At 37.9% G+C, this 262,353-nt stretch overlaps 6 protein-coding genes across 11 annotated transcripts in view; 3 read left to right on the forward strand and 3 right to left on the reverse strand.

The window, feature by feature from the left end:
- Positions 1–17,709: 17,709 nt before the first annotated feature.
- LOC120770872 lies at positions 17,710–18,237 on the forward strand (the record flags this gene model as incomplete). The annotated part of the gene is made up of 1 exon (XM_040098499.1): positions 17,710–18,237. A coding segment is annotated over exon 1 (528 nt), but the record flags the coding sequence as incomplete, so codon positions are not given.
- Positions 18,238–37,790: 19,553 nt separating this feature from the next.
- Positions 37,791–71,264, forward strand: LOC120771617 (zinc transporter 2). Of its 3 annotated transcripts, XR_005704986.1 has the most exons (10): positions 38,012–38,545; positions 50,512–50,697; positions 51,200–51,362; positions 54,251–54,404; positions 60,557–60,727; positions 66,159–66,264; positions 66,340–66,509; positions 66,608–66,678; positions 70,011–70,185; positions 70,244–71,264. XR_005704986.1 is itself a non-coding variant. In XM_040099707.1 (9 exons), the coding sequence occupies exons 1-9, from the start codon at positions 38,012–38,014 to the stop codon at positions 70,121–70,123; spliced, it is 1,668 nt and encodes a 555-aa protein (XP_039955641.1). In that variant the 5' UTR covers positions 37,791–38,011; the 3' UTR covers positions 70,124–71,264. The 3 variants fall into 3 exon arrangements, 2 of the variants coding, with proteins under 2 accessions (XP_039955641.1, XP_039955642.1); XM_040099707.1 differs by having other exon boundaries at positions 37,791–38,545; positions 70,011–71,264; XM_040099708.1 differs by lacking the exon at positions 70,011–70,185 and having other exon boundaries at positions 37,791–38,545.
- Positions 71,265–107,010: 35,746 nt separating this feature from the next.
- LOC120771522 (nuclear pore membrane glycoprotein 210) lies at positions 107,011–229,780 on the reverse strand. Its single transcript, XM_040099580.1, has 25 exons — positions 229,623–229,780; positions 229,008–229,497; positions 228,488–228,948; positions 228,155–228,311; positions 226,725–228,095; positions 226,419–226,661; positions 223,499–223,776; positions 223,332–223,428; positions 223,108–223,240; positions 222,811–223,017; positions 222,552–222,662; positions 222,070–222,198; positions 220,344–220,543; positions 220,009–220,275; positions 217,109–217,234; positions 213,604–213,709; positions 198,965–199,083; positions 198,543–198,641; positions 195,794–196,030; positions 195,565–195,711; positions 157,405–157,557; positions 133,395–133,536; positions 127,789–127,839; positions 107,979–108,089; positions 107,011–107,835 (listed from the first exon to the last, which is right to left on the reverse strand). Exons 1-25 carry the CDS (start codon positions 229,778–229,780, stop codon positions 107,720–107,722), a joined length of 5,709 nt encoding a protein of 1,902 aa, XP_039955514.1. The 3' UTR covers positions 107,011–107,719.
- Positions 229,781–231,459: 1,679 nt separating this feature from the next.
- On the forward strand, positions 231,460–240,562 carry LOC120771410 (angiogenic factor with G patch and FHA domains 1). Of its 3 annotated transcripts, none has more exons than XM_040099386.1 (11): positions 231,460–231,722; positions 231,779–231,887; positions 235,806–235,948; positions 236,100–236,216; positions 238,497–238,535; positions 238,661–239,150; positions 239,247–239,443; positions 239,507–239,840; positions 239,908–240,022; positions 240,083–240,188; positions 240,262–240,562. In XM_040099386.1, exons 1-11 carry the CDS (start codon positions 231,531–231,533, stop codon positions 240,424–240,426), a joined length of 2,007 nt encoding a protein of 668 aa, XP_039955320.1. In that variant the 5' UTR covers positions 231,460–231,530; the 3' UTR covers positions 240,427–240,562. The 3 variants fall into 3 exon arrangements, with proteins under 3 accessions (XP_039955320.1, XP_039955321.1, XP_039955322.1); XM_040099387.1 differs by having other exon boundaries at positions 239,283–239,443; XM_040099388.1 differs by lacking the exon at positions 238,497–238,535.
- On the reverse strand, positions 231,911–233,575 carry LOC120771411 (hexokinase type 2). The gene is made up of 2 exons (XM_040099389.1): positions 232,622–233,575; positions 231,911–232,469 (listed from the first exon to the last, which is right to left on the reverse strand). The coding sequence occupies exons 1-2, from the start codon at positions 233,472–233,474 to the stop codon at positions 231,961–231,963; spliced, it is 1,362 nt and encodes a 453-aa protein (XP_039955323.1). The 5' UTR covers positions 233,475–233,575; the 3' UTR covers positions 231,911–231,960.
- A 5,011-nt stretch (positions 240,563–245,573) lies between the features above and the next one.
- The window catches only part of LOC120770953, a 115,993-nt gene continuing 99,213 nt past the window's right edge, over positions 245,574–262,353 (reverse strand). For both annotated transcript variants that reach the window (XM_040098668.1, XM_040098667.1), the window contains 2 exons: positions 246,713–246,837; positions 245,574–246,601 (listed from right to left, as the gene is read on the reverse strand). In XM_040098668.1, the coding sequence (XP_039954602.1) occupies positions 246,470–246,601; positions 246,713–246,837 (257 nt within the window). In that variant the 3' untranslated portion in view covers positions 245,574–246,469. The remainder of the gene's footprint in view (positions 246,602–246,712; positions 246,838–262,353) is intronic.

Here is a 262,353-nt window from a genome sequence, read left to right on the forward strand (position 1 = left end):
TTCCCTCTGGAACTCTTGGTATCTATCCCATCCCGCACGTGTAGTGGTCGATCGTAACGTTGCGAGGGTAGGCAGCCTGTTTTCTCTCCGCTGCGACACGGCACTCCTCGTCGGCACCAGCTGTTCTTTGCCCTTTCCGAAAACCAATGGTTTCGGTTGCAGCTGTACGTAAAAGAATTTGAAATGCCGTCCCACAGTTCCCTTATACCGAGTTGTTGACTAGTGCTCTCAGAGAGCAGGAGTGCAAGCCGAGTAGAAAATCGTTCGGCTGTCTGTTGTGATTGGCTTCTCGACGTCGAACCTTCCTTGTGTTTGTTGGCGGCTTTTGCCGCACAGAGGCGGTGCAACTTAGCAGAACAAGATAGTGGTCCGAGTCGATGTTAGGACCTCGGAGCGCACGCACATCTAAAACACTGGAGACGTGTCTTCCGTCTATCACAACATGATCGATCTGGTTGGTAGTTTTTCGATCCGGAGACAGCCAGGTAGCTTGATGAATCTTCTTATGCTGGAATCTAGTACTACAGATAACCATATTTCGGGCCCCGGCGAAGTCAATCAGCCTCAACCCATTTGGGGATGTTTCGTCGTGGAGGCTGAATTTACCGACCGTAGTGCCAAATATACCTTCTTTGCCCACCCTGGCGTTAAAGTCGCCAAGCCACGATTTTGACATCGTGGCGGGGGCAGCTCTCGCGCAAGCGCGCTCCAAGCGCTCATAGAAGGCATCTTTGGTCACATCGTCCTTCTCTTCCGTCGGGACGTGGGCGCAAATCAGCGATATGTTGAAGAACCTCGCTTTGATGCGGATTGTGGCTAGACGTTCATTCACCGGAGTGAATGATAGTACTCGGCGACGGAGGCTCTCTCCCACCACGAATCCAACACCAAACTTGCGCTCCTTTATATGGCCACTGTAGTAAATGTCACAAAGACCTACTCGTCTCTGTCCTTGTCCCGTCCATCGCATTTCTTGGATGGCGGTGATGTCAGCCTTTATTTTTGCGAGGACATCAACCAGCTGGGCAGCGGCACCTTCCCAATTAAGGGTCCGGACATTCCAGGTGCATGCCCTCAAATCGTAGTCCTTATTTCGTTTGCCATGGTCGTCATCAAAAGGGGGTCTCTCATCCGAGAGCTGTGTTTTATTTTTCATTGGTATTGTTTTTTTTACGTGGCGGGTCCCAAACCCAGCGCACAAGCCTATGTAGGGAATGTTTCGCCTTCTCACATTAGCTCACCTTCTAACGGATGTTCTTAGGCTACCCAGAGAATACTTAGTCAAAGACCGGAAGTAGTGAGCTGCTTGAGCCATGTGTAAAAGAATAGTTTCTGGCCACTCCCAAGTAAATGGCGATCAGAGAACTTTCCTCACTTGCGTGAACTTCTACACATGACTCCATCCTCCATACGCTACCTACACTTTGAAAAACGAAAACCTTATTTTTGTATGCACTGTAAATTCCCTTCATATACTTTTACACGGAACGGCATGAACTAAATGACCCATCTCATCTACGAAAAAGCATTTTTCTGGAGTGTGTCGATAATGATCCACTATGATCGCCAAACAAAGTATTAACGGGTGATCCAAGTAGAGGTAGTTCTTTCAATCGCTTTTTTTTGACAAATTACGCGTGAGCCGTATCAAGCTGTGATATTATTTTTCTTCTGTATTATTTGGAATTTCATCACGAAACAACGTTTACAAATCGTTCAACTTTATTACGAAAATTCAATTCAACTTATGACTAAAATAATCGGCCTACTGAGCGTAGTATTCGCAAGACCATCACGGATCTTGTGACCGAGCATTCATTATTGGATAATATTCGACATAATAGATCACGTCCAGCACGCAGTAAAGAAAATATTGCAGCGCTAGCTAAGAGTGTACACGAAGACCATGGAAATTCGATTCGGATCCCTTCGCAGCATCTCGGACATATGGAACGACTCGGCGCATTTCATGTGGAGATCTTTCATTGAAAGCGTACATAATTCAGCTTGTGCAAGACTAAAGCCGCTCAAATTCCCAAGCGACATCGTTTTGCTGTATAGCTCTTGAAAAGATCCATGCAGATCCAATGTTTTCGAGAATTTTGGTCAGCGATGAGGCCAATTCTGGATCGATGGGCACAAGCAAAATTGCCGCATTCGGGACGAAGAGTAACCTGATGAGATCCAAGAACTGCCTTTTTATCCAGAAAAATCAACAATTTGGTGTGGTTTGTGGGCCGATGGAATTGGTGCATGTTTCTTTAAAATACGCCGCGACTTCTTACACATCGCATGAATCAATGGATTTATTGAGAGAATACTTCGGTGAGCAGATAATTTCACGTTTTTGGTCGATCGATTGGCCACCAAGATCGTGTGATAACCTCAACGTTAGAGCTTTTTTCCTGTGGAAATATGCAATGTCCATGCGGACAATCCTGCTTCGATTCACGTCTAGGAGCACAATATCATGCGTGTCATTCGCTATTTACCAGTTGAGATGCTCGAACAAGTCATCGAAAATTTTACTCAATAATCTTCAAAACTTAATGTCAAACAATGATCTTTTGAATAATAATCAACATTTTCCATTAAATTTGAAGTGTTTGCGTTTTTTCCTTAAAAAAGGTAAGGAACCTCGAAATGGTTCACCCTTTACATCAAAATGACTTCATTGAAGTACAACCATAAGTGAAGCGAGTTAGCTGTATAAACAAACTGCAAATGCATATAAAGACACATAACCAAACGCAAATGGGCCTAAAAAACTGTTGAGTTATGGTATGTAAGCCTCAGTTACATTTGATCTTATTATGCGAAAAAGACGCAATGTTTGAGCATTTCACAGATGCTTACATATCTACACTTGCACTATATACTATGCAGGCACATCACACTTTTAATCAACTTTACATATGTAGGTTTGTATGTCTGTTCAAACATATTTAACTTCTTACATTTGCATGCTTGGCTGCACTCATAATCGTATAAAAAATCGGCTTTTGTGTACACTTACATTTGAATGCTCATATGTTTGTACGAGTATGTATGTCTGCGTGTTAGTGTTGGCTTTATGTGTCTGCGTAATTAAAGTTTGAGCTCTCAACTTTGATTTTATTTCTTCACCTTTGCGCAGCTTTGTGTGGATTAACTAATGAAAACTTAGTTATACGTGTGTATATGTGTAAATCTGCAGTCTTAGCAAAATGTCATCTCACATATAAAAAGGCATAAGTTAACGCAGCAAATAATTATGCCCTGAACAGGATATATTCGGTTTGCCATGATATTAATAAAACCCAAAAATAAACTTCGGAGACCCTGTAAAATATATCTATATATCTATAAGTCCGTATATGTACGTCGCCGAACTAATCATAAACGCGTAGTGCGATTTCAACCAAACTTATACACTACGTAGGCAGTGGCCCATATATGGTTTATATGAAGTTTGGTTGAAATCCGATAACGCATGTGTATGCGGTGCTTATGTGAAGTGAGTGTGTTTTTGCCGCAGGCATTTTTTGTACCCCATACAGCATTCATTAGTATTGAATACATTTTGGTCGTTTGTGTATTGGAGAGCATTGCACGGAGTGATGCAACTAACAATTTGTTATCATTTCTCTGAAATTCCTGATCAGGAAATCGATCCAGGTTTATTTGATGTTGTTACAAAAAGTATGATTCATGGACCATGTGGTGTTCTAAATATTAATTCGCCATGTATGAAAGATGGGAAATGCACGAGCGGTATTCCGAGACAATTAATGGAAATGATGGTTACCCATTGTATCGCCGACGCTCAACAGATGATAATGGCAAATCAATCAATCTACGAGTCAATATTCAAGATATTACAGTTGATAATAGGTGGGTTGTCCCCTATTCGCCAATACTATCAAAAGCATTCAATGCTCACATCAATGTAGAATATTGCAATTCTGTTAAATCGATTAAATATATCTGCAAGTATGTAAATAAAGGCAGCGACATGGCTGTGTTTGGTGTTGCAGATAACCGAAATGATGAAATAACACAATATCAAATGGGAAGGTATATCAGTAGCAATGAGGCAGTTTGGAGAATATTATCGTTCCCAATTCATGATCGAAATCCGGCAGTTATTCATTTGTCAGTACATTTGGAAAATGGACAACGTGTATATTTCACAGTTGATACTCGTGCTGCACAGCAAATTGCCGAGCGACCACCATCAACTACATTATTATCGTTTTTCGAATTGTGTCAAAATGATCAATTTGCTAAAACATTGCTTTATTCACAAGTTCCAACATATTACACTTGGAATGCATCTGGAAAGAAATGGAATAGACGTAAGCAAGGAAGACCAGTTCAAGGTTATGCTGGTATTTTTGAAAGTGATGCCATTGGACGTCTCAACACAGTGCATCCCAGTCATGCTGAATGTTTTTATTTGCGTCTATTATTGATTCATGTTCATCATCTTTTTTGAGTTTGAAAAGAGTTAACGGCCTACAGTGTCACACTTTTCGTCAATCATGTCAGGAATTGCATTTACTGGAAGATGATAATCACTGCGATGCGACACTTAGGAATGCATCAGCAACAGGTTCTCCTCATCAAATACGAACATTATTTGCTATTATTATTGCAACATGTTTTCCATCAATCCATTGCAATTATAAGAAAATTTTAAGGATTTTATGACCGAAGACATTTTGCATCGAATGCGCCGAATTGCAAGAAATAACAATTTAATGATTACACTTGAAATGTTTAATGAGGCATTGATTATCATTGAAGATATTTGTTTGGTAATTGCAAATAAAGCATTGACACAACTGGGTTCGCCAGCTCCAAATCGACCAATGCATGATGCATTCAATCAAGAAATAAATCGTGAAAAGCAATATGATTTCAATGAGTTGACCACATTTATAAACTTGAATTTGCATAAATTGAATCCAGAACAGAGACACGCATATGATACCATAATGAAATCAGTACGAAACGAAGCTGGATTAATGTTTTTTTAGACGCTCCAGGAGGAACTGGCAAAACATTTCTGATGTGATAAGATCACAGAGTAATATAGCCTTGGCACTTGCATCGTCTGGAATAGCAGCGACGTTATTAGATAGTGGTCGGACAGCCCATTCTGCACTTAATTTACCACTGAATATGAATGTAAATGAAAATCCCACCTGTAATGTTTCCAAAAATTCGGGAATGGGCAAAGTCTTGCAACAATGCAAATTAATAGTGTGGGATGAATGTACAATGGCCCATAAGAAATCAGTGGAAGCGTTAGACAGGACATTGCAAGACTTGCGTAGTAATGATCAACAGATATTTGGTGGCGCTTTGATTCTGTTGGCTGGTGATTTTCGTCAGACATTGCCTGTGATTCCCCGTTCAACACCAGCAGATGAATTAAAAGCATGTTTAAAGTCATCTTATTTATGAAGACATGTACAAATACTCAATTTAACTTCAAATGTGCGAGTACAAATTCCAAACGATCCATCGGCCGACACATTTTCAAGGCAACTGTTGGCAATAGGCTATGGTCAACTTGCTGTTGATCGTGAAACTGGCTTAATCACTTTACCAGAGTGTTTTTCCAAATATTGCAGAAAATTATCGCAATCATAATTGGTTAGCTGAAAGAGCTATACTGGCCGCTAAAAATAAAGACGTTGGTCAAATGGATGCAGACATTTTAACCCGTGTTCCTGACGAGGTTGTAACATATCAATCAGTTGACACGGTTACGAGTCAAGACGACGCTGTTAATTATTCGACAGAATTTTTAAACTCATTGGATTTACCAGGATTTGCACCTCATCGTTTACAATTGAAAATGGGTGCTCCCATTATTATGCTTCGAGATATATAGTAAATCAACCACGATTATGCAATGGGACAAGATTAGCGGTTAAAAAGGTCATGAACAATTTGATCGAAGCAACAATTTTAAGAGGAAAGTTTAAAGGTGAAGATGTGATGATTCCACGAATTCCAATGATTCCATCAGATTCACCTTTTGAGTTCCAAAGACTACAGTTTCCAATACGTCTTGCATTTGCTATTACAATAAATAAAGCGCAAGAGCAATCGTTGGAATTGTGTGGAATTGATTTAGAATATCCTTGCCTTTCACACGGCCAGTTATATGTTTCGTGCTCACGTGTTGGCAAGCCTTCAGTTCTCTTCATCTACACAACAACTCACGGCAAAACCAAAAATGTTGTCTACGAAAGAGCTCTAAGATAGTTTAAGTGATACATAGTTTAAGATTGTAAGAAACTAGAATTAAAAGTTGAATAATAGGGAACAAAACCAACTTTATTAAAAACAAGTGTGGTTCTTTTCTTATTTTGTTTTGCCGTGCGCAGCAGGCACCGGACCCGCTAGTAATGTATATAACTGATCAGCGTGACAGGCTAAGTAGATTTAGCCATTTCCGTCTGTATATACACCAACAAATCCGACAATTTTTGAGATATCGATCTAAAATTTAGCACACCAATTCTCAATTGTAAGTACCATGTATTTTGTGCTTATGCTTGTTTGTAGCAACTGACTATATAAGGCCACAGGTGGACATATTTCGCGCCTGAAGGTATACTACTTGTATGGATTTATCAGTATTAATGTTAGTGTGGTGAGCAACGGAAACGCAACAAATATGTTTTCAAAGATTTTAATACAAATCATCTTCAATAAAGGCTCATGAGCGAATACAATTAAGGTAGCGCTTAATGGGTTACATACATATATAAAAGCGGATTTTGCAGAATTTTTTCTGAAAGAACTTTTAAATTTATTGATATAAACTTTTTTATTTCAAGACTTAGTATTAGTAAAACTATTTATTTAGAATGCAACAACAGCTGATCTCCGGGAGCTGCTCTCAAAAAAGAAGTTTTACTGTGACCACTGTATCTCTGAACTGGATCCTCTGAAATTAAAAACCCAAAGAGATTTCGTTAAAATAATGTTAAATCTAATAAGTCAAATCGAAGGAATAAGGAAAAAGAAATTCTTTTAATATATAAGAAGCTCGTGCTTAAATTTAAGCCTAACCGGTGTAACCGTTTTCGAGTAATGTTGTTCCCCGGCTTTGAAGACACCATTTTGAAAAAACGCGTTTAAAGTTTGGCCTTGTACTTACAAGCACTCTGAAACGCCTTTCCAAATTTGCGGATAACTTCGAAAATATTCACCTGATAGAAATGACATTTTCTGAGTATATCTACACTAATAATATAAAGAGGAAAGATTTGTACCTCTTTTGTATGTTTGAATGTTTGTAATGAATAGGCTCAAAAAGTACTGGGCCGATTTAAAAAATTTTTTCACCAATAGAATGCTACATTCTTCCAATTTGACATAGGCTACATTTCATTTCGAAAAAAAATAGGGATCCTTGGTAAAATTTGAACAATGTAGCCGAAGGTGTAGAAAATGAGTCTTAAAATGTCTTTCGTCGAATGCGCTGCCGAAACTATTAGCGATAGAACATAATAATGTACAACGATATTGAGGAACATCATAATATCTACAAAAAACTCAGCGGTGGCACATGTCCAACTATTGAAGTTATGTCTGGAAACGGTAGAATTTCGGTTGATACTTCCGGTAGATCGATATCAATTCCATCTTCCCTTTGTCAATTCACGAAAGATGAACTATTCAGAAATGTTCGGACATTGGCCAAATTATCGTAACTACGATTCCTTAAGTGCACGCGCAATGTTAACTGACAAAAAAACCGATGTTGTTGACTTAAACTGGAAGATTCAAAGTCAAATTCCGGGAAACTTGCGCTCATACAATACGATCGGTCGTCTTGACAATGAAGACGGCGCCGTGAATTATCCAGTGGTATTTCTAAATTCTTTGGAGAGGCTTGGTATACCGTCACATCATTTGCGTCTCAAAGTTGGATTTGTCGTTATTATGTTTCGCAATCATCATGCCACGAAACTGTATAATGGAACCCGACTGATTGTGACGCACCTATCGAATACAAAGGGGCAGAATGCTTGATTCTACGAATTCCTCTGAGTTCTAACGATTTGCCATTTCAGTTCATACGTATTTCGTTTAAAATGAAAATTGCATCTGAGATGACAATCACCTAAAGATAGTCCCATAGTGTGAGGCATAAATTTGGAAATGTTATGTTTTTCACACGGCCGTGGCGTGCCCAAGAGTTGGAAAACCATCTTTTCTGTACACCGGAACAGAAACAAAAAAATGTTGTTTATCAAGCTGCGTTACATTGAAAAAAAAAAACAAATTAAATGATAAATTTAACTTTCTTTTCATTTCAAAACACATAATTTCACGCAGGACAACGGCTGCGGGGTCAGCTAGTTTTTAAATATATTTATATTAAAAAAAAAATAGAAAAATCTATTTTTTAATTTCTAACTGTGTATAACCACTAAATCCAATCCAATCTACTATGCACTTGCTATAAGACTCGGCTGGCATGGAATTTCACTCAATTCTTTGTGCCACACAAATACCTGTGTTCGTGATAAGGTAGACTCCTCAAACATCTCTGCGTCATTTTCAACGATTCCCTAGTCATAATTTGAAAACAACTAGTTTCAGAGTTTCAACTGAATTCTTAATTTAATCTGATTAATTGGACTAAAAAAAGACATATGTATTTTGCTTAAAAAGATCTAAAAGACCAGATATGAACAACAACTAGAAATTACTTTACCGTTCATTAGGACGGCATGACCTAACCAGAATAGACGCTGTCTTATAACTCGCTGAACTATGTCAATATCGTCGTAAATCTCATACAGCTCATCGTTCCATCGAATACGATATTGACCGTGGCCAATGCGTAAAGGACCATAAATCTTCCGCAGAACCTTCTCTCAAAACTCGTAACGTCGACTCATCAAATGTTGTCATCGTCCAAACCTCATAGCAGGACCGAAATAAAAAGTGACTTATATAGCAGTGGTCGGCATGAGAGGATCTATCACTGTGTTGGTGAGCACGAAAAAAAAGTAGCCCAGTGGGAAATTGGAATTAAAATTAAGCATCTAATCTAAATAATTAATAGTATAATGAAAATTAACAAAATGTCTTAAGGATATATTCCCTATTATCTTTAAAAGACTTGGAACATAAAGGGCATTGCATGGCACCTAAGGCAATTAGAATCATAAAATATTTCTCCCAGGGCATATTTGGTTTTGCGCTATAGTCTTGCGTGATGTTAATTCGTTGCTGGCCCAACAACGACTGAACGATAGAGCGTAAGCGTACGTGTGAAGTTAGTTTGCAAAATTTTGCTACGAAATGCCGACCACTGTTATATAGTTAGGTTTGTTTTTGTTCGTCGAGAGAGGACTTTACTTCTCAATTGTCTATTTAAAATACTTTATATATGAATGACAGTACTCGGCGACGGAGTCTCTCTCCCACCACGAATACAACACCAAACTTGCGCTCCTTTATATGGCCACTGTAGTAAATGCCACAAGGAAATACTCGCCTCAGTCCTGGTTCCTTCCATCGCATTTCTTGGACGGCGATGATGTCAGCCTTCACTCTAACGAGGACATCAACCAGCTGGGCAGCGGCACCTTCCCAATTAAGAGACCGGACATTCCAGGTGCATGCCCTTAAATCATTATCCTTAATTCGTTTGCCATGGTCGTCAAGAAAATGGTGTTCTCTCATCCCAGGCTGATTGGTTTTTTTTATTGCGTTTTTTTTACGTGGCGGATCCCAAACCCTGCGCACAACACTGCGGAGGGGATGTTTCGCCTTCTCACTTTAACTCGCCTTCAAACGGATATCCTTAAGCTAACCAGAAGATACTTGGTCAAAGACCGGAAGTTTGTGGCCACTCCCAATTGAAAGGCAATCAGAGAACTTTCCTCACTTGCGTGAACTTCTACACATGACCCTATACTCGAGAGGTATGTTATTTCCTCAAAAGTAAGCGGTGTCACGCCTATCATCCAATTTTCGGCTCCCCACAAAGCCTTCTCATACCATCTCGAAGATAAAATTTAATGTCTTCGACGTAATTTCTTATTGATTTATTGCTCCGTTAGTGGGTTTAAGCAGTACCGTTACATGGGGAGTGAGCAGGGTTATTTTCCGATTTCATCCATTTACGCACTGACTGCAGGAGTTCCTATAATATTTTCGCTCAGCAAATTTGGTTGCAGTTTAAGAGATATGTGCATTACACTCATTAGAAGGCGGGGTCACGGCCACTTTTTTAACATTTTTTTGTTCCCAGATGTGCCTTGCTACTACGATCTCCTATGCCAAATAACAGTTTTATATCTTAATTTAGTGCAGAGTTATGGCACTTTATAAATTTTCGATTAATGACGTTTTGTGGGCTTGGCCCAATTACGCCCATGTGCGAACTAGAAATTTGTCTTTACCAAAGAACGCGCATACGAAGTTTTATCATCCCGATCCTTTATTATACTCTATAGCAACAGACACATAGAAAGACGCAAGACCTCAGTTTCAGCAACAGGATCCGTAGTTTTGCTGGGCTTAAACTTCTATATATCTATTCTCTATATCTGTCCGGGTTCACTCTTCTACTCCAGACACCAGACAACAGTATGCACAATTACTGTATTTACACAAGACTTACTTTGAATGATTTCGAAAGGTAGCGCAACTTAGTGCTAAGATGTCACCCTACCATTTGCAGATAGATAACCGCGATGTCAGGGCACATTGGTGGAATCAATAGTTTCCTTAAACTAGACACGTATCACTCTTTTATTCTTCCAATACTAAGATAAAGTTCTTTAACTAACAATTCTGCACCAAAAGGGTATGTCATGGTGTCACACCTTAATTTCTCACGCCACAGGGGCTTACTAACTTTGCTATCAAAGTGAATCGGTTAGAATTGCTGCAAATGGCTAAATTAACTTTGCTTTGAAAGGCATGAAAAGTAAACCACACTTTTTTGTAACAGAACAACAAACACATCGTAGACACAAACCTTTGTATGTCGGTGGAAGTATGCATGTAGGCGCAACACACACAACTCTAAAGTAACAGGTGTGCTGTGAGAACTTAATCCTGCAGAGACGACACTATTGATTGTTTATTCCCCGCATTTCTATCTCGATTTTCGCACTTCTCCTAGTTGTTTGAGTTTACATTTTGTGTCTAGTTAGGTGCGACTTCTTATGTCATTTTGCGACTAGATGTATGTACTTATTTGCAAAAGAATTTATTTATTTAGCTTTATTTATCTACTTCTTATTTTTAAAACGGCGGTAATTGTATTTGTTTAGAGTTGGTGGGGCATTTCGTTAGTTTACAAAAGATGTATACAGTGCCACAGACCACCGATCTTGCAAAATAGCCATTAGTACATTCAATTAATCATAAGTGTATAATTTTTCATAGTTTATATATATGCTACCATGTTTCAAATCCGATCATAACAAAAATTTCTTTCTTTTCTCTTTAAAGGTCACATTTCCATATCACCAACTATCTTTTAAGCTATTATGTGTGTATAATACACCAAAAAGGTATGATAATTTCCATATTGTCTCTGTACTCTTTTCTAACATATCTCCGACGAAATATTTCTTAAAGCTATGTTAATTTCTATATCAACATAGTAATTGGAAATTGATTGGTTAGGTAAGGTTAGTTTGATGGACTCATGAGTCACGCATAGACCAGTTTTGGTTATTTGCGATGCCAGATGCAGAGCCGTTGCATAGTTTTTCGTTTTAGTTTCTCGGCCTCACTATCGATACCTCTTTTAGTGTCTCATACCATAAAAATATTGGAAACATTATCATGTCAGCGCGGAACTTGTACCCAAGACATGCTTAATTGTTTACCTGGTACCCTGCCCTTGACATTTCATTCTTGATCTTCTTCTTGATCTTTCAGCCTACAGACATGTGCCGCTACTACACTGTCACTAATGTGTAGTAGAACATGGTCCTAAAATATCTTCTATCAAAAGTTAGCAGAGAACTTTGTGTATTTTTGATTCACTGCTTTGCACATGACCTTGACAATATCATCCACTATCTCATTGCCCTCGATTCTTTTGTGATATGCAACCCAGTAAAATTGAAGTAATATGTTCCTGGCGACACTCTCAACTGCTGCCCTGCTTCCTGAGGCACTTGTGGTCGATATGTACAACGAGGTTATTGTCTTGATTGCGGCTTAGCTCTAGAGATATATTCTGGAGCTGGCTGCTGATACATTAGAGCTTAGCTCCGCGGCTTTCCCAATGACAGAAACCCCTGCTTGAAATTTACTGCAGAGGTCCGGCAGCTAAAACGGCTTTATGCCTAACTCTGGACAGTATATGTTCGCACGTTTGTTCAACTGCTTCGTCCATTTCAAGCTTTTTGTGGAGTATAAAATGTTGCACGCAGGTAACATATGTATGTACCAAACATCTTTTTCCACGTTCTTTGTTTTTTTATGTCCAAACTAAAATGTGCGATCAATTAGTCAGTGTTTGCCAAACCGATATTACACACCGGTCTCTAGATGTCGTTCTTAGAGCTCTCATTATACACAGCGCAGGTAGACTCTGTACCTTTTTCATTTGTTTCCGGCAGGATGATTTCCGTACGACTGTCTACCATATTATAGCCCCGCGGAGTAAATGAGAGGATCTTTAAGATAGTTGTGTCCCATATATCGAATAGAGCCTCTATGGAAAGATTTTGTATTTTCTTATGTAAACAAGTAGATCCCCTTTGTGCGGATTCAACTCCAGACCCGCTTGCGATGTCATGTCAAATTCTTGACAGTATTCGGAATGGTGCCATAATACAGCCAATGGTATGTAGATACCTTCCCGTTATTAAGATGGCAATATTGCTTACATATGCCACCATCTTAGGGGCTTAACCGAGGAATTAGATATCCGTTCCCAGGACAATTAGATCTACGTAACCTAGACAGACTTGGATTTTTTAATCCGGCCAAAGACTATGAACAAGGCAGTATTCTGCCGTTACAACAACAACAGGAAGTCTGTAAATCTTCCTAAAGTCTTAAGTTTGACAGATATGTATATAAAATAATTTCTTGTTTTTATTTCCAAACAAGTGGCAACGATGTTCAAAAATATTTTCAATTATGTATTTGGTTATACAATCCAACTCTTCACTTTTGTGCAAGGTTCTTCACATACTATCAAAGCTTCGTTTAAGTTTGTAGTATTAATTGTTCAACTCAACAATTTTTTGCATTACAATTTTAAAATACGTGGCAACTCTAGTCAAAAAATTTGGTGCAATAAAATGTAATACCATAAACATATATTAAATTAATCTTATCCATTTAATTAAGTAAAATTTCATTTTTATCTCAAAAATTTGAGAACATGTGGCAATTCTATTCGAATTTTCAATTATTAAACTTTTAAATGCCAATAAGTTCACAACTACCTACATTGTATTTATTTAATGCAGTTTTAATAAATTAATAACTTAAAACAGGTGGCAACACTCTTTAAAAATGTTTCAAATCTTTGTATGTTTGCACCTTTTTTGATTCAGTAGTTAAAAAAACTTTAATATGTTATCAATTGTTCTTAATCAAAAATTTCAAACAGGTGGCAGCATTTATCATTTTTTTAACCCAAATATTACATCCAAGATTCCACGAAGTATTCAAATTGCATCACTTTGACAAAGTTCTGTATATGTATGTTTTGAATTATTTCTAATTAAAAATTTGAAACATGTGGCAACACTTCTACATTTTTTTAAGCCCATACATTACTCTCAACAACTCACTCAGTATTCAAATTGTTACAATATGATAAAGCTCTGTATAGGCATTTCAAGCGTGAAGATGTTTTGTTGCGTCACACAACTTCGTTGCAGTGTCAATCGACTTTTAATAGCGGTTTTCATTACCATTTTTTTGAAAATTTATATTCTTACATATGATCAAAAATTTGCCTCACTGTAAAAGTAGCTTTTAGGCACATCGTAGCAAGTAAATACATACCTACCCATATGTGCAAGAAAAACCACACAATCGCACTAGATGACATGTGAAGGGCTAGGTGTTCGCTTAAACCAACCAATATTCTTTTCAAGCGTTTTTAACCTATTATAAGACATACATACATACATGTTTACTTGCACATATATTACCAGACGCATCTCCGTCCATATACCCACCCACTGTCCATAGACGCCGCTATTATTTTGCACAAATAAATTTGCTAAAATCTGTGAAAATCAATTTACCTTTTCTGCCATATATAATTTTTTTGCGGTTGCCGTTCACACCCTCACCAAGAACACGTGCGTCCACACGCTACGCAACAATTCGTACGCAAGGGATCTCGTAATTTCATTAGCTGCGTGTGTGTATACAGCCACTGAGTGGAAATATGCTTGTAGAACTGTATGTTTACAGCCTTTTCCATTCACTCAAGCCTTACAAAGCGAAGCGAGGGGGGCGGGAGCGGCAAACAGGTGCGAAGCAATTTTGGCTGTGGCATGAAACCTCTGAGCTGTGAAATGAAAGAAAAGGTTATCGGCCAGCTTGCCGCACACATCATATGTGTGTAAGCACAAATATGTGTGCATGTATGTGTGTATGAGTTCGTGAAATGAAATTTACAGTTGATTTTTTTCCTGCTGATATTCCGGCTTTACAATTCCGGCTTCCACTTCTGCTTGCGTTTGAGTGCCACTTCGCTTCACTTTGGCGCCGTAAGGTGGCAGCTACTCGATTACAGTTCCAAGTTGACTGCGTTGCTTTTCGTTTCGTTTTCCTCATTTCCTTCGCTTTTTCGGCACACTTGCTTACTTTTATTTTGCTTCGTTTCAATTACTCGATTTTTTACATTTTATTGCTGCGGAAAATTCTTTATAGTCTGCCCAGCCCACCGTTTCGCTTCATACCTCCGCGAATTTCGCCCGCTGCAAGGCAATGCGGCGCTGAATGAGCTGTAAAATTAATTGAAATCTTATCACTGATGATTTTGAACGCAATTTCGTTTTGTGACATTAAGTGAAATTATAAATGAAAGACATAATTTAGATGATCTGCGTGCAGTTTAAGTGGAAAATTTAGCGGCACGGCTGTGTTTTCCTCGCCAAACCAATTCGAGTAATATTTTTTTTCAAACCTAAAGCTGTTTATGTATTCATTCAATGAAATCGAATTTCTCCGCAATTTAATTGCCATGAATTTAGTTGTGGCAAACAATCTCTTAATTTGATATATTCTCTATATTATCATTATAATTATTTAGTATAGAACTTTGCTTTAACGGCTTATGCATCTGAAGTTTATGTTAATCCCTTATTCCACATTTCTGACTAACATATTTAGCACTTCTCAACATTAGCACCAAAAACTACTTCTCTTTCTGCCACTGCAGGCACAGCCCTTTAAATTACCAAATCCTTTAATTTCCGGCACAACATTTTGATATTACCGTTATATATGCACACATGCAAGTAGTGAATGTAGAAGTTCAAACCAGGTTGATTAATGTACAAATCTACAGTACTGTGGCAAACATATGCAACTTCAAATAATTCGAATATTTGTTATTTATTTTAGAGGAAATATATTATTAATCGATTTAATACTGTCGAAATATATTTCATTGTGAATGATAATTATACTCAACTAATGATAATCACCTCTTCATTCGACGAAATTCTCTTCCCAGCGAGAATTCTCTTGTGATCTGAAAATAAAAAATAGTCATTACCCCCAGATCTGGACTATTCGCGGATGCAATTCGAAGCACAATTCATGGATTTTTGCCGTCGTTTTTACTGACTTGGGACACGGTATATTGGCTGGTGAAACAGCACTTTCTTTTCCTTGAAAAGCAGCCGTTTTAGGAAGTTTGTGTCTCTTAAACAGTTGATGGTCCTTCCTTTTTCAAAGTAGTCAATTAGAATTATTCCAAACGCATCCCAAAATACAAACGCCATAACCTTGCAGCCGACTTTTGCGTTTTTCCACGCTTTAGAGCGAGTTCACCGTGTGCTGTCCACTCGGATGATTGTCGATTGGACTTCGGAGAAGAATAATGGACTCATGTTTAATAATTTGACACATATCGAACAAAAGCTCGGTTTTAATAAACCGATTGAACAACATCAAACGCAGCACCGAATCATAAACTCGTCTTTTTGGTCAAAAGTCAGAACGCGCTGCACCCAATTTGCACAGAGCTTTCTCATACCCAAATATTCATGAATGATATAATGAATCCATCCAGTTAATATCTTTAGAATGCCTTCTATCTCGAACAACTTGACTTTAAGGTCATCTAAAATTATGTTATGAACGTTTTTGATGTTTTCGTTGGCAACAACTTATTTTGGGCGTCCACTGCGGTCACCGCAGGTCGGCGGTCATTTCACCACCTCTAAATTTCATATCAACAGTCAACTCAACTCAGAATTGACTCGGATTTTATCCGACCAAGGGCTGTTTTTCGGCGATCTAACCCCTTTAGATCGGTAAGTGTTAATTTGTGTTTGTCGTCATTGGAGCAATGCCTTGCAGCAGGGTTGCTCCGTATCCTCCTGACTCGTGCTGGCATTGAGTCCAACCCGGGCCCGGAGGAATTTTTCTGCTGCGTATGCGCACCTCGGTCATGTGCAACACAGGCAATGGATGAAGCCATCTTAACACCTGTTAAGGCCACTTAAGACTCATAGGGAGTGGACCACGCATTACGTGGCCCCATGTTGCCTGCGCAATACTGCGACACAAGCCTCTACGGCTGTGTAATCTGCACATAGTTCGCGCGCCGCGCCGCCACTCAATCCGAGGGGCCAACAGAGGACCTCCACGGTCCCCAGGAGCTCAATCAGGCAATATAGTTTCCCCTCTGACTTGCCCCCCCAACCTTCATCCCGCTCCAATCCTCGTGCGAGAACCAACCAGCAGCTATTGGTCCCTCGCACAGTCTGTTCCGTGTGTCAGACCGTCATACACCGGAATGTTACATCCGTCAAGTGCAATTCCTGTACTGGCTGGTGTCATTTTTCGGCGTGTTCTGGCCTGCGCACCACACGTTAGTGGAGTGAATCGTACGTTGCCCCATCCTGCAGAAGTCTACCCCCGCAACTCACAACAGTGGCGTCGCCTACCAACACCCCAGCGCGACAACCGCCCCTGTGGGTTCTACAGCGCCACCCACACGTCACTCCCTCACCCCCAGGATCACCCACGGACACCCGCGACATACCCGGCTACTTCAATTTAACTGCAACGGACTCCAGAGTAAGATCGAAGAGATAGTTGCACTTATGAATCGGGAACGTGTATCGATAGCTGCGGTCCAAGAAACCAAGCTAAACAGCCGCTCAGATCTTATGAGTTGTGCCGGTTTCAACGTATTACGTAAAGATCGCGAGCGAGATAATGGTGGTGGCCTAGCCTTCATATTGCACAACACCGTGCAGTATCGTCTAATCGACGAAGACATCGACCCCAGGGATACTACCCTAGAATGTCAGGGTATAGCTATCCGGTCAGGTGGTGTCGGACTCGAAATATTTAATATATACACACATCCCCCCAGTTACATGTTGCCCAACAGGATATCACCCGAATATAGGTGCGCTACTTCGTGGTGAAAACCGTTTGGTACTAGGCGACTTTAACGCGCACCACGATCTTTGGCATTCCTGCCTGTCAAATGACCGTAGGGGGATGGAGCTGGCGGAACAGATTGACGATTCGACATTTTTCACAATGACTGACGAAGCCCCCACCAGAGTGATGGGCACTTGTAATAGCTCGCCGGATCTTACCACTGCTAGCGGTGGTCTGATAAACAGCATAACCTGGCGACCTATGCTAACTCTCGCATCAGATCATCTGCCCATAATTATCTCGATCGAGAAGCATCCTGATTTTGTTTCTGTGGACAACCGCACCTACATTAACTTTAACAAAGCTAATTGGGTCGGCTTCACAGAATTTACTGAGAACACCTTCAACGCTCTACCTATTCCTATTGTCGTATGCGTTGGCGAACGTCAATTCCGCAAGGTGATCGCAGCAGCTCCCGCTCGCTTCATCCCGGCTGGAAGAATGGCGGAAATCCGCCCCAATTTCCTATCCGAAGCAGCCGTTTTAGCTAATGAGCGCGACATCTTACGCCATGCCGATCCCGGGTATCCCCGAATAAGAGTTCTGAATTTGGAGATTCGGCGTATGGTAAACCAACATAAGCGGACGAAATGGATAGAGCACCTGAAGTCCTGTAACCTCTCCACCGGTGTGAGTAAGATTTGGTTAGGGGTATCTGAAAATCATGTGGAATGATAATATATAATGCCGAAGGCATAGCATACTTAATTTAGAAATTCAGATAAATGGATCGACAATTGACTCTATAACAACAACATCTTCTTGAAAAACATCGCAACAGTAGTACAACCAGAAACTAGAGAAGCACCCAAAATATACTCCGCGACCAATCTTCGCTTGACCAACTGTATCATCCGCTGTATGCTCCTCCCTGAGATTGGAAGCAAGAGCGCCGAGAAGGTAGCATCGAAGTTTCAAAGTTCCCAGTTGAGTCTTATACTGAGCTTCCCTGAATTTGGTTGCCTTCATAACAATACACCTATACAGATCAACTTCTTCCAATTGCGGCCATAAAAAGTTGATTATCATCGATCTATACCGCTCTCCATTGGCAGTAACGGTGTCATCAGAGTCATTTCGAAAGAAGTACGGACCGATGATTCCACCAGAGCAAATTGTCAATTTAGGAGAACATAATGGTTATTCATGAACAATTTGTGGAGTTTCTTCGCAGCAGAATCGACAGTTTGTTTATTTACCGCACCACTCAGACAAAAGTCAGCCACATCGGTGAAGTTGATTTTCTTAAAAAAATTTTGGTCAACAAATTTTGGTCTTCAGTAACACTTGTCTGAATGGCAGCAAATCATTGAACATTATTTAAAGAAAATAGCGTGATATAAATATTTTATCAAAATCTATGTGTTGACATGACATAGAAAACATTGTGCACACAGCCACTTCGAAACTAAATTTCATTGCACAATCACTTTCTAATATATTCATTTTAATTCTCAATGAATGAAGTCAATGTGCCAGTGTGCTATTTTTGAATCGAGAGCTGCACCGTTCAACAAAAATAGCGCCGGCACCCAGAGAAAACTCTTTTGCCAAGAACATTGTTGCAAGCATACACCTTATACACATACATTTAATTAATTTATATAGATAGTAATGTAAGCATGATCTTGAATTAATTTTGAAGATCAGTGCCACAAGCATTGATATACTTATGTAGTAGTTTAGTACATGATTACCCAGTAGTCAGTCAACTTTTGTAGTTGCATGCCAGTTCAAGACCAATTGTAGATCTTTTGGTGACTACTTGTATATTAGTCCGTGCTAGTAATTAGTCAGCTGAGAGCCTCACATGAGGGCAGACTTTTAATTTAATATGATTAACGGTTCCAATTCTAGGTGACAATTTTCAACATTTTCTACAAGGTATCATAACCCGTATTGGCAACGGCAAATACGGCATTGATATAGTTTAGCGAAATAAGAGACAGCTGCTACGCCGGCTGGGTCATGTCAATGAGCAGCTTCTTGTAGAAACAAAATTTCAATAGACGGAAATAGCTAAATTGACTCAGCTTGTTATCGTGATTATTTAACGGGTAATCCAAGTAAAGGTATCTTTTTCTGACCCAATGGGTATCTAAACAAGCAAAATTGCCGCATTTGGGGCATAGAGCAACCTGCAGAAATGTGGTGTGATTTGTTGCTGGTGGAATCATCGGTTCATATTTTTGCAAAAATTATGCCGGTCAGAAGGTAGCCGTGAATGGCGACCGTTATCGCACCGTGATAGCAGACTAGTTGATGTCCGAAATTGAAGCTCGTGATTTGGTTTCAACAAGACGACTCCAATTCCTACACATCACATCTATCAATGGATATATTCAGATAACACTTCGGTGAGCAAATAATTTCAGGTTCCGGGCCGGTTAATTTTGCACCAAAATCGTGTAATATCACACCGTTAGACTTTTTTCTGTATGGATATGTAAAGTCTAAAGTATATGCGGACAATTCCGCTTCGATTCACGCCTTGGAGCAAAACATCACGCGTTTCATTCGGCAGTTTACAGTCAAAATGCTTGAGCGAGTCATGGAAAATCGGACGCAACGATAGATTATCTGAGAGGAGCCGCGGCCAACATTTGAAAGATATATTCTTCGAGAAATAAATGCAAAAGAAAGTCCTTTCGAATGATAATAAACATTTCCCACTAAATTTGAAGTTTCTGTGTTTTTCCTTTAAAAAATCAGGGAACTTCGGAATTCGGTTTTTTATGGATGCTACAAAATTCGTAGCAAACTTAATATATCCTGTTCAGCGTATACAAACATGGATGGGTATAAGTTGATAAATGAACTCAACTTCATATAACTGGATCTGAATGTCGGAGGGGAGCCGCGAGGGCAGCCTTACGAATGGTTGATAGCAATGTAGCTGGTTAACACGAAAACCTTTTAGAATTCCCCTATGTATGTGGACGAAATTAATATCCACAAGAGACTAGTTGTTGCACTAAATTTCACTTGTAAACATTTCGGTTGGGGTCATAAAAGAGGAACACACATTGGACGCGCTCAAAAGTTTTCCGCTGGCGTTTATTTTCAATCTCGAAACGAAGCAGAAAATGATTGCCGTTATTGCTACCGTTGCTTGTCATTTTTCCGCTTTTTTGCGTTTTTGTTGATTTTTGATTAGTTGTTACTGTTGTTCATAGCGCGAATAAATCTAGAAGCTCATACAGGAAGCTCTTTCCGAATTGCGGTCATGCAACTCGCTCTTTGAGGTCAATGTACAAAGAAAGCAAGAACGCAAGAGCCACCAGCAACAAAAAAAAACATTCACATACAACATTCGCAATGTACAGACAGACATATGCATATAAGAATCTCGCTGGTATGTTCGACTTTGTTGTTGTTTCCTAGGTGTTACTAATAGTAATGTGTTCCAACGCCGCGGCGGAATCGCGTGCTCGTGCGTCGCCGTTATGTGCTCACTTGGTTGTGCACTTTTATTTAAAGTAATTCTGCTACGAACTGTGTTTGTTGCTTTTGTTGTTGTACTTGCTATTATCGTTGTTTCGTTTCAGCTTTGGCAGCTGATTAAATCATGAGCACAATTTCACTTACAAACACGAAGTGCCAACAAGTTGAATGCTCACTTAAACACTCAGTGCTCTCTGTGAGTAGCCACTGTTTACAGTGCATGCAAATGTACAGAGCAAACCCGTATAACTGGGTACTGACATTAGTGCATGCAGACACATGGCTCTGTAAATATTTGTGACGAAAGTTGCAAGCGAAAGAGTTGTGTGGTCTTGTGATTGAAAAAGCGAATACATTGTGGTCGATTTAACGATTGTGGTGATGGCTTGTACGCTGCATGTGTCAATATTAGTTATGAGCAGACAACTATGGTTGTGGCTTTTTAAAGCTCTTTTAAAAGCTGCATATTGATAAGAATTAGTTGAAGGCTTTTTGATGCGTCACTATTAACGCAGGACTATTATCGATATACCTTACCATCACTATTATACTACTTTTTGCCATTGTTGTAATGTATCATATTTATGTTCGATTAAGTTAATTGTGTTTATTGAAGACCCCGAACTCTCTCAGTTTCGCGCTATTATTTTTAGTACAGACGACCTTACCTTACCAGTATCGCGTTTTTTATTCCTTCTCACATGCCAGTTCTGATTTGTATATCAGCATAGACAGTTAGATTGAATACTCGATGAAATACTCTAACTATTGGACTCGGATTCAATCACATGGCTAAGTTGGCCCAATGACGGGTTGATTTTATTTCATGATTCGGAGACAAAAATTAAGCCTTAAGGGGCGATACCCGTGTGACCCTTTCAAAAAAAAATTTGTTTGCTTTTTCGATAGTTTATATATTCAAAAATATCTTTGTGAAATCGGCAAGGTCGTATCTTGAATAGTTTTTGAATGGCAGCGTTCTAAACAGTGACCGCTCAGAGGTGCAAATATACACATGTACCTATATGTAAGTATAAGTGAAACTTTAAACGCTTTTTTCTCGAAACAACATTTTCCAAAATTGCTGGCGTCATAACTCAACGAGAAATTAACCGATCAAATTAAAACTGAGTATTTTTGAATACATTTACTATACAATGACCTACGATCTTTTTGATTGGTTGAAAATTGTCAATTTGGCATTAAAAAACGACTATTTCTTGTCTAAAAAACGATTTTTTTTTTTTTCAAAATTACGCTATTTTGTTAATTTTTTATATTTGCCAAAAAGCGTAAGTCATTGTATAGGAAATATTTCTAAGTTTAATGAACTTTCCAATTTTTTTTTATTTGAGCTACACATTCGGCCGGAATCATGTCAGTATTTGGGGCACTTTTTTCGGCACTCCGTTATTTTTCAACATTTTTGTAAAAAAAAATCTTAGAATATAGCTGGAAATATACCTTATTACGTTCAAAGAAGGCCGAAATATTCAATCGCGTACTTTCTCTTAAAAAAAATTAAAAAAAATTCACGATTTTCGCCTAATTTTTCATGCGTCACACTGGTACACGTATAGCCACTTAACATAATAAAGTGATGGTTTCCCGTGTTCTACGGCTAAAAACACTTGTCTGATTCTTTGCCAAATCAAAAAAGAAGAAATAACGTTAACTTCGATAATGCCGGTTTTACATATACTGTTACAAGGTTTTCATACCAGAAATTAGCTTTCATCGTTCAATTTGTAAAAAGTTTTCGATAAAACTTTATTCCGACCGATGTCTATAAAAATATCTGTAATCCCTCCGATGTTGAGATATCGGTATGAAATTGTGTAACATCGCTTTTTCCCTGGATTAGGTTAGATTAGGTTAGATGGCTGATGTAGAGAGATCGCACGTGGATTGCTATATGTAGTCCTTTGCGAAGCAATAGAAAAGAGGAACTCCTGTGTTTGAACTTATAAATTAGCGAAACTATTAGGGGCCAATACAGGAGTTTAATTTCCATTTCTCCAGTTTGGCGGGATGACTAAAGCGTTGCGTCTGGTAAGATTCCCAGTCTCACAGCATGAACGCCAAAAGGACAACGGCGTGTTAACACCACCACAACTAGAGAGGGGCTAGCCCTACTGAGGGCAAAGAGATCACTAGATCTCCTGCGACGAACTCCTCTACCAATGGTGAACGCACTATTAATGAGTAGCCGCCCTGCTATCTGAGTGGATGGTCACTTCCATGAAAGAGGCTGCACTTCGGAGCAGTAAATCTACTGCTAGCGTAATGGCTGCAACCTCGGCTTGAAAAACACTGCAATAGTCAGGAAGTCTGAAGCTGGAGTTGATAGAGAGCTGCTGACAGTAACTTTTTCTCCCTAAGAAACTGCTCACTTGTCAGAACCGTCGTTTTGGGACTATTATATGGTCTAACTGCCATTAAAACTGATCGATCAAAATTTAGTGGCTGTATGATAAATTTTTATAAGCAAAACATCTTCAACAAATTAGGCGTAGATTATTCTCCAAAATATTTTATTTTACAATTTGCACACTCTCAGAGCAAACATATAGCTATTATATAATCTGACGGATCAAGATAGAGATTTTTGCAAGAAATATTTTCCTTAAAAGTGATCTGAATTCGGTTTGAATATTCTTTATATCAGCCCGTTGGCTTGGAAAAACTAGCAAAACCTTTTCCGTTGGATGCAAATTGGCATATAGTTTCTATAATGACTACATCAGTAAAAGGTATTACAGTGTCGAGGTTTTGTTTTTTTTTTGTATGCTGCTCAATTTTTCCAAGCAAAGACATTTTCAGTAGCCTTTTTCTTGACAGATCACACGTGCGTCATGTCACGCTGTCATGTTATTTTTGTTCAGCCTTGTTTGGCATTTCATAATGGAAAGACTTTCGTCTGAACAATGATTACGAATCGTTCAACTTTGTTATGAAAATTTACGTCCTGTAAAGAATGTGTTTCACGCGCTTCGCTCAACTTATGGTCAACATAATCGGCCTACTGAGCGTGCTATGTATTCGCAACTTCGCAACACCATCTCCCATCTTAAGTAAGTCGATTTGACGCTGTCCGCAGCAATTCGGACTGACGTACATACATATGTACGGAAATTGAAGCACAAGAACAAAACGACGCCAATTCCCATCAATCAGTGGATTTATTGAGAGAACTTCGGTGACCAGATAATTTGGGCCAGTCGGTTGGCCACCGTTTGACTTTTTCCTGTGGGAATATGTCAAATCTAAAGTCTATGCGGACAATCGTGCCTCGATTCAGGCCTTGGAGCAAAACATCACGCGTGTCAGTCGCCAGTTACCAGTTGAATGAGTTATCGAAAATAGGACTCAACGGATTGACCATCTGAAACGTAGCCACGACCAGCATTTTAAAGGGATAATATTCAAAAAATAAATTCCAAGGAATGTTCTTTCGAATGATAGTATACATTCTCCATTAAGTAAAAAAGTAGAAAGTAAGTGAAAAGCTTCAATATTTTAAAAACTTCATGATAATAAAATAATACAGTTTAGCCCAGTTTGAGTGCAATTTTTAAAGTAGGAAAAACCTAAGAATATCAAATAAATATATATTATATATTAGGACATAGTATTATGCGAATATTAACAGTAGTCACCGCATGTGTCAACAAAAGCTGTTAGTAGCTAATATAGGATCACTTGATATTTTTGTTTTTATTCAAAGCTCTCAAAGATTCTGCCACGCATTTGCAGAGATTTCAAAATGTTCTACACATTACTGTTTTTACCCAAAGCATATTCTTTAATCGGAATCAAAAAATTAAATGTTAAAGTACTCAATTTTAAAACGCATTTATCTAATCGTCAAAACCGTTATACGAATATACATACATATGTGTTTGTTACACTTATCTCAAATTTTATTTTACAAGCTCGTAATATTTATAGTTATATCGCTGGATCGTAAAATTTTAGAACGTCTATGGATAATTAGAGTTAAGTGAATTACAAATGTATTTAAGATATCACATACACTTCTGCACATTTACAAATAGTCATATAAATATATATATGTAAATATCTAGATAGTGTTGCCATTTGGAATAAATTATTCTTTCGAATTCTAACGAGATTTAATAATTTGTATTGCTATAAATGTAGATTCTTTATTATTTTACGTTTTAAATCATAGCAATAGTCTAATCCCAAGCATTGAAGACCACAAAGAGAAATTCTGAGTATATTGATATGGGGAGACATCATGGCTAACACTATTGCTATTTTGAGCCGCTTGCTATAGAGAGAAGCACTGATTATCATATATGTAGTATGTACATTATAGTTATAAACAGTTCTAATCCCAAGTAGTTGTAATTGAAGCAAATACCATATAATGGTATGCTATCAAAATATCCTACAAGCCACAATAAATTCTCTCAGACTATTGGACCAATTCTAAGGCAGCCGAGCGAAAATTTCTTATCTTAATAATAGAAAAATAAATGGATTTTCAATAATTTTATTCGTAAGCAAAAGTTATTATCAGAATAGTATAGCAACTTTAATTATTTTTTTGTAAATATTGATCGTTGACTTAGTTAATTTTAAGTATCTATACTTATTATGGCTTTTGGAAGTACGAATAGCAATTACCCGTCCGAAGAACAATAAAGTAGAGGGGGCCGGTGGACTTCCGAACGAGCTATTAAAATGACACCACACCTACGCCACCTACCGTGGGATAAGCCTTATCCAAATCGCATATAAGGTTCTATCAAGCGTATTGTGTGAAAGGTTAAGGCCCACCATCAACAAACTGGTTGGACCTTATCAGTGTGGCTTAAGGCCTGGAAAATCAGCAACTAACCAGATATTCAACATGCGACAAATCTTATAAAAAACCCGGGAAAAACACACACCACCTCGTCGTCGATTTCAAAGCTGTTTTTGACAGCACGAAAAGAGCTGCCTTTATGTCTGAACTTGGTGTCCGCGCAAAACTAATACGGCTGTGTAAACTGACGTTGAGCAATATCAAAAGCTCCGTCAGGATCAGAAGTGGTCTCTCCGAGCCGTTCGATATCAAACGAGGTTTCAGACAAGCTCGTGCGGCTTCTTCAAATTCCTGCTGGAAAAGATAACTCGAGATGCAGAGCTGAATAGAAGGCGTCCAATCTTCTATAAGAGTGTACAGCTGCTGGCCGACTATGATTTTCCGATGATCATTGGCCTCAACAACCAACAGCGCGGTTCTGGATAGAGAAGCGAAGCAAATGGGTTCGGTAGTGAACGACGGCAAGACGAAATTTCTCCTGTCATCAAACAAACACTCGCGACTGTTGGCATTCATAACTTCAAAATAGTAGATAATTTTGTCTATCTTGGTATCAGCATTAACACCAACAATAACGTCATTCTCGAAATACAATGCAGAATAACTCTTGCAAACAGATGCTACTTCGGACTGAGTAGGCAATTGAGAAATAAAGTCCTCTCTCGACGAACAAAGACCAAACTCTACAAATCACTCATCATCCCCGTCCTGTCAAAAGATGCAGAGGTATTTTCGGGAGAAAGATTCTGTAGAAGATTTGTAGTCCTTTGCGTTTTGGCAACGGCGAATACCCCATGCGATGGAACGATTAGCTGTGCGAGATATAAGTACGTCCGAATGGATGAAAACATTCCACACAACAGAAAGGCCTCCACTCTATTGGAAAGACTAGGTGGAGAAGAAAATCCACAAGCTATTATAGAGATGCCACTACATCGCTGGTGTGCTCTATGAGTAGGGAATCATTATTTTACATCTCTTCAAAAATGAAACTGGCCATAATGTCACAGTCAATGAGGAACGCTATACAGCCACGATTCATAAGTTTTTCGAGCCTGAATGAGAGAATATTGATATGGACGACTTTTGACTTATCATCTTCATCCAACATTGCTTGTAGTTCGGCGTGCTCAAACTTTTTTGGTAGTCTGCCGTTCTTCAATTCTCACAACAAAATCATTATTCTTTTGCATGTAACTACTGATAGAGCATGATCACCATATGTCTCAGCAAGCATTAAATGCGACTCTGCAGCACTTTTCCTCAAATGGAAAAAAAATTATTGCCTTCCGCATACCATCACTTTTCGGTACAAAATTTGATATTTTCAACACAATGAAAAAAATATTATGTAGTTTGTGCAACGACTATACAGTTATAGAATATGTGTGACAGATGTCCTGCCATTTTAACACTCACTTTATACAGGTACAGCTGCTAAGCGCAATAATCTGAGAACAATTTAAGTCTGTTGCCGTTCTTATTACTTTAATTAAACTTTTTTCTTCTTTTTAAGCTACTTCTTAAAAAAATAACCCATGGCAACTCTACGCAATGCAACAATACATTACTACGAAGTATCCTAGACAGTTTCTTACTTTCGTGCTACACCTCATCCCATTCTTGCCGCTCAGTCGGGTGTCTTTAAATTTCAATGAATAAATGTTTTATGGCCATAAACCCGCTCTAAAGCCGCGAGTAATAAAAACCTGTCGCTCACATTTAATCACCTCATAAATATAAGCGCCTTTATACTTATGTACATGTGTATGTATGTGTGCTATTTGAAACAACAATTGGAACAGCAGGCATTTCAATGTCAGTAGACTTAGTCCAACAACACCATTAAGCTACGTACGTATAACAGCAATTGAGTGGCGTGGAATGAGTTGAGCTCTCCGCGCCGGCATTCTCTTTCGCACGTCTGTCTTATCAATCAGCTGATTGTGGTCAAAAGTGATAGCATTCGTATAAAGTTTAGATATGTCATAAAATCAAGTGTAAATAATAAATACGCGTATAACATTTGTTCTTATGCATAAAGCCTTCTACTGAAATCTAAAACAATTATGCCTTACACATTTCGTGCTTGCCTGAATGCTAATAATATGTGTTATGGTAAATTAAGTCTTGATTGAATCGCGTTTACGCCTCTTAAAAGACGTGAAAGAGATTTGCGCGATACGACGAGGCGATAAGGCGATAAGGCCATTAGAAACCGAAGCACATTGTACATGCCTAGTATTTAGTATTTGTTTGGGTAAAAAAAATTTGGGCGTAAATTTTTTTTAATTTATTGTAAGCACCCTTCAATTTAACTCTTGTTCTTCTTATGGCTTTAGGCCCAATCACAACTCAAACGGCAAATGAGAAACTTATTCGAAGCAATTTTAGTTGCTTTCAACCGAATTATTTTCCGAGACCATGAAGACCACAAGCACTGTAGGAATATTTCATACACAATATGAAGGGCTTTGTGGTAGGAATTTTTTAGTCATATTAAGATGACTTTTAAATCTCCGCTAAATAGTCAGGAATATAGACCACACTTCACGATTAAACTTTTACAGCTGTAGTGGACGCTTGACCTGCTGCCATGGGAAGTTATGAATTATCGCGAATTTGACTATATTCTAAACTGGATCTCTTTAAACCTGGAATTGCTCCATGTTTTTAACTCACAAACACTATTTTTTTCAATAATAAATTGGGAAAGTGTACTCTATTCGTAATTCTGTGTATTTTTTTTGTATGCTCTAAGTAGGCTATGTTGTTTATCACCAATCTCTCTGCTCCAGCTTTAGTTATACTGCGGTTTAATCCATAGGGCTCGGGTTAAGTTTCTGAAATGACTTTATATCTCTTCGCGGCAAATGAGTCAGGGAATGGCTGAAAAACTCTTACGAAAGCAGCGCCTGATTTGCTAGTTTTTTTATTATTTTAGAATACATACATACAATATATTTTCTATTTTGATATTTACATATGCCCTCCTTCACTTGCTTTGTTCAGTTTGTGAGCGGTGTGGTAGTTCATTTTGAATTCCCTTAAGATCTAGACAACCCATCAAATAAAAACAGGTGAAAAGGGCTGGTCTCTTTTATACTCTTGCAATTTGCGACTACATTTAACTTTCAGTCAGTTAAAATTATATTAAACATATCCTCAAAGTAGATAGTAGTGTGTGTAAAAAAGACTGTCGAGCATCATGTCGGTGGAATCATCGGTCCGTATTTCTTTCGAAGCTGATGGTGCTGGCTACTGTCCATGGGGACCAATATACAAGTAGATCGATTATAACCAACTGTTTATGGCTAAAATTGTAAGAACTTGATCTCGACAACATCTGGTTCCAACAAGACGTGGTTACGTGCCACATAGCAAGTGCAACCATCGAATTATGGCGAAAAAAGTTTGGAGATTCAATTATTTTTAGAAATTTTAACGGTAATTGATCTCCAAGATGTTGTGATTTAACACCATTAGACTACTTCTTGTGGGGGTTTTTGAAGTCATTGTTCTTCAGTATTAAATCAAACTCTGTTCAAGCTTTAGAAGTCAACATTGAACATGCTATTCATGACATACGACTTGATTTAGTGCAAAAAGTTCTCGAAAATTCAACAAATTCGTTATTGCAAAAGAAATCGTGGAGGCCATTTGAATGACGTTATGCTCAAAAATTGATTGTTTCGATTGTACTTTACATTAAATAAAAATCATTTCCAGAACAAATAGTACTTTTTTACAGAAAGCATACTTATCACTTTGTCTCCAAACAACAAACCAAAAATAAAAATAAACAAAAAAAATGTTAACTTCGGTTGCACCGAAGCTAAATACCCTTCACAGGTGCAATTCTGTTAGTAACTATGTGTTCAGTTTGTATGGAAGCTATATGCTATAGTTAACAGATCTGATCTTCTGATTTACTGATTTCTTCGGAGATTACATTTTTGCCTTAGAAAACAACAAATTAACGAAATCTTGTCAAATGTGAAAGTTGTCCATACAAGAACTTGATTCCGATCGTTCAGTTTGTATGGCAGCTAAATGTCATAGTGGTCCGATATCGGCCGTTCCGACAAATGAGCAGCTTTCTGAAGAGAAAATGACGTTTGCAAAATTTCAAAAGGATATCTTAAAAACTGAGGGACTAGTTCGTATATATACAGACAGACAGACAGACGGACATGGTTAAATCGACTCAGCTCAACATTCTACGATCATTTGTATATATACTTTATAGGGTCTCCGACGATTTCTTCTGGGTGTTACAAACTTCGTGACAAACTTAATATACCCTGTTCAGGGTATAACTTACCATACCATGCAACTGTCAGGTCAAATTTAACCAGAAAAAATGTATCTACAACTATATAGTCAACAAAATTGAAACTAAAATTTGCAAGTAATTTTTTTAAGGTTTGAATAATTAGAGTTGCCAACATAATATTTGATATCAGTGGCAGCTATGGGACAATTTTTATACGTAATTTGAATTCATGTAAGACGAATCTCTGCTGCCAACATTATATTGTCATTTTGCGGTGGCTTGACTTTCCAGATTCCAAATAATGGACATTTGGAATATTTTTACATACCGGAAGCTATCAGCTTAACTGCAGTTTGGCCTGGCTTTAAAGTGAAGTTCGCGCCATATGAAATATATAAAAAAGGATAAAGCAAAATATTATTAAGAATGACATTTTGATGAAATTACAAAGGTCGAAAAGGTCTTTAGCACAAATTTGTATAGAACTTATATTTTTTCCCGAAAAACGTACAAAACTAAAGGTATTTTCAGATATCACTTTTGGTTACTTGAAAGAAATGGAAAGATATCCATATTTTCTCCTACTCAAGAATATGGTACATTGAGCTGGATGAAGTCGTCCGCTTTGCTGTGGCTCCTAGGATATTTGGGCAAGAACATTGCTTTGCGGAGGAGTCGCACACCGTAAAAGAACTGCAAAAGAGAGTAGGCAGAGAAAGTTATTGGCAGCAAGCACAAGCATGCCTTGCAAAGCTGTTAATGGTTAATGGGGGATTACAGCCTCGCAGGCTTAAGAAGCACCTGTACAACATTTGCATTGCCTCTTGTGCAAACTGCCGTTTTTATGGCACGGAATCGGAAACTCCTGAGGAACTGATTCTTAATTGCGATCTGTAGACGCAGGTATAAGGCACTTGGTTGCCTATATATGGATAGGGATGACAGCACCTCAATTGCACCCAGTAAGTGTCTGAAATTCACAGAGTGCTAGGCCTTTGTAAGTACATGTGGTATAGGGAGGAAACAAAAGACCTTAGATCGCAGTGCAAACCTCAATTAAATACTATTTTATTCTATACAGTTCCGAATTTTAGCCAACCATGCAACCGTGGCACTTATCGGAAACGCTAAATTCCCAAACCTTGTAATCGAAAATTTATACACTCGAACGCATGGATTTAATACGACAGCGACAACTTTATACCAGTGCTTACTGCAAGCGATAACACACCCTACTTACATGCTAAGATAAATACATAAAAACATACATACGTACTCATATGTGGTTCTACTTGTCGAACATGAAAACCACTTCAAACCGCGTAAGCAGAGCAGTAATACCCGTCTGAACAGCCGGCCACACAGCCCGCTTGCGGCTTATCAGTGAAAAGCATTGACCATAAACTCATTAGCAATATCAGGCAATTGCTTACGCACACACACACATGCGCAAACAAATTATTTCATTACTCATGCAGCCAAAAGGGGAGCAGCTGATCCAAATTGGGAGAATGAGAGAGTGAAAGTGTGATGAAGAGAACAGAAGAGTGCGCATGAGAGCGCATGTAACGCGCTGGCGATAATGGAGAGGGGCGTCTAGCTGTGACTAAACAACAAGAACAGCAACAACTGCGAGAGGCATTTGCACACGCTGAAGAAGGCTAGCGACGATCGCGGAACACCCAAACCGCCCAGTTTTCATTTAGTACAAGCAAAACAGCGCAACGGTGTGATCGTACGTAGAAGACGGTGCTGCGAGTTATGAATGAACGCGATTAAAAGCGAGCGCGTAAAATAGCCAAAACGCGTCAAGTGAACGTCGGAAAAAAACATTTACTTTGCGTTTTGAATTTGGTGTGCGTGCAAAAAGCGAGTTCAATGGCAACAAATTACAGCAGCAATAAAATGAAGTGATATGAAAAGAATGGAATGGAATTTATAAAAAAAATTAAAGCAAATATAAAAAATTTAATGCAGAACAAAAATTACAACAACATAAAGAAAGAAAGAAGAAAAAATTGTAAATAAATTGAATATAACAAATTAACATTTGGCAAAGCAACAGTGTCTATTCCGAAAATAACCTTGAGACCTCTTATCATTTTATGTAAATAGTCGCTCTTAGCTCATCAGCCACTTTTTCAGTGATTTGCGCTCTTAACCCGCTAATGAAAGTGTAAATAAACAGTGAAACTGTGTAAACCTGATCTTTCAAAGGAGTGCAACAAAGAAAATAATGTATTCCTAAGTAAACAACGGATAGAGATTGATCTGAGGTGTTTTTCACTTACATTTAAGATCCCATTTACACGGAAGTCACTTATCTCTTCATTCGTATGAATAAAATAAGATTCATAGTATAATTATATTTTTCTGGATCGGCGCTACTAGATATACCGCACTGCAAATCCGTGCAGTGAGAAAAGTAGTAGGACTGTGCGTATAAATATCCGTAAAAATTCGATATCGCATATTTTCTATATAAAACCACATCAGTGCACTATTTATGTGCAATATATAGAATTGCATAAAAGCATAATTCGAAAAAATATATGAAAAATTCACTGATGGAAAAGTAGCCGGAATCCAATAACATTGATAGCCGTCTGTAAAAGAATTCATATAAAATACTCACTTTCGAGCTTGTGTTTGCTTCGTTGAGCCGTTATTTATTGAGATTGTTCTTCTGAAAAAACTCAAAATATTAAAAATTAACTTGTAAATTTTACCCAAAGGTTTATCGTCGACTAAATACGTGACTGAAAATGCACTAAACATAAAACTCAGTACTTCTTAGACTTTGATTGATTATTCGAGTTACATTTATCATTTTAACAAATTACTAATTTTTGTTAATCACATAATAAACTCAAGTAATACTAGTCTGATAAAACGGGTTTTTCAATAAGAAAACTACAAAATGCTACACAAGTTTTTTTTAATTTTCGACAGTTTTCAAGCATAAATTGGCCCACACTGCTGCAATTTCACGTTCGATATTCGTACGAAGTTCATCAATCGTCGCTGGCATAGACCAACTACGTCCAGTCTAGCTTTACAGGAAATTGTCTAACGGCGTCAAATCACACGACCAAGGCGGCCAATTGACTGAGCCGAACTTGGTTTTCAATAAATCGATTGTAACATTCGCTGTGCGGCTTGTGGCGCTATATCATTCAATTCGGGCCAAAAATATTGGATTATCATTCCAATTCACAGTAACGTGCCGGTCTTTATCATCACGGAAGAAGCACAACCCAAAGACCACACCAAACCGAATTTTTTCGGTATACAATGGCGACTCATGAAGTACGTGTGGATTGCTGCCTAACCAATAACGCATATTTTGCTTATTGACGAAGCCATTCGCCAGAAGTGAGCCTTATCACAGGAGATGATTTTTCGATGAAAATCCGAAACATTTTCAAGTTGTTGCTCAGCCCAATTCACGAACATACGACGATTCTGGTGGTCAAGCGGCTTCAGTTCTTGCGTCAATTTGATCTTGTAAGGATGTAGGCCAAGATCTTTTCACAAAATTCACAGTCTACTTTTGTAGCGTTCCTATTGATAAACCAGTTAAAATATAGTACTTTCAGATTAAAATAAAAGCTATAAGTCAGAAGTAAAGGATGAAAAGGTATTGTTCTTAGATCAATATCATAACTTTATGCTATACCATATATAGATGCAAAGGAAGTGCCAATTGTCAAAGCGTCGAATCAGAACCATTGTGAGAGTGCAAGAAAGATAGTAGACAAGTTGTTAAAGGGTAAGACAGAAAAACTCCAAATGCATCTCTTGATCGACCGAGTATAGAATGAGTGTTTTTTCTATCTTCGCTAATTGAAAAGATAAAACGATAAGCTTTATCTTCCGAATTCATATTATATAAAAAAAGATAATACCCACGACCTGTTGCAGGCTCGAAAAATTCGGCGATTCCGCCGATCTGGCAGCGCTGTTTTAGACAGTGATACCTTTAATAGACGATTCTGTGATTATTGGTCCTGTAGGTAACATTTGTAAGAATATTGGTGCCATAATTGAAACTACAACTCTTCCCAACGATACAATGTTTCAGTATCCACTCCTTGACGGTGTCCATATAATACATTGTAATTAAATTCGCTGGGTAAACAATATTTCAGAAAAATGTATTTTGCTAACTTGGTGGAATGTCCAATTACTATGCCAAATATGAGCGCGATCTCTCAAATAAAGGATTTGTCTGAAATTATGTATTTCTAACCAAATGTCGTTTGCGGAATCGTTGCGAATGTTAGAGAAGGCTTACGGTGATTCAGTTTTATCAAAAAAAAAAAAAAACAAACCTACGTATGATACAAGGCCTTCAAAGGCGGTCGAGCCATCTTTGAAGACATGCCCCGTTCTGAACGACCTTCGACCTCTTCAACTGATGAAAATATTAAAAAAAAGAAAGTATATAATAATTGGAAACCGCCAGGCATGTGTTAGAGAGATTGCAAAGGAGCTCAACATATCTCGCGAGTCCGTTAGAATTAAATTGGTGGAAATTTTGGGTACGAAATGCGTTCTTTCTCGACTCGCCCCGAGAAAGATGAATTTTTTTAAAAAAGAGTACTGTAAACATGTTTCTTTGGACATGCTCGATCGTGAAATTTCAATCTCACATTCATGGAGAGCTTTATAACTGCCGATGAGACATGGGTTTATAAGTTTTGCAAACAAACCAACAATCATCGGAATGGAACCCGTTTTCAGTAGATTGGAGATAAATTCGCTGAGACAGCTGAAGGCCATCTCAAAAAGTGCTTATGAAAAGTGTTTCGAGGACTGGAAAAAGCGTTGGCATAAGTGTATTACATCTGGTGGGGATTAATTTGAAGGCGGCATAAGAAAGGGTAGAATTTCATGTGGAGATCATCTCGAATAAGTTTTGACATTGATCTGGTCGATATATTCATTCTTCCTTCACATAATTTTCTGTTTTCAAAGCAAACTGAATGCGTTCGCCAACAGTTTTTAAAGAAGAACTCGAATTAGTCCAGACCACGCGCGGACGACTATTGTAAACTTTGAAAGAGAATTTATAGCAAAACTAAGCAAATAGGTTGTTGAGCGTCGCATGCTAAAAATAAAGCTTTAAAAAGTTAAATTTTCAATTTACTGAACATTATACAAAAAAGTTCTTTTATGTCAATAATTTGAAAAAGAATAACAAACTTATATGTTTTCTCTGAGATAAGATAAGAAGAGCTAATGGGCAATAGTTTATGACCCGCTAATCAATTCCATATCAACGAACCAGAATTTTTATTTAAGATTCTGATAGCTTTTTGAATTATTTATACACAATTCGAAGGCAATAAATCGATAAAAATTAATTGAAGTACCAATGAAAGCCGCCACCGCTAAGTAGGTTGAGAGCTTAATTGCTATTCGATAGGTCGTGAGTTCGAAACTACGGTTCCGGTGCTTCCGAAAAATTACACTTTTATCGGAAGAAAAGAGATAACTTGCTTAACTAAATTATTAACATCGTTATTAAATATTTCCAGGGAAGTTTTATATATTGTTCCCCTCTTAAGAAAGAAGGATATGGTTCCGATATTAAGATTATCAACGACCTTAGTTTCATTTCTGAAGTGAAATGACTAAGAAGTCGTTGAAAAATAAATTTTTTGCCTTAAAAATATTCTTGACTTCTCCAATGCCTACCAATACCGACTTAGAAAATAATTAAATATGGAACGCATTGGAACGTGTTGAGAAAAAATTTCTTACTTGACTTCTGAGTGCTCACTTATGGCTAACAAAATAGTATTTGGAATGGAAACGTTTTCAGAAATAAAAGCTTTTTTTGTCAAAATAATACTTTGAACTTCTCAAATGAATCCCAACATCCACCAAGAATGAAATTGGTGTGGAACTCAATGGAAAACATTGCATAATAACTTTTTTTAACATTGGAATATTATTGACTTTTAAGATGTTCTCCAATGTCTACCAAGAAAAGATTGAAATTGTGGAAGGCGTTTAAAAGGATAGAGAAAAGAAAACACTTTCTGTCATAAGAATATTTTTGACTTCTCATATGAAGCTAGAAATAATGGTATTGAAACGTGTTTGACTTCTCATATGCTTTCCAATATCCACTAAGCAAAAAATGGAGAGGAACTTCTTCGTATCTATTGAGAAATACAAACCTTTCCTTTTATAAGGATATTTTTGATCTCTTAGATGTTCCCCAAAGCCTACCATAAAAACAATGAAATATATAGGGTACGCATTGTAATTTGTTGAGAACTGAAAATATTTCTCATCAATAAAATAATGAATTGTGGAACGCATTGGAATTTGTAAGGAAACAAAAGTCTGCTTTTCACAATAATGTTTTGACTTGCCAAAAGATTTTTCGTCAGATGAGTATTGCTCACTTCTCAAATACCAATAAAATAATGAGCATGTGGCATTGGAATGTGTTAGGACACAAGAGTACATAGCCATAGCAATAATGCTTTTTACTTGCCAAATGAGTCCTACTATTCACTAAAAAAGAAATAGAGTGTGGATCTTATTGGAACGCATTGAAAATTAGAACTTTTTGCATGAGAACATTTGTCACTTCTTAGACAATCCTTAAAATCTTTCTAGAAAGTAATGGGTTAATTAGTTGTGGAACGCATTGGAATTCTTTAAGAAACAAAAGTCTGGTTTTCTAAAAATAATATTTTTGACTTGTCAAATGATTTCCAATTTTCACTAAGAAGATTTTCAACGTCTTAATGATCGCCAAAACTTACAAAGAAAGTAATGGAATGTGGAATGCATTCAATTGTGTTGCTAAAAAAAAAGAGTTTTGGCCAAAAGAAAATTTGTTAAGTTATTTGATTATACAGAGAGCCTATCCAGAATAAAATGAAGTGTGGAACTTATTCGAACGTATTGAAAACCCCATAACCGCAAGAATATTTCTGACTTATCAGATGTCCCCACTATCCACCAAAAATTAAATGTGTAACTTATTTAGGAAACTCACTTTCGTTTATCATAATATCGCTGACTTATACACGAACTTCTTGTGGAACGTATTTATAAATATCAACATTAAAAATAAATGTTAATTTTGTTTCATTTTTTTATAAAATATGGGTAAAACAAAATAAATAATTAAGGGCTCTTTCATAATCAAAAATATATCAAGTGATTCTAAAATATTGCAAATCATCAAAAATTTCTTGCAGTGCACCAAATTAACCGTGGGTTATTTTCCACATAAAGAACACACAAATTGCCGCTCAAATTGCGACAAAGAAATGCAAATTTAATAATTTTTTCCTCGGTTTACACTTTGTCACCTCGAGTGTGAAAAGCAATTGAAGCTAAAGCAATGCTACAGTGACATGAAACAACAACAAACACCATTAACAGCAATAAAGTCAATTGAATAATATTTTCAGCTAAAAATAACACAACGCGACTACCCGAGGTGCATATAAAAAAGGCACAAATAACTACAACAACAAACATAGAAATATACATGAAAATATATACACATCTACATATGTACATACTATATAACTGTATATACATATACATATTTGTATGTATGTTCTGCCTCTACATATACATATGTATATAGTCTATGTGTATGACTAGTGTATAGTGAAAACGAAAATAGATAAAACATCAAATAAAGCACAATCGAAGCTTATCCAATAAAAACACAAACACACACACCTGAACATATGAACTCACACATATACATACATATATATAAGTAAGTGTGCACACAAGTGTCTAAATAAGTTGGGAATATGTCCAAATATCAACTGCTACTCGAACCGTCTGCCACCGGCGATGAGGATGCTCCCACAGCAGGCGTAGACAACAATAACAGAACAACAACAACAACAACACATACAAGCCTTCATAATGCCGCCGAGAATCTACAAGCGCTGCTCTACACCGACAGCAGCAACGATTCCAGCAGCAGCAGCGGCGGCGGACGGGCGCGTGCAGTGCGCACCAGCAACAACAATAACAACAATAGAAGCGGCAGCAATAGCAATAGCATGAATAGTCACAGCAGCGGCAGCAGCAGCAGTTGGGAGTACAGTCCCTTCGACAGTGTCAACGCAAACAGCAACAACAACAACAACAGCATTAATCAGACAAAAGCGGCTGTGATGTCAAGAGCAACAGCGACAACAACAACAACAACAGGAACAGTAGTGGCGTTGAGTTTAGCCGACATGGAAGCGAAAACGTCGTCAACATCACTATTGTTGGACGCTTACGAGGCGGATGACACTACGATGGAGGTGCCACTGCTTGGCGGAAATGATAATGCAAGTGAAATTCATATTAAATTTAATCAAACAAAGGCTTACTCATTACTTACATACACATGTACTACATATGTGTAATACTTGTATGTATGTCTGTTTGTATATAAATTGTTGTTTCTACATTCACCGGCGCTATTAATTTACCCATTTTCATATATGTGCATGTTTGGGTGTAAATATGTAATTGTTGTTGCTATTGTTATGTACATTTGTAATTATGTATGTGATTGTTATTGTTTCGGTTGGCTCCGACATTGTTATTATGGGCACAGTTTTAGGTATAGACAGTCGTTTTCATAATATAATGACTTAATGATGGCTTGGCGAGTGCATTGTGTGTGTCGTATTTGGATAATCGTATTCCCTAGAAGCTACTGTATTAAGAGAGTTAAGTCTGAAAGTTAATGTATCTCTACTTATGGTTGTAATTTATAAATATGTATGTCCAAGATAGACGAAATTATCTACGACTTTGAGATTATGACTATCAACAGTCACGTGGGAGACAAGTCGCGAGTGCGATAACTGTTTGATTGATGACAGGAGATATTTCGTCTTGCCCTCGTTCACTTCCTTATCGAGTCTGGAGAAAGCAGAGCTAATGGCGCGGTTGTTGAGGCCAATGATATTGATATCATCGGCGTACGCCAGCAGTTGTACACTTTTATAGAAGAGTGTATCTTATATAAGTATTTAGCTCCGCAGCTCATATTATTTTCTCCAGCAAAAGATTGAAGAAGTCACGTGATATGGAATCTCCTTGTCTGAAACCTCATTTGGTATCGAACGGATTGGAGAAGTCCTTCCCGATCATGACGGAGCTTTTGGTATTGCTCAACGTCAGCTTACATAATCGTATTAGCTCTGCGGGAATACCAATTTCAGTTCCTCTTCGTGCTGTCGAAGGCGGTTTTAAAATCGACTAAGAGGTGGTGTGTGTCAATTTTCCTTTCATGGGTCTTTTTCAAGATTTGGCGCATGGTAAAATCTGTTCAATTGCAGATTTTTCAGATCTAAAGCCACACTGATAAGGTTCAATCAGTTTGTTGACAATAGGCTTCAGTCTTTCATAAATTACGCTCGATAGAACATTATATGCGATGCTGAGGAGGCTTATCCCACTGTAGTTGGGGCAGATTGAAGGGTCTCCCTTTTTGTGGATTGGGCTCCCGAAATCCCGGGATCCCGGACTTAAAACTCCTCCCGGGATTTAAAATTAATTTCCCGGGATATTCGGGATTTTTGTCCTTTTTTTTAAACACTGTTAATTATTATTTTTTCATAAACAAAGTTGTATTTACAATAGATGAACACTGCCAAAAAACAATTAGTAAGAATTTAGTACTTTACAACACTGTTTGATCAAAGTTACAGCACTGGTTTGATCAGCTGTTAATTGTCAAAAAGTACAATACTAATGATGTTGAGAATCGCGATATCGATTTAAAAATAATCGAAAATGAAAAGGAAAAAACGTTGAAGGAAAGGTTGCAAGAAACTGTCAAAGAATCTCGCGTTTTAAAAAGAGATGTCTCATTATCAGTAGAGGAAGCGGTACCAAAGGAAATAAATTTACTTCTTGGGGGTGGCGGGCTTGGCAGCAATCTGGAGGTTGCTTGTAATTTTTTAAAGACAATACCACCAACTAGTGTCGCATGCGAGCGTTGTTTTTCAGTGTCTGGAAGCATTTGCACTAAAATCAGATCTAGTTTAAACGATGAAACAATGGATGCGCTTGTATTTTTAAAATACTATTAGTTCCTACAGAAATCGATCTCTGATTTTTATTATTTGTTTTTTGACAAAATAATATATATATAATACCAAATACATAGGTATATTTTTAATTTAATTCATGTAACTGATTCGAAATAAAAAGTGAATTATATATTTTTTTCAATTTATAAGAAATAATAATTATTATTAAATAATAATTTTTTTATTATAAAGAACCCAAGAACATGGGCATACTTAATTGAATCTATGTAACTGATTGGAAATAAAAAAAATAATTTAATTTTTTTAAATTTATAAGCAATAATTAGCAATTTTTATTTTCTCCCGTTTTTCCCGGGAATCCCGGGAAATGAAATTTCGATATCCCGAAATCCCGGGAATTCGAAAACATTCCGGGAGTGGGAGCTCTAGGCAGAGCACACTAAATTCCAATCATCGGGCATGCTTTCGTCAGACCATATTCTACAGAGCAGCTGATGTTGTTCTTCAGACGACTACCCCTGTTGGGCAGTTTATCAAGCTCTTCATACTCACACATTTCGGTCTTTCTTTTTTTATGCCCTGAACAGGGTATATTCAGTTTTTTACGAAGTTTGTAACACTCAGAAGGAAGCGTCGGAGACCCTATAAAGTATATATAAAAATGATCAGTATATTGAGCTGTGTCGATTTAGCCATGTCCGTCTGTCTGTCTGTCCGTCTGTATACATACGATCTAGTCCCTCAGTTTTTATACTCTCGTAACAAAGTTGCTAAGGAGAGTATTATAGTTTTGTTCACATAACGGTTGTTTGTAAGTCCTAAAACTAAAAGAGTCAGATATAGGGTTATATATACCAAAGTGATCAGGGTGACGAGTATAGTGGAAATCCGGATGTCTGTCTGTCCGTCCGTCCGTGCAAGCTGTAACTTAAGTAAAAATTGAAGTATCGTGATGAAACTCGGTACACGTATTTACTGGTTCCATAAGAAGGTTAAGTTCGAATGCAAAATCGGCCCAATGCCACGCCCACAAAATGGCGAAAACCGAAAACCTATAAAGTGTCATAACTAAGCCACAAATAAAGATATTAAAGTGAAATTTGGCACAAAGGATCGCATTAGGGAGGGGCATATGTGGACGTAATTTTTTTTTTAAAGTGGGCGTGGCCCCGCCCCTACTAAGTTTTTTGTACATATCTAGGAAACTACTATAGCTATGTCAACCAAACTCTATAAAGACGTTTCCTTCAGCCATTTCCATATACAGTTTAAAAAGAGAAGAAATCGGATAATAACCACGCCCACCTCCCATACAAAGGTTATGTTCAAAATCACTAAAAGTGTGTTCACCGACTAACAAAAAACGTCAGAAACACTAAATTTTACGGAAGAAATGGCAGAAGAAAGCTGCACCCAAACTTTTTTTAAAAAATTGAAAATAGGCGTGGTGTCGCCCACTTATGGACTAAAAAACATATCTCAGGAACTACTTTACCGATTTCAATGAAATTCGGTATATAATATTTTTTTAACACTCTGATGACATGTACGAAATATGGGTGATATCGGTTCACAACCACGCCTTCTTCTAATATAACGCTATTTTGAATTCCATCTGATGCCTTCTCTGTATAATACATACATTAGGAACCAGTGATGTTAGCGGAATAAAACTTTACAAAAATACGGTATTTGAAAAATATGTAAATGACGGATAATGAAATCTCGATTATCACTTTATCATGCGAGAGTATAAAATGTTCGGTGACACCCGAACTTATCCCTTCCTTACTTGTTAAAATATTGTTTTGAAATTTTGTAAACATCATTTTCTCTTCAAGAAGCTGCTCATTTGTCGGAACTGCCGATATCGGACCACTATAACATATAGCTGCCATACAAACTGAACGATCAATCAATCAACTGAACGGAATCAAGTTCTTGTTTGGAAAACTTTCACATTTGACAATGTATCTTCACAAAAGTTGTCACAGGTTATTTTCTAAGGCAACAATTTAATCTCCGAAGAAATTGTTCAGATCGGATTACTATAGCATATAGCTTCCATACAAACTGAACACATAGTTATTAAAAGAAATGCACCTGTGAAAGGTATATTAGCTTCGATGCAGCCGAAGTTAACGTTTTCTCTTGTTTTATCTGCAATTGGGTCTCGCTTCTATTTTCAGCTATCGTTATCTATCCCATCCCACACGTGTTGTGGTCAATTGTAACGTCGATGGTTGAAGCCACTTTATATAGGGCATATAACATCCAATATTTATTAATAAAATAACAATGCATGACCAAAAAGTAACTGATTAGACCGGCAATTGTGCCAAACCTATCCTTTGTAAAAAAACAAAACAGCCGACGGAAATCGATTTGTAGGTAATGGAGAAAATTCAGGCAAAATTTATAATATTGTTGTAGTCAATTGCGATGGATATGATTTATTGTATTCGAAACTACCATGTGCGCATGCATAGGGCCAAATACAGTGAAATTTCTCATAACCGGACACCCACCGTCATATATTTTGTCCGGTTAAGGGAGCTGTCCATAAATGCGGACGTAGTCAAAAGCTGCAACTCAGAACTAAGTATATTTCTATTGAATTAATAAATGCCAGCCATTCTCAGCCAGAAGTGAACCAATCACAATTATCGCATTAGTTTCCATTGGGCCACCGCAAACCACATGGCACCAGCTCAAGACAATTTCTTTGATGTGGTCATTGTAGGTAATGTTCCTAAAAAAACTGTCTCAAAACAGAAGAAATTGTACACAATTCGCTTGATACAATTTATGAAATCTTGTCCGTTTATCAGAGATTATTTGAACGAAATATTCCCAAAATAGTGTTCGGGTGCGGTCATTGGTCTGGTTATATGTATGTCTGGTTATAGGAGTTGTTTTTTTTATGAAATCGTTGTGTTTACGAAATTTTTCCGGTTATGGGGAGTGTCCATTTATAAAGACTGTCTGTAATGGTGAATTTCACTATATATCAACTTTAGTCCTGATATTACCCATTTTTTTCTATCATACTATGTTTTATCCAATATTAGATGTTCACTTAAATTAGTAAGATATGCGTATTTTATTCATAACGGTGCTGAATATGCCGGTCATTATATGACTTATAAATTCATAAAATTGCCAAAATACGTTCTTGAATATGTCTGAGCAAAGGCAAAAGTTAGTGAAATCAGTTCAGATCTTTGCTTATACAATGATTTCGAGCTTCCAACTTGTCCTTAAATCGATTAAGTTGGCCAAAATGTTTGATATTTCAATAAATTAAAGTAAAGAAGTTGTTATAAACAAAAGTAAGGAAGGGCTAAGTTCGGGAGCAACCGACCATTTTATACTCTTGCAATTTGTAAAAATCAAAACACGGGGAAACGGTTTGCCCGTCAACCATAGGAGCGGCATCCAAGCAATTATATAGACAATTGAACTTCCATAACTCGAACACCATAATCCACAAACAAACTTCGAGTTTCAGAGACTTCGACTTGATAATCGAAACCAAATTTCATACAAATTTCCTTCCATAACTCGAAGTCTCTCTAACTCGAAGTTGTTCTGTGGATTTATCGCGCTTTGAGTAGTTTTCAATAGTACCGTTATATGGTGAGTGAGCGGGGTTATCTTCCAACTTCATCCGTTTTCTCACTATTCGGATATAACGATTTCGGTTTCACGAGATAATTTTTCCCCATGTATCTAATAGAATAAATTTAGCTTCCATGGTTGAGATTTTTTCAGAAACATATATTTCAATAGAGCTAACGAGGTTTAATTTCATAGGAATATGAGAGAAAATGTATAGGTTTATCCAAGTAGAGACACTTTTTTGAAAACCTCTTTTTGACTGATCACGCGTGCGTCAAGCTGTTATGTTATTTTTGTTCAGCATTGTTTGGCATATAATTAAGGGAAGACTTACGCTTGAACAACGTTTACAAATCGTTCATCTTTATTCACGTTCTATTAAAAATGTGTCTCGCTCGTTTCGCCAACTTACGGCCTACTGAGCGCACTTTTCGCAACACCATCACCCAACTTCAGACATTCATTGTTGGATAATATTCGACCGCCACGTCCAGCACGCAGTATAGAAAATATAGCAGCCGTAGCTGAGAGTTTGCACGAAGACCGTTGAGTCGTGTGGAGCGACTTGGCACATTTTACGTCGAGATCTTAAATTGAAAGCGTACAAAATATGTATAGCTTGTACAAGAACTGAAGCTGCTTCACCTTCACAAGCGACATCACTTCGCTCTATGGACTCTTGAAAAGTTCCAAGAAGACTCGATGTTTTCGAAACAAATTTTGTTCAACGATGAGGCTCATTTCTTGTTCAATAGGTATGAAAACAAGAAAAATTGTCGCATTTGGGACAAAGAGCAACCTGAAGAGATACAAGAGCTGTGTTTTCCTCTTGAAAAACAATGGTTTGGTATGGTATGTGGGCCGGTGGAATCATCAGTCAATATTTCTTCGAAAATTAGATCGGTGAGAACCTAACCGTCAATGGCGACCGTTATCACGACATGATAACAGACTATTTGTTACTTAAGATTGAAGCTTATGATCTAGGCGTCATTTGGTTTCAACAAGACAGCGCCTCTTCCCACATATCGCATCTATCAATGGATTTACAGGTATTAAGAGAACACTTTGGTGAGCAGATAATTTAAAGTTTTGGGTCAGTCACACCGTTCAGCTTTTTCCTGTGGGAATGCGTGAAGTCTAAAATCTATGCGGACAATTCCGCTTCAATTCAGGCCTTGAAGCAACACATCAAGCATGGTTTTCGCCAGTTACTAGTCGAATTGCTCAAACGAGTTATCGAAAAAGAATTGAACTCAACGGATGGACTATATGTGACGAAGCTGCGGCCAACATTTTAAAGGGGAAACACTAAAAATACCGAAGTTCAAAGTGTCGACACATCAAAATACCGATAAAATTTAAATATGCCGACAAATCAAAATGCCGACATGTGAAAAATCTGCTCTTATTTCTATCGAAGCACAGAAAGAGAATTCCACTAACTAAGGGTTAGGATCCTGAGCGCAGGGCCTCGAACGAACAAGGCAATTTTTCCTTGATTATACATGTGTTATTCATTGGCCGTGTGGGCGCCCTTATTATTTCTCATTTATGTAGTTTTCATTTAATAATTAATAATGTTGCATATTTAATAAAAAAAAAGTTATAAATTAATATATCATAATTTTATACCTAGCTTATTTTGAAATGTGCCCAAAAATAAGGTGACATTTGAATTTAAGAAGAATTATTTTTTTTTAGGTTGGTAGTACTAGTCAGTCACTTTTATGTCAAATTTCATGTCAAAATATTCTTTAGTGTTTGAGATACGTGTCGTTTTGTGAGTTGCTAAAAGTGAGTTTTTCGTTTTTTGGAATCAATTTTCTGCTGCGTATACATTGAGGATGGTGCAGAAAGCCTTTGGTGATGAGGCTATGCCTAAAAAAAATGTTTACAAGTGGTATAGTGAGTTCCAAGCCGGCCGTGAACGTGTCGAAGGCGAAGAGCGTCCAGGGCGACCATCTACCTCAACCGACGAAGCTCACGTTCAACAAATCAAAGATTTGGTGTTGAAAAACCGTCGATTAACAATTAGAGGCCTTGCGGATGAAGTTGGCATATCGAAAGGCTCAGCCAATAACATTTTGAAGAATGTTTTGGACCTCAAGCGCGTCAAATCTCGACTGGTACCGAAAACATTGAATTTTTTGGAAAAAAAAGCGTCGCGTTGAAGTGTGTGAAACGAAGCTTTCCGACTACCAGGGTGTCATAAAACGCATTACTTAAATCTATGCTTACGACCCCGAAACAACCGATCAATCGAGCGAATATCGTGCCAAACGAGAGCCGAGGCCACAAAAATCGCGCCAAAGTCGCTCAAAAATCAAGGCCATGTTGACTGTTTTCTTCGATTATCGTGGTTTTGTGCATTATGAATTCCTTCCAACCGGTCAAACAGTCAACAAGGAATATTATTTGAACGTTATGCGTCGTTTGCGTAATGCTATCCGCCTAAAAAGGCCGGAATTGTGGAATGACAATTCTTGGTTTTTACACCACGATAATACACCATCCTATACTGCCCTTAATTCGTGATCACTTCGCCAAAAACTCAACCCATATCGGTCCGCAACCACCGTATTCACCTGATCTGGCGCCGTGTGACTTCTGGCTGTCACCAAGCTCAAAAGACCGCTCCGGGACACCGTTTTTATACGATAGAGGAGATTCAAGCCGCAGCGAAGACGGAACTGAAGGCCATCCCGGAAATCAAAATAAATACAATGTTATTATATTTTTTTGGGCGTAGTATAAATTTTGAAACCTTATAAATTTGGAAGTGAAATCAGCAATTGATTTTCAGTAACCAAGTTCCTTTCCAATGAAATATAAAATATTTTGCAACTGCAGAAAGATCCAGTTTCATATAACAAAAATATTTAAAAATGTGTTTTATATCATTTAAATTTTTTTGTATATCATTTAAGCATTTATTATTTTTTATATTCTCGATATATGTAAAACGATTTGTAAACTTTCAGGAACTCCCAAAAATATTTAGTCATTATTGAAGACAGTTTTCAATCATACCAAAATCCAAAAAAATATGGCCAATGACCACAATAAAAAAATAATATACTCTCAATATTATTGAATATTTATTTTATCCAACAAATTTAGATTGGAAAAAATCAAAAATGCATACAGTTAGTTGCCTCTAAATATCAGCTAATCTCACTCACAAATATTTGCCGAATTTTCAACTCGCTTGTCTAGCATGCAATCCATTTTTTATCACCGGCAATCAGCGGCAACTCACTAATGCATCATTTTTTAGCAGCGCCATCAAAAATGCAAAAACAATTACAACAGCTTTGCAGTATCGAAAAACTTACTGAAATGAATACGGCAATGAAATACAGAGAACGCGCGGCGCATCAACAAGCGCTTTCAAATCATATTTCGATAAATCAAAAAGCTGCAAACAATTTGCATACAGCGCGCATAACGGCACAAATATAGACGGTAGCTGCACAAATTCATAATTAAATATTTACTTTTGGAAAAATAAAAATGCGCGAAAAAATGTCGGAGCTGTTTACACAGGTGAATGGTGTATTATGATTATTGCTGTTTTCGATTTTCGATTTTCCATTTGATTATCGATTTTTGTTGTTTTTCTGTTTTATTTTGCATAATTTCAAAGCATTTCGCCGAAATTTAGCGCGCAGTTCTGAGTGGCAAATGCATTGGTGAAATTTAAATTGCACGCCACAAGCCTTTTTTCTATGGAAATATGCGTGAGTGTGTGTGAGGGTGTTTATTTGCATGCTTGTATTTGTGAATTTGTTCGTGTTCGTGAGTAAGTCAAACATGAATGCGCCCTTTGCTTTCGCAAACAAATCGCGCCATTGAGCGTATGAGTTTTGTCGATCTCTGTGTGTGTGTGTATAAGTAAATTTCTATTTGTATATGCATATATGTGTGTATGTGAGTATATATATACATATATGTATATATATGACTGTGTGTGTGTTTCTCACATGAATTATGCACCGCGCATTCCGCGGCTGTAAACAAAAAACACGCAAAACTTTGCAAACACCGCCAGCACGACAACGGCATAACAACAATTAGCAAATAAATGATAAATTCATGTAAATAAATTAGAATTGCATAGGAAATTTCCATTGAAAACGCTGGCGAGAATTCGCTGGTAGCAAATCAAATTTGCGGGCATAAATAATAGAGTTGCGTTTGCAGGAATTTTTCAGCATACAAATAGCGCATGTGGCATGTGCATTGGCAAACACAACAATACAACCAACTATAAAACGGGTGTTGTTCTTAGACGCGTGGCTTTCAATGAGACAATACTCTTTTCAATGTATTCTTGTTGAAAGTTGTTATTTTAGTTATTCACAGTTTGGTTTGCCATTTCATAACAAACAGACTCACTCCGCGCTGCGTCCAATATTCGGTCATCATATCGCCCAGAAGAGTCGAAATTGGAACAACTACGGATGTGTTTCGCACCATGTTTACTCCTGTGAATAATGCGCATCCCCAGGGATGCCGTACAGTGTGCACCCAAGACGCTGGTACTGCTGTAGAGCAGACTATCTAAGGAGAGGCGAGCACTATGGAAGATTTTGCTGCAGAATCATGGTTTGCAGACTTGTAGAATCCAATTTGTGTAAGGATTGAGGCCGAACGACTATCAAGCGCATCGCACGCTCGGTGAATGTGCCCAAACCGAATTGGTCAACGGTCACGAATTCTACAAGAAAACTTTGTTCAGCGATGAAGCTGCGGCCGGAAGCCGGTTTGATATCGAAACGAACCTAAATCTTCTAGCATAGCGGAGCGGACATTTACTCTGGATTTAGTAGTAAATGACTTGTTGAAATGATTTTAGGGACGACCGGACTACCGTCTGATTGTCTAGGTTTTATTTACCAAGAGGTATATAATCCCAAACGTACCCCTTCCATCATTGGGGGCTCTCGATATCACCCTGTAAAGTACTTAGGACTGATTCTTCACAGAAATCTATACTGGAAGCTCAATGTTGAGGTAATAGTGAGGAAAGCATTCGTTGTCTTAGTTGCATAGCAGTGAGGACTCTCAGCAAGTCACCTATCGGATGAAGACCGTTAGTTCAAAGCTAATCAAGGAATGCATGACCTCACTAGTAGCAGCATCAAGCTGTTTCCATATTAAACTTGTCTGGGTGGAAAGAAAAGGCACTAATATCCAAATTCCATCAGGATAGGAAAGTGCAGGGTTTCCTTGGCTTCGCGCGAACTAGCAAGCAATGGTTTACAACCAGTACTTATGGGATTACGAAAACCCTCTGGCTCAAAGTGGAATGTAAAAGTTCCATTGGACTGTTAACTCATAGCAAGGCTCAAATCGCTGCAATGGTAGGTGTCCAATCGGCACTCATGCACTAAGACTGAAGAGTCTGGAGGATGCAACTTGTCAAAGTTGCAACGAAAAAGATGAGGTGAAAACATCTAGACACTTTCTACTGTCCAACTTTCATCAGACTAAGTTGAAGCATCCCGGTTGCAACACTTTTTACGAACCCGGCGAATTGGTCGGATTTGATATTTGTCGAGGCTCTAGACGCTTTGCTAATATACGCGATCTTTTTGATTCAGACGTAAGAGTTCTGGGGGCGTCACAACGAACAGGCGTCTCTAGCTATCTAAGTGAGATTATTCGTGGCATCAAGAGAAATTGGCCTATTTATCTAACCTAAAAATGATCACAATCCACAAGCAAACAAGTTTATACACCGTTACGTTTTAAAAAGTCACTTTTTGTTGTGTTTTATTGGCAGAGGGAATTATTGGTCCATTATTTCTTCAAAAATGAAGCCGGCCGTAATATTTCAGTCAATGGAAACGCTGTAGATCCAACATTAATGATTTATCCGTGCCTGAATTTAAGTAAGTTGTTGTGGATGACTTTTGGTTAAAACAAGACTGCGCTTGAAGCTATTCAGCTAACGAAGTCATCAATTTATTGTAGATACTTTGGGTGAGCGTATTTACTCGTTTGTTGGGCATGTGGCGGGGCTCTCAATATCGTGTGATTTAACACCGCTGGACTATTCTTTGTGGGGTTGTGTGAAGTCACTTTTCTATGCATATAAGCTTCAGACGATTGATGCTAGGGAGAAGAATAGTCGAAAATTGTACCCCTCGGCTGAAATATATTCAAGTCGCTTGCTCGAGCTAAATTTTAAGAACATAATTACAAACCCTTTATAGTAAAGCTAAGTGCTTAGCCATAACATTAAATTACATGCATTTTAGTTCTTCTTGAAAATCACTTGTCTCCAAAAAAGCACCCTTTATATGTGTGCGTGTGTGTTCGGAGCACTAAAGTCGGCCGAAAGTATGCAAATATTGTTTGTTTATTTATTTAACGCAGAGCCATTCATCGAAGCAAATATATTTGGAACAATTTCATGCCACTTTTCAGACATACAAGTGCATACAAAAAAGGACATATTCATACATATATGTATACATGCAATCATACGTGTTGTTTTGCTTCATTTATGCATTTCTGCAAATATAATACATACTGTTGTTGTTTTTGTTATATTTTCTATTATTTTTGTAAACACTCATCTGCTATTGTACATATTTGCTCTCCCACCCGCACAGAGCGATTACCATGACCACGCACACCAGCAGTTCACCACCGCTTCCGCTGCCGCCAACAACGCTGCTGCCGCCGCCGCCACCTGCCATTGCCAATTACCCGGATTTGGCGCAAATCTGCATACAAAATCCACACAAGATGCGAAATTCAAAATTTTATTAGCAATTACGCTGTGCTGCGTTTTCATGGTGAGTAAATCAATCACAAAGCAGACGAACCACGCACGCACATACGCGCTTAACACGCCAACTACAGCATAAATCCTCCGCGCGTGTGTGTGTGCGCGCTTATGTTTAATGCAAAAAGTGTTTAGTGCATCCAGCGAGTGTTATGTTACGGCGGCACGTGCCAGCCCCGCGGCGAGCGCAACACTTATTTTCACCTTTGTGCTGGCGGCGCGCATGGCGTATGAGTAACGCGCGTCGCCTAATGTGGCGTGTGAAATTCCCACAACCGGTCGGTCGCTGGCTCGCACTTAATTAATCAAACACCAGCATTGCAGCGTATGTGTGTGTGTACATATATACATGTGTGCTCAAACCAAGTCGTGCAGTTGTAGCGCGCAAATCAACAAATTCGCCGACACTTTCCCTTGCTGGCTGCCTGCCTGCCGTACACTCGCTGTTGTGCGCTGCCGCTATTGCCTTTGGCGTTGCATTTCCATTTCAATTATGTATTGTGTTTGCGCAGATTGTTGAATTCCTTGGCGGCTATATGGCCGGAAGTTTGGCTATCATGACGGATGCCGCCCACTTGGCGTCCGATTGCATTAGTTTTGTCATCGGTTTAGTGGCAATTTGGTTGGGCGGACGACCGCCCGATGACCGTATGTCCTTCGGCTATAAACGGATGGGTAAGTGCGTTGCATGGCAACAGTATTTACAATTTTTACAGCTACACTTGAAAGACATTTTTTTATAAAATCGAAAAAATTGGTAGTGGAAAAATTAAACTGAATTGGCGGTATTTAATACAAAAATATTTCAATTTATTTAACAATTTCATCAAAAAAATTATTATAAAACATTATTTTAATCATAACATCTAGTTCTAAGCGGCTCTTTAAGTTAAATAATTGTCATCATTAGTCTCCATATGGCTGATTAGTATTATACCCGTTTAAGGTTTGCGACGTCGCTAAAAACTAAAATTTATTTTGCGCCTAATTGTAGGCAACGTTTTATTAGAAATGAGTTTCTTGTTAATAAATGTCAGTATTTATTTTATCAAAGTAATATGAAAGCAGGCAAACAATTATTTAAATATAAAAATAATATTATGAAGAAAACAGATTTAAACACTCGAAAAATATTCGGTTTTTAATCAAATCCTTTAAACAGAAAGAGATGAAGTTTAGATAAAATACACCCCCTTTAGCAGTAAGCTTATATAACGGCAATATTTTTTCAATACTTTTTCTTCAGCTTGTCATTTATACTAGCACAAATCTACACCCACTTTTTCGATGCTTCGATTCATACCTTTATCCAACATTCTTATTAATTAAATAAGCGCTGAAACCGAAAACCCACTAAAATAAGTCAAAGTTGTTTTAAGCATGCATCCATATTAAATTTGATGCTTTCTTAATTAACACAATTAGAGAGTAGTATCCAATCACTAATTAACTTCTAAATATATTATTGCGTCGTTTAGGACTAACTATTGTATATACCTCAATACCACTCTAGGAATCGAAGTTATTTAAGATTTTTCTTTCATAAAATTTGGTAATATAAGAATTTAAAATACAAAATAAGAAAAACACGTTATCTTTCCAATCGTTTAGTTTGTATTGCAGATATATGCTACTGTAATCCAATCTGAGCAATTTTTTCGGATATTGCAACATTGTCTTAGTAATAATCCATACCAAATTTCGTGAAGATATCTCGTGAAATGAAAAAATTGTCCATACAAGAACTTTATTCCAATCGTTCAGCTAGTATGAGAGCTAGTGGTCCGAGGTGGGCGTTTCCGACAATGTCTTAGGATTGTGTGCTTTACTTCGAGAAGATATCTCGTCAAATAAAAAAAAGCGTTGCTTACAAGGACTTGACTCTGATCGGTCAGTTTCTATGGTACGCATTTGTAATCTATGGCTACAAAAATCCAATTTTAAAAATTTCTTGCAAGAATGTATCATTATATAAACCAATGAGTAATTCCAAATTTCATGAAGACACCTTTTCAAATAAAAGGTAAAGCACTTGCATTTAAACGGTCAGTTCGTAAGTAAGTATCTATGCTACAGTAGTCCCATATCGGCGGTTCCGACGAATATGCAGTTTTGCAGTTGCAGTTGAGGGACTAGTTCGGGCATATACAGACTACCTGTCCGTCAACATGGTCAAATGGACTCAACTCGCTGATCATTTGTATATGTACCATATATACATGTACATGTACAGGTCGGCGCTTGCTCTTTGTGACCTCAAACTTTGGGCATGACCAGCTTATTCGCCCCGTTCCACAGATTTTCATCGAGTTTATTACAAAGCTCCTTGAAGCACGTAGCTTTGCTATATTTTATAGATTTTTTCAGTTCCTTGTGCTTTGCCTTGCAGTTTTCACGTAGGCCCTCATGCCCTATCGTACCTGCACCTCTCTGGTTCTGACGCCTCACTCTACTTTGTCTTTCGGCATTTCTTTTCCATGCGATCTCTTTACTTTTTTTTTCGTACTTTTAGTTTTTTCTGATGCAATGTCCAAGTGGTCCATCATTGCAGTGGCTGGATATCGTCGGTCTTTTTACCGATAGGTGATTAGCTCAGCCGCTCCTAACAGACACTGCCTAGGAAGCCGCTCACTCTTAGTCAACGCTTCCGAGATGTTACAGATTAGTCACTTTTTATGGGGATAACGATTCAACCCATCACAGATACTTCATTGGGCAAATATAGCTTTTTAGGCTACACCCTCCATATCTGTTGCTTTGTTCGGGGAATGTTTATTGAAGATTTATAGCTAATCTGGATATCTGGATGTCGTTCAGCTGTCCGCCACTTGCTGACCTCCACAGTGGCTCAAGCTATCCCTGTACCTCTTACATTATAACAAAACACATTTGAAAAAGTTATTATATATTTTGAAAAGTTAGTCATCAATAGTGCTAACTTTAGTGATATTTATAACTAGTTTCGACAGTGCTTTCTTTATTTGAACACCTTTTTACCATATAATACTTCCGCAAATTGTTGTAAGTTTGAAAATTTTTTAATTATACGATAAATCACATTCAAGTCTTCATTAAAAAACCCATCAAACTCATAGAAAATTATTATATTGTTTCTCTTTAGGCAGGATTCAATTGTTTCAACTTGAGGATAACCTCAACCATCCTATCAAAATGACCATTGAGCGCTTTTATGCCAACGGGTGTAATTACCGTTACAGAGTTGAACTAAAAGCGGAGTGGAAAATACTAATCAGCTGTTAATTGACAATTTTTAGTTTATTTGTAAATTTTGTAAGAGAAAAATTTTTGAAATACAAATTTTTGCTTTATCCTTTATTTGGCAATTATTATTCTTTTACATATATTAAGAAATAAACAATAAACACTTACAAAATATTGCCACTGATTTCGATATTTTTCCAAGTATTTCGAATTTCGAATATATTTTTTAAATAAATAATTATAATCCATAATTTATATGCTCCAGTTAGTGTCCTTTGACTGCTTATTATTACTTTAACTAACACATAACGATTTTTGCTCTCCTGTACTATATTCATTAGAGGTGATGGGCGCCATTGTATCGATATTAGGTATTTGGATACTAACCGCAACACTAATTATTGTGGCTATGGAACGTTTATACTCCAATGACTTCGATTTGAAAGCCGACACTATGATGATTATATCGGGCATTGGCATTTTGATTAATATTGTGTAAGTAGAATAAAATATAAACAATATATGTAATTTAAATTTAGTTACTTTTAATGTATGTACATATATAAGCAGAATATCAGGTAGGATTTGCAAAGCATTGTCACATAATTGTAAGAGACAAAAGTTACAGGCATACTTATTTCACCGTTCATTATTAGACGTGCATAGATTAAAATTAACTAAAAGGCCGGTAATTTTATTTTAGATACATACATAAGGCTAAGGAGAGGTGTGGACTGATTTTATTCATACAGACTTAAAACAAAAAAATTATAGAGACAATGTTTCCTCTCAATTTTATAATGATAACTCACTTCTTGAACAGTATTGCCGACACGAAGTCAGCTGGAGTATCGAAAATCATTATATTAAGAGAATGCTAGGTGAAATATAGAGAGAGAAATGAAAAAAATTCGTACTAAAGTGTTCTGTATTTGTTTTAAGGTTCGGTTTCATAATAGGAGATATATGTTTCATTGTAGGAGATATAAGTCCTTCAAGGTTTGTTTAGTATGAATGTCCAAGGCACAAGTATTTACCATCTGATAAAATTTGAATCTGACTGACCAAAACTAAAAAAAAACTGCATATAAAATAAACAAGGCATTTTAAAGATGTCTCGCCTAGGCTAGTTTTGAGCCAATGCACTTATTATAAACCTCGACTGTGATGACTTTCTATGCCGTGAGTTTTAATGGCTTCAATGAACCCATTGGGTAATCCCCGGAGTGATTGTTTTAATATCGAAAAAAGCAAAAAACTCCGGCTGCAAAATCTGGTGGCTGAGTATTCGCATTCGCTTTGTGTTTGATCAAAAAGTCAGTCACAATCATTCTAGAACAAAGCAGTATTCTTATTGCCCGTTTGAAGATGTGTTAAAAATTCATAGGTAAAGCGATCAAAATCATCTTGATTTTTGATAGATGATTAATGTGGTGGTTCAGTTTTTCGGCTCGGTTTTGGAGCGCAGTTAGCTGGATTGTTGAAGAGTTTCGACGTCGTTTTCATAAACCCAAGTCTCGTAGCCAGTAATGATGTATTTGAAGAATATAGCGTCTTCAGCTGCTTTGTGAAACACCATTTTTGTGAGCTCTACTTGACGGCGTTTTTGCAAAATAATTAAGGTCTTTTAGGACGATTCTAGCATTGACACGCTAATTCACACACCATTACCTAAAATGATCCTCTATTATGTTATCTCTGTGACAACTCAGAAATGGGAATGGTGTACAATTCTCGAAAGGAATGATCCTACTAACAGCAAAAAATAGTAACACTTTTCGTCGTATCGCTTAAAGTAAGCATTTTTTTTCAAACCTCGAAAGAATTGTTAAAATTAATTGCCAGAATGGCCTTTAATAGGTGTAGCGCTTCACAATTAATATCTTCAATTGACACAGAATGGTTTCGCCCGAGCGGTCGCTTGAGTTTTCTGAATTGCCGGAAGTCAAATTAAGAGTGATAAATGCAGGGTTAAATACATATATCAAAATGATCAGGATGGCGAGAAAAGTTGAAATCCGGGTGACTGTCCGCCTGTCCGCCCTTCCGTACAAGTTGTGGCTTGAGTAAAACACAGCTGTGGGTAAAAAATTTGGGAAAAGTGGGCGTGAACCCGTCTTCTAATAATTTTAATGAACATTTCTCTTAAGCCACTAAAGCTACAACAACCAAATTTCTTAAACGTGAATATGATAAGAATTTCTACTGTTTGATAATGGATGAAATCGGAAAATATTCCCGCTCACCATCCATATAAGGATAAAGTTCAAAACTAATAAAAGCGCAATAAATAAAGAACAGCATATAGTTCATTAAATTTTGCCTCCGGGATGGTATGATAGGGCATTATGAAAGTCGGTGTGAAACGTGGACGACGGCCGTGGCATTCTTCACTTTTTGATGAAGTCTCATATCTCGGGACCCGACCACTAAACTTAGTACGTCGCATTCCTCTTATATTCCTTTATCATGAAAATGTGAAAATGGGAGAAATCGGACTAGAACCACGCCTACTTCCTATATAACACAATATTTAATTTCTTCAAAGGCCACGTTGTGACCAAAAATTTCCCAAATCCTATCAAAACTATTAAGCCCTTAGTTACCTAATATGTGGACCAATCAAGTAGTGTATCTATAGTTGACTTTTGAACGAAAATATCGGTCTAGTCTGAGATCTACAATAGAAATACAGAGAGAATCTTTTCCTGACAATGGTGATTCTGTGTAACAAAATGGATTGAATAGAGTCAAAACTTCCTTGAGCCCCCATATATCTAATATATAGATTTTCGAACTCCCAAAAAAATTGCTTATATCCCGATCCTCTAGTTGACGTTTTGTATTTCCCTGACTTTGATTTCAAGAGTATAAAATGTTCGGTTGCACCAGAACATAGCTCTTCATTACTTCTTACAAATAGCTTCGCGCAAACGACGTATAGCACTCAAATAAAACTTGTTGGAAGTTTGGCCGGTCGGAAAGAATTCGGAGTGCACCACACCTCAATAATCCAAGAACACGATCAACGTAACCTTAAGTTTTGACCTGCTTTGACATGGTTTTTCGGCTTCGATTCGCTTTTGCCCCGATATTCGGCCGATTCGTCGTCTGTTTCTGGGACGTTAGCATAGATTCGAGACCCATCGCCACTAATAATATGGTTCATGACATCCTGGTAGTAGTATTGTTTTACAGACATTAACGCGACGATGTTTTTCGATAAAAGGGATTTTGGAACGCAAGTGTCCTTTCAAAATGGTTTCACTAATCCTTCCGATATTCCAACGATGCCGGTAAAATATCTGACCTTTGATAGTCAATTCTCAAATATCGATTTCTTTATTTTATTTTATGATTATCAGTTGATGTTGATTACCGTCCTGGTCGTGGTTCGTCGTCAACAAATAATTTGTACCAAAGAAAAACACTTGCTCATAACAAACAATTATCACCGAAGGCCTTTTCTAACATTCTGAACGTTTCTGCACACGAAAATACATTCCGCATACAAAATTTAGTTGAACTCCTTTACTGAATAATTTCACCCATCCTAAAAATGGCCGAATGCACTTTATGACCTTTAGAAAGAGAAGCGTATACTAAACACTAATGATCATTTTGACGTGACATTTGGCACAGATGGCTTTGACTGTCATACAACCTCGAAAAAAGTATTTTAATTTAAATTAAAAAGTCTTACTATTTTTATCCAATTAGTATTGATATAAAACTTTACTATTGTAAATCATGGATTTTTTATAACGGTTTAATCAGAAAAAGCGTCACTTATGATTCAATCATCTTGATTAGTAAATTACCGAAAGCACGCTAAGTACTCTAAGGTGGTTACTAAAAGTATATATTTGAGGCAGCTCTATTCGGAAAATTTAATATTATTTCTAGTTCATACTATGAAAATTCGTTAAATTGGGGTTACCATCTAAGCAAGTCTATCAAACTGCAAATTTCAGTAATTAAAAAAATGTATATTTTTGTAAGCTTTCTCCTACAATTTTATGAATATTTACGAAAGCATTGATGCTTTAGTATGAATTGATAATAGCAAAGATAAAAATATTTAGTAATTCAAATGACTTTTATTTCAAAATAATGAAATTTGCTCTCATATCAGTGACAATGGCAGCAAAAAGCATATTTAAAAAATAAAATTATATATATATATTTATACATATATATTAGGCCGGGTCGATTTGTGGGGAGGCCAAAAAATCGCCCATTGCTCTATGAAAATAATATTCTAGGGATCAAAATAAGAAACTTTGCCGAAGGAACCATACCTCTGAAACGAATTCTGATGTCCCCCAATTTGGGTCGAACTTTTGGGTAGGGGCAAATTTTGAAATAGAATTGAAATTACCATTTCATTCTTATTACCTCTGAAAGTGAGGAGAACTAAAGCAATAACCACTATGGTATTTCAAAAAAAAATAATAAGTGAAGTGACCACTCCAAATCAAAAAGTTTACAAAGAATCCACCATCCTCTACACCGCAAGATGAATCAACTACATCAAGAACTATCGAAAACCCAATGAGTCATATACCCAAGCATGATGTTACTGTTTTTGGTGTGTCTATTGATTTGACTGATCTTAATTTACCAACCCATCTGGATATCTTGAGATATAATTTTTACTTAAGGGAACGTGCTAAAACAGAACAAAAAAATTTTCCCAAAAATAATTCACTACTCAAGTACAAGATAAGTTGATTGGAATTTGGGAAAAACTTGGTATGGAAATAATGCTGAAAAAAAGTGTATGTGATAAATTGAATAAATTGCTTGACAAAAATTAAGAGCAAATCAAGAGAAGAAACAACACCCAATAATTTACAGAGTATGTAAAATCTCTGGAAACAATTTTTTTACATTGGAACATGTAAATGCGATTTGAAGGCAGCTCCATGTGCATGCGGCTGGGTTCCCGAACGCCTCAAAGAGTTCATGCACGATCAACATAATCAGAGAAGACTAACAATTAATGAATTTATGATGGAAACTGAAGAGCAAGGAGCAACGTCTATATCTTCAATGCCAACATACCAAGATCCCGATGATTCAACATACGCACCGCCATCGGTTCAAGAAGATATGGATAGAAGCACAAGTTCACAATACACAGAGAGATACGATTGTTTTAACTTTGCCTTGGTATGTGACAGATTTGGTGTGCCTGACAGAGTAGCATCAGCATTGGGAACCGCTTTCTTTGCAAGATTTTAAAATTAAAGATAAGCATGGGAACCCTCTCATCATGGATAAATCGAAAGTTCGCAGAGAAAAAGAGAAATGCAGACAAGAAGTGCTTCGCAAACGGTTAGATGATACCAATTTGTTAGCCTTTTCATTCGATGGCAGAAAAGATGATACTTGAACGATAGATAAAATTGATGAGAAGTATCATACTAGGATGGTAAAAGAACCTTATCTTGTTATTTTGAGAGAACCAATTCTGAATTGATTGGTTACGTAAGTCTGGAACATGAAACCGCTGAATCCAAAACAACCAAATGAAATGGTTTTTTCAACGATAAAAATATATCACTGGATACATTAATTGGAATATGCACTGACGGTGAGCCACCAAACACTGGCCCACACGGTGGAATTATACGACGATTCGAATTGCTGTTAAAAAGACCATTGCATTGGTTTGTTTGCCTTCTACACTTCCACGAACTTCCGTTTCGGCATTTGTTTGAAGCTTTGGATAAATCAACCAGATAAATCAAGATGATCCACCGTTTAATGATCCAAAAATTCCATCACACATACAAGGAACGGAACGACATGTTCAATTGCTAGCTAGCGTTTCCAAACGGGTTCTACCGGAAAATGTAGAGGCAGTTATGGCGACGACATTAAAGAGCCGGCGAAATTGCCCAGACTAGAAAGTAAAAAAGACTTCAAACAATAATTTTTTTTAGTTTCTTTTCTAAACTCACTCAAATTAATTTTTTCATTTACATATGTTCTGACTAAATAAATTTCTTAAGAGAAAAAATAGATATTATTATAAATAAATAAATAAAAATAAAGAAGAAGCATAGCCATTTAGCTGGTTTTTTCATGTAAAGGCCAAAAATAATGATTGTTTGAAATGATTGTATGGGGAACCCAGAGGAGTTCCAGGGGGTGTGCCACTGGCATGGGTGGATCGGCCGTCCAAAGTAAGTGGGGGTCGGTCATACATTTGGACTCGATTGAAGCACTCTAAATGGGTCAAAGTGGGATTTTTCAAAATTTGCCCCTACCCAAAAGTTCGACCCAAATTGGGGGACATCTTCGGCAAAGTTTCTTATTTTGATCCCTAGAATATGATTTTCATAGAGCAATGGGCGATTTTTAAATCGACCCGCCCTAATATGTATGTATATACATATGCACTTATTTATATCTATATGAGTGCATTTTATTAAAACTTAATTGCCAATTCAGCTGCAATTCATTTGCATACATATTTTATTCGTGCGTTTTTACTCACCTAGATACCATAATACATATAGACACCCATAGGCACACAAGGGAGTTGGTATATATGTATATTATTGCTGATATAAAATTCTTATTGTCTGTTGTGCACTTTTTATTGAATTCAAATTTGTTTCACATATGTCTTTCAGCATGGTTTTCATACTCCACGGCTCATCGCTAACGCATGGAGCTGCTCATGGTCACAGCCATGCACACGCACATGCGCACTCACATTCGCACACCCATTCAGCGGCGGCCGGCAATGCCTTGGCGCAAGTTAATGGTTCAAATGGCGGTGGTGGCAATGAATTCAAAAAATGGTGAGTAAAAAATATGCTAACCACTTATTTAAATGTACTCACTTGTATAAAAAATTAAATGTTAATATGGTATGTACGTTAGTTATATACAGTTATGCTCCTGATTTAATATTACTAGAGAAATCCAAAGTGAATTAAAATTTTCACTACAAAAACTAATGACCGTACAATAATATAATAGATTTTCTACCACTCGTTTATTATAATAATCGAGACGCTATATTAAGGGGGGGGTAGGGTTTTTCACTTTCGTGGAATCGATTTGTCTTATCTTATTGTTTAACATTTCAAGAATATGTCCTTAAATTTTAAGTCGATAGAAGTAATATTCTTAAAGTTATCGTCTTATTAGTCTCCTGGCCTTTAGCGCTCTAACTCTAACAGCTGAGGGCGGTCGGGATAGAAGTGCAGCTTTGTGCGTGTTTTTCTCAAAACTACTTTTTCAAAGTCCATGTTCACTGTCATTTCAAAACTACTTGATCGATTCATTTCAAACTTTGAACACATTTTGACATATAAAATACCGCCCCAACGTTTATTAAATAATTTTTTTTTTCATTAAGGGTCTTTTCCACCCACAAATGGCGGAATTTTTAGTTGAAAATAACAGTTTTACATTTTAGATGGCCGCCAAAAATTTTTGAATGCAAAAAAAAGTTTTCAGAAACCGTTGGGGGGAAGATGTGATTATAGTTAAACTAACTTTTCTTTAGTTTTTATTTTCGCAAAATTTCCAGCCGAGTTATGGTGAACACCGCAAAGGCCTTTTTTCTCAAGTGTTCCTGGGAGAATATCTGTTACCGGCTTATGCCTCAATATTTCTGCATAAAAAAATTACCTTACATTGTCAAAAGTGTGCTATATATAACGTACAAAAGGTCCGAATAAAATTACTCAATCCAGATTTGAGAAATAAATTCACAAAAAAAGTCTTTTTTTTACCTTGAAAACCCTACCCCCCCTTAAGACTATATTAGAACCTTCTGTGACCCATTGGTTACCCGTTGAGCTTATTATGTGGAAGTTTTAGTTTATAATATTGAACTATAGAACTATAGATTAAGAATTGAAGCATTTTGTTGCGATTAAAAATTGTACTTCCATCAAAGCATTTCAATTTTGACTCTCACCTTGCTAATAATATTCTCAACATCGAATTTATAAAGACTTCCCTCTATATGGGCACTCAGCCGATGATGTTTTGAAACACATACCAAAACAAATGTAAAATTCGGCTGCATCGAAGCTAACGTAGAGCATTTCTTAGACTATAAAACATTATAAGATCTTGGCCAGTTTGTATGGCATCATGTGTATGCTATTCACAATATGTTCGCAGATGACATATAATCATATTTCACAAATATTTAGATATCAAAAAACTTGTTCATACTATACATGTTCATTTAAAAAGTCCCCGACCTACCATAATAAAACACATATTTTTTGACAAAATTAATTTTATTTATACAACTTATAGTAGTTCCCTCAAGGATGGTACATTGATTATAAAGACCATCCAACTATCGATAGCATTTTTTGTCGTACGATTGTCCTTTGCTTCACTTGTTCACTTCTACATTCACCAAAAACTTCTTCCCAGCGAGCATTTTTTTAAATATGAGAACAGAATATGGTCCCTGGTGCCAGATCTAGAGAGTACGATGAATGCGGAAGCAATTCGAAGCTCAAATTAATGGATGTTTGCCTTCGTTTTTACTGAAAACCTCTTTTGGTTTTTCTGGAGTCCGGAAACTTGTCATAAAGCCAAGCATTTTCTTTCAAAAGGCAATATTTTATCAGCATGCGAAAATCCTGTTTTCACAATGACAAAAGTTGGGAAGACTGTTAGCCCATTGCGTTCCAATCGGCCTACAACAACAATAACGTTGTACAGATATGATCCGATTGATTAAAGACTAAGTTTTGGAAGAATAATATTGAAAGTTACATCACTTCTTGTTTATTTGATTTGCACTTGAGTTTATACAAAAAGCCTTTGATGAAGACGTCCAGTGTAGAGAACTAATGTTCACTAACCTCAATATAGGTTGGACTTTCCAAATAGGCCCTACTATTCAGAGCTCTCAAGCATTCATAACCTCTAACTCGCATAGTAAAATGCATAAACAGAATAGTAATGTCAACTGTACTCTGTCAGCTAAATATCAATCAGTGGTATAATTGTGAAACTTTCAGTTTTTCGAAAAAACAGGCAACAATTTGATTGGAAGTGCTTCGTCTGAGAAGAACTTTTGTTGAATTTGGCTCATCTTGAGGCAGCCGTACAGTCGACTACTGTTTACCGGATACACTTAAACTACCGAAGTTCAAAATGCCGACACATCAAAATACCTACAAAATTTAAATACGCAGCTAAATCAAAATGCCGAGAAATCAAAATACCTATGTTTGAACATTTTCCTCGACTAATCAACGCGACTTTTTTGAGTGACTGTTGCTGAGTTTATTCACGTCGAAAGTTGTAAAAAATAATTACGCGGAAGTCCTCGTCATTTTATTCCATTTTTTGGTGAGATGAATATTATAAGTTACTGTTGGCAACACAAATAGAGCTCTCATGTCAAAACGTTTTAAGTCTGTATAACTTCAGAAATGTCAAAATTTATTATAAAGATGTCAGTTGCAACTGTAGGATTGCAAAATCCCGAATATAAAAGGCAACCTGCTATAGAGAAAGATACTAAAAGCGATGGTATAACACAAACCCTACAGTTCTAATAATATAATTTTATTACTTTTCTATTCCCGAATTCTCTGCTTACTATGTTTTAGCTCTGCTCTCTTGTAAAGACTGTAAATGTGAAAGCCACAACTGATTCGGAACGTTGAGTTACATTCCATATAAGAAAATATGCTTAAATCTAGCTTTATTTCTCTAATTTATTATGCCAGTTTACTAAAGTATTAGTTAGCATAGGTATACTTGTTGTCTAATACCTAGCAAACCAGTTTTTGTTTCATTATGCCAGTCTATTTGATTTATGCTAGTCTTGCGTTCAACTCGGTTCTTAGCTAAAGAGCTTGATGAATCTAGGACAATTTCTATCTGATGTCATTATTTTTTATTTATACAGTTGTATATTCGTTAAACCACTGGCCAAAAGGTGACCAATCAAAGGCAACTCATCTTTGATTAGCTAATCCGTTTAATTTATTACATCACCTAGTTCACTTTCCTATATTCGAGTTTTGCCGTATAGAAAATAATTTCTGTTTTATGCCAATCATTTACCCTTATACCAGTTTTTTCTGCGATCCATTACTCTTCAAGTTTTTACGAACTGAAAAAAGTTGTTATACAGAGCTTTCTAATAAGAGTGATATGATTTCTTTTCAAAAAAACACACACTAAATGTTAAGGAAATTTAAATGTTTTTTCTATTTATTTTATTAAGTTCTGAAAATACGTATGTTGCATCATTTGCAGGAACGAATTCGAGGAACCCAGTTTTCAAGTACTTTTTCCACTACATCAAGTCGTATGTCATGAAAAGCACGTTCAATATTGACTTCTTAAGCTTAAAGAGGCTCTGGTTTATTGCTGAATGACTTGAAATAACCTCACAGGAAGTAGCCTTATGGTGTTAAAACACAACTTCTTGAATGCTATTCAATGTCACAATTTCTTGAAATATTCGAATCTCCAAACTGTTTTCGCCATAATTCGGTTTTTGCCGAGCAGCCAGCACGTAGCTTCGTCTTGTTAGAACCAGATGTTGTCAATTTCAACTTCATCCAATTGCGGTCATAAAATTTTGATTATCATCGATCTATATCGCTCTCCATTACAGTGACGGTATAATCAGCTTCATTTCGAAAGAATTACGAACCGATGATTCCACCAGACCAAACTGTCAATTTACAAGTTAATGAATGTAATGGTTGTTCAAGAATAATTTGTGGATTCTCTTTGCTCCAGAATCGACAGTTTTGCTTATTCACCGCATCACTCAGCTGAAAGTGAGCCTCATCGGAGAAGTTGATTTGCTTAAAAAATCGTTATCATTTTCAAGTTGTTCCTAGGCAAAATCAGCAAATTTACCATGTTTACGGTGGTCCAATGGCTGCAGTTCTTGACTGAGAACAATTTTATACGGATGAAAGTCAATATCCCTTATCAAAATCCGCCAAGCTGTGGTTTGAGGCAGTCCCAATACTTGAAAATGTTTTGGAACAAATTGCGGTCTTCAGCAACACTTGCCTGAACGCCGGCAATATGTTCATTACTTCAAACGGTTCGTTATCCAGTTGGCACTTGAACATTATGCGAAGGAAATGTATGCCCGACAAATAGCGAGCAAAGTTGGCCGATTATTACGATGGTAAAATGGCAAAGGTGCACGAAAAGTTGCAATTAGAGAACGATTTTTTTATAATAAAATTGAATAATTTGCAAACGTTATTCTTGCGTATATCTTTTCATGATGAAAATGTAAACATTACTAAATACAATGAAAAGATCATGACATATTAAAAATGATCGGAAGGACACTTAGAAATCATATCATCCCTATTGGAAAACCCGGTATATTAACTATTTATGACATTATGCCAATTTCACAGTTAAACTGAAAGCTCAGCAAGTGATTTCTTCTGATAAACTAATAACTGTAACTCTATTAAGCATACTACCGCTAAATTCAATCACATATGCATAGTAAATTTGCAGCAACTTAAATTTGTATGCCACGCAGCCTCTCATTTATCCATTTTTAAGTTTTTTTTCCGCTTTAAATTTTGATTTTTGGCCGCGTGTTTTTCGTTTTTCGATTTCTTGTTATTTGCAAATTCCCATTAATACTTGTAGGCGCTTGTGTGCTTGCGCTTGTATGTAAATGAAGTTAATCCAAGCGGATTCGCGTGCATAATTCATATTGACTTGTGCATATTTTCGTTTACAAAAGTGCTTAAAATTGATTTCGCCAGCGCTTTTTATGAATATCAAATGTGTGCGCACGCGTGGGTATGCGTTCATATGTATTTTCTGCGCCGCGCTGATGCATTTTCCCTACATGCATAAATAATAATTTTCACCCATTTTTTGCTGGCAATTATTAATTTTTTCCTTATTTGACACAATCGCACTCGACATTTGTGTCAATAAGCAACACATTTCAATTTACCGCCAGCGATTTACCAACTTAATTCGCATGCGGTTTTTTCGCCCTGCAAATACACGTTTGTGTATGTATGTGTGCGTGCATGTGGCAGCGGATTTTTCCCTTTTAATTATAGTTGCAATTATTTTCAACATGATTTTTGCAGGTTATGTTTTTGTCTCGCATTTTCGCGCTCATCTATTTTATTTTCATTTTTTCCAACACTTTCGCAATAACTTTTAATTTACTTATTTATTTATTCGCTTTGAATATACTTAATTTTTTTTTCACACTTCGCCCACCCACAGTGACAGCGCCGATAACCTAAATTTGCGCGCCGCCATGATACACGTCATCGGCGATCTGGTGCAGAGCATTGGCGTCTTTCTCGCATCAATTTTAATACAAATTTATGTGAGTCAATTTGGCCTTAATTTCACCACTTAAACTGTCTATTTAATTTGTGTTTGATTCACGTTCCTCCGACAGCCCAGCGCGAAGTTTGCCGATCCGTTGTGCACGCTACTGTTCTCCGTTATCGTTTTCATGACCACTGTGCGTCTGCTTCGGGAATCGGTTGGTATTCTCCTGGATGCTGTGCCGCCATCGATCTCACTGCGTAGCTTGGCGTTGGATTTGGCCGACATTGAAGGCGTTAAGTAAGTGCCTCTTGGCTCTGCTAAACTCGAGACTGACATATACTATATGTATTCAATGCAATAATCTGTGCTCCTTCCTCTTCTCTATACTTCTACAGATCTGTACACCATTTGAATGTCTGGAGTCACACGAATAACCATAGCGTCATGATGGTGCACTTAGTCATTGGTGAGTATTTCTTTGCACTAGGATTCATATTAAAGATTATAATGCAGGAATTTAATGAGAAACTGAATCCTCCGAAACATCAGGTTAATTAAGGTTAGATCGAAAAGGCTATCTCTCCACAAAATGAAACAATCAATTTAAGAGAAAGCGATTTGGTAACATATATTTATATCATCATTCTCTCTTCTCCTTCATTGACACCGAACCACATATTAGACGAACATACAGCGAGTGAGTCAAATTTCTTTGTTTTGCAAATTAGAAATATATAAACTGCGACAAAATCTATCTCTGCCATAAACTTTGGATGTACCTTTTCGAAAAACTTTAGACTTAAAGGGTTACATGGGTTTCCTCAGTTAAACACAGCACTTTTTCAAATAGTCTTATGTCATATAAAAATTTTTAAATTTTTTGAAAAAAATATTTTAACCTCGGCCATAGCGTCGCGATTTCGGTGACCCCTCGGAAAAAAGATGCGCACGCGTTGGCAGGATAACTCCTTACAGGATCATCTAAAGTTAAAAAATACGTGGACGATGCAGAAACTGGAAATTAGATTTTTGGCAGACATTTTTACAAAAAAATGAATAATTCAATATAAATTTCGCGGCATTTTTTTCCCATATAGTTGCAATGGAAAAAAATATCCGTCGTCCAAGCTTTTAAAAATTATATTTTAAGGACCTGTGTAAAATTTCATGAAGATCGGTTGGGTAGTTCTCGAGAAATCTTGCCAACTGACTTCAAAAACACAATTTCGAAAAAAACGCATTTAAAGGCGGCGCCCTTAGCCTAGCTAGCCCCGAGCGGACAAGTTCTCAAGGATGTATCTCCGAAACTATTACTCGGATCAACTTGAAAATTTTGAACAATATTCTAGAGGTGTTGTAGAATTTAATAAGACAATAAAAGAATAGATTTTTTGAAACCCGTAAACTGATCTATTAACATTTTTCAGAAAACTTGTAGTTTCGACTGAACTTAGGTTAGGTCAGGTTGTGAGGTTAATCCAAAATCGTTGGATCTCCCTTGAACAGATATTTATACCTTGAACACAATATATTAAGTTTGCCAAGAAGTTTGTAACATCCATGAATAAGCGTCGGAGACCCTACAAAGTATATATATAAATTATCAGTATGTTGAGCTGAGTTGATTTAGCCATGTCCGCCTGTCTGTCTGTCCGTCTGTATACGAACTAGTCCCTCAATTTTTAAGATATTGTTTTTAAATTTTGCAAACGTCATTTTCTCTTCGTGAAGTTGCTCATTTGTCGGAACTGCCGATATCGGACCACTATATCGCACTATAACATATAGCTACCTTGCAAACCGAACGATCGGAATCAAGGGCTTGTATGGAAAACTTTCACATTTGACAATGTATCTTCACAAAAGTTGGCACAGATTACTACTTAAGGTACAAGGTGAGTTCCAAAGTAAATAGGACTTACAAAAAAAAAAAGAACAAATGGTTTTTTCGGCAAAATTAATTCATTTTATTCAAAGTAGCCTCCTTCTGCTTCAATACAGCTTTTTAAACGTCCAAAAGCATGTCGAACGAGTGTTTTCGCTCGTTGGCCGTTATGGCCGCCAGTATGCCGATGCAAGCCTTTTGAATGGCCTCTACGTCTGCATAACACTTTCCTTTCATGGGCAAATGCATTTTTCCGAAAAGAAAGAAGTCACACAGTGCAATATAAGGTAAATACGCGTAATTGTTAATGGTTAAAATGTGATTTCTGGTCAAATAATCACAAACGTCGATCGAATGTTGGATTCTGAGCAATTTTTGGTCGTCAGACAATTTGTGCGGAACAAACCCTTTCGTAAGCCCAAATATTTCAATGATAATTTCTGCTTTTTTTTTTGATGAACTTACGCACAGTTTAGAAAGAATTTCCGGTGATTACGGATTTTGATTGGCCCACATGTTGATCGTCATTTATGTCCTCACGACCACTTTGAAAACGTTGAAACCACTCGTGCACTCTGCTACGAGATAGGCAATCATCGCCCTAAGCTAGTTTCATCAATTGAAACGTTTCGGTAAAAGTTTTTCAAATTTTAAAAGAAAATCTCTTTGTTCGAAGCTCATTCTCGCACCAATAACATTCTTCACTACTTACGTTGCAAATTGACTGAAAATACTTTAGAATTACATTTTCGTAAGTCCCTAAATTGTGCTTATCTCGGATAATACCGCGTAATTGGTATCTACGCCAGTACAGAAGAGGTCCCAGAATGAACACAACTTGTATTGATTTATGCATGGTTCATTGGCCTACCAGTCTAACCTAACCAACAGCACAGATTACTGCAGGCCTAAGAGTCGGCTTCTGATTATTGTTGTTGTTGTAGCGGCAGAATTCTGCCGAGTTGACAGTCCGGCCGGTTTCTGATTGAATTCTTTTGTGCCGCTGTAAGAGCACCAAACCATTGAAATTGGCAATACAGAATTGGGAGCTACGCCTAAAGAAGCTTCTAATAGAGCTAATTAGTTGGACTGATCCAAACTTATCAATATTTAGCCAGAGCTTAGATTTTATACATATCAACAGAAGATGCTTGAAGGTCTTTAATCAAACTTCTGGATTCAAAAACGTAAATTTAAGCAAAGTTAATTCACTAGTATTCCAAGCGCTTACCTACTGGTGTCCTACTGCTAATGAAAAGATTTTTGACATTTTCGTAGGCGGAAATTTATAAACACAACTCACTGAGTTCGAAGCTTGCTTTTGTCCTTTACAGTCAAATTACTGAAACGACGCTTAGTGTATTTACCGAATTTTAAATGGTTTAAATAAGAACAATAAATATTACGAAAGTTTTGTCCCATTGAATTTTATGAAATACCTTGACAGGTAGGTACTTTGATTCATGACTTTATGAAAGAAATTATGTCGCAGTCTTGGACTATAACATTCATGGTTCTTGAGATTTTTGTTCCCTATCTTAATCTATTTACGATTCTAGAAATTCTTGCAGATGCTTTCTTAACCAAATAATGATTTAATTCTGGCTGAGCTTTTAAAATTTCTATGTATATAAATTTCGGTTTGGTTCGGTTTGGAATGAAATGGAGCTAAAGTGAACTCTGTTTGATTTCCTCGTAAGCCATGGTCTTTTGTGACTAATTATGCAGCATGTATTATTAGCTTCTTAGAACTTCTGCAATTTCTTAATAATTCTGGAATGCAATTAGAATTCCAATCCAAGCGTCACGTGCTTCCATTAATTTTGCGCTAAATCTTTTAATTGAATTCTGAAAAAGTAAATAACCGTATTTGCTAATGACTAATATTAAATTTCCGATTTGTGCATTCGCAGATTTTCTCTCGGACAGCAACACGGTGCTGCAGCGCGCCACACAAGTAGCCTGTGGCAGCAAATACGACATCAAACATTGCACCATACAAATCGAACGTTCCACGAGCACATAAAACCACTTGCACTTAGACAAATAAGCCAGCATATGCTTGTGTGTAGCTAAGAAAGAAAAAAAGTAAATGAAATTAAAAGTTGTAATAAAAGCATTAACTTTATGAATTTTATCGTCAAAGACTGAACCGACGGATTAAACGATCACACGACGCCTTGCCAGACCAGACCGATGAATGTGTGATGAAAGTGTGCAATTTAAGCTTCACTGGAGAATGCAGAGGGAGAAAGAGATGGAAGAGAAGGTGATATATACCACATATATTTATATATATATGTACATATGTATGTGTTGGTGCTCACGTATGTGCGCTTAAAGACGATTGACAGGAGGACGCGGTCGGAGGCGGCTGTGCCACACTTGCGATGCATCCGAGCTGTAGTAATTCTATCACAGACAATTGACGTTGTCATTAAATGCTCTACGCTAATTGATCGTTAAATTTATTACCTCTATGAGAGGGCGCGCGGCATGCCAGTGCGCGGATATATGGCTGTTGCTCATATCGGTCTTCATATATGGAAGAATTTATATATTTCACGCGTGTGCTTCATAAAATGGATACAACACATACACGTATATGCACATGTACACACACATATACAAACAACACCAATTCACAATCATTTATTGCCATTACTCACAATTACTAAGCGTGAAAAACCAAAGTTCGCCGCTATAAAAAAAAATTCTAAAAAAAGCGTAAAAAAACTAAAGAGAAAAACGAAAAAACTAGAAATAATAAAATAAAATTCAAAAAAATCCAAAAGGTGCGAAAATAAAATGTACCTATCGTAAATATATGAGGGTATATACAGAAAATAAATAGTCTGCTGTTTGCTTGTTTTATCGCGCTCAATGTGATAATGAAAATCCTCGCGGTTAAACAGCAATTACAGCGCCGCAATATTCATAGGTAAACAAAATTGCACAAAAATGAGTATTAGAAAAAAATATATTTTAAAATAAGCAACAGTTAATTAGTATATGTATGTAGGCTTAGTTTTTGAGCGCGTTTATTAATGTTATATATTTAGTTATATTTGCGTCATAGTCACTATGTAAGCTGTTGTTGCAACACAAAAATTAATTAAAACTGTCGTATTTATTCAGCGAAACTAATAAAAATAATATATTAAATGTCAAAAGTATGAAATTTAAATGAAATCCCGAAAAGGTTGCTCTCAATTATTTTTCATTTTATTTAGGTGTGTTAATCTTATATATAAAAATTAAACACCTATTTTGTATGTCCGCGCATTACGCCCGAACCACAGCACGGAAAGACGTGACGGATGTTGCACGGGTATTTCTTAAGTCCTGGAGAAGGTCCAAACCGCGGCCTTATATATATATTTATAACTTAAGAACGGCTGAACCGATTTGGCTGACGAGCATAGGCTACTTTCTATCGTTTTATGTTAAAAGTCAAAACAATTCATAAATAAAAAAAATTATATTTAAAAACATAAGCATGTTCAATATTCTTGTAAGAATCATTTGAACATTTTTTTCTTCAAAAATACAAAATAAAATCACACTGCTACTTGCAGGGTACAGTGGTTTTTGTTTACATACATACATGAATTATAGTGATAGTTGCAAGAATAAGAAAATGTTGAATCATAACTTGAGATGAGTGCATAATATGATGACAAGTATTGATGTGTTTTCTTATGTGTAGTATCTGTGTTTTAGCCGTCGATTTTGCAATTACATTCGATGAATGTTAAACGTAACATTGCCATGTGATTTGATAGGGAGCGTGAGAAGCGCCCTCTTCTGCGCTACTCTTGCAGTGTTATTCACTATAACTAGAAGCATATATATATATATATGTAGAGACTGTGCAGATGTTGTTACATCACACATATTTATGTATATACGAGTACTACTCCTTAAGGGGGGAGCCTGCTTTAGAGGCTTCAAAAAATCGATATTTTTGAGGATTTTTTTTGGAAGGGAAAAAAATAAGTGATTAAAACGAAATTTCTAGGGTTTATAGTAATATGTTTAAACATCATTCATAAATTTTTTGGATATGAAAGCTTTGATATTCTTCCTTTGGAAAGCAATTGTCCGATGCATCTCGTATGTGCATTTGTCGGACGGGCAGGATGCTGGTTGCAATTTATATCGGATACAAAAAATTCATAGAGATTCATATTTTCTAATAATTTATCTTCTATTTAAACTAAAAAAATTACAAAAAAAAGTGTAAAATTTTAAAAAAATTTTAAAAATTGAAAAAATTTTCCAAAAAAAAATTACTTTATGTTGTTTAAAAATATGTTTAAAAATCATAAAAATGAAAAACCGAGAAATCGTCCGTCAAAATTTTCGTTTTCTGCCCAATCGCTCATATATCTGCTAGACACTCGGTCACTATTTCCCTTCTAGCTTCGAAAATATTTCGAATTCCCTTCCAAGACTTTGGGGACATATTCTTAGATTATTTTTAAATAGATTTAAGTAAAAAAATCGATTTTTAAAAATTTTATCGATTCGTCTCAATAGGACCCTCCGAAAAATCGAGGTTTTCGCGATGTTTTTTTTTACTGTTGTAATTAACTAATCAGTCCGATTTTTTGTAATAAATAAATACGTTGATGACGAATACAAAATAATTTTATATGTATATTTTTTTATGTTTATTTATTGGGTGTACAATAGTTAAATAAATGGTTCAAATTACATGTAAACAAAGAAAAGGTCCTGTGCGATGTCCGCGATTGCGGCTCTAATTTTGGCCTATAGCAAAAATTTCAAAAAAATTATTAAACTGTAGAAAAGTCGCTATCGTGCCATGGAAGCTTTTTTTGCTTTTTTTTTTGAAATTTGATGAAACGGCGGCGGGCTGAACAAAAAGTATCGAATTTTTACCTTTTTTTCGACAGTTTTTCGTAGACAAAAATAGTAAGATTTCAAAAAAAAATAAAAGCTTCTACAGCGCGATAGCGAATTACGCTAAAAATTTTCTCTCCAAATTGGAACTAAATATCTTCAAAACTCTTCCTTTGAGAGTGGAAACCGTTTTGAAAAACACCATTCTGAAAAAACGCGCTTAAAGAATGGAGTCGCTATAATCCCCAGTCTGTCCCTTTCTACAAGAAATGCTGTAACGGCCTTAATAATTTGAATTTCGATTTCAAAATTTAAAAGAATGTTTATTATAGTGCAGAGTATCGGATAATGCAACAAAAAAAATTTATTTCTCGAAAAGTTCAAACTGACACGATACCTTAAGTGATTTGCACAATCAACAAAATGTGTAGATTTCCAATTTAACTATTCCATTATATTACTATCACGATAAATGATATCCCTGACAAAAAGGAGCGAGCGGAGCCGCTGGACTTTAGACTAGTATATATAGTATTACTGAAATAATCACATGCTCGAAACTCAACCTCGCGGAAGATATATTTGAATAAAGGAAATAAATCTATTATCGACAAACTCACAAGAGTCGCATACATGTAATCGGAACAGACTTTGATTTTTAATCGTGTAAAGACTGTCATCTGTGCAGCATTCATAAAAAGCAAATATATTTTTTTTGTTTTTACAACAACAACAACATCGGAATATATAGAATTTTTGCGAAAATAATTTCAAAGGTTTAAGTCCAATATTGGAAATTGTTTTGTTTTGGTGCGTTCACTAAAACGTCAATCGTCAAACTATGATATTCAACCACCAAATGTCTGAGTTTTTGACGTGGTTCGTCTTTTTCGCGTTTTCGGCCCGCATTGAAATAGTTGTACTACTCATAAATTTTTTTTTTTTACATACATATGTTATAGTTTGATCAACAAAAGCTTTTCGGAACATTTTCAACGTGTCCGCACAGAAATACTCGTTCCGCAAACAAAATTTGATGAAATTCGGTGCTCAACTAAATTAACCGTTATAAAAATCGAAAAATTCCATTTAGCTTGTTAACAAAAACAATAATAAATCGAAGATAATTAAACCTTTTGACAAACACGCAGTTGGTAATGTAATGGACATCTTTAGTTTTGTTTTACTTGAGTACCTGCCGCACATGGCCTAACCTCACGGTACTTAAAAGCATGCTGATCAACAATGCGTTGATTAGCGCCCCAAACAATACAAGCTTTTTGCAACCATTATTTGGTTCCAATTGGTAATTTGGAAGAGACAACTTTTTCACATTGGTCCGGTTCCAGGACAACATAAATTCTCTGCCGTGTTGTGGCCGCAGTGTGAATCCACACAGAACTGAGTTTTGAATTCAACGTGCTTTTAGGTTTAAACCACAGTCACCACGAATCTCCCATTGGTACTAGATTTAAGTCTCCGGTTAGAATTTGTAGCTTTTGCTACTTCCAGTGGAGCACCCCTCCAACTAAAAATCAAATGTATTTTAATTAGATGGAATCTCATTCAAAGTCTTTAATATATGTTCAAGCTGAGTGTTATATCACTATTTCTTGCAAGACTATACTGATTATTCAATGCTTTATAAAAACTATTACAGTAATCGGATTTAGTTCAAATATGCGCCGTTTCGTTCGATAATCGGTTTCCATCTAGACAGCAACTTCATAATACCCCCTCGTAGAAGCAACCCTCCTTATTTGCGAAGAACTCTGACAGCCACTTTTCACAAGCCTCTTTTGAGTTCAACTTTACACCAACAACGGCGTTTGCTATAGACAGGAACAGAGAGTAATCACTTGGCGCTATGTCCGCTATGGTGGATGCGATAAAACCTCCCATCCGAGCTCCCGTAGCTTCTGACTAGACATCAACGAAGTGTTTGGTCTGGCGTTGACCTGGTAGAACGCTACACCCTTCTTTTTGGCCAATTCTGGATGCTTTTGCAGGCTTCAAACGGTCCAGGGGGTTCGCAGTAGATGGTATAATTAAGCGTCTGGCCATATGGGAGCAGCTCATAGTGGATGATTCCGTTCCAATCCCACCAAGCAAACAGCAAAACCTTCCTGGCCGTCAATCCCGGCTTGGCTACTGCTTGGGACGATTCGCCGACCTTTGACCACGACCGTTTTCGCTTGATATTGTCGTATGTGATCCATTTTTCGTCGCCAGTCACCGTCCGCTTCAAAAATGGGTCGAGTTTGTTCCGTTTCAGCAGTATATCGCAGGCGTTGATTCGGTCCAGAAGTTTTTTTTGCGTCAAATCATGCGGCATCCAAACATCAAGCTTTTTTGTGTATCCAGCCTTCTGTAGATGGTTTAAAATGGTTTGGTGACTAACTCCCATCTTCTGGGCGAAGTCACGAAATGCCACATGCCGGTCTAACTCGACGTTTTTCATGATTTGGTCGGTATTTGTCATCTCACGTCTTCCGCCGGCTGTCTTATCCTTGGTGTCGTTTTCACCCGCTCTGAATCGTCGAAACCATTATTCCGCAGTTCGAAGTGATAGAGTACCATTCCCCAAAACACCATTAATCTCACGGAACGTTTCTCTAGCGGATTTGCCTTTAACGAAGGAAAACTTAAAAAAAGCGCGATTTTGGCGTTAGTAAACTCCATGTTTACACGGCTATAACTGTTGAACGCAATATCTAAACTAATCATGCGTAGCGTCGTTTTGTAGGTTATGTATTGCCAGATACGAGCTCTGTAGCGCTTTATACATAGCCACGAATTTCAAAAGATAAAAAAGCGGAAGGGAGATATTTGACAACCCAATATATCGAGGCAAGCCAAATAACAGACATAGTGCACTTGCGGCAGGCATACATTACCGCGGCCAAATTCAGCCTCCTGCCCCCTGGCGGAATATTATGGACAGTTCTACCAACATAGGAAACAAAAATTTACCTGTCTCTCTCATGCACGGCAGGTTCGAATGATAACTTCACCTTACTTTTTTCATTATATTAGTATTTTCAATGTCGTCCATATTTATTTTGCAAGTAGTTTGTAAGTAAGTATTCTGGTTGCCGTGAAGAACGTTGCAAGCATTGGATAACTTTAATTGAATGTGTATGAATATGTTATATACTTATTCACACATTATAATATGGGATAACTAGGCAACTGCACATCAACTTTGGTATCATTCATGGAAGCAAACTACTAATTATAGACTACTGAGTAGTCCGTCCCCATTTTTATACTCTTGCAAGATAATACAGCGTATACATAATTTTTTTCGTCTAACGGATATAGAGTTTTATATATACAAATGATTGAGAAACTGTCTGTCTGTACAAGCGATAACTTAAGCAAAAATTTTGATATTTTTATGAAACTTTGTACACATATTGTTTTAATTCAAGGAAAGATGGTCGGATTTGAACCATTGCCACGCCCACAAAATGCCATTAAGTTTCAAATTTAGTTACAAAATCTTCATTTGGCACAAGGCCTTGCTGTGGAAATGACATATAGTATGGGGGCTAGACAAAAGGGATGGCCCACCTCTAATATCTCATAAATAACTAGAGACATTTCAAACACTCTTGGTTAAAGGACACTTCTTTATGGAAAATAGTGTAAAGCCGGCGACTTTTAATAACAAAACCAATGAGTACCGTAATATTGTATGCAGCACTAATATGGATGCAAGCACTGGACAAAAAGTTTATGCTAAATACATAAAAATACAAAATATGTACGTAGCCTCACTGCTCTACGAGTAACAAGTGCGATGAATTCACGTGATTGGACTAGCTATCAAAGCCGTATATAGTCGTAAAAAGAGAGGAAAGAACCAAAAGCATCACAAAGTAGCAGACTAACGGTGGCAAACTTCAATCAAAAAATGGTGAATCTACAAACTAATTCTGGAGACTCGTTCGTGAATAGATAGACAACTTGAGGGCCCAAACTTTCACCTAACCCAAACACTTAATGGACATGGATGGCTTAGATGCTTTAGACCGTACTGTCCGACGTGTTCAGAGTCCTTAGAAGACTCCGAATACGTATTTTTTCGGTACCGTCGTTTTTCAAATGCAAGATAAAAGTCAAAAACTTCACCTGACGGTAGTTTTACGGTAGAAAATTTAACAGAACTCATCTGTCGGTCCTCTTGTAAATGGAAAGCTGTCAGAGAAACTTCAGGTCTAATTAGGACAAAACTAAAATATCTCAGTCCGTATCATAAAGGAGACTTCCAAGGCTTTCTCTCTCCTATGGGGAGATATAAACTGGAAGTAGTTTAGGTTTAGCGGATTAAAGTTCCGCACTCCGGATTTCGATGCTTTCTCCTACTATAAAAAAGTATCTTTTATATGAAACTTTTCAAAACGATTTTTTTATGTGATATAACGGGTGAGGTATTTTTTCATTAGCCTTTTTTTACAGATCAAAAAAGTCGACCTACTGAGCGTACTCTTCGCAACACCCTCACCCATCTTGAGACCCAGCATTCAATATTCGATAATATTCGACCGAATAGACCACGTCCAGCACGCAATGAGGGTACACGAAGACCGTGGAGAGTCGATTTGGGGCCGTTCGCAGCAACTTGGACTGTCGTATGGAACAACCTGGCGTATTTCACGCCGAAATCTTAAATTTAAAGCATATAAAATGCAGCTTGGGCTCTTAAAAAGTTCCAAGAAGATCCGACATTTTAGAGCCACATTTTGTTCAGCGATGAAACCCACTTCTAGCTACATGGGTACGTAAACAAGCAAAACTGCCGCATTTGGAACGAAGAGCGTTTTAAAAAGTAGGGAACCTCGAACTGGATCATATCTTATATGTATACTTACATACTTGTATATAAAGACGGACATATATTTGGTTATACTGAAAAGAAGCGGCGTGAAATAGCTCTGCTGCCACAATATTTAAAATAGTAAAAACTATCAATCAAATTGGCGAGCAAAGCGCTGAAACGAATTGGCACAACATCAAAGAAGGCGAGGAGACATAAACAAGTGTAAAAACTAGGTAGGTACTTACAAGTATATATATACAAAAGTATATATGTAAGCCCAAAAAAGAAAGCAGCGAAATGTGTCAGTGGAATCCACGCAAAGCATACTCGAAATCGGCAAAATGCATTTGTATTCCACTTGCGTATATTTATATACAACTGTAAATATGTATATATTACAACTGTAAATATTGTTTGTTGCATGCGCTTTTCAAGTGCAACAAGCCATAATTACACTCGTGCGGCAGTTGAGCGCCGCAGCTTCGCACTTGAAGAGATCGGCAGCGCGTTAAGGATTCAATTACAAAAGACTTAAAAATCATATTTGTGTAAGCATATGTTTACAGTGTGCGTGCCACTTAATAAGAACACTTTAACAATTTGTATACTAAAAATAAAAAAAATTAAGAAAAACAGAAATAATAATTTTTTTCGCACACAAATTTAATACTTAATAATTTATGCACATTCTTTGTATGTGTATGTGTGTGTAAGAAAAATGTGTGTATATTTTCATATGCATTTATCTTATTTGCCGCTCCTGCCATCTCATATGTTGGCGTATGAGTCATTTCACTGAGAACAGCCTGCAAGTTGCTATGCGAGTAAATATGTATGTGTATGTGTGTATGTGAGCGTGTAAAAAGTAATAATATGTGTGCAATAATAATTGTAATGTACTAAAGCATATTAAATATGTATGTGTGAGTGTAGAAAACACACATTTGCTTGTGTGTTGAAAAATAATAATTTAATATTATTTTAAATTCACTCAAGCGTAAATGCAATTCTGCGCAACTGTCGCTGTGCTGACATCGAGTGTATGTGTGTGTCTCCTTGGTTGCTGTTGCAAGTGTATCTCATGCGTGCACTTTAATCTCGCGCATATTACTGCATGTGTATGTTGCTGTTGTTGTTGGTGTGCCAAAAGTGCATAAATAATGAGGACGCACGGTGTTGAGATTGCAGGAAAAATCGTGATAAATATGATACAAGTACATATATTCCACGAGTGAGGTAAAGTTATTCTCATATTTATTTATTTCTTAAATGTTGCAAGATACATTGTGAAGAATACGAGTATACAAACAGTTAAATGTGTAGCGAATCAAACAAGCATACCTGCTATGTCCGCGAGAAAGAACAAGTGTTGAAAACCAATAAAGTTATATAACCCAAAGAAAAGTAATCCTACCATCTAAGCTCCACTCAAAGAAACAATGCTGTTATTTGGTACAACGAGTTCATTAGGGATGGGCATCTGTGGTTATCCCGTCATCTGATTGATTTAATTTTTCCAGTCCTCGAGACACTTTTCATAAGCAGTTGAAAGGGGGGGAAAGGGGGATGGTCTTCAGCTTCTTCAGCGAATTTTGTTTTATCTCTTCGATCGACTAAAAACAGGTTCCACAGAGCCGCATTTTTATTTTGGAGAACAAGAAAAAACACACGGAGCCAAATCTAGTGGATGCGGTAGTAGATCGATGGTGTTCATTGCGTTTTTGGCTTTCAATTCGGTCACAATGCATTATCATCGCGCTAAATCTACGAATTGTTTTATCACAATTCCGACCGTTTTCGATAGATGTTCTCACACAAAAGCCTCAATACGAATAAATAGAACTCCTTATTGACCGTATATCCCTCCGGAACACTTTCATGATGCATCAAACCACGAATATCGACAATACAATGAGCATCACCTTGATTTATTGGCAGTTATATTCGCAATTCGCATGATCAAGCATGTCTAAAGAGACCTATTTTTTTTTTTTTTTTTGAAAAAAATGTGCTTTATCGGGACGAGTCCAGCAAGAACGCGTTTCATGCACAAAATATACACCAAAATCATACGAATGAACACGAGAGAGATGTCGAGCGCTCTTGCCATCTCTCTAACACTTGCCTGAATTTTTTCAAGCACCATACCCTTCACTATTTTAATAGTTTCATCAGTTGAAGAGGTCAAATGCCGCCCAGAAAGAGACATGCCTTCAACGATCTCTCGACCGTCTTTGAAGGCTTTGTACTACTCGTAGGCCTGAGTTTCTCGATAAAACGATATCAGTAAATCACAAACTCTTTGTAGGATATTTTTATCCATTGTAAAAATCGGAACGCACTACTAATGTATACCGACTTAAGCGCCTGCTGTAAACAAACTGGTTGACAGATCGCGTTCTTATTTGGCATAGTAATTAAGGAATCTACCAACTTAGCAAAATACCATTCCGGGTGCTTTTTTGTCATAAAAAGTACTAAAATTGCGATAATTCAATAAATCAGTCACTTACATTGAATTTTACATCCGAGATGATACGCAAGGGTACACAAATTAGATAGATTAGGTAAATTAGGACAATAGCTTTGGCACCGTCTACCTTTATGTGACAACCCATATCATAGAACTTGCTGCAGAAAATCCGAAAAAAAACTTTTACGCAAAGCTAGCGTAAATAGAACTTTTAAGGCATATCTCAAATATAAAAATTGTCAAAATCGGAGCATAACTGTCCAAGACCCCAAGATGTGGACCGTTGTGACTATGGCTGATCTTTTACCGAAAATATCGGTCAATATTTGAAATGTGTTACAGAAATTCGGAAGGAAATTTTTGCTGATAATATTATGTCTGAATATCGAAATTGGGTTTAAACGGATCAATAATTGCCTTGGTCACCATATACCTTTATTTTTCTCTTCATGCTATTAGATAAACAGATTATATTAGATTAGTATCTTTATTATAGAGATCTCCGAACTAAAATTTGACTTTATGCTTCATATATCAGCCAATGTGTGCGATATCGTAAGGAAATTATAATAGCACATTTATCTAATAACGCCAAAACGGCTTTGCATGGCCACCACGGGCACACTTCCTGACGCTGATCCCAATTTTCGACGGTTTTCAAGCATAAATCGGACGATACTGCAGCAATTTCACATTAAATATTCGTACGAAGTTCATCAATCCCTGCAGGCTTATTGTCATAGACCAAAGACTTGACCTAGCTCCACAGGAAATAGTCTAACGGTGTCAAATGTGTAAGGCGGCCAATTGACTGGGCCATTTCACTTGGTTTATGGCACCGTCCTGTCGTCCAATTTAGGCCTAAAAAATTCGCTTATCATAGAGCGGTAACGATTCTCATTCACAATAACGTATCGGTCTTGATCATCACGGAAGAATATGGGCTGCCGGCCCATAAACCGTACCAAACCCTAATTTTTTCGAGACGTAGTCACCACTGTATTACGGGTGGATATCTGCCTGACCAATAAATATTTTGCTTATTGAAGTAGGTATTCAGCCAGAAATGAGCCTCATCGCTGAAGATGATTTTTCGATTAAAATTCGAATTATTTTCAAGTTGTTGCTCAGCCCAATTCAGGAACATACGTCGATTCTGGTGGTCAAGCGGCTTCAGTTCTTGCGTCAATTTGATCTTGTACGGGTGTAGGCCAAGATCTTTTCGCAAAATTCGCCATAATGACGTCACAAGTATGCCTAACGCTTGAGAACGACTTGTGAGGGACTGATTTGAGTCTTTCTTAATAGATGCGCTAGCGACATCAGTATTCTCGACACTACGGGCACTTCTTTGTCGCACTAGCAAGGGAAAATTTTGCATTTTTATTCTCCTAGTACCCGGCAGCTTCCACAAGCTTGATTTTTCTTTTGCAATGACTACAGTTCTCGTACTCACCCTCAGTACACTCTATATCAGTTAGTGTATGGTTTTTTAATGTTACGAAAAATTGCCTTTACCTTGACAAGATCCTTCGAAATTGTCGCCTCAACAACAATAACAATCGTCAAAAATGTCTTCTAGAACATCACTGGAGCTATTGGAGTGCACAAAATGACTTAACAGGGTATCTATGGGACATCCAGTTCTACTGTACAACTAACATAGATCGCTGTGCATACAGATATTGAGCGAAACGAGGTGGCTAGTCATTTGTCGATAGATCTGAGCTATCTTTTTTCACACACTGAAGTAGCGGATCACCGAAAATCTGTAAATTAAGGTGGGAGTGATACTTTTTGGCTGAAAATGTCTAAACTTTGCCAAGCAAAGCTACTTCTTGGGGAATTCAACCTAAAAGGATTCAAACGAATAATCAACCGCCCTATGGAAAAAACATAGCATAGCATAGCATATTGACCACAGCAGATTCTACAACACATTACAGTCGGTTCTGAGACTTTGCGGCGGATTTGAAATCCAATGCTTCTTGGTATTCACGCTCACTTTTCAGTATATTTTTTCAACAGTGATAGACAGGAGGAGCGCTCCACTTTCTATGTTTTCCTCAATGACATATTAGTGTAGGAAATATAAAGAATTTGCTCAGGATATTCGAATTTTCTGAAGCTCTGCGGTGCCCGCAATTCTCTGAATTACAATGATTTCATCTATAATGTGACAATAAACCGTAAAGAGTGCAATGGGTTCGACCATATCGTGATACATGCAATGGCTTTGAGCTCTGAAGCATATTAATTAATAAAAATTAAAATTAATATAAATTATTTTCCAAGCATCGACCGAATTGCGCAATTCTTTGCCACTGTATAAAATAAAAGTGAATGGTCAAAGTCAGAAATTCGGTCCACATCTCTGTTGGCTCACCAACGGCCTTGCAGTTTTTGTTTGTGCTGCACATTCGCGCTTACGTTTGCATTCCAACGCCAGATAAACACAGATGAATATGCAGCATATACAAGTATGTATGTAGGGAAGTGTACTTTTCCAGACCCCTGACCCCTGTTTACACTCATTACGACGAGTATCTTCATCGTCAGCTTGGGCGGCTGCTGCACATTCGAAAGTAATTAAATGCTGGTGTGTGCCGCTCTGGGTATGTAACTGCTTATGTATGCGAAAAAATGCTCGCTACATACCCACACATCTACGGAGGATAGATACTCACACATTCAAAGTCCGCATACAAACATAAGCAGCAGTGCGGTTAATTTGGCTGGCTTGTCTCTGTCTGCAGGCGGCCGACTTAATGCGCTTCCAAATATGCGCTTTATATATATGCTTGTGTGTGTGTGATTGCTTCACGTTCACACGTGCGTCTGTGTGAGTGTGTCCAGCAAGTGTGTCCATCTTTTCGCTGCGCCATTTTTGTAATTCCTTGGCAAAAATTAAAATAATCCCTTGCAAGCACTTTCATATGCGCGACACCCTTTGACGGACGATAATAAATTTTTTAAAGCAATTTAATTACTCAGTCGAGCGCATTCACACACACGCGCACTTACACACACGCCGGCAATCCGTTACATATACTGCCTATACGAAACTATATTTAATCTCTTATATATGTGTGAGAGTGTGGCTTCCTTCGTGCTCCTGCATATGTGCACACAGACTCTCTTTTGGTTTTATTGTTCCGTGTCGGCACGCAACGGCGCTCGGTTGCCTTAGGCTGCGTACACAGCGTTAAGTTAAGTGGTTAAGTCCTATTAATTACCCAATTATGTGCTGTGCGCTGCCTAGAGAAGGGGTGATTTCAGTAGGGCGGCATGAAGCGGTGGTAAATATTTTTAACAGTTAAGGCGAGTAGGCATAATTATTGGTATTACTCTTATGCGCTTTACTCACTAATGTGACTGATGAAGCAAGAAGCGAATGCACTATAATGAAATAAGAAATTTATCACGTGACAATCTTGAAATAAGTAACTTAAAGCCGAGCCTGTAATTCACACACCAACTTATTCAACTCCAAATATTGATTCCTAACTTAAAAGACTGATCAAAAACTTGAGAACTTCCAGGTAAAATTTGGCCTGACGGTTTGTCCAGGAGGAACAAATTCATGCTGGACGATGCTTGGATTTTCTCATTCATCAGCGACCTCTTCCCGGTGCTCCAAACGGGTCTAGTGCCACCAAAACACACCACTTCTTGCTAAAGCAACATCTCAGTAAGCCCGCTTGATCATATCAAATGTCTCTGTCGCAGATTTACCGAGTTCCACACAGCATTTAAACGCGTACCTCTGCTCTAACGAACACTGCATTTTCGGCTTGCACCCCTCACAGAAATACGTCGCGCGAAAGTGTTTGCCCTTACTCTACAGGTGCTCGGAGACAACTGACCAGCCGCTCGTTCGTTAGCTAGGAACGACCGAATCCAGTCGGTACGCGCATGCTCCGAGGTACAGATGCGGAAGAAGGAAATCAGTCCTATAGCTTTCCGGACAAACCCTGTATATTTCTCACCATAGGGGAGAGTGAGATTCATTCACAGCCAAAACTATGGTATCTGAGATTAATAATAGACTCTAGGCTTAAAATTTAAGGATCACCTAGAATACACTGCAAGTAAAGCGAATAAAATCCTAAACGCCTTATCAAAAATGTTGGCAAATAAAGGCTACGGGCGTTCCAGACGGCGATTTTTACTCACAAAGGTAATGAGATCGATAGTATTATATGCGGCTCCAATATGGATCGAGCCACTAGGTATTGAAGCATATGTCAGAAGTCAGTGCATAGGCTGTCGGCAGGTAGAGTTATCAGCGCTTTCCAAACAATATTAAGCCGAATTGTCTGAGGAGTTCAAAGTGGTTTGAATACTGTGATACTTAAAAAGATTCCGGGCTCCTTTAAAAAAAAGATTACAGTCCGAAGGTATCGATTTCCGTTATCTTACGCATATGTCTTCTCAAGGTCTTTTGAGTAATGATATCTTCGTTGACACAAAGTTTTATCGGCCAGATCATACAAATTAGTAGTTTCGTAGTGAGAAAAGAATGGTTTCAACCTGTTCGGGGTTAACTGAGGTTAGGGTAGATGACTGATCCTTCAACAAAGCGGGGAATCATACTTGAATTGTTATGTATAGTTCTTCCACTGACTTGGCGAAAGCGGGACATTCGAAGAAGAAAGTATTGGGATGATTACACTGTGGAACATTTTTGGGATTATTTTCTGGGGGGTGAAAAGTTCCAAGTCAGGGTGATGGTACCAGGTCAGTATATTAAAACCCTCAAAGGATTTGGCGTTCGTATGTGTCAGTTTTTTTTATGACCTTTTAAATTTTTTCTTTATCATGATGTTTTTTCGCTTAGTTGTAACATTTTGGCAAAAACGTAGTTTAACATAACTCGATATGTCTCAACACATAAAAAAATCGGAAATTTCAGTACTGATTTTGTTCAAACATACGAGATGTACTGCAACCAAAATGTTATAGTGAACGAAAATAGGGTACCAAATATAGTGTGTAAAAGCTGCTACAACCGTCTAATGGATTGGAAAAATAGAAGACGTGAAGGTATGCCACTCGGTATCCCAATGACTTGGACTAATCCTGGCGAAGGTCACAATCCATTGAATTGCTATGCATGTGCGAATAAAGGAGCCGCAAAAAGGATAAGAAAAAAAATTTAAAAGGTCATAATAAAAACTGACACATACGAACGCCAAACCCTTTGAGGGTTTTACTATACTGATCTAGTACCATCACCCTGACTTGGAATTTCTCACCCCCCAGATTAGCTGTTGTCTGTGTTATATAGAATTTGCTTCCAAATAGCTAATGCAGCTGGTATCCAGTGAGATGTTCAATCCCCATCGAAGAGTATGCAGTTGGAATTCCTACAAACATTCTTAGGTGGACCTAACTGAGAACGAATGGTAATGCTGACGAGCTTGTAGTCCCATGAAATGTGGAATGGGAACGGTAGCTCCCTTGGTTTCTTTTAGTTCACTATTGGACTGTTGGGCTTGAAACTAGCTCAGCAAAACATTGGTGAACTGCCAAAGCTGTGCAGTCTTCTGGCCAAGAATAAATCGTAACAGTACACCTCTACAAGCTCGTCAGCATTACAGTTTCGTGCAATACCGCCGTAACCACACACTTAAACTATTATAATCAAAATCACTCGATCTTACCAAATCCAAGTCTTTTCATTAGCCTTGGAACAACAGTCTAAGAACTCAAGGCTTATATCGCTGACCTAACATTGTAGGTGATAGTCACCATTCCAGGGTTTAAAAACCTTTTAATTCTTTGTTGAAATGTTGGATCGAACTGAGATCTTGCGGAGAGGTAGAACGCACATCCCATCTCTTTACGGTGCACGTGCTAATATTAAATATTAACAATTGTCTTTATAAGGAATTGTAGCGTATAGTCAAATGGAGTATCTAGTTTTCGAAATAGAATTACGAGAAGTACATACAGTAAGTCCAATCTGCCAAATAACTTAGAGACACATTTGCAAATGAGAGTATAATTTTGATATGAAGTAAACCACCAACTTCTGTCGGACATAACTAAAAGAAAAGGAGACCTACAGTCGCTGCTATTGAATAACCGACATACTCTCAAACTAGACTAGGTACTGAATTTCAAAAACTTTGCAAAAGATTATTCACTGTCACACATGGTTTTGACTTCGGGAAGATCGCAAGAAATTTTTATCTGAGATAAGTTAACCTTCTGTCTGAGACATTCCGCTCTCACTAGCGGGACTAATGAGGAATATTATAAGTAAAATCCAACCACATTTTATGAAATTCATTCAATAGTGCAAAAGCGGCTCCACAGAATGATTTTCCAATCAAATTCTTCAAATTTTCAGAAACAAGAGATGTTCACTTCAGGTACGCATAAGGGTAAGGCCTATCTGAAGTCTTCGAAAAAGTCTAACTTTCTAAATATATGTATTCTCAGAATAAAGAAAAAATCCCTTTTTTTAAATGGATATCTAATAGGCCACATTGTGTCTGACGCGTTCTTTAGTTATATGGGTAGAGAGCTAAAATAATAATTAGTATAAGGGAACTCAAGGAAAAGAAACTGGATGGTAGATATGTCAAAACTGTATTTATAAAAACTTTAATAATACCACTTTCATGAGAGTCTTGTTAACTATTTAGATCCGTATCTTCGTAAAGGTTGTTAGAATACCAATAGGAAAATTAGAATTTGCTATTAAAGTAGTAAAGCTAGCATACTACTTCCAGATATTTAGTTATGAAGAACACAAATATATTAGATAAGCCACAGCAGGTTTAATCAGGGACAATACAAAATTGAAAAGTATGGAAAATGGGATTCTGTAAAAATGATCGCCCGTCTTCTTAGAAATATTTCCTCCTACACTATCTGTTCTCCCAGGTCAAAAATATTTACGCTAAAATAATGTGAACTTTTAATAACTAATTGGTGTATTTATGCTCTCAGCTTGGTATTTATAATCGCTATATATGTATGTACTCGTATGTTTCTTAGATCACAACCAAAAATTAGCACCAAAAACGATATCTAAATTCAAGAGCAATAAATTAAGAAAGCGCCAGCCGCCGCAGTGCCGTTCTTCAACTGAGTATTTGCCGCAATTTATAGAGACATCGAAGCAGCTTGCTTACATTCGATTAATAACACCGCTGCGCAATATATCGTATAATCGGTTATGAGCTCATAAAGTCAGCACACATACACTCGCCCTCCAAAAGCCAAACGAGATTTAATGACTCTTATCAAATGGTTTCACCATAAGCGAGTACATACTTGTATGTATGTAAATGTATATGGGGATTAATAGTATGGGTGTATCAATACATAGCTACAGACACACATATTTTCCCACTCTTGTATGGAAGTACTTATATTCAAACCATAAATCTTGTAACATGAAAATGAGTTGCCAAAAAGTTTGTTTCTCTTCGTCGCAACGATTTAAGGGAACCCCTTTAATGTTTGCTGGTGAATTGTGTGCGCTTAATGAAGTGTTTATACAATATGTTTATGGCTGCAAATATCGGATGTATAGCATATTGTACTAAGTAAGGCTGAATATATAAAAAAACTGAGTGTTGTCATTGAATATTGCAACGAGAGGGCAAAGGAGGTTACTTAGATAAATTTAGGTTCACTTAACGTAACGGAATCACCTCAACTGCATGTTCATTCACCTTTTCGCAGTAATATCAGTCGAATCTTATTCGTCTCAGCCTTCCGTTTTTAAACTCTTGCAACTAAATTAACGTATTTTGCAACGTAATACCAGTAGGGGGTATTACGTGGGCAATATAATATGGGCAAAAAATAGTAAGACTTTTTAGTTTAAATTTCGCGCGATAATCATTCGTCGAATTATTTTTCTTCTAGGTTGGTATGACCGTCAGTGACATCTGTGCCATATGCCACATGAAAAACTAATCACTAGTGCATTCGACGATTTTTACGATGAGTTAGGTTATTCAACGAAGAACTTCTTTTAAGTTTTGAAAGCGGGATCAAATTTCTGCTTCAATGAAGTAAAAGAATTAGTGCTTTAGAATCGACAATTAACAGTCAGAGATCTTATTGGTATCGTTGGTACATCGAAAGGATTAGTGAAAACCATTTTGAAAGATTATTAGGGTCTAAGAAAAGTGAAAGCCCGATTGGTTTCAAAATCACAAAATTTTTTCGGAAAATAGCGTCGCATTAATATCTATGAAACAATGCTTTCCAACTACCAGGATGCAAGTTGATTGTGTTGACAAGGTTTGTCTAAGGAAGCTGGAATTATGGGCCGACAACCCTTGGTTTTTGCACCACGCTAATGCACCGTCGTATACTGCATTGATTCTTTGTGAATTTATCGCCAAATTTTCAACCAATATCTTGCCGCAATCAGCGTATTCGCCTGACTAAGCTCCGTGTGACTTCTGGCCATTCAACAATCTCAAACGACTGCTCCGAAGAAATCTTTTTTGAGTCACTTGAAAACATTAAACTAGAATCGCTACGGGTATTGTAGGCTTTACCAAAAATTGACTTTAAAAACAGTTTCGATGATTGGTGAAAACGTTGGCGCAAATGTATTGGGGCCAAGGGGAATTACTGTGAGTGGGACGACATAAAATTTACATTAAGAATTTTAAAATTATGAACAAAGTCTTACAATTTTTCGCTCACGTAGGAAATGGCCTTTGTCATAGAATATTGCAACAATAGAACAAAAGACGGTCATTAGTTAATAAACTAACATAGCCGTTTTTGTCATCAGGATCACCTTTGCGGTATTCGCCGTTGACAATGCGGAAAGAACCATAACCTTCCTTAAAACCTTTATCTCGAAAACTTGTAACGCCAACTCTTCAGAAGTTGTCATCATCCATGTTCTGTACCCTATAGCAGGAATAATGAGTGACTTACAATATTATATAGTTTGGTCTCTATTCTTCTAGTTAGAGCTTTCTGCTGAGCCAACAATTTCGGTCTGAAAAAAGAAGATATCTTCTGCTTATGGATTACTACAGAAGAAGCATACTCCTGTTCGTCTTTCATTGAAAACGTTGTGTATAACTTTTGATAGATTTACTTTTCTTGTTCAAATTGCCAAATTTGCCATGATACCGTGACCGTGACGACCCAATGACCGAAAAACATAAGCAGGCTCGTCGTAAGCTTTGTATGATGCAAATATGCTTGAATATGGATGGGTTGAGTGTTGAGAACAACCTCAATTTCAATGACCGGAACTACGGAAAAGTGGGAAAACAATTTTTTCACAAAATGCCGACTGTCTGAAAAAAAAGTTTCTTTGGATCACTTTTTCTAACTATTTCGAATTTTTTAAAAATAATAAAAATAAAAATTTGGGGATGGGGCTAGTTCCAACCATAGACAAGCCTATAAAGAAGACCCTGTAAAACTTTCAAGTAAATCGGTCCAGTAGAACCTGAGAAATCGTGGGTATCGTTCCGAAAAAGTCAGTTTTGAGAAAAACGCGTTTAAAGTTTAGGACACGATTCTAGTGAACACGGACGCCACGTCACAAAATCGGCTGTATCTCCGAAAATAAGTCGAATTTTGAAAAATCCTTCCAAGGTCATATTTTTGAAAGTCTTAATTTTCAAGATATGCAAAAAAAATCGATTTTTTCAAAGTCCTAGACAGGCAGAGCGCATATGCTCCGCACTTTCTCGATAATGCCATACCGTCTCACCATGTGTTGGTACAGGACGGATGACACTTGTGGGGTCGTCAATATCCTTCAGGATAATGGCTCTTCTGGAGGGGTTCCAGACCCGTAGGGAAGCTGTGCTTTCTCCAGCTTAGTTTTTTACCTATGATAACTCCGAGATATTTGACAAACTTCGAGAGTACAATAGTTTTACCCCTTAAAAGAAGGAGATTCAATGCGGAATTTTTATATTGTTGTGAAATTTTAGTTTTCTCCAGATTGACAAGATGGACAGCAGGTATAATTTCTATATATATTTATACAAAAACCATAAAATAATGGATGAACGTGTACCTAAAATTTTTGTATTATATTTTTTTTGGACATTATTGTTGATTGCTTCAAAAAAAGGCTTTCACTGTCATAGTCCTTAACGGTATTTATGGACTCAAATGTAGACCACTTCCTTTGAGACACACAGAACAGATGTAACGAGTGATTCCAGTAGACGCACTAATTTCACGTTTAGGGCCGGTCGATTGGAAACCAAATTCGTGTGATATCACACCGTTAGACTTTTTCCTGTGGGGATATGTAAAGTCAAAAGTCTATGCGGACAATCCCGTTTCGTTTCAGGCCTTAGAGCAAAAGATCACGCGTGTCATGGCCTACTATACTTGCAAGAGAATCGTCAGCAAGAAATTGGGCCTCAAACCTAGCATAATCATGTGGGTGTATACAGCTGTGATAAGACCTATACTTACATACATATGGAGCTGTGGTATAGTGGCCAGTGGCAACATTAGAAAATTAAATGGAATACAAAGAGCAGCATGTGCGGGTGTTACTGGTGCAATCATATCATGTTCAACTACCGCGCTCAATGTGGTCCTGCATCAACTACCCATGAATATCTTTATTCACAAAACAACAGCATTTGCGGCTAAAAGAATAAAATAACTGGGTGGTTGGAACCAGCAGAACTACGGACATAGTGTAATCTTAAATAAGCTCACCATCAATAAATCAGACTACATTCTCCCAAAGCTGGATTTCAATAGACACTTGCAGGGGAGAATACCATCTAGAGGAGAATGTAGAAGCGGCTCAATGGGGGAGGAGAATACCATCTCAGTCTATACCGACGGGTCCAAAATGGACTGCGAAGTAGGCACGGGGGTATTCTCCGCTGATCTAGGCATTTCTCTCTCTATACGTCTATCTAACTCGGCTAGCATCTTCCAAGCGGAAAACCATGAGAATATACATAAAGCAACTATATTTACGGATAGCCAGGCGGCGTTCCTGGCTCTGTCTTCGCCCATGACAAATTCCAATATATTCCACAACTGCAAGAAAGCACTAAGCTCAATAAAAGACAAGCTCCAACTAGATTGACCTGGGTTCCCGGTCACAAAACACTTGGAATCCATCAAGCACCAAACCTTGAATGGATTTCTACTAAAAGCATATCAGACATAAGTAGTTTCATCGAAACCTCGAAATGGTTTGAGAGAGAAGGTGAAACGTGATAGCAGATACAGAAGGTTCTACGAATAGTGCATCAAAATGGCACATCAAGTGCTAATGCGGCCAATATCAAGTGCTAATTGAGCCCGATAGACAACAGGGCTGCACTCCTACCTACCTACCTACCATTCGCCAGTTCGATTGGTAACTGATGCTTGAAGGAGTCATCGAATATTGGACTAAACGGATGGACCATCTGAGACGTAGCCGCGGCCAATATTTGAAAGAGATAATTAAATCTTAAAAAAATAAATGCGAAAGAATGTTCCTTCGAATGATAATAAGCATTTTCTATTAAATTTTAAGTTTCTTTGTTTTTTCTTTAAAAAAGTAGGGAACCTCGAAACAGATAAAACTTGAAAAGGCAACCTACGTATGTATAAGTTCGAATCTGACCATTCCAACCTTCTTTAATGTCTTCATTATGAAATTCCTTCTATGTCTATTTTACATTTTACACGCAAATCGGAAATCGATTTTACGCGCATGAAACCAAGAAACTCAGCACTCCAACAACACCACCATCCCCTGAAACGGCTCAAACAACTATAGGGTAACTAATCAAGAGTAAATGCGCAATCAACCACAACTTTTGGCCTTTTTGTTTTCGATAGACCATCTCAACAACCTTGGCACTTACCGCCAGCACACATGCACAGTTTTAAGCCTACGTACTCACACACGTGGGAGCGCTCTTAACGCTAAGTACAACACATACTCGATACAGATTTCGAAACTCATCGCGAGCTCGAGTGGGGGTGGAAAAAAGTTGCTAAGCTCAATCGGAAATGAAGCAATCAAATCATGCCCGCATCGACAGACACACACACCCGAACAAACACACCTTACTTGCAGATGTGTGCATTTGAGAAGGCCTAGTGAATCCACACATGCACAAATGCATGTGTGTGTATGTTTGTATTAAAAGTATGAGTTTGCGAAATTTAGAAATCTCTGCATGACTGCATATGTGTATATTAATGCAAACACACACACCCACACACGCGCAGATTATTGAAACTTTATGAAAGTGATTTATACTTGTCCGCTGCGCCGCCTGGCCCCTCCGTGCACCGTTCATCAAGCGTCGAATAACGGCAGAAAGTGGAATGAAAAAAATAAATGAAGAGAAGTGGTGAAAAATCGCAAAATTTTTAATGGCGCACTCCAATCGAGACACTCGAGCACAATCAAGAGCTGCCAAACGACTGCTAACGGGAGAGTAAGAGCGTGAGCGGACGCGTTGCCGAGCATTAAACCTTTCAGGCACTTGTAGGCAAATGGGTTTTTATGATTTTAGAAATAAATCCCTTCGAATGCAATTAAAATTAGGTTATTCACTGTTTGTTTGTGTTGTTGTTCAACTTGTTGTTCGCAGTTGTTGGGCAATTGTTAGCGAGCTCGAGGCGTTAATTGGAAATTTAATGAGAGTTTGCATTACTTTAAAGTGACTTTTGAAAAATTGTTGACAATATGTGCCAGCAGATTGATTAGTAGGCAAATAATTTATGCGAGCAATAAATATTTTAAAACAGTACTTGAAAAAACGCAAAATTTACTTCGGGCAGTGTTAGCTATTTGTTGTTGTTGTTGTTGTTTTGTTATGCATTGCTGGTTTGCCATTTCATGAGCTCGTTCAAACTCACACCTGGTAAACTTAAATGACAAATTGCTACCGCTTATCATACTCCTGTTTAAAGGTTTTTGCAAACTCCAGATATTTTTCCTTCGATTTTAGCAGGTCAATTGAAAAGTCGCGGCCTAAAATATTAAAACATATTTTTTTGGCAAAATTCGTCTTTCTTCATTCCACATAGTTCTCTTCAAGGGTGGTACACTGTTCAAAAGGATCGTCCATATTTTCGTTACCATTTTTATACTCTTGCAACATGTTGCTACAGGGTATCACCTAAAACTAATCGAAATTGTGACCACAAATTGACCAAATCCAACCAAAACTGTTCAAGCCCTTAGATACCTATGTAATATGTGGCCCCCAGTATTGTATTTTGACCGAAAATATAGGTCAATGTATGAAATATAGAATTAAAATTCAGAGAGATTATTTTCTCGACAATGGTATGTCTGTATGTCCAAATTGGGTGAATCAGGTCAACACTTCCCTGAGCCCGCTTATACCTATTATAAAGATATTCGACTTCGGGTGACTTTATAATGCATATATCGGCCAATTCTCAAAGAAAATTACAGAACGTGTTTTACTCATAGCAGAATACTTTTGTGCCTTAAATATGTAGATTTGGATACATTGGACGAAAACATAACTTATATAACTGAATTTTCAAACATCAGGCTGTCTTTGCTCCAATAGATTGGTGATTGTATGTGAAATACTTTATGAAATCCAGGAATTGTTTTTATCGATCAACTCTTCAGTCGACGAAAATTTCTTCCCAGCGAGCATTCTTTTGAGATCTGACGACAGGAAATAGTCGGTAGAGGCCAGAATTGGAGAATATGACGGATGTGGAATCAATTCGAAGCCTAATTCATGGATTTTCCCATCGTTTTCATTGACCACCGTGTCACAGGGTGAATTTCCTTGGAGAAGCAACACTTTCTCTTTCTACACATTAGGCCGTTTTCAGCGATTTCATCCTTCGAACGGTCCAATATCACTATGCAATAGTCGCTGTTGATGGTTTTTTCCTTTGAATATAGTGCATGAGCATCCCAAAATACTGATGCCATAACTTTGCCAGCCGATTGTTGCGTTTTTCCACGCTTTGGAGCGGGTTCATCGTGTGCAGTCTACACGCATGACTGTCGACTCATTTGAAATATTTTGAGTGTCTGCCATATCGAACAACGCACATTATGGTCGTCCAAAATTATTTTGTGGACTTTTCTGATATTTTCGTTTTTAAAAGCCTCTTTTGAGTATCCCTTGCGCTCAACGTCTTTGGTGATCATTTCACCACGCCTAAACTTAACATACCAATCCTTAATGGTTGACATTCCTGGGACACTGTACGGAAACTCGTCATCAATCTAAGTTTTTCTTCAACCATTCTTTTTCTCTTCAAAAGCTAATATTTTGTCAACACGCGAAATCCCGATTATTCATTTTTTACAATAACAAAAGTTGCTTCACTCAAACTAACATAATTTAAAAAAACAGGTCCGACAGCTGTCAAATTTATATATGCCCCTTTTGAAGGTTAGGGCTAGATAAAAATCTGAATATCGTTTTAAATCTAGTAGCGCCGTCTACATATGTTTTAATCAGGGGACTTTTTAATTTGCTTGTCATTTATTTTCTCCAGTTTTAGTAGTTCGAAACAGGCTCTGCTTACTATAAAACTGCATATTTGCCGGTCCAATATCCATTCTAACCATTCATATATGTATAGTCCTATATCTATCTTGGTTAGTTTTAGATGATACTTACTACAAACGTTAAATAATAAAAAAATCACTGGACATTCATGTTTGACGATGAATATCTCGTACACGCTGAATCTTCATTCCCCTTCCCGTTAGAATTAAGAGCCCATACTTGGAGAGTATAATACAATATAATGCTATATCAATGTTTTCATGTGAATTCATTGTACATCATTCAATAATTTCATCTTCATTATTTTTTATTTTCTAACTTCCTCAACATTCCTCAAAATGTTTTGTATTTGGCAGAAATTTCTGCATTTGTTTGCTAAAATTTTATTGCTCTTTCACATGAAATCTTTCTGCTTAGAATATTGCAAGTCATATCCAGTGTGAATGTGTATATAATTCTACTTCCTGCTTACCCAGCTAATATATCAAATAAAATGAAATTTCTGTGGGGGAAGACAAAGCAAAAACATTTGAAATTGAGAGGAGTTGTTTGTTAAATCGATTTTATTGACCCAAATTCTTTATTCTTTATTAACTTAATGAAATTTAAGTGTTCAAGTCGATCGTTGAAAAAATTTAATATGAAGTTTTAAATTAAAAATGTAAATAACTGTACTGGAATGGATAAAAGGGTGATCCATTTCGGTGTTGTTGAGACTAAATCTCGCCGAGATCACGAGCTCAGTTGCAGACATCAAATATTCGATTCTCATGGAGCAATAACGGTCGTCATTGACGGTTACTTTCTCACCGACATCGTTTTTGAAGAAATATGGACCAATGATTCCTCCAGCCCACAAACCACACCACACCGTTGTTTTTTCTGGAGGAAATGGTAGCTTTCGAATCTCTTCAGGTTGCTCTTCGTCTCAAATGTGGCAATTTTTCTTGTTCATATACAAATTGAGCCAAAAATGGGCCTCATCGCTGAAGAAAATTTATCGAATATTCTCCATTAATAAATTCTTTGTCACAAAGTGGGTGATGGAATTGCGAATAGTACGCTCAGTAGGACAATTATATTGTCCTCAATTTTAACGAAGCGTGCGAAACATCTTTTTTCCAGAACATGAATTTTCGTTATAAAGTTGAACGATTTTAAACGTTGCTCTTTCCACCGAGACTGAGCGAAAATAACATGACAGCTTGACAGAACTCATGCGTGATCTGTCAAAAATCTGTGAAAAAAGTATCTTCACTTGGATCACCCGTTATAAAATAAGTAAAAACAAACTAAGAGGCCAAAATGTTTCGACACCTGAAGAGACGACTGATACGTTCAGAACTCATGTTTTGGAGAAACTTCAATTAAGGGGCAAAAATGTCACAAAAGTTGATACAAACGATTAATATCTCTTTCCGATTATTAATGTCTATTTTTGTTCTCTAATCCCTAAATATAAAAGGGAACCCTCACATGTCCACAAATTATGGATGATGTGTACTTATATACACCTCACAGCTATACCAGAACAATTATTTAAATTTCTTTGTTAAGGAACCGCTTTAAGGACCTTGCAGTTATTTATTTGGGTCATTTTATCGCAATTTGTCGTTTGCTCGCAATTCTTTAACGGAGTTTATAAAAACTAAGCTGCCACAAGTTTTTATTTGGAGCACATGCCGCATAGCGAAAGTAATTTTAAGGCCACATTTGTTATTAGTAGATATTTTGATTCACACATATGTATGTTTATATATATAAAGTACCGTTGTAATATAAAAAACACCAACTTTCCGCCTCTAGCTGCTTACATGCCACTTAATAATGTGTGTGCCGCAAAGCAAGTACACAAAACAGCAACATTACATCCATTTATCGTTCAAATATAACTGTACATATGGCTCATGTGTATATTTAAATTATTATTCCGATTGTTTGTTTCACTTGTTGGGTATGTAAAGGCGCATATGTTGGCGCTGGTTTGTATAATACCGTTATAATACTAATAATAATCATTAGCAAAGCCGAAACGGCGCCCACGCCAAAACAAAGTAACGGTACTTTTCCTTTGGTTGTCAGGTATTAGAACAGCACTCATTCACCCGAAACATATGGAAATGCGACTCCGTGTGTGTAAATATGTATGTTTGTATGTGTAAGGGTGTGTTTGTAAGTAGATGAGTGTGTTCGTAGAAAGGGAGGAGAGAGGGAGAGGGTGTGGCATTGTAAAATTTGCATTATATGAAAATAAACACGCTAATAAGTGAAATAAGAACACTTGTGAACACAATGCCGTAAGATTAGAATGCGGCAAATTCTACATACATAGATTCTTCGAGGATGGGGTGCTGTTAGGCCAACTTTTTTCATGGGTATTTAATGCAAAGGAATTGCAGTGAAATAAAGAAGAAAGTTAACTGTGCGGCGGTATTTGTCGCTCAGAAGGCAAAGCTAGTGTATGTGTGTATGTGTGCAAAGTCCTTAAAGATTATCTGAACTAAGGCAGCTCAAAGAACTTGATTTGTGAAGCAAAGTAACCTAAACACACTTAAAATTAGGTTAAATTGAGCAAGCAAATAGTAAAGTACATACATATGTACAAGTGCTAAAAATTGTTCTCTATCTGTGCAAGTGAGGCATTGGCCCGTTGAATTACAGGCAAACTATCTAATTCATTAACCAAAATAAAAGCCTACATTACGGCGGCACAGCATTACAGTTAGACATAAATTTTCTATAAGTGGTGTTCTGTCGGGTCTGATACGATTTAAGTGAGATCCAAAGGAGATCCTTTCGAGGATCGGCCTCCTAACCTAACCTAGGTGAGCTGTCTCTCACTGCATTTTAAAAAGAATACTACTATGAGCAAAAAATAGTAAGAATTTGTTCATTATTTTAATTTTCTTAATTTATTCTTCAAAATCTATGTTGTCTATGTAATCCCCCTTGGCCCAATACCCTTGTGCCAATTTTTTTTCAAATCCGGAAAATCCTGCAATGCGCGTAGCGATTCGCGTTTAATGTCGTCAATTGACTTAAAACTGTTTCCCCGGAACGGTCGTTTGAGTTTGCTAAATAACTAGAAGTCACACGGAGCAAAATCAGGCGAAAACGATATTGGTTTGAAAATTTGGCGAAAGACTCACGAAGAATCAATGCAGTATGCGACGATGCGAAATCGTGGAGCAAAAACCAAGAGTTTTAGGCCCATAATTCCGGCTACGATTAGCTTCGCGCAATCGACACATAACACTTAAATTGTATTCTTTGTTGACGGTGTGGTCAGCCGAAAAAACTGTTAAGCCTGCTTCGATTCGATGTGATTTTTCGGCTTCGGCTCTCCTTTGCCACGGTATTCGGCCGATTGACCATATGTTTCCGGGTCGAAAGCATAGATCCAAGACTCATCGTCTGTAATAAAAAGTTTCATGACATCATCGAAGTCGAAAAGCATAGACGTTAACGCGACGCTATTTTTCGAAAAAAATGTTGTGATTTTGGAACCAATCATGATTTTAATTTAGGCTCAAATGATCTTTAAAACTGGTATTCACTGATCATTCCGATATTCCAACATTGCCTCCGACTGTTAGTCGTCGATTCTCAATCATCAATTCTTTTATTTTCATGATGTGCTGATCTTCAGTTGATGTTGATGGCCGTCCTAAACGTCCCTCTTCTCGACCCACTGTGAATAATTTGTACCAAAAACACTTGCTGGCTACAAATAATTATCACCGAAGGCCTCTTTCCACATTCTGAACGTTTCGGCAAATCGCCGAATGCACTTTACGTACTTCAGAAAGGCAAACGTATACTAAACACTAATGACTATTTTTATGTGACATTTGGCACAGATGTCACTGACAGTCATACCAACCTAGAAAAGAAATATTTCGAGGAATAACCTATTCAGCGTGAAATTTAAATTAAAAAGTCTTACTATTTTTTGCTTACAGTAGTACGTCTTTAGCAATAGTTGGAGGTGAGTCAACTTTGTTTGAAACTGAAGTATATTTGTCAGTAGTACTAGATTCATGTAGAAAAATACCTTTATAGATTACTTAACTAACGAAATAGGTGGATCATTATTTATGGACATCCGGGCACTAAACATCGACTAAGAAAATTTACACGGATCAGTAAGTTTAGTTATTGCACTTTAAAAGTGTTAAGAGGATAAAGAGACAGCTCAGCAGTTCGTATCATTTTAAATAACAAAACGATTATTTTTATTCTTCTTCTTAATTGGCGTAGACACCGCTTAAGCGATTATAGCCGAGTTAATGATGATATCAATATCGTCGGCATACGCCAGCAGCTGTACACTCTTATAGAAGATGGTACCTTCTCTGTTTAGTTCTGCAGCTCGAACTATTTTCTCCAGAAGAAGGTTGAAGAAGTCGCACGATAGGGTGTCGCCTTGTCTAAAACCTCGTTTGGTATAGAACGGCTCGGAGAGGTCTTTCCCGATCCTGATGGAGCTTTTGGTGTTGCTCAACGTCAGTTTACAGTGCCGTATTAGTTTTGCGGGGATACCAAATTCAGACATCGCGGCATAAAGGCAGCTCCTTTTCGTGCCGTCGAAAGCAGCTTTGAAATCGACGAAGAGGTGGTGTGTGTCGATTCTCCTTTCACGGGTCTTTTCCAAGATTTGGCGCATGGTGAATATCTGGTCGGTTGTTGATTCTCCAGGTCTGAAGCCACCCTGATAAGGTCCAATCAGTTTGTTGACGGTGGGCTTTAATCTTTCACACGACACCCTCGATAGAACCTTATATGCGATGTTGAGGAGGCTAATACATACCACGGTAGTTGGCGCAGATTGCGGGGTCTCCTTTTTTATGGATTGGGCATAGCACACTTACATTCCAATCGTAGGGCATGCTTTCGTCCGACCATATTTTACAAAGAAGCTGATGCATGCTCCCTATTAGTTCTTCGCCGCCGTGTTTGAATAGCTCGGCCGGTAGTCCGTCGGCCCCTGCCGCTTTGTTGCTCTTCTGGCGGGCAATTGCTATTCGAACTTCTTCATGGTCGGGTAATGGTACGTCTGCTCCATCGTCATCGATTGGGGAATCGGGTTCTCCTTCTCCTGGTGTTGTGCGTTCACTGCCATTCAGCAGGCTGGAGAAGTGTTCCCTCCATAATTTAACAATGCTCTGGGCATCAGTGACTAGATCACCTTTGGGGGTTCTACAAGAATATGCCCCGGTCTTGAAACCTTCTGTAAGCCGCCGCATTTTTTCGTAGAATTTTCGAGCATTACCCCTGTAGGCCAGCTTATCAAGCTCTTCGTACTCACGCATTTCAGCCTCTTTTTTCTTCTGTCTGCAAATGCGTCTCGCTTCCCTCTTCAACTCTCGGTATCTATCCCATCCCGCACGTGTAGTGGTCGATCGTAACGTTCCGAGGTAGGCAGCCTGTTTTCTCTCCGCTGCGACACGGCACTCCTCGTCGTACCAGCTGTTCTTTTGCACTTTCCGAAAACCAATGGTTTCGGTTGCAGCTGTACGTAAGGCTGTAATTTGAAATGCCGTCCCACAGTTCCTTTATACCGAGTTGTTGACTAGTGCTCTCAGAGAGCAGGAGTGCAAGCCGAGTAGAAAATCGTTCGGCTGTCTGTTGTGATTGCAGCTTCTCGACGTCGAACCTTCCTTGTGTTTGTTGGCGTGCGTTTTTTGCTGCACAGAGGCGAGTGCGAATCTTAGCTGCAACAAGATAGTGGTCCGAGTCGATGTTAGGACCTCGGAGCGCACGCACATCTGATCGATCTGGTTGGTAGTTTTATGATCCGGAGACAGCCAGGTAGCTTGATGAATCTTCTTATGCTGGAATCTAGTACTACAGATAACCATATTTCGGGCCCCGGCGAAGTCAATCAGCCTCAACCCATTTGGGATGTTTCGTCGTGGAGGCTGAATTTACCGACCGTAGTGCCAAATATACCTTCTTTGCCCACCCTGGCGTTAAAGTCGCCAAGCACGATTTTGACATCTTGGCGGGGGCAGCTCTCATAAGCGCGCTCCAAGCGCTCATAGAAGGCATCTTTGGTCACATCGTCCTTCTCATCCGTCGGGGCGTGGGCGCAAATCAGCGATATGTTGAAGAACCTCGCTTTGATGCGGATTGTGGCTAGACGTTCATTCACCGGAGTGAGCGATAGTACTCGGCGACGGAGTCTCTCTCCCACCACGAATCCAACACCAAACTTGCGCTCCTTTATATGGCCACTGTAGTAAATGTCACAAGGACCTACTCGTCTCTGTCCTTGTCCCGTCCATCGCATTTCTTGGACGGCGGTGATGTCAGCCTTTATTTTTGCGAGGACATCAACCAGCTGGGCAGCGGCACCTTCCCAATTAAGGGTTCGGACATTCCAGGTGCATGCCCTCAAATCGCAGTCCTTATTCCGTTTGCCATGGTCGTCATCAAAAGGGGGGTCTCTCATCCGAGGCTGTGTTTTATTTTTCATTGGTATTGTTTTTTACGTGGCGGGTCCCAAGCCCAGCGCACAACCCTATGTAGGAAATGTTTCGCCTTCTCACATTAGCTCGCCTTCGAACGGATGTTCTTAGGCTACCCAGAGGATACTTGGTCAAAGACCGGAAGTAGTGAGCTGCTTGAGCCATGTGTAAAAGAATCGTTTCTGGCCACTCCCAAGTGAATGGCGATCAGAGAACTTTCCTCACTTGCGTGAACTTCTACACATGACTCCATCCTCCAACTCCATCCTCCTTTTTTGATTACAATTTCATTATATGCTCCACATATTGAGTATATAACTGTATGCAGACGTTTTTTCTAGAAATTTAAGAAAACCGAGTACAATAGTAGTATTCGATATTTTCCATCTGAAGCTATAAAATTTTCTCATCTTTCTAACAATATGCAGATTCCATCCCAAACGAACTACGGCATCTTGGCGGCCGAATATTAATCAGGTTATTTTGTGTTATCCTGTTCTGATGTGTGATGCATCGATCGCTGTTTTCCAAATAGTCTTTACCAAAACAAAAACACTTTCAGGCACAAAGTTCGACAGCGAGGGAAATAATTATGGTTGTTAACGTTTCCAATGGGTGACATCTAATGAAAAAGATGCACAAGGACAACAGCTTTCTAAAGTATGATCGGAATATTGGAACAATGAAAATATAGCTATAGACCCAATAGAAGTCATTGACGGCAAGACACCGATAGTGGTGATCTTTCAAATTTCCCACATCATAATTCGATATTCAAACGTTCTGGCACTATGACTAAGTATATAGAGAACATAACATCGCCAGCTGTCTGTTGCGTCTTTCTATGCTTAGAATCATCAAGTTAGTCATTAAGTTTGCCCCTAAGTTTGTAACGCCCAGAAGAAAATATCTGAGAAAATTGTCTAAATGATCACCATGAAGAGCTGAGTCTATTTAGCCATGTCCGTTTGTCTGTATATACGCGAACTAGTTCCTCAGTTTTAGAGCTAATGTTCTGAAATTTTACAACAGATTAATACCCAAAACATTGCGGCAATATGTGAACAAATTATAAAGATCGGACACCTAAATCATATAGCTTCCATACAAACTAAACGATCAAGTACAAGATTTCAAACTTCCATGCCCAATTCCAATTTCAGCTTCCATGACTAAACTTCTCCAAATGATTGCATCCGGATCGAAAAGTTCCAAACCATCCATATAGCAAAGCACGCTCGTCAACAAACGCGGGAACCTTCCCTGACGTCGAGAAATTACTATCACAATCGACAGCGAAACAGTTGTCCACTTGAATTGTGTTCTGCTCTTTGAGAGCCCTCATCACCAACTCGGTATAATGGAACGGTGGGACGACATTTCAAACTTCTGTATTCGAAACCATTGGTTTTGCTAAAGGTCGAAACAACAGCTGGTACCATGCGACTGTCGTATCGCAGGGGAGAGAAAGCAGACAGCCTACCTCGTTGTGTTGCGATCGACCACAGCATGAGCGGGGTGAGATAGTTGCCGAGAGTTAGTTGAAAAGAGAAGCGAGACGCATGTGCAAATAAAAAAAGAAAGTGGCCGAAAGTTGTGAGTGTGGAGAGCTTGAGAAGCTGGCCGAGGCGTAGGACCAAAAGTGGTGACCTGATGGCTGATATTCTGAGCATACTGAAAATATAGAACGCTTCTCCAGCATGCTGAACGGCAAGGTGAATGAATCAACTTCTTTGCAGAATATGGTCGGATGAAAGAATGCCCGATGATTGCAACCTAAGTATGCTCTCCCCAATCTACAAAAAGAGAGACCCTACAATCTGCGCCAATTACCGTCGAACTAGCAATATCACATACATATAAGCTCCTGTCAAGCGTAGTGTATGAAAGACTGAGACCCACCGTCGACACATTGAATGGACCTCTTCAGTGTGGCTTTAAACCTGGAAAATTCACAATCGCCTAAATTTGCACCATGGACTAAATCCTAAACAGGAGCCGTGAAAGGGAATACGACACAAACCACCCCTTCGTAGATTTTAAAGCAGCCTTCGACAGTACGAAAAGGTACTGCCGCTATGTCTGAACTTGGTACCTCCGCAAAGCTAATACGGTTGTGTAAGATGACGTTGAGCAACATCAAAAACACCGACTGGATCGTAAAGGATCTCTCTGAGCTATTCGATACAAAGTGCGATTTCAGGAAACGAGACTCACTATCGTGTAACTTATTCAATCTATTGCTTCAGAAAATAATGCAGAGCGATACTGAAAGGGTACAGTTCTGCTTTCTCCGGACTGGATAAGGAAGTGAAGGGTCTAGCTGACGAAGATCTGTTGTGATCAAATAAATAATAAGCATTCGCGGCTTGGCTCGCACTCCTTTTGTTAGTCATAACTTTTATTACATTAAAGGTTTTCGAAAGGTTTTTCCCGCCAGGGAAAGCAGAGACCCGCTGTTGGAGAAGTCAAGGGGAGAAGTGCCTGGCTGCACTTGGTATCGCGAATTAGCGCCAAATAGCGAAAACACTGAGTGGCGATTTAATTCTTTCCTTCTATTTAAACCTGCAAAACAATACTAACTGGTAAGAGCAGAAAAGGAGGGAAGAAACACACTTTGCCTTGGAAATCATTTGAGATTAGTTAATGCTTCGAATTACAGCGAGCCTACGAAGCAGAGTGCCTCTATAACGAAAGTTCCGAAACCAATAAATTTTTAGACATAGTACACTCATTCAAACAAAAACTCGTTTATTGTTTTTGTAATCTTTTATTTTTTTTTATTATTCATTTCATTTTACATGTGTTCAGTATTTCTTTACAAAAGTTTACAAAAGCTCTATTTATTAAAATAACAACTTATATTAATGATTTTTAAGAGAAAGCGATTTTTCAGATTAACCTCTCTTAACAAGTACACATACATAGCTTTTTAGATTTTAGTTCTAACTAAATGTTTTATTTATGTTTATTTCTACATGTCCGCAACTTATTTGCGTTTTTACCGTTATTAAATTAGCATTCATTGCTTGTTTTATATTCCTAACTTAGACCTAACAGTCATCTAAATATTTATTACTATTTTTATATTGTTTTTCTTTACTTACTTATTACTATTTTTCCTTATTAATTTTACTTATATATATACATACATTCCATCCAAGTAACAACTTTTATTTATGGAAAGTTTATATTTTTGCTTTGACTGCTTAGAAATTATTTATAAATATTTTTATTATTTTATAAATGCATTGAAAAAAATATTCATACAAAAGCATCCTTTACCCAGCTCTTCTCTAAGAAATTTATTATTTTTTCTAAAATTTGCAGTTGAAATAGGAATTCGTGTGTCGGAATTCATTTGAAGTATTTCTTTCTCCGCTCTTTCAAACAAATATCTGCCTGCATAACTAAATTAACTTCATTCAACTAGAAATAATTCAATGTAAAATTATTCAAAAATAAATAAAACGGCATCTCAAGTCGAATTTACGAAGTAACTGTATTGTATCGCAAAAGTTTTTATTTTAATCATTGAATTGCTCTATTTGCTTTTGAACTTGTTCATATGGTTTTCGGCAGTTCTATAACAAAAAGTAGGGTTAAATAAATGCGTACATACACATGCAAATCAATTTGAAATAAAATTTGTTATTTGTACACTTTGTGCGCAATAACAATGCTAACATAACCTAAGATTTCCATAAATAATGCATGTGGGGTATGTACATATTTTTTAAGGTGTTCATTATTTGCCAAAATGATTTTTCTTTGAAAACGCACTGAAGTTTGAGTTCTTGCGCTAATAAAAGAACATTTTCTTTCTTTACAATGTAACCTACATCAATTTGCTTCTTTCAATTGGATTTTGCAATAAAATGTTGATCTCCAAAGTATATAATAAATCTGGAGCTTTGAAAAAAATGATATTCCAATTCAAAAATGGTCTTCATAATTTCTTTCGTAAAAGTTTCACGCAGTTATGCATCAAATATCATATAGTACACCATGTCGTATGAGCAACACAGAGTGCATAAATGACTTGTATAAATGCTCAGCTCATTTGATGCTTGACTTTAACTGCGAATAACTTTCTAAGGAAGATTCTTATGAAAAAAAAAATGTTGAAGACCTTTTTGTAAGCGTAGACTTTTATATTGGAATATCGCTTTTTTAAAGGTGTTGATGTACTTGCTAAATGCAAAATATAAAAAAATCAATCCACTCCTATATACATATTTACATGATGAGAAATATGATTTAGGCAAAGTTTAAGTTGAAAATAAAAATCTTCTTTACGTTTAACTTTTTTTTGATAAAAAGCCTCAGTGAGCGTTTGCACAAAAAAAACCAATTCGAGATGTAACAGACATGCTAACATATGTACATACATTAGAGCGGGTCGATCTTTTTTCCTATAAAATAAGTAAACATACGATTGAAGTTAATAAAAGGGTAATAAAAATGAAAATCGTGCAAACTGGAATTGTTCTACAGATCATTCTGAACAACTTCGCCTTTAGAGACTTTAGACTTTAGAAACTATGCGTTTCGAAAAAGTGATTTTGAAGACGAAGTTTAAAAATCTGAATAATCGGCTTCATAGGAGATATGTAATATAGTCCGAATATCTCAAAAACTGACGCACAAACTTTTATCATCCCTAAAAAATACAAAAAAAATAAATTGCCTTATTAAGCCGTTCAAAACCGGTTTTAGAATCTTAGTTTCTTAGACAAAGTTGTTCAGCATGACCCATAGAACATTCCCATACATTTTTTTTGACTCTTTGCAAATCGACCCGCCTTAACATACATATACATCATGCTATTTAGCAAAATATCTCAAGCATAGTAAATATCTTAAGCATATATGTATATTACATTATACAGATTTACATTTACGTATATCGTTATATAGCTTGCTCGACCATAAATGAAAGTCATAGTTTGAATGAATGAAGTGTAATTACAATATTTGTAGTATTATATAAATATTTTTCTTAATTTTAACATGTAATAATTAAAGTTAAACTAAGTGATGACTGAGTTATTTTCGAGTTTAACCTCACTCATTGGTTGTAAAAAATAGTTTCTGGAACTTCTTGACTATATCAACGCTACAAGCTGCTTTATGGTGTGCACTTATACATGTGTATATATATTTTTTTTGTTTTTTTTTTTAAACAGAAATATATTTTTTAGAGATGCTTGATTCTTACAATAAAATAAAATAGTTATTATTCTATTAAAATAAATTGCATAAAATAAGAAAATGTTTAAGTAAACAGAATTTTTATTTCATAGCATAATTTGTAAAGTAAAAAAAATAAATTTTTCAACCTTTTTTGTTTCTTTTTTATTGTGGTAAACTGTTCTTGAAAAATTATAGGTTATGTGAGCTTTTCGTGAAATATATATATATTTTTTTTTTTATTTAAGGAATGAAGTTAATGATAGTGTGTTATGTTATAATTTAGGAAAATGCTTTATTGTTAGTCATTTTTTATTGGCAGTACAAAAAGTCTTCACTTGGAACAATTTAAAAAAATAACGCAAATATCATAAAACTATTTTCGAATCCTATTAAATATAAAAAATAGACACAAAACTGAACTACACATCGTCACCTAAAATGCAAAATAAAGTAAAATCACTTTTCATAATTTGATAGGCGAAGAAAACCGATGTAATAGAAACCACTCATATTCAAACAAAATTTCAGTTTTGGTTATAAAATGGTTATATATATATACATATATTGGTTATATCTGACAGCGGAAGCTGAAAATTTCATGCTCAATTTCGATTTTTTGAAGAAATGATGTTTTGCATTTTATATGACGATATATAACTTGGTAATGAAAACAAGTTTTACAGTGAAGGCTCCCATAAAAGGATATTGATCATCAGTACACTTTTGTCTTTTTATGAGAATGCAACAAAACGGAAAATTAAAATAAAAATTAAAAAATGGACAATAATTCCAAATTAATATAACACATTATTCATAAAAACAGAATGAGAAAATGTCAATTTTTTAACTTTGCCTTCACATATGGGAGCTTTTTTGTTCATCAAGAAAACAGTCCGAGTATCAGGGTCCGTTCTTTTCAAAAAGTCCATATGAGGGCGTTTATATTCTATAAAAAAACTTGTGTTCCGAAAAATAAAGATCACTTATTAGACATGCCCGCGTATTAAAGCGAACATCCACAGGAGCTTTCACTGGATGAAACTTATTAGAAAGCACAAAGCAAAAGGGAAAGTGCAAGATTAAACATAAAAATCATAATTCAAAAATGACACGTGTTTTGAATTTGAAAGAAACTAAAACTATAACCTCCATGAACAAATAAAAAAAAAGAAACAAAAACAAAAACTGAAGCACGTAACATAAAAAAACGAGTACAATGAGGGCACAGAAACAGCATGGGTAAAACAAAAAAACAGAAAAACATAAATTAAATGCGTTGCGCTTATAAATAACGGCGATTTACACGCTGCTGCGGTGACATCAATATCGAATCGCCATAAACTTGTGTATCAATTCCGGACGATAAACCGTTCGAACTGTTGGGGCTCCGCCGTTGACCTGCAATGAAGATGTTCGAATACATTACTGTGTGTATGTGTGTGTGTAAGTGTAAGAAATGCACTACTACATATAAATGTCATATAATATATTTACTTGACTCGTTTGCGAAACAAGTTTGCAATTGAAATGCATGCACTTACCATAATAGGGTGACAGATTAGGATACATTTGAGTCGTCGGACTGCCCTGCGAAGCTGGTGTGGTTGGTGTGCTCGTATTCCGCGACTTATTCTTCATGGAGGTGGAGAAAACTATTGAGAAGAGAGAGAAAGTTTGGTTAGTGATATCTTTTTTCGTTTTGTTTTGTTTTTGTGAAAAAAAAAATTAATAAAAGAAAATTAATATACGAGTACATAGTATGAATTCGGTACTTCACACTATTATTGAGCGTTTTTTTTTTTATCAAAATTATATATTAAAGTAACAACAAAGCTATTCGGTATATATCCGTTTGTTATTCGATTCGCCACTCTTTCTTTTCTCTTACCATATATCGCTAACCAACTGACTACTGCTGCATTCAGATTGAAAAAGATAGATTATTGCATCCAACAAAGCGATATGGAATTTTGAAAAGCTGTCACCAATAGGTAGAAATATATTCCGCTAGAGTTGAGTTTCTGTAAAGGCTTTGAGCTGACTTCTCTCTCCAACTGGTATCAGAGAAAAGTCAAAAATCGCTTCCAACTACAGGCGAAGCAAAAGTTAAGGGCGATACATTTCTGCATTTTTTCGCTTCCTCATTCATCTACCTAGCGGATAAATTACAAGCAACGCTGAATCCATTAACAACCACAAATTCAAAATACTTTCAAAGATGCTACGATGCTACTAAACTCGGTTACCGAGCAAAGAAACTCTGCCTCTCTAGGCTGGTAACCAGATTAATCGAAATATCAGGTGGACTGGCAAATGCTGGATCAGATCTTGAAGTATCCGAAGCCGAAACAATGCAGCTATCTTTGAAAATTATCAAAATACAACACGAATTTTAGGAATATGTACGACATTTCAGTAGATCTCAACCAATTTTATCGAATACAGAGCTGAAGACCAAAGGGCGAAAATAATTTCGGACTGCACCCTTATCCACTAAATACCCATCTCAGATAACAATTAGATAAAGTTTGGTGCTATTAGTCTCGATTATTTTGCAATACTTCGCCGTTATATACTTCACAGATACATTTCAAAAGGGTATTAAAAGGTCGTTGTTCTGATTTTTACCAATGTTGTTGTTGTTATTGTAATGGTTAACTGGTCCCTGTTAGGGTGGTAAGGTTCAGAAAAGTTGTCATCGAGGTTATCCAACGCAGGTCCAGAAAATGTGTTGTTTCGACGGGGTCGGACCATAGGGTTAGCTGGGCATGCTTGGGGTTAATGGTTAGAGTCATGCAGGGCATCTTTGCATGCTGGACATATATTTGGTACGACGGTGTCGATTCTGGATAAGTAATAATAACCTGTTAAAGTATCCAGAACTCGAGTTCGACGTCTGCAATGAGTGTTGGTATATATGTCTCCACTGTAAATGGCGATCAGTGATGTTTGAAGTTAGTTGCATCATCTGGTCTGGCCTCAATCTGGTCGGCGTATTGTTAGTCGTCGACGTAGTTAGCAGCAGAAACTGCCTGGAGAGGAGTTGTTCGATCGGAGATATCATGAGTTACCTTAGGGTTTAGTGGAGGAGAGTGTTAAGCTCCGCGCAGGGAGTAAGCGAGAAAGGTCGCAGAGAAAGCCGTTTACTTTTGAACACATGTCATCGATTCCAATGACATCAGTGTACGAGTTGATAAAAATTTTCTCTGGTAGTTTAGGGAGTTTCGAAATGTAGAAATCAAACAGCAACGGGGAGACAAGTGACCTAACCCTGAGTGAAAGTCGCGAGTAGCAAGGCCTCAAGTGTCTTCACAACTGGAGAAAGGAGAGTTATCGGGCGATAAGATGTTAGCAGGTTTTCCGAGTTTCAGTAATGGGACCACTCTTCCGATTATCCACACATCGGATGATTCTGAGCAATCAGCTGGGAAACCAGCTATAATTTAGACTAGTCCGATCTGAACAATTTTTTTGAAGATTAAATATTTGTCTTGGGTAATAATGCATGAAGATATCTTGTCAAACATAAATATTTTTTTATACTAGAGCATGTTTTTGATCGTTTAGTTTGTAAGCCAGCTATAAGATATAGTGTATCGGGTTCCGACAAACGAATAGCTTCTTGAAGAGAAGGAGGTGAGCAAAATCGATAAATTAAAAACTGAGGGACTAGTTCGCGTTCACTATATAGATAGAAGGGCATGTCTAAATCGACTCATCATATTTTATAGGGTCTCCAACTTTTCCTTCTGTGAGTGTTACAAATTTCGTGTCAAACTTAATACATGTTACCCTTACAAAAGTTCACAAAGTTAGGAAAAATTATGCTTTTATTTCAGTAACTACAATACATGAGTGCTTTTAAAAATCTAAAAATTTAAATTAACTCCAGAAAACTTCAACGAGCTTTAATTGTTCAGTGTTCTCGGTTTTTTTCTTTTTCAAATTTACAATTCATATGGTGACCGACCTCCATAAAAATTAAATTTATTACAACATAAAAACTTTTCAAAATTCTTTTCAATTCAGCGCAGAAGTTTGCCAAAGAGGCAGCCCTTAATGGCAAGCAGTTTAAACATTTTGGCGCTACGAAAATTAAGCGCTCAACCCCCGTCAAACTCATATTTTATTGCCTTATTTATTAGCGATTTTTTCCATGCTCTCAACGGCTTAAAAGTGCCATAAAAAATAATCAGCGTCTATATGTAAATTAATTTGCAGAAATTTTGGTAAATTAATCAGGAAACTTTCTTAACTTCTTCAGCCCCGGATGTGAATGACATGGAGATGGCCATAGAAGCCAAAATCAGGGGAAAAAACTTTTCCCGAGTGTCACACAAATTTATAGCCAACACAGAAAACGGGTGAAATGAAAGAGCAGAGAAAATGAAAATCAAATAAGCAAAAGCTCATTTCTAAAATATGTTTAAGAGCAATTATGAGCATAATTACAAAAAAAAATCAAAACATGCGCAACACAAACTTTACTGGGAAATTGAATCAGAAGAATAAAGGATAATGAAATACCAAACATAGACGTATTAAATTCAAGAAGAAATTAAATATTTTGAGGGATCTTCGTTTTAAAACAGGGAGAAACTATATTTTGATTTAAATAATTGAAATAATAATACCAGCCATAACGAAAATCTGTAGAACTTATCGAAAAGTCAGTTTAACATCGATGTCAACGATTAGAAGTAACGCAACAGCCATTTTATTAGCAGTAGAGCTGTTCTGCCAAAACCACTAAGAAAGACAAGTATGACTAGGTCTCGCCGGCTTTGTATTTCTTAAGCTTTTATTGACGTCGCCAAGAGTAAAAAATTTAAAAAACAAATGGAAAAGCAATGCTATCCTCTGTTTATCTGGAAGAAAAGACCATTGCCTGTCAAAGGCTGTCAACAACAGAAATAGACATGAAATCAGTTAAATTTAAGTCAATCGATTCAGTATTATTTTTATATATCATATCAATAAACTGCAATCAAATAGGACGTAAGTAAAGTTAGATTATGACGTCCAACCTAACAAGGATCTCACTTGAACAGCCTAGCACGCCGGTCCGTTGTGGTACCTAAAGCTATAAAACCATAAGACCAAATCGACATATCGCTTTGAGGCTGCAATCAGATGGAAGCATGACCTCTGAATAGCGCCGATTAATAAGTCTAACGTGCGTTAGATTAGGTTAGATTATGAGGCTCATCCTAACACGGCTCTCATTTGCACAGCTTAGAACGCCGGTCCCGTTTTATATACAAATCGTCCGTCCTATAAACAAATTGACACATTATTTGAGACGGCCCAAAGTTTCATCCTAAGTCATGTCAAGGTTGGACAATGTAGGGGGAAATGTCTGGAAGTAAGTTTCTATCTCACCCTGCTCCATACAACTTTAACAATTTGCGTCCGTCAAGATTTTTGGCCTTACCGCATGAGTGTCCAGTAAGAGTAGTTCGGTAGATATCCTGTATTCATGCAGTCACACAGGGGCGGGTCATCGACCAGGACCTGCTAAGGACTGAAAACACTAAAGCGGTCAGGAGGGCTAAGATTTTTGAAGAGCTTTTTACAGTAACACCCCCTTCAAGCTTCCCTTATAACTTCGACCCAACCGTGAAAAAGTTTACTGCGCCTCTTCTTCAGCGTCTGTGAGCAGATAAAAGCCGTCACGAGTTGCTTCAGTGATCCAAATATTCAGGAAATTGGAGTGAATTTCGGCGCATCTTCGTTCGAACTCCTTCACAAGCCCAGCATACCTGAGCCTTAGGACGATTACGGTTTCGTAGAGCTAAAACACCTTTTGGTGATAGTCCCCACTTTATATCTATAGCTCATCCAGCTTTCCTTTCACTCTCTTCAGTGTTTGGCCTCTGGGAAAATTTTCTTTTAAGGAGAATCCCTCGAGGTATTTCACCTTATCAACAGTTTCAAGACTTAGAGTAACTAAAGACTTTTTTAACTTATTTAAGGATTCGTTTTGATCGGTTGAATCGTAAGTTCTTCTCCCATTCCAGTGTGAGCGGAATCAGGGTACCCTCTTTGGCTAGTTCATCGACTTTGTTTTTGCCAGCGATTTCGCTTTGACCAGACACCCACAAAAGGCTGATAATGAAGTAGTTTGATGCCAGTTCTGGTAAGGACAGATACTCTTTGACTAGCTTTGAGCGCACAGTTTGGTCAAATGTGAATCTTACGTCGGAAATACAGATAAGAGTGTGTTGTGGATCCAGCAAATGCAGTAGCTACCCATTTCGGATATCAATTTTGATCTAAAAATACAGAGCTATAGTACCGGCTGGTTTATACGAGACCTTTCTTCTAAACATAAATCCAATTGGCGATATTTTGAACCCCGATAAACGCGAGCAAAGCAGTCTAAAATCGATTGTAAAGTAAAAAGATAATCGAAACTGCCTGCTCTAAGGTCAGCAAAGCGGAGACATACTGCTGACGCAAACTATTCACGCGTACATTAAAGCTACGCAAAAAGGGTTGAAGTAATTATGAAAACATTGCAAGCATTTTTGGCAGTTGTCGGAAAGCAGAGAAGCAAAAAAAATTACAAAAAGCAACAAGACCAAAGGCAGCGCAGAGAAATACTTTCCGAATTCTTCTGCCATGCTAACGACGCTGCCACATGCTGGCTGCAAGGCAGGCGACAACGGAAGCGCCTCGTATTGTTGTCATAGCAGCTTCCGTTGCGAGGGTCAGGTCAGGCTCCAGGCCACTACGGGCACAATAGAAGGCGCTTACGAGTGCCAGAATGGAAAAGCGCAGAAGGTGAGCAGCAGTTTGACTGCGCGGATGTGTAAGTAAGTGCCTATGCACGTGTATGTGTATGTACGTGCCAGAGCTTATAAGGGTGAGTGTAGCGCGTTTCGGCGTGCCTGTGACCCAGAAAGTATGCGAGAAAAAAGTAATTAGGTTAATTTTTTTATAATTAAGGCAATGAAAGTGCGCGCAAGCCGGCAGAGAGAAGATTAAGTGGCATGAGTGGAGCAGCTAAAACAACAAAAAAGAAAAATAGCGGAAAACTCAGCAGCAACACGGGACATTGGACAGCCAAAGTCAGCGGCGAAAGAATTTCAAAGGAAAAATTTACATAAAACGCAGCACACAACAAAGGGATGTAGCAATTTGGCAACTACAAAAACAATAAATAAGAAATTTTAAACATACACACACACACTGAAAGCCAATTCATTTAGCGCAGAGTTGCTGCTGTGGTTTTATGCGTTGCTTGACAATGTGTTCGACTGCCAGCGCGTGCCTTCAAAGCGGCAGAAGTCAGCGCCAGGCAACGCGCCGAGCAAGCGGGGAGGCGCGCAAACGGTGGCGGCAAGCAATAGGTTTTAGTAGGCAGCTGGGCGTGCACCGCACTTGTTGCCGTTTTACTGCGCCGCGCCGAGCTCAGCTGAACTTAAACACGCTCTAATACGCAGCTATGCGCGCGCTCGGCTGTTCTACAGCAAATAACGGTATATATTTATATTTACTATTTTTTCCTTTTTTTACACTTTTTTTTGCAGTTCAAAAACTTGAATTCAGCGCGCTTACACGAGTTGCACAAATTTAACTTCAGCAACAAACAGTAGAGTGCAAAAGTGCAGCGCCATCAAGTGGAATGTGACAGTAAAATTCCTATTTCAATTTACTCAAGTTACTTTTTAGGTCAATTTTAGCGCAAATTAGGCTTTCAAGGTAGACAAAGCGTGGGCAAAATAAATACGCGCGCACAGATAGCGAGCGCTAGATAGTTTCAAAGTGTGCAAGCAGTAAAAACAACTTAAAAAAAATCAGAAAATTCAAAAACGCAATAGATAAAATAGTTTATTTAAAAACGTTGGCTCACCGCAGTTGAGCAAATGCGAAAGCGCTGACTTCTTTTTGTCTTTTAGCTGACTGTTTCGTAGGCTTTCCCGCTTTTGAGTGGAATTAGTTTAATTAAGTGCAATTTTGAGTAATTTTCAGTATCTATAACGAATAGTTGTAAACAGTTTATTATGCGAGGAGCCAAGGCTAAAGAGATAGAAGTTATTTAGGGCGCGACTAATGGCTGTTGCATTCGCCAAAAGCATGGCTGCCTTCGTATTAAAATAATTCCGTCAGTTAAGCTTCTGGTAAAGAAGGCAGTTAAGGTGTCTAACAAAGCAAGAATTTTTTTCTTATACACAAGTTCGTCCCTGGTGTCCTCATTTTGTGACTGAGGCTGAAGACCTTAGCTTCATAGCTGAAAATTGCTACGATAACACAGGAATGCTTGGAGCAATGGTTCTGGTTCCGCACATTAATTTGACTTATAGAATATTACATTCTACAACAATAGATTGAAGAAGTCACACGATAGGTAGTCGCCTTGTCTGAAACCTGGTTTGGTACTGAACGTCGCGGAGAGTTGCTTCCCGATCCTGCCGGAGCTTTTGGTGTTGCTCAACGTTGGTTAACACAGCCATATGAGTTTTGCGGGGATACCGAATTCAGACATCGCGGTACAAAGGCAGCTTCATTTCGTGCTGTCAAAATCCATTCTCTTTTCACGGGAAGTTTTGGGGCATGGGTTGTTGATTTGCCAGGTCTAAAGCCACACTGATGAGGTCCAATCAATTTGTTTACGGTGTCCTTTAATCTTTCACACAATAGGCAATTGAGAAGCAAAGTCCTCTCTCGACGAACAAAAACCAAACTCTATAAGTCACTCATAATTCCCGTCCTGATGACAACAACTGATGAGTCGACGTTGCGAGTTTTCGAGAGAAAAGTTCTGCGAAAGATTTATGGTCCTTTGCGCGTTGGCCACGGCGAATATCGCATTCGATGGAACGAAGAGCTGTACGAGATATATGACGATATTGACATAGTTCAGCGAATTAAAAGACAGCGGCTACGCTGGCTAGGTCATGTTGTCCGAATGGATGAAAACACTCCAGCTCTGAAAGCATTCGACGCAGTACCCGCCGGGGGAAGCAGAGGAAGAGGAAGACCTCCACTCCGTTGGAAGGACCAGGTGGAGAAGGACCTGGCTTGGCTTGGAATCTCCAATTGGCGCCACCTTGCGAAAAGAAGAAACGACTGGCGCGCTGTTGTTAACTCGGCTATAATCGCGTAAGCGGTGTCTAGGCCAATTAAGAAGAAGAATACGCTCGATAGAACTTTATATACGATGTTTAGGAGACTTATTCCACGATATTTGGCGCAAATCGTGGGGTCTCCCTTTTAATGGATTGGGCAGAGCACACTTAAATTCCAATCGTTGGGCATGCTTTGGTCCGAACATATTTCACAAACAAGCTAATGCATGCTCCTTATCAGTTCTTCGCCGGCGTATTTGAATAGCTCGGCCGGCAATCCATGGCCCGCCGCTGTTATGTTGTTCTGCAGACAGGTAATTGCTATTCGAACTTCTTCATGGTCCAGCAATGGAATGTCCGCTCCATCGTCATCGACTGGGGAATCGAGTTCACCATCTCCTGGTGTTATGCTTTCACTGCCAGGAGAAGTATTTCCTCCAGAGTTTTCGAGCATTACCCCTGTCGGCCAGCTTGGTCACGCATTTCGGCCTCTCTTTTTGTTTGTCTGCAAATGCGTCTCGCTCCCTCTTCAACTTGACTTTGACTACTTAATAAGTCGTAATATCAGATACAAAACTACTCCGAGGTACTTAGTATGATCCTTGGTAGTTAACTCTACCCCGTTGAGCCTCGGGGTTTCCACAATTGGGTGTTGTCGCTTCTTGTAATATCCGTCTTACTGGCATTTATCGCTAAGTTAGCATATTAATCATGCTACTAATTATGTCTAGGAACTTGCGAGTCACTATAGCTAATAGTTTGGGTGCCCTTCCTTCAAACTATCCCAAAAGCTCATTTCCTATACCACCTTAAGGTATTTAGGAGGGAAATATATATAACAAGCATTCTAATTGGAACCCGAGTTTTGACTCAGAATGTACTTTAAAATATAGAAAGGCAGGCCTCTGATCCCTGAACAGCAATAAATGAAAAAATCTAAAATAAAATCACACCGTTAGACTTCTCTGGGAATACGTAAAGTCTAAGATCTATGCGAACAATCCCCTTTCGATTTAAGTCTTGGAGTAAAACATCACGCGTGTCTTTCGCCAGTTCCCAGTCGAAATGCTCGAACGAGTCAGCTTCGGCGAACATTTAAAAGAGATAATCTGCATTAAATTTGACGTTTCTGTGTTTTTTTCTTTAAAAAAAGTAGCGAACCTCGAAATAGACCACATTTTAGAAAAGATTTTCGAGCCGTGAAAGTTCTGAAAATGCACTCTTTAGCTAATATTAAGACTTTCAGCGATTTAGGTAATATAACAACACCGATACACCAACACACAATTGAGCTTAGGCCAAGTACAAAAAAAACTATCTTTGGACAAAAGTCGAAAAAGAAAATTTAAATAAGCTTTGTTCCACATATAGAGAGACTACCATTCTGCCAAAGTGACACAAAAACTAAAATAAACACTTGTGTCGGAGATCTCTTTAATAGAAATCAAATTTGTTATAATTACTTCTTGATAGATTTACCACAGAGCTGGATCAACCAACACAGACAACACTTCATGGTCTGCTCTGCTGGCAATTTCCGCATATCTTAGTTTTAAATGTCCGCCATTGAAATCTTACAACACAATAGCCTGTGACATTTCATTGGGCTGAGGTGAGGGAGTTTCTGCAGCAAATAATACAAAAGCGATCACACAGCTTGATTGCCGATTGGCCCACGCTCCGCAGCGCAGCGCACAACCAAATCCTGGGCCCAGTTTGTCATGACTTCACCTACGGAAATCGGCGCAAATAGATTTTGCAAAATTAGCAGCGACAACCACCAGCCAATTAAAGGAACAGGAGCAGCAACAACAACAGCAGTAACAGTAACAGCAACAAGCAGGAGCAGAAGCACAACACAAGCAAAAGACTAAAGGAATTAGTCGGTAAACTTAAGCCGGTTGACCGAATGTTGAAATGACTGAATCTACTGACAAAGTGGTCAGGAGAGTCAGGAACATACCGACTCAGGCAGTTATCTCTGAAGTTGGTGCACACTAAATTGAGTGTGACACGCAGTGTGGAGACAAAGCCACAACCCAATAATGATGTTGCAAGTAGGAGGAGGTATCATCAAGGCGAGTGTATGAGTGTTTTGCAGGTATCATTGAAACAGCATACTGATAGCAGGTAATCAGTAATAGATGAATGGTAACAACAACAATAACAACTATGATATCCATTCATCTAATTGGCAAACTACACTGGCAGTTAGGAAGTGAGAGCATGATTATTGCAGTGCCGCAGTTGAATGCCTCCATTAAATATTAAAATGGAAAGCTAACAATGAGCTAAGCACATCTACACACACACGCACGCATATACAAAACCAGAAATCTACCGAAAGCCAGCCAACAATGGGAACACCACCGAGTTGTTAACCCAATTCTCGAAGAAAGCTGAAATCTTTTTAAAGCGCCGGATGTCGTGGCATTGCAAATATGTACATACATACATACACACATACATAAATAAAATAAATGTATATACATATTCACAGTCACTCACACGCATATAAGCATACACACACAAGCACACAATCGTTCTGCTGTAAGGTAATTTTGATTGTGAAATACCGCCGCAGCCTCCTTGCCAGCCCCAGCCCTTGCTCCAGCTTCGGAGCCTGTTCGTACCGGCCCAAAATTGTCCAATGTGATGTGTGATGAAGTGTGCAAGTTGCATTGGCCAACAGCTGCAATCGATAACTTAGGCGGTGACAGCGTGTGCAGCGAGGTCAGTTGTGTACATAAATTGCAGCGCCTGCAAGTATGCTTCTGCTGACACAATTTGGCATAATTTTCGGGCAATTAGCATGCCGGTGCGATTCTGAAAGTATGTAAAGCATACACACAAACACACTACGCCGAGCGAGGGAACGGAATATTTAGTACGGAATAGCGAGGAGTGGGGAATCAAAAAAGCCGGCGAACAAAGTAAATGAGATGTGACTATGGCCAAGATTGTTCACAGAGACTTCACAGTTTAATGAGCTTTATTATTTTTTATTCCAAATTAGGATCTAGACGACGCAAGATTCTAATATATGTCTGGCCGACTGCACTAGTGCCCGAAACATGCTTGTTGAACAAGAGAATCAACCACAAACTGGATTAAAGAAACGAATAAATGAATCCTAAAGCAAATGGACACATGAACTGTAGTATTTTAAACGTGATCGAAGGTTATTGAGTAGTAGATCCACTTGGATTGAGTTGGCGTTGAATAATACCTTCAGTGATATCATTATCAAATCGAGCTGTCAGACTATCATTTTAAGTTTACTGAAGACTAGGGTTTGATAATACAGATTCGTTTTTTTCTGATTTCCTAGTTTGCGTAAGCGGTTTCTACGCCAGTAAAGAAGAAGAACAGTTTCAACATATTTGAATTAAAAACTTACGGACTCCAGGAAATACTATGTGAAGTTCTCCAGGAAAAAAAATAATTTCATACTCGCCTCTCGGCAGGAAGTCTGAACCCTTTAAATATATTTGTAATATGAAATTATTCATAGGAAAGAAAATAACTTAAAACGATAGGCTGAAAGCTGTGCATTCGCTTAGATAATGCTCCAGCATTTCATCATCCTCCGCGTATGACCTGCATTCCGCCGAGTCTATTTTTTTGAAGGTGGGATTTAAGGATAGGTGCCCTCTTAGTCTCTAACATCAATACTTATCTTTGCTGATTTTGTCTCTCATATTTGAGCTCTTGTGATTATAAAGGCATTTTATATATCCGAGAGGACCTACAGTTCACGGCTTAAATTCATGACTTTGGTGAGTTCTAGTTAGCGTGGGTGTCAGACGGCGCACCTATTTTTTTATGTTTGCTTATTCAAAGTAGAGCGCTCATTGTTCAACTACGCGGACTAAAACCCATTCACTCTATTACGTTCTTTCTGAACCACTATTTGGACCTGATGAAGTTCATAAATACAAAAGGTTTTGTGCAACTTCAGAGACATCGCCAAGAAACTCTTGACCGGAAGCCCTGAATTCGTATAGAATCAATCTTCAAGAGGTTAATGAGGCGGGGATCTGTTAGCACTCCTACCGGAATTCCAATGTCATAACATTTGAACTTTATTAGTCGGCACATGTGGCCAAAATTCCATTCATGCCACATGCTTGTTGAGCAAGTTAGGTATTAACTCCACCAAAACAAAGCTATGTCTATTACATGTTTACCAATTAAATATCTATTTCTAGTTGCCCGGGGCATATACATATACTTGTATGTATATTCCCTCCTTATCAAAGTCTAGTCTTAGGATAGTGCCTGCTCTGGCTAGTTCATCAATGTATCCTATAATAGAATGATAGATCCGCTAAGAGTTCAATGCATTATTTCACTTTTTTCAATGGAAGAAACTTTAGTGATTTCAAAGCCGCTTGGCTATGTGTATCTTCTTCTTTATTCTTTATAGCCGCTGTTGTAAACTCGTGAACGTGCCAATCGCTTTTCCTTTTTGCTGCTTGGCTCCAATTAGAGATTCCAAGTGTACCCAGATCCTTCTTCACCTGGTCATTACAACGGAGTGGAGGTCTTCCTCTTCCCTGCTTTCCCCGACGGGTACCACGTCGAATACTTTCAAAGCTGGAGTCTTTTCGTCCATTAAAACGACATGTTCTAGCAAGCAATGCTGTCGTATATCTCCTACAGGCTCAATTGCCTACCCAACCCTAAGTAGCACAGGCTATCTCTATGCTATATACGTATAAATATACATATTTCTTATTGTAAATTCCTGTGACCTCCGCTTGCATGACACTGCAGTTGTCTAGTAGTCGGAAGACGATTCTAACATGTAATTTTTCTGAAAATACATCACGTTCCACTCTATCATCTAGTTTGGAGCCATTCACTTATAGCTCTGTCCTTGTTCCCCTCACCACTATCTCGTTCCTCCCTCGAAGGAACGGCAACATTAAGTACCGAATGAATGTTTAATTCAAAAAGATTATAATATTCTGTGGTATTGGGTAGAAACGTGAGCTTGCTAAGTATCCTAGTCTATTCCTCTCGTTACAGACAACTGAGGGAATCCCGGTCTAAGAATAGACTGCACGCCAGTTGCTAACAGAACAATGGCACTAAATAAATCAAGATCTCTCATTATGTGCTCAAGAGAATTTGGCTTCAATTAAATTACTTAAAGTAATTAAAGTCTGGAGGTTGCAAAATGTTTGTTTTTTCGCTAAAGTATTCACTCATAAAGGACAGATCGACATATATAACACCCTTGGCGACATTCGTGTTGACATATCCGCTCGCAGAAACGTGTCTTGTCTTGAAGACGAAACGAAGCTTTAAAAGAGATATAGGTTGCATTATTGCAATTGATTCGAAAGAAAAGAGAAAACATAAAAATGCTACTTTTTAAGAGCGCCTTTGGTCTTAACACATCCTAAATTTTTAAATTTAGATTTTGGGTTGGCGAACTGTGTAAACACACCAGCGACCGGGCCAAAAATATTTTTCCACTTCCGTCAAACTTCGGCGCCCTACTTAGAGACAACAACTTTGGTAATATAATATAGCGCCGTGTTATCAAATTCACCGTTGAGTTCAGTTGCATTTTGATTTCCCGTCAAACTCCAACTTTATTTTGTTTACTTTGCACTGTGAAATCAATCTGCACTTATAGCGTTAAAATGTGCTTTTAACACAATCTCATTACTTTGAAAAATTAATTTGCACAAAACACACACTCGCACACAAACACACACACACTTGCGCGCTTAGATAGCCAAATTTTCAATGCATTAGTGCCAACAACTAGAAAATGAACTTTTAAAGCCACCTCCAGCAGATAGGTAAGTGGTTTCTTGGCAATTTCGAGCGACGACCGTCTAAGTACAACTACAACACACTCCGCTCTTCTGCCAACCAAATTACGGCAAATTCATTAGCACACCTTAATTTCGCAAAACTTTCCACCTGCGTTGCTGCCCCCTGTCCGCCTGTGTAATAGTCGCAGGCGAAGGACAAGCGACCGAGTCCTGTCTGTCGCACACACCCTACACTATGTATAACAGAATAAACAAAAGCAACTACTGCTAGGCAAGCAACCGACATTCGTCTTTAGAGGAGCTACCTCACCAACTACAACACCACCAACACTGCTACCACTCATGCTAATGCGCCTTCCAGGTAGTCTAGCATTGAATTGGAAATTAATCATCGAGATAAAGTGACACTTGACGCCATGTGAATATTTACGATGTTGGCCCAGCACCGGCGCTATAAAAACAAACAGCACGGCGACAAGGAAATTGAAGCTAAACAAAAACTCACAGGCTTCTAGGCTGGCGATAATTACAAACACAACAACAAAAGTAAGGAAGTGCTAAGCACCGGCGGAAGTGTGAAAAACTTTCGCAATTTGTGTGGATTTAAGCCGGGAGCGATATTCTGGAAAATTTGCCGAGTTTCCATAAAAATTGTTGGTGTTCTTTCTAGGGAGTAAGTGCAAGATGTGACTCAATGCTTTCGCAGATCAAATAAAAGTGAAAAGTGAACTCCTCTATTTAACTATTTATGACCGAGGTAAATCGTTTAAAGACAACTAGAGAGATGGAATATGATGAACAATTTCGATCATATTAATCCTAAATTCGCATTCAACTAAGTTCTCGTTGCAATTTATATGAAGATTATATATTATAGATTATATTTTTATAGCCTTAATGATGGAGGCTTCTGCAGTACTAGATTCAATTCAACAAAAGGGGGTCTCTCATCTGAGGCTGTTTTCTTCCATTCATTGGGGGTGTTTTTTACGGGGCGGGTCCCAAACCCTGCGCACAACCCTGGGGAAGGATGTTTCGCCTTCTCAATTCAGCTCCCTTCAAGAGGATGTTTTTAGGCTTATCAGAGTTGATTCAATATTTACTAGGTTTGGTCTCAATATTTTCATTGATCTTAAATAAGATTTCAAAAGAACTCAAGCGGTACAATCTCACTTTTTCTGAAAAGTAGACGTGGTTATTGTCCAATTTTGACACTTTTAAAGCGCGTTGAGAGGATACCAAGGAGGTATAGTCTAAAAAATGTATACCCACTCAGTAAATTTGTTTTGTTAAATATGAACTCTTTTGCCACAGTAGTGGTGTCACTGCCATTTTTCACATTTTAATTAGCCTTAATGCGAACCTGATATATAATATCTTAATTTGAGACTTGGACTCTTCCTAGCATTCGGGTCTACATAACTGAACGCATCCAAAATATAAATAGTGAACCCATGTGCCTTCAATATTATTTGGAAATGTTTTGTAACTGAATTTACATATAGAACACCACATAGGTGGGTAATGGCGGTTGGTGAACACCGACTACACCACTTTTCAACTGGGAAGGAAGGTTCAAAGTAAACATAGAAAAAGATGCCTGGCGTGACTCTAAACATCAATACGAATGGCTCGAAAATGAACGATGGAGTTGGTTGGCGAATATACTGTCGAGAGTTAGACATAACCCCGTTAGGCTACGACCCAAAAACGAGATCTACATTGGGACACCCATGCATTGTCTATATGACGATTTAGAGGGAAGCATCCGAAAAAAATCAAAACCCGATGAAACGAGCTACCTGGGTACAAAACTCCAAAATCATGTGCAAACCGGTAGATCGGAAGTACAAAAAATTCTTATCAGCACTCCATAGAAGAGACTAGAGGAGCAAGGTCGGAATACTAACTGGTCACTGTCTGATGGCAACACTTGCAAAAGGTTCAGGTATTCTGGTATGAGTCTAGCATTGTTACGCTTCATACCCATAACATTAACGAAAATAAGTTGAGCCGATCCACAAGAGATGTTGAGTTCTATCTTCTTCGATGTAATCATCATTAACAGAGATGTATGGACGACTCGCATGAGACAAGTTCTTTATGAGCTCACGACCTTCACTGAATGATTTGTACCACTCATACACTTACAAGTATATCCATGACAAAATATGTTCTCCAAAATACTTTTGCAAAATTTGCAACGATTCCGTGGCCGTGATCCTTTTAGGGTCTTACAGCCGTTAAAACAAGAAAAAACTACTTTATCCTATGTAATATGTTGCGTAAGTGTAAAAAAGAGTGAACAATTCTTTACTGTTGTTGTAGCGTAGCGGCATTAGTTGCAGTAACAGTTCATATTTAGTCGACAGCTTTATTATGCCGTCCTTGAAGCCCTTGCTGCCCACTGTTTATATAAATAAATATTCAGTTGCATAAGTAGTAAGGAATTATAGTGCACCACGAAAGGCGAAGGATAGCCATATACTATAATCATCAAACAAACTATAATACAATCCACACAACAGCGACAAAATCTAACGTTTGCATAGTTTGTCAAGTCGTTTATCCAGCGTCGCTGTCGCTCGTGCTTTATCGTTAACAATTTGTACGCAGCAACAACAACAACAGCAGATGAATTAGTTGTGTTCGTCGTCGTTGAGCCCGGGGCACGCCACGTGTCCAATAAATACAATAAATTACACCGGACAGGTAATGCAGTTAACACCACCCAGCGACGCCGCCTTCGTGGGTCGTAGTTCTTAGCGTCTTCTTAATGAAGCGACAGCGGATGCAATTTTCGTTAGAGGTCATTAATTAAATAATGTAACAATTTGTATGTGATTTTTGTGTTCTCTTCTCTTTTCAAATTCAGAAGCGATAATAAATAGTTTGGAAGATAACTATTAGCGCGAGTCTATACTATTGTGACTAATGAGGGAGCTGGAGCGCTTACGTAATAATGCTGATAGTTATACGGCAGCACTTTGAGAAGGCAGTATGATGAAGAATGCAATTAAAACATTCACTTTGTAGCTGTCAAGCTGAAGTTTTGGGATTATAGGAATTTATGAATACAGTCCTCGAAAGTAGAATACAACTTATCATAGAGGAGGGCGTTGCAGGTTCGAGAATTTCGCAAGTCTGTGTGACTAAAGGAACTTTTCACGTCGGAAACATTTTGAAAACACATATTTTTAAAGAGCAGAGAAGATTTTGGAGGTTTCATACAAGTGTTGAAAATACCTGATTAAATAGTTAATTTCTCAGTAGGCAGCGAACGAGGCTAGGATGCCCGAAAAGAATAGGAAAACCAAATTTGCACGACAAAGAAGCACTCTTCATTCATGGACAACAAATATATTTTAACAATGAAACTCGATTTCTTTTGCATGACCACCACGGGCACGCTTGCAGAAGTCCAGACACTGAACCCAAAATTCGACTGTGTTCAAGCATAAATCGGCCGATAATGCTGCAATTTCACGTTCGATATTCGTACGATGTTCATCAATCGTCGCTGGCTTCTTGACATAGACCACAGACTTGCTGTAAATAACACTGTGGAACATTTTTGGGATTATTGTCTGGGGGGTGAGAAATTCCAAGTCAGGGTGATGGACTAGGTCAGTATAGTAAAACCCTCAAAGGGTTTGGCGTTCGTGTGTGTCAGTTTTTTCCATAACCTAGTACCATCACCCTGACTTGGAATTTCTCACCCCACAGATTAGCTGTTGTACGGTGTAAGCGGTGTCAAATCGCACGACCGAGGCGGCCAATTGAGTGGACCTTTTCGTGAGATAACACGTTCACCAAAATTCGTTTTCAATAAATCGATTGTGCCGCCGTCCTGCTGGAACCACATATTGTCCAAGTCCAAGTCGCTGTCATTCAGCGGTGACGATTCCCATTCAGAGTAATGGTCTTGATTATCACGGAAGAAGTACGGCTCAATGACCCCCCGGCCAATAAACCGCACCAAACTGTAATTTTTTCAGGATGCAATGGTGACTCATGTGGATTGCTACCTTACCAATAACACAAATTTTGCTTTTCTACGAAGCCATTCAGACAGAAATGAGCCTCATTACCGGATCATTTTCAAGTTGTTGCTCAACCTAATTCACAAACATACGACGATCCTGTAAGGATGTATGCCAAGATCTTTTCGCAAAATTAGCCACAACGATGTCACAGAGATGTCCAGCACTTGAGAACGACATGTAAGAGACTGATTTGGGTCTCCCTCAATTGATGCGCTAGCGGCAGCAATATTCTCAACACTACGGGCACTTCTTTGTCTCACTGGCAGGGGAACTTTTGTACTGTGCATGTGTATTCAAATTTGTCCACTAAACACTCAATTATTGATCTGACAAAACGATTATGACAACCATAATTAGGACGTAGTGCTCTTAAAGTTGAGGCCACTGGCTCCGACAAATTTTAATTTTTAGTAAATTTTCATAATTTTAATCTTTAAAACTAAAGAGAAATATCAAAAGAGCGGGAAAAATATGGCGTCCTTTGCTGTCCCCATCGATTTGCTTTTGAAGCGTCCCTATGATAAAACCTTGTAACAGCAGATTAAATGTGGATCAGTCCACTAGACAATCGATATATATTTATTTAGATAGGTGATATACCTATTGTTCAAGGAACTTTACCATAATTGTTATATGAGAATTATTTATATATAGTCCAAAGTATTTAGACTGATTTGTAGATTTGGGACCTAATATAATGTTTCGTAAATCAATTGCAAGCAACTGTTATCTAACCACTGTTAGGTGGAAGGTAGGTATTGTCATCACATGCACATAGCACAGAGGTACATAGTTCGATTATGTGGGGACTCTTAACAAGCAGAACACATGAATATTGTGAATGTCAGTGTTAAGGGGGGAGCCTGCTTTAGAGGCTTAAAAAATTCGATTTTTTTTAGGAGTTTTTTGGGAGGGAAAGAAATAATTGATTAAAGCGAAATTTCTACGGTTTATAGTTATATGTTTGAACATCATTCATAAATTTTGGATAGGAAAATTTTGGATACGAAATCTTTGATATTCTGCCTTTGGGAAGAAATTGCCCGATGCATCTCGCATGTGCATTTGTCGGACGGCGGGCAGGATGCAGATCGCAATTTCTAACGGAAATAAAAAATTCAAAAAGATCCATATTTTTTAATCATTTATTTTCTAGTTAAACTAAAAAAAAATCCAAAAAAGTTTTAAAATTTTACAATTTTTTTATAAATTGAAAAAAGTGGTTTTTGACCAAAAAAAGATTACTTTATGTTGTTTAAAAATATGTTCAAACTTGACTTTTCTTAGTTTTTCTAGTTTAAATAGAAGATAATTTAATGCCAAAGATAATAAACTTTGCCCCAATTTCATACGACGTTTAGTTTTTTTTCTATCCTTTCCGCCAATTAATCGTAAAAATTAAAAACCGAGAAATCGCGCGTCAAAGTTTTTGCTTTTTGCCCAAGCGCTTATTCATATGTATATTTATCTGTTAGACGCTCGGTCCCTATTTCCCTTCCAGCTTCGAAAATATTTCGAATTCCCATTTATAACTTTGGGGACATATTCTTAGATTATTTTTAAAGAGATTTAAGCAAAAACAAAAAAATCGATTTTTTTTAAGCTTCTAAAGCAGGTTCAAGTCTTTTGAAGTATACGGAAATATTTTCCAGCTTAGGTAAACGTAAGAAATTTATATTTCGAGCTATTGTATTTTTTTGAAACCTAATAATAAGCATTGAAAACCGACTAATAAGCATTAAGGTAAATAAATACTTGTAATTTCTCCATCTTGGAGTAAGAATACAATTTTTCAATTTTTAATTCCGATTTTGGAACTAAATTTTTAATCCAAGATGTTGGCATTAATTCGGTTTTTGGGATTACAATTTTTTTCAATCGTGTTTTTCGGATCACAATTTTTTTCAACCACGCATTTGGAACTAAAAATTTAAAAATTATTTTTAATACAAATTTTGGGATTACAAAAAAAAACAAAAACCATTTTAAATCTCTTTTCGTCATATGGGACAAAATAATGCAATTCGATATTATTATTATTTCAAAAATATAAGTTATAAGAATTCCAGCGCACTTGAAAAGCCGCATGCCACTAATTAATATTTCGCAAATAATATGCGGCATTGAAGCGCCAAAAACACAATATTCTTCAATATAAATTTTTTAAGCTTGCCAAAGTTTGCGGACAAAGTCACCGCGTTGGACGAAGCCTTTTTCTAAAACATGTGCACTAATTGATTTAAAATAAATCTAAACACATGAGAATACCAACAACAAAAACGAGACTAAGTAACTAAACAAATCTGCCAAAAATTGTTTACGGTAGGTAGCGAAAATCTGCTCGGATTGGAGCGGCGCCAAGCACAAGTGCAGCCAGCTAACCAAAGAGGCAGCCACAAGTGGAAACCACCATTGAAAATTATTAATTAAACTTACCGTCAGCGTTGATTTCCGTTGTGCTCTGCTGTGGACTCAGGAATACATACACTGCAACGAGAAAGAGAGAGAGTGACGGTGAGGAAAGTGAGTATGTTTGTAAGAATAGGAAATGCAATTAATCAACCCAGAAAATAACAAGGATATAGAAAGCAAACATCTGCTGGCAATTTTCACTGGCTGTGTGTTCGTGTTTGTATTGAAAATTCAAAAACAAAGAATTGAAAAAATGAAAAGAACTATAGAGCAAATTCTGCGAAGTGTTAGCGCGAGCTTTATGGCGTTGGACGCTTGCGGGAAAGCACACACAGACCAGGTGGCTAACAAGTAGAGAAACAAACCAATTGGAATGAAATTAAAAACACAAAACAAACAAAAAACGACAATAAAACAAAACAAGACAAAACGTTAACTTCGGCTGCGCCGAAACTCTAATACCCTTGACAGGTGCATTTTTTATAGCATAAAAGGGTACAAAAAGATTTTTTCCTGATTTTGATCGGTCAGTTTATATGGCAGCTATATGTTATAGTGGTCCGATCTGAACAGTATGTTCGGATATTGTAGCGATACCTCAATATATTAATTTACCTTGTCAAATAAAAAAGTTTTCCATAGATGGACTTGAGTTGAAACGATCACTTCATAGGGCAACTATTGCTATACATAGATGTCCGATATCGGCTATTGCGACAAATGAGCAGCTTCTTGGTAACAAAGGGACGGATGCAAAATTTTAGATCAAAATGTCGAAATATGAGGGACTAGTTCGCATCTATTCATACGGGCGGACAGATAGACAGACATGGCCCAAGCTCGTAATTTACATATATATTTGTATTTATATTATGTTTTTATTATTAGGTTTCCGACGACACCCTGTTCAGGTTGTTAAAAGGAACACAAATGGTGTTGAAAATCGAAAACTCATCAAGCGTAACAAAATTTGTACAAAAAAGCGCTGTTGAACCCAAACAACAAGCTGTTTGTTGTCAAAGTGGAGTATATGTATGTGTTGCGGGGTTGATTCCACGGAGATAAGTACAGTGGTCCTGATGTAATTTATTAATCGCTCGAAAATGGACGATGGAGGTGGTGCGGGAATTTACTGTCCAGAGTTAGGCATAAAGCAACCTTTTAAGTTGCCGGACCACTGCAGCATATTTCAAGCTGAGGTCCTTGTTATTGCGAAAATCGCGGAGCTGGCCTCTAATGCACCTGCAGGAAAGCAGCAATCAAGGCAGTAACCTCGATTCGCATATCGACAAGAAATGTCTTGGGAAGAAGAACCCAAAACTGTGATCAAAATTGGGAAACCTATGCATTGTCTATACGAGGATCTGAAGGGAAGCTTGGTAAAGAAAATCTAAACCCAATGGAACAAGCTGTCTGGGTGCAAAACTGCAAAAGTCATATGCAACATGGTAGATCGGAAGTACACAAAATTCCTATTAGCACTAGATAGAAGAGACTGTAGGAACATGATCGGAGTACTAACAGGTCACTGTCTGGTAACAACACACTCCCGCAGAGTGAGTATGATAGAAAAAACTGTAGGAAATGTCTAGAGCAAAGCTCCAGGGAAACAATAGATCTCTTGTACACTTGTTCGCATTTCGGATTACTGGGGTCCCCACGGTAGGATGCACTGGAGTAGGTAACGATAGTGCGGCCACAGAGTCTGTTAAATTACGCGTCTAGCCCAGACTTCCCAAAGGATTACTACTTCTCATGGACCTACTTAATAATTGAACTCTTTTTGATACCGCAAAAGACCAAAAATAGTCTATGCGTGGCTCATAGACTAATATAACTAAATCTGGTTTTATTTGTAAATGTTTCATGCTTTGACCATTCCGAACTTTGGTTCGTTTGGGGAACATAGCAGGGGCACAAGAATTAGCGTTCCCCAAAGGTTTGTCACTAAACAGTTTACGACTTCTGTCGAGATAGACTAAAAGCATGACAAAATGTCAGTAAATAACTGAAGATTCTACTATCCGAAAACTAACATAAAACTTAACCTAACGTTCAGATTAGTCGGTAATTCCAATTAACTCAATTACAGCAAAATTCATAAGAAACATTCAATTTCTCTCAAATAACTAGAAGCTGGATGAACGCTTTATCAGCTTTGAAGAACTATTGAGCTCTCATGCTATGATATCATCAGAGTTTTGTAGTAGACTGCAGATATCCAAAAATTAAAAATAATATCTAAAATTATTTAAAAGGGCTATTATTCAAGAGGAACAGTACTTATCACACAACTGTGGGGTCGCTTATTTTTTAAATATTGTGGTATTGAAATCAGTGGGTTATAAGCTTACAGACGATATTAATTATATAAAGGCAATGACAAACATTCAACTTGAAAGTTTAAAAAGCTCCACATTAAACCATCCAGCAAAAGAAAAAGTCGCCCCTACACATTCGAGACAAAAGATCAACACTGACGGCATTTGACTGGAAATGCCCAGGCGATTGAGGTAGACAACAAATGTTTGTTGTTACAACTGGATTTAGTGGAGCGACGTAGAAATCCCGACTGCTGCAGCCACAGGTGTACACCAAAAGCGTAAACGGAGCACACAAGAGACCCAACCATTGTGTTGGCGCTGCCGGTCCGTTTCCATGTTCTGTGTATTGTTTTGTGCCTGTTCGTTGGGCGTCAACATGGCAAAGTTGTTTATCAGTTTTAGGAAATATTTTTGGACCGAGTACACATGGCGGGCGTGTGGGCCTAACGGTATGGCTGCCGGTATATGTGTTTGTAATGCCATGAATTTAGTTCACTCAAATGCTGTGTTGTGTACATTACTCACACACGCACACATACATATGTACGCATATGTGTAGGGACGCTAATATTTAAAATGCGAAAACAGCGAGGAGTTTTAGAAAACATAGAATCCCGTTATGTACTTGAGCACTACAAGCGCCAAGTTAATTGGTTACGCAGCCAAAGCCGGAGTGTTTAGGTAAAAAAGACAACTACAGCAACAACTGCAGCGATAAAGCGGTCTCGTGGCAGGCAGTAAATGCACAGTTGACTATCTCTTGCCCACCAACCAACAGTTACGCCCACCACGCGGCCCTTGCCGGTTGCTCTTCATACTCTATCCCTTCCACTCCACTTCCAACTATCCACAGCCACTGGCGCACAGCTCTAATACTCGGTCGAGTAAGTTGCAATTTTTGAGCGGCTTAAAGTGTCGACAGCCCGCAGGCTGTTGCATGCCACTAAGTCTGCGACCACTACTGATAATAACAGTAAAGCTTTGGACTGTCAAAATGCTTATCGACAGTTGGTGCAATTTACCTGCGATGCGCATTTCTGGTGGCGATAAGTGTTTTGATGGCGGTCGCATTCAAAGTCAAAACAAAAACAACAAACAACGAAACAGAAATTACACGTTCGAAACCGGTTAGAGGTAAGCATATGCCGCACACTGAATGTCACGTGATAAGCTGCAACAACAGAAAAACTTAATCCTGCAACTTCGGCGAACAAATATGACAAACCCTGATGAAGGTCCGTTGAGATAAATCGAGCTGGAGGCAAAAACAATAAAACGGTTTTGAAAACATCGAAAGTATTTTGAGTCTTAAACTATTTAGTGACAAGTCTGTGGAGAACGCTACTCCTGGTGCTATCTGCTATGTTAATCAAATCAACTAAATTTCGGAAAAATCAAAGCACGAAGGATTTACATATAAAAACTTACTGACAGGTGATCCAAGTAGAGGTACTTTTTGTCAATAAGCTTTTTTTGTCATGTTATTTTTGTTCAGTATTGTTTGACATTTCATTAATATGTTTCGCGAGCTTTGCTCAACTTTGAGTCAACATAATCGGCCTACTGAGCGTGCTATTCGCAACATCATCGCACATCTTGAGACCCAGTATTCATCATTGGATAATATTCGTCCGAATAAACCACGTAATGAGGAAAATATAGCAGCCCTAGCTGAGGTGTGCACGAAAACCGTGGAGAGTCGATTCGGCGCCGGACTCGGACGGACTTATGGACTTGGCATTTTACGTCGAGATATTAAATTGAAAGCGTACAAAACACAGCCTGTGTAAGAACTGCAGCCTCTCGACCTTCCCAACTGACATCGCTCCGCTCTATGAAAAGTTCCAAGAACATCCGACGTTTCCGAGCCAAATTTTGTTTAGCGATTAGGCCCATTTCTAGCTCAATTTAGATGTAAACAAGCAAAATTGTCGCATCGGAGACGAAGAGCAACCTGAAAAGATTAAAGTGCTGCCATTTCATCTAGAAAAAACAACGGTTTGGTGTTTGGCTTGTGGGCCAATGGAATCATCAATTGATATTCCTTCAAAAATGATGTCGGTGAGAAAGTAAACATTAATGGCGACGCCGTGATAACCGACTATTTGATGCCTGAAATTGAAACTCGTGATCTCGGCGAACAAGATCATGTGATATCACATCGTTAGACTTTTTCGTGTGGGAATATGTAAAGTCTAAAGTCTATGCGGACAATTTCGCTTCAATTCAGGTCTTTCGGCGGTTACCAGTCGAAATGCTCGAAAGAGTTTTCGAAAATTGGACTCGACGGATGGACTATCTGAGTCGTAGCCACGCCCAACATTTTAAAGAGATAATCTACATCAAATAAATGCAATAGAATGTTCTTTCGAATGATAATTAACATTTCCCATTAAATTTGAAGTTTCTGTGTTTTTTCTTTAAAAAAAAGTAGGGAACCTCGGAATGGATGCCCCTTTATATCTTATTTGGGGGTGATTTTAATATAATATTCGCTATACTATATTCATTATAATCCATTCACGATATCGTCGAATAATGAATGTTGGATTCTTCAAAGCCCATTTTTGCCTAGCTTTCTCTAATAGCCAAAACCAGAAATATAGCTTCTAGTCATCGCAGTCAGCATCTTTCCTTTAGAATGCTCGGAAACCAAACTGTAAATATTTACCATATAGACAATAAGGTTAAGGGCGACATAATTTCACAGTATTTGGCTAGGGTCAAATAGAAGAAATAGAGGGAATAAATAATATAATATGTGTTCCGATTGCCTACACCCAACATTAGATATTGTCGCAATCACTTAATGATATATATTTGAAAATTATCATGCCATAAGTAAATAATTATAATATTATACATACATATATGTAAGAACATTTTCAAAACGCATCGGCTGCAAGCAAGAGCTATGTATAAGACAATTGACTTACATAAAACACCTTAAAATATCTGTAATCACAAGGATATATCTATGCACACCCTGCCCTCGGCATTATACCATCCAATCTATACTCGTGTATATCTTTGCAAACTAATTTATTGCTAAAGTGCCAATTTCTAAAACTTTTCACTTGCTGCCGCACCAAAAACGCCGCAGAACAACGTTCAATGGAAAATGTAAAATAATTTAGCTACAAGTAGGTGGAAGAAAAACTGAAACTTAAACCGAAAGTTCTCAAAGAAAACTCTGAACTTTTGCTACTAAAACGAAAAAGGCGTATAAACGCTAAGTAAGTGGCTAAGTATGTATGTATCTAACTGAGTATAGTGCTCGGCGAACCGGGCATTAGTGAAACTTACACCAAACAGTGAATCCCAGCGCGACCAGCGCTGTGACGATGAGCCCAATATTCGACACAACCTTCACGAAAAACGATGATGAATTGCTAAACGGTTGTGCGGAGCAAGTTTGCAGCAGCGTGTTTCCGCCCAGTATGGGGATCTGGAAGAGAAGAGAGTAAAAGTATTGATTATACAGGCATTGACAGGGCAAAAGTACAGCAAGTGGGGATACAATTAAAATATACATGAGAAAAACGGAAATAAGAAATTTGTAGAATAAAAAGAAAAGTTGTAGTTTTATCGGGGTTTAAGCAGAAAATAGTGGAAAACGATTTTTATAGTCAAATTATTTTGGCTTTTATGATTGTACTACGTGTATATAAGTAAGTGATGTTTTGCTAAAAAGACTAATATAATATACCAATACAAGTGCAATTTAAAGAAGGGATTAGTTTTACTTTCTCATTTACTTTTGTACTTATTTATAGTTTTATAGAAGATATTTGAGACAAGACAGCGGTTGAAAAATGAGACCGACGGTTTTTATACTCTAAATAGGGTATAGGTTTGCCACAAAATTTGTAACACCAGGAAGGAAACTCTATAAAATATATATATAAATTATCGGCGTGACAAGCTGAGTTGATTAAGCAATGTCCGAATGTCAGTCTGTCTGTTTGTCTATATATGAACAAACTAATCCCTCAGATTTTGAGATATCGCACTTAATTTTTGCACTTTTCATTTTCTTTTTAAAAAGCTGCTCATTTGACCGGGATCATAATAGCATATAAGCTACCATACAGACTGAACGCTCAGAATCAAATTCTGTACGGAAAAATTTTTTATTTCACAAAATATCTTCACAAAGTTCGACATGAATTATTGCCCCAGAAATGTTACACTATCCGAATATTTTTTTTAGATCGGATCACTATAGCACATAGCTGCCATGCAGATCTTTTCTGCTCTTTCCTCTGTCGTGACAAGGAGTGCCAACTCGGCGGTATTCGTCAAAATTATTGAGCGATTGCTCAACAATTGCAACAGCATATGCAACGATTTCATCTCTTACCTAGCATACTCGTGGTTAAGTTCGAGGTTCGAGGGAACGTTCTAACCAAATGTCAGTGAAACACCCTGCTTATTGTCCAAAAGTCTAGATTTTCTGACAAAAATCTCTCTATTCACGATCACGATCTTCCGACTTTTCGATGTAATTTTTGTAGTACGATTGATGTTATACTTCAAAAGAGCTCCCAGTATCGGCGATTTCTTTTGGAGACTTTTATAATGAGGTTTTAGAACAGGAGAACCCGCAGAAGAGACAATTTCAAGTTCGTTTTCATTGATTTCTCAGAGTGTGGACTCATTGCTCAAGTTATTTTTTCAAGATGTCTTTAGAATGTCAGAACGATTGTGGCATATCTGGAGTACTAAGGACTATATCAACAATAGCACTAATTGCCATTCAGCACAAAGCAGTCGTGGATATTGAAGGCAGAAGTGCGCTCTAAGACTCTGTGAAGCTGAGCATATGAAGAGGTCCGAACAAGGGCACTATGAAACTCTCTCCTCCTTCAATTGCATTCCGGTAAACTTGTATCCCTGCTACTCGTGACGGCTTTTTCTCTGCTCACATACCGAAGAGGAATATGTGAATGAAGAAGAGTCACTTGAGAAGAGGCGCAGTGAGCTTTTTCATGGATGGTCGAAATTAGGATGGAAATTGGGAAGAAGAGTTTTCTATAACTTAGCTTTGGGCTACCGCACTACTGTAGTGCTTTTCGGGCAGAAGTAGCTGCTGTTAAGATTGCTGTAGACTTACTGCTAAGAAGTGTAACCTTTTTCAGGGAATTGAGCATTCACATTCTCTGTGTGCTCAAAGTTAGTCAAGGAATGTCTGTTCTCATTAGAATCTGCATCAAGCTACTTCATCATCAGACTCGTTTGGCTGTCTTGGTCATAGCAAAATCGCTAGAAACTGTAAATCCGATGAACTAGCAAGAGGGGACATTCGCTAACATTCAAGTGCTTTCTCGCACTAGACCGGTTGACGACCAGAACATAAACAAGAAAAAACGTTAACTTCGGCTGCACCGAAGCTAATATACCCTTCACGGGTGCATTTCCTTTAGTAACTATGTGTTCAGTTTGTATGGAAGCTATATGCTATAGTTAACCGATCTGAACAATTTCTTCGGAGATTACATTGTTGCCTTAGAAAATATTCTATACCCAATTTGGTGAAGATACATTGTTAAATGTGAAAGTTTTCCATACAAAAACTTGATTCCGATCGTTCAGTTTGTATGGTAGCTATATGCTATAGTTAACCGATCTGAACAATTTCTTCGGAGATTACATTGTTGCCTTAGAAAGTAATCTATACCAAATTTGGTGAAGATCCATTGTCAAATGTGAAAGTTTTCCATACAAGAACTTGATTCCGATCGTTCAGTTTGTATGGTAGCTATATGCTATAGTTAACCGATCTGAACAATTTCTTCGGAGATTACATTGTTGCCTTAGAAAATAATCTATACCAAATTTGGTGAAGATACATTGTCAAATGTGAAAGTTTTCCATACAAGAACCTGATTCCGATCGTTCAGTTTGTATGGTAGCTATATGCTATAGTTAACCGATCTGAACAATTTCTTCGGAGATTACATTGTTGCCTTAGAAAATAATCTATACCAAATTTGGTGAAGATACATTGTCAAATGTGAAAGTTTTCCATACAAGAACCTGATTCCGATCGTTCAGTTTATATGGCAGCTATATGTTATAGTGGTCCGATATCGGCCGTTCCGACAAATGAGCAGCTTCTTGAAGAGAAAATGATGTTTGCAAAATTTCAAAAGGATATCTTAATATACCCTGTTCAGTGTATAAAAATTGATTGCCCTTAGCAAAGTTCATCAATCGTAATCATAAAGAGTTCTTACTGAACATTGTCCAGTAGAGATTTATGAGGACGCAAGTTGTATGCAGAAGAGTAAGATGAAAATATCCTCAATTGTCGAAGACTTTGAGGTTGAAACATCTCTGCTGTTCCAAGGTGTACTAATGAGTTGAGGAGTTTGTATTTGGAGGACAAAACTTAGCTGAACAAGACGTTAGAAGTATTTTGAAGTTTAGGCAAATACCTCAACGCTTACAAAATGTGTTGAAATTTACATGTAAGGAAACAAGTACTTCGCTGGACGGTCTCTAAAACTGTTAATCAACTGTTATTTAGCGATTCAAGTAAATAACCCAACTAATTACGCCACTTTTGTAAAAGCCAACGCTGTGATTCGCATACAAAACTTTCACCTTGAAATAATTTTTAAGCAAATAGAATTGTACACATTTAACGGGCACCTCGACCCGAGGCCAGTTGACCAACCCACCGCTCAAGGTAATTAAAGAGACAAATGATCGCTAATCAATGCGATGCCCCTTAAGCAACAAAAAGATCCGCTAAATATAACAAAAACGCATTAATTCCAACAAAATTAACCTCAAATTAACAAAACAATGTGGTGGAAAAAGTAAGCGTCCGCGGATTAAATTAATCTCTGCAAATCGAAGCAACCAAAGGCTCAGGGCGAAATCTCGCTTGCTGAAGACAATAAAAATTAAATTTGAATAACTTGAGGTTGAATAAGAAATCGCCAAAAGGAGATAATAAAAATAAATTGTTTACAAACAAATTGGGACAATTTATGAGTGTGGACATGGACATCAAACTGCCCAAAGGGAGAGAGAAATACTCGAAAAATTTACTTGTAATTGACTTTCGAAGGGCAGCCGCTTGAAATATAAACTGCTGCCAATCAAATCAGAGCCGCAATTAAAGAAAGCTTTATTGAAATCTAATTTATTTATTTTTATTTTTATCTCTTCCCTATCCACTTGTGGTTTGTCTGCTTGTGCTTGATTATTTGGGCTGAAGAAAAATTAGGAAAGCCAGACAGCTTAATAGCTGTGAGACAAAAGTGAGTAATGAGGAAGGGGGAGGTCACAAGTGTGAAACAGACAAAGTTAATCGCATTAGAGGGCATTTGAATCAATGAGAATATGGAAAATGAAAGCAAAAAGTTTGAAAAATATAAAAATGCAATCATAATGAAAGCGCGACAGAAGTAAGCAACTTAAAGCAAACAAAAAAAAACAAAAAAACACTGGGAGGCTTAAAGCAAACCTAACAGGTGGGGACTTTCAATGCGTATGTTTTTACTAAAACATGAGTGATTTGTGAAAAATAAAAAAAGTATTATACCCTAAACAGGGTATACCTTTAGAAAGCTAGTATTCTTCAAGCATAACCATAAATTTTTATTTCATATATGATGAGAAATTCGAATGGCACATGATGAAAGGTCGTGACAAGAAAGCATTGTAGAAACTGACATCGAACTTATGCTTTCGAAAGAAAGAAAAAAGAAGATAAGCTCACTTTTCGGAAGTCACATAGGCTTTTGTACCGTGGTTTAGCTCAACTGGTTACAGTAATACAACACACCAAGCGTAATGTGTATATTTTGCCGTACTCGGATCTAGAATCCCGTTTCAAAGGGGTCTTCCAATTCAAATACGCCAGAGTAGAACTGATAAGGAACATGCATCAGCTTCTTTGTAGAATATGGTAGGTCAAAAGCATGCCCGACGATTGGAGTTTAAGTGTGCTCTGCCCAATCCACAAAAAGGGATATCCCACAATCTGCGCCAACTACCGTGAGATAAGCCTCTTCAACATCGCATAAACGATTCTATCGAGCGTACTGTGTGAAAAACTAAGGCCCACCATCAACAAACTGATTGTGGCTTTAGGCATGGAAAAGCAACAACTGACTAGATATTCACCATGCACTGTTTGACAACACGAAAAGAAACCATCTTTATGCCGTTATGTCTGAATTTGGTGTCCTCGCCTGAATAAATTGACGTTGAGCAATACCAAAAGCTACGTCAGGGTCGGGAATGACCTTTCCGAGCCGTTCGATAGCAAACGAACGAGAGCAAGACGAAATACTATATATCCTTTCATCAAACAGTAGACGTATACGCGACTTGGCTACGTCACTGTTTACAGTCATAACTTTGAAGTCGTGGATAATTTTGTCTGTTGGAATCAGCATCAACAACAAGGTCAGCCTCAAAACTCAACGCAGAATATCTTATGCCTACAAGTGCTACTTCGGACTGAATAGGCAATTGAGAAGTAAAGGCCTCTCTCGATAAACAAAGACCAAATTCTACAAGTTACTCATCATCCTCGTCCTGTTATATGGCGCCGAGGCATAGACAATGACAAGATCTAATGCGCAGTGGCAACGGCGAGAATCGCATTTGATGGAGCGATGAGTTGGAGATATACTACGACATGGATATAGTTCAGTGAATTAAGAGACAAGGCTACAATGGCTAGGTCATGCCGAAATGGACGAAAACACTAAAGCTCTAAAAGTATTCGACCCAGTACACGCTGGGGGAAGCAGAGAAAGGTGGAAAAGGACCAGGCTACTGGCGCGCTTCGATCTTAATATATTAGGTAGGAGCAGTTCGAAAGATGAAGTTCAGCTAAACTTTAAAATTTCTTACATAAAATTGCAACCGATCTGTCGTAATATGTTGTCTCACTCTCCAATCAGCGTCAACCCAATCCTCGGATACTTTTAAAATATTTAGTGTATTTGAAATAAAGTCTAAAACGTTTTTTCTGCCAGTATTTACTCCCACACTGCTCAAAATCAATTCAGAAACATAAACAGCTCGAGTGAACCACTCATTCGCTCACTTACTCACCGTGCCACACTGACCACAGACACTCCAACGCTGAAGTGAGCAGCTTAAAGAGCACGCCTCGTGAGCTCAGTGAGTACTTGCAATAATTCATCATTATTATCTAATTTCAAGCTTCCATTTACATTACCTCTACCGCGCAAATGTGAAGGCACCGAATTAAATTAGCCGCAATATTTAAGAACGGACAGCCATTAGCCTTCATGGTGTGGCCAGCGCAACAGGGTGTTATGTAAATTGGACAGGTATTGTTTTGCGAGCATTGTGTGAAATACAAAAGGGGTGTGGTCGGGCAAGGATTCAGTTTGATTGTTGCAATGCGAGCTACTGATTTACTTTGCGATACTTGTTTAAGCACAACAAGACAACACAGCACGCAATTTAGCTATTTAGTATGGAAACGCTTCGTTCATAAAGTAGGTATTGCTTTAAGCCGATATTGTTCTTCCACGACAGCGAATTTGTTAGGATTCTTCCGGTTACGCTTCCGTTGAATGATGATTACTTTTTCAATTTTGCACAATTTACATTGCTGTTGAATTGTGTGAATTTTTCATTAGTAGCACCTTGGCGGTGAGACCACGGCACAGTGGGTTAAAGCGGCGAAACTACACGCAATAATGAACAGGATTGTTAAAACCTCGCATTAGCTTTAATACCGAATGGTCGGACTTGCAATAAACTCGAGGTTTGAAAACAACTGATGAAGACCCCTTAGAAATAAGGAAGGTTTTTCGAAAACTTCAAATTTTTCCAACGAAAACTATTTGTCGCCGAGTTGGTAACCAGTCTGGGCCTTATAAAAGTGTCTTATATGAATATTTGGATTCTATATCCGACGTAATCAAACACCAACACAGCCTCAATTATAAAATGCTCGACTTGGGATCCATGTAACCATGAACTTAACAGCTAAAACTGGTTTCTATAGTCCAGATTTCATATTAAGTACTAAGCAGCCATGTAAGAATTATATATTTTCCACATAAGCAGTCTTTGAGACAGGAAGTGAGTGATCGAAAAACTAAGATATGGAAATGTCAGATGAGCCATTCAGGATATACATACTGATCTGATATGCGTGGGTGAATCATATTCATAATTGGATTGTCAAAGACAAGACACCGAACAGATCCAAACTCCAGACGCTGGAGTTTCTATATTGCCACAGCAGGGGTTCTACTTCATTTAGGTCACGTGGAGGATAGACATTTTGAGATCCGAAGTGTGTGAGCTTAAATCTCGCACAAGTGAGAGAGTCAAGGAAGTGTTGAGATGATTGTGATCTTTCATGCAACTTCGACATTTGAATTTTTAATCTTGCACAATGGGCGGTTAAAATCGGAAACGGATATGGAAAGCCTGCTTGTGTGATTGGCTTATTAGACGATATAGCTCCGACCGAAAGAACTGCCAAGTGCTTAATATACTCAAATGAAGCTCAGACAACTAATAGTAAACAAGTCAGCGGGGCTTAGACTTTTCCCATTCTCCCACCATTTCCCATAAATACTTTTCCTTAAAAACTCATCAGCTTTGCCATTCACATTGGTTCCACTGTGGCTAGTTAGTCAATTTAGTTTTTATGATGGAGTAAATACGGTATACGGCTTCAGTATGAGCAGTATTATTATTACGCAAAGTGGAAAATGTCATCGGGAAAAAACTGCTGCTTTAAAAATAACTCGCTAGCTGACAGCGAGCTTAAAGCTAGTCAAAGGCTGCTTGACCTCACTAGGTTATTAAGCTACTTCCACGTTACCACAGCGAAATCATCGGAAACCGTAAAGACGATGAGCTCGCTACAAAGGGCACTCTTACCCAAATTCCATTAGGGTGGGAACACCTCGGGCCCTGGATCTATGGACCTTGCGCGAGTTCAGTAAGCGTTGGTCAACGACCCGCATTGGTGGAGTTGCGAAAGCCTTCTGAACGTAAGAGATCCAATAAAATGGCTGATAGGTGTCTTAGCTGGCACTTACACGGTGAGGCTAAAGATTTTACAGGACGCAACTTGTCAAAATTGCAGGAAGGAGATACTTTCGCCTTCACTGTCTAGCTTTTGCCAGATTATGATTGAAGCAGCTTGGTTGCCAGACTTTCTACGAACCCCGCGAATTGACAGGAGTAAATATTAGCTGGCTCAATAAATTTGTGGCTGGCTCTAGGCGCTTTGTAAATATGCGACGGATGAGCAGCCCAAGTAGCCCAAACTCTTCAAAAACACTAAAAAAAATCGTTCGAAAAATTATGTATATTTGTACGTATTGGGAATTGGAAGAGTAATGGTTGCTTGAGAGTACAGAAATAGCTTAATATTGGCCATAGTCCGGCTTATTTATGAAAATCCATAACGTTGAATCCGAGAGGATAAGCCCTTGAACATTTTGTATACTTGACTTAGTGGAATTAGTGTTACATTAACGCATACTTTTGATTTTCTCTTCTCTAACTCTAACAGCCAAACAGAAATGGGGAATGAACATCGTAAAACTAAGCTATCTTACTAACAGAGGGTTATGGAAGTTGCATATTATACGCACAGACCTTTTCACCAAAGGAAACGCAATCACCACTTCAAGCACTTATTCAATGGCTGCTGCACACTGTTGCGCTTGGAAGCCTGAGGTATGTAACTGTTGATTTTCCTGCTCAATGTCAATAGCAAATGCGCCGAGATGCAAATAGCGGATAAGTAGTGTACCGTAATTCAAACGTTCGAATGAAAACCCGAGATCATGAGGCATGAAGCATGGCATATGTATAACGGTATGTTACTGTAATTGGAGCACGAGCGGAAAATGCTTCAGCACAGGTAGCAATGCATTCCACTTGCAAACTTCCCAGCGAAAGCATCTTTGGCCCAAAGAAGCAGCTCAACACAACAACAACCACCGCCAAGCAATTCAGCTTAAAGTATTTATGCCATTTTTCGTTGATAAGCCAAGCGGGCGAAGGAAGCTCCAGTCACAGTTGCGCGCAGTGTCTGCTAATCCTCATGTTCCACGAATTCCTGCCGAAATTGGCAAAACCATCAGACAATCGCGGCGAGTTCCGGCGAACCAACGACTAAGGCTGAAGCTGGAAGCTGGTGCTTAGCGCGGAGCCGTATGCATGCCGCTTATCGCTGCCGAACGTTTGTATTAATTTGACTTTTCACTTCGTCCTAAATTCACGAGGGGAAAGCGTGGCAACGAGCTCAGTATTTCGTGCTAACGGCAATGCTGTCAATGCCGCGCAACCAGGCGCCATTCCAAACTCACGCTCCCGGTGCCGCTGATGTATAGCTCCACTTTTTTCAATTTGCAACAATTTCCGTTATTTTCCGCTATTTGCACGTACCCGAACAACTAGTAAATGTGAGCAGTGGCATGAAGCATGGAAGTAGCAATAAGAACGTAGCACAACTGCAGCTCCACTGACACGCACATAGCTTGCAACGAAATGTGGCAACATGATTTCATGCAATTTTTTTTTCTTGATTTTTGTTAGCTTTTTTTTATGTACGACCGTGTAGATTCGGTTGTTTGGCGGGTAAGTGTTATTGCACCCCTAATTTTTTGTGGATTCCGCTATCAATATTTCGATAGCTAGAAGCCAGCGTTGCCAGCCATTCGAAGCTCGCTCTCTCCCCTCACAAGTTAACAACAGCAGAAGCTCACACATGCTTCCCTACTTGTATTTGTATGTTACACACCCACCCAAGCTTATACCGTTAAGTAGTCGTGTGGAGGGAAAACAAGCAAAATGGCGGTAAGTGGCATAATTGAAGCGCCGCAGCGATTGCAGCGATAGTAAAGCAATAAACGATGCACTGTTTTCGGCTTGAATGTGTTTGTTGTTGCATTTGTGATTGGGTGATTTGTGCTCGTTCGCTGCTTGTTCGCCAAAGCATTGCTGTCGCAGTTAATGTTGGCATTGCTGTCAGTACATTACAACAACAGCAAGTACTTATGTACTTACATACGAACATTCTTAAAAACACTTAGTAGCCCCGAAAGCGAAAACTTCGGAAAACCGGAAATATTATAGCAAGAATATTAGCTTTTAAATATTTTAAAAATTTTTAAAGAAATTCAGTAAATTTTTACAATTTTTGGGTTTTTTTAACTATACTATTGTTGTATTTTTGTAGCGGTAAACTAAGGCTTGCCTAGGAGAGTTCATGGAAATCATGTAACTATAGTTCGGACCTATGGAACAAGGGTTTAATTAATTAAACAAATATCATTCTATTCAGTCGGAAAATTAAGTATCATCAGCAAAATTACAGAAAAATTCAAAACAATTTTAATTTGAGATAAAGAAACATCTTTATAAAAAGAAAACGTTAACGTGGGTTGCACCGAAACTGTAATGCCCCTCACAAAAAAAAAGATTCCGTACAAGAACTTGATATTGATTGTTCAGTTTGTATGGCAGCTGTACGGTACAGAGGTCCGATCTCAAAGAATTTTTCGGGGATTGTAGAGTTTTCTTGGACAAAAATTTCGTTAAGGCATCTCAACAAATAAACAGTTTTACATACAAGGACTTGATTTTGAACGTTCAGTTTTGCCATACAAACTAAATTGACTCAGTTCATTATATACTATATAGTATATATATGTATATATATATACATTATACATTATAGTGTCTCCGAAATTTCCTGTTGGGTATCACAAACATCGTTCTAAGCTTAATAACAGATCAATTGAAAAGTCTCCGGCTTGATACATAGATCACGCTACTAGAAATAAATCCACATAGCTTTTATACGACGCGTATATTAATTTGAACAACATTATATGGACTCAGCACCAGAGATATCCTCCGTTTAAAAGTGGTATGCTAAGTTTAGGCGTGGCGAAATGAGCACCGAAGGCGGTGAACACAGTTGACGCCCAAAAGAGATGATTACCGACTAAAACATCAAAAAGATCCACAAAATAATTTGGGATGACCGAATTGATGTTTTGCGATACGGCAGACACTCCAAAGCTCACTTTTGACCAAAAGCAACGGCGAGTTGATTGTTCGTAGAAGTGTTTAGATATGTTCAAGCGCAATTAATTCGAGTTTTTGCGTCAATTTGACAGTGGATAAAACGTGGCTGTATCATTTCACTTCGAAGTCCAATTCGCAATCATCAAAGTGGAGTGCACACGATGACCCCCTCCAAAGCGTGGAAAAACGCTTGTAAATATTTCTCTCGAAAAGTCGTAACGCCGACTCAACTGATGTTGTCTATGTTTTTGCACCATATAGTGTTTTTTTGATGGCAGGAGTTATTTCATTTTGTCCTGGTTCACTACCAGACCCATTTGCTTCACTTCCTTATCCAGTCTAGAGAAAGCTGAACTAACGGCGGGGGTGTTGAGACCAATGACATCAATATCATCGGCGCACGCCAACAGCTGTACACTCTAAAGAAGATTCTATCTTCCCTATTCCTCGTTTGGTATAGAATGGCTCGGGGAGGTCCTTCCCAATTCTGATGAAGCTTTTGGTATTACTCAGCGTCACTTTGCACAGCCGCATTAGTTTAGCAGGGATACCATATTCAGACATAGTGGCGCAAAATCAGCTTCTTATATACATATATAATGTTGATGAGGCTCATTCCACGATAGTTAGTGCAGTTTCTGGAATTTCCCTTTTTGTGGATTGGGCAAAGCACACTTAAATTCCAATCGTTCGGCATGCTTTCATCTGACCATATTCTACAAATAAGCTCATACATGCTCCTTATCAGTTCTTCGTTCCCGTGTTTGAATAGCTCGGCTCGGCAATCCATCGGTCTTCGCCGCTTTGTTATTCTTCAGACGGGTACTTGCTATTCGAACTTCTTCGTGGTCGGCCAATGGAACATCTGCTCCATCGTCAACGGTTGGGGAATCGGCTTCACCAACTACTGGTGTTATGGTTAGCTGCCATTCAGCAGGTTGGAGAAGCGTTCTCTCCATATTTTCCGTATGCTGTGGGCATCAGTTACTAGATCACCTCTGGGGGGTTCACATAGTCGAATTAAATATTTTTATGGCTTAGCTGATAATTAAGTTCGATTGCCTGAATTTTGTAATCATTATACTGATAGAAATATTGGACTAAATTCGTTAAAAGAAAACTAAAAATTAAAACTTTCCAAAATCTTAGAAATCGTTCTAATTATTTTCCATTTCTTTGCACCAAGATTAACAACACTAGTAGAAGCTTATGCTGGAATGATTGGTTCAAAAGAAAGCAAGAAATAAACAAAAAAGACAAAAAGGAGTTTACAAAGCTCATTTTTCATAATTACATCGACTGAAACTAGCAGCTACTAAATAAGCAAACATTTCTACAGAATTGCTAATTTTTGAACTTCTCCATTGACTTTTTTAAAGACCGACAATTTAATTTTAACTTAGCAGCCAATAAAAAAAAATTGGTTACAATAAATATTTAATAATTTTTGAACAAAATTCCGAAATTCGTTTTTTACTGTTCACTGGGTAATGTCACAAAAGCCAAAATAAGAAAGAAAGAAAGAAGGGTAGAAGGAATAGAAAAAAGATAAACATTTATGCACTCAAAATCGTTTCGAAATTTCAAGTTCCATTTGCAGTTGCTGGCATTATAGTTGTATTGATATGAAAACACAAACACACACACATACAAATTCCCTTCAATTCGCGTCGCGCTCGCAGCGACTGCAGTGTTTTTATAAAATAAACGAAGCGACAACTTAATGGCATTGCATACTCGGAGGATATACGTCTACTTGCTGTTGTCGTGCGCGCAAGGATTGCATATATGCAAGTGTGTGTGTGTGTGTGTGCATGTAATTGTATATACTTTGTTCGCTTGTCAGGCCTTTGTTTTTCCGCTTCCGTTCGCGATTATTTTGCTTGAATTTTTTATTTGCTCGATTTCTTAGCAAGACACAACGATGCATGCACTTTCATGTTTGTGTGTGTGTGAATATATACATATTCATATTCGGGTGGCTGTTATTTACAAAGTTGATATTTTTTTACTAACGGCCGGTGAAGCTTCCGTTTTTGTCTTAAACAAAGGATTCAACCCCTAAATGTACTGGTTTCATATGGTACACCATGTCGTATGAGCAATGCAGAATGTTAATCACTTGTATGAATGCCCTGCTCAGTCGATGTAGCTGCGTATAACTTTTAATATAATATTTATATGATAAAAAATCATTAAAAATCTTAGAGAGAAAAGTTGACAGACAGACGGACGCCATGCTGATCTCTTATACATATCGATATATATTTCATAGGTTTCCCTCTAGGTGTTACATACTTCCTGATATATGCTGTGCAGGGAATAAAATCAAATCAAAATTGTGGACACCCTAATATACTTATATGTATGTATGTATGTATATGAATACATATAAAGCGCCTGATTGTGTGCCGTATTTCGTGATACTCGCGCTGCTGTCAAATTGTTAGTTATATTTATGTATGTTATTTGTTGCTGCATTTAACATTCTTGCTTTTGTTGTTTTTGCTTGCTACTCACATTTTTATAACGGCAACATAATAAACGAGCGCACAACAATTGCTGCAGCAATATTTTCACAAGTGATGAAAGGCTATGCCAACACACATAGTGCAACTGCAACAACTACAAAAACACTGACAACTACAAAAACAACAGCAGCAACAACAACATGCCATCGTGTAACAGCAACACAGTAATATAATGCCAAGTGATTTCATTTCTATTGCAAGTACATATTTATTTTGTATTTCTCTTCATTACTTATGATCAATAAATCATGCTGGTAAATCGACTGTCCAACACTTGACATGAATTCCTTGCAACATATTTGTATTTTGGAATTGCTGGCAAATCGCAAGTAATGGGTGAGTGCGCCACACACACACACACAAACACCAGCGCATATCTAATGCATGTGTGTTGTTATTGTTTTTCTTTTTGTCGAGTAAAATAATACCAACCACATGAGAAAGCGCGGCGCAGCGCGTGAAATGCGGAAATTGCTCGACATCCTTATCATTATGGTATGTGCAATCTCAAATGATCAAATACTGATGTGCGAGTAATTCAATGGAATTGCAGCGATTGATAAATTTGATACTTGTGCCAATGCAGTAAGTAAAACAACAACAACTGGATACTGAGGAGTGATAACTCATTGCTAAAGTATTATTTTCTGATTTGTTTTATAGTTTTCTGAAGAGAATCCAAACATGCAATACACTACTACTTGGGTCGATTGGGTGCTAGGCCGCCTTCTTTTAGTTTCAGCAATAATTATATGGTCTTAACTATCTTAATTATATAGTACAATAGTATCGCCAGGCCAAAGTTATCGATATTGAATCGCCAAAAGTTTCACGAGCTTTGTTGAGATTCACCGAATAGTCCAAAACTTAGACCTAATACCACCTGTGTGTCTGTGGCGAAAATCACAGTATTTTGCTTGCGGCGACAAGGATTTTATTTGGGTGAAATTCCCTTCAAAACGAGAACAAGTTATCGAAGGAAACGATGCGAATTTATGTCAAAAAACGAATCACTCTAACCATCCAATAAACATCCTTCAATTTGTGGATTGCGATTCTTTCAAATTCAGAGCTATTTTAACCCTCATCGAGACCCTATTTTTTTTGTAACGCTATTGCCACGCCAAGCGTGAACAAGGCAGTCAATTTGATTTCAACCAAATCGAGAGGTAAGAAATTTCAAAAAAGTATCTATATTGTACATATATGAGCGTAAATACAACACGTATTTCCATACAAATGTATGTAAACACCACTTGGCCTAGCCAAGCACCATTGGTCTCGACCAGGCATAAGCTGAGACCAAAATACTCACTTCATTAAGTAATTGCACTTAACGACTGAGACATTAAAATACACAACACAGAAAGAACTAACTAAACTCGTTACATGGGGTTTCAGGGAAGATGTGGGCTAATTACATTTATTTTTGACAGCAACGAAGTTTACACTAAATCAAACATTCTCGCTTAATATTAGGAAGTTAACTCTATATACTGGCCGGTGTTTACCTAGATGCTCACATTCATAATATGGCGGATTGGAGGATATATACAATAATTCATTCGCATTTGACATTTTCTAATAAATCAATCAGCCTTATCCACAAATTTGTGTTTTTCTTGTTGCAAATAGGAAAAATCTCCCATGTTCGAAAATGTTCCCTATAATTTTTCACACGAATCCATGAAATTTTTGCATAAAATATTTGGGAACAATTATCAATAACATGTAAGCATACTTTACTAACTATTTTCATGATTTTAAAAACATTTTTTATGAACTAAGGCCTTTTAATAAAATACAGTTGACATTTCTGGTCAATAGTAAGGCTGAAAAACATGATATAAAAAACGAGTTTCAAAAAACAACAACAAGGAAGTGTATAAAATATTAGGACTCAAAATACATAATTTTTTAAATAGCAAGGGCCACCTGCGGAATCGAGTTCAGAATGAAAAGGTAACTCCTACTTTCAAATGTCTATCCAAAGTGGGGCAGTGGATTTTTTAAAAACATTATTCCAATAATTATTTTATACATAATTAATGCAGCTAATACCGCTCAAATCAAAAATATATGTACGATATATAATTAAAACCAAAAACACGCGTTGGCAATCGCATAATTTGCTTTATAAGTTGACAATGTTTTTTTCAATGTTACTTAATCAAAACAAAACCATATGTGGCAGCTTGCCGAAGCTCACAATAATATAATCGAAATTCGAACATTTCACTCGAAATTGGTGATACGAATCTTTCGCTCGCGTTAGAATAAAAATTTATGGGAATGATTTGTTCACGCGAAGTTTACGATAAAGCGGAATATTTCACACAATAATCTTGACGAAGAAATCGGAGTAATGTCACTGGTTTTAACTGACGATTTAAATGGTATCGATTTTTATATATCATCGTCTTCGTCATTTTACTCCTCCTCTACATAGTCTTATCCAAGAATTTAGGAATTTAATGGGCCTTTAGGGGCTCAAAATAACTTATACTGGAAAAAAATTCTCAATTGCTGGTATGTTAAACTATATAAAAGAAATATGTTAATAAAATATAAAAAAAAAACAAAAAAAAAACAAAAAAAAGAAAAACAAAAAAAAAAACAAACAATACAGGGCCGTCGGGTATACTTTTTCAAACTGAAATCGAGATGGAGATTTACTTCTTGGTACAATTTCGGTATCTCAATTATAGTCTTAATGTACTAAATTAATTTGGCAGGGCGAAAAGGATAATATTATATATCATTCTCTCTTTTATATAAAGTTTGTCTGTTTCTTTAAATTTAATCTTAACTTAGAGAAATTTGTTTTGCCAAAAATCACGAAAACTCTTACTGATCTAGAATACTACTGCGGACAAAAAATAGTAAGATTTTTTAATTTAAATTTCAGGTGAAAACTCATTCGTCGATATATTTTTGTTTCTATTCTATTTCTGTTGGTACCACTGTCAGTCACATCTGTGTCAAATGTCACATCAAAATCATCATTGGTGTTTAGTGTACGCTTGTCTTTCTGAAGTACATAAAGTGCAATCGAAATATTCAGAATGTTGAAAAGGCCTTCGGTGATAATTGTTTGTCGCGAGTAACTGTTTTTGATGGGTACAAATTATTTAAAGAAGTTCAAGAACACGTTGACGACGAACCATGTTGCGGACGGCCATCACCATCAACTGATGATCAACACGTCAATAAAATAAAGGACTTGGTGCTTGAGAATAAACGATTAACAGTCAGAGAATTTACTGGAATATAGGAAGGATCAGTTACAAGCATTTTTGAAGATCGTTGGGCCTAAGATAAGTGAAAGCCCGATTGGTTCCAAAATAACTAAATTCTTTCTTTCTTTATTTTTCTTTCTGCGAAAAAATGATTTGCGACTACCGTGATGTCATGAAACGTATTACTACTGGCGATAAATCTTGGATCTATGCTTAAGACCCGGTCGTAAGCGGCCGAATATCGTGGCAAGGGAAAGCCGAAGCCAAAAAAACCACGTCAAAGCAGGTCAAATATCAAAGTTATGTTGACAGGTTTTTTGGATTATCGAGATGCGGTGCACTCCGAAAACCTTCCGACCGGCCAAACTGTCAACAAGGAATCCTTTTGCAAAATAAATTAAGAATTTTGTTACTGCTCATAAAGATTTGTGGAATTGGAAGTTGCGATAAACAGTTACTAGAAGCTTATTCTCTGAATCGAAAGTTTTATTTTGAACTTGCTTCTTCGAACATATATGTATGTCCAACTAAAAATATTGCTATAATATTGCTTGAACTTCAGAGCGTTTCAGGCAGTGTTTCTTTGTTGTTGTCAGTTGTTGTAAATTTACTTATCAAGCAGCGGTGAAAACAACAAAAACAAACTTTTGATACTTTTTGTGGGCCTCACTAAATTTAATTATACCAACATTGGTACGAAGTATGTATACTGGAGGGTAACCAGAATTTTCGGAGGCAAATGTCTAAGTGTGTCCAACTCATATGAAAAGTACTATTCACGACATAACCTAGGACAAAATGAATGCAATAACGACAACAACAACATTGCTTGCAAAGCGCCAAGCGAAGACTGAATGAAGCAACCATGGAGACTTAACCACATACCGTTATAACAAGCATGTAGCAAGTCACACATACGCAAACACACACAACGACACACAAACACATACATATTACATTTGCAGAATAATTCATAATATTTGAAACATTTAATAATGTTGCTAACCCATTATTTTACGATGCTGTCCCAAGCAGAAGCAACAGCAGCAGGGCAACGAAAAACAATAGCAAAAACAACATAAACACACACATACACATATGGTACATGCTCATAACATATACTTTCGTATTAAAATATAAACATGCACCCACAACTTTTGTACGGTTGCACACACACACCAACACACATGTGTGTGGCGTGTGTTCATCGCTGCATATTCCCCAAATTCTGTTGCCTTCAAACGTTGCTGCGTGGCTGCCTCGCCTGCCATTCGTCGAGTTGTTATATTAAGTTATATTAAGTTGTAGAATTTTGTTGCTTTTGCAACATGCTTAGAACTTTGTGGCTATGCTTGCGGTTGGTTGGCCGCTACTGCTGATGTTGTTGTTATTGTTGTTGCTATTCACATGATCCTCGTAAAATTTCCAACCATATTTTCAATTTGTTATTGTGGTGTGAGTGCGTTTTGGCGATGTGGCAAGCACCAAACGAGGACATACTATATGTGTGCAGCAAACAGCACGGGCAGCAGCAGCAGCAACAATCAGCAGTGCAACAATAACAGTTGCATAGCAATGCTGCAGCTTGCTTGTTGTCGTTGCTACAGATGAGCAGCAATAAATTATATTGGACCAAAAATTTAATATGTACGCGTATGTGGGCTATATGTGGGCGGGGGGGAGCAACGCTGCGGTTGCAACACACACAAACACGCACGGACACATATGTATTCACAGGGATGTATTTAGTAATTCTAGAAATGTAATGCAATGTACTAATGTGTACATTAAAAAATTATATTCACACAAAAGCAAATGGCGGGTTTAAATGTGGCAAGTTGTACAGGGTGGCACAAAAGCAAGTTTTTTAAGTTTTTAAAAAATAAATTTAGCCAAATTAAACAGTTTTGTGCCAAATACCTTGTTTTACTTAACGGTAGAGTGGTCATTTGCTGATATGGCACAAATTTCATTATCCGAATAAGTATATTAACAAAATTCAGTTACGCGGATAACCGGATATCCGGATTTTTTCCACATTTTGCATTTATGCGAATAACATTAATATTGCAATATCAAATAAAAAATAATAAATAAGAAATTGGATAACTAAATAACCAGTTTTTTATTAAACATTTATACCGTTATATAAGCAAAGTCCCGTTACAAGTATATTTGGTTAACAAGATATTCGAATTTTTTCCACATTTCCAATTTATCCAGATAACACGAATGGTGGCCATATCTAAATATATGTACATACATATGTATAAACAAACTCTGGCTACTCGAATAATGGAATGTGTACGAAATTTGATAACATGAATATTACAACATCCGAATATACGAGTATAAACGAACTCTGGTTATTCAGATATCCGCGTACATATAAAATTTGGATAACCTGATTGATATTCAGAGTCTTTTCCGGATATTTATTTTATACGGATAAGACGTATTTTACAATAACCGGATATACATATAAAAAAATCCTTTACAATTATATTTAGTTTATCGGATATGCGGACTATTTTCCACATTTATAATTTATCCAGATTACACGAATATATTTGAATCCATCAACAATATTCAAATCCATAATTAAAATCAGTTATTTAATACCTAAGTATATATGACATTTTGAGTAATTGGATACCCAAAATTTATCCAGATATTTAATTTATAGTATACAGATTAATATTTCCATATCCAAATAAATAAGTGAAATATGTTTACTATAATAACCGAATACATATGAAAACTAAGTAACCAGGTATTCAGATTTTTAATGTATTCGGATATTGTGAAGAATAATCCAATCTGTATCTATAAACAAAATTCCGATGCTAGGATATGCGAAAATATATAATTTATTAATTAAATCGCTTGAGTAATCTTATCCAAACTCAATAAGAAGAATCAAAATAACTAATACACAATAAAATGAATATTAACCAAATTTTTTTTAAACCTGTTATCCGGATAAATATACAAGCAAACATTAATCGTATTTTCAAATTATCCGGATTTTATCCATGTCAACAACTGAATATTAACCAGATTTTTTTAAAACCTGTTATCCAGATAAATATACAAGGCAATATTAATCTTATTTTTATATTATCCGGATTTTATCCATGTCAGCAAATGAATATTAAGCCGATTTTTTTTAACCTATTATCCGGATAAATATACAAGGGAATATTAATCTTATTTTCATATTATCCGGATTTTATCCATGTCAGCAAATGAATAATAAGCCAATTTTTTTAAAACCTATTATCCGGGGAAATATACAATGGAATATTAACCCAACTTTGTTTTACACCTGTTATCCGGATAAATATACAAACGAATACTAATCGTATTTTCATATTATCCGAATTTCATCCCTGTTAACACAAAATCTAAATGGATAACCGAATGTTCAAATATTTCTAAAGATTATTTTGCGATTTTCGTATTTTACCCAGACGAACTGTGAGACACTTATAGAGCCCCTCAAGGAGTTTGCATATGGAGGCTACTAAAAAGATTGTTCGTCTTGCAAATAAAATGTTCTGAATGTTAGCAGTGTTTCAGGTCTCATTCGATGTCCAACATGTAAAGTCAGTTTAGACTTACTTTATAATCACCACATTTTGTTGTCCCTAATATTAGGAACACAAGTTTTAAAGAGAATGAGAGTTATTAAAATTTAAGCAAACAAATCTGGAAAGGCAATGGATTTTCTGGAATTGAAAAAGCAATGGAGATTTATATATCCAAATGACATACATATACATATGTATATATACTTATTATATCTGCAAACTTTTTCACGCGACTCTGTTAACTACTGCAATAACAGTCATCGCTGAGTAATTACTACAATGAATGCCAATTAAGGCCACGTAAAGTTATTGAGTGATGATAATATGGGGCATACACAGCCACCGAACAAACTTCGAGAACATTTTCACAGATTTATTGAAAATGTGGCATATATGAAATACTATGTAGTATGTGTATGTATTCAATATAAGACGTGAAAATTTCAAAATTAAACTGTTTACGCTGAATACATATAAATGATTAACAAGATATGCAAACATTTATAGAACAAGTTTTGTAGCGAAATATTTCGAGTAACCAAAAATGAGGGAACTGTGTAACATTTCAGAACATTGGTTGACATACTTACAATGCTACTAAGGCATATACCTGTGTAGAGATTCATTAACTAGCCTCTCGAAAGCTTGCGAGAGAAAGGAATTTCTTTTTGGGGCAAACAAACTCTGCATAAACATATAGTATGTTTTCACTTCCAGCCCTACCAATCCAATACTGATCTAATTAGAAATGTTTAATGCCTGGTTATAGCCCAACTTTATGCCTCAGTAACGATATTTATAATCAAAAACATTTACAATTCGAACATGGATGGTTCAAATAATACCTGAAACTTTAAATTATTATATTTAGTTAACAAGGAGTACTTTGAAATAACTTCACTTCGGATTTGAGTCTGAAGAGTTTAATTGAATTGGTGGCAAAGAAGAAATCTTCGTCATTCACCGTACAATAATACAGACAAATGTGGTCGAGAGAATTATTATCTCTCAGACTTCCTAATGGAATGATAAAATATTTAAGCTAATAGCTTTTCTTGCAACATCTAGACATATGGGTTCTGCACAAATTTCGGACTTCGGTGTTACCACAAAGTGAAGAAAATATGACACTACTTCAAACCAATAAGACATACTTCAGTCAAACCGGTCCGCTATATAATTGTCGGCCGAAAGAGTTAAGCCAGTATTTTTTATGATTCCCTTGGAATTATTTTCAGTGACTAAAACGATCAATAAAGAATATTACTTGCTGAAATTGGGTCGGTTGGACGCCGAATTCAAAATTAAGGAAAAAGTTTTTCATTAAAGCTCTTGGGAAATCTGTGCTCAAGCTGAACAACTATATAGCTCTACTATTTTCAAAAGAAGAACAAAAATTTCACAATTCAATTTACGTTCTTTAAAAAGAAAAATTGTCCCCTCGAGCTATGTCAAACATATCGAAGTTATTCTATGTTAGATAAAAACAAAAAAAAAACTAAGCTGGAGAGTACTTATTAAGAGCAGGGCTTCGAAAATCTTCGATCTGCAAATCCTGCAAAGACTCATTGCCCTCAAATTGGAGTTTCGACACCGCATGATCTATTGGCTCTACACAAGTGTAATCCTCCCCATACAAAAATACGTTGCGGCGGTACGGTGGTGGACATTATCGAAAAAGTGCCGTATTAAGCCACTGAAACAGGTGCAAGAGGCCTGCTTGCTGAAAACTACGTCATCCAAAGCTCTGGAAGCTATCCCCGACATCCAGCCAATATACCCTGTCAAAAAAGTATCGGGAATTCTTCATTTCCCTCTCTCATCTCCCGCTTATATAGAAGACAGGTAAATTTTTTGTCCAAGGTTGGTAAAACTGTTCTTAATTATGATGCGAATAATTAGCGCGATCTGTCAACCAGTGTGTTTACAGCAGCTGTTTATGTCAGTCGACCTGAGTAGTGTTTGTCGAATTTTGAAATTTGTATTCGACGCGAAAGCTGAAGGCCATCCCGGACAGTGCCTATAAAAAATGTTTTTACGATTGCAAGAAGCGTTGGCCAATGTGCATCGCTTCAAATGGTTCTTATATTTTGTTTTATTTATAAATTCTCGATACTTTCTTGACAGGCTGATATACAAGCAAGTGAAGTCAATGCTTTTGGTCAGCCAGCTTATGATTTTAGGTCATCAGAGCCAAATTCGGGCATGGTAGCATAAGCGACATTGTTAATGAACTCGAGCTAAATAGGCAAATGCGAAACTAAATGACTACAATTGGATCTTTCTGGACGATATTGTGAACATAACAGTAGCGCTTGGCACCTTCTGCTCTACCCAGCAAGTACATAAACCTTCTATTGGCTAGCAAAGTGCCAATTAAGGTTAAACGTAGTGTCTATACAAAGTATCATTGCGTATTATTCAAGCTGATAATAACTAGACTCTCAGTAGGTAACTCGTTAATATGATCTGGGTAACCTGTCATATATAAATAGAAGGAAACCAAAAGGCAAACGAGCTGGCCCGCTCGAAGACAGCTGACAATACAATTCCTCTAACCTGCCCCAGAATATTCAGTTCTTTCAAGGTTTGTTTGCAGCAATGTACTCCTCTAGGACACCTCAGATCTCGGAAAGAGAATATTGTGGGGTCAGCACAGGGCACCTACTCTCAAGATCTCAGCTTCAGAAAATGGTAAAAGTGGATTCAATGGAATGAAAAGGAAACGCGGAGGATGACGAGAAGCTGGAACATTATTTATGTGAACGAAAACATGCTGCAAGGTCTGGATCTTTCAACCTTTAAAACTTGATATTTTAAGAACACCGTTCAAAGATAAAATTTTAAGGGGTGCTTAAAGGAATAGTTATGGGAGATGCTTAGGACCAATTGAACAAAGAAAAAGTACTAAAATTGTTAAATTATCTCTAGAAATTGTAAATTTTTACAAAAATTCTTAGTTTCTTACTTTTAATTAAATATTTAAAGATTTAGAAAAACTACTTCAAACAGGGAATAATTGAGTTAATTAAATGGAAGTGTCTGATATTCAATTTGCCTTGCAAATATGCCCTACATTTACCGGCCGCACGCCGCAGCAGCAGCAAAACCAGACCGAAAAGGGAATGCATATTTCCATTTAAACGCCAACAATGGCCAAATAGAAATACAAAACCCAAATAAACAGCAACAGAATCTTTGCAGAACAATTCTCTGTGGCAAGGCTGAGTTGGAGCCGGGCGTCGCTCTCGGCCATATTTTCACACTTGCAAAACACAAAGTACTCGTAACACAAATTACTTAGGCACTTTAGACGCAGACCTCTCTCTATATGTGTGTTGCAAGTAGAGATTTTGCAAGTATGTGTATGTAAGCAAGTATGGATGTATGTATGTGCAAGAGCTTAGGCAGCTGGTCGCCTGTTGGTGGAGTCATAGAGTAAGCAACCATTTTTCAAATCGGTAATCACGTGTGAATTACTCGGACGTTTACTCGTTTCCGGCGCCACACACACATACACACAGCAGCTCACGTGCTTGTAATTGCGACTGGCAAATATATGCATATGCATGTATTATTCAAATTACATATGCATGTATGTATGTGTGTGCAGTGTACATGAGCCTTAAGTAAGGACTTCCGGCAAAGGCACTCTTTGCTTTGTCATCATCGGCAACAATAACAACAACAGCGCCACCGGCAGCGGTAACGACGACCATCTGGGTCGTTTTGCAGCTAAACAGGCGACACACACATACACACATGCATGTACATATATATATAATAACACACATACATGCATATGGATTTGCCACACGTGCATCATATCTCACTTGGCCAACACTTTGTGGTGATAATTCATTATTTACTACTGTCGGCTTACCTCAATGTCTTGTTGCGTTGTTGGTGAATGGACACGGATAAATAATTGCTCATCCGTTGGCAGTTCATGCAGTATCTTCACCTTGTACTGCAAGGAGCCGTGCGCCTTTACTTCTTGTATGACTTTCAAATATTTTGCTTCCGACGCTTTCACCTGCAAATTTAAATGGGAAATTAAATACGAGTATTCTTAATAAACAGTTGCATAATAAATATATATATGTATGAGTGTATATACATATGTATGTGTTGGTATGTTTGGACATTCTTGCAAATCAATTGATTGTTTGTTGTTACAAATTGTTATGTTTATGTGAGGGCTTATGCATTGATAGTGTTTATGAATATGTGCATTGTAAATATACAGGGTGTGTCATCTTTTGTATTCCAAATTAAAATTTATTAAATTTTAAGTAACGAAAAATATATTCTTTCAAGGCATCTTGAAGCAACCTGAGTTGAAGTCTTGGAATATCACCAACACACGCTGTACCACGAAATTACTTTATGTCGTATGAATGGTGAGTATACTAAGTGAGGAAATTATGGCACATGGTAGAGGTGAGTATGAAAGATAAATATACAGTACTAAAAGGGAAATTATAAAATATAATCATAGTCTCAACTACAGAAATATGCCAAAGGGGAACTGACAGAATGCAGATCATGTAAGGAGGAGAATGGCGACGATTGAGACGTGATATCTCATAATACACCAAACAACAAGGGAATATGCAGCTAGGTTGGATAACAAGACAAACATTAACTTCGGTTGCACCGAAGCCTTACACAAATACAAAAGATTGTATGCAAAAATTTTATTTGGATTGATCAGTTTGTACGGCAGCTATATGATATAGTGTCTCGATCTCAATAATTTCTTCGGAGATTGTACCGTTGCTTTGGACAACAATACCTGTCAAATTTCGTCAAGATATCTCGTCAAATAAAAAAGTTTCACATACAAGGACTTGATTCCGATGGTTCATTTTGTAAGGGAGCTAGTATATGCGTCTCTGACAAAAGTCAAAATCTTTTTGAGATATTATTATTCCATAACACTAGTGAAATGTCAAAGTTATTAAATCTCTCCCCACTGTCATAGAAGTTAACACCCCCTGTATGCATTTTGAAGAGCACACGCCGAAAGAGAATTGTTGATTATGGGCGAGGAAAGCAGGAAAGTCGAATGTGTGCAAATTGATTGAGGTCAGTTGACATGAAGTTAATGAGAAAATTAGAAATACTTATAGTAAAGTCAAATGTACATTTTTGTAGACAACAACAACGTAGTTTGTTGCATTTTGGCAACCAGTAAAGTGTGAAACATTTAACATAATAGAAAGTACATCGGAATTCCAAATGAAGTATAAAGGGTGATCCATTTCGAGGTTCCTACTTTTTTCACTAGAAAGAACATTCTTTGGCATTTAGTTTTTGAAGATTATCTCTTTCAAATGTTGACCGCGGCTTCGGCTCAGATGTTCCATGCGTTGAGTCCAATTTTCTATGACTCGTTCGAGCATTTTACTGGTAACTAGCGAATGACAAGTGTCATATTTTGCTCCAATGCCTGAATCGAAGCAGGATTGGCAGTATAGACTTTAAACTTTACATATCCCCACGGGAAAAAGTCTAACAATCTTGGTGGCCAATTGACTGACCCAAAACGTCAAATTATCCGCTTACCAAAGTGTTCTCTCAATAAATCTATTGAGTGATGCGATGTGTGGGATGTGGTGCCGTCTGGTTCAAACCAAATGTCGCCGAGATCACAAGCTTCGATTTCAGGCATCAAATAGTCGGTTATTACGGCGCGATAATGGTTGCCATTGACATCATTTTTGAAGAAATATGGGCCGATGATTCCACCACCCACAAACCACATCAAACCGTTGTTTTTTCTGGATGAAAAGGCAGCTCTTGAATCTCTTCAGCTTGCTCTTAGTCCCAAATGCGGCAATTAAGTTTGTTTACCTACCCATTGAGCCAGAAAAGGACCACATCGCTGACAAAATTTTGCTCGAGTTAAGCTTGTATGTTTTCAATTTAAGATCTCGATGTAAAATGCGCCAAGTCGTTCCATACGTCATACCAAGTTGCCACGGTGTTCGTGTAAACTCTGAGCTATGGCTGCTATATTTTCTTCACGGCAAGCTGGACGTGGTCTATTCGGTCGAATATTATCCAATAATGAATGCTGGGTCTCGAGATGGGTGATGGTGTGGCGAATAGTACGTTCAGTAGGCCGATTATGTTGACCATAAATTGACGAAACGAAAAACATTCTTTACAAAACGGAAATTTTTGTAGTAAAATCGATCGATTTGTAAACGATGTTCAGGCATTGCTCCATAATCAGTCGCCAAACAATAATGAACAAAAATAACACCACAGCTTGACACCACTCACGCGAGATCTGTCAAAAAAAACTATTGAAAAAAGTACATCTACTTGGATCATCCGTTATATTATGGCAACATGTCTAGCGGCTGATCATTATTACCGTGCGAAAATCGTATCTGATCAAAAAATATTATATCCTTACTATATAAATAATACTTTCAAATCCTGGGACTTGCTGAAGAAGGGAACGTTTAGGAGTAGAGTTATAATTATTGTTTTATTTCATGCTAAGAAAGGAGGAGTCTGCAAAACGAGGTCGTCTTTATTGTAAACGAAGGCAAGACAATGTACCTAGAGATTCCTTGGCTGCAATAAATTTGTCTATCTACGAACAGGCTAAATTCCACCAAGAATCTAAGCCTGGAGATCAGAATAACTCTTGCTTGCAGGGTCTACTTTGGGATCGATAGACAATTGAGAATCAGATAACTACTAGGATCTATAAGTTTATGAATAAGCCGTCCTATTGTATTGCTCAAAAACATAGACGATGACGAACCGATTAATTTGCTCAAGATTTATGAGCCATATTATATAATTATAAATATGATCAATCGAAAATTATAAAAATTTATTTGCTATAGTTTCATTAAGCCTTGTATTTATACAGGATTGAGAACTCACTAATATTTATTTGAGTTTTCGCTCCATTATTAGCACAATACTGGTGTGTGTGTATGTGTTTGTGGTTTCTAAGGTCGGTAATGTCTTAGCTATTTTAATTAACACAGCAGTCAGCGAATAACAAATATTTATACAGTATATATGCACTTACAAACTTACATATACATATACATATATATATACATAAGTACTTATTTACAGATAGATATATAGCAAAGCGAATTTGCACACAGTGATTATATATTTACTTTACTTCCCATACGAGTATAGGTCGTTATACTTGTATTTATGCAATGTGTATAAAGTAATGTACAAATATGTTCATATTTACTTCGTTGATTTAAGTACATACGCGTTCATATTAATTATTAGTTTAGTATTTAAATTTATTGCTAGCGATGTGTGTCACGGAAGTGTGTCATTTCAGCCCCATGAACATTTTGGCTTGAATCAAATTAGAGGTCACGAAGGAAAGGAAAAGCAAGCTTCAAAGCTCGTTTTAACTGTCAACAGAACGTCACAGCGTAAACAAAACTTTTCCAATTTAATGATCTTGAGAATTCCCAACTTTAACCCAGACGTATTTAAATATAAGAAATACTGCTAGGAGATGGCTTTTGTAACTGTATTTCAACATGAATTTCGAAATAAGAAAACTCTTTTTCTCAACATTAACTCAAATGTGTTTAACCATGGGTTAGATGAAGAAATGTAAATTGACAATTCTTTTTAACAATAATAGACAACCACATGACTATCCACAACGAAAAGACAATTTGAAATAATGTTCTGAATATGAGAGAACTATAGTTTTGAACATTATTATGAATTAACCAAAGGTTAGAGAAAAAATTCAGGAAGACATTTTTTCTCAGCAGTATTTTGACTAGGTTAGGTTCGTTTAGATGGCTGATCTAGAGAGAAGAACTTCCGTGTTCGAAGTTATGAGTTAGCAAAACGCTTGGTAGCCAATACAAATTTGCACAAGCGCTTAATTTCCCTTTCCGCCAGTTCGGTGGGATGTCTGAAGGTATGCGCTCCCAAATGTTTAAGTCTTGACTTCCCAAACGCGGGACAGTCAAGAAGGATGTATTGAGTTGTTTCTACCTCATCTTCTTCCACACAACAACTGCAGATGGCGTCCGGTAAGTCTAACAGCATCGACGCCTATAGGGCAATGACCTTTTAAAACTCCCACAACTAGAGAGAGGCTACCCTTACTGAGGGCAGATCACAAGATCTCTTGGAATCTTGGTCCAAAAGGCTTTTATCTGAGTGGATGGTCGCTTCTCTGGAGGAGGCTGCACTCCAGAGCTCCTGGTAGTAACCAACCTTCCCCCCCAAGCTTTGCCCATCCGTAAAGAAGCTCACTGCCCTCTGTCATTTAACGGCTTCTTCCCACAACCAACTCCATCGCCGGTATATGGGCAGAGAAAGAGCCTCTAGAATTTGGTTTGGCGACTCCAAGACCCAGTTTTCTTTTAGGAACCCAGATTATTAGAGTCTGATAGCACATATGCTGATGAGCGCCGTTCGTTGAGTGCTCTCGAGTTTCTTTGAAAATGTGGTCTTTTCCTCCCTCCACCACATAAATACTCCATACAACAAAATGGACTTGACTATGGTGTCTTAATGCAAGAGGAACACTTTCGGTTAGAAACCCCTTTTTTGCCAATGGTTCGTCTACAGCAGTATAAGGAAATCGATGCCATTTTTGCTCTCTTCGATATTCGGCTTGCATGAAAGCTTCCTACCCACAATGAGCCCTAGATATTTCACTGCATCCGCCGGATGGCACCTTTAAGAACACATCAGAAAATTTAATTTTTCAATTTGAGAGAATTATAATTTTCAACCCAATCTAATATTACAACCTAAAACTTAGAAGACTCTCGCCAACAGGCACTCTCTTTACGAACAAAGGCTAAATTCTACAAGACACTTATTATTAATGACATCACTGATAAGTTGGCATTGGTAATGTTCGAGAGCAAGGCTTAGCGGAAGTTTTATGGCCCTGCGCGCTTTGGCAACGGCAAATACCGCAGTCGATGCAACGATAAACTGTACGAAATATACGGCACACATTGACATAGTTCTGTAAATCAAGTGACAGCGGCTGTGCTGGCTAAGTCGTGTTGTTCGAATGGATGAAAACACTCCAGCTTTGAAGGTTTTCAATTCTGTAGCCGCGAGTGGAAGCAGAGGAAGAAGACCTACTCCGTTGGAGAGATCAGATGTAGGAGGACTGGATAAACTTGGTATCTCGAATTGGCGCCAAATAGCGAAGAGAAGAAACTACTAGCGCGCTGTTGTTAACTTGGCCATAACAGCGTAAGCGGGGGAAGAGGAACAAAACTCAGAGAAAAATATGAAAATGATATTTTTTTCAGTGTTCAACTTAACAATCATTGAATGCTCCCTCAACATCTAACTAGAAGATATTTCATATCGTGAGAAAACTCAAATGTGATTAAATAAAGGTTAGAAGAAATTGCCAAAAATATTTTGTGTCTAAACAGTAATTCAACTGCACGAACATAATATTCTCCACATCAAAGAAAAGATATATATATATATTTACCATTAGGTTGATCACCTTGAAGGAACTATAATTCTCAATTGCCAAAAGTGATTAACCAAAGTTTAGAGATAATCCAGGAAGACAGTGCTTGCAACATTACTTCAACTGAACACTCACAGGATTATTATCAATAAGAATAACATTTAGAATAACTAATAATTAAATAAAACGAAACTATATTTCACAACTTCAACTCAAATATATATAACAAAAGGTTAAAGAACAAATATAACGAATTTTTTCAAATGTATTTCAAAAAAAGAATAATGTAATTTTTTAGTATATGCAAGCACCAATTTTTTATATGCAAGTATAATGTAGTGCAATGTCTTAAATTGAGAAATCTATAATCCTTAACATTAACTGAATTTGGATAGAGTGTAGAATCAAGAAATATATAGAGAGAAATTTGAGAAAGGCTTGGGGAAAACCCCCTTCTCTAAAGCAGAAGAGTTGTTAAGGCATAACATGTGATGTCAAATTGAAAACAGTAGAGTTCCTCAAGCTTTTAGGCAAAGGTATCTCCTCAATGCTTATTGGGTTGTCATTATCGAGAATTTTTGTTTGAAAATGTATCGCATCTATATAAATTTTGTAAGAATGTGTGTGTATGACGTTCATTTGTGATTTACAATAATTTGCTAGATCTGTTTGTGGCAATATTTACAAAAGTTCACACACTTTTGGACAAATAATTAAATTATAGCCACAATATAGTGAAGCTCAGCAAATATGTGCTACTTTATTGCAAATTTAATACTTTGTTGCCCACTACTTATACTTAGCATCTACATAGTGGCTGAATGCGTGTATAAAGTTGCAAATTGAAAATAAATTAAACACAGATGTGAATGTGGGTGTGTGTGTTAGTGAGTGTGGCTGGTGTTAAAATCCTCAAATTATAAATAGACAATATGCGATTTGTCTTGATTAGAAATAAATTAAATACGAATTTATTTCATAGAAATGGAAAATGCCACAACAGTGCATTTGTTGTTGTGAAAAGCTTTCTTCGGCGTAAAATTAATCAAAAATATGGTTTCCTCTTCGAGATAAGAACACAATGTCTATTTAGGCGTTGTAATAAATTGTTATAGGAATTCGAAAATTTATTTTATACAATTGCCGACATGTCAGACAAATCTTTTAGTCGCAATACATATTGAACTCAACAAAAATCAATTTTATGATTTATGCAATTATTTGCTGGGAATGTATAATATGAAGCCATTGTACCTGCTGACAACATGAAACAAAAGATTTATGGATTTATGAAAATAGATATTGAAGAAAAAGGTGAAACAATGCACTGTAAGACCACCACTGCCAATTCTACTCTTGTTCCTCAGTCCAGAGTGCAAAATGATTTCGCTGGAACACCTTATATCCCTGCGTCCACCACTATCTAGAACTCGTCTAAGCGCTTCGAATGTCAAAAGACTAGACGAAGCATCAACAAACTTAGTTACCAAGTTACTCTTAAAGTTCAAAACAAACGTTGACGTTCTGTAAGATGAATTCTTCACCTCAAACTAAACTGAACCTCCATGTGGCATTACTAAGAACCAATATGTCTATGTAAGTCGTGATAGCCGGCCGGTATCACCTAACCTAACCTAGTTATTTCCATTCACAGTGAAATAGATTACTGACTATAAAAGTATAGTGACAGGTCAAATGAAAAGACCTCGGCCTACCGCAGTAAAACGCTTTTTTTGGAAAAATTCGTTTTTTTATTTCACATAATTGCCTTTTCAATACAATTGTTGTAGTGCGATTAGCCCTATACTTCAAAATAGGCCTCAGTTTCGGTGATCACCTCTTCATTCGAAAAAATTTTCTTCCCAGCGGGCCTTCTTTTCAGATCTGAAAGCAGGATATAGTCGCTGGGGGCAAGATCTGGAGAATATGGTGGATGCGGAAGCAATTCGGAGCTAGCCCAGTGTGTATAGCCAAATTTTTATACATATCTGCGCGGTCTGGTATTGAGATTCGAGGAGCTTACTTTTATAATGAGAGCATGCCATTGTGCCAAAAATCGGTTAAACCGGGTCAATATTTTCCTTAGCACCCATATAAAACCTTATATAAATATTTTTGAACTTCCGGTTGTCTTTATAAGGCCTCTATCGGTCAAGATATCTCAATAAAATTCCGAAGAAATCTCTTTCTAATAACAGTGCAACCTCAAGTTTTATATAAAGTTTTGCAAAACCTGAAAGTGTTTCCCCGGCTTTTCCTTACTTGTATGTATAAATAAGGGAAAATAGTATAATTTGTTTTGGCTGACCTTTTCTTGCAGAATGTGAAATGGATTGTAAAATATTTTCAGAGAGCATGTGAAGACATCTTAATTTTCTTATGGTTTCTTTTCATCTTTTACATTTACATATAAAGTAACATTTTTGTACTATGTAGCTTAAGAAAGCGAAGGGAGAAATGGGAGTTCGATGGGAGCAGGGGAACTTCATAAGACTGGGTTTCATCCAGAAGGCTGGTAGGAGCTCCCAGGTTACGGCCAAGTACTTAAGGCCCATCAGCCTCTCCTTCTTCTTACTAAAAACTCAGGAGAGACTAATGGACTGGTACATAAAGAGGCGCATTCCGAGGGACCACTTCTCAGGAGCTTATTGTAAAGGCAAGTCAGTGGATACTGCCCTGCATATTATCGTGTCATGGCTTGAGGAAGCCATTAGGGTTAAGGAATTGGTATTGAGGGAAATATGGAGTGATATAGCACTTATGGTCAAAGGAAAGGTACTGAGTATCGTTTGACGAGATACCATCGTGTCTCCATCAACACAAATAAACCCGAGATGGTTGCATTTACTAGAAGATACAAGATCCCGGTGGCACTACTTCCGTAAATGGGAGACATTCGTCCGCAACCGACGGATACAGTGAAATATCTAGGGCTCAACCTGGATAGGAATTTTTCATGGAAGCCAAATATCGAAGAGAGAGCAAAATCTTTATACTGCTGTAGAGAAGCAATTGCCAAAAGGTGGGGTCTCTCACCGAAAGTGGTCCTCCTGCTCAACGACACCATAGGGAAGTCTATTATGTCCTATGGGGTCTTTATGTGGTAGAGTGCTCTAGAAAAGACCACACTTGCCAAGAAACTCGAGCATGTGTGGTGCGCTAAGGTTCACTTCAACCATGGCACTTAACGCCATTTTCCACACAGTGGTCGTAGAAATTGTCGAGAGTTGTATGATTACGAAAGAAAATCTGGGTTCCTAAAAGAACACGTGTCTGAACACTCAGAAATCCTCACGCACTTTGACCTCATACCAAATCATTTGGATCATGGAGTCGCCAAACCGAACTCTGAAGGATTCTTCCCTGTCCATTTACCGGCGATGGAATTGTGGGTGGGAAGAAGTCGCAAAAGCCTTTTGGCCCAAGATCGATCGCAAGGGATATAGTAATCTTTTTGCCCTCAGTAAGGTCAGGCTCTCCAAGTTGTGGGGATTTTAACAGGCTATTGGCGTCCACGCTGTAAGCCTGGGAAGATGAGGTAGAAGAAGATGAGGTGGAAACAACTCAAACCTTCAGACATCCCACCAAGCTGGCGGGAATATAAATTAAACGCCTGTGAAAATTTGTATTGGCCACTAGCCGGTTTGCTAATTTATAAGTTTGAACACACAAGTTTTTTCTATGGCTTGACAAAGAACTACGTATGGCAGTTTAGCCAAAGGGAGTTCGGGAGTATCATGAAACTAGTATAAAGAACTAATCAAATTTAAGTGTGCAAATATTATTTCCGCTTAAAGATAGATTTAAAATTAAAATGTAAATTTATTCCGAAAATTTAGGGCTGCAAATGAATTTAGTTTTAGTTGATTTTTGAAATCATATCCGCTGCATATAAAGTAGCGAACAACAGATAATTTTTTCGGGAGTTGCAACAATTTCAAACTAATTTGGTTGTACTATACAACAACAAGAGCAAAAAATTAAAATTTACTGTTTTTAAGCACAACAAAAGCAACAAAAGCGAACAAATAACGCGAATTATAACTAGAAAATTCATTAGTATAAAATGAATCAAAGTGATGAGGAAACAATAGGTACCGTTACACTTTACCCCGCAAATACTATGTATGTGAATATGTAAATAGTGTGGAAAAATGTGCAAACCTAAAACCGAATGCGTGGCAATTTACGAAATGGAAATAGTTTATGCATTTATCTATATATGTAAATTAGCCAAGCGACGACTGCTGAGCGAAATAAAATTTCTATTAAAGTTTATAATTTCAGTTATGAAAACTATTTTCCAATGCAGACAAGCTGGTGGGGAGGGAAATGTATGGGTTTTAGCGCTGTCAGGGGTTGCAGCGAAGCTCTAGAGGGCATTAGCCAAAGCGCCAGAAATATTTACCGCTAATTTCGGCGAATTCGGTCGTTACGAAAAAACGATACAGAATAAATGGAATTTAATGCTCGAAGTGTGTGTGTGTGCGTGGCTTTATTGTTGGCAGATTAGCGAAGCAATTAAATAGCAGTTTTTGTAAACATATTTGTGGCTGCAAGCATTTCGAGAATTTCATACTTGTTTATGATGCGCGAATTATTTGAAAAGTTTAAAGGCGAACTCATTTAGTGCGAAAGCTTTTTTAATTAATTGTTTCATTTTCAAACATATTTGAAACATACATTTTGTTGCGAGCTACTGTTATTATTTTACAGTAAATTTTCGACAAACATTTTACGACTTTCAATGTTATAAATACTGAGTGCGTTTTTCAGACGCCGACAATGCAACAAATGGAATTTCCTAGACTCTCGAAGGCGACTTCAAACCAAGCTGGCGAATTTTATAATTTACAATTATGGAACAACATTTAAATTTTTAATTCCGATTTTGCAATTAAAAATTAAAATAAAACTGGTTCCACCAAAACTATTACATAACAACCTTTACGTATACAAAGATTCCTTGCACGAATTGTGATCGCTCATTGCAGCTAAATGCTAACAGGTCTGACACATAGATGGCGTTAAATCCAAATGATTTTTAGTTAGCCCTAACCTTCAAAACGAGTGAGTATAAATTTGACAGCTGTCGAAACATTTTTTCTAAATTGTATAATATTGAGTGAAGCAACTTTCGTTATTGTGAAAATGGATAAACAGGAATTTGAAGAAAAAGAAAGTGTAGTTTCATCAAGACAATGTACCTATACCGTGTCACAAATCAGTGATCTCTCTTCAGATCTGACGACTATTTCCTGTGCTCAGATCTCAAAAAAAAAGCTCGCTTCATTCTCATCGAATGAAGAGGTGATCGCCGAAACTGAGGCCTATTTTGAAGCAAAGTACAAATCGTACCACAAAAATGGTAACGAAAAGTTGAAGAGTCGCTATAATCAGTAAATCATCCTTGAAAGGAACTACATATCGTCACCTGAAATGCAAAATAACGTAACAACATTTTCGGAAATTTACAGTGCCAACAATGAAACACGCAATAAAATGGAACATGAGTGAAACAAAATTTTAATATTGGTTAAAACTGGTTTATATCTGATCGCAGAACGTGAAAATGTTGAACATATGTAATATTATGTATGTAATTTGAAGTAGTGAAGCATAATCAATAAGACACTCAATTTCGAATTTTTTGATGATACGTCATTTTGCATTTCAGGGGACGATATGTTGAATAGAGTATTGCCGAAAAAATGTGTTTTATTATTGTAGACTAATGACCATTTGAAGAATGCTATAGAAATCTGTTGCATTAGGACAACGCCAGGCCACATACTTCAAATCGTCAGAAGCTAAGACAACTTAATTGAGATGTTTTAATGCATGCCTTTTTATAATGTTGGCCTGTTTTCATTGAATGATTTTGCTACTGCTAAATTTGGCAAGAATAGTTGTGAAAATGAACTGACCCAGTTTTTCGGCAATAGGGACAATGGTTTCTACGAGAGTGACATTATGAAATTATCTTCGAAATGCCAACAAGTTCTTCAACCAAACGGTGCAAATTTGTTTGAATCGGATCGTTCTAACTATACTAAATAAAGCCTTCAATGCAAAATAATGGATTTATTTTTATCATACCTTATATAATGCATCATTATTTCGTCGGATTACTTCGGTGTATTGAGTCTCAAAAACATATAAAAATAACTCTGTCCATTCGTAAATAGTATAGCTATTCATTGCTCATACAGTAAAATACAGTGCACTCTGTATAGTGAAACTAAGATTAACTTTGCAGGCATTTTCAATCTGGTAACTTCAATGCTTTATATAATGTGATTCTCAATATTCCAGCCTTGACTTTTTATATATTTGTTTAACTGTGTTCATATATAAGTGCATTATAAAAAAATATGTTGATCGTATGTGTATATATGTATATGCAAAATACTTTCATTCTCGAACATATGAAAAAATTGTATCAGTTTGACAGATAAAAAAAAATGCCACTGATATACATTTAATGAGAGCTATACATAATAAAATAACGAAGCAAATTCCATTATTAAGGTTGCATTACATTAATTTAATCGTTAATTAAAATATGCACGTTAAGTGCTTTTAATGCGCCACATACACGCAAACCAACCATAGATATCAACATAGATGCCAAAGCGTGTGTCATATGACACGCGCAACTTGTTGCAGAAGGGTATTTTAGATTTGTATTTCTAACTTCGATTGCACCGAAGCTATAAAACCCTTTACAAAGACCAAAGATTCCTTAGAAGAACTTGATTTTATTCAATCAGTTTGTATGGCAGCAAGTATGCTTTAGTGACTCGATCTGAACATTTTTTTCAGAGATTCCACCGTTGCTTTGGACAATTGCATATGCCAAATTTCATGAAAATATCTCATCAAAACGACGTCAGCAAAACTTCAGACCTTTCACCTCTACTCCGACTAGATTCAAAAATAATGTTCGAACCTCCACAAATACTGGTCGTTGTTATGACATAAAAATCAATGCGCTTAAACTATTACCAGACTCGGCTAAAAATATTTTGTTCCCACTATTTATACATAAAGAAAAGAGACGCTCGGCCATTTTTCCATGAATGGTATCAGCTTATAAAGATATAATACTCATATATTTCCTCATTTTCAAAGAAGCCTTTTCATTAGTCTGTTTGCATAACGAAAATATGGCAAAACGAGTCTAGGGTTCCAATATTCCGATTGCGCACGAAGTCAGCACACCTTATTTATTATATTAATTTTTTATTTTAATTATTATCATTACCATTATTTCGTCGAGAGAAATACGTTTGCTGGTCATGGACGCATTGATGCAGCAATTGATGACAACCGCAACAGATATGCGGCACGCGGAAAAAAATAATGAATACCGTGAACGAACACACATACACACACACGTCCACATATCACCACAGGCGGGTGAAAATTAAAGCAAAAATTATTTGCTCGCGTTTTCAATTTGAAGCGCTTTAATTTTTTCCATGACATAAAAACACTCGATTTCGCAAGCGCACTCGTACCGTGTTTTACGACCATAACTAACGGTGGTTATATACTAAATTATGTTCTGGTATAAAGAGTTACGACAACGTCACAATAGTTGCACGAAATCTTGGTCGAAAACTTATAAAAAAAAACCATAAGAAACGTTAACTGCGGCCGTTCGGTACGTTTGAATGGCAAGTCTTTTGAAAACTACCTCAAAAACTAAAGGGATATTTCACGTACTATATGTTCAAAAAGAAATGACGGATAGCTCGTCACGCTGATTATTTATATGTATATAAATATATATATATTTTATAGGGTCTCTGACGTTTCCTTTTTGGAGAAGGATTACAGAAAGATGTCGGTTCCAACCGCTCACATTTTACTTCGAGGGAAAAGGAGAGATACTTAAATCACCCAATAAATAAGAAACAGTTCCTTGATAGCTGGAACTTAAAAAGATATATAAAGAGTGATTCATCTCAAGTTTCCCCACTTTTTTAAAGAAAAACAAAAAAGGAACTTCAAATTCAAATAAAGGAACTTCAAAATTAATAATTTATCATTGGAAAGAACATAATTTGGCATTTATTTTATGAAGATTATCTCTTTTAATGTTAACCGTTGAGTCAAATTTTCGATGACTTGTTCGAGCATTTCGACTGGTAATTGGCGAATGACGTCGAGATGTTGAAACCAAGTGTGGCCGAGATCACGAGCATTAAATAGTCGGTTATTATGGCGCGATAACGGTCACCATTGACAATTACGTTCTCTCCCGCATCATTTAGAAAAAATATTGGCCAATGATTCCACCAAGCCACAAACCACAACAAACCGTTGTTTTTCTAGATGAAATGTGAGCCCTTGAATCTCTTGAGGTTGCTTTTCGTTCCAAATGCGGCAATTTTGCTTGTTTACATGTACATTTAGCCAGAAATGGGCCTCAGCGCTCAAAAACGTCGGATCTACTACACCGAGCGGCCTCAGTTCTTGCACAAGCACTATTGTGTATACTTTCAGTTTAAGATCTCCACGTAAAATGCGCCAAGTCATTTCAAATGTCAGTCCGAGTTTGCGAATGGCGCCGAATCGACTCTACACGGTCTTCGTGTACACTCTCAGCTACGGCTGCTTTTCCAGTAGATCGGAAACAGTTCCTAAAAAACCTACAGAGGTTAGTTAGTGTCTAATATACATGCATTTTGTAATTTTTCTTAGTTCTGCTTTCTCGCCCATTATTTTCAAGACAGTTAAAACAAGAACTTTTTACAGCAAACTTCGGAACTTTGAAATATACGTTGAAGGTCAATAAGTAAAAAAGAAGAGCACACTGCGGCTTCTAAAATCAGATTTAGAGCTCTATGAAAATGTGAAAACCTTCAGGTAACTGGGAAGGAATAGCAGTATTTTGGTTAACCAAACTTTGTACATCCCGAGGGTAACTTACTTAGAAGGCCAGTAGGTTGTGGTAACCCCCTAGAAGAATGAAAATTTGCACGTTTCAAATTGAAAATTCTAGGAACTTATCAGAAAAATTCGAAAAATCATTATAAAATACCAACTCAACTCTCGAAGTTATTTATTTTTCTCTTTGAATAATCCACATTGCGCCCATAGCAATCTTTTCGAGCACACTGTATATGTAAGTATGTAAATAAGGACGCTAATTATTTACAAAAGACCAATTATAGCCAGTATTATTCGCGCTTTAAGCACATATTTTTTCATTAATTTTTGCAAGTATGTATACAACTCACTTTTTGCCGTATTAAAATTAGTTTTTGTGGCGTTTTCTTTTCACACACACCGAAAGTTATTAATTCCTGTCACACAAAGCGCGTTTGCGCAAATAAACTTAATGACTATATTTATGCCATAAATTAAATATTTGCAATGAGGCAGGAATACAGGCAGGAATACAGCGTCAACACTCGTAAGTTCACACATACAAACGCATATGCCATACAACTGTGATTACTCGTGCATTACTATATACAGAGATATACATATGTACTTAATAAGTACCTGATGGTCGGTTGGCAATTTCAATTAGATTTAAAATTGATATGTTCAATTGCACCGTTAGCACGGTTAACACACACAATTGAGCAGAAGTCTCTCGCTTTCAATGGCAATGGAACAAATCAATTCTTTTATATATATTTACTAAATAAATTATGAAAAAAATATGTGTTGAAAAAAGTCATTAAATGTTTTTGTTAAAAAATAGGCCACGGATCGATGATGACTTTCAAATATAGCGATAGTCTAGTGAAATCGTAAAGGAAAAGCTTCTACCACAAAACTAGTTCTAAAAAGCTCCTTTCCCGAATTCTTTAAAAAATTGTAAATAAATCGATATCTTTGGAAAAAAGCAAACCATAGGAAGTTAGGTCCACTTTTTCGGCATCGTGGGACTTCAAAATATATAGATTTCTGGGGCTGGGCAAGTACTATTGGTTAAAATCCGATCTCATTAGATTTCACAGTGTTTTCACTTTTTCTCAGCAAGTTTGGTTGACATGGCTCTAGTGGTTTGTAAGATATCTACATTAACCCTACTAGAAGGCGGCGCTACGGCCACTTGGAAAAACTTAAATCAAATATGCCTCCCCACAACGATTTCCTGTACATACTTAGATATTTTAATTTTTTATCTTAATCCTCTCGGAAGGTGCCGACTGATAATAGATGTCTCAGTATCAGATAGATGGCAGGGACGGGCTCCTAACAAGGTTGAATCAAGCTGCCCTCGTGCCGAAGATCAACTGGACTGAGAACCCTCAAATAAGTCCCGAACGAAGTTAGCGCCCTCCGTAATAGGACAGTTTTACTTGCGTAGCGGCCTTCACGACCTTTCAACTCATGGACTCGATTTTAGCTTTGTGGCTGGTGGTTACGGCATTCTAACATCTGAGTATGACGGGCTAATGACGCACCGCCCCCATCTCGTTAAAACCCTGGCAGGCCTCAGAGTACGTTTTCTTCTCGTCTTTAAGTTGGCGTGAGATGGGTACGCATAGACTCATAAGAGCATGCATTAACCCTTGCCTTGGCCTCGTTACTGAAACACTCTTAAGACCATTAAATGCGACTACTTTTTAGGGGGACGGAAAGCGGCCTTGAGTGGAGATCCTATTTACATGGACAAGAAGAAACAAGATAAAACGAACGTTGACTTAAAGATGACGAAGGGAGAGTGAGACCGATGTCCAGATCTGTCGGAACGTTACGGTGATAAGCATGTTGGGCAGGTATCACAGCAAAATACTAATACACTCCAGTGGGTCAAGAGGAGACAGCGCGAGAGGAAAAATGACGTTAGGGAAAGGCCGGACGCAACTGCAGCTAAATCAGCGATTAAGCGGAAAGGATCGCATGTGGGAGAAGCCTCCCTTGGCTTGCACGCTAAAAACGCTGGCTCAATAGCGCTGGGCGTGTTCGATCCCAGCAAAGAGGATGGTGCCATCTCCCACGAGGAATGGAAGAGAGTGACTGCAGCTATCTCCTTATATCTTCTTAAAGATAGTCAGATGGTCAAAGGAAACCCCGGGCCACCACCAAAGTGTGAAAGTGCCGGATAGCACCATGGGCTTCAGATGCTCGTTAGATGTGGACAAAGCGAACCTTCATCTTCTAAAGCTTAGGATACTCCCGACGACTGCCAAAGCTGATGGCGCCAAGGCTTCAGATGCGGTGGATACAACAGCTGAAGATGGTCAAAGGATCATGAAGAGCGACCCGGGTATTTCAGACGTACTATGTAATGCTTCCTTAACCTGTGGACTTGTTCCACAAAATCGTATTCTTTTGTTTCGCCGATTAAAAAATAAAATTCTAAACTAATAACACTTAATAAACCAGTCTCTATTACTTTCTAAATCATAAAAATCGAGCGAACGAAATTGCCAAATTAGTGCAAATCACGAATTTTAAGGTTATGTTTTATTTTAGCTTTTAAAATTTATATCATGGAAGTGACGTGTGTTTGACGATTACTTCACAATGAATAGCCAATGTGGGGCCACACAAACAGCTTATGACATTTTAGCACCCACAAAACAGTTCGGAAAATAAATCCATCAACTTAAGTAATATCTTTTAAATGCATTTACACATTTACTCAACTATGAATAAATTGTTTAATGCACAAATTGAATGATTGCGCCAAAAGCAACAAAACCGAAGTAAAAAAGAGGAATATGCTTAGTAAATATGCTTTTAGAAATACTTGATTTTTTACAATTTACAATTTACTACTTTGTTTTTATTATTTATAATAAAATTGAAAGCCATTCACTCAACCATTACAAGCTGACGCCGATGTTTAGCCAAATGCCCGCCCAGCCGGCTGTCGATATGCCACATGAAGCCATACAAGACACACACGAATACCAGAGAGAGCTGCACACCCGCGCACTCACGCATATGTGAGCGCCAAGAATTGCAGTGACATAGCAATACACTGCACTTACTTTGCACGTCAATCAGGATTAATGTACTAAAAAGCCATTATTGGATTATGTCACATTCTAAAAACAAATATAATAAAAATTGCATTCAACTTTGCAGCAATACAAATGCAACTGGAAGCTGCAGGGAGTGAGTGCCTGACACACACTCACGCACACATACAGATTTTCGCATGAATGTGTTTAGAAGTGAATTTTTGCAGGCAAAATACACATATGAACATACATGTATATATGTATATGTGGCGGTGTGTTGCCCTTGTACACATGTGTTCGTGTGTGTTTGAGTGTAAGTGCGGCAGCAGTTAAAATCATAAAACGTATACGCTCACTCACACAACACACACATAAACCAATTCACAAAACCGCACACCACACACCTACACATATACGAGGGCGGTGTGATAAGAACTTTCGCTCTTTGATGGCTACTGCGACGGCCGATTTTATGAAAATATCAAAAGAGATGTATTAGGTTAGAGCCTTACTGCGTGGACGCCAATAGGGCAATGGCCCGTTAAAAGCCCCAAAACTAAGCAGAGGCTAGCTATACTGAGGGCAGAGAGATCACTAGATCCCTTGCGATCAATCTTGGGCCATGAAGGACAAGAACACAAGAGGATACTGGAGCACCGATCCGCTCCCATTCTATCGATAGCGGTTCTATGGTGTCTTTTATTGTTAGCTCATCAGCTTTACAGTTTCGTTTTACTACCAGTCTTATCACAGAGACACTCGATGTTATTGATAGCGAGGTTAGGCACTCTTTGGGCCGCCCTAAACGCACTGTTAAGGAGTTCAAAGCTAGTATCGCCGCTCTATCTGAGTGGATGGTCACTTCTCTGAAGGAGGCCTGGAAGACACTGCAATAGTCAGGAAGTCTGAAACTGGAGTTGATAGAGAGTTCCTGACACTAGACCCCTCCACCAACCTCCCCCTAAGCTTGGACCGATCCGTGAAGAAAGTCACTGGCCCTCTCTTGCAACAATTTCTTACCACCCACAACTCCCTCGCCGGTATATGGGTAGAGAAGGAGCCGCCAGAGTTCGGTTTGGCGACTCCATGACGCAAGTGATCCGGTAAGAAGTTAAAGTGAGTGAGGATTTCCGTGTTTTGAGACCCATGTTAATTTAGGAACCCAGACTCTCTGAGTCTGATGGCAACTTTCGCAGCCATACAACTTCCGGCGATGTTCAGTCGATAATTCGATTCTTGAGTTTGGAAGAGAAATCCAGCAGTAAAATCGCAAACTTCTAAGATGATGTAAGTAGTAACTCCTCTTCTTCGAAAGGTGTTTCAATCTATTTCAGCGCAATTCCAAGAAGTTTAACTTTGACCATGATAATGCCACGGCTCACACGTCTTCCGCCGCCACGGTTAAAATGATGGAATTAGACAACTGCCCTGAAAAAAAAACACTACATCCGAACTATCACGCTTACAGAGCTGATAAGTCCAAATACACTGATCTGTATAGTCTGGTTCCCGTCATTGATGATGCTTTTGTATACGGAAAATGTGTATAATGTGCCTTACTTAACATCGAAGGTTACCCGAGCGCTTGTAAAGAGGAAAGTTAATCCACACATTATAAGGTGTTTGGATGTGGTTGTCATAACGAGGAAAGGCATGCTCTTTGGCAGTACTGTCACCTTTGCTGTGGAGCCAGCTGTCAAGACAACGCGGATCACATTGTCATCATAGAGTCTACCATTGACACCCTTTCTTAGAGACGACATGAGACCACGAGCATTTTCTTTGAAAAGTGGTTCAAAGTGTGACTGGGCAGATCTCCGGAACGTACATTTTGGACGAATTAAAGTAGTAGATGATTGAGCTAAATTGAGACCACGTTTTTTTTTGTAGGTAAAATGATGATTGAGCTTCCCTCGTATGCAAACTATGCGTGTATACCAACGTCAGACGTCATCATTGATATCGAACGACAACTAATACAAGCGAAGCCGAGCAACCAATACACCCTGCACTGACTGCCGCCATTTTTACGATTACATCCGGCCATCAAAGGAAGAATATTGACGTTAATACATTTGGAATCGAGCATATTCGCCCGCACATGTTTCGCCTTTGTTGTTGTTGTTGGTGCTGCTGCATAAGCATTTGGCAAAGTGCAAATTCATGCCACTAAAGTGCATGCCACGCTTGCTACTGCCCCAAAGTTGTGCTGCTATGCGCTTCTATGCTGTGCTGTGTGGGAAGGAATGTCTGAGCGCAGGAATGCATGCAGGCATGTGTTTGGTGTAGCCATCGAACTCAATAAAAGTGCACAATATTAAATGTTAAGCGTTAGAAATAATTTGCGCATTAAATAATGACGATGATGGTGATGAGAACTGCAGCGTCTTCGGAGGAAAAAATATGAGGAACAGAAAAGCACAATTACTTGAAAGTGAAATTAGAAGAGCAGCAATAATGCAGAGCGGAGTATCACTTATTTTACATTTCGATTTTAGCAGCACCTTTCCGCCCACAAAACGACTGTTGCGAAGCATATCACAAGGCGCTTAAAAGCCACTATCACATATGAATGGACTGACTTGAATTGCGGACTTTAAAATATGCCAGCACATTAAATGTTCCAAGTCGTACGTGCCGAACCGCACAAGTGCAGATGCCGCATGACGTTTAAGGCCACGGTAGGTATTAACGAAAGTTCGGCCTTTCAGAATTCACAAAATCTTAAGCGATTTAACGTTATTATAGAGAAGTATCGTTAAATATTCAAGATACCTGGCGACTTTAGATGTCCGATACGCCTTCAACAACCCTACATGGTTGGATATGATCGACGCTCTCAAAAAAAAGCTAAAAATATCCGACTTTGGTGCGGAGCTATCTTAGTAACAGAAAACTACTCTACCAAACTTTAAAGAGATCACGACAGATAGCGTTCACGTCAGGACACAAGGATTCATTCTAGGCCCAGATTTCAGCTACGACGCTATACTAAACTTCGAAATGCCGGACGAATCGTACTTAGCGTAGCCAAATGTGGACGACATTGCTGCAGTAATCACAGCACGAGACACAGAGAACCAGCTTGCTACGAAAAAACAGAGCTACTTCTGCTAACAAATAAGCACATAGCCCTCGAAATAAGTATACAAACGTCTTTAGATATTCTCAGGTCACAAAAAGCAGTAAACTATCTACACGCAAGATTGGCCCCAGACTAACCAGCACGCGGCAGGTGTCATTAGTTTGTAAAATATGTCATTTTGATTAAAGGAACTATTGTTATTGTGAAGAAAGTATATAAAAAGGAATTTCGCGTGTTGTCAAATGGACAAAATGGATAACGAGTTTCAGGAAAATTAACCATCTAGAATTGGTATGCTAAGTTCAGACATGGTGAAATGAACAGTGGACGGCCTAAAGAGGTGCACCGACAAAAACATCAATAAACTCCACAAAATGATTTTGGATGCCGTAAAGTGGAGTTGTAAGTTTTTACGTCAATATGTGACAATAGATGAAACGTGGCTCCATCATTTCACTCCGAAGGCCAATCGGCAGTCATCGTCTATACACGATGAGCCCACTCCAAAGGGTGAAATGAAAGATTAAGGTGACTTTTACAAAGCCGTTGTACCGTTGAAAGGACGAAATAGCCGATAAATGGTCACATTTGTAGAAAATGGGAGTGCTATTTCAACAAACCATGGCACCGTGTCACAAGCCAATGTAAACGATGGCAATAATCCATGAATTGGGATTCGAATTGCTTCCGCATCCACCGTATTCTTCAAATCTGGCCCCAGCGACTATTTCCTGTTTTCAGATCTCAAAGAATGCTCGCTGGGAAGAAATTTCCGTCGAATGAAGAGGTGAGGTCTTTAGGAATTATGTTGAAAAAAAAACAAATCGAATTTTGATAAAAAAATGTGTTTTGCTATGGTTAGCCAGGCTTTTTCATTTGACCTCTTAATGTCACAAGAACACAGACAATTTCATCGATTCTTGAAATTGATCACAAAGTGTATGCCGCGATTGTGCTACCAATTGATTCAAGGGTTTCTACATTACCGACAAACCAAAACCAAGTCTGCACCCTAGAAGTTCCCACGATTGTTAGCTCTATGTAATCGGAACGGATCTCAAGTTTTACCCAGTCAGTGACTGTCGACCCGGGAAAAGGGCAAGTGAAACGTCCATCACTAACACAAATCAACTATTAATGAACCTAAATACTTAAAACATTTGTCGATATGTCGTATCGAACATAAGCTGTGACACTGAACCGATTGTCCCTGAAACTTCTGTTTAAATCTTTGTAGCTCTTTCCTCATGCATAGGATAACTGCCACTGCATTTAACCCTTTTATGTTCGCCTCAAATACTATCATAAGTCGAGTACTAAAGTACTCTGGAAATAAAAGTTTGAGATTGTGATTCCAGTTTTTAAGGAAAAGTTTCAAGAAACTCAAAATGTGTCGAAAATAGGAGCTGTTAAAAAACCCGTTCTACAAACGAATTTTCCTATAATCGATACACAATGAAATTCCCGAAAGGGCTGACAGACGGATTTGGTTGAGATGGAATGCCTTAAAGACACAGGGTCGCTAAAATCACATGCAAAATCCCAAAGAAAACCGGGCATGTGAGTAGTTTTCGAAAGGACTGCAGGACGGTCTAATGAGAGGTCACAACTTACTGGCATCAAATGCGGGCGTGACAGCCGGTATGACTTAGCCGAAACTGGATTGGAAACGTTTTATATAATATTTTATCTATCTTTAAGCTTTCTAGTTCGTTTTTTATAGTCTCGCAACGATGTTGCTAACGAGAGTATTATAGTTTTGTTCACATATGGTTATATATACCAAAGTGATCAGGGCGACGAGTAGAGTCGAAATCCGGATGTCTGTCTGTCCGTCCGTCTGTCCGTCCGTCCGTGCAAGCTGTAACTTGAGTAAAATTGAGATATCATGATGAAACTTGGTACACGCATTCTGGGCTCCATAAGAAGGTTAAAGCCTCGAAGATGGGCGCAAAATCGGCCCACTGCCACGCCCACAAAATGGCGGAAACCGAAACCATATAAAGTGTCATAACTAAGCCATAAATAAAGATATTAAAGTGAAATTTGGCACAAAGGATCGCATTAGGGAGGGGCATATTTGGACGCAATTGTTTGGAAAAGTGGGCGCGTGGCCCAGCCCCTACTAAGTTTTGTACATATCTCGGAAACCACTATAGGCTATGTCAACTTAAAAGTCTACAGAGTCGTTTCCTTCAGGCATTTCCATATACAGTTCAAAAATGGAAGAAATCGATAATAACCACGCCCACCTCCCATACAAAGGTTATGTTCAAAATCACTAAAAGTGCGTTAACCGACTAACAAAAACGTCAGAAACACTAAATTTACGGAAGAAGTGGCAGAAGGAAGCTGCACCCAGGCTTTTTTTAAAATTGAAATGACGTGGCGCCGCCCACTTATGGACCAAGAACCATATCTCAGGAGTTACCAGACCGATTTCAATGAAATTCGGTATATAATATTTTCTTAACACCCTGATGACATGTACGAAATATGGGTGAAATCGGTTCACAACCACGCCTTCTTCCAATATAAAGCTATTTTGAATTCCATCTGATGCCTTCTGTATAATACGAGTATAAACATTAGAACCAATGATGATAGCGGAATAAAACTTTACAAAAATACGGTATTTGAAAAATATGTAAATGACGTATTATGAAATCTCGATTATCACTTTACCATGCGAGAGTATAAAATGTTCGGTGACACCCGAACTTAGCCCTTCCTTACTTGTTGTTTTTGAAAACATAAAATTGAAATCCTCTTCAAAACTATCAAAATCCAATAAGTTCGATATAAGAAATCGATCACAGTACAGATTTATGAACTATTTAGATACACTAAAAGCCTACAGCCGGTTTAGATAGAGGTATCTATATATCTATCTTAGAGCAGGTTGTACTTAAAAAGGGTTTTAGTAGTCTACGAAGAGGGACCTATGTAAGCAGAATAAGTTATGCTCAACTTGAGCTTAGTATTTCCTGAGTCATCTTACGAATAATCTGTTGTGGAAGCGATGTACACAATGAGTTTCGGTAGAGTTAATATAAATAATTATTGAAAATTATTTCTGTTCTTCCTAGTGAGTATTCAGGACAATTATACAGTTAGCGGCCCACACATTTTTTTTTCGTACAGACAACTGAGAAAGCGAACTTTTTCCAGTTCCCTCGTATACACACATTGTATTTGAGCATGTCTATTTAGCCATTGATATGAGAAACCCGTCAAAGCTTAAGCACTGCAACGAGTGCAACTCAATTGTCTCTCCATTGGGAGACATTGAAGATACTCAGATTGCAGGCAACCACTTATTGAATTCTTTTACAGCAAACACTCCATACTACGGCTATTGTAATAGTTTGACGTTTTTTGTTGTAAATACTTGTAGGTATTTGAGTATGCGGCCCGAGCCTTCTTCCGGGCGCCACACTCACACTCACTCTCACTCAAGCATATACAAGTGGAACTAGCGGGACGGTAGTTCTAACCGGCAGCACTATATTGTCTAGTTTTCGACCTACTTAAAGTTGCCCGTCCGTCAGCGGCGTTCAGTCTTCAGTGTCTAGCGGCGAGCGAGCGAATACACGCTCAGCACAAGTGGGTAATGGACATGGGACAATATGCGGAGCAGTAGTTGGCAATGAGTGCGACATGAAGTGTAGTCTCTTGAAAATTGAATCGAATCAAGGAATTGTTTTGTGTAAAGAATCACATTATTATGGGCAATTGAAACTGCAACTTGATATGTAAGCACACACCCATACACACACAAACTGTGAGTGGTTGGGAAAATTGCTAACCGAGCAGCTTTACTCACCGCTCCACTTCTCTGCTCTTGTTGGCTTTCGGTTAAGTAATACGAAAACTTTTCAGTTGACTTTTCTACTTAAGATAGCAATTTTTCGGACGAATTTGAAATTTCAAGTATGCGAGCAGCACTTGACTGTGAGCCAAGGCGAAGGAAAAGTGCTTTGGTTAGTGTATTTTTCTTAGTTATGCAGCGAGTACATTAAAGAAATGCTCTTGAATGGTCGATCAGCAGCTGCCGCAAAATTTGTGGAAAATTTTAAAAGTCACTCTACAAAAGAAAAGAATTTTATGAGAATTTTCGCAGAAAATGTTGAAATAATATAATTTTAACTGACACATAGATATGTAAGGCGATCCTGCCACCCCGTATGAGAGAATTGGTGGCACGAGTTTTCAACGAACAGCAGTACATCCCTCTTCAACATAGTTCAGACTATAGAACTGCTAGGATCCGTGAAAATCTATCAATAACGCTTTGTAGGTGACTCTCATAATCAAATGATTTTAGCCGGCCAAGGACATTGAGCTCCCTCCAAATTTCATCTCGGGTAGGTGCAATGTATGCAATGGACCTACTGAGGCCTTAAGGCTCATAGGGATTGGACCACACGTTACGTGCCCCCCTGCTGCCAACGCAAAACTACGACACTACGGCTATGCAAATTCCACATAGCTACTCTTTACGGTCCCAAGGAGCTCAACTACGCAGCAAGGCGCCAAGTCTGATTAGTACCCTTCAACTTGCATTCCGGATCAATCCCCGTGCACTCCACAATTCCCGGTTTCTTGCTTAGTCAGTTATATCATTTTGAGTAAAGCAATTTAATTAATCTGTAAAAAGGAATTTCGCAAGGTTATAACGCCTGTATTTTGAGATACGCATGAAATAATTTTTATTGACTACTTTGAAAAAGGAATTACCATCAACATCGACACGAAATCGCTGAAAAAACGGCCGCATTTGAGGAAAAAGAAAGTTTAGTTTCGCCAAGACAATGCACAAGTCAGTGAAAACGATGGTAAAAATCCATGAATTAAGCTTCGACTTACTTCTACATCCACCGCCTTCTCTAGATCTGGCCTCCAGCGACCATTACCTACCCTCAGATCTCAAAAGAATGCTCGCTGGGAGGAAATTTTCATCGAATGCAGAAGTGATCGCCGAAACTGAGGCCTATTTTGAAGCGAAGAACAAATCGTGCTATAACTAGTAAGTTCGGGTGCAATCGAACATTTTATACTCTTGCAACTTGTAAGAATCAAAGCCACGGAAATACTTTAAGGTGTAAAACCAATCATATAGAGTAAAGTCAGCTGAATGTTCGAAAATCCTGACATTAGTTATATAGGGGCTAGACTGACTTTTCGCTCAAATTTATCTATTTTAGGCACAAAGGTAGACTGTTATGAGTAAAAGACGCTGTCTTATTTTCATTGGGGTAACTCGCATACATATTTTCCGATATATGCGGTACAAAGTCACCCGGAAGTTCGAAAATCTTTATAATAAATATATGGGGGCTAAGGGATGTAGTGGCCCGATTCCAACTATTTTTGACATTCACACATACGATTATAAGAGAAGGACTATCTCTTAATTTTAGTTATATGTTTACAAGGTGATTTCCAAAGTAAACAGGACTTTTTGAATCTAGCGCCACCAGGGGGCGACTGGTGCGTTAGAATCTGCTATCTTTATCGATTTTCCAGTGAGAATTTCATGACATTTCATCAATTAGAAGTGAAGTCATTGCGTTTTAAGTGTCAGTATGTTTGTGTTGTCGGTGCGAAAATGAGCTTCGAACAAAGAGAAAATTTTGTTTTAAAATTGGTGAAACTTTTACCGAAACGTTTCAATTGATGAAACAAGTTTATGGCGATGATTGTCTATACCGTAGCAGAGTGCATTAATGCTTTCAACGTTTTCGAACTGGTCGTGAGGACATAAATGACGATCAACATGTGGGCCAATCAAAATCCGTGATCACGGGAAATTCCATCGAAACTGTACGTGCATTCATCAAAAATCAGCCGAAATCATTATTAAAATTCATGGAAATGGAATTGAAAAAACCGGAAAAACATCGAGTTATCGCATTTTGACCGAACATTTGGGCTTACGAAAGGTATGTGCACGGTTTGTTCCGCACAAATTGACTGACTAGCCAAAAATTGCTCAGAATCCAACATTCGAAGGACGATTATTTGACCAAAAATCACATTTCAACCATTAACCACTCCCCGTATTCACCTTATATGGCACCGTGCGACTTCTTCCTTTTCGGAAAAATGCATTTGCCCATGAAAGGAAAGCGTTATGCGTAGAGGTCATTCAAAAGCCTTGCACCGGCCAAATAGCTAAAACACTCGTTCGACATGCTTTTGGACCGTAAAAAAGCTGTATTGAAGCAGAGGGAGACTATTTTGAATAAAATAAATTGATTTTGCCGAAAAAAACATTTGTTCTGTTTTTTTAAGTCCTGTTTACTTTGGAACGCACCTTGTATATCACACATTGACCGACACATTCGATCAAAAGTCAAGCATGGGTACAGCGGTCCAAATATTCGGTACCTAGAAGCTTGAAGAGTTATTATTGGATTTGAACAATTTTTGTTCATAAGGTGGCATACAGTAAAGGCATTATTCGTGTAAAGTTTAATCCCGTTATATCAATTTCTTCTTGATTTGTGTACTGGAAACCGAACTAATATAATGGAATCTAAAATTGTGCTTTATGAAAAGTAGGCGTGGTTGTTGTCCGATTTCGTTCATTTTCACAATATGACATACGAATGTGAGAAGAATGACACCTACTAAATTTTGTCAAAATCGGTGGGTCGGTTCCCGAAATATGAGATTTCACCAAAAAGTGGACGTTGAAACGCCCATCGTTCAATTTTCACACCGGCTCCAATAAAGCTTTCTCACACCATCTCGGAGGTAAATTTTAATGTTTCTGGCTTATTTAGTTCTTGATTTATTGCGCTTAACAGTACCGTTACATGGGGAGTGAGCGGGGTTATCTTCCGATTTGATCCATTTTAATACTGTCGGTAGGAGTTCTTATAATATAATTTAGCAAATTTGGTTGTTGTATCTTAAGCGGTTTATAAGTTGTGTACATTAAACTTGTTAGAGGGCGTGGCCACCCCCACATTAACAAAACAATTTTCACACGGGTGTCCTACTGCAATCCGCTGTATCAAATTACAGCTTCATATCTTAATTGAGTGCTTTGTTATGGCACTTTATATGGCGATTTGTGGGCGTGGCAGTACTCCGATTAAGCCCATCTATCAACTTGAATTTTTTGAAATTTTTTGTACTAAGGAACCCGCGTACCAAGTTTCATCGAGATATCGTTTTTACTTAAGTTACAGCTTTCACGGACGAACGGACGGACGGACAGACAGACAGTCACCCGGATTTCAACTTCTCTCGTCACCCTGATCCTTTATATATGTATATGTAACCTTATATCTACCTCGTTTAGTTTTAGGTGAAATGTACAACCGTTAGGTAAACAAAACTATAATACTCTGTAGCAACTGGTTGCAAAAGTATAAAAACGGTCAATTTTAGAGCTACGAAAAACAGAAGGAACCAAAGCTGAAAAGAGTAGCGAATTATATCTCGTATTATTTTCAATTGTAATTTAGCTTTGTTATTGTATTCACATGTAAATTTAAAAAAATGTATATATCCAACGCAGAAACCCTGTAAATGAAAACATATAACGTCCAGTGCTCAAGCATCATCGAACCTCATTAAAAATGAAGAAGCATAAATGGCTGAATGTTATGCAAACCATTTCCGCACACACACAAACCTACACACACACGCATACAACCAACGGAAGTGAACGAGCGCAGCAGTATGCTTGGGCAGGGCAATGGTGGAGAGAAAACAAGAAAGAAAAAAAATATTCAATAACCAAACATTTCCTTCGGTGGGCATGCATCCGCCAACGATTGAATATATGTACATATGTATGTGTGTGTTTATGTGGCACGAGAAATTCTTATATGTACTGCAGGTGGACGTACCTGGAGCACAACTAGGCGGACAAACGTTTTCATTTCCGTCGCCAGCGTCAAACCAACGGCATCAACACCCTCCTTCCTCCCTTGTCCAGCGATAGCAACATTAACGGCATCTGCATTAGCGGCATCATCGACATGCCCCGCCCATCAGTATTGCCGATACTCGGCATCATCATTAAAAGTAAGTGTGTGTAAAGAGCGTACAATGTTACCGTTAGGTATAAGTATGTGTGTGCCATACAATTGCACGAAAGGAAGTGAAATTGCATTATGCTGCAATTGCATTAATGGCGAATTGTACTCGGAAAATTACTTTATAATGCAAGAGAAATAACTGCAAAAGCAGCTGAGATGCCGCATGACATCACCATTATACACTATTATACATACAAACAAGCATATGCGCTTGTATATGAATAACGGGCAATTTGTCGACACTTGAGTTGCACACAAAGGGAGAGCAAGGCAATAATTTGCTCTGAAAATAGAAATAAGTGACACGACAAAAGCGTGGACTTGGTAATCACAAGCCACTTTCATAACGGCACATTCAGATTAAAAAGTTGAACTGTATGTTTCCTTGTATTGCAATGCAAGTAATATGAGAAAAGTGTTAGAATCGATTCTTATACAACAAGAGAGTCAAGAGTTAAGGAGTCAAAATTCTTATACAAAAAGTCCATACTGATATAGTATTATATCAAAAATCTGTACGTTTGCCCTGCAAATGTCATTAATTTCAACAGGAATTATTATAAAATTTTTGCAGTTTCTCACCAAGGCAGAGTGTTATACAAGGCTCACCCGCAGATGGCGCTGGCATTGAATTATGTACTTTCACTGAAACCGGGGGTTAGGTTTCGTGGAAATTCGAAAGATTTATTGACAACAATTTTTCTGGAAAACAAATATATATAGTTGTATAGTTATTAACTTACTTTTTTTGTCGTGATCTGAAATGTGAAAAGATCTAGAGTTTTCGCCTACAGACCCTTTTAACATAACCTCTAAATTTATGTGAATAATTCACATAACCAAGCTGAGGTTGTGTGAATTTTTTGTTTCTTATTTTATATTTCGTTTCTGATGGGTTTCATGCCGCTATGTTTCCTATGTTTTCAAAAAATAACCGTGGTCTATTTCGAAAAATTGATTCGTGAGCATTTTGAGTGCCGCGAATTTTGGAAATTCGAAAATATAATATCTTTATATATAAAAATCGCATGTCACGTTGTTTGTGCGCGATGGACGCCTAAACTACTGAACCGATTTTAAATTTGATGGCACACCGTGTACAATTTGATCCCACTTGAGAGACAGGATAGCTTACATCTCAATTTGTAAGCACAATATTATATTATTGCAAATTATTTGTCTATTATTTGACAGTCGGAATTATTTGTTAGCTCCAAAAGATTCTAACAGATGGCGATAATTATTGATTGGATTGAGTTAGTATTCAACAGACAGATTCAATCGAATACCACCGAAAAAATGTAACCTCAACAACGCGCGCAGCAGAGAGGCGCGACAACAAGCGTGTTGAAAAAGCATTAAACTGCCAGATAATTTATGCACCATTCTTGAGGAAAAAAATTAATTGATTCAGAGTATTTTTTCGAATATACAGTGTAACTGGCTCAGTGAGCGGGCTATTTTGGCAGCCAAAAATGTTGATGTTGACGAAATTAAATTCCAAACAGTTGTTTCCAGACGATCTGATGTCTTTTAAATCAATCGGTACAGTTCTTAATGAAAATGAAAGTGTAGGTTTTCCAATTAAATTGTTAAATTCACTAGATATACCCGAAATGCCACCACATAATCTTCAATCTTTTCTCCTGCGTAATTTGAATTCACCTCGACTAAGCAATGATGCGAGTTTGGCTATCAAAAAGAACACCGGAAATATTCTTGAAGCAACCATATCATCTGGAAAGTTTAAAGGTGAAGTGGACCTGTTGCCACGTATTCCAATGATACCGTCGGATTCTATGATACCCCTCAGGAGGCTACAATTTCCAGTTCGCTTAGCTTTTGCAACGACGATAAATAAATCTCAAGGCCAAACAATGTCCATTTGGGGTTTAGATTTTGAAAATCCATGTTGTTCTCATGGGCAACTAATGTTGCATGTTATTACGGCAAATACGGATTAACCAAAAATATTGTGCACCAATTATTGCTAAAATAAATTTAGATTAAAAGTGTTGATAATTCAAAATATTGAATATTATTCTTAAAGATGTAAAACTATTTGTTAGAAATTTAAATAAAAAAAAAATATTTTTAAATTAATTCTTTTGTATTAACTCTTACCTAATTAAATAGTATGAAAATATTTCAAGAACCTTAAAAATTTGATTGAGTTTATTTAAGAGGGGAGCCTGCTTTAGAGGCTTCAAAAAATCGAACCCCCCTTAACTCTCAAGAGCTTTCAAATTTTCATTTGAAATGTGAAGTCTAAAATAAAGCTCCAATTATCACTCTTTTAAAGTGTAGAAATTCGCAGAAACATTTTCCGCGAACAATTCTGCCTTTGAAGCATTCAGCAAAACGAGCAAATAAAAGGCAGTTCGAGCCACATTCAAATAACGTTTTCCGTTCAAAAATAGAACTTCAGTCAACATTCATCTTGAGCCCATATTTCCGTTTCAGCGTATATCCGGCGTCTTTTTTGTGTGTCTTTTTTATATCCGTTTCTTCTGCAGCGCTCTTGTGTTGCATGCGGCATCAATTTAATTTTGCACAGACATAGAAAAACTTTCAATGTGTGAATGTATTAATGAATGTGACACACGCACACACACACCCACATGCAACCCGCAGGAGCACATACATATAGGTAAAGCGGGGCCCAACGTCACGTGTCGCTGCTGCAGAGGAAAAATTGTGGAAAATTACGCGAAATATGGAAAATTTGTATGTGTATAACGGTAGTTATGGCAGCGTGCAGATGTCAACTGATCTCAAGTGAATTTGGAGGCCTTGGAAGCTGTTCGGGATATTGTCGGATGGTCAATTCGCGTGTAGTGTTTGCAGAACAAAAACAATACATAGAGCTACAAGAAGCGAGGAGTAGAAACTACAACAAATACAAATAATAATAATAACAACTGCAAGCAGCAGCAACAACAACAAAAAGAATAACTACAAATAACAACAACAAAGTCTACTGAAGAAGAAGGAACAAGAATTGTATATAACAACAACAACAAAAATTATAACAAAAAGTCAACTAAAGCAGCAATAACAACAAACAAGCGAAAGTTATAGAAACAGAACAACAACAGCAACTCCAATTAACAACAACAACAATTGCAAATAGCAACAACAACAACAGTGACAACAAAAAGTCAACTAAAGCTGCAATAACAACAACAGATGAAAGTTATAGAAACAGCAACAACAGCAACTCCAATTAACAACAAGAATTGCAAATAGCAAAAACAACAACAAAGTCCACTTCTGTAGCAACAACAACACTAACAATTGCAAGTGATGGAAACAAATACAACAACAACTACTGCAACAAATACTGCAACTGCAACTTTACTGTAACTGACTGACTGATAAATTGAGAATTTCAAGATTTTCGAAAGTCAGATTTTTTTCGAATTTTTTTTGCAGATTTTTGTTAGCTATTTTCGCTTATTCACTAGATACTTTACGAACAAGCAAACTTTCAACATTTAACTTATTCAAAAGTATTTCATTACTTGACTTTGCCATTTCAGTTTATGAAGAGTGAAACGGGAAGGAGGAGCGCGCAGCAAGCGATGCCGGGCAATCGGAACGGAGCCATTTCCAAAGAAGTTCGAGAGACAAATGCGTTGAGTGAAAATGCGATTTATTTTCAGTTTGTTCGATTTTTTTTTTTTCCTTTTTTTTTGCTTTTGTCGCCTTTTTTGCATTATTGTATTTTTAATCTGGCAAAAAGTACATTCCAAGATTAAACGCATTTTAATGGCAGATTGATAAAGTTGTAAATCAAATGCAATCGCAAGCTTGTTTCTCTCTCTCTCCGAACTTAAATAGTCGCCTAAAAGTATGTCACTTGCAAATTGCAATAAACTTAAGTACAAAATGAGGAAAGCTTGAGCTCAAAGCGCACACACTTACTTACATACATACACATACCATACGCAAGGACGCACGTATGTATGTGTGCGTGCAGAGCAGAAATTAGCTTCAGGATGCTGGCACAAAAGCAAAGAATTTCAATTTGAATTTATTGCCAAAGCGAATGAAAAAGATATCTTTCCGCCATAGAAGAAATGTCTTAAATGTGTAGATTGAGCGCCCGAGGCTTTTTAACTTTTCAAATCAATTTTCAGTGGTATGAGCACAAACTAAGTTCTTACTAATCAATTAAAACGCGGAGCTGTGCTGAAAAAACAGAGAAGCAGATAGAATCACTTTCAAAAAAATTTAAACAAAAATGAGCAAAAACGTTAACATCGGCCAGTTTTATATGCAACTACATACTATATGGGCCTATCTGAGCAATCACAATCTTTGCCAACTTTCGTGAAGATATCTCGTCAAATAAAATAGTTTTTCATACGTGGACTTGAGTTTAATCGGCTAGTTTGTATGACAGCTATATGCTAAAACTGTTCGATCTGAACAATTTCTTTGGGGATTGTAGCGATGTCCTAAGTAAATATGGATGCCAAACTTCGAGAAGCTACCTTGTCAAACAAAAAGTTTCCATACAAGAACTTGAGTTGTGTGCTAAAATGGTCCGTTGTCGGCGTGTGCAAAATTTCTGAAACCACTTTAGTTAAGAACGCTTGAAAAGGCTTGCTTAGAGGTCTCATTACCTATCTGATATATTGCCAAATTCCATAGCATGTTGTGACCTACAGTACCCCGCCAACCCATTAGAAACAGGGACAATTATTCCTATTGTTTTGCGTTCAGAGCCAAATAAATCAAAAATTATTACGATATGTGAATGCAAATTTTGTGTATAATATTTGTTTCAAATATCATATTTTCATAAAATTGAGAAAAACTTAATTTTTTTTTAGTATTTCGTTGACAAATCTGTGTTTTTATTAACAGCCTTCACTATTTGAGGCATACTATTTAAACATATATTATCATTATAATGATTATTTTTAAATCTGGATCATTTAGGCGCACATCTTTTATGTTATCTTTGAGTGGGGCTATTGCGGAATTTCTTTGGGAATATACTTCCGATTTAAGGAACGTTCGACGTTTTCGGTGGTGTTTAGGTCGGGTGAATTGCCCGCCTAAGGTAATATATTGATATCTAAGTTGTGAAGGACATCTGTCGTTCATCAGGAGGTGTGGCAAGGCACCTCGGCGTGCGTATAAGTGTACTGTGCTGCTGAAGGATTCAATGTTGCCAATTATGGTACAAAACCATCTTGAAGTACATTGGAGTACTGCTCACTAGTCATCGTTCCCTCAACAAAATAAATTGGTCCAGGAACATTCACCAATATGTAGCTCTAAACCATTACATTGGGGGGATATTTTACCGTTTTTTGAATGCAGTTCTCCACATGACGTTCACACGGTCTACATCGCACAAATTGAATGGTTTCTGTCACTGCTTTTAGCCGGCATTCGTTAATCTTTGTTAAGGAGAAAATCATGTTAAATAGCAGGGTAACTTTGAATGAGGGACTTTCGGGGGACGTTCATAACTTTTTATATTTACCTTGTTTCAATCCACCTTTGTGTAGTTCTGATGGAGTTTGACCCTTGCTACTCGTGGATTTTTCATTTGCTTGGTCAATTTTGATTTTTTTGCTGTGTTTTTTTTCTGAAAATATGCGTTCAACTGTTCTTTGCGATATTTTTACATGGGCATCACTCAGCTTATTTTAAAATTCTCTAGCTGATTTGCTGCGCGATTACAGAGTGAAGCTCATTACTTTACGTCGAATGCGCCCAGAGATTTTCCCATTTTGGGCAGCATTTTGCCACATACTTGTGCGACCAACGGTGCAATATTTGAATGTGTGCACAATTTTAGCTACTCGAGCAACAGTATCTGCACTTGCTCCAATTTTTCTTTATTATTTTTCTGTAGGATGTACTTTTATCTTTTAAAAGTGCAGCAAAGCACTTTGGGTTTCTTTGAAATGGCCGATTTTTTATCTATTTCCTAAAAAGTATATCTCTCATTGTTTGTATTATAAAGCTTCAGAAAACTTAAAAAAATAAAAACCTAACAAATAAAACTCTGGAATCTATGAAATAATAGTTAAACACGTATGAAAAAATTCGATTTCTTCCATTACGCCATACAATTTACTGCTGAAGAGCCAGAAATCACAAATACTAATTCCAAGTGAAGTAAGCATTTCAATATGATTTCGTATTTAAGTTCCGCTAATTGTAACGGTATATTTATTTTATATTTGACACTGAATAATATGTAATACACAGCCTTACTTAGGTAGTGGAAAAATTCAAATTATTCGCCTATCAAGCTTCCCCAGTACGTTATTCGTAAATTTTTATATTAATTGATCATGTTTCTAATGAGTTGGCGGGGTTCTGTAATCATACATGTACATTAAACGTACCTGCATGATTTTCAAACAAATATAAGACTATATTAACTTTGAAATTCCACCAAGTCTTATCAAAAAATTAGCGGCAAATTGAGACTACAACGTGTTTTATTATTGTTGGAACAATTTCAGTGATACAATTAAGATGAGCAGCCGATTTTCGACGAGTGCTTTATAAAATTTTCACGAAGAAATATTAAACAAACAAGGAAGGAATAATTTCAGGTGTAACCAAACATTGTATACCCTCGCCATGTCAAGTTGTTCCGAGTAATAGTTTCGGAGATACAACCCTAAGAACTTGTGCGCTCGAGGCTAGCTAGGCTAAGTGAGACGTCTTTAAACGCGTTTTTCTCGAAACTGTGTTTTTGAAGGCGGTTGGCAAGATTTCTCGAGAACTACTCAACCAATCTTCATGAAACTTTGCACAGATCTTTGAGATACACTTCTTAAAGAATGATTTTTTTCGATTACAACTATTTGAAAAAAAAAATTTCACTGAAATCAGAAAAAAAAGTTTGCCAAAAATCCAATTTTCAATTTTTTTTTTCTTCGTCCAAGTTCTAAGTTAAGGTTTTAAATAAAACACATATTTTTTCTGGTCACCGAAACGGCAGCGCAATGGCCGAGTTTAAAATATTTTTTCCAAAAAATTCAAAATGTCTTTGTTAATAGTGTTTGTATGTAGCAATAAAAAATTCTAATAAAATATTTTATTTTCTAAATGAGAAATTTTTTATTTAAGAAGGCTGTTTTTTACCCGAGGAAACCCATGTAAACTCTTAAACTAAAAGTTGGAAGTACATGTTTCAATCATTATTTTCAATCACAGGCAAGAAGATATACTGTTATTAGAAAGAGTTATTTTCTGAATTTCATTTAGCTTCCATATTGAACGATAGAAGTAAACCGGAAAACTTGTATTATTAGGAATTGGAGGTTAAGAATTTTATTGACCCGATTTTACCCATATTTGTCAAAAATTTTCCCCCGAATTTCAATACCGGAGCTCACACATTAACCGATAGTTTCGGTAAAAACCCCAGCAAATGCACTGAAGTGCAGACATTTGGTGTCGGGGTCCTTGAAAAGTTATAGTGAGGTTTAGATAACTTTTTTGAGCTTGGAAAATAGGCGTGGTTTTCAAGGAATTTTGCACAATGTCGCAGTGTATAATAGAAATGTTTGGGTAACTTTACAAACCAAATTTGATTGAAATCACTGAAGTAGTTCCTGATATATAGGATTTCAACTAATGGTGGACGGTGTCGCTTAACGGAACTTATTGGACGTGGCAATCGACCGATTTCGCTCATCTGCAATATGAACCCTCCGCACAGACGGGCGAACGGACAGACAGTCACTCGGAATTTAACTCGCCTCGTCATCCTAATATTGTATATGGTACAATTAGGTGAACAAAACAATTCCCACGACAGCCGGTTCTACGTTATCGGAATTTTGCCGGATTTTATCCGACCAAGGGATATTTTTTTTCGGAAATCAATCTGGGACCGGAGCAATTTTCTGCTGTGTCTGCGCTAAACAGCTCCATACAAACTCCACCTTGGTTAGTTGTAATACATGCAGTGGATGGAGGCATCTTAAGATCTGCTCAGGACTTAAGACACGCCGGGAATACATAGACCACTAGTTACGTGGCCTCATGCTGCCAACGCACAACTACGACCAAGTTCGCGCACTGCGCTGCTACGCCACCCGTGTGGCCCACAAAGTTCCACAATGGTCCATTCTGATCAGTTACATGTTGCCCTACAGGATACCACCAGAACATAGGTACGTTACTTCGTGGTGAAAACCGTTAGGTACTAGGCGACTTTAAAGCGCATAATCTTTGGCATTCCTGCCTATGAAATGATCGTAGGGGGATGGAGCTGACGGAACAGATAGACGAATCGACATTCTTGACAATGAATGACAAAGCGCCCACAAGAATTATGGGCATCCATAATAATAATAATAATAAATATAATCCCCTAGTGACCTTTGCTAACTCTCATATCAGACCATCTGCCCATAATTATCTCGATCGAGAAACCTTCCGACCTTGTTTCTGTGGACAACCGTACTTTCGTTAACGAAGCTGTTTAATTAGGGCGACACCTTACGCCATGTCGACCCCTGTTATATTCGAATAAGGGCGGAAAAAATGGATAGAGCGCCTAAAGTCTTGCAACTTCTCCACCGGAAGAAGTAAGAGTTGGACTATCGTCAACGCTTTGTCTAACTCGAAGAGACATGATGACCGAGTTGAAATTCAATTAAATGGCCATGTCTTTTCGGACCGAAGAATTGCGCGAGCTATTTTAGCCGTAAATGCCGGCTACACCTTACTACACCCTTTGGTAGACAAAAGCAAACGATGTGTTACCTGACGACTGCGCATGACTTACTTTCACCGATGAGAAGGTTCGAAATGTCATCAATGAAACAAAATCTTTTAAATCCATTGGCCATGATGGAGTAAACATGCTGGTACTAAAGCACCTAGGCTCAAATACCCGATATGTGGAAAATCGGAAGTGGTCCCATTACTGAAACCTCTTGCGGAGTCCTATCGTCCGATAATTCTCCTCTCCCCAGTAGTGAAAACACTTGAGGTCCTGAGTCTAGCAAACCACCGTTGGATTGGTCAAAAGCCTTTGACACAGTCAGCCACACAACGCTACTTCAGGACATCGAAAAATCTACGTTGTTTGTTGGAAAATGTTACTCTATACAACAAATGTTCCGATTCACAGCAGCCATTATAGACACTCTCATCTCCATCGTAGATTGAAAAATAAATAGTACTTAAACATTAAACTTTACGAAAACTCTGTTAGAACACAAAATATGAAAAATTTATGCGAAAAATATTATAAATTGCATAACTAATCATCTTTGATCATTGATTTGTGTAATCTTTCACACAATGAACACAAATGAAACACCTCAAGGGTGTAGCATAATATAAATTTTGGCGAAATTTCGCAATTTAAACAATCACGTGTTAGTATTTTGCGCACAACTTCTTAAACCGACATAAAACACGTCATAAAAGTGTGTAAGATTGAATATGTAAGTATAAATGTGTGTGTGTGTTCACTTACCTCCACCTTCTGCAGCACTTTATCCAGTCCAGTGATTGTTAAATCTTGTTCTTGCAACTCGGTCGCCTGCAGCGCTTCCGGTGTAACACGCACACCGGGTACAAATTTCAATGACATAACATCCGATAAACCGTTCGGCAGCTGGGCCTGCAAAGCGAGCGAACAACAAACATTAAAACAAATATAGTATGCAACGTAAATAAAATACAATAAAATAAAAGCAACGTACCTCCAAATCGAAGTGGACATCATTAGTCTTCACAATGCTGAGTACTTCATTGAAATTCGACGACAGTTCAATCTGACACGCATAGCGTCCGGTGGCTGCCTCGAATATGGGCGTTACCGCATAATGCTCGAGTAGCTTGCGCCCCAAGGCCTGTTTGGATGCGAGGCGGCACGTAAATAGTTTAACCGTAGACATGCGTTCAAGGGCACTCGAACATTTCGAAATATTTCTGGCGAGCTAACGAGGTGACGAGGCGGCAGCGAAGCAAAGGACGCAAGGGAAAAGAGAATTGTAAGTAATTTTTTGGAAGAAATATACAGAAATTATAAATGCGTCTTTGTATATGTGTGTATAGCAAACAAATGCGAATTTAAACTACAAATAAATGTAACAGTCACAGTTACTTTCTTTGCTTTGCAAAAAGTAGCATAAATGCGCTTATTTCGAGCCAATGCCTCAAGTGGCTGGCAACTTTCACAAATGCTTTTGCAAACACACATAAGCCCGTACTAACGTTACTTTAAACATATAGAGCGATATATTATATACATATGTATGTATATACAGTTGCGGTGGAAATAATGGTAAAGTCACACCTTCAAAAAACAAAATAAACCTTCATCTTCGAAAAATAAGAAATTGAGGTTATAAGAAGTCTAGTAAAGGAAAGTCATTATTTTTTCAACTGATCGGCTTTAGTAGCCTGTATCTCGTGTAGTATTCGGGCGATCGAGTTACGCTATATGGTGATAAAAATATAATATTTTTCTAAAAAAAAACTTTTTAGACAGTTTTCGGAGAATTTCGGTTTCGTCGGTTCCGTTCCGGTAATTTGGTTGTTAAAGATAAATCAAACTCTGGAAAGCCAATTATTGAAAATATCGATAATATAATGGAAATCGTCCAGTCCGACTATCACATGAGTACTGTTTCAATTGCTCTGGTGGTAGCCATTGCACAAAAGACCGTTTGGGACCAATTGAAAATAAGAAGCTCGAAGTATGGTTGTCACACGAGTTAAAGCAGAAAACCTCATAGAACGAATTTCCACCTGCAAATCGGTCCATTTTTATTTGGCAATCGCGGTAAGACAGCACAAATGGTGACCACGCCACGATTGACTTTTTTTCTGTGTTTGGTGGAATTGAATTTCTGAAAGGAGCAAGCGCCTAGCAGCCGAAATCTTTGTACAATAGGTGATGTATTGTGTTTCATTAATACAGGGCCAGATCAGACTCATGGGTAGTGAATCGCTAGAAGCTCCGGCAGCTTAATTGGGAAATTCATATGCATCCACCATCAAGTCCGTTCACCCATTCCTGTTATTTGCGATTGATTTTTCAAGTGAAAAACGCTGCCAGTTTTTGCCAATAAAGACGAGGGTTTCTATTTCCTTAACTACGCCACACCAATATTTTGAAACGCAGACGAGGAAGCTCCAGACAGGTCGGAACATTGCACCCCGGACTACGCCAAGTTGCCTCCCATCGAACACTTGGCTGGTGAGACCCGTATGCTCCCAATTAAAAAGCATAATGAAGTCCTCTCCAACCAGTTCCTGCTGGGGTGCTTTCGCAGAAATGATCCCTGCAATCACCTGCTTGGAGTGGAATCGCCTCCTAGGAGCATCAAGAGGTCATTCCTCAACTACGTCGACGACATCAAACAACACGCCTACCAGACTATCTAATATATGTTCTACATGCAATGAGTCTCCGCATGACACTGGCCACCTCTTTGCATGCCCCACTAACCCCACTCATCTGACACCCCTCTCCGTCAAAACAGCACGTTTCTTGGACCTACCGTTGGATGACGTCGAAAACAACTTAGTTAATCCTTACCCTAACGGGGATTAGGTACCCGTTACAACAACAAGGTTTCTATGAGAGTGCTATTATAAAAATACTATACCTTCAAACTGGCAAGAAGTTATCGAACAAAGGGGTGCATACCTTAGCCTTAAAATTTTCTGGAAATTTTCTTAAACGGGTTATTCTAACTATGCTAAATCAAACCCCTTAATTTAAAGTAAAAATAAGGACTTTATTCTTGTACACATATGACTACTATATTCAAATCTTCTTTGAGCGGAAGGTCGAGCGATTGACCAATCATCAACATGACTTCAACTTTATTGACTCCAGACCACTATTTAGTATCTTTGTTTATGTGTTTCCGATTATTACCTTGCAACAGATAGTTACTAAAAAAAACTGCACCTGTGAAGGGTATATTAGCTTCGGTGCAGACGAAGTTAACGTTTTTTCTTGTTTTCTTTAAAAACAGCAAGTTCTGCTCGCCTCAATACCGTTTTCCGAACTACCTCCGCGAGGACACAGCGCCCAATTATTGCGCATTCCTTCATTGATCTCAAAATACCTAACGGTTTCTGCCTCCCTTCTCTCTCAGTTCACGGAATATGATCAGATCAGGCTAGCCGATCACAAAAACCTTAATCAACTAGTATAATAGTGAATAATTTTTCCCCCAGTCCAACTCACTATCGTGTCTAAGGGTTCAGGTTTGTCATAAAACTTTAAACGCGTTTTTCTTTAATCTGTATTCTAAGCCTTTTGTGAGGAATCTCAACTGGCCGTATTAATTATTCGTAAATAATACTACACATATGTACTATCGAAGTCTTTTATCAATTTTCAGTTCATCACTATTTTATATGTATTTTAAAGTAGCGCTTCTATTATTTTGACGACAGCTGTGTATGTGGTATATGAGGTTTTCTACTCACCAAGTTGGTAAACTTATCCACTTGCAAATGATTGCGCACAACCAAATGTCCTCGATACGTTGAACCGCTAAATATATCGAATGATTTCAATAATTGAATCTGTAAAGTAAGCGCAAACAAACGAAAAAGTTAGTGAACAACTTTGCAAGTGGCGCGTAACCAGACATATACATATGTACATATGCAGGCACATTTATAAGCAAATATAAAATTCCATGAAAGCAAACACTTTAACCAAGCATTTCTTGAGAGGCGCGCGCCGGCGGGTGCTGAGTGACACCGTCAACCCGCAGCTCAAATGGAAATTTGCAAAGAGAATATTCTCCAGTTTTTCGAATTTTTTTACAGATTTGAATTTTTTTTCGTTTTCTGATAATTTCCAGACTAGTGAATATCTTTCAAGTTTGGCGAGAGCAACTTACCACATCCGCATCACGAACTTCGACATCGTATTTTATGGCACTGCCGCTGGCCTTATCGCCGTTGGAAACGACGATTTTCTCGCCCAATTTCAGACGATTGCCCAACACACGTGCCACTCCTGTAAAGAGTATGGAAGGGAAAGAATACAGTTCAATTTGTTTATCGGTATTTGGTGTTTTCTACTATTACTACTATAGTCTTATAGCTGTAATCATAAGATATGCAAATACTGGTGATTCCTGGAAAGTTTCTTATATTTTCATTAAAGATTTAAATGACTGCTGTGCTCTTTATTGCCTTCGGTTTTCATGGTACCACATCCAATTACAGTCAGAGTCAAATCGTTCGGCTTTTTAAACTGAAAAAGTGAGATCCTTCTCAGGATCAATCTTTTAACCTAACCTAAACTAACCTAGCCATAGTCAAATCAGTCATATCAATTGCTTCTATGTTGACGTAACAACTTATGACAACACATTCAAAACGAAATTGTGAAAATAAAGGAAAGTTGGTGTGAAATCTCATCAAAATTTAAATCGAGATTCTTTCCATTTTTCCCTTTATATAACCCTAACCTTAAAAAGGAGCGTGTATACATTATGACAAAAAAGCACCCCGAAATTGTAATATAACTCCCCGGGTAAATGATATTTCAAAAAAAAGTATTGTGCTAAGTTAGTAGGACTGTTCTTAATTACTATGCCAAGTATGAGTGCGATCTGTTTAGTTAGTTTATTTAGAGTAACTGCTTAAGTCGGTACCTCAGTAGTGCTTTGCGATTTTTACAATAAATAAAAATATCGAACAAAGAATTTGTCTCAAATTTTGTATTTCCAAACAAATTTCGTAAGCGGAATCGTTGCAAATGTTGGAAAAGGCTTACCGTGATTCAGTTTTACCAAAAACGCAAGCCGTCATGAGATCGTTAAAGATATACCTCATTCTGGACGACCTTCGACCTCTTTAACTGATGAAAACATTAAAAAAGTGAAGAATATGGTGTTTGAAAATCGTCAGGAAAGTGTTAGAGAGATGGCAAAGGAGCTCGACTCATCCCCATAAAGCTGAGTTTTTTTTTTTCAAAAAGATTACCATAAACCGGTCTTTTTGAACATTCGTAATCGTGCGAATTCCGCTCCCACATCAAGGAGAGCATTAGAACTCTCGAAAGGACATGTGTTTATGAAATTGACATGCAAACAAATCATCAATCATTGGAATGGAGGGAAGAAAATGAGCCGAAACCAAAAAACAAAACACGCAAAAGATGCTCAAAAATCAAAATGAAGTTCATGGTTTTTTCGATATTCGAGGTTTGCTGCATCATTAGTTTGTTCCGGAGTGTCAGACGGTCAATAAGGAGTTGTATTTGGCGGTATTGAAGCGTTTGCTTGAAAACATCCGTCGAAAACGGCCGGAATTGTGGAAGCAGAATTCATGAATTTTACACGATGATAATGCAGCATCGCATCGACCCACGGATGTGACCGAATTTAAAACTATGCACCAGATTGGGCTTCCTGTGATTTTTTCTTCTTCTGCAATCTGAAATATGGCGCTACGTGGAACCCGTTTTCAGTCGATCGAAGAGATAAAACAAAATTCGCTGAAGGAGAAGAAGAAAGAATTTCGCGTGTTGATAAAATATTGCTTTTTGAATGGAAAAAATAGAATTGAAGGAACAACTTGGCATGATGAGGACCCTCCCCCAGAAAAACCAACCATCAAGGATTGGTATGATAAGTTACGACGTGGTGAAATGAGCACCGAAGATGGTGAACGCAGTGGGCACTCCGAAGAGGTTGTTGCCGACGAAAACATCAAAAAAGTCCACAACATAATATTGGATGACCATAAAGGGAAGTTGTTTGAGATAAGTTCTAAAGACATCAACTGAACGTGTACATCATATCATTCACGAATATTTATGTGTGAGAAGGCTCTGTGTAAAGCGGATGGCCCGGGAGCTCACTCTTGACCAAAAACAACGACGAGTTGACGATTCGAAACACTGTTCGGAGATGTTCAAACGTTATAAACCCGAGTTTTTGTGTCGATGGATGAAACATGGCTCCATCATTTCACTCCGAAGTCATCCGAGTGCTCAACCCGCTCCAAAGAGTGGAAAAAACGCAACAGTCCGCTGGCAAAGTTATGGCATCTGAATTTTGGAATTTTTATTGACTTTTCTGGGCTTCCAATTGTTTCCACCACCGTACTCTCCAGACTTGCGACTACCATATTGCCTGTACTCAGATCTCAAAAGAATGCTCGCTAGAAGACATTTTCGTCGAATGTAGAGTTGATCACCGAAACTAAGGTCTATTTTGAAGCAAAGGAGAAATCGTACTTAAAAATGGTATAAAAAGTTGTAGGGTCGCTATAAGCAGTGTATTATTTCGAACTTTGCCAAAAAATGTGTTTTACTATGATAGGCCCAGGACTTTTCAATTGACCTGTTAAGGTTTGTACGTTTGAACACCAAGTGAATGAGTTTACACCTTAATTGCTTCAGCTAATTGACCGGTTTGAACATGGTATAAGTTTTAACTCATTCTTGCGACAATATAAAAAAAATAAAATTTTTAGAAAACATATGTTGAAACCAATGAGATCCTGAAGGTATTTGAAGAACATTCCCCACGGCTCACTTGGTTTATTCACAACTTTACAGTGACAATAAGAAATATGCAGACAAGTGTTAAAAAAGTAGCCATATGTTGAGACAGGATAATGTAATCGCTACAACAAAATAAGACCGTTAAGCAATAAGTTAAATAAATATGTATACGTACATATATTTTATAAGCGAGCAGAGAAAAGCCAATAATGTCGATTGTTTCCTCCCAAAAACAAGTCATGTGACTACAGTTCTATATAAAATGATAATAACCAGCAGCCTTATGTAATAGTGTTTATTCATAGCATCAATAAGTTCCTCTATTGAAGGAGAGTTACCGAAATTCAGTCTTAGTCTCTCTTAAATATTTCATAACTAATTTTAAGGACATTTGTATGTGTGTGTATGTGTCTCAGTCAGCCTGGAGTGTGAAAATCTAATTGAGTAAATTTCTCCACAAAATTAGTCGCTTTTACCTTGAAGCAAACTATGGCTTCGCAATTACAGCAACAATGCCTTTAATTCTCATACATAAAAATATACCATATATGTGCATATAGCATTTGCGTTTATGAATGCCGGTAAGGAAGCTTCGTGCACGAGGCGCAAGGACATTGCTTTCACTTGACTGCTTGTCGCCTGTGTTGTTCTTTTGTATATTTATTGCAATTTATTGTGTTCACTTAGTTGTTGTTGTTAAAGCAGGAATGTGGCAAGAAAAACAGCAATGCGCTAATTTCATTAGCAAAATCCTAAATCTGCGACACCAACACAAATGCAAGTTAAAGTTGTGCAACAACTGCCGCACAGCGCGCCACCATCGGCCTAAAGTTGAGACAATAAAGTTGGCTAAAGTATCACCTACATACACATTCGCACATACACATACACAAAGTGGAATCAGTATAAATGCGCAAGGATTTTGCTGGGATTTTTGCGGCAGCGCTCTGCGATAGCGAGCACGTAGATTGTGAACGAAAATGGCCAACAAGCCATGGCAATGAGATAAACTAATGCTGCTGGTCAAGTATAAATATTTCATTGAATTAAATTTGCTCCAATAACTTTCTCTAAACAGAACGAGAAGTGCACAACACACATATGTATATACATATAAAAAGCCACACACGTGTACATAAAATGGCAGGAATATACATTTATTAGCAACGAAGCTCATAGAAATTATTCCAAGAATTTAATGTGGTCCAAGGCCTAGGTGGCAACACCGCTCGATTTAGGACACACATCGGAAACAAATCATGGTACTTTATAGTGGTAAAAATGTTATCATTGGATTCGATAACAGGTCAATTGGAAAGTAGCCGGCCTATGATAGTAAAATACATTTTTTCGTCAAAATTCGTTTTTTTATTCAACATAGCGCCCTTCAAGGGTGATACCCTGGTTATAGCGACCGTCCAACTTTTCAATACCATTTTGGTAGTGCGATTTGTCCTTTGCTTTAAAATAGGCTTCAGTTTCGGCGATCACTTCTTCATTCGAAGAAAATGTCTTCCCAGCGAGCATTCTTTTGAGATATGAGTTCAGGAAATAGTCGTTGAGGTCCACATCTGAAATATACACTGTATACAATTCATGATTTTTGACAACGTTTTGACTAACTTGTGACACGGTGCATTGCCTTGGTGAAATAACACTTTCTTTCTTCAAATGAGGATTTTTTCGACGATTTCGTCCTTCAAAGCGGCGCGAAAAACTCACGAAGAATCAATGCAGTATGTGACCGTGCATTACCGTGGTGCAAAAACCAAAAGTTGTCGGCCCATAATTCAGGCTTCTTTTTGCGAAGAGCTTGGCGCAAACGACGCATAAGACTCAAATAACATTCCTTGTTGACAGTTAGGTCAGCCGTAAGTAATTCGGCACACCTCTATAATCGAAGAGAACTGTCATCATAACCTAGAATTTTGCTTTGAGGTGCTTTTTCGGCTTCGGTTGATCTTTGCCACAATATTCGGCCGACTGATCGTCTGTTTCAGGGTCGTAAGCGTAGATCCAAGACTCATCGCCAATATAATATGCTTCCTAAAATCGTGGTTTAGTGATTTTCGCACAAATCGTGCTTTCACTTTTCTTAGGCCCAAATGATCTTTCAAAATGGTTTTCATTGATCCTTTCTATATTGAAACGATGCCAGTAAGATCTCTGACTGTTAATCGTCGATTATCATGCACAAACTCCTTTATTTTATGGACATGTTGATCATCAGTTGATGTTGATGGCCGTCCTGGACGTAGTTCGTCGTCAACGCGTTCTCGACCCTCTTTGAATAATTTGTTCCAATAAGGCCTTTTCCAACATTCTGAATGTTTCGGCACATTTGATTTAATGGAACTTCTTTGTTGAATACTAAACACAAATTTGGCAAATATATATGTCACTGACAATTTAAATTGAAAAGTCTTACTATTTTTTGCCACAGTATAAAAAGTCGAAAATATTATCTTTTATTTACCACTAATAATAACAAAACCCGAAAATTAGTATCTATCGACTTCACATCGGCTCGCGGGAAAGGAGGTTTAACACAGTAAAAAAGAACTATTTTCTTCCACAGAACTGTACTCGTATAAGTACAGGGTGCGTTCGATGTGCGAAGCACGGTTGCAAATTTGTCAAAGCAGCACATTCTGCGCGAGTTTTTGGCAAAACTTGCAACAGCATCATGTTCTACCGTCACTTTTTAAGCGCAATTTATGCAAAATATTGGCAACACTAAATTTTTGTCTGCGCATCAGCAGAGTATCAGCAAGTATGCAACAGAGTAGCTCCAACGCACCCACATTTACATTAGTGTAAACATTCAAATGGAGCAAAATGCCAAAGGAAACGGGTTTCCATTCGAAAAATTGCCAAATTTGCACTCAGAACGCCGAAGGCAAACAAATCGACTACACAAAATTCCTGCCCTGAATAAACGAAAAACACAGAAATCGAAAAGATATTAAAGAAATGAACTAAATGCAGAAACGTTGTTTGTTTGTTTGTCTTACTTGAAGACTACTTGCCACAGTGGAGCGAGTTTGGGTGTTGTGGGGGGGAAAAGTTCAACTACGTTTGGCACAAGCCTCAAGAAAGATATTTATGCAATCGAAACAGAAAGTGCGCAATCAAATGCTTATATGAGCATACAATAGCAACAACAACAACAATAATAATGCAGTATCACATTTCAAAGCCATTAAAATGAGTGCATATTTCAATTATCGATGAAAAATGACACAATTGGGTCAGACAGGCTTCGGGCGGGCAGTGGGACGACGAGGCGTTTAAGTGGACTTTCGAGTACGCGAACTGTGAGAGCTTCTATTATGAAATTCGCTGCAGACTTTTGCATGAAAAAACAAAAGATTAGTGAGCGCGCATTTAAAGCGCCAGCAAGGACCTAAGTATTATAGCCGCCCATGACACATGCCAGCCAAGTCGTTGGCCAACAATAACTTGGAATTGTTCTATTTGTCATTTTTCCCCGATAGTGCTGCGTGTAGCTAAAATTCTTTCTGCCACAAATAATTTCTTGGTTTTTTATTTTCACGTTTTTCGTTATTAAATTCGCTCTTGCTTGGCGTTCTTTTAGTTGCCAGCACTTCAAGTGATCAATTGTGTTCAAGTGCCACAAAAATGTTGATTGCAGAAGTCAAGGTCGCGATTTTTTGGCAATTTAGTGGTTTTTAGTGGATAGCGAAATATTCAGACGCTTTGAAATCTTTTATTATATTCTATTTTTACTTCGTTTGCGTTTTTAGTGGTGCAATTCAGCTCATTCTTTAAAATGATTTTTAGGATTATGTGGTAGGTTCTTCACGCATCTCCAGGGACAATGTTAAAGATGTAAAAATAACAGTGAGAAAGAGCAAATAGTAAAGGGGTGAGTACTAAGAAAACACTCATGCAAAATATTCATGGTCTTCAAATTTAGTAAAACCTGAAGTGTGTAAAAGACACAGGTGGCAATTATTTCTAACTCAAAATGAATGCCAAGTCCATCCAAAAATTTAAGGGGTTAGGGCAATGTCTGGTTTTAAAAACTATCAGTATTTTGCATGATAGATGATTGGGTCCTAACACATTATTCAGTTAGTCGAATTGAGAAAAATGTTTCCCTGTTAAAGAGTCTGTCAGCCGAAGGGCATAAAACTACAATGTTCTTTTCTCGAAACTGCTTTTTTTAAATGGAGCGTTGATGGTATTCGGAAACCATCGCACACATCAATTTGATCTACATTGTGACAAAAAATACCCGGAAATTGTAAATAAAACTCAAAATATTTAATTATTCATCAATATTTATTTTGTCGCCTTCAAAGTAATCCCCAACAGATGTAATACACGACTTTTCATAAGCACTTTTTAGGATGACCTTCAGCTCCTTTAGCGATTTTTTTAAATATTTTCTAACATGGAACGGGTTCCATGGAGCGGCAATTTCAGTTTGCGGAACAAGAAAGAACCATATGGAGCAAAATCTGGTGAATAAGATGGTTGAATGATGGTTGTCATGCATTTTTCGGTTTTAAATTCAATCAATACATTGGCTCGATACCGTATTATCATAGTGTAAAATCCATAAATTGTTCTTCCACAATTCCGGCCGTTTTCGATGATTGTTTTCACGCAAATGCCTCAATACGGCCAAATAGAACTCCTTATTGATCGGCTGTCTCTCCGGAACCAATTCGTGATGCACCAAACTACGAATATCGAAAAAAACTATGAGCATCACCTTGATTTTTGAGCGGCTTTGGCGTGGTTAGGTTCGTTTTTTTCCCCTCCATTCCGATGATTGCTGACTTTTTTGCATGTCAAACTCATAAACTCATGTCTCATTTATAATGCTCTCCACGAATGTGGGATAGAAATTCGCACGATCAAGCACGTCCAAAAAGACATATGTACGATACACCTTTTGAAAAAAAATTCAGCTTTATCGGCACATTCGAACGGACTCATGAGAGATGTCGAGCACTCTTGCCAACTCTCAACACTTGCTTGACGATTTTCAAACACCATATTCTTCACTTTTTTAATATTTTCATCAGTTGAAAAGGTCGAATGAAGGTCGTCCAGAACGAGGCATGTCTTCAACGATCCCTCGGCTGTCTTTGAAGGCTTTGTACCAATAGTAAGCTTGTGCTTTTGACTCACCTTAATCCTTTTCCAGCATTCGCAACGCTTCCACACACGAAGTTTCCTTAGAAATACAAAACTTCTTCGTTCGATATTTTAATTTATTATAAAAATCGCAACGCACCACCGAGGTGTACCGACTTAAGTAACTGCTGTAAGCAATTTGATTAGCAGATCGCACTCATATTCGGCATAGTAATTAAGGGCAGTTCTACCAACTGAGCAAAATTCATTTCTATTAAATATCATCTACGCGGGGAGTTTAAAATACAATTTTCGGAACCTTTTTTGTCAGAATGTATAGCTTCTATTCTACGGGGTTTCCTTGCGCACGGCGCATCCTGGGTAATGCTAAACGGACTACGGCCTGCGCGGCTTTTTGACTCCTACTGACTTTTTACCCTTTGCTCGGCACGGACCTTAATTAGAATTTTTATGGTAAATACATTGGTTGATCCCTGGGCTGGTACTGGAAGTAGTCTGTCACCTGAGTACGGCACTGAAGAAATGGATTAATGCCAAAGCTGTCTGCGTCCCATTAAAACACGGGCAAACCTCAGGGTAAGTTCCCCATTCGTCATCATTATATTGGTGCGATCGGTCTCTGTTTGCGTTAGTCGACTGTGAACGCACTACCTCATAAGGGCGTGAGTTGACGATCGTCTTGGCCTCGTAATAGTGGCAACCTTACGACCGTAAAAGGTCCTTGTGTTGGATAGAGGCTCTGGGTGTACACCCATAAAAACATGAAACAAGGAAGCGAGAAGGTCAGACCCGACGTCGATGGATAGTACATATATCTCGAGTGGGACACCGAAAAGGTTGATGGCAAAGCCGAGCGAAAATGGCTTACCTCCACAAGCAGAGAGGGCGTCCAACTTTATTCGATTATCGGTGTGGTGTGGTGCACTCCGATTTCCTTCCGATCGGCCAAACTGTCAACGGGGAATGTTATTTGAGTGTTATGCGTCGTTTGCGTGAAGCCATTCGTATAAATATGCCGGAATTATGGCTCGACAACTCTTGGTTTTTGCACCACGCTAATGCACCGTCGCATACTTCATTGATTCTTCGTGAGTTCTTCGCCAAATTTTCAACCAATATCGTGTCGCAACCACCGTTTGTCTGATTTAGCTCCGTGTGACATCGGTCTATTCAAAAAAACTCAAACGACCGCTCTGAGGAAACCGGTTTGAGTCAATCGAAGCCATTAAACGTAAACCGAGGATTTGAGGATTGCAGAAAACGTTGGCACAAGTGTATTGGGGCCAAAAGGAATTACTTTGAGGGGGATGACACAGATTATGAAGAATTTTAAAATTATGAACAAAGTCACACTATTTTTGCTCATAGTAGTATGAAAATGCTTTTAAACAAGCGGCAAATATTAAGCTGTCGAATGGGTGCGTGAATTATGTGCAGACCCCGAAAGCATTTGCATATTTATGTACATATAGATATCGGCATAATAACATCGTAGAAAAACACACATATGTAAATATGTGTGCGTGTCTGTGTGTTGTTTCAATGGACAATATTGATGGGCAGAAGAGCAGCAAATAAATCATTCAACTATACGAAATGATATACTCGTGCCCAGCGAAGAAAAAAAGGATAAAGCTCAAAGTAAAATGCAAAAGCGTTTGTTCGTTCTGCTTCCTTTATTTCGGCATTCTTATTCTTCATAATCTTTTTGGAGAGCAATTCAAGTTAGCACACACGGTTCAGTGCAATTCAATGCGTTGTTGTTGTCTCTCCGTAAGATATGATGTTTGATGCCACGGTGTGTTCATGAATGCGCCCATATGCACACAGACATGTGAATATTATGCGTATGTATTGGTGTCAAATGCCATGTGATGTGCATTTAAGTGCGAGTCTTGCCTTCAATAACATAATCATTTCATCTACGCCCAAGTGCTGCTGCTTCATTGTCGCTCGAGTCACACACACACATAGACAATTCAGTATGTGCTTGCATACATCAATAAGAATGCCTCGGCGTAATGCATAAACATACTTCTAGGCGCTTAGATGAGAAGTACATATGTGCAAACAGAAGATAAAGGGAGCTGAAATATATTGGACAAGTGAATTTCTTTATTATACAACAGGACAAACATTTTTGTAGTGTGTGCGAGTGAATATATGTCTGTGTGTGTGATGCGTGCATGTGGAGCGAGTGAACTTTAACCATTCGAGCGTGTAAATTGCAAATTTAGAAAGCCCGTTTCTGAGCGCGTTTGAGCTGTTTAGGTTTATGAATAATTTATGCCGTCAGAATTTTGGCAACTTTATTTGATCACACCGAGATTGCCGCCAATATTCGAATCGCATGTATTTCATATATATAAATTCGCACTCAACATCCTAAAAGCCTTTTTGCAATACAATATTTCTCAAATTTTGTTTACGAAAATTATTAGGGATGAGACAATGCGATTTCTGGCTTTCTGTTCGTGTATCGAATCGCTAACTAGAGTAGGAATTTAAATAATATGAAATATATTGTGCAAGCCAACTCAATGCGTTTGATCAATAACAAAGGGGAAACCCTTAAAGGTGGTTAAGGTGATATATCATCTGATCAAATTTCAACCGGACTGAAAAACCATACATTTTTGCGTATTTTCTTACAAGTTGCCTTCAATACAGTCAGAGCTAATACTGTCATACCAAGACACTTGTTATAAGCTTCGGCTAGAATGCCTTTCTACGTTGTCAATCATCTCTTTTCCGACCTCTACTAAACGTCGTTTTTGGAAAAAGTCCAGATCTTTTGGTACGAGTTTTGCATTGACATTGACTATTACCCAAAACCAAAATGGGTTGAGTCAATAATGCCAGGTGTAACGGTATGAAACGAGCGTTTTCTTTAATTTAAATTTAAATGAGAAAGTAAAAAAAAATTATCCAAAGCATTGACCCTTGCCTTTGACACATTTTGAACACCTTTCTGGAAATTTGTGCTTACCATGACAATAGAAATGCTCTTTTTTTTTTTTAAACAAGCCAATCAGACATCCAATTTTCGACTTCTGTTTAGGAATCGAAGTGCTGCTCAGCAAATGCATGTCCCATCGATGAAAACAAATGGTAATCGGAAGCGGCCAAGTCTGGTGAATACGGCGGATGGGGTAGCAGCTTCAAGCCAAGTACTTTGATTGTATCCTGAACCGATTTTGCTTTGTGTGCAGGTGCATTGTCGTGTAACAAAATCCGTGTCTTTTGACCCATTCTGGTCGTTGTTCGATCAATGCATGGTTCAAATTGATCATTTGTTGTCTGTAGCGATTATTATTAATAGTTTCACCTGGTTTTAGAAGCTCCTGATATACCTTCTGATTTCAACGAACACAGAGCATTGCCTTCTTACCGAATCGAACTGTTTTTGCAGTCGATCTTGATGGTTATACCGGGGGGGCCTTGGGTTATTCTCTGTTTAGGATGGTCTTCCATGTTCTTCATTTCTCACATCATCAGATTGTGCTTGTAAATTGCTGTCCAATGTCTCTTTAAGTTGGAGCATCGGTAGTAGTGGAAGATGTCCCTTCTCAGTCGGCTGAAGACTGGATATTCGCAAGGATAATGTTGGAATACCTCTTCATCATCCACGCATGCTCTGTATTCCACCGAATCCCTTTTACCAATTTTCTAAAGGTCGGATCTCAAGGGTATGTGCTCTAAAATGAAGAAGCTTTTTTGGTGTGTCCACCATCAACACTACCCCAATGTAACTTTGTGGTATGCGCTGTGTTCCTAGTGTTCCTAGACCCGAGGTATTTTTCTAAGTCCCATTTCTTTAAATAACCCTTGACGGAGCTGATTATTACTGGCGATGAGTCTAGGATTTATGTTTTCGACCCGGAAACAGACAATCAATCAGCCGAGTATCATGGCAAAGAAAAGCCGAAGCCGAAAACCCCACGTCAAAGCAGTTCAAAAAGCAAGGTTATGTTGACAGTTTTCTTCGATTATCGAGGTGTTGCGCACACCGAATTCCTTCCGACCGGCCAAACTGTACATACACAAGGAATACTATCTGTGTGTTATGCGTCGTTTGTGCGAAGCTATTCGTATTTTTGCATCACGATTTTGCACCGTCGCATACTGCATTGATTCTTCCCGAGTTTTTCGCCACATTTTTAACCAATATCGTACCCCAACCACCGTATTCGCCTGATTTAGCTCCGTGTGCCTACTGTCTATTCAGCAAACTCGAACGACCGCTCTGGGAAAAACGTTTTGAGTCAATAGAAGACATTAACCATGAATTGCTAGGCGCATTGGAGGCTATTCCGGAAATTGATTTTAACAACTGTTTCGCGGATCGGAAAAGACGTTGACACAAGTGCATAGGGGCCAAAGGGGGTTTACTTTGAGGGGGACAACATAGATTTTGAAGAATAAATTAAGAATTGTAAAATTATGAACAAAATCTTACTATTTTTTCCTCTTAATAGTATAATTAGTATGTCACATTCGAATTTGTGTAGTAAATCTGTCGATAAAAATATTTCCAAATCGAAACCAGTTTCATAGTACATTGTAAGTTATTCTGTGTAATTTCGCCAGAAATAATATACCAATTTAATAAAAAACAAAAAAAGATTCGTAAAATATTTACAAATGCATTGCCTATTTGCCGAACTCACTAATTACACAAACAATTGAAGTTGCGCTCGAATATTGGCCTCTATCGCTGCTTCGGCCAACTGAAAATGAGTGACCGAAATTCAAAAATTTATTTATTAAATTTATATACATATGTATATGTATACGTGTGTACATGTGTGTTTTCAAATATGAGCTCCGTTCGATGATTGCCCAATGCCACCACTTCCAACCACCTTTCGTCGAACCATTTGCCGCGTGTGGCCTGGGCCTGCTAAATTGTGCATTATGACCGGGTGTTTGTTGTTGGTTGGGTGTGTCACCACAATTTTCATGCATAGGGAAGTGCGTTGCAGTTATGCGAACTATTAGCGATTCGCCGAATGGAATTTAAATTAATGATTCGGCAAATACAGGCAACACATAACCAACAACAAAGGTGTTAATGGTTGCTTTCAGGTGGGAATTTAATATAGGTACATACACACATGTATATTATTTCGAGTGGGGACATTTTAAATTTTTTTTTAGGTTTTCTAGAAATCATAAAGGCTACAGTTTAATAACATATTTCCTCAAAATACATTTTAGGGCTATAATTGACAGCAATATTCTTCAAAAATATTTACAAAAAATGTTTGTCTATATTTTAGTCCAAGGCTTTAAAAGGTATACCTCGAGGCCTCAAAAAGTCACCGTCCTTTGAAGGTTGAAAAGGACTGTCTTGCTGATCATCAGAAAACATGCCCTTGGTATAGATGCGCTAAGCCTTAAAAAACGACCTATCACAAAGGCACAAAGAGTCCATTCTCCGATTTCTGAACACGTCTTTTTCTTCTTCTTTATTAATTCTTCTTTATAGCCGAGTTAACCAGCAGCGCGCCAATCGTTCATCCTCTTCGCCGTTTGACGGTAACTGAAGTTTCCAAGTGTAGCCAGGTCCTTCTACACCTGGTGTTTCCAACGGAGTGGAAGTTTTCCTCTTCCTCTACTACTCCCGGCGGGTACTGCGTCGAATATTCTCAGAGCTGGAGTGTTTACATATATGCGAACGACATGACCTAACCAACGTAGCCGCTAACTCTGTCTCTGTTTTCGAACAAATACCTCCGTAAAAATTCTACTTGACAACCACCTCAGGATTTCTCGCTAAAGTAGTACGAGAAGAAATGTGCACGCAAAGAGGCCTAAAAAACCTTTTATCCGACCAAGGATCATTGTGGTAGACGCGCCTGGATTTAAATACGACAGGGACTGTTAACTCATCACCCTAAAACACATGTTGTTGTTGTTGTAGTGGGGTTATTTAAAGATAAGTAATATTAATTGTCACAAAAGTCAACTAACCGTAGATCAGTTGTTTCGACGAGGTCGAACGTTCGTTACCACTAGCGTCGGGTCTACGTAACCGGAACGGACCCAGATTTTTTATCCGGCCGAGGACTGTCAACTCGGCTGAATTCTGCCGCTACAATAACAACAACGAGGTCTAACGTCCGTTACCACGAGCGTCGAGTCCAAGTTACATGAACTGGCGCGGACTTTGAACCAGCAAAGGAGGAGAACGTGTTTACAGCTACAAAAACGGCCGAGAAGACAGATTATAGAAACTGAGGTGTTAAATGGGTAGGCTTCGGTGGGCATGAATAATCATTGTATGTAGAAATATAATTCCAATAATAGCCGGTCCTACTTCCTTCTGAAGTTGCCGGATTTTATTCGACCAAATCATACTTTTTCGAAGAGGTAAATGGTTTTGGACTCTTAAACTCACTTTCTCTCCCTTTATTTCTCTCTCTCTCTCTCTATCTATCTTTATATATCTATCTCTACCTCTATCTGTCTATCTATCTATCTCTATCTCTCTATCTATCTCTCTCTCTCTCTTTCTCGACCTTAACTGAAACAACCGCAGCCAACAAGATCTTATTAACTTATAATAATATGAGAACATTTTTTTCTTAGTAGCTTAAATACCATTGCGAGTACAAAATTGTTTCATGAAGATTTCGACCGAATACTTCAAGAAAAGCTCTTATTTCCTTACTTTAATTCTCCCCGAGCAAAACTTAAAATTTAATATTTAATGTAAGTCCAAATAATCACATTAAACTAAACGCATTAAAGTTAAATAATTTCTTAGTATATTTAAAACCGATTGCAACCCACCCATTGGATGGGCTGACAATTGAACTACCCGAAAGTGGCTGAAATAATATAGGTCGAATTGGAAATTATGCAGAAACTTTCACTCACCTGTAAATTTGTCAATTGCAATAATTTGCTCATCCGAGCTGCTCCAAACCGATGACAATGTCAGCGGTGAATCGAAGCAAATGATGTCGCCCACAGAGAAAATCGTCTGTGGCCCACGAATACGAAGTGTAACGTAGGAGATGGGAAGCGTACATGTGAAACGCACAAAATCACCAAGCAGTTGAGAAGGAAGACGCACCCGTAAGTCGGCGCATGATATAATAGAAGCAAGCGGCCGGAGGCAGCATCAACAACAGTATTAGCAGCGGCAAACGCCAATCAGCAGCAGCCGCAGCAACCGCAACATTGGCATCAGTAACAGTTGACCGAATTGCATTTTGCATGCGACGTGAATTGACGCACAGATAAGGCACCGTTACGTACGCACAGAACGATGTGCGTAACGGTGATGTTGTTATTGTTGTTGGTGGTGTGGTGTTTAAGGCGATATTCCGATTGTAGGTGGCGAAGATGTTGCGGTTCACGGTTTCGTGTTATTTATGCGAGAGGAAAACAATGATAAGAAAAAAGTTAATAAATAATAATAAAAAAATATGAACAAATTTTTTGTTGATAATATCAAAATAAGTATAATTATTTTTATACGAGGGTTGGATCCTAAGGATATAATTTTCAAGAGCATAAAATTTTCAATTTCCGCTGTCAGATATAACCAATATATAACCATTTTATAACCAAAACTCAATTTTTTTATTATATCATTTTTTCTTCGCTTGTAAACTTATGAAACGTGATGTTACGTTATTTTGCATTTTAGATGACGAAACACTACTATGACGTATGCTGTCCGAATCGTAGGTACCACGCTTCATGTTGCTTCAAAGCGTCACTGCGTACCGTTAGGAGCTCCTTATTGTTATTATAGCAAAATATTAGGCAAACAGCCGGGGAGAGAGCGCTTGACCGAATATATTATAATTTATTTTTATTTTTTATTAATTCCAGAATTGAGAGCATGTCGATACATTTGACATATTGAATAGTATATTAAGAACGCATGACCTGAGATCCGTCTTAATAAAAAAAAAACTTGAACTTCGGTTATATCCTAGATTTATGACCCTTCTGAGTTGTATTTCTTTCCGCATAAACGAGTATAAAAGGGTTTTTATCTTAATTTTGATCGGCACGTTTAAATGGCGGCTATAGCATATAGTGGTCGGACTTCGTAGATTATAGCGTTAGCTTGACTAGAGTATTAGCCAGATTTCTTGAAGATATCTTGTCAAATAAAAAAGCTTTTCATACAAGAACATGATTTAGATTGGTAAATTTGTATGCCAAATATATCCTAGGAGTCCGATTTCGGAGGCTCCAACAAAGGAGCAGCACCTTGGGGAGAGTCAACTCATCGGCTGTCATGTGCAACGAAAAAAACTAACGAAGTCTACGAAATGGTTCAGGCCCTTCAAAGGTAGTAGAAACTCTTTTATTAATTAATCAAAGATGAGTTAAAAACCTAAGAAACGTTCAATTTCAATAGCAATAGATAGTATGAATCTAATATGTTCTTTACCCACTCTACACCAGAGAAGCGACTTTGTAGAAATGTAATGCTGAGATTTAGCTTTACTATCTTTTTCCTAGCGTAGGTTTAATAATAACACCCGTAATCAAGGGGAAGATTGTCGAATTCGTCAAGATATCGTTTCAAAATGAAGTATAAACCTTCTTGTCAAAGAACGGGCAGACATTTTCAGATTTAGGATTGGTGCCTTTTTATGATGTTAAAATCCCGTTAGTGAACAACCTTAAAATTTTGTGTGTTCATTAGCAAAGTACAGGTCTGCAACAATTTCCTCAAGTGGCTAACCAGTAGCACCTGGGTTAAGGCCACTTACAAAATAATCGCCAGCTGAAGAAGATATACACTTGTCAGAACAGCTCCATAGTGAGGCCCGCATGCCTCTGTTGGAGAAACATGGTTCAGTTTCTGTTGGGTGGTTTTTCGCAGATTAAAAAGAAGTTTCCTTTAGTGCGTCGGCGAACTTCAACAATATGTACTACTATGACCAAAAAATAGTAAGATTTGTTCATAATTTTACAATTCTTAATTGATTCTTCAAAATCTATGTCGTCCCCCTCAAAGTAACCGCCCTTGGCCACAATACACTTGTGCCAACGTCTTTCCCAATACTCGAAACTGTTGTTAAAGTCAAGAATAGCCTCAGTCCGAAATAGCTTTCATTGCGCGTACAATTCACGTTTAATGTCTGCAATTGACTCAAAACGGAGTGCACCACAACTGGATAATCAAAGAAAACTGTCAACATAACTTTAATTTTTGACCAGCTTTGACGTGGTTTTTCGGCTCCGGCTCACTTTAGCCACGATATTTAGCCGGTTAATCGTAGGTTTCGGGGTCGTAAGCCTAGATCCAAGACTCGTCGCAAGTAATAATAGTTTTCATATCAACCCGGTAGTCGGAAAGCATTGTTTCACAGACTTTAAACCGACGCTGTTTTTCGAAAAAAATGAGTAAGTTTGAAACCAATGATCTTTCAAAATAGTTTTCACTGATCCTTCCGAAATTCCATCGATATGACTAAGATTTCTGACTGTTAATCGTCGATTCATAATCGATTTCGATCAATTCCGTTATTTTATTGAAGTGTTGATCATCAGTCGCCCTGGATGTGGTTCGTCGTCAACGCGTTCTAGACCCTCCTTGACGAATGGGGCGCGCAAAATTTAAATAAAAAGTCTTACCCACCCACTAAACACTCCGCCCTTTCGTACGACTTCGTTGTTTTCTGGACCTACAGCTAAATGATTTCGGCGGTTCGTTAAAGGTGTCGTTGCTTAGTTAAAGAACCTTTAAATATCGGACTGTATATTCCTGTAATATCGGGATCCATCCTATATGGGAAGGCTTTAAACTTTTGGAACACTAAGTACGAAGTACGAATACGAAGATATGATATATTTACTCGGCTTTCACCAGCCAACTTGAGTTCTACGTCTTTCATAAATACTCATTAGGCCCTAAACGGAACAATCGTTATTAACTCGGCGTACTGTTGCTACAACGACAGCAAGAAAGCGGACTAACTCCGTCAGGGCTTATAACTTCTGCACAAGTTAGGCTTTTAGTGGTTTGGCTCTTCGGTTTAATATGATTCCGACTACGTTTTGGTTTAGTATACCCTGATTGCCATTGGATGTTCTTATATTCACGATGGACATGTGTAATTACGGAAGAAAGTGCTAACTTCTACCTAAACGGAACAAGCGTTATTAACTCGGTGTACTGTTGCTACAACGACGGCAATAGAGCGGACTAACTCCGTCAGGACTTACAATTTCTACAAAAGTTGAACTACAAATCAGTTCACTTAGTTTCACTTAATGCTTCATACTTTTTAAATCTCAAAATTTTATGAAAAATGCACTGCAACTGCATAGCCCTAACCTATATATTCGAACTTAAGACTAAAAGCGTGCAAAAAACTGAACATAAAACTCTTAAGGCAACAGCACTCACCTTAGTTGGAAACGTGTTCTTCGATTCTGCCACTGACAGCTTGATGTAATCCTCAGCATGTTTAACTCCAGTCGTATCCCTTAAGCTGATGGCAATCATGTTGTTTGTTTCACGCGGCAGATTTATCTATGTAAGCAGAAAGAGCAACATAAATAACAAATAAAATTATATAACAAAAATCATATGATACACAAACATCCATATAAACACGGTTGTATATTCATATACATATGTATGTGTATAAGTCATACGAAAAGTGCATAAAGTTTAAACCGAAAACTAAAAAATAAAAATTCTGCATAAAAATATGGGAAATGCGTTGGAAAGTTTTAGTAAAAAAAGTGCGAGCAAAATAAAATCGAGATAATATATGTAAATACTTGGCTTTGCTGCCATGCACACGCTCTCTGCACGCTCATGTGGCTGCATGGCTGACTGAGGAAGCTTCAGAAAAAAAAGGAAACTTCAAAAAAAGAAGGAATTGAGCGGAAAATAAACAACGTTAAAGCTATAGAAATGCAGACTGCGAACTATGCTGGGGCACTGCACAGCAAATGAGAACAAGCCCGGTCACACTCAGCCAAAAGCGGCTTGCATGTATGTATAGAAAATGCTGAAGCATTCCACGCTTTGCTTATACGGCTTCAAACTTTGCAAATATTTCCGCAAGAGGACAAAACGTTGTGCATTTTTATTTACAGTTTAACTTGATGCCGTTGTCATATAGAGCAAATATCCTCTTGGCTACACATATACCCAGTAGGAACATTTTGTGTGCAAAAAATTTTTATTTCATGAAATTTATGAAAACTGAGGAAGTTGAAGTTATTCTTCTGCATAACTAAAGTGGAGAGTTAAAAATTTATAAATATGCCCTGTATGGAAATTTTATTTCATGAAATTTAAGGAAATGGAGGATTAATTATTTTTCTCTATAACTAACTTTGAATTGTTTTAAAAGCTAACCATGTACCCGGTAGGAAAATTCTAGTAGGAAAAAAATTTTATTGCAAGAAATTTATGGAACCTATTTTTTTCTGTAAGCTGTGCATGAACTATTTAAAAATACAAACATATACCCAGTAGGAAAATTTTAGTTGCATCAAATGAAGATGAGGCATGGTTTCGATTTTGAGTTCAAAAATTTTCCATCACGTAAATCCAGGTCCAGGAAACGTGCCGTTTCGACGGGATCGGACCATAGGGTGAGGGGTGTCAAATGTATAGGTTTAGCTGGGCGTGCAAATAGGTGGTTAGAGTCATGCCGGGACTCGTTGCAGGATGGACATACATATATTTGGTATATCGCGTTCGATTCTGGATAGGTTGGAATTTAACTTGCTACAGTACCCAGAACGAAGCTGCACAAGGATCACTCTCCACTCTCGCGGCAACTCGAGTTCGTCATCTACAATGGGGGAGTCGGAGAAAGTGTTTATGGGTACAGTGTGAATGGCGGTCAGTGTATGTCTGAAGTTAGTTGCGTCCGAAGTCTGGTCGACATATTGTCTTATGTCGTCACCGTAGTTGAGAGGGGACCTCTTGATGCACCTACGGTTACGCTTCAACCAAGTGACTGCAGGGATGGTTTCTACGAAAACACCCACTTGGAGAGGAGAAGATAGGCTCCTTAACTGGAATCAGACAGGTCTCACTGTATAGATGTTCAATAGAAGACATCAAGAGGCACACGTTATAGACAAGAGTGCAGTATTCTGGCATGTCTGAAGCTCCCTTTCAGTGCATCCAGGCGACCATATTGGTGCGGTGTAGTTAAGATCCTGCCAGTCGATTATCTTGTATGTTGCCAACAACGTTTCTTTGTCTTTTCCCCATGTGCTGCCGGCAAGCGATCCGAGGATTTTTTGCGGCTCTGTACTTTGGCAATAATCACGGTCGTGTGAGGAAAGAAGGAGCACAGGCTGTCGAGTGTCACACTTAAAGTCTTAGAGTTATTGAACGCCGGTTCTACGTTACCGGAATTGACACGGATTTTATACAGCCAAGGGGGATCCATTTTAGATTAAGTACACCTATTTTTGTTATTATTGTTGATGTTGTCTGTCTGTCAACACAGTCCTTGGGCGGTTAAAAATCCGGGTTTATTCCGGTTACTTAGACTCGACTATCGTGGGAACGGTTGTCATTTTAGTAACGGGTAGTTGCTTGACCTCTTCACTGTTGACAAAACTTTATTTTCTTTCTGAATAACGGTAAGATTAAAAACTTTGTATATTACATTAAAAATTTGATACATACATATGTATGTATATTTACTATCAAAAGCAGGCATTCGCATTGCTTACAGGGTTTGCATATTCATAGCTTCCAGTTGGCTTTAGGAACATTTAAACACAAACTACTCTGAGAACAAGTATAATATACATACAAATTTATGCCTACATACAAATAACTGCATATTTAATAGCTAAGAGTGAGCTCTACAAACTTCAAAGCTAGGATTTAACGCTGCACACTTGCAGAATTTGCCATTTAAATTTAAATAAGTATATGGCACCGCCTTGCCAGTCTACAACACTATCTTCTACGTCATTTACTAGCGCATCAAATCGAATATGCAGTGGGCGGATTCGAGCTTATGGCAGTTTAGTTGTGCGCGCTTAACACTGGCGTCACAGAAACGTCTATCATTGTGGACAGTAGAAAGTAGTGTGGCAAGAACTTAAAAATATAAAAAAAAACAACCACATTTCCCAGAAGACCAGGAAGCAACTAACTTTGTACACATAATTGTGTGGCATATAAAGAAGAGCAGTTTCGAAATCACGCCAAAGTGTGTGAAAAAGTGCAGCAGTACTCTTATTATATAAATAAAAACTCCTAAAGCTGTTATTAACTCATGCAATATAATAATGTGACTATTTTGCAATTCAACTCACCGCAATTGTGAGGTTACTGCCGATTTGTACGTCCACAATATCCTTGCGCGACAAGTCATACTTCAAGCCATTGACATCCTCAATATTGTGGGAGAATTCATTGCCCAAATTGTCGTGTAGCGAAATTTTCAATACGAAATTCATGCCACGTGGTATTTTTGCCTCGCTTTGCTTCAAGCGCGATGTGGGGTAGGCCAAGGTAGCCAAAATATATTGTATATTCTTCACTTCAACACCAATTGGTAGGGTTTGTTCGAAGGTTTTGGCCTATAGTGGAGAAAATTGAAGTTAGTATTTTCATAATGCTTAAGAGAAGGCGGACACAAAAGACTTACAATAATCAAATCGCGTCCGAGCGTATCCTGTGTGCGCACAACACCGTCGGTGGACACCTTAACTATGCCAGTGCTATCGCTGTCCAGTTTGTATAAAACGTCATCCAAATTGGCCTTCAGTTGTAGCGTGCTGCGCGGCGCTACTAAAATCCAGTCCATTGTTATGTGCTTGGGCGACTCAAGTTCCAATACCTTGAATACTAAAAAAAAAAGTTATTGTTAAAAACAAAATCATAAATTAAAATATTTCAAGTGAAAAAAAATTAAAGAAAAACATTAATTAATTCAAATTATTAAATAATTAAAAACAGAGTAATGCAAAAAACAGTAATTAACAGTAATAGAAAAATTTATTAATTAGAAAAAAATATAGAATTAAATTAAATTTTATTTAAAAAATCAACCAATTTTTTTTACTAAATAAATTTAACATCATGCATACATATGTATGTATATTAAAGATAATAATTACCAAAAAATAAAAAATAATAATAATTAAAAAAATAATAAAAAATGATTAAATTAAATATAATATTTAAATAACATTTTAATAATAAAAAAATTTGTTAAAGAAAATAATAATTACAAAAATTAATTAAAAATTTAAAAATGTATTTAAAATATTAAGAAAAATTAATAAAGAATAATAATTAGGAAAATGTTAAACGAAATTTATTTTAAACCATTAATTTTAAGAAAGTATAAAAACCCTAATTAAGAAAAAAATAATTTAAAATACGTTATTAAAAAAGTAATTACAAAAGTAATTAAAAAATAATAATATAATGTAAATTACTTAAAAAGTTTTTAAATAAAAAAATTTAAAAAGATATACTAAATAAAAAATATAAAAATATATTTAAAAATAGTATATTTAAAAAATTAGAGAAATAATTATTTAAAAATTATTTTAAAAAACAATAAAAAAATAACAAATTCGAAACAAGTAATAAAAAAGAATTATTATTAATTTCAAAAATAAAAACAAAATTAAAATTTTATTTAAAATACTTTAAATGATTAAATAAAAAACTTAAGAAAAAATTAAATAAAAAATAATAATTAATAAAAAAATATTTAAAAAAATATTAAATAAAAAAAGTATTTAAAATAACTATATGTATATTAAGAAATAACAAAATAAAGTTAAAATTTTTGAAATTAATTTTATTAATAAAATTAGTAAAATTTTTGTTTTAAATAAATACATTTAAAAATGCATATGTATGAATTTTTAAAAAATTGAGAAAATATTATAATAATATTTAACAAAATTAAGATAAATTTTATTAAAAAAATATTAGTAAAAAAAATGTATGAAAAACAAATAATAAAATAAACCAAATTATTTAAAAATACCTAAAATATAAAAAATACTTAATTTAAAAGAATTAAAAGTAAATAAATTAAAAATAATAATAATTAAGAAAAATTCAATTAAACACAATTTATTTTTAGAAAATTATTAAAAAAAAACTTAACTAAAGTAAATGAAAAATTTAGTTAAAAATATATAAAAAAAAATTAATTAAAAAAACAAAAAAAATGTATTTAAAAAAATTTTCAAAAATTAATTAAAAACAGAATTAAGAAAAAAACATTTAAAAATAAATAAATTACAAAAAACAATTTAAACACAATTAAAAAAAAAATAAATAAAAATAAAATGAAAAAATGTAAAAATCGAATATTTAATACAATATGTGTGTATGCATGTTTCACTTACCCACAACTTCCACCGAGTTCGTTATTTTTTGACCAGTTGATAACTCGACTGTGGCCTGTATTTTAACCTTTCCGGGATTTAATGCCTTGACACGCACTGATATCAGATCCGTGGTATCGTATTCAACTCCTACATTGCAAGGGAGGGAAAAATTACTTTTAATAATAACTTGCAAATGCGGCTGCTAAGCGCTAAGAACTTTATTTATTGCATAAAATTGTCAGTTTCGTATCTGTGCCTGAACGCAAGCTCTATCAAGCAGGCTCATCAGAAAACATCAATGATTTTCTGCGAATATTTTGTGAACATCATTTGTAGCTTTCCAAAAAGATATCGTATCGAAATATTCGCACCAATTTACTTACAATTGCCAAGGATGTTACTAAACACCTTGAACAACAAACGCATGCTAAAACCCTTTAGGCACACTTATATACAAGCATGCATATACAGTTATATGTACTTTACGCCCATTTACATACCTGAATCCGCAAATACATTGTAAATGTCCACCACATCCGGTTGATTTGTTGCCCAAGTCACACGCATATTCTCCAAAGTGCCCAACACCATGGGCGAGAGATCAGGCACACCTGCAATTATTTACATTTATATGCACACATACATTAGCAACGCTTATCTACCAGGCAGACAATGCCCAACGGGAATATACATACATATATGATATGATATATTTGTATGATATAGGAATATATACAAAAGTGGTAACTGGCTACTAACCCCACACAGCGGCCGGCATCACTGCACCGCTACGTATGCGCACTAACGGTGTCTTCACTTGTATATTCACAAACGGTACGACATGCACTTCCACTGTGTCAGCGGATATGACCACTTCTTTGCCATTTCCGGGATTTGTCATAATGCATTTACCGGTGATTTTGGTTGTGCCCAGCTTATGCGCCGTAACAATAGCCGACTCCATTGCTGCAATTGTTAAGTGATAAGGTCATAGATTATGGCATGTAACAAATGCATGCATAAAAGTCAAGTACGAACAGGGTTGCACAAACTTACAAATAACTTTTCTGTCATGCACATAATAGACAATGTTGACATCCGGTTGTGGTCCACCGTGGTAGTAAATTTGTAGACTGGAACCCACTACCAGTGTGGAATTGCGTGGATAAAGCCGTAGTGGTGGGAATACCTGTGGATGATGTTGATGATGAGAACAGTGCAAAAGGAAACAGCAATGTATGTTAATCAGTGGAGGAAAGGGAAAATGTCTGCGTATGTACCTGCACATTGACTGGTTCACTGCCAACCTTCAAATCTTCGCTTCCGGCTGTAAAGACAATTTTCGTCTCACCAAGGTTATTGCCCGTTATGATGTATCTAAATGGTGTGGGATAATAAACTTTTAAATTAAAGTATCGGCTTTTAATTATTTTTTGTGCAAATTTACTTGATTTCGCCTATCTGCAGATCGTGTTGCTCGCCCAAGCTTACACTGAGTATGTCCGCATTAAATATCTCCTCGGACAATTCGTACATATGCAAGTTGAAGGGATCGATTTGCAACAAATTGTCATTGGAGTCGTAGAGCTTCACGATGGCTTCGATGGATTTTGTGCGCTCAACACGATCGGGTGCTTCAACGCGAATAGAGCCGATCGTAACAACCGATATTGAGAGATGCGCTGCTTCGGTCATTAGACAACGATCGATAACCTCGAGACGAGCCTGCAAAAACAACAACATCATGCATATTAATTAAGTGATAAAACCACAATATTAAAAAAATATTATTAAAAAATAATAATATTTAAATGTTGAAAAATAGTAATAGCGTAGTTATGAAAAATTAAGGTACAACAAAAATATAGTAAATAATAAAAAAATAAATCTTAAATTAATTATTTATTACATTAAATTAACTATCAAATTAAAAAAAAAAAATAATAAAAATAAAATACATACATAAATATATTTAAATATATATACACAAAAATATTAAAAACAAAAAGATAGTAAATTATGAAAAAAACCATAAATTTACAAAAACAAAATATAAATACCAGGAATTAAATGATAAGGAAAAAAGGAAAAATTTAATTTGTACAGGCAGGCGTCGTCCTGCGTGAAATTATGTGTTTTAAAAAGAAAATAAAGTTTAATTTATATTGTGTTAAAAATTATTTATTTGCGATTTTCCACATTTTTATTTCAATGTAGCGTAGTTTGTTTCGGTGCGTAAATGTACAGAGAGGATGGTTTTCCAACTTGTTAACGCGCAACGTATAGCTGGCCGTGTGAAAAACATGGCATTTCCAGATTTATGTCACACACTTCTAGCGACTATCCTTGTGTCCGGTTGATTGCCATCTCAAATGCAATTTTCCCTGGAAACTGAATAGGTTTAACTGATATGACAAATCGTTGGAACCAAAGAAATTCGTAGAACCAAGCATTCTGCCCCATTGTATTCGATAGATGCGTCACAATCAATCGGGTTCCATTATACAGTTTCGGCGCATGAGGATTGGGAAATATAATAATGACAGATCCAACTTTGAGACGCAAATGATGTGCCGGTATACCAAGCCTCTCCAAAGAATTGCATACTGCAATACTCAACATTGATATGAGTTTTGAATGTAAATTAGACGATAATGGCGAATATGGTACAATCCATGTGTTGTCAACTTCGTTATTCACACCTCTAAATTGAATGCTGAATGTTCTGCCATTGTCGTCTGGTGAGCGAGACCGATACAATGGATATCTATCATTTCCAGTTTGCGTTTCCGAAAGAAAAGCACGGGGATAGTGTTTGGTGCATTTATTGTCAGACATACGCACCGATGTGCGATTGTGATGTCCACAAGGTCCATAAACCAGATTGGTTTTCACCACTTCGTATAATTCTGGATCTATCTCTGGTCAGGAATTTCCGTTGAAATGGTTTCATCAATTTGATCTGGTGTAACCACCATTCACCATCCTAAGAAGAATGTGTGCGTGCGGCAAATCTCTTTTTTGCTACTCAACAGAATACATTAAAATTAAAAAATTAAAATTACGCTGGTAAGTCCGTTAAAAATGAACATTTTCTCATTTTTTTTACAAACCATCCTCACTGGATATTCTTCAAAGTGGTTCAGGCCATTTTTCATTTCATGTAATGGTTTAGTCAAGTTGGTCTATAAACTTATTTTTATATCATCTTATATATATATTTATGCAATGTGTTGTGATATCATGCCATGCGATGTGACATCACGTCACTAATGGGAAATAGAAAAGGGCTGTTTTTAGTACTCCGGGTATTTTCTCGGCAATTATTCGATTTTTTCTCGCCTTTTAAACCTTTCCTAGATCTCCACGAACATTTCAAGACTAAGATAAGATAAATCCGTTCAGCCGTCCTCGAGTTTTAGTGAGACAAACGAACAGCAATTCATTTATATATACATAATATATATTAATATTAATAAATAATCTTGAAAATATTAAAATAATTGCTAATTTAAAAACCAGAAAAAAACATTAACTTCGGTTGTACCAAATACCCTTCTAAATAAAAAAAGTTTCCTGACAAACACTTGGTTTTGATCGTACTTTTTGTATAGCAGCTATATGCTATAGTTTCCGATATCGGCGGCTCCGACAAATCAACTGCCGCTTGGGAAAGAAAGGGCGTGTGCAAAATTTCAGATCGACATCTCAAAAACAATGGGACTAGTTCGCGTATATAATAGGTTGTCAAAAAAGTCTTACGGTATTTTCGCTAGTTGGCGCTGAAAGCGCGTTGTTCTAGTTTTATTTGTCGCATCGGGTCATGCTATACCTTTTTGGAAAGCTCATTTCACGCGCTAACACGTGTTTGATTGATTGTCGTCTCTTTTAAGTCGTTCGTGAGTTATAGCATCGCAAACATGGAGCAAAATAAAGAGCATCTCAAGCCGCCAATAAAATTTGTGCAGTTTATGGACCCGATACAGTTTCCATTTCCACCGCACAACGATGGTTTCAACGTTTTCGTTCTGGTGTAGAGGTGGTCGAAGATGCGCCACGCTCCGGAAGGCCTGTCGTCGAAAATTTCGATAAAATCGCTGAATTGGTCGAAAGAGACCTGCATAGTAGCAGCCGTAGCACCGGTCAAGAGCAAAAATCAAATTCAATAAAAATACCGCAAGACTTTTTTGACAAGCCATTACATACGGATATGGCGAAATCGACTCAGCTCGCCATGCTGATCATATATATACGTATAGTATAGATGTTTTTTAGGGTATGCGACGTTTCCTTCTGAGTGTTACAAACTTCCTAGCAACTTAATATACACTGTACAGGGTAAAAAACAATAAGCAAAATTTACTCACATGTCCCACACGCAACGGTGTAATTACAAGCTCCTTCTCCTTGGCGTCATATTCCACACTCACAACGTTTTGGTCATATAACTCAAAATCGTAGAATCCACTGCCCTGAGTAATTGGTATGCGTTCACGTCGATTCTTGGCCATAAAAATGCTCACATGATCGCTGGGGAAAAGTGTGCTGTTCACAGCCATAAAGCGTATTTCGTTCTCTATAACTGGTGTATACATCTCACCTGTCTTGGCCTGAAAAATATTTTTTTAATTAACAACAAAACTTAATAGTGCTGCAAAAACATTAGAACTTACATTCTTCACAGCGAAATTTGGTTCTTCCGGATAAATGTTATGTTTTTTCAGTACCGTTGCATCATAACGCGTTACTATGCCTTTGATACGGAAATTTTGTGCCACATTCGCTATGGTGGTGATGAGCACATCGCGTGCGGGCAAGCGCACACCCTCATACAGTTCTTCTTCTGTACGACGATAATGCATTATGGCATCCTTTTGGTAGCGCTCGTCGCCGGCGTTGAACTCCCAGTCAATAAACAGCGAAGTGATATTCATCAATTTGCGATTTTTCGAATCTTGCACCTCAATTTCGATTTCGAACTTGTCATCACGCTCTTTTATGTGCAATAATGAATTTTTCACCTCCATTGGGCACGAAGTACGCAACTGCTCAGTAGCATACAGATTAAGGAAACGTGGCTTCACACAATGTATTGTGGTGGCAAAGTTCGAAATATACGGTTGGAAATTGGAGTTGCTCAAAACGTTGTGTATATTGAAACTTAATGTGGTTTTGCCAATTTTCAGGCACATCACATTGAAGACATGCATGGGCTCTTGAGTGTCGTAGTTCATTTCGCTAACCTGAGCAACGGCACTATCGTATTCCACCGATTTGGTTAACTCACTTTCTAAAGTAAACATTTTTTGTGGACCATTCTCATAGATTACGTTACGTGACGCACCAATTGGCAACACGACTTCATTAGCGCTGGGATTTAACACTGCAAGCGGTTCGAACACACTTAATGTCACTTCATCTTTGAGCACACGATCTTGGAATTTGTAAGATATGCGCAAATTAGTTAGGCCAACAGCAGTACTGCGTAGATGCACAACTTGGCAGGCGTCATTGAACATTTGTGTGGTCTGCTCATTCGTGTCCACTTGAAATATCTTGTTGGAAAACTCAAAATCGAAGACGAGATTTTCGCAACGTGTGTAGGGCACAAGCGTTTGATTTACTTTTGCATACACGGCTACATGTAGACGCACATAATCTTTTAGCGCAGTTTCAAAGTTATATTGTATGATTTCCAATTTAAAGGGCGGCACAAAATAAACATCCGCTTGGCGCGTTATTTTCGGATTCTTCGAAAGTGCCACCCTAACGCTGGCATGTGTGGCGAGTGAAGTGCCTTCTTCCAGCATATCCGTTTGCGTACGCTTACCATCTGTGTGACGTATAACCGTGGTGGCAAGGCCGGTTTGTGAAATATGTAGAGTGCGTTGGTTTTGCGAATGCCAGGTGTATTGTCCATCGCCACCTCGTGCGTGGAATTGTATTTTTTGCACTTTGGACACATTTGGATCGAAAGGTAGCACCACTTTACTGGGTGAAAGCAGCAGTTCACTATGTATTTGCAACTCTGCTTGGGCAGTCAGCTGTAAAAGTGAACCGGGGTTAGAAATAAATTAAGTTAAAACTAACTTAAAACACATACCTCTTTAAAGTAACCATAGACTGGCGAAATGCCCTGACGTATCGCTTCACCATATATGCGACTACCATTTTTATTTTTCTGTATTACATAATAGAGCACCTCATCGAATTCCGATTGCATGGTATATTGTGAGCCTAATGTGATCTTTTTGTCATCGCTAAAATAATAAAAGTGAAATTCAAAAATTGTTTTAAGCACAGGAAAAAATTTTAAATTCGGCTTCACCGAAGTTCATAGGTATATTTTTATAGCATAAAAGAGTATAAAAAGATCTTTGTCTTTTTATTTCGAGCATAAACCCTTTTCAGGGTACAAAAACAAACACAATTATACCGTGTGTACAAATCCAGCGCTATTTCATGCTTCTCTCCCTCTACTGTTATCCAATTGTTGTGCGGCAATAGACTAAGGCCCAAACGTACAGGCTCAGCAACGGTTACGCGAGCACTAGGTGTTGAAGCTTTTACGATCGCGCTATCTAAATTACTGTTTTCCTCGTCGATGGGGGCATTACGATCACGCAAAACCACTGTTGTTGTGCCAAGCTTCAAAGCGGTTATGCTGGTGCCTTTTATTGTAGCCACATTAGTATTTTCAATTTCCAGGAAATATTGGTCATTTAAAGAAATCTCTTGAAGCTTGCCCTTTTTCAACTGTAGTATGCGGAAATTAATTTTATCACCAGTTAGCAGATGTACATCCGATGGCTCGAGTATGATATTAGCAAGCACATTAATATAAACTTCCATTTTTGGCACATGACTGTACTCGGGGTGAGGTATGCTTATGGTTACCTAGAAGAAATATAATATAAGTGACAAAGGTGTTAATTACATATATTGGTGTAGCATACCTTAGCAGTGCCCGTGTTGATACCCTCCAGCAACACCATGTAACCTTTCATACGTTGTGCCTCGAATTTTTCCAATGCGGGTGGTACCGCATGGTAAGGGCTTTCGCCAAATGTTAGGAACCTTAAAGCTGGTGCAAAATTTTTACTTCCACTACGTCCACCCAAAGAAGAGATTAGCCAGCTAAATTCAATTCCCTCCAAAGTAGTAAACTCATTGCCTTGAGAGTCTTCAGCACGCAATTCGAAGGTTTCCGGAGCTTCTTCAAGAAACAGTTGTCGGGTGGTTGTGCGCACACCCAATTTGTCGATAACATCAAGTATGACATCACAACGCAGCGATTCGCCAGTAGTAAGATCCTCTGCCAAAACAATGGCTGCATTGTGTCGACGTTCGCGTGTTAACACTGTCACTGTTGCACGATATGAGCATTCACTTTCTACATCTTCATATAATGGGGTAATAAGTATTAAATCTTGCCGGGATGATGTCCTGAAAAGATATGTTATTAATGTAACAGTTCGGCGTGGAGCAGCTGTGCGCGAAATATTGCCAGTTGAGGTTAGATCTGACGCATTTCTGGCGCCAACTATATGAAAGAACTTAATGCAATTTACCATTTAAAACATCCTTTTTCAATCACTTCCAATGTAAAATTTACTGATATTTGATTAAATATCGGCAGTAGCACGCGAGGATAATTCAATTTTGTTGATGCTACCGCACTGCTTAGAGCCACAATGGCAAAGAGTACCCAAAAGACTTTGCACGCCATTTGAGCACAATTTGGTACAAGAAAATCTTTAACTTTCTGTAGATTTATATATATTGAACAGTTTTTTTTAATTATAATTAAATAATGTAAATAATTGTGTTGTTTATAAAACCGCGAGGTATTTTGCAGGAAATACTGTACGAATTCTCTGCATAGTTTGTCGCTCAAATTGAATGAAAATAAACCGGCTCAGTGTTGCAAAAAGTTAAAAACCCAATAGGAATTTCAAAGAATTTGCACACCAATTTTAAAAATCTCAGATATTACACCGCGCTTACAATATTTAGACAATTGTGTCAGTTTAATAGCCCTGTCAGACGAGCAAAATTAATTCGCCTTAAGCAACGCTAATGCGCATTGCAATTTTATGGTGACAAACGGCAGACTTGTGCATTTAGCCAGCTGATAGTGAAATTTGTTTATTTATTAAAAAAAAAGTGAAATAAAAATGAAAAAGATAAATTATTAATACAAATTTTGGTATTTTTGGAAAATCAATATTAATTTTGCGAAAAAATTCGTTTATTATTAACTACTTTAAAAGATAATAGAGTGAAATTAAAAGCAATAAAAAGTTAAGAATAATGGAAAAATGGATTGGACTGTGCGTTGTTTATTTTCTGCCATCTAAATATATTAACATTTGTTTTTGTTAATATACTTGTACATAATTTAATTAACAATATAAAACTGTTTATCTCAGATGCTGCAAACGCAAAGGAGGCTGCAGACTTCAAGCGACATCTGTCAAAAAATAGCTAAAATCGGCAATTTTTGAGCAGTGTTGCCCACTCAAATTTGGTAAATTCAGCTAAATGCTCGAAATTCTTGTGCATTACAAACTTGCATTAACATGGGTCAAATGCGCAAGTAAATGTAAATTAAGCCCGCTAATGCATATTAGCGCTGTCATCTGTCAGGGCTATAAGGGAAAGCATGATAAATTTGTATTTGACAATGTTCATTCTCAAAATATTTTGATGAAGAAGTAAAAAAAACAATATTTTCATGGTGTGACGTCTGAATCATATGTTGTTAAATTTTGAAATAAATAAAATGTGGTACCCGCGTAAATCGGTGTTTTGTCATCTGAAAAAAAAACTCAAAATTACATCCAAAGATAACTGCTTGGCCCAGGTAACGCTGGGGAACATTTAGTAATAAATAAAGCGACTTGTAAAAAATCGGTAAGTTCGTTATTGTCAAATTAAGAATATGATCAAATTTCACACAATAAAAAATCGTTCAAGAAAAATTATGTTATATAAATTTTTTACAGTATTCATTCATAAGACATTCATGACATGGACTAACGATAAGAACCTGCGTGTTACTAAAAAATACGACACTATCAAAATTTCTAATTTAAGAGCAAATTATCTTGAATTGAATAAAGATAAAAAGTTGAATTTGTGCCACACATATTTAAGAGTAATAATAATCTTCCTGCGGCTATAACCATATATATTCGTGATCAGGAGAATCTCTCTATCCGACCATAACCATTTTATTCCCGAAATCCTGGGACGGTATACTAAAGCTGACCCAAGAGTTTTTAATAATTGACAACATTTTTAGCTTTTTTTCAGTGTATGTCGATCAGCTGTTGTACGATAAATTTTTGATAGTTGTATATTGAAGAAGTATGGCAGCATTGTTGACATGTATGTTTGCTGGTTTGTCAGCTGTTGATCTGTGGAAATTTCTTTTAACAATTTCTTAATTAAATTAATCAAGAAATTCGTGAAAAATGAGTGATAGTGAGTCGGACAGCACCGCAAAACAAGCAAAAAGCAGTGGTGCAAAATTTAAACTAAAAAAATTGGGCGAAATTGAAAAACTAGAGTCCGCCGAATTATGTGCCTACATATCTGAGCTGCATGAACTGCTCTTAAAAAAAGATAATAAAATAAAAAAGTACAAAGACAAATATAAGGAAATCGTAAGTATATATTGTAGAGAAATATTTTAGGTTCATAACTTTTATTTAATTTACAGTTGAGACAATTAAACGACAAGAAAGAAAATAGCAACTCCGATAAACCCACTAATTCCGCAAGTATTGAGACTAATTCCCCCGCTCCCATAGATGAAAAGCCAGCTGTAGGTAAGCGCTTTAAATATGTATTTCTTTAACCAAAAATTTAACATAACAAACATTTTTGCGGTAAAAATAGTTTTTAATTTTTGCTCGCCACTGCTGCCACCAGTGCTGCACCACGTCCGGAACCATCTTCCGAGAGCATAAGTTCAAAATTTATTTTCGGACTTACCAATTTTTGCATTGCTTCGCGCAGATAAGTGTCGAAGTGCGGATGAAGTCGGTAAACGGAACCGTCTACACCGACCACGACATGTGGCTCAGCTATTTTATTTATCAAACCACTTATACCCACTGCCACCAATTTGGCAGCGCGTTTCGAAATGCATTCACAGATATATTTTAGCTTCTGACAGTCTTCCACTGAGACATTCTCCAAGCCAAGCAACTCTTTGAGTATGTTGCGGGTTTGTGGAAAAGCCGGAAAAGTGTCGCTTTCAATTTCTGAAATAAACCGTGTTTCAACACAGCCTGCGTTGTCTGTGAGAATATTTGTCAAACGTTGTTTTTCACCGCTTCGCACAAATATTAAATTCTGAGTTATTGCATCGGCCAACACCAAGCGCACCAACTCACCCAAATACATGCCTGAAAAGTTGAAAATAATTGGAATTGGTTTGATAACTAAAAACTTTCCGTTCAGCTGCATTAATAATTGTGAACGAGTGCTGTATCATTAAATTATTACACAACATATTGCTACAATATGCAACACATAATTAGCTGGCCCTCACATTCACCTGATATCATTTTTTCAAACAGCTGACCGCCGCGATTCAACGAATCCTTATCAATTTTACGATCATAATCTGTGCGCACAAATTCTAGTTTTCCGCTTTCGCCAAATGCACCCCATTCCGTATTCACCAATATATTCGGCTTATCAACTTTATATTCAGGTTCCAATAAATCGGCATTTTCCACACGTTCCACATAGCACGCATTACAACCCGTACCGATAATAACCCCAATGCGACATTCTGGATTGCGATGCGCGCAGGACATTAGTGTGCCAGTGGTATCGTTTAGTAGAGCCATGACATCGATCTCCAAGTCACCTCGTCGTGCAATTGCTTCCTTTAATAAACGCCCCACATCCTCTTGCTCAACACCGTCACACCGAAAACCCTTTGTCCAACGCGTTAACAGCGCTTCTGTCAAGCCCACTTGTACGCATGGAAAGGAAAATGTAAAACCTAACGGCAAATGCTGATCATTCAATGCGTGCTCATCCACAAACTCTGCCAAACAATTAGCAATGTGATCGAAAAGTTTGGTGCCGTGTCCGGTCATCAGCTCCTTATCTACGACATATACTTTCGATTCAATCTGCGCCTCATGATGCCCCTGCAGTGAAACGCGCAAAACGCGGAAGTTAGTGCCACCCAAATCGAGCGCTAAATAATTGCCCTTCTCATCACCAGTTGGCAAATCTTGCACATATGTCATATAACACTTTATATCCGCCTGTTGGTGCGTGGCCAGCGTTAGCCCCTTCTGTATTTCACTGGTAAAACGTTTGTACAGTTCCTGTAGCTGTGAGTCGCTGATGATAAACTCTTTGAGAAAATCCTTTAATCGTTGATCCTGCATTCTCGCTGTTGGTTGTTGTTTTTAGTTTGCTTGTAGCGTATATTTTGTACTTTAAGAGCGCGCGTTTGAGCCAACTTGCACGGTAGGCGGTCGCATATATTATGAATGGTCGCTCAAAAGCCTCAAACTGCCTGCATATGCCCACTAAATGGACATGTATGTATGTATGTAATTAGTTTGTGCAAAAAAGTTCTGTTTTAAGACTTTACACAAATCTACTTGATAAGAAATCAACTTTTATTACATGCGAGTATTTGAAAATCTGTTTTCTAACGCACAGTGGTCACTTTCAGCTCTAACGAAGCACATAAATAATTGTGAACAAAAAAAAATAAAAAGTTTCCTACAAGAAATTGATTTTGGTCCTTCATCTAAACAGTTTCCTTGATCTGAACAATTTCTTCAGATATTATGCCACTGTTTTGAAAAGTAATGCATGCCAAATTTCATGAAGATATCTTTTTATATAAAAAAGTTTTCCCTAAGAAAACATGATTTTGTGCGTTTACTTTATGCTTTATACTGTGCTGTAGTGGTCCGTTCTGAAATTTTTTTTCGGTTATAGAGGCATAGCTTGTGATAAAAATACATATATAAAGGAAAATAGCAGCTATATGTTAAAGTGGTCCGATATCGGCTGTTCCGACAAAAAAGCAGCTTCTTAAGGAGAAAGGAACTTGTGCAAAATTTAAAAGCGATATCTCAAAAACTGAGGGACTAGTTCGCTTGTATACAAACAAACAGACACGGCTAACAAATTCTGCTCGTCACTCATACGTATATATGTTGTAATATCTATGACGTTTTCTTCTAAGTGTCACAAACTACGTGACTATCTTAATATAACCTGTTCAGGGTATGAAAAGTTGCTGGGATTTTAGAGGCTAGTTTTTTTATTGTCGGAAAGACTTGAACATGTTAAAAGAACACAAAAATACACAATTTATAAATTGTTAAATTACTGCTGATTTTCGTTTGTGTGTATGTGAAGTGGAGTGTTGTTGTAGTAGCGGCAGAATTCTGCCGAGTTGACAGTCCTTGGTCGGATAAAAACTCGGTACGCTCCGGTGTGAAAAAATCTTCGATTGACCACTAAAAAATATACTTAAAAAGCTCGTGTTAAAATTTGAGACTAATCGGTTTAGCCGTTTTCGAGTAATGTTGGTGACCAACTTCGAGAACGCCATTAAAAAAGCGCGTTTAAAGTTCGCCCTTGTACTTCCAAGCGCTCTGAAACGCCTTTTCAAATGTTCGCGTAACTTCGAAAATATTCACCGGAAGGATATGAAATTTTCTGTGTGTACCCCTAAAAATATGTAAATTAAGAAAAAAATGTTTTTTTTTTTTAATTCTAACTGTATATAACCCCTTAAATCTTGGAAAGAAATCTCAAACAACTCCAACTGACAGTTCTAATTTATGCTTATTACCGTTAGGTTAGTAATTCAAACAATGTCAGTTAATTAAATTAAAAAAATATTATTTACAAATGCATATATCAGTTAATTAGTTTTCGAAAACCTCGCAACAGCACTTTTCTGTCAAATCACCCATTGTACAAGCTCATACTATATACATAATTTCTACAAATAAACAAATGTGCGCGCAATTCTCGCCGCATTAGAAATGTTTAGTTTTGGTGTAAAATTACATGTACACACACACAAACGTCCTTTGTGCACATGCGAACAACCATATGCATGTAAGTATGTGTGGATGTACTTGCCCTCTCACACTATACAATTAATTATCTGAAAATTTGATTAGAAAAATTACGTGTAGTAATATAAGAAAGCATCCTATATTGTCAATAAAACAACGAAGAACTTGGTTTCCACAAAAACTAGAAACTATTAAGCTAACTAGAACTGATAAGGAGCGCCAAAGCAAATACATCGCATGTCGCAGTAATCTCCGGTATTGTCGTCTTCGCTGCCAGTTGTTTCCCATTTGTTTGTAAATATAACAGTAAAGTGCAGTGGCAAAACAGTAGAACTAAAATTTCATCCCCAAGTTATTATAGGCTGCATTTTACTAAGACAAGTCAAGTGGCCTCGCAACATTTATTTATTTTGTTTTTTATTTTTATTTTATTTTTTTCATTTTGTACAACCAACGACACACTTTGATCATTTATATGTAATTTTGTAAATATCTAGTTTACATTAGTGCCAATAAAGATAGTGCAAGGTGTAGATATGAGCAGTTGCTTGTCGTGCTTTTGACTTTACTCTTGACATGGCAAATTCTATTTGACTTTTTTATTTTTTAACAATTTACTGCTTTAATATTTTTCTTAGAATGCAATTTCTGTATTTACTTTTGTTTTAGATAATGCTGCTGCTACCACTGTGGACAATTTTGTGGATGATATTCGTCGTGCCGCCGAACAGGCGCAAAATTTGAATGGCTTCGTCTATGAGCCCACTTCCGGCCTGTACTATGATCAGAAGACCGGCTATTATTATAATGCGGTAAGCTTAATAAGTTTCGGCTATAAACGCGTAAGCGTTGCCTACGCTAATAAAGAGAAGAAGAGGCTTAATTAATAACACTTTTATTTTATGATATACATATATTTTCTCTATACATATGTATATGTACTTTTTTCTATTATTCCACTAGGAATATGGTCTCTATTACGATGGTAATAACGGCTGCTATTACAACTACAATCAAGAGAAAAATGTTTTTGAATTTCATTCGCAAGTTCAAGCACAGCAAGTTCAGAAAGCTGCAGAGGTAAGCTCTTGACATAATATATTTTGAAGCTTTAAATAGCCTGGTTGGCGGGCAGTTAACAAGCATAGAGTTAAGATTACTTTGATGCCACAGAAATATCTTTAGGCACGTGCTTCGAAATCTGTGTTAATTTATGTACATATATTTATTGTAGCAGAATTTTACTATTCTGTTCATTCCAATAACATGCAAAATATATAAGAAAACTTGTATTGGTATCATGACTCCAGATTTTTGGAATTCTTTTTATGCCCTTTACAAGATATATTAAGTGTGTAACACCCAGAAGAAAACGTGGGAGGCCCTTTGTACATATATTTTCTGAAGATGTAAGGAAGGACTATTCACTGTCAAAATTCTTCAGACCAATTAGTCTAATTTCCTTTCTACTAAAAAGCATGAAAAAGAGCGTGGATCATGAAGTAAGGTCGAAGGCGTTGAAAATTGCAACCAGCATGCTTACAGAGCAGGCAGTTCAACCAATACTGCTCTGTACCGGGAGTACAGAGAGTTCGCTGGAAGGAGGGAAAGTGATGGTGTGAGCCTTCCTAGACCTCGAGGGTGCTTTTGACGGCACGTCCCACAAGAGCGTAGCTAGGGCACTGGAGAAAAGGAATGTCGCAGCACCGGTGTGCATATGGATAGAGGCCGTACTGCGCGCCAGAATACGCGGAAGACATTGTTATTATAGCCAGACCTAATACAAAGAAGTTTAAACCTGACAGTGGTGTTGTGTTGAACATCAACCCCTTCTAGACGACCATCGTCCCGTTCACAAGAAGTAGATCCCTGCCCGGCCTCAGAAACCCTACCCTTGCGCGCAGAGAGGTAGGGATGACCAACATAATCAAATGTCTTGATCTTACACAGGATTCCACTCTGCGGTAGAAGCAGCATATTGGCCAGAGCATGGTCAAAACGACTAAGGCACTAATGGTGTGCAATCGACAAGCTGGTAAATCCTGGGGCTGCAAGCCAAGGATCATCATGATCGTGCGACCGATAATCACGTATGGGGCGGTGGCTTGGGCCTCAAAAGCTTCGCAAACTTCGGTAGGACTCCAACTATCGAAGCTGCAACGACTTGCATGCATCTGCCTGTCGACTACAATGCACACTTGTCCGAATGGGTGTACTTAAAGTCATATTCGCAGCCACACTACTTCATCAAGTAATCGAATCAAAATTAGATCAAATCCCTAATGGAGCAGGTGTGTAGAGGGCGACTGAATAGCCTAGAGGAACGTAACCAAGTACACCTCATTCGGTCAAAAAATGTATAGCCGGGAATAAACTGGCTGATAAGCTCGCCCGCTCTACAGCATCCACCAACATGGTAGGTTCTGAACTTTTCATGGCGGTGGGTCCCCGTACCTTAAAGGAGCTATTCCGCAACAAAGAAGGAATAGGCAGAGAAAGGTATTGGCAACAGCTCCAAAGCATGCGCCATGCCCAGTTGCTAATGGGAGGTTACAACCTCAGCAGGCTTAAATATGTAATCAACCTCCCTAAAAACAAATTCAGACTACTTGTCGCATTCTACACCGGCCACTGCAAGCTGAAAAAGCATTTATACAACATCCTGTGTAAATTGCCGGTTCTGCGATAGGGAGCCTGAAACATCAGAACACCTACTAATAGTAGTTTTGCAGACGAAGTTTGAAGGTCCTCAAATAGGGATCACATCCTATATACAAGGTGGGTTCCAAAGTAAACAGGACTTTTTAAATCTAGCGCCACCTGGTGGCGCCATCTATATGTCGACTGCCGACTGGTTAGATTCTGCTATCTTTATCGATTGTCCACTGAGAATTTCATGACATTTCATGGTTTGGAAGTGAAGTTATTGCGATATAAGTGTCAGTACGTCCGTCTCTGTGTATAAAGGAGAAATATAATTGTGAACTAATGTAGTTCGAACTAGTCCCGTTTCGGGCGGTATTTTCTGCTTGTTAATATGTATGTACCTTATGAGTTTCTGTTTGTCAAGAATTTCTAGTTGTGAACTAGTTTTTTCCGACTAGTTCACTTTTATTCAGCGATTTCTAATAGGAAGCTGGCCTTTATACGTCTAGTTTACTTCAGTCTGAATATTTCAGTAGCTAACTAGTCTTTTCCTAACTAGTTCGTTATTCTTCAGGATCTTTTCCGACTGCTTTAAGGTTAACTGCTCGCCCAATTAGTGCTAGAAATAAATATTTTTACAAAAACAAAACAAATTTTTTACTTAAGCATTAATAATTTTTATATGCATTGGGTATATTTTCTCCTCTCTTGTAGCGCAACAACGCGAGCGATAAAGATGTGCTAACGAATTATGTAAATAATTCACTTTTAAAACGTTTTTCAAAACTTAACATTAACCGAATGCGTAGCAATGCATTAGGTAAGCTTGGTAGCGTGAAATGTCGATGAAAACGCGGATTTCTTTTCTACTGTTGCAGGATGATTTCGATGCGGACGAGATGGTGGCGTTCGACGAGTTCGGCGGCGTCATAACCGATCAAGAGCGACTGCGTAAAATCAAAGAGGAGCGACGCCAGGAGCAAGAAGAAGAACGCATGTGGCGTAAAAAGAAGAAATCGAAGAGCACAAAGGCGGCCAAGAGCGAGAAGCGTGCCAAATCTAAGAAGCGCAAGCATAAATCGAAGAAGCGTAAACGCGCACGCAAACACAAGCACGCGTCGAGCGATTCCTCGTCCTCTGATGATGAGACTGATGAGCAGGCAAGCAATAGGAAGAGTAAGAAGCGTGCGCGCAGGCGCAAGTCTTGTGACGTTGAGGACGGTGAGTTGTCTGAGTCCAGTATTAGCAGCAGCAGCGGAAGTGAGAGCGATAGTGAGGATAGCCGTAGCAGTGGTGATGTTGATAGGTGTGCGAAGGGAAAGGATGGCAAGGGAATTGCTACTTTTACTGGCGGTGGGCGCTTTCAAGGTTTGTTCGTGTTTTTTTTTAATTTAAGAAATGAAAAGAAATTCGCGTTTAAGTCCAACTTAGATGCCTTTATATTTTGAATTTTTTGAAATACAGTTCTTCATATAAAAAAGAAACTTCATCACCTTTTAGATATAGCTAAAAAGTATCCGCCTTCGCTGCGCATCATTGTGCAGGAAAGTAATTTAGAGACCCTCAAGGTTGGTAGTCTGAGCTTAATCACATATAAGGGCGGCAGTTTGGGTCGCGAAGGCAACCACGACGTCATAATACCGGATGTGAATGTGTCCAAGGTGAGTCGGCTGCATTTCCGAAACAAAAAATTTAAATATTTTACAACTTGAATATTTCCCCAGTTACACATGAGGTTCCACTACGATCATAAGCGGAGTATTTACAAGTGTACCGACCTGGGCTCACGTAACGGTACCGTGCTGAACGGCACACGCATGTCAGCTTCCAAGCAAGAGAGCACTGAGTGTGATTTGGTGCACGGCAGCGTCTTGCAGATCGGTCAAACGAAGCTGTTGTGTCACGTGCACGAGGGCAACAGCACTTGCGGGTTGTGTGAGCCGGGCTTATTGATTGAGACGGCGCGTGAAAGCAACCTCACGGCAGCCAATACAACGGCACTAACTCATCGCGAACAGCTGAAGAAGCTGCAGAAGAAGTATGGCTTGGAGAAAGAGAGTGCGTGAAGAAGAGTATACTAAAAACATTTGCAGACATTTATTTCTATTTATTTGGTTGCTTCTAGAATTTGTGGAGTGCAAGCAAAATGCCGGCAGCTACAATGATCGTGCCGCAACGCGACGCATACAAGTGGGCAGCTCGACGGATGGCGAGAAAACGCAAGCCGCCTCCGTGAATACGTGAGTGGAAAGTTATTTTTAATAAGAATTAACAAAATTTTAATGAAATATCGCCCATAGTGAAATATCTTCCGACAATAAGGGCTTCAAGATGCTCTCCAAACTTGGCTGGAACAAGGGTGAGGCTTTGGGTAAAGCGAGTGATGGCTCAGGACTCTTGGAACCGGTATGTATGCTTGCCTTTTTCTTTCTCTATTCATTTTACTAAGTAGATATATGTATGTACTTTGTTTTGTCAGATCAATGTCGCATCGAATGAGGGTAAGACTGGTTTGGGCTGCGGTGCGGCTACATCCGTTAACGTTGCACTTACAAATGCTGATAAACGCAAGATCGCGACTTGGAAGAAGACACAGGCACGCTACCAACAAACGGATATTTTCGAAGACAGCGATAGTTCTTAATACATTACATTCGTAATAATGTATGTGGCTATGTAGAGTATTTCTAATAAAGGAACTTCCATCTTATAAAAGCTATAAGCTATTTTTACGCATATATATTAAGCATGTATCACAATAAAGAGAGCTCTTAAAACTATGTATTTTCTTCTTATCTTTATCCCTGAAACATTTGAAAAACCAAGAAAAAACATCAACAGCCGCATGGCTATAGCCCTTCAATCTTCAAATCTGAAAACGAAGGGCTTGCATTTAACGAAAAATAATCTAATCTTTTGGTGTTTTTATTTTGTGTTTTTTTTTTATTTTTTTATATACATTGCATTGATATCTTAAAAACACATAAAAAAGTATTTTCAACTAATTTGAGTCACCCTGTGTTCATTCAGCCGAAGTATGGCTTATATCGTTGCGCCTAAGAGATACTACACTGACACTCGTGCGTCAATTGTTCTCAGCTAAAATATTATGGGACCAAAAATAAAAAGTTATACCCTGAACGGTATTTGTAACACACAGAAGAAAACGTCGGAGCAACCTATAGTATTGTATATACATACATGATTAGCGTGACGAGCTGATATTTAGCCATGTCTGTCTGTTCGACTTTTTGTCTATACGCGAACTAAATCCGGAAACTTTTTATCTGCAAAATATCTTCATGAAATTTGGCACAGATTATCGTTCAAGGCTAAGCTACAATCTACAATCAGGTTCTTAAGATCGGAACACTATTGCATATAAAGGGTGATCCATTTCGAGGTTTCCTACTTTTTTGAAGAAAAAATGTAGAAACTTCAGATTTAATGGGGAGTGTTTAATATCATTCGAAAGAACATTCTCTGTCATTTATTTTTTGAAGATTATCCCTTTCAAATGTTGCCCGCGGCTTCGTCACAGATGGTGCATCCATTGAGTCCAGTTTTTGATGACTCGTTCGAACATTTCGACTGGTAAAGGCTTGAGTCGAAGCAGAAAAAAGTTTAACGCTGTGATATCACACAATCTTGGTGGTCAATCGACCGGCCCAAAATGTGAAATTGTCTACTCACCGAAATGATCTCTTAATAAATACATACAATGGTTGATGCGATTTGTGGGAAGGGGCGGCATCGTGTTGAAACCAAATATCGCCGAGATTGCAAGCTTCAATTTCAGGCATAGTCGGTTATCATGGCGCGATAACGGTTGCCATTGACAGTTACGTTCTCACCGGCATCATTTTTGAAGAAATATGGACCGATGATTCCACCGGTTCACAAACCAAACCAAACCGTTGTTTGTTTCTGGATGAAATATCAGCGCTTGAATCTCTTCAGGTTGCTCTTCGTCCCAAATACGTCAATTTTATTTGTTTACATACCTATTGAGCCAGAAATGAGCCTCATCGCTAAACAAAATTTGGCTCGAAAACGTCGGATCTTCTTTGAACTTTCAAGAGGCCATAGAGCAAAGTGATGTCGCTTGGGAGGGTCGAGTGGCAGTTCTTCCAGAAGCTGTATGTTGTACGCCGAATTGCTGCGAATGGCGTCTAATCGACTCTCTACGGTCTTCGTGTACACTCTCACTTACGGCGTGCTGGACGTGGTCTATTCGGTCGAATAGTATCCAATAATGAATGCTGGGTGATGGTGTTGGGATAAGTACGCTCAGTAGGCCGATTATGTTGACCATAACTCACGCGAGATCTGTCAAAATAGTACCCCTACTATCCCCCCTACAATCCCCGAACAAATTCTTCAGATCGTAACGCTAAAGCATTTAGTATAAGTTAAATATATTTTTATGCCCTTAACGTTTCTTCTTGTTTAATATTAATTTACTTACCCACGTCCTAGATCACCCAATAAAAAAATAGAGAGAACTGTGTTTCCGCTACTTTTGAGTTAATTTCTTTATTTAAATTTCTTTAATATTCGCACATAGAGAGTTGGGTTAGTTAAGTATGTTTGTATGTTTTTTTATATTTTCTTTATGTAATTAAGTGTTACATATGCATACATATATAAGTAATAATAATAATTTTCTTGCTTGCGCTAATTTAAATTACAACTTTCAACAATCAATTAAATTTCATACTAATTTATTGCGGTTAATCTATCAGTCAGTTAATTAAAATTTAATTGTTAATTAATACAATCGATATACGTGTATATATATATGTATGTGTGTGTAGGTTTATTTGTTCATATAACTATTGTATGTGGGTATATGCATGTGCATTAGGGTGGGTCAACAGAATTCGAATGTTTCTTTCTCGCTTGGTACGCTGAAAAATTGGTCGACAGAGGCCTCTAAGACAGGCTCTTCAGCCAAGCCTCTTAATTGTAATGGAGAGGCCGTCCACCTAACGGTTTTCTATTTTTTTCTTACTATCAGATGAAACAATTTTTAGCTCGCTTACAACAACTTGAAAAAATATTTCGTTTTGTGGATTCCTGTTAGAATTAAGAGCTCATATTTGGAGAACCTCTTTTTCAGAGTACGAAGCGGTAAAAAAAAATATTTTTTTGACACACCCTAATTTACATACTATATTAGGGTGGGCAAAAAAAAAATATTTTTTTTTTTAATATTAAAAATTGTTTTTATTTTTTTTTCTTGAATACCGTTGAATTATTAGCCGAGACGACGGAAACAAGTTTAGTAAATTTTGAGTTCTTAATAATAATATTGACAGGAGGCGCATTTTGATTTTCCATACAAATAACACAGGAATATTTTCTTATTTTATTTGGATGTTCAATTCATTTGAACAAATTATTGTATATTCATAAAAAATGGATTATTTTAGGATTTTTAAGCATTATTAAGTATGTGAATTAATATAAAAAATTAAAGAATACGCTGCTGGTCTTAGGGTAGACGCGCCAACTTTTTTTTTAATAAATTGTTGTATTTATAATCATGCTTGTTGTTATTGTCCAAAACGCTTTTCTTATCAAAGCTTGATTCTTGTCTGAAAAATATTTGCTCATAGTCGGTTGTTTTGTGAAAAAGTTACTGTACATTTGAAGATTCCTGAAATGTCTATGGCAATCACGTGTGTTTTCGGTTGATCATTGAAAAAGACGCACTTTACATTTCTTTGTCTTGTGGAAACAAGTGCATTTTTTTCTATTGAGGAAGTACTAAAAATAAACAAATTAATTGTTTTCGAGCTACATTTAAAGTAAAAATGGGAAAAGCTACTATTCTGAACTATTCAATATAAATTTTTTTCACTCCCAAGAACTATTCAATCAAAACATTGCCAAACAGATAAAACGCAGCTCCAACGCCGTTGAGAGATATTTTAAGGATCCAGAGGCCTATGGAAAACACTTTCAAGTTAAACAGAAAGCACTATCTGAACAATCAGTACGCAAAATTGTTAGTATTGCTTCAAATTCAACTAAGTCTGCAGCTAAGATTAAGGAATTAGCCGAAGGAAAAGCAAGTCTTTCAAATGTTCAAGGTACAATTAGAAAACAAGAACACCAAAAGCGTTTGAAAATCAAGAAAAAACCCCACCTGATTGAAATACGCATAGAAAAATGGCTTTGATTCGTGAAAGAATACATGACGTGGACTGTTCAATCTAGCATTTATCGATTGGCTTTTAGTTGTCTTTACTGATGAAAAACGTTTTAGTTTAAATGGCCCTGACGGCTTTTAATACTATTATCAAGATTTGCGGAAAGATGAGATATATTTAAGTCGCCACCACAGCCGAGAAGGTGGAGTCATGTTGTGGGGTGCCATTACGTTTTATGGAACATTTGACTTGATTTTTATCAATCAGAATTAAATTAAATTAATTAAAAATATTTTTGCAGTCCGTATGTCAAAAATTAAGTGCTCTCTTTGCACCAATTCCTTTGATTTTTCAACAAGACAATGCTCCTATTCATAACGCTCGAGTTGTAAAGTCATTTATTTAGCGTCAAAACGTTAATGTCATGACCTGGCCATCATATTTTCCAGATCTTAACGTAATTGAAAATGTATGGGGCTGTCTAGTACGAAAGGTAAACGAAGGAGGAAAGCAATATGAAGACATTCCAACATTAATCCCAGTGTCATTATCCCTATATCATTCTATGAAGAACCGGATGTATGAAGTTACATATTACTAACTTTTAATAAATCAAATATTAACACGAACTAAAAGTTTAAGTTAAAAAAAAATATTTTCTTATCAAAAACTTAAAAGTCCAAATGCGTCTATTCTAAGACCAAGAAAAAGCACCTTTCTTTGAGTAGCTTTAAGAAAATGCATGAAAAACACAATTTTGTTATATTTGGAAATTCAATTGAAGATTATATTTAAAGTACCATTAATTTACCCTTGTTTTTGCATATCAAATTTTTTTCAATCAATATTAAATTAGTAAATAATGGGTTGTCAAAAAAGTCTTGCGGTATTTTTATTGAATTTTTTTTTTTTATTGAAATTTAAATTAATTTTTGATGACTCATGCCCAGCTCTTGACCGATGCTACGGCTGCTACTATGCCGGTCTCTTTCGACCAATTCAGCGATTTTATCGCAATTTTCGACGGCAGGCCTTCCGGAGCGTGGCGCATCTTCGACCACCTCTACACCAGAACGAAAACGTTGACACCATCGTTGTGCGGTGGAAATGGAAACTGTAAACCATAAACTGCACGAATTTTATTGGCGGCTTGAGATGCATTTTTACCTTTATCGTAGTATTACTGTAAAATATACCGTATTTTCTCTTTATTTTACTCCATGTTTGCGACGCTATAACTCACGAACGACTTAAAAGAAACGACAATCAATCAAACACGTGTTAGCGCGTGAAATGAGCTTTCCAAAAAGGTATAGCATGACCCGATGCGACGAATAAAACTAGAACTACGCGCTTTCAGCGCCAACTAGCGAAAATACCGCAAGACTTTTTTGACAACCTAACATTAAGCGCTCAAACTTGACTTTCACGGTATCAAGGAAAAAAATCAATATATAACATATATTTTTGTTTTTTGCCCACCCTAATGTTAATGTATGTATGAGTACTTGCATCAATAATAAATCAACACTGACATTTAATAATAATATTTATATTCATAATAATAATTATAATAATTAATATGATAATTAATAAGTTAATTTATTTAATTATACACTATAGATTTATTTAAACTACTAATTCATTTACGCTAATTAAATATGTATGGGTGTTTGTGGAAATTTTATGTGTTTATGTGTATGTGTGTATGTGTGTTGATCGATTATAATTGTGTAGGTTTTATTGTGTATTATATTGTGTGTGTGTTTATTTTAAAAGCCTCTTAAGATATGTTTTTGCTGTTGTAATTTTTAGATTTGTGGTCAAGTGTGTTTAAGTAAGTTATAAGTGGCTGCCATATACTTATATACAACGCTATATGTATGTATATATATATATGCATGATACATATGTGGATGTGTGTGTGTGTTTGTGTGGGGGCGTTAAGCATTTATAAGTCGTTGTAAATCTCTAAATTGGCTAACTTATGTAATTACAGCGTCGTTAGTTATATATGCACGTCATAAACTAAGCCTTCATTCTACTACACACTATTATAAATAAGTTTAAAACTGTCAATATCGATGTTTGTATGTGTATGTGTGACATTTAAACATACATTCTCTTTGGAAGTATCTAAGGACTAAGGTGGAAAATGAACAATTTGACGGGGTTACGGCACAAAAAGGAGCTTAGCGGCCAGAGCAAACACATACAGACGCACCGACAACTGTTAATGTGTGTGTGCGTGTGTATGGATGTGTGAGTGCCGCAAGTTAAGCTTTTTGGAGATATGCGCTGCTTGGAAGACAAACTAATGTTGTTTAATTTTCATATATATGTGTGTGTGTGGCTGTGCGAGTATGTATGTCTGTGTGTGTGGGTATCTGGGTGGGTAAATTTAGTACTACTGATTTTTGCTAAAAGCCTTTTTCTTAACAACTACAAATAGAAAGCCGTTCTACGCTTTATGTTTTTGTATTTTTTCCTTTTCGCTTTTATTAAATGCCATTTTACCGTTATTCATCTTTAATGACATTCGGCAGGTGCTTTGACGTCGATGAGAAAGCCAGTGTTACAGGAGTCGCGCCGCAATTCACACCACGAGTTGTATGTGCGATTGTTGACGCCGCATATTTTGCCCTCCTCAAAGCGCAGCGACTGCAAGAGTCGAGATAAATTATTGAATAATTTTTGTAAATAAAATGAAATTAAAATATATATAATATTGTATGTGTGCGTATGTGTGTAATTGATTGGCATGGCACCTACCGTTGGTCGACGCTTGCGCGCGCATTTGTAGCTGCAGGAGACACAGCGCGGCTCCAGCGTCAGCAAATCCACCAGGCAGGTGTGCTTGCGGCCGCAGTTGATTTCGCTGCAAGTGGGACGATCGTCTACAAAAAACAGTACAAAAAAATGTTCTACGATTAGTGCCGCGGTAAAAGTTCCATATCCGTTTCATAGGTCAACTAATATGTAAATTGTAATTAAAACTACTTCGAGTATCGTCCCGAAATTGTAAAATGTGTCATAACCAAGAGCCCGACCTACCATAGCAAAATACATTTTTTTGGCAAAATGCGGTTTTTTTATTCAACATAGTTCCTTCAAGGATGATACACTGATTATAGCAAACCTCTAACTTTTCGATACCATTTTTGCAGTACGAATTGTCCTTTGGCCTCCGTTTCGGCGATGACCTCTTCATTCGACGAAAATTTATTCCTAACGGGCATTCTTTTGAGATCTGAGAGCAAGAAATAGTCGCTGGAAGGAAAATCTGGGGAATATGGTGGTTTCGGAAGCAATTCGAAGCCATGTATTCTTGTCATCGTTTTCAACGACTTGTTACATTTTCTTCAAATGCGGCCGTTATTATTGGCGCTATTATTGGTCCTTCCTTTCTCAAGGTAGTCAATAAAAACTATTCCATCCCGAAATGCGGATGTCACAACCTTGCCAGCCGACTGTTGCGCTTTGAAGCGGATTCATCGTTTGCAGTCCACTCGGATGACTGCCGATTGGACTTTGGAGTAAACTGATGAAGCCATGTTTCATCCATTGTCATATATCGACGCAAAAACTCGATTTTATTGTGCTTGAACATCTCTAAACCCTGGTCCGAATCATCAACTTGCCAATAGTGAGCTCACGCAGCATCCACTTTGTATAGAGTTTTCTAATACCAAATATTCGTGAACGATATAATGTACACGTTCAGTTATCCAAAATTATTTTGTGGACTTTTTTTTACGTTCTCGTGGGTAACAACCTATTTTGGATATCCACTACTGCATTCACCGTCTTTGGCGCTCATTTTACGATATCTAACTTTAGCATACCAATCTTTGATGGTTGATTTTCTTGGGACAGGTTGATTTTCTCCGAAAACTCCTCATTCAGCCAAGTTTTTTGCGTCAACTGTATTTTTCACTTCAAAAAGTAAATTTATCAACACGCGACATTGGCCGGATTTGAAGAGAGGAAGGAGAGAAGAGAAAGCTTCTACCATGCTCCTAGTACCTAACACGATTTTCTTAAGTTCCCATTGTGCGCTGTTGTTGATCTTAACAATATTTCCTAAATCACTATTACAACATGAAAATCTGAATAATGTTTATGGCCAATCACGAACAATTTCGGTTTCGTCGTTTCGTTCCGCTAACATTTATGTCAAAGATGAATCACGCTCTGGAAAACCAATTGTAGATATTATCGATAAAATAATGATCGTGATCTAATCGCGGTTAGCCGACACAAAGGGTGGTCAAACCAGAATTGACGGTCAGGACGGTTTTGTTTTATGTTGTGAAATCGGCAAGGAACCATCAAGAACGCTACTCTTCTTCGACCAAATTCTTAATTGTGATATGTACTGTCAACAATAGGATATTAGGTTCTTTTTTGTGCGGACCAGGCGCATTGATGTTACTCGTTCCTGTCTTTGGAATATTAAAATTCGCGTAAATAAAATCTTGTGAAATTCGACGGTCCCATAAGCGCGAGTCCTTCTAGGAGAGTCCCAAAGTGGCATTACATTCAAAATGGGAATAAGGTGCACATAATACCACTAAAAAATGTCTTAACTTGAAGCTTAATTTTAAAAATGTTTGGTACTAATATTTGTCAGTAGAAAAATATTAGTATCAGATATTATTCCTATATTTTAAGTTGGATCAAACTAAACACATTGTGTTTAATTTTACTAAAGTCGGTTCAGTAGTTTCGGAGTTTACCCCGGACAAAACGTGACACATCATTTATATATATATCGGTAAGTGATTGTAAATACATATATATATGTATATACATAGATACATTTTGTATACATTCAATCGGCTGTATGTGAGAAATTCCAGACTTTTAATTCTTGTTGCGTAACTGTGTAGGTAGGCGAATGTAGGCATAGAGGAAATATATTTTAAAGATAATACAAGAGACAAGTTCTCTGCCTGGGATTATTTGCTTGGAAATTTTGACTATTTTGTCATAGGGATACAATCGGTCATTTTGATTGAGATATTCCGCATTTTTATCTGTTCATTTAAGCTTAAACAGCAGATATAGAAGATGTGGGTAGAGGGAGAAAACTGATCAGCGTTTAAATTTTCACTGTCGGCGATGACAATTTTTGAGTTTCGGTGAACATTTTTTCATATTATATAATCTGGGTTAAAACGTTCATACGTCAGAACAAGACAACTGCTATGCAACTTCAGTGGACTTGAGAACACTTTCGGAACTTAACTATGTGGGTAGTAGTTGAGTGCTGCCAAAATTACTTCGCAGTGGATAGGGAGAGGATTAGATATAACAGTTTGTCAAAAAAGTCTTGCGGTATTTTCGCTAGTTGGCGCTGAAAGCGCGTAGTTCTAGTTTTATTCGTCGCATCGGGTCACGTGTTTGATTGATTGTCGTTTCTTTTAAGTCGTTCGTGAGTTATAGCGTCGCAAACATAGCCGCCAATAAAATTTGTGCATTTATGGACCCGATACAGTTTCCATTTCCACCGCACAACGATGGTTTCAACTATTTCGTTTTGGTGTAAAGGTGGTCGAAGATGCGCCACGCTCCGGAAGGCCTGTCGTCGAAAATTGCGATAAAATCGCTGAATTGGTCGAAAGAGACCGGCATAGTAGCAGTCGTAGCATCGGTCAAGAGCTGGGCATGAGTCATCAAAAATTCATTTCAATTTCAATAAAAATACCGCAAGACTTTTTTGACAAACCATTGTAACACACGAATTTCGGAGACCCTATAAAATGCATATATAAATAATCAGCCTCACGAGCTTAGTCACTTTAGCCATGTCCCCTAGTTTTTTAGGATATCGCTCTAAAATTTTGCACACGCTCTTTTCTCCTCAAGAAGCTGCACATTTGTTGCTACCGCCGATATCGGACCACTATAGCATATAGCTGTAAGACAAGCTGAACGAGCGGAATCAATGTCCTTGTATAGGAAACTTTTTCATTTGCTGAGATATCTTCACCAAACTTGGGAAAGGTTATTGCCTAAAAGAATAGTGAAGTTCCCGACGAAATTGTATAGATCGGTTTACTATAGCATATAGCTGCCATACATGTTCAAGAAAATTAGCATGGATTATTGTCAATGGCAAAGGACAAAAATTCTTCTCCGAAGAAATTGTTCAGGTATATATAACTATAGCATATATCTGCCTACAAACTGACTGATCAAAATCAAATTCTTGCAGCGAATCTTTTGCATTTGTGAAGGTTGATTTATAGCTTGCGTACTTTTCGTAGTTGACGTTTTTTCGTGCTTTAATTATTGTGTTTTTGTTTTAAAAGAACTTTCCTCAGCGAGTTGCAACTCAGAATAAGAGGAAGCAAGCCTGAAGAGTTTAAAAATACTGAAGAAATGTTAACTTTTCGCTACAGAGGAGAAAAAATGAAAAATAACCTGGTTAATGGACATCCAAAATATGACAGTTCTTTCAATTGTTTGCAACATTGTTGTAAGGTTCCCCTAATACATATACATATGTACATATGTACATATATGGCATGTATGTACTTACATATTTCTTTTTGCAACTCCTTCATGCGCCTTGTTTGTTGTTTATGCGTCTGGCACATTTCAAAACTTCACGCAGCAACGAAGGAGTGTGACTGTGAGTATGTGCAACGGCTGCCTACAACAACGACGATGACGGCGACGACGACAACAACTTTGCGAACGACAATGGCCACATGGCGCGAGCGCACTCACGCGCATGCGTTCCTCCAGACACGCTGGTGTAAAAAATTACCTGTCGAATGGTAAAGTTCGCTGACTGGCCACAGGCCAATACACGCAACACAAAGCAGACGCGGTTGTTTTTCACTGTCTGGCGCATTTGCGTCCTGTGGCGGGTGTGCGGTGTGCAACAGCACATATACACACACACGCATATGTATATATATAAGTATGACAGTGTGCCGCGAAGAATTCGCCGCGAGTAAAGAGAGAGCGATTGTATCATCGCAATGCAACGGTCATATATTATGCATGCAGCGAACCTTTTGCGCCACAAAGGCCGAGAGATAACGGCGCGAAGGTGGTGTGCGCGTGCGCATGCGCAACACGGTAGCCGTGTGGACATGCGGCCAAGAAATGCAAAACATTGAAAATGGGCGTTGCAGACGAGACTGCAACAGCGATTACCGCGATTACGACTGTGACTCGAAGCGCGCACTGCTGCGGCGGCGACACCGACTACGACTATGGTTTGGCCTGACACTAGGCGGCTATGACCGCGGCGTACAGTACGGGCGTATGGTCACACCGGCAGACAGAGAGACAGACCGACCGACTGACAGCCAGAGGAACGTACGGCAATGAATGTGTCTGCAGCGTGTACAGCCAACCGGTCGTCTGGAGCCGTCAGCCGTTCGAGCGCCTGCACAGCTTGGTCATGTCGCTGCAGTTGTTTACGCGTTGCAACAACGGCAACAATGTGGTAATAACCATTACATACACGCGCGCGCGCCGTCACACAGCGCACATGCATACATACATATATGAAGGCATTTGTAGCGTTGCCCAACAATATAACGAACTCAATCACCTTTGGGCCAGACATTATTTTGACGGGAAAATGTGTTGTTCGCATTAAGGTGCAACATTTCGCAAATGAGCGCACGGCGCGACGCTGCCAGCCGCAACTTGGTTACCTTCACAAAAAGCCCATAAATACGAAGGCATACAGCCACCACAACATACATACATACACATGTGCATCGCCGTGGCTGCGCAACCTTGCCAGACAGCCTCAGACGGACGGACGCACGGCCGCTTGGACGGACAGGAGCACATAAACAGACCGTCCGTCGGCCAGGCGTAAGCTCATGAGTGCGCGTCCGCGTGAAAAACAATTTGAATGCTTGAGGTTTATTAATTTTTATTGTTGCTTGTGTTGTTGCAGCTGCACGTCGTAGACAGCGCTTGACAACGCGTATGGTTACTGTTGTTGTTGTTGCGCCGTGTCGCGTCTCATTTATAAGTATATTTGCGCTTCTGCTGTATGTGGGCATGCCGTGAAGGGTCTCGGGTTTGCCCTCAGCGAGTTAAAATGAAAATTACTTTGGTCAAATTGGTCGTTTTGCTTTCTTTTCGCCGTTTTTTTTTGCATTTCAGTTCGTTTTGAGGAAGCAAACTTTGTAGGCTTAATGTTAGGTAAGTTAGGGTAATTTATGATGGATTCCCATTTGGTGCATTTATCCGTTACTGATAGCCAAACTGATAAGCCAACAAAGTAATTTTCATATAAATGGCTTTCGGGTTAGCAGACGAGTAAATGACGATCGCATTTATAATTTCCTCGGCGGGTTGAGGTGCGTTGTTACTTTTGAGGCACGTAGTTAAAGTCGCATTCATACGTGTCTTCTCCATTCGGTTGATCTATACGCATGGTTATCAGGGCCTGAGGCCAACAGAAAAGAAAAGAAAACGAGGGATATGGATGTGTGGAAGAGTTCTGTTTTCTACAAGGCTCGACTACTTGGCTTTCGAGCTGACTTCCTTCGAGTTAGATCTATAAAGATCGCCTTTGACGATCGCCACGATGAATTACGGTTTTGATATTAAATATGACAATTTGATTATAATATTCAAATCGCTGATTTCCGCCCACGCCTTGACAAAAGAGAAGGAGGATGTGACCAAAGATGTCTTCTATGAGCGTTGGGAGCGCACCTGAGAGAGCTGTCGATGTCAAAATCGTGCTTGGCGACTTTAACGCCAGGGTGGGCAAAGAAGGTATCTTTGGCACAACGGTCGGTAAATTCAGCCTCCACGATGAAACATACCCAAATAGGTTGAGGCTGATCGACTTCGCTGGTGCCCGAAATATGGTCGTCCGTAGTTTTAAATTCCAGCATAAGAAAATTCATCAAGCTACCAGGCTGTCTCCGAATCAAAAAGTCACCAACCAGATCGATCATGTTGTGATAGACGGAGACACGTCTCCAGTGTTTAGACGTGACGATTGGAAGTTAATGTGTTCTGCCTAATCCATTAATAGGAAGACCCCACAATCTGCGCCAACTACCGTGGTATAAGCCTCCTCAGTACCCCATATAAGTTTCTATCGAGCGTGTTGTGTGAAAGATTAAAGCCCACCGTATACAAACTGCTTGGACCTTATCAGTGTGGCTTTAGGCCTGGAAAATCCACAACTGATCAGATATTCACCATGTGCCAAATCTTGGGAAAGACCCGTGGAAAGATAATCGACAGGCTACTCCCTATCGTGCGACTTCTTCAATCTACTCCCGGAGAAAATAATTCGAGCTGCAGATCTGAATAGAGAAGGTACAGTCTTCTACAAGAGTGTACAGCTGCTGGCGTATGCAGCAGATCTGAATAGAGAATGTCATCGATATTATTGGCCATAAACATCGTGCCGTTAGTTCTGGTTGTGAACAAGACGAAATACCTCCTGTCATCAAACAAACAGTCATCACATTCGCGACTTGGCTCACATGTCACTGTTGACAGTATTACTTAGAAGTCGTAGATAAGCGGAGTCTACGCCAGTAAAGACGATTTTGAAAATAGTAGATTAATCCCCTTTCTCCATCCGATATGTGCAGCAAATAAAAGTAAACTGTTTCTCTCCGGACCGCTACAGAGGGATTTATCAACAGCAGAATGCAGGCAAAAGATTATTGATTGTGAATGAATTTGCTCTCGGTATAATGAAGAAGGTTCGACTTTGGTTGGGTCATGTTAGGTTAGGTTAATCTGGCAGGCCAATAAGCTACGCATAGACCAGTTTTGGTCTTTTGCGATATCAGATAGAATTCAGCTGCTAGGTCTAAGAGAAGTAGTCATCCTTTAGGATTCCTGCGCTTGACGCGAATTTTAACAGACTCTGCGGCTTCAATATCGATACCTCTTCCAGTGTATCATACCGTGAGTTCCGCAGATGCTTACAGCGTAGTCTTCCCAATGCGTTACAAGTGCACAAGAGATGCTCGATTCTTTCCCTGATGTCCTGCTCTAGACACTTCCTGCAGTCTTCTCGAGGTGTCAGCCTCGCCACCAGACAGTGAGCAGTTAGTATTCCCATCATGTTCCTACAATCTCTTTTAACATGTGCCAATAGCTATGATATCGGTCACTACTGTTGTATGCTTTCAAGCCGCGATGGAAAATCGGAATTGCCACCAGTTGGAGATTTGTGTTTTTCCCTCGTACAATTTTCTAGACCATGTTGTTGATCTTCATTCCACATTAATTCTTCGTGACTTTTGTCAGTTTTGATTAATTTTAATTGAGTGCTATGAAATTGGGTTACATCCGTAATTTTAGGTATTAACTGTCGACTTGATTAAGGGGTCTCACGCTAGTAATTACGCACCTACGCCATTTCTGAGAACACAAACAAGCCACTTCACTTTGCAACCGAAAGTGGGTGGAGTGCTCGAAACAATTGCAAGCTTGAGACAGACACCAAACGCCTAACTGCACAGACTTTTTGCAGTTATTTACAAAAAATGTGGTTTGTATAAAAAAAAACAACAAAATCGTTAACTTCGGTTGCACCGAAACTATAATACCCTGCACAAATAAAGAAGACCTTGCTTTTGACCGCTCAGTTTGTATGGCAGCTGTAGGCTGTAGTGATCTGATCTGAACAACTTTTTCGAAGGTTGCCTTGGATAATAATTCACGCCAAATTCCATAGTCTTCCATACAAAAACATGATTCTGATCGTTCACATCAAATGTCAGCTATATGCTATAGTGGTCCGATATCGGTAGTCCGTCAAATTAGTAGCTTCTTGGTGAGATCGATTTCAGATCGTAAAGTAAAGCAGATAATTTCACGTTTTGAGCCAGTCGAATGGTCATCAAGATCATTTTAAATCACACCGTTAGACTTTTTCTTGTAAGGATGTGTAAAGTCTAAGGTCTACGCGGACTATCCCGATTCAGGCCTAGAAGCAAAAGATCATGCGTGTCAATCGTCAGTTACCAGTCGAAATGCTCGAACGGGTCATCGAAAATTGGACTCAATGGATGGACCATCTGAAACGTAGGCGCGGCCAATATTTGGAAGAGAAAACTTTCAAAAAATAAATGCCAAAGAAAATTCTTTGAAGTTTCTGTGCTTCTTCTTTAAAAAAGTAAGATACCTCGAAATGGATTATCCTTTAAATCGATTGAGCTCGTCATGCTTATCTTTAAATACATACATATATATTCTGGGTGTTCAGGGTATAAAAAATACAAATACCCAAACCAAACTTAGTGAGCTCTAACTATCAGCTGGGGGAAATCTTGTCCCATGCAAATTCACTAATCGCCGCGTTGAATTTCCCAACAATTAATCAAATGCCAATAGAGGCGCAAGCTGTTGACTGCTGCATGCGGTGGCAACCCACATCCGACAACAACAACAATTTATTACAAAAACAATAACAACGTGAAGCATAGCAACACAAGACCAACTATTAAAAATTAATTACACAAATTAAAACCCCCACGAGTGGGCAAAAACAATCGCCATGCATATACATATATGTGTGTGTGCACTATATATATGTACATATGTACATATATAATTAAGTATATGGGTGTGTATACGGTGCAACACATTTCAGTCTGCGCTTGACAGACAGGCGAGCGCGTATGCAACTTGCCAGCCATTGATTGAGTGTGAAACTGAGCGATGTGCGGTGTCTGCTGGCGGAGTAATCGGCGGTGGGAAGACGCTGGTGTGATTGTGACGATTGTGACAATCATGTGAAGCGCAGCGTTGTCATGTGATGGACAGCTAACTATGAGTGTGTGTGTGTATGCCTGTGTGTATTTGATAATAAGCGGTGATGGTTTGGTTAAATTGGTGACCTAGGATCGGTGAGTGGCTGCATATGTCAATGTGTGTGTGCGATTTTCATAAACTCAACAGGTAACTGGTTTAGTGGGGCAGGACTCCGTATTACTGATTTTCTGAATTACTGAGCTTACGTACATACATACATACATGCCTACATATGTACATACTCAGACATAATCACATGTATGTGAGCGCATGGCATGGCATTCTGCTCGCCAACTACTGCTTGAAAGTATTGTAAACGGGTACAAAAACAAAAGCAAATATACAACATCATCAACTATCATACGATTACAACAAATATTTGTCGCTATTTGCCGCAATGACAATAAGCAAAATAAAGGACAGACATTCACCCCTATACATACTATACATGCGTACATACATATATACAATACAAACAAACATATTCATACATATGTACAAACATGCTTAATTATACGTTCGGTCCGGCTAAATCGAACTCCCGGCCGGCTGTGTAAACTCGTTTGCGTCGCCAACGAACGCCTGCTGCCGTGGACGAGGCGTAACTATCGTCCAGCCAAGCTCAAACACATGCACACAGACATTCATTTATACATTCCCCAAAAGCCAAATCCCCCTCTGGTCTCCTGGCCGCCGTACAATAGCTCGGCAACAATAACAATTATGATTTGGTTGCCGTAAAAGTAGCAAAATATTGCTTCTGCAACCGAATGCTTGTTGCCGTGGAAAGCGCTCTTCGGCGGCGAAAAAAATTCCAGTAGTTGGTATTTTTCGTAATTGTTGCTAATAAAAAAGTGCAATTAAATATTTTACGGCACTTTTCCTCAAACATGTGCAACACCGGCAACAGCAACAACAGTGAGTCTTAAGAAGTAATTTTTTATACCCGGTGCTTCGTAGAAGCACTCAATTGGTTTCGGTTCCGACTGTTACTAAAAAAAGATACACATTTTTTCAGAAGAACTAAAAATAAAATCCTAGCTTTTGGAAACTCCAGATATTAATCACAAAATCTGTTATCCTAAACCTTATTTTGATTCAAGCGAAGCTGGGTGCTTACAGGGTTGTTGGTTTGAAAGCTCTGTTATCCTCAGAAATCTTCGATTTTGGTAATCACTTACTTGCCAGTTTACTCTTTGCAGTTTCTTCTGTGCGCTCAAAGTTAAGGAGAAGCTTCTTCACGGTTGGTTCGAAATTCAAACTTTTCTTCTTTCGCAAAGGGTCCCGAACAGTCTATCAACTCTAGATGTTCAAACCACTGAAACGGTTACTGCGACATATATACATGTAGGCCATGTCCTACTGACCGTGCTCATGAAATTTGTTAGTGTTTTCTTAACCTCAATACTGATTGAAGTGATCTTGGTATTTTGAGATGCGGATGCCAGGGCGATCGCTGGTACTTGCGTCTTTGCAAGGTCCTTCTCTCTTCTCTCAGTTTTATTGATTCTAGAACACTTATTGACTATTCCCTTTTGCGAAAGTGCGGTTAGAACAATTTCACTCTCACTTTCTAAACTATTCAGAAGAACTGTCTGGTGTCGCAATCAATCATGTTGGCATATTTGTTATGGGTTCAAGTCCTTTTTTCGATGCATTGTCGATGCATTTATTAAAGTCTTCTCTTGACGAACAAAAACCAACCAACCTGCTATATGGTGCAGATGCATGGGCGATGACGACATCTGTTGAGTCGGCGTTATGAATTTTCGAGAGAAAGATTCTGCGGAAGATTTATTGTCCTTTGCGTACTGGCAACGGCGACATTGACATATGTAGTTCAGCGAATCAAGAGAGAGAGCGAAAACGCTGGCTAGGAGGACATATCGTCCTAATGAATGAAAACACTCCAGCTCTGGAAGTATTTGTCACAGTATCCTCCAGAGGAAGCAGAGGAAGAAGAAAATCTCCACTCCGTTGGAGAAACTAGGTGGAAAAGGATCTGGTTACACTTGGCATTTCCAATTGGCGCCAAACAGCGAAAAAAATTCTTTTGAAAGCGAGCAAAAGTAAGAAAACAAACCATCTCTCCTCAAGGTTGTGCGAAGGGTTTGAGATCCGCCGCGTGAAAAACGCACTCAATGAAAATGATGACTCGACTATAAACGCGTAAGCGGTGTCTACGCCAGTAAAGAGGAAGGAGGTTCAGTTTAATTTGAAGTGAAAAATGCGTCACATAGAACGTTAACGTTTGTTAAGTTACGTTTGAAGCTTCGTCCAGTCATTTTAACTCCGAAGTTCATAGATATTTGAGTCGAGTTCTAGATAGTGCTGAACAAAGGCATAGAAGGTGTTCCAGGATCGCTCTCAAGTTAACTTCTCTGCACTTTTTGCGTGTAACGTTATCACGTATGCACGTCCGGTTCGCATGTGATGCCAGTAGGCTTTGACCTGTCAAGAGGCCAACAGCCGTCTGGCAGTCATTTCGAGATCGTGTGAGGAAGAAGCAAGCGAGTTGTCCTGAGGGTATCTTACCATTGCTATTATGAAACAAGATCTTTTTTACAGTTTACTGCAAATGTTTCCTTAAATTCATCGTCCTTCAAATCTATTGATACTTATGTATGTATATCCAAGGCGGATCGAAAAAAACTACAGAAGATTAAATTACTCGTTCTTTTCAAAACAGGATCCTTACCCATACAACCTATCAAATCCTTTTTCGCAGACGGTTGTAGAATTCAGGTTTGAGCTCGGCATCGTTAGATGCTGATAACGCAGAATTCACTTCTCTTTTCTAAATCTCCAAATTTTCGACAAAAGTATAGACAAACGAACCGACTTAACTATTTTATTTGAACTAATGAAAGATTCACCATTATTTCAAATGTAACAGTTATAATATTCCAGAGCATCAGAAACACCGGGTATAAAAATGAGTGCTGGACACTAGCACCACGCCGCCACTCCCTCTTGAAAACCAGTTCACCAAGATGTTGCGTTGCTGGAACGTTGTCTCATCGATGTTTTGGCTAATTGCTCTGCATTTATAGCTATCGGACGGGCTACTGGAATTGCTTGTTCGGCCTTACGGGAAGTGGGTGTTAACATGCCACAATTCATTCAGTCGGTGTTAGTCAGATGTGCGAATGCAAATTTCATATGAAATTATATTTGATTAGGCGAGTGGCAGCACCGGGAGGGTGGAGTAATATTTATCAATGTTATGCGTGTGCTCGGTTGTATGTTGGTATATGTGTGTGAAGAATGTTCCAAGATTAGTGACTTGGTACATTTCCGACAATACGAGAGTAATGGCAAACTATTATTAATGACACAAGGCGAAATTAAATCGCAGGGACTAAAATTACTCGTATGCCCAAGTGTGTTTTCACAGATATGTGTTTATAAGCAGGTAGAAATACGGTAGTAAGGTTGGGAAACAAAAATATATGCTTATTTTTGGTTAAAACTCATCGTAGCAGGTATCCGGGCGGTAATATCTGGAGGATGGGGTCATGTGTAGAAGTTCACGCAAGTGAGGAAAGTTCTCTGATCGCCATTCACTTGGGAGTGGCCAGAAACGATTCTTTTACATATGACTCAAGCAGCTCACGACTTCCGGTCTTTGACCAAGTATCCTCTGGGTAGCCTAAGAACATCCGTTAGAAGGCGAGCTAAAGTGAGAAGGCGAAATATTCCCTACATAGGTTTGTACGCTGGGCTTGGGACCCGCCACGTAAAAAACAATACCAATGAAAAATAAAACACAGCCTCGGATGAGAGACCCCCCTTTTGATGACGACCATGGCAAACAGAATAAGGACTACGATTTGAGGGCATGCACCTGGAATGTCCGGACCCTTAATTGGGAAGGTGCCGCTGCCCAGCTGGTTGATGTCCTCGCAAAAGTAGCCACAATCCGCATCAAAGCGAGGTTTTTCAACATATCGCTGATTTGCGCCCACGCCCCGATGGAAGAGAAAGACGATGTGACCAAAGATGCCTTCTATGAGCGCTTGGAGCGCGCTTATGAGAGCTGTCCCCGCCACGATGTCAAAATCGTGCTTGGCGACTTTAACGCCAGGGTGGGCAAAGAAGGTATATTTGGCCCTACGGTCGGTAAATTCAGCCTCCACGACGAAACATCCCCAAATGGATTGAGGTTGATTGACTTCGCCGGGGCCCGAAATATGGTTATCTGTAGTACTAGATTCCAGCATAAAAAGATTCATCAAGCTACCTGGCTGTCTCCGGATCGAAAAACTACCAACCAGATCGATCATGTTGTGATAGACGGAAGACACGTTTCCAGTGTTTTAGATGTGCGTGCGCTCCGAGGTCCTAACATCGACTCGGACCACTTTCTTGTTGCAGCTAAGATTCACACCCGCCTCTGTGCAGCAAAAAACGCACGTCAACAAACAAAAGGAAGGTTCGACGTCGAAAAGCTGCAATCACAACAGACAGCCGAACGATTTGCTACTCGGCTTGCACTCCTGCTCTCTGAGAGCACTAGTCAACAACTCGGTATAAGGGAACTGTGGGACGGCATTTCAAATTCCTTACGTACAGCTGCAACCGAAACCATTGGTTTTCGGAAAGAGCAAAAGAACAGCTGGTACGACGAGGAGTTCCGTGTCGCAGCGGATAGAAAACAGGCTGCCTACCTCGCAACGTTACGATCGACCACTACACGTGCGGGATGGGATAGATACCGAGAGTTGAAGAGGGAAGCGAGACGCATTTGCAGACAGAAGAAGAAAGAGGCCGAAATGCGTGAGTACGAAGAGCTTGATAAGCTGGCCGACAGGGGTAATGCTCGAAAATTCTACGAAAAAATGCGACGGCTTACAGAAGGTTTCAAGACCGGAGCATACCCCTGTAGAACCCCCAAAGGTGATCTAGTCACTGATGCCCAGAGCATAGTTAAATTATGGAGGGAACACTTCTCCAGCCTGCTGAATGGCAGTGACCGCACAACGCCAGGAGAAGGCGAACCCGATTCCCCAATCGATGACGATGGAGCAGACGTTCCATTACCCGACCATGAAGAAGTTCGAATAGCAATTGCCCGCCTCAAGAACAACAAAGCGGCATGGGCCGACGGACTACCGGCCGAGCTATTCAAACACGGCGGCGAAGAACTAATAGGGAGCATGCATCAGCTTCTTTGCAAAATATGGTCGGACGAGAGCATGCCCAACGATTGGAATTTAAGTGTGCTATGCCCAATCTATAAAAAAGGGGACCCCACAATCTGCGCCAACTACCGTGGGATTAGCCTCCTCAACATCGCATATAAGGTTCTATCGAGCGTATTGTGTGAAAGAATAAAGCCCACCGTCAACAAACTGATTGGACCTTATCAGTGTGGCTTCAGACCTGGAAAATCAACAATCGACCAGATATTCACCATGCGCCAAATCTTGGAAAAGACCCGTGAAAGGAGAATCGACACACACCACCTCTTCGTCGATTTCAAAGCTGCTTTCGACAGCACGAAAAGGAGCTGCCTTTATGCCGCGATGTCTGAATTTGGTATCCCCGCAAAACTAATACGGCTGTGTAAACTGACGTTGAACAACACGAAAAGCTCCGTCAGGATCGGGAAGGAACTCTCCGAGCCGTTCGATACCAAACGAGGTTCCAGACAAGGCGACTCCCTATCGTGTGTCTTCTTCAACCTGCTCCTGGAGAAAATAGTTCGAGCTGCAGAACTAAACAGAGAAGGTACCATCTTCTATAAGAGTGTACAGCTGCTGGCGTATGCCGACGATATTGATATCATCGGCCTCAACACCCGCGCCGTTAGTTCTGCTTTCTCTAGGCTGGACAATGGAAGCACAGAAAATGGGTCTGGTAGTGAACGAGGGCAAAACGAAATATCTCCTGTCATCAAACAAACAGTCGTCGCACTCGCGACTTGGCTCTCACGTCACTGTTGACAGTCATAACTTTGAAGATGTAGATAATTTCGTCTATTTAGGAACCAGCATTAACACCACTAATAATGTCAGCCTGGAAATCCAACGCAGGATTGCTCTTGCCAACAGGTGCTACTTCGGACTGAGTAGGCAATTGAAAAGTAAAGTCCTCTCTCGACGAACAAAAGCTAAACTCTATAAGTCGCTCAAAATTCCCGTACTGCTATATGGTGCAGAGGCTTGGGCGATGACAGTAACCGATGAGTCGACGTTACGAGTTTTCGAGAGAAAAATTCTGCGAAAGATTTATGGTCCTTTGCGTATTGGCCACGGCGAATATCGCATCCGATGGAACGATGAGCTGTACGAGATATATGACGACATTGACATAGTTCAGCGAATTAAAAGACAGCGGCTACGCTGGCTAGGTCATGTTGTCCGAATGGATGAAAACACTCCAGCTCTGAAAGTATTCGACGCAGTAACCGCCGGGGGAAGCAGAGGAAGAGGAAGACCTCCACTCCGTTGGAAGGACCAAGTGGAGAAGAACCTGGCTTCGCCTGGAATATCCAATTGGCGCCGCGTAGCGAAAAGAAGAAACGACTGGCGCGCCGTTGTTAACTCGGCTATAATCGCGTAAGCGGTGTCTACGCCAATTAAGAAGAAGAAGAAGATTTGAAATTTTATTAAGTACGGTCCGGCAACAGT

Source organism: Bactrocera tryoni, chromosome 3 (genome assembly GCF_016617805.1).
Source record: "Bactrocera tryoni isolate S06 chromosome 3, CSIRO_BtryS06_freeze2, whole genome shotgun sequence".
Lineage (NCBI taxonomy): Eukaryota > Metazoa > Arthropoda > Insecta > Diptera > Tephritidae > Bactrocera > Bactrocera tryoni.

Excerpts from the sequence above, each read along its gene's own strand:
- LOC120771522 (XM_040099580.1), bottom strand. The coding sequence starts at position 229,780 with ATGGCGTGCAAAGTCTTTTGGGTACTCTTTGCCATTGTGGCTCTAAGC. Across the intron at positions 228,096-228,154 it reads TCTATGGTTACTTTAAAGAG|CTGACTGCCCAAGCAGAGTT; the intron begins GTATGTGTTTTA and ends TCACTTTTACAG. Across the intron at positions 223,018-223,107 it reads GCATGACAGAAAAGTTATTT|CAATGGAGTCGGCTATTGTT; the intron begins GTAAGTTTGTGC and ends TAACAATTGCAG.
- LOC120771411 (XM_040099389.1), bottom strand. The coding sequence starts at position 233,474 with ATGCAGGATCAACGATTAAAGGATTTTCTCAAAGAGTTTATCATCAGC. Across the intron at positions 232,470-232,621 it reads GTTTGAAAAAATGATATCAG|GCATGTATTTGGGTGAGTTG; the intron begins GTGAATGTGAGG and ends TCAACTTTTCAG.
- LOC120771410 (XM_040099386.1), top strand. The coding sequence starts at position 231,531 with ATGAGTGATAGTGAGTCGGACAGCACCGCAAAACAAGCAAAAAGCAGT. Across the intron at positions 231,723-231,778 it reads AAGACAAATATAAGGAAATC|TTGAGACAATTAAACGACAA; the intron begins GTAAGTATATAT and ends TTTAATTTACAG. Across the intron at positions 238,536-238,660 it reads AAGATGTGCTAACGAATTAT|GATGATTTCGATGCGGACGA; the intron begins GTAAATAATTCA and ends CTACTGTTGCAG.
- LOC120771617 (XM_040099707.1), top strand. The coding sequence starts at position 38,012 with ATGTCCAAATATCAACTGCTACTCGAACCGTCTGCCACCGGCGATGAG. Across the intron at positions 60,728-66,158 it reads GGCAATGAATTCAAAAAATG|TGACAGCGCCGATAACCTAA; the intron begins GTGAGTAAAAAA and ends GCCCACCCACAG. Across the intron at positions 66,265-66,339 it reads CAATTTTAATACAAATTTAT|CCCAGCGCGAAGTTTGCCGA; the intron begins GTGAGTCAATTT and ends TTCCTCCGACAG.